Source organism: Akebia trifoliata, chromosome 4 (assembly GCF_017979445.1).
Source record: "Akebia trifoliata isolate Shusen 1 chromosome 4, ASM1797944v1, whole genome shotgun sequence".
Lineage (NCBI taxonomy): Eukaryota > Viridiplantae > Streptophyta > Magnoliopsida > Ranunculales > Lardizabalaceae > Akebia > Akebia trifoliata.
This window is the reverse complement of record NC_141378.1, coordinates 10,423,588-10,655,690: the sequence shown is the minus strand read 5'-3', so window position 1 is coordinate 10,655,690 and position 232,103 is coordinate 10,423,588. Positions and strand designations below refer to the sequence as shown.

At 34.6% G+C, this 232,103-nt stretch overlaps 14 protein-coding genes, 2 non-coding genes and 2 pseudogenes across 29 annotated transcripts; 11 read left to right on the top strand and 7 right to left on the bottom strand.

The window, feature by feature from the left end:
* Positions 1-19,854: 19,854 nt before the first annotated feature.
* Positions 19,855-35,879, bottom strand: ATR1 (P450 reductase 1). The gene is made up of 18 exons (XM_086439407.1): positions 35,493-35,879; positions 34,743-34,802; positions 34,589-34,665; positions 34,424-34,481; positions 34,247-34,330; positions 34,136-34,172; positions 29,690-29,759; positions 29,106-29,303; positions 28,927-29,019; positions 28,253-28,478; positions 27,749-27,832; positions 27,347-27,498; positions 26,664-26,760; positions 26,345-26,494; positions 26,196-26,273; positions 25,457-25,579; positions 25,259-25,372; positions 19,855-20,128 (listed from the first exon to the last, which is right to left on the bottom strand). The coding sequence occupies exons 1-18, from the start codon at positions 35,778-35,780 to the stop codon at positions 20,048-20,050; spliced, it is 2,070 nt and encodes a 689-aa protein (XP_086295533.1). The 5' UTR covers positions 35,781-35,879; the 3' UTR covers positions 19,855-20,047.
* Positions 23,802-23,882, bottom strand: TRNAL-CAA (transfer RNA leucine (anticodon CAA)). Its single transcript has one exon. It is a non-coding gene; the product is annotated as a tRNA-Leu (tRNA).
* A 1,497-nt stretch (positions 35,880-37,376) lies between the features above and the next one.
* LOC147403713 (Inositol monophosphatase family protein) lies at positions 37,377-42,498 on the top strand. Its single transcript, XM_086439406.1, has 3 exons — positions 37,377-37,961; positions 40,387-40,783; positions 41,837-42,498. The coding sequence occupies exons 1-3, from the start codon at positions 37,566-37,568 to the stop codon at positions 42,235-42,237; spliced, it is 1,194 nt and encodes a 397-aa protein (XP_086295532.1). The 5' UTR covers positions 37,377-37,565; the 3' UTR covers positions 42,238-42,498.
* A 972-nt stretch (positions 42,499-43,470) lies between these two features.
* Positions 43,471-43,543, top strand: TRNAA-CGC (transfer RNA alanine (anticodon CGC)). The gene has a single exon. It is a non-coding gene; the product is annotated as a tRNA-Ala (tRNA).
* A 106-nt stretch (positions 43,544-43,649) lies between these two features.
* On the top strand, positions 43,650-51,353 carry LOC147403711 (suppressor-like protein). 6 transcript variants are annotated; one of them, XR_015177561.1, is made up of 7 exons: positions 43,650-45,029; positions 46,058-46,396; positions 46,737-46,870; positions 47,620-47,777; positions 47,951-48,203; positions 50,739-50,878; positions 50,977-51,353. XR_015177561.1 is itself a non-coding variant. In XM_086439404.1 (5 exons), exons 1-5 carry the CDS (start codon positions 43,846-43,848, stop codon positions 48,128-48,130), a joined length of 1,995 nt encoding a protein of 664 aa, XP_086295530.1. In that variant the 5' UTR covers positions 43,650-43,845; the 3' UTR covers positions 48,131-48,435. The 6 variants fall into 6 exon arrangements, 1 of the variants encoding a protein (XP_086295530.1); XR_015177564.1 differs by lacking the exon at positions 50,739-50,878 and having other exon boundaries at positions 47,951-48,198; XR_015177563.1 differs by having other exon boundaries at positions 47,951-48,198; positions 50,739-51,353.
* A 2,640-nt stretch (positions 51,354-53,993) lies between these two features.
* Positions 53,994-59,417, bottom strand: SIC (hydroxyproline-rich glycoprotein family protein). 2 transcript variants are annotated; one of them, XM_086439403.1, is made up of 4 exons: positions 59,099-59,417; positions 56,296-56,620; positions 54,634-55,304; positions 53,994-54,352 (listed from the first exon to the last, which is right to left on the bottom strand). In XM_086439403.1, exons 2-3 carry the CDS (start codon positions 56,609-56,611, stop codon positions 54,637-54,639), a joined length of 984 nt encoding a protein of 327 aa, XP_086295529.1. In that variant the 5' UTR covers positions 56,612-56,620; positions 59,099-59,417; the 3' UTR covers positions 53,994-54,352; positions 54,634-54,636. The 2 variants fall into 2 exon arrangements, with proteins under 2 accessions (XP_086295529.1, XP_086295528.1); XM_086439402.1 differs by having other exon boundaries at positions 54,634-55,307; positions 59,099-59,413.
* Positions 59,418-63,712: 4,295 nt separating this feature from the next.
* On the top strand, positions 63,713-86,540 carry ELF8 (binding protein). 2 transcript variants are annotated; one of them, XM_086439399.1, is made up of 24 exons: positions 63,714-64,022; positions 65,597-65,663; positions 65,844-66,038; positions 66,594-66,694; positions 68,333-68,386; positions 68,536-68,652; positions 68,757-68,820; positions 68,954-69,168; positions 69,251-69,335; positions 70,220-70,320; positions 70,430-70,522; positions 71,641-71,709; positions 72,473-72,565; positions 73,424-73,687; positions 74,664-74,744; positions 74,845-75,003; positions 75,272-75,367; positions 75,994-76,095; positions 76,188-76,295; positions 76,772-76,996; positions 77,824-78,090; positions 78,213-78,284; positions 85,114-85,419; positions 86,120-86,540. In XM_086439399.1, the coding sequence occupies exons 1-24, from the start codon at positions 63,882-63,884 to the stop codon at positions 86,324-86,326; spliced, it is 3,282 nt and encodes a 1,093-aa protein (XP_086295525.1). In that variant the 5' UTR covers positions 63,714-63,881; the 3' UTR covers positions 86,327-86,540. The 2 variants fall into 2 exon arrangements, with proteins under 2 accessions (XP_086295526.1, XP_086295525.1); XM_086439400.1 differs by lacking the exons at positions 85,114-85,419; positions 86,120-86,540 and adding an exon at positions 79,106-79,320 and having other exon boundaries at positions 63,713-64,022.
* A 2,351-nt stretch (positions 86,541-88,891) lies between these two features.
* Positions 88,892-97,879, top strand: LOC147403708 (uncharacterized). The gene is made up of 3 exons (XM_086439401.1): positions 88,892-89,423; positions 92,493-92,755; positions 96,669-97,879. The coding sequence occupies exons 1-3, from the start codon at positions 89,399-89,401 to the stop codon at positions 97,608-97,610; spliced, it is 1,230 nt and encodes a 409-aa protein (XP_086295527.1). The 5' UTR covers positions 88,892-89,398; the 3' UTR covers positions 97,611-97,879.
* Positions 97,880-99,394: 1,515 nt separating this feature from the next.
* Positions 99,395-107,317, top strand: RGTA1 (RAB geranylgeranyl transferase alpha subunit 1). The gene is made up of 8 exons (XM_086439397.1): positions 99,395-99,885; positions 99,969-100,134; positions 100,250-100,410; positions 100,500-100,604; positions 103,132-103,938; positions 104,044-104,233; positions 104,782-104,968; positions 106,820-107,317. Exons 1-8 carry the CDS (start codon positions 99,773-99,775, stop codon positions 107,206-107,208), a joined length of 2,118 nt encoding a protein of 705 aa, XP_086295523.1. The 5' UTR covers positions 99,395-99,772; the 3' UTR covers positions 107,209-107,317.
* A 624-nt stretch (positions 107,318-107,941) lies between these two features.
* Positions 107,942-114,193, bottom strand: LOC147403706 (Protein kinase superfamily protein). The gene is made up of 8 exons (XM_086439396.1): positions 113,943-114,193; positions 113,416-113,856; positions 110,805-111,059; positions 109,879-110,033; positions 109,720-109,799; positions 109,496-109,631; positions 108,863-109,012; positions 107,942-108,324 (listed from the first exon to the last, which is right to left on the bottom strand). Exons 1-8 carry the CDS (start codon positions 113,956-113,958, stop codon positions 108,157-108,159), a joined length of 1,401 nt encoding a protein of 466 aa, XP_086295522.1. The 5' UTR covers positions 113,959-114,193; the 3' UTR covers positions 107,942-108,156.
* A 14,048-nt stretch (positions 114,194-128,241) lies between these two features.
* LOC147403704 (transcription initiation factor TFIID subunit) lies at positions 128,242-145,448 on the top strand. 6 transcript variants are annotated; one of them, XR_015177558.1, is made up of 8 exons: positions 128,242-128,579; positions 128,691-128,808; positions 135,944-136,771; positions 137,202-137,337; positions 137,943-138,277; positions 138,951-139,075; positions 139,329-139,407; positions 145,260-145,448. XR_015177558.1 is itself a non-coding variant. In XM_086439393.1 (7 exons), the coding sequence occupies exons 1-6, from the start codon at positions 128,273-128,275 to the stop codon at positions 139,069-139,071; spliced, it is 1,845 nt and encodes a 614-aa protein (XP_086295519.1). In that variant the 5' UTR covers positions 128,242-128,272; the 3' UTR covers positions 139,072-139,075; positions 145,260-145,447. The 6 variants fall into 6 exon arrangements, 4 of the variants coding, with proteins under 4 accessions (XP_086295519.1, XP_086295518.1, XP_086295521.1 ...); XR_015177559.1 differs by lacking the exon at positions 145,260-145,448 and adding an exon at positions 142,589-142,727; XM_086439393.1 differs by lacking the exon at positions 139,329-139,407 and having other exon boundaries at positions 145,260-145,447.
* On the top strand, positions 141,930-143,716 carry LOC147403705 (putative UDP-rhamnose:rhamnosyltransferase 1 pseudogene; annotated as a pseudogene).
* A 15,380-nt stretch (positions 145,449-160,828) lies between the features above and the next one.
* On the bottom strand, positions 160,829-162,427 carry LOC147403703 (putative UDP-rhamnose:rhamnosyltransferase 1). Its single transcript, XM_086439391.1, has one exon. The coding sequence runs from the start codon at positions 162,389-162,391 to the stop codon at positions 160,979-160,981; it is 1,413 nt and encodes a 470-aa protein (XP_086295517.1). The 5' UTR covers positions 162,392-162,427; the 3' UTR covers positions 160,829-160,978.
* A 10,516-nt stretch (positions 162,428-172,943) lies between these two features.
* Positions 172,944-182,161, top strand: LOC147403702 (putative UDP-rhamnose:rhamnosyltransferase 1; the record flags this gene model as incomplete). The annotated part of the gene is made up of 5 exons (XM_086437572.1): positions 172,944-173,219; positions 173,304-173,325; positions 175,773-175,842; positions 181,248-181,470; positions 181,536-182,161. Coding segments are annotated over 5 exons (1,029 nt in total), but the record flags the coding sequence as incomplete, so codon positions are not given.
* Positions 182,162-189,466: 7,305 nt separating this feature from the next.
* Positions 189,467-198,893, top strand: LOC147403701 (GATA transcription factor 28-like). 2 transcript variants are annotated; one of them, XM_086439390.1, is made up of 7 exons: positions 189,467-189,950; positions 190,047-190,130; positions 190,248-190,342; positions 196,640-196,750; positions 196,955-197,060; positions 198,309-198,398; positions 198,494-198,893. In XM_086439390.1, exons 1-7 carry the CDS (start codon positions 189,804-189,806, stop codon positions 198,584-198,586), a joined length of 726 nt encoding a protein of 241 aa, XP_086295516.1. In that variant the 5' UTR covers positions 189,467-189,803; the 3' UTR covers positions 198,587-198,893. The 2 variants fall into 2 exon arrangements, with proteins under 2 accessions (XP_086295516.1, XP_086295515.1); XM_086439389.1 differs by having other exon boundaries at positions 189,468-189,950; positions 190,209-190,342.
* Positions 198,894-202,361: 3,468 nt separating this feature from the next.
* Positions 202,362-214,044, top strand: LOC147403700 (GATA transcription factor 20-like). The gene is made up of 12 exons (XM_086439388.1): positions 202,362-202,518; positions 202,652-202,975; positions 204,959-205,021; positions 205,141-205,274; positions 206,102-206,230; positions 206,378-206,492; positions 207,700-207,759; positions 208,805-208,861; positions 209,010-209,069; positions 210,995-211,066; positions 213,632-213,700; positions 213,796-214,044. The coding sequence occupies exons 2-12, from the start codon at positions 202,703-202,705 to the stop codon at positions 213,805-213,807; spliced, it is 1,044 nt and encodes a 347-aa protein (XP_086295514.1). The 5' UTR covers positions 202,362-202,518; positions 202,652-202,702; the 3' UTR covers positions 213,808-214,044.
* Positions 214,045-215,707: 1,663 nt separating this feature from the next.
* LOC147403699 (putative glycosyltransferase At5g03795) lies at positions 215,708-221,215 on the bottom strand. The gene is made up of 6 exons (XM_086439386.1): positions 220,817-221,215; positions 220,439-220,720; positions 219,525-219,811; positions 217,612-217,844; positions 216,426-216,583; positions 215,708-216,250 (listed from the first exon to the last, which is right to left on the bottom strand). The coding sequence occupies exons 1-6, from the start codon at positions 220,982-220,984 to the stop codon at positions 216,149-216,151; spliced, it is 1,230 nt and encodes a 409-aa protein (XP_086295512.1). The 5' UTR covers positions 220,985-221,215; the 3' UTR covers positions 215,708-216,148.
* A 4,322-nt stretch (positions 221,216-225,537) lies between these two features.
* LOC147403698 (UDP-glycosyltransferase 91C1 pseudogene) lies at positions 225,538-227,249 on the bottom strand (annotated as a pseudogene).
* Between the last annotated feature and the right edge of the window lie 4,854 nt (positions 227,250-232,103).

Genomic DNA, 232,103 nt, shown 5'->3' with positions numbered 1-232,103 from the left:
TAATAAACTAATAGAGCTTCTTTTGCCACAACAACTTTTTCTAATGCCACTCCAAGACGTGTGCTAATTCTTTAGTGATTTAGATATGAATTAGGATGACATTAGCAAAAGTTGGTGTGGTAATAGAATCTCTCTAAACTTATTACCCTCATCTCCAACATTTAGCAGAAAAATATCTTTTGAGTTTATCTTAAAACTTTTAACTTTTATGAAAAAATATTTTAATTTCTACAAACTTGTTGTTTACACACCTTTACCTTCAAATTAATATTAATCCTTCGTAAAAAGAAAAAAATCTTGAATTTTTCTATTCAAAATTTTAACATATTTTATCTTCAAAAAATTCTTGTTTTACTTTTCAAAATCAGTTCTCTTCAAGTTTTTCAAATTTTATTGGAAATTTCTTTAATCTAGTAGTTAATGTTATTATCAGTTCTCAATCTAACCTTAGCTCGCTTTATAAAAAAATCCTACATTTTTTTATCCAAAATTTTATCATTTGTTAATCTCCGAAAAAATATATCTTGCCTTGAGATTTGAAGGTTAAAATAGATAAAATCTTAGGGTTGAAAATGGTGATACCAAAATATTAGAGTACATTGAGATCAATGGAGGCATGTCATCAATTTGAATAAATAAGGGGCATCCCAAATATTTGTCAAAACATGGAAGGTGTGTCTAAATGACCGAATATTTTTAAATATCAAATGCAAGTTATGTTTAATACAACCATCGTCATGCGTGTGTCAATTAGCTTAATTGGTAAACTCTCTGGGTGATGATACCAGAGGCCTAAGTTCAAATTCTGTCAACATCTAGTTAATGAACTTATTAAAAAAAGGTCTATTGATCACAACAACAGCAACAAAATTGTTTAATGCAAAATTATTTGAGGTTATTTAGGTCATGAGAATTTTAATAATACCACCCTGCAAAATTGTTAATATTAGCTTTATCCCCTATAAAATATAATATTAGATTTATCTCCTTGACACTAAATGAGTTCTCGAAAATTTTCATTTTGTCACAATTTTGATTTAGTAATTTAAGGTTTTGAAGGATATTTTGAATAAAGTCAAAATTTCACTTATAATTCATCGTTAAAAATGGGACCTTGAGTTTTAGTAAGTGATAAACCTAATATTGCATTTTGCAGTGGTGGTAGGCTTAATATCGCAAATTTTGCAGGGTAAATAGTAAAATCTCCCTCAGATAATTTGAAGAAAATCATTGCTTCGTTTTAACGTGCCTATGTCCCTATTATTGTTGACATTTCTTCTCTATTAATGACGTGTAACGCGTTTAACAATGTAACTTAAATGAGGGTATTTAGGTAATTTACAGTCGGAGGAGAACCGAGTAACCGACCCGGCACCTTTAGCCTTTTTTTTTTTTTTTTTTTACCAATAAATATTGGTGAGTGATTTATGCATACCCCTCCTCGTTTGAGTAAATATTTAACATACCCCTGTTCATTCACTGGAACCCTAGATTTTTCGAAGTTATCAAACAGAGGGGCAGCAAGTTCTATTAATGAAACTAAATTAACAATATTTCTAAAGTGGATTAAATGAAACATTTTTAGATATCGACAATTACAGTTACCTTTCAAAGGAAACTTTAATGGTAGAAAATTTTGAAAAATCCCAATTTTCGGAACTTTCCTCTTCAATGGAAATAGGAAAGAGAGATGAGGCGGATCGAGGTAGAAAGAGAAAAGTAATCCAAATTAGTTGGAGGTTTTGATAAGTTGTATTAGATTGGATTGTATTTTCATAGTTGTGCGGTTTGTAACCAACAATTAAAAAAAGACGATTGATTGATTTACTAAACTAGTTTTGAAAAAATATTTATGATTTCTATATACTTTCACACCTTCAGGATGTTCTAATCTTCGACCTACACCCACGTTGACTTTGAGACCTCTCCCAAATTACGTAGCGTCCCCATTTGTCATAAATCACTAATTGTTTGTAATGCACCTTATTTATTTTTATAATGTGTTACTCCGTGTAATTATATATTATATAAACAAAATTATCTTTTGATTTTGCATCATATTGTCCTCATTCTCTTGTGCTACTAATTACATTTTTGTGTGTGTGAAAAATTTAATAAACTTGTTTTGGGATTAGCACCCCAAGTATTGCATGACCTTGTTTCAAAAGAACACGACTGTGCAATGCGAAATACAATTTTGTGGTCACTTCAACATTAATCTAAATATTAAGCGAGACCTACTCAAGAGATGATGGCCACCAAGCACAAATGTAACTTAAGTTACCAACTACATGGAAATTGGATCTTATAAATAAAATTATAAATATTGTGGATGATATGTAATTTTATCAACAATTTGGGGCCTAACAACCTTGAACAGTCTTTGAAGACCATCAACATCCTTAAGAATAAGAAAAAAAAAAAAAAAGTAATAGGGTATTGTGGAAGCCGATTTTGGGATAAATCATCCTGCATCATGATTTTCACATTTTATTCGTAAAATGATAATAAAAATATAAAAAAGGAAATAAAAGAAAGATTTTTTACATGGTTCGGCAATCGTGCCTACGTCCACGGGTTCGAGGAGCCTTTCTACTATCAAACTCGCGGTTACATGGCCTCTTTCCATCCTTTTTGTCTCTACCTCCCTCTCCCTTTTCCATGGCCTCAAAGGCCTATTTATAGAAAAGCCTTAAAAGAGTTATAACCCTTACTAAGATACAATGGACCAGATTACCCTTACCTAAATTAGTTATTACATTAAAAAGGAAAAGAACCATCTTCAAATGATGCGACGTGTTTACTTCGGAATATGTGTTGATATTGCAAATGGATGATCCGAATGAGGGACGATTTAATCCATTTTGATTTATTCCCTGTTTTTCCCCAACCGAGACTCAAACCCATAATTGGTTTGTAACCGAGTCACCGAGCTTACCCTTGTATCTCTGTACTTGACTCAAATCCCTAGGTGTCACGTGTCTTCCTTTGATACTCTTAAATAAGTGATTCTCCACAATACCCCCTCTCGGGAGTTTGGACTTTTAGTCCGAGCGCCCGAGAATAAATGAATGGTACTATGTGACACATGGTCACGCACCTCATAAATTATCATTTTCTGATTATTGACTGCGCTTAGTGCCATCATAAACCCGATCTCCAAAGCCAATAGATATAACCCCCTACGGTCGGGTTTGGAACAGAAATCAATTAAACCTACCCCCAATAGATGGACTTGTCTCCCTTATAAACCAGTCGTTATATAAAAAAGGCAAATACGAGTTAACTCGACTCTCATTGATTAGGCTTGGTTCCTTTCACTAGCCAAGATTTTCGTAATGTGCCGACCCCCTTACAGTCGAGATTTGCTCCTATCACGAGCCATGATTTTCGTTAAATAATAGAAGAATCGACCGAAGTCCCAGATTAAGCTTGGATCCTGAAATGATTGGAGATTTTGATAAATAATAGAAATATCGATCGAAATCTCAAATCGGACTCAGATCTCACACGAATCCAAGACTTTGATAAATAATAGAATAACCCATCGACGTCCTAGATTGAGCTCGGCTCCCATGACTGGCCAAGACTTTGATAAATAATAGAATAATCGATCGAAGTTCCAGATCGGGCTTGGATCCCAAAACGATCAAAGACTTTGATAAATAATAGAATAACCAATCGAAGTCTCAGATCGGGCTCAGCTTCCATGACAGGCCAAGGCTTTGATAGAAGAACCGACCGAAATCCCAGATCGAGCTTGGATCCCAAAACGATCCAAGACTTTGATAAATAATAGAATAACCGATCGAAGTCCCAGATCGGGCTCGGCTTCCATGACGGGCCAAGGCTTTCCGTTATACCAACCCCTCGGTTAGGCTCGATACCAGTGAAGGGCCAAGGCTTTCCGCTATACCAACCCCTTGGTTGGGCTCAGCACCAGTAAAGGGCCAAGGCTTTCTTTGTAAGCCAACCCCCAACAATCGGATTTTGCACTAAGTGGTCCTACATGACCGACTTAGGATGTGAACCGGACTCCCCATATGAGTCGAGTGTGGCGCTAAGTGGTCCCGCACGACCGATTTAGGATATAGACCGGACTTCCTATACGAGTCGGGTGTGTGTTAAGTACTTCTGCTTCCTGCATCTTTAAAGTAACAGTAGACACGCAACAATAATAATTGCATAAACTACTAAGGCAATTAGTTCTCAATCCAATGTTGTCGATCTGCGCCATTACTTAAAATAATGTGGTTTGATCGAATCTGATTTATAAATCAATCTTTTAAGTCAAACCCACTCGGCTCGCTGAGTCGATGTTAGTGAGTTGGGGTTGGTTTCCTATATGACTCGGTGAGTCGGGGTTAAACTGAACCCCCACATAGATTTTCCCATAATCCATTGAGCTATTTGACTCGGATGAATTCCTAATTATTCGTTACACTATTCGACGGAGTCACCTTGTCTCGATCAAAATTTTGAATTACAAATTTAGTAGCTCGACTTAGTGGAGTCCCTCAATTCATCGAGTTTCTAATTAATAAATTCAATTCATCGGAGTCTAGTGACTCGGCATGTCGGGCTTGGTTAAGCCCCCAATTTATACCATTTTACTAACTTAATTGAGTCCCGACGACCATCAACATAACATTTGATGCAAAACCCCTTACCTTTATATTACGACTCTACTTATACCATACGATTTGGTAAGTTGGATCCGGGTTAAGTCTTCAAATTACATCACTTTACTCGATCAAAGTCCTAAAATTTGACTCTTGAGTCGAGCTTGCACTTAACCCCCCTAGTCACTTTAATGTTGAATTAACTCGAGAGATAAATTGGGTCATGTGACACCTTACTATGGGCGGCACAATACGTTGATTGACTTGATTGAGTCAACAATTAAGTAACTCAAGGCGACTTGGTGGGAATTAGGAGTCCTATATTAGACTTAAATCATTTTCCCCCTTTTTTTTATTTTTAGAAAATGTGCCCACACCCCAACATTCTTTAACCATTGACCTTACTTTCCTCTCCCAATATTAAGAAGAGATTTTCATATAAAAATGATGTATTATCCATGCATCGAATCTAACCTACTTCTCACTTAAGCCTTTTTTTATGCTCCTGCTTTGTTTTTACCAAAAGGTTGTTGATTTTAAAGAACATCAACAACTGATGTAGATGCATCACAGCATCACTCATCAACTCTTGATGAGTTGTATACGTCAAACCTACTTCCATGCTTTTTTTTTTCTACTTACCATTCAAAATACTTTAAATAAGAGGTAAGTAAAAGTACCTGCACGTCATTGATTCACTGTATCACCCCTTAACACATTTCCTATAATTTGGTCATAAATCCTAACGATATCATTGCTTCAGCTTTCCTTGTAGGTGAAGTCACCAAGGTTGGCAACCGCCATTAATGGCTTCCTCTTCTCTAACAGCCAGATCTTATAGATAAAAGAAAGAAAATGTCGATGCCTACTCAAGTTGAAGCTCTACAAGAAGTCCGAAGGTTAGTCTGCAACGTGTTTGATTCATCGTTCGCAGCACTGCTAACGATGGGGTTGCCATTGTCTTCCATCTTGGGCAAAGGAGGAGGGGGAGGGCATTTGAACTAAAGATCTTGCATTCCTCTCTTCCCCTTCGCTTGAACCACCAAAACATGTTGCCTTTGTTGCTGTTTTTTGACAGTCTCCATTAATTCTGTGAAAACTGTAGAAATGATTTCTTTCTCGCAGTCTTGTTTACTCGTTCTCTCTGTTTCTATGTTCTTCTTCGATTTAAAAGGTGGATCAGGATTCAACTTATCAAAAACGACTCTCTTTTTATATTTCTCCCGAACACAGGAACCACTTTTTCAAAATCTTCCCCCGTCAATTTACCCCATTTGGTGAAATCGTGGTTCATATTCGAGACTCCCACGGACGGCGCCAATTGTGGAGGCCGATTTTGGGATAAATCATCCTCCATCATGATTTTCACATTTTATTAGCAAAATGGTAATAAAAATATAAAAAGAAAATAAAAGAAAGATTTTTTACGTGGTTCGGCAATCATGCCTACGTCCACGGGCTCGAGGAGTCTTTCTACTATCAAACTCGCGGTTACATGGCCTCTTTCCATCCTTTTTGTCTGCCTCCCTCTCCCTTTTCCATGGGCCCAAAGGCCTATTTATAGAAAAGCCTTAAAAGAGTTATAACCCTTACTAAGATACAATGGACCAGATTACCCTTACCTAAATTAGTTATTACATTAAAAAGGAAAAGAACCATCTTCAAATGATGCGACGTGTCTACTTCGGAATATGGGTTGATATTGCAAATGGATGATCTGAATGAGGGACGATTTAATCCATTTTGATTTATTCCCTGTTTTTTCCCAACCGAGACCCAAACCCATAGTTGGTTTGTAACCGAATCACCGAGCTTACCCTTGTATCTCTGTACTTGACTCAAATCCCTAGGTGTCACGTGTCCTCCTTTGGTACTCTTAAATAAGTGATTCTCCACAGGTATATTAGTACATACGCGATAGTTAAGTTTGGTCCTTATTGTCAGGTTATTACTATTAATTAAAAACAAGTCTTGTAATGCATGCTCGGGTCGTCGAACATTCAACCATCAAAGGTCGTGGTGACTAATTAGGAATTGAATACTTGCCGTTTCACACTTGACATTTATATTTTGAATACTTGCCGTCAAAGGTCTTCAGCGCTTGGTGACTAATCATAATTTATATTTTGATTGAAGTTTATTTTGTCTTGTTCGATGACTTGTTATTGGCTAGATCAAATAAATTAAATTCTACAACTGAGTCAATTAAATTAGGACTCACAATTTTACCTATCTTTTGACAAAGTTTTTTAATTTAATTAATAAATCATAAGTAATTGGAAGAAAAAAATTTTGATGAATGTATCAAATAATCATGTATAATTCAAGAATTGTTCGAAGAATTACTAATTATGCATATGATGACCCAACCTATCTCAATCATTCTTACGTCTAGAAATAGAAAGAAATCTCTCTGGTTGGGCCAATGAGCCATGGCATGAAGTATGTCGACCCTTCAAATTCAAATACCAACTTTATTTAACCTTCCCTTCCTAGGACAAAAATATATATAGTCTTTATCAGAGGGGCCAACCAAACGTAAATTCCACGAAAGTAATTAGGGTCCTTGGCATATTTATATATAGTCTTTATCAGAGGGGTCTTTATCAGAGGGGCCTACCAAACGTAAATTCCACGAAAGTAATTAGGGTCCTTGGCATATTTATATATAGTCTTTATCAGAGAGGCCAACCAAACGTAAATTCCACGAAAGTAATTAGGGTCCTTGGCATATTTATATATAGTCTTTATCAGAGAGGCCAACCAACGTAAATTCCACGAAAGTAAGTATTAGGTCCTTGGCATATTTCTAACCAAATTCAAAGAATCCACAATTTGGTGAGGCCCATGAATACAGCAAATCACGCGTAACTCGGTGCACATACGAGAGGGAGAGAGAGAGAGAGAGAGAGAGAGTAGTTAATCTAGTGGTGTAACGTCCAAATACACCAAACCCCTCCATAATAAACCAACTTCATAAAAAAGATCAAATCAATTAATTAGGACTCATGTTTTTTACCTATCTTTTCAATTAGAGTCGTGATAATATGACTCGTTAGGTGGCGTACTCTATCAATTCCCTAATGTTATTACAAGTTCGGGAATCTTAGATTTGTATGTCTCAGGATACATGATTTGCACTTTCCCATAAAAAAAAATGTATCCCGAGGGAGCCGTGTATCTCAAGGCATACAGATCTACGGTTTTCAAATTTGTCCACGTCAAGAAGTTGATTGAGTATGCCACTTGACGAGTCATATTATCAGGACTTTCAATTAATGTGATTCAGAAGACTTGCGGTTTCACACTTGACAACTACTACTTTATCATTTATATTTGAAGTTTGGCTCGTCCATCACTCTGGCTGGATCAAATTAACAGCTGAGTCGGTTAAATTAGGACTCAATATTTTGATCTATCTTTCACCAAGTTGTTTAATTTAGAGAGTTGCTATTGCCACACCAACTGTATGCAATTCCTTGGTGATTTACATAGGAGTTGGTTGTGCAATAGTAGCTCTCTTAATTTGATTAGCAAATCATATATAATTTGATTTGCAATTCCTTGTATCTCTGTACTTGACTCAAATCCCTAGGTGTCACGTGTCCTCCTTTGGTACTCTTAAATAAGTGATTCTCCATAGGTATATTAGTACATACACGATAGTTAAGTTTGGTCCTTATTGTCAGGTTATTACTATTAATTAAAAACAAGTCTTGTAATGCATGCTCGGGTCGTCGAACATTCAACCATCAAAGGTCGTGGTGACTAATTAGGAATTGAATACTTGCCGTTTCACACTTGACATTTATATTTTGAATACTTGCCGTCAAAGGTCTTCAGCGCTTGGTGACTAATCATAATTTATATTTTGATTGAAGTTTATTTTGTCTTGTTCGATGACTTGTTATTGGCTAGATCAAATAAATTAAATTCTACAACTGAGTCAATTAAATTAGGACTCACAATTTTACTATCTTTTGACAAAGTTTTTAATTAATAATAAATCATAAGTAATTGGAAGAAAAAAATTTTGATGAATGTATCAAATAATCCATATATAATTCAAGAATTGTTCGAAGAATTACTAATTATGCATATGATGACCCAACCTATCTCAATCATTCTTACGTCTAGAAATAGAAAGAAATCTCTCTGGTTGGGCCAATGAGCCATGGCATGAAGTATGTCGACCCTTCAAATTCAAATGCCAACTTTATTTAACCTTCCCTTCCTAGGACAAAAATATATATAGTCTTTATCAGAGGGGCCAACCAAACGTAAATTCCACGAAAGTAATTAGGGTCCTTGGCATATTTATATATAGTCTTTATCAGAGGGGCCAACCAAACGTAAATTCCACGAAAGTAATTAGGGTCCTTGGCATATTTATATATAGTCTTTATCAGAGAGGCCAACCAAACGTAAATTCCACGAAAGTAATTAGGGTCCTTGGCATATTTCTAACCAAATTCAAAGAATCCACAATTTGGTGAGGCCCATGAATACAGCAAATCACGCGTAACTCGGTGCACATATGAGAGGGAGAGGGAGAGAGAGAGAGAGTAGTTAATCTAGTGGTGTAACGTCCAAATACACCAAACCCCTCCATAATAAACCAACTTCATAAAAAAGATCAAATCAATTAATTAGGACTCATGTTTTTTACCTATCTTTTCAATTAGAGTCGTGATAATATGACTCGTTAGGTGGCGTACTCTATCGATTCCCTGATGTTATTACAAGTTCGGGAATCGTAGATTTGTATGTCTCAGGATACATGATTTGCACTTTCCCATAAAAAAAATGTATCCCGAGGGAGCCGTGTATCTCAAGGCATACAGATCTACGGTTTTCAAATTTGTCCACGTCAAGAAGTTGATTGAGTATGCCACTTGACGAGTCATATTATCAGGACTTTCAATTAATGTGATTCAGAAGACTTGCGGTTTCACACTTGACAACTACTACTTTATCATTTATATTTGAAGTTTGGCTCGTCCATCACTCTGGCTGGATCAAATTAACAGCTGAGTCGGTTAAATTAGGACTCAATATTTTGATCTATCTTTTCACCAAGTTGTTTAATTTAGAGAGTTGCTATTGCCACACCAACTGTATGCAATTCCTTGGTGATTTACATAGGAGTTGGTGTCGCAATAGTAGCTCTCTTAATTTGATTAGCAAATCATATATAATTTGTAAATAACGGTGATTTTATATAATCAGAAAAGGAAAATGTTGAACTGACTCGGTTGGAAATATTGTGTTCAACACTCGGCAGATTAGCAGTGCATAGAAAAGCGTAGAATATTTTAATTGTATCTTGAGGAAATAAATCTACGACTATGTGGGCACTATCACGTCAGTACAGTGTTAAATACAGGTATAATTCATGAAGGAATTGTTGGAAAAATTGCTTACGATGACCCACCCAATCTCAATCGTTCTTTCGTCTACATAACAAATTAATGACTATGACATTTCATTAGCGTTGGGGCCCAATGGGCCATGGCATCAAGTATGACTCTTCAAAGTTCAAACACCAGCTTTATTTAACCTTCCCTTTATAGGAAAAAAAAAAATATATGTATCTTCTTTCATCACATGAAAGCAAACATATAGTCTTTTTATCAGAGAGGCCAACCCCAAAACATATAGGCTAATCCCTTTATAATAAACTATCTTCACCAAGATCGACTGTTCCATTAAGAAGATGAAGGTATGAATTATACAACATATATGGGCAGGATTCTATATTTATGTATGTGTGTGTGTGTGTGTGACTGTGTGTGTGTGTGAATTATATATATGCTTGTCTAAGTCTAAGTAGTTGATGGTTGCAGCAAACAATTGTGATCAAAATGGCGCTGAACGGCCCAAACTCGAGGACCAAAGTTGTGAAGATAATCCCTCTGTTGCAGCGAATGATGATGGAAGCTCCCGTGGATGTCGCAAAGTACAGGACAAAAGCTCTCAAGATTGCAGTTAGTGTACCAGGTAATTAATAATTAAGAAACAAATTAAAAATATATATTTTGAATTGAGTGACCCAGTGAGTCAGGCTATGCAAATGGTGGTTTGACTTTCGTAACTACTGCATGGCTTTGCAGGTGTTGAAAGGGCAGAGGTAAAAGGGAATGAAAAGAACAACATATCTATAACCGGTGATGGAATCGATTCAACAGAGCTAACAAAGTTGCTTAGGAAGAAAGTTGGATACTCAGAGCTAATTAGTGTAACACCAGTGAAGATGTGCGGTGTGAGGTACAAGTTACCCATGAAGATGTGGATATGAGGTCCAATCTTGAGGTAACTTCAGCACTATTCAAAAAGAAAATGGATTTTTGATAATCACTGACTTGTTCTAACGTGCGCCCTATGTCTAATGTCCATTATTGATATTCTTGGGCGATTTAGATATGCCCCCTCAATATTTTAGAAAATGTTTGAGATACCCATTTTCAAACTTATGACATGCCTCCTTTGACTATGGACCTCAGTCAACTCTAATAAACTAAGAGAGCTTCTTTTGCCACATCAACTTTTTCTAATGCCACTCCAAGATGTGTGCTAATCCTTTGATGATTTATATATGAATTACGATGGTATTAGCAAAAGTTGGTGTGACAATAGAATCTCTCTAAACTTATTGCCCTCATCTCCATATGTAGTAGAAAAAAATCTTTTGAGTTTATCTTAAAACTCTTCAACTTTCATGAAAAAATATTTTCATTTCTATAAACTTGTTGTCTATATGTTTTCGCTTTCAACTTAATATTAATCCTTTATACAAAGAAGAAAAAAAAAGAATTCTTGAATTTTTCTATCCAAAATTTCAACATATTTTATTTCTAAAAATAAATCTAACCTTGGCCCACTTTTATTGGAAATTTCTAACCAAAATTTCAACATAGTTATCTTCAAGTTTTTAAAATTTTATTGGAAATTTCTTTAATTTAGTAGTTAATGTCATCATCAGTTCTCAATCTAACTTTAGCCAGTTTTATATAAAAAATCCTATATTTTTCAATTCAAAATTTTATCATTTGTTAATCTCCCAAAAAATCTATCTTGCCTTGAGGTAAGTTAAAATAGATAAAATCTTAAGATTGAAGATGGTGATACCAAAATATTAGAATACACTGAAGTCAACAGAGGCATGTCATCAATTTGAATAAATAAAAGGCATCTCAAACATTTGTCAAAAATTAGAGGGTATGTGTAAATGATCGAATATTCTTAAATATTAAATGTAAATTATGTTTAATACAACAGTGGTCATGCGTGTGTGCCAACTAGCTTAGTTGGTAAAACTCTTTGGGTGCTGATACCAAAGACCTAAGTTCAAATTCTGCCAACATCGAGTCACTGAACTCACTAAAAAAGGTCTATAGATATCAACAACAAAAAAAAAATGTTAAATGCAAAGGGTATCTAGATCATGAAAATTTTAAAAATACCACCTTGCACAATTGTTAATATTAGCTTTATTTCCTAAAAAATACAAGATTAGATTTATTTCCTTGACACTAAACGAATTATCGAAAATTTTCATTTTGTCACAATTTTGATTTAGTAATTTAAGTTTTTGAAGGATATTTTGAGTAAAGTCAAAATTTCACTTATAATTCATAAATAAAAATGGGACCTTGACTTTTAGTTACTGAAAAACAATATTGCATTTTGCAGGGGGGGTGAACTTAATATCGCAAATTTTGCAGGGTAAATAGTAAAAACTCCCTCAGATAATTTGAAGAAAATCATTGCTTCGTTCTAACGTGCGCTATGTCCTTATTATTGTTGATATTTCTTCTCTATTAATGCACGTGTACCGCGTTTAACAGTGTAACTTAAATGAGGGTATTTAGGTCATTTACAATCAGATAGAAGCAACTGTGAGAGGAGGACCGAGTAATTGGTGGGTGATTTATGGATACCCCTCCTCGTTTGAGTAAATATTCAACATACCCCTGTTTTCAAATTGATGAGATTTGCCCTTGACTTAAGTTTACTCTACAAGACTAATGTAAATAACCTAAATGCCTCAACTTCAGTCTCTAGCCTAAAACTCTTCATTTTTTTCCCCTCGAAAACTAATCTTCCTCAAGCTCTTCTATCTTTAGGATATTATTTTTAAACCGCTCAATGTTGCTTTCAACCTCTTCTGAAATTTTTTAATATTTTACTCAATTTCCTTAAAAATTATTTCATATTTAAAGGTTGGAAGGCTTAAGGAGAGAATCCTACAATAGAAGATGAGGTAAAAAAAAATGAAGAGCGAGTACCGTTTTTTTTTTTTTTTTTCATAAACATGAGATATCCCACATCCCTTTTAAAATGGGTCTAGTTCCTATGGTTGCACATCGCAACCCCTCAAAAATTTCCCAATGTGTATTAAGGTAAATCAAGAGGTCACCCAATTTTAAGCAACACAACAAAAGGAGCAAAACCATGTCGCTAATTTTACCACTAAGCCAATCCTTTGAAGGTAAAGAGTGACTATTTGCAAACTATCTAGAATCAATTGCATTCAATCATTTAAAATAAATAAGTTAAATTATAAATAATTTGTATGTCATTTTCTCTGTCTTTTGTGTTTTTTATTTTTGAAGAAATGAAAAAAAAAAAAAAAAAACAACAACAACTCTCTCTCTCTCTCTCTCTTTGTTTTTTATTTATTTATTTTAATTGTAGATGGTACTCTCAAATGTGCAATGCCAAGAAAATAAGGGTGTTCGTTGAGTGTGGCACCACATAGAAAATCCCCTCCATAACCACCTCATGGTCTATGTGGCACTTGAATAAGAGATTCAAATCATGATTCAAGGGTTGTCAATCTGGGAGCCCAAGCCGAAATACACTTGCCAAGTGGAATAACTTGGTTGGAGAAAGATTTAATTAAAATCGTCGTTGTTAACAAAGAGAGCATTGTCCTTTCTAAAAAATATTAAGTGGAAATACTGAGAATGATATGTACAAACATAAAAAATAATAAGAGTTACATTTATCAGGAATGTCATCTAATAATAAGGAGTTTCCCTTAAGACACTTATAAAGGAGGAAAGGGGGATATCTTAACATATAAAATAATTTATTATCCAACAATGACTAAAGAAAGAAGATCAAGATGGAATGCAAAGTTACCCTTTGCACCCCAATAAAACAGGTATTCTTGTAAGGGTGTGCAAAGGGCTACTTTTGATATTTATATAGTTGATCCCAAAATTTTGTCCTTGAGGTTGAAGATGGTGGCTTTCTCATAGAAAGATCAAGTTTTGTGCTACGGGTTGAAGATGAGGGCATTAAAATAATTTTAATTAGTTTCTAAAAGAATACTTTGGTCAAGCGTTATGTCATCCGTTTGAAAATATAGGGTATCTCGAATATTCACAAAAACTTTAAGGGGGCATGTCTTAATAACCCATAATAAGTTAGTTAGCCACGTGTTGGAATATTGAAATCTAGAGCAGCCTCTCATTCGACAAATAGTAGAAAGGTCGTCTCATGTTTAGACCGTTCGATGATCATCGGGATCTCGTTTAGGAAACTTCGAATAATATCTATGTAATTAAGTTTTCTTAAATATATATTTTTTACGACACGTGACCCAACGACATAGGAATTTTTTAGATGTCGAAATTAGATGACGAAGACTTTCTTTTAACATATTTAAATATTAATTATGAATCCTGATAATAGGACTCGCCTGGTGGCATATTCAAATGATCATGACGTGGATAAGTTTGAAATGGTAGAAATGTCTCGGGATACACTTTTTAAGGAAAAGTGCAATCATGTATCCCGAGACATTCAAATCTATGGTATCCAAAATTATCACGTTATGGAGTCATTTGAGTATGCTACCTGATAAGTCATATTATCACAACTCATTAATTATAACTATATAACATTAGAAATATTATTAATATATTATAATTGTATTAAATAAATTATCTTAAATAGTATTGTTTAGTTTTATATGGGGAAAAAAATCTTAGACACATTTATTTCAATATAATAAACAATAGTAGTTTAACATCGCTTTTAAAAGAAAATTACCCGCCTTGATTTGATGGTTTGGGATTCATTGATTCCATGAAAGTGATTAATTAAAAATATATATCGAGATTGTTAAAATAGGAAATCTAATGAAATGATGATATGATTAGGGGTGTCAATGGGTCGGTTCCGATTCAGTTCCTAACGAATGTAGAATTATAACCATTAGATTTATTTCGATTTCGATTCTTGTCAGTTCTTGATCCGGTTTCAAGATAAATGAGATCCAAATTGGATCCGTAAAAAAACATGGGTACCCATCGGTTCTGACAAAAAAAAAGTATTTTCAATCATTATAAACTTTTTCCTTTCAAAAAAATTAGCATATTATCTACAAAATTATTAACTTAGTTATAATTTATTATACTAAAAATATATGTTAATGATTTTTTCAAAAAATAAAAATTTATCTTATTTAAAATAATAATTTTTTGGAAGAGATGGCTCATTTTAAGTCCAATTGATAATTTATATAAAAAATTGAAGAACTTTACACAACATGCATTAATTTTGAAATAAACGAATACCTTAAATCATCTCTAGTATATAATCAAATGACAAAATAAATTTGTTCCGAGTACCCGTGGGTACCCATTGAATAGAAACTAATGGTTCCGATTCCTATCGATTTGGTTCTATTTAGACCCAACCCTAATCGGTTTCAATAAAAAGGGAATCAAAATCAAGGTTTTCGATTTCAGTTAAATGGGTACCCATTGACACTCCTAGATACAACAATACTTTAAAATAGATTAGTGTTTTTATCTCAATCATCATACTCCATGTTAAAATAATTAAGACTTTGTTTTTTGTTTTTTGTTGAGTCAACGTATCCTCACCCCCCGAACGAATGTATGTAAAATATTTATGGAGTGAGAAAAATAATAATTTAGTGATACTCCCAATTATAAGTATATATATTTTATACCGACAATCAATACTTCATTTGGACGTTAATAACCTCTAATACTTTTATTTTTCGATAGGCTAATGATAAATTGACTTGAAATTCACTCGTTGATGTGAATGTGTGTACAGGACCATAGATCTTTTTCCTTATGTATCCCGAAGAAAAGGATAAGGATCTATGATTCTATGCATATGTCATGTTAGTTAGCGAGTGAATTTCGAGTAACTTTTTTCGAGTCAGTTTATCGCTAATTCTTTTTGATAACACCGTTTGTTATTTTATCTTTTAATTAGTGATACATAGAAGGTATTTTGATCATTTGGACAATAAATACTTGTCTTTTTTGAAAAATTTAAGGGTATTTTGATTTTTAGATCTTAAATGATTTTAAACACTTTTACAAAAAAATTCTATGATATTTTTTACATCTACAAAAGTTTAATTATTATACATATAAAACAAAATACTCTTACCTCTTAGAATACCTTATCTCGCCCAAATCTCCCGGGCACAAATACCAAGTAAGTCAGGATAAGATATTGATTTAGGGATTTGTTAACATGTGTCTTAAGGGCACGCTTTAACATGCATTAAAAACACCTAAAAAAAACTTACTACCTAAAATGCACTGAAATAAAATTTTCGAAAAAAAAAAAAAAAAAATACTAATAATAATTCCTCAAATGCTAATTTTCAAGGTGTGTTTAATGCATCTTAACATATGCCCTAAAAACCTTTGATTTAAGGTAATGGATGAGTTGTACACAGATTTGTCATTTGAATTAGGGGCATCAATGGATTGGTTTGGTTTGGTTTCTAAGATTTTTAGAATCAGCTAGTTTCAATTTGTTGTCGTTCTGGTTTTAGAATCATTGAAATCAAAACCGCCAAGAACCGTGGGTACCTATCGGTTTCGGTTCTTAATAAACGGAGAAGACCAAAAAAATTACCTAGAGTAATAATAGTATTCTATTTTTTTTATTTTATATGCAAGTGTTTTTTATTATAAAATATATAAAAAATCATTTACAAGTTATAATTGCAAAAATCAAATACATAATAAATCGTCAATAAAAGTATTAATAGCAAAATTATAAATGTTCTAACAAATATATAAGTTAAATTTATAAATAAATAAAAAACTAAAATTAATCTTTTTTTACTATTAATAAACTTATAGGAAATATATACATTTAAAATTAGAAAACATAATTTATATGACAACATGAAAAAATTAATGTAATATTGATTAACTTTAAAAGATATGAAAACTTTCAATCACTTATAATGTGAAAAAAATGGTAAAAAACATTATTTCCAGGTACCCATCCGGTAGAACCTATCGGCTCCTTTTACACTTGGTTCTAATTAGGTATTAAAAATAAGGATTCGAAATCAGGGTTTGCGATTTTAATTTTGATTCTGGTTAAATGGACACCTATTAACACCCTTAATTTCAATGCATAAAGATGGGTCAGATTAAATATTAGATGACTCTTTTTTTCTAAATATAATTGGAATTACAGAAAGACTAGGAAAATTGTAAGTAAAAAAAAAAGCATTCAGGAAAATGATAAACAAAGAAAAAGTCGGGTGAGATGGTTTGGGCATGTTCGACGAAGGCCAACTGCAATCCCATTTAAAATAAATATTCAATTTGGATGTCTTAAAAAAGTGAGAAGAAGATTCATAAGAACTTGTACAGAAATATTATCAGTAGATATATATGAACTCACTCTCAATACCAAAAAGACTTGGCTTTGACATAGTAAAGAATTTGTTTAGTGGATCCCAAATCTGTGGGATAAGGCTTTAGTGTTGTTGTATTAAGATATATAGAACATGTTATCGAAATATTTGATTTATACACAATTCTTTATTATAAAAATTTGCAGTGTTTTTTTTTTTTTTTTTTTATGGGTAGAAATTTGCAGTGTTATTTTCATGTAATTCAGCATCTCAAACTTTTACTTGTTACACCCCAATTAAAAATAATAAAATAATAATAAGTGAATGGTTGAAAATAAGTAAAAGTTGAGGTGCTAATCGTAAGTCTCTCTCTCTCTCTCTCTCTGAGGCCCTAAAGAGAGCCAAACATTGTGTCAAACCTGGGTTAGAAGTTTCGGAATGGGCTGATTTTTTGTGAGGATGATCTCTATAGTGAAGAGATCATCCTCACCAAAAATCAACTCATTCTGAAACTTCTAACCCGGGTTTACAAGTTGGAGAATCGTGAGAGATCATCCTCACCAAAATCAGCTCATTCCAAAACTTCTAACCCTATCAAAAGTGATTTAGAAAAATTAGACGGTCCACGATTCTCCAACTTGTAAACTAGGGTTAGAAGTTTTGGAATGAGTTGATTTTTGGTGAGGATGATCTCTTCACTGTAGAGATCATCCTCACAAAACATCAGCCCATTCTTAAGCTTTGAACCCATATTTTCAAAAATGTTTGGCACAATGTTTGACTCTCTTTAGGGCCTCCGAACACTCCCTCTATATATGTATATATATTTTGGATTTAGGATTTTATGAGCCTAATCATAATTGTTAATAACTACGGAAATTGTTTGAACCGGAGTTATAATACTTTGTAATGTTGGGATTATAATTTGAGCCAAACTTTTGTAGTTTGGACGAGTGTTTTAATCTTTAATTAGGGTGTGATAAATAATTTAAAAAATTGGGATGTTATAAGTAAAAGTTGGGGTGCCAATAGTTAGTGCCTGATAAAAGACTAAGAACCATGCTGAAGTGACCTCAGGCTGAAACCTTATTTCGCACTTCTTGACGTGAAAATGTATGAGAACCATAGATACTTTTCATCGAGAGACAAGTGAAAAAGCATCTATGGTTCTAATCCACTTTCACGTCAAGAAGTGCGATAGGTTACTCCAGCACGACTCAAAGACATTCACATGAAGGAACATAACACAACCTGATGTGCGCTTCAACCAGCAAGATTGCATCTCCCACCTAAGCTCATGGAGTTGTTTTACTTGAGGAGAGCTTGATGTGCCAAAGCCAATTAAGTTGATTTGTTCCATACCTTTTGACGAACTAAGAGGCTTTCAACGTCTCCAACAGATCAGGTCGCTGTGTTGGCAGTTCTTGATCAAGTAAGTGCATGCATGCTTACGGCAACTATTTGGTTGTGAAAAAGAATGGCTTGGGCAAAGGTTTATAACAAACACATTTACATGGCAAGCTCGCTCAACATTAGAACCATGACTCATCACCACAACCTCTGAACATTAGAATCACGATTCATCCCCGCAAATTGCTTCTCGCGCCCCTTTCACCTTGAATGCTGCTCATTTGAGTTATTTGTACCAACACCAATCTCTCTATGTGAAACCTTTTTTTTTTTTTTTTCTCTTAAATGTCACATGTGCTACAAATTCCTAGTTTTTGTTGTAGTCTTTGTTTCTCTAAGAAAGCACATACCTTTCACTTCAAATGATCCCTTTTATAGACTTCCGAAACTCTTGGCATAATTACAGTAATTCCATAATATATGTGTACTCGGGAATTTGCACGTGTCCAAGTGGACACACCACACACGTCAATATCCTACAACATCAGCAAAGGTACTCTGATGCTTAAGTGGAAATTCAAACAAAGTAACTCAAAGAAGAAAACACATACCTCGTACTTCAGACGATCCGCACTTTTATAGACATGGGAAACCGCTTCTCTCAAGATCTCATATAGCTACGGCAATATCTTGGGTTTTGGGTACAAGGCATTGGGTTGTCGTTGTTGGAATGAACTTGCTTCCTGCCCCCAAGTGTTGGGTCCTATTTGTATTGTTATTTCCTGATCTATTGAATGACTATGATGGTCCCGTCAGAGTAAAGATTTATCTTGCTCCCAACATTATAATCTTAGAACATTCTAAAATAGAGCACAGAAAATAGCTGTTTCAGCAGAAAATCAGTTTCCCCAACGATTTTCCATGTAAACAGAAGTTGTTGAGGGTGAATTCAGTCTTGGGTCCTAAGAATGAGACTATTTAATACATAGAACAAAATCCAAAGCACATGAATTGAGTAAAAGCGTATACGAACGTACTTTCTGTAACAGAAAGATCAAAAGAATATGGATTGAATGGAGGAACGAGATTCATTTAGCAGACACCAAAATTTTGGGATAAGACTACGATGATGATGAACTTTGAAGACTAAACAACAGGTTCATCCCCTACCGTGCAGTTTCTAATATTACAAAAGATTTAATAATATCAGAATCATCAAGATGAGAATAAATTTTTTTATTAATTTGTAACTTTAAAAACACAACCAATCCAATTTTTTTCCATCATATACTTTACAAATATGGTTCCACCATTATCCTTACAAGACCATCCCATACGATCTTTACTTGAATCGTATTAGTATGGGCAAAAAGGTCAGAGCAAACCGATATGGCAAGAATGCCAGTAGAAACAATCACCACACATCTCTAAGATATCGTCCTTCCATCTGGAGTTTCTTCACTGCAGCCTCGGCCTTGGATGATTCTATGGATTCCTACAAAAGATTCCAAGTATATTCGTAACATGAAAATGGTTTGCCTCAGCCCTAGCTTGATTTTATCAAGCAAAGTTCATAGCATAATATAAAACATTAACCACCCTATAGGCCATGTTTGACAACAGCGACTACAATGTTTTACTTATCCTAAATTGGTTTTCATGGTAGTTAATCTTGACAAGATTAGCATCAATGTTGATTGTTTGACATGATCTTGTCATGAGTTTAGTCTAACATGTTGTTTTTCTAACATTGAATCCAATCTAGGCTTTAGTCTACCATGTTGTTTTTCTAACATTGAATCCTATCTTGGCTTTAGTCTACCATGTCTCTGACACTGGTACATGTCTATTCTCATGTAACAAATAACCTGAAACCAAACTCTTAATGAAATATGTTTACCTATTGAAATAAACCATCGTATCACTCTATTACACAAGCTAAACATAAAATGCTGGACTCTTTTCACCTCACGCTAAGAGACCATTATTTAACATTCTGAAACATGGATTATGAAGTAAATAACATAATCAATGTACATGTTCATAGAAACCTTCATGGCAAAATGCAGATGAAGTTAAAAGCAATTAGATCGTATGGAAGGAAAAAACCAGAAAAATGTTAGTTTTTTTTACGTTATTGTTTTGGATTTAAATGAAACACAAAATCAATAAAGCAATTCCACAACCTCTCACAAAATGAAGAAAGGTGCTTTCCTGTTCAAAGATCCATCATTGTTTTGCTCATCACATACCCAAGATGAGTGATGAAAAAAGATTGGGAACATGAGTTCCTCTGTTCCCTTCCCCCCTACCACACACACACATAGTAGGGTAGTGTAATCCTTCAGAGGACCCAGATTTTCCACTTTGCTAATCATATCAGGTGAGGGCCACAAAATATGGCATGATTATATGTATGCCACAGACCGACATGTAGCACTCATGTTACACTCGATCTAATCCCTCAAAGCAGCCCAAGTCAAGCTTCCCTAATGCATCCACAAGTTCCCTCAAGTGTTCACAAGTGACTTAGAGTGAGAGCAATACAAGTTTTGTTACTTTTTTTCTTTTTTTATACTTGTCAAAAAATATATATATACTTGTATTGCTCATACTCTAAGTGGGTTGGGTGATTGGTGATCCCAAAGGGGATGATAACAAATGAGGATTGATCCCTCTTATATAGACTTGAGGAGGACATTCTAAAAAACTCCTTATTTATATTTCTAGAATTTTTTTTTTAATGATTATAATTCCTTTTTTTTTTATAGATAAAGGGAAAGGAAAACAAGCAATACAAAGGGAAGGTCGAGATGACCGAGCAAGAAAAAAGTAAAACAGAAAGTAGGAAAAGGAAATCTAAATGTCAAAAAGGTTACAAATAACTTCCCAATGAACTAAAAAGTCTTCAAAAAAGATCCCTTTGAACTCTTCGAAGATCTTACACCAAAAGAACGATAAGCCCAGAATCGCCAAGAAAACCTCTTGAATAGAACTTGACTTTCCTTCAAAAGTCCTTGAGTTTCTTTCCTTCCAAATACCCCCAAGAGATCGCGAAAGGAGTTGGACTCCAAATCAACCTCTTCGAAAAACGTAAGCTAGCCCCCAATTGAAGCCATTTGACAAAAACGCCTCCCATTGAACTTGGAGGCAACAATCCACACCAAAACAAGCCAAAAAAAAAAACAGCCTACCCCTCCTTAGCCATTTCACAATGAACTAGCAAATGGTTCATCGTCTCCTCATCTCGCATACACATGCAACAAACATTTGGCCCACAAAAGCCTTCTTCCTCCACTGATCAAGAGTAAGGATCTTTCCTTGAATAGCTGTCCAAACAAAGAAGGCCACCTTTACTATTAGTGCTCCAACAAATTGTTACTATTAGTACTCCAACTTCTCAAATCCTTCCCACCTGAAGCTCTTGACATGTTATCAAGACACCCCAGTAAATCCATGACCTCCGGCACCTCCCAATCATTCAACAATCTTCTAAAAGTCCCTACCTATCCCCCCCTCTTCATCCACTGCCCTGAAACTAGCAGATGATTATAATTCTATTAAGAAATAAAGGAGGTCGAGAAGACCTAATTAGTACATGAGAAAACCACAATCTAACCTAGAGCCAAACACATGAGATCCCATTTAAACAGAAAATCCCCCAAAAAATACCCCTTTAAACTCCTCAAAAACATTGTCACCAAAAAAATATAGTAATCTTAGTATACCAATGGTTGCTTCTTAAAATGCTTGCTCATTTCCTTCAAAGATTCTTTTTATTCCTTTCCTTCCCGATCTCCCAACACACAATAAAAGTGTAAGGGACTATAGAATTCTTACTATGAGAAAATGGCCTTGATCAAACGGCTTTGGAATTATGCCATAGTATACATAGGTAAACCCAAAATGGACGGAACAACGAAAGAAAATGTGACCAAATCTCCCTAAGAAAGGTGCAGTGAATAATCAGGTGATCAACCAATTTGCCACTACATTTACAGAGGAAGCAAAAGTAAGGCACATAATCCCAAATTTATTCAACGATCAGTGGTTAGAATTTTATCTAAGGCAGCTCACCAAATGAAGAAAGCCACCTTCAACGAGACCGTAAGACCCCAAATGGAGATGACAAGGTTATCCACAGAGGAAGTAACCACTACAAAAGAATAGAAGGATTTGACTAAGAAAATCCTTTCCCAACTACATGTCTACTCCCTTTGGTCCTCTTTTGACAACATTATAGGAATGTGAGAGGTATGATAGATAAGATTAACTATATCTTGAACCTCCTAATCATTAAAGCCTCAAGCTAAATTCCATGATAGGCCACCCCCATTATGAATCTAGAAAGCTTCAAATGAAAGACTTTTTTAGACGAGGTAGAAAATAAAGATGGGAATTGATGAGATAAGGGCAAAGTATCATATCACTGATCCTCTCAGAACCTTACTTTATTTCCTCTACCTATCCTAAAGGCAATCCTCCAGCGGAATTCAAGTAATAACTTAACAATACCTTTCCAAAAACAGCAACCATAGGAGGATCTCACCTCTCCACTTTCCCACCCAAACAACCTCTCGTCATACTTCGCCTTAGTGAATCTCCTCCACAAGCTCACTTGATTAACCCAAAACCTCTACAGCCATTTGCCTACCAAAGCAAAGTTTAGCCTAAAGCCCTTGATGCTTAAACTACATTCTTCTTTGTAGAGTGGATTGGCTTCCACTTCACCAAATGGAATTTCTGGTTTCTCTCCCTATTATTCTAAAGATATCTAATTAACTTTCCACGAAGTGCTTTGACACGTTGAGGGATACTAGGCTTTCCACAAACTCAACGCATGTCCAAGGAAATGGTTGTTGCTATCTACTCCAATAACGAATCATTGGTTTAACAGAATCACTAAATAAAATAGATAGACCTTTCTCTTCGTCTTAGGTCATCCCTATGTGATTCCTCTTGAAGCATATACTCAGGGGGTGGGTGCAGGGCGGACGATTTCAAAGCGGACTCCCCATTCATTGGATAGAGAAGATCGCCGAGATTTCGTGATCCGCTGCCGAACTTATTCCAATTCCAACAGCTCGGACTCGGATCGTGGGGATCAATATCGATTCGATCCGAGATCTCTTATTGAATTGCTCATTCAATGAGCATTCTCAATATTATGCCTTGAAGAGGACTCGAACCTCCACGCTCTTTAGCACGAGATTTTGAGTCTCGCGTGTCTACCATTTCACCATCAAGGCATCTTGAAAGTGAATCGTATTCCATGAATATGATATCTATCTAGTGTGATGTATGGAATATACCCAAACTTTTATATATTGTACCAAGAGGAAGACTCACTAAGAAGATGTGAAAGATCTCACTCGACAACAAAAAGACCTCGAAACATGTGAAGATTGGTGACTAAGCCATCCCCAATATTTTACACTTAGCCAAAACTCTCAATTTCAAGTTTTTCTACTCAAGACAATCTCATTCAAGATTATCAAGGGACAAGCTGGGCTAGGATTTAATTTTATTTTAAGCTTGCATCTTCTTCTCCTATCCCTCTTTGTTTTTTTTTTTTTCTTTTTAGAAAACCTTGAAGATGTAATAAAGAGCCCTCCTTCATCCCGAGTAGGTTGAACCACAACCTTGAGCATGGAATGCTTGAGGCGGTTTGACCGAAAGGATGGAGGTTGAAGCCTTTTTTAACTCACTTATCTCTCCTGCATCATAATGTATACTATGCACACACACACCACACATGCTTGGCCATGATGAAGAAATGTGTAACTCTCTTGATAGGGTTGAAGTTTCTACCCAAGCATACATGCATCAAGGTTATAGATTTAAGGGAACCCCATCTATAGAATCTCCCTAAAATCCTAAACCAACATTCCAACTCATGTAAAAGGTGATGACTCCATGGGATATCCTTTTCCATAAGGTATTTCCTCAGGTCAATACTAACATTAAATCCTCTTTCAAAGAGATACATTCCCACCATGTGCACACACCCACTTCATGCATCCTATGCATCTTGTTCTTTTTTAACTATCCAAGAAATGGCCAAATTTAAAAAGGTAACCATCCTAGGTAAAGAGAATGGGGTGCCTAACACTTTCCCCATTCTCTAACCGAATCCCCTTACCTAGATCTTATGTAGATCATACCATTTTCCATGAACGAGAGTCACTACAATGTCATGAAAAATGATTTCCTAAAAAATTAATTCAGGTGTCCATTCACACCCATTTCCAAAAAAGAGTGGTGGTGACTCCAAACAACGTAGTATTGAGGTTCAACGATGAACATCTCATGTCTACAAGCTAAATTAGAAAACAGTCTCAAGATAACTTGATTACTATTTATTTATTTATTTTTTTTTTATTTTTTTTTTTTTTGGGGGGGGGGGGGGTAAATAGCCAAAAAGAATTTCATGAGGAGAAATTTTCCAAAAGCAAATACCCTTAACAAAAAAATTGTCCTTGATCCTCACCATTGTCCCATGACAAGTCAAACTAAATGGAAAGAAGTGCACTTGCCTATAAAAGCATATTCACATGCGTAAATGTTTATGATGCGTTAAATACATACAATGAGCAAAAATTAACATAAATAATACTAATCATACCTGCTCTTGGACAATTGTATGCAAAGTTCGGTGGACATCTCTAGCCATTCCCTTTGCATCGCCACACACATAGAGATAGCCACCACTGGAAATTAGATTCCACACATATGTTGCCTGGACATGGAGCACGTATTACACAATTATGAAATTATTAGAAGAAATATGGGAGTTATGACAAGTGAATACATCCCACTTTACCTTCTCCATCATCTTATGTTGAACGTATTCCTTCTTTGGTCCTTCACGTGAGAATGCGAGAATTAGCTCTGATAGCACACCTTGTTCCACAAAGTTGTTAAGCTCTTCCTCATAAATGAAGTCCTGCAAAAGGAGATCAATAATAAGGAAACTAGTACAATGCAAAAATAATTTAGCAATATTTGGCAAACAAGAAATAACTTCCTGCCCTACATTTAGTTCTCAATAAATGCTACCTTTAAAAAATCCAATGTTGGCATTAAGAGGAAAACTTGAAGTGTGCTACCAAACATAGGGATGACAATTTTGCCCCACCCCACCCCTATGGGGACATGTTTTCACACCTTTAAGCGGGGACGGTTTTGATATACCCCGCCCCGTTAATCCGCCTGCCCCGATATATATATAAATCCATTCCATTCTCTACTTGTTCAGGTTTTTTTTTTTTTAATTTAAATTTCTTTGTGGATGTGTATCTTCTAAAATCTTATTAGGATTTGCTTTGATTAAGAAAAAAAAATTGTTATTAAAGGGCAGGGATGATTTAAAACATTTTGACCCGAGTCAGGGCCGGGGCAGGGTGAACACTTATAATCAGGGATAGGTTAAGCTAAACCCGCCCTGTTGCCATCCCTAATCAAACGAAATGGGCATTTAAAAGACTAAACAAACTCAGAATGTATCTTAGGCAAGGGTTATACAACATGTGCACGATACACTTATGATGATGGATCATTACCATTCTGCGATTTCTGCAGCCAAAAAAGAGGACAGTGGGACCAAGTTCAATACCATCTCTCTTCAGGGCCAGTCTTTCCTGAAAAAGTGAAAATTATATAAATTCTTCTCATATAAACAAAACTGTGAGAATAATAAACTTTTTATTACCTGCAGAAATCCTCTGAAAGGTGCCAAACCAGTACCAGGTCCCACCATGACAACCGGAATTGAAGGATCAGCTGGTAACTTAAAATTTGAAGCTCTCACGAAAATAGGAGCTGAGCTACATTCATGGCTTTTCTCAAGAGGGATTGAACGCTATTAATATCCAATGCAGCTGAGTGTTAGATAACAGACTCAATTACAATCTTAAACATAGTCTATAGGGCTTCACAAATACCTTTTACAAAACAAACTATTAAAGTAATAAATAAAATAAACGAAAGAAAGAAAGTTGCCGCATCAGGATTGTGAACATAACTCCTACCTTCATCCACGTTGAACACACCCCTCTGTGAATTCGTCCCGTTGGACTTGGACCGTAAACCAAAGCGGAGGTTACATGAATTCTAGAAGGGGCAAATCTGCACAATATATAGTTGCAACCAGTTAATGTTTAGAGGTGCTATTGGGACCCCCAACTTTTACTTATTACACACCAATTTCTTAAATTATTTATCACCCCAATTAAAGATTAAAATACACTCTTCAAACATTACAAAGGTTTGGCTCAAATTATAATCTCAACATTACAGAACATTATAACACTCGTTCAAACAATTTCAGTAGCTGTTTTACAATTATGTTTAGGTATATATAAAATCCTAAACCCAAAAATAGAAATCTATCCACAGAGGGAGAGGGCTTCTATTGAAAACCAGCTTTTACTTATTCTCAACCATTCAGCTATTTTCTTTATTTTTAATTGGGGTGTAATAATTGGGGTCCGTTTGATCCTCGACTCAACCAGTTGCATGTAGGACTTTCCAAAGAGGTGGTGTGTGTGACCATGGGATTAGTCTCACCCAAAGGGTGGGAAAACCCACAATGAGCAAAAAAAAAAAAGGTAAAAGTTGGGGTGCCAATAGCAGCTCTCTAATTTTTTTAGAGTTTCAGTAGCAGATTAAATTGTTTCTAGTTTCAATGATCCTAAAAAAAATTAAAAATCACCTAGGAGAGGACGAGATGGAATAATATCGGGGTTGTAAGCGAGGGGCTACTGCTGCGAAAAAAACACCAAGGGGCGGTTTTGCCGATGGGAATTCAGCCATTACTTCAAGAAGGCTTCTCTGACTTCCAATCACCCATTGTGAGTACTCATCCTGGACAAAGAGAATACAACATAATTGTAAATCATCCTCATCATCCAAACCTTATCCCAATAGGAAGTGACAGGGACCGGCAACATAGTGCAAAAGAAACACCAAACAAGCGGAGTTCTATAAACCAAGATATAGCCTTAAAAGTACATAATTACAATGTGCAAAGAAACCAACAGGAAAGAAACCTGACAAATTGCGCAAAACTACCATCAAGAAAAAGAAAAAAAAAAAAAAAAAAAAAATTGTGAACCTTTCCCTCAGGTGATGACAAAAACTTTATTCTATCTGCTTCACTAGGTTCAGATGCATGAGCGGCCAAAGCAACAAGAGCAGCCTGAAATTGCCAATAAATATAACCATATAAGCCCAAGCATTGTGAATAATGATGCTAAAAAAAAAAACAAACATTGATAGGTAAAGATGATTTCATCGAAGCAGAACAAGGGTCGAGTAACCACCCGTAAGATTACAAATGGATACAACCTATCAAAAAGAGACCCCCCGCACCGCCCCCCCCCCCCCCCCCCCCCCCCAAAAAAAAAAAAAAGAGTGATTCTATTCCCATACCAAAAGACCCATCTCAATTCAATTGTAAATCACAAGGAACTAACACACATCTGGGGTGGCATTAACAAAGGGTGGTGTGGCAATTGAAGTTCTAAGAAAATGCTACTCCATTACCAAATTACAAACCCTATCCCACCTTTCAAGGAAACAAAACTTAAAAGGAAAGTCATCCAGAATAAAATTTAACCTTTCTAGGAGGATTCAGGAGATCCGCATAACGTGCTAGTGCAAAGCGTAAAGTGCAAGGACCAGGGAAGGGGGGTGGTAATGAGCTTCCCCGAGGTGAACCATCCTCTTTGTCAGTGTGGAGTGAAAATAGCAAATCCAGAGATTGACCCAACAAACTTCCTGCTTCCTCGACAGTTTCACCACAATTTTCAGCATAAACACCAACATGATCGCCAGTTTCATACCTGAGAATAAAAATCCATTAGTAACGAAAACTTTTGTGAGTAACATAAAGTACACATCAATCAAATTGAGAAACTAGGATTTGAAGGGGAAAAAAGGCCCAAAATAGGAATGAACCAAAAAATATATTGCTCACCGTCCTCGACCTAGCAGTTTACAGATAAGAAAAGAAGACAAGGAATGCACTTAACACTTCAGTGGTGTCGTAAACTATGCATTAGGATGGTCTCTTTGAGTTACCATTTTACTTACCAGAGAGACAGAGACAGAGAGACTTACCAAAGGAACAAAGAAAACATGCATTACAAGTATTTGCCTGGTCAACATGGTCAAATTCATTTGGTACTTCATATAAAGAAATAATGCTACAGCTAATGTAAGGGAGCCACCAATGATAATTATATTATATAAATATGAATCTGAAGAAGTATTAGATCAGTATAAACTTACTTAAGGCCAGTGTCTGATATGTCAAATTCCAGATGTATGCAAGATCGGTCAGAATCAGGTTTGTGAAGCTCTCTTTGAACAGCCACATTGGCTCTTCAGGTAAAACAAGAGAAAAAAAAATTATTCATCAATGATAAAAATGGCTAAAGAGAACAAGAACATGCATATGTTCCAAGTACCTGCAAGGATGGTGAATATCAAATGCAGAATTCCCATTTGCCATATTTAAGTATTTGTTATCCTCCCATGTTGTGTCGGTAGGATCATGAATCACTACTCGATATTCAGGAACAACGGCAGTGTATGGAGTAGATACTGTATTAGTGGCATCCTCATCTCCAAGTAATTGATCCAATTCTGGCCATAGTGACTCTCGCCTAGAACCATAGTATCAAAGTTGGGATTCGGAAAAATTCAGAAAAAATTGGAAAATTTCAGAAAAAATCGGGAATTGAATAAAAATATATTTTTACTCAATATAATATTAAATAAAATTACAAATTTTCTTATTAAAATATAATAAAAAATTACATTTTTCAGAGCTTTGTAAATAAATCATCGATTGAAAGAAGCATGAATTAATCACGACTTTTTCAAAAAATCGGAGAATTTTGTCACTGCCTGAACAGAATAATCATGAGTTCCATCCATATAAGCAGATGGCTGAAATCATGATGACTTCTATTCCCAAGTCTTGCCCAAGTTAAGAACATAATAAGTTAACTCTAATTTGCAGCCATTGAGGAAAAAAATCGTGGCATACCAAGCAGAAAAATCATCTTCAATGCATTTATCATCATCACCAAGCCCCAATGGAATGAGGCGCTTAGCACCTACAGAAACCATATGAATATAATTCATATTCAGTCATTCAGATACAGATGTTCTCTAACTATGAAGAAAAAAAACTTGAATTAATAACATCACAGTCAATTGACACATTCATTAGATAGCCAGACTACATAAAGGTTTCCGCAAATATTAACAGATGAATTTCTTATTCTTTTGTAGCAATGGAACGCAACCTGTGTCAATATAAAAGTAGACCTTGATACCTGGTAAGTAATTTGGTTTTGCCTGGAATGGCATACTTCATGTTACAGATCATTACACAAGGAGCCTATAAAAACTAGACAAAATTGAAATTTTCTGATTATTCGACCACGTAAATGACTTGCCTCCCAAGGGAGGTCTGACAAGAATTGTCGATTCTCATACTCCCCGAAGCATTTCATTCCTCGAACAAGAATCGAAGAATATTAAAATCCCCTCCCAAGCACCATGGTTTGTCTAAGAACATTGCTAGATCATCCTGCTCTTTCTAAAATTGAAAAAATCCACTTCCAAGATTGGCCCATACACTCCAGAGAAAACCCAAGAAAACTTCTTATTGATATAGCTGAATAGAATAGAAATTGAAGAGGCCCCAAGAAGATGATCCACAACATTGATGAAGAATGCGTACCAAATTACAATCATCCCACCCAATAAACCAATTGATAGTAACACGCACCACCCCTTATTTCTAGATCCCCAGAATTCCAGTATTGTTACTTATGATACAATGGATAGCTTGGCTTCAAAAAGGATTGTTGAGGTTTCCCAACTCCAAGGTTGAGGAAAGAAGGAGACAAGGGGAGGCATCAGTGTGGTGCCTGCCAAAGTACTCTGACGATCAAGTAGGTAAAAGTGAATGAAGAAAGGTGTCAATGGGAGTGTAGGGATGTAGAAGATGATGAATAATATCTTCCCTGATAATTTAAGAGTGAGATTTCAAGATCTAAACCGTTCTCTAATCTTTGAGAGGGGTTTTTACGGGCAATACCCAAGGTTAGGTGTCACCACGTGATTGGTTCAGATAGGTTGTGAGTTTGATACTGAATTAGACAGATGGGTGGCTGAAATCCACCTGAGTGATCTTGGAGGGTTGTGTCATGCCCAATTAATGCAACAATTGAGCTTGATTAGTAAGAGTCTCCAACGATTTGATGTAGGGTTGGTAGGATATTTATTTTGTGGGCCTCTCTGTCAGAGAATGTCTCATCTTATCTCCTTTTTTTGATAATTGATGAGTGGTATCGAATTTAATGTTGAGATCTAGAGAGATATTTGATCTGGGAGAGCTCAGATCTCTTTGAAGTTTATTCTTATTGTCTTTTTGATATACACTTATGTCCTAGGATTAGGAGCAGTGGGATTCCTCGGGTTTCAACTTCCTTTCAAGCTACTGAATTAGGGGGTCATGCCAGGTTACTTAGCTCTCAAGTGCATTCCTTCCCTTAGAAGAATAGTTTTTTCGGTCGTTGCGAAGTGTCCGAGTATGGGAGTGTCGATCATCTACAGCTTTCTGCGTCATTCGACCTGACCCCATGTTGCGTTCACGATTAGTTAAACTTCACCGACTATAGTCCAAATGGCGAGGATTTTTACATTGTATTTGCGCCCATGGATATACATACTTATGTAGTATCTGTCTATTCACGAGGAACACGTGTCATCATCTTGTGAGAGGGAAAAAATGGTATCCACAACAAAGATTCATTGTTTGCATGTTTAATTGAGATTCTTTCTTCTCCCCATTATTATTACTTAATATAAGAGTTAAAATTATAATCGTTATTACCATCAGCTTTTTTTGTAAATAAAAAATTTATTGAAAAGAAAAAAAAAAGGAGGCCAAGGTAGCCACCCAACAATACAATTGGAAAAAAGAAAAGAAAGAGAAATCAAGCTACATAACACTCATGCATCCCATGATATATCCCACCTGAACAAAAAAGTTTCCGCTAAATTCCCTTCAAGATCCTATTCCAAGAGAAAATTAAACCCATAATAAAGAAAAGAACTCCGTGTAAGGGATTCTCCTTCCCATCAAAGATTCTACTGTTTCCTTCCAGCCAAATACTCAACATACGGTAAAAGCGTTGTGGACCAAATGATTCTTTTCTTGAGAGAATTTGTTTCGAAATGCCAACATTGGAATGAGGCTAAAACTGATGATGGAAGACGCTCATGAATTCTAAATAATGAAAGAAAATGGACCCAAACTTCTCTTGCAAAAGGGCAATGACTCAGTAGGTGGTAAACGAATTCCCAGATTGATTTACATAGAAAACAAAAAAAAATTGACATAAGAAACTTCCCTTGCTGGTCTATGATGACCGAAGACATGTATCTAATGAATAGTGTGCCATTGCTAAACTTTTTTATTTGAAAGTAATTTCCAAAACCACCACTCTTTAAAAAGTTACTAAAATGCAATTTACTTTAATGGTACAAATAGGTGTCTAAAGTCAACAATTTTGGGTCTTGCTACTTCAATCAAAAAATTAAATAAGCTTATATATTATCATTTATTTCTTTAATTTAATATATATTAGATAAATGAAATAGTTTTATTTATGGCTGCACTATGAAAGTATGGGACATAATGATTGAACAAAGATAGAGAAAAAAATGAATATATTAGAGAACTAATTTGGTTTTACACCAGGCAGATCAACCATCGAGGCAATCTTTCCCATTTAAACAAGTTATAAAGAAGTATAGTGAAAAGAAGAAGAATTTCCATAAGGATTGTTGTGCGAAAGCGTGACAAGAGCAAAAATTAAAACGAAAGAAATTACATAAAGAACGCATGATTTACGTGGTTCGGTAAATTGCCCACGTCCACGGAGAGGAAGGTGATCAATCCACTAACAACAATAAACATTACAAGATCTTAAGCCTCTGCAACTCTCTCAACTGCAAATAACCTCACAGAGCAATAAAAAGAGCAAAAACATAATAAACCCCTAGCCCGAAAATACATATATTTACGCAAGACCCTTCGAGCCGATCTCCTACGCTCGCAAAAGGACCTTTTACTTTAGATTAGCCTCTTGAAACCCAAACCCAAAAAGAATACTAAACATATCCCAAGAAGGATTTTATTGGCTTAGAGAAAGTCTGTAACAAAGTACCTAGAGAGAGAGAGAGAGAGCTAATTTGGAGGTATTGGGAAAGAAAGGAGTATCGAATGGATACATTTAGGACAGGTCTACATGCACTATAGCTAGTGTGAGGGGAAATGGAGATGAGATCAATAAGTTACCTATTAAAATAGGTTTACATCAGAATTGGCTTTAAGTTTATTTATTTTCACTGGTCATAAATGAAGTAACTTGGCTTTTTAAGTCTATTTGTTTTCACTAGTCATAGATGAAGTAACTGCTCCAATTCAAGAGCACATATCTTGGTGTATATTATTTGCAAATGATTTAATATTAATTTATAAGACTAGAGAGGAAGGTAACACAAATAGAATTATGGAGAGAGGTGTTAAGAATCCAATGACTTCAAATTAGGTAGAACTAAGACTGAATAGGTGGAGTGTAAATTTAGTATTGACACTCGGGAGAAAAAATTCCAATAAAAACAAACGATCTAGAAATATCCCAAACGATTACTTCCATTATCTCAGCCCTATTTATACATAAGAATAAAGAGGTTGAGGAAGATGTTACCCATAGAATTGTAGCTGAATGGCTGAGTAGAGGTGTGCTTTTGGAATATTTTGAGACAAGACACTAACCAAATTAAAAGAAAATTTTATTATGCTTTATAGAGCTGAAGGTTGGGAGGTCAAGAAACATCATGTTAATAAATGGATATCGACATGGATTAGTGGAAAGATTAGGAAAGATACAATTATAAACCCATTAGAGAAAAAGTAGGAGTAGCTCCAATGGACTACATAATAAAGGAAAGTCAATTGAGATGGCTTGAAACATGTTTAAGGAAGGCCAATTACGACACTAGTTGGAAGAAATATTCTAGTTGAAGTTCTAAAAGACCAAAAGGAAGACCCGAAAGAATTGTTGGAGATAGTAAAGGCACATATGAACATCTTTCAATAATGGAATATGTGATTCTAAATAGAATGGAATGGAGGAACAGTATTCATTTAGCCAACCCCAAATCCTTCGGATAAGCTTTGATGATGATGAGATAAATAAAATTGTTTTAGACAACACCAAACCTCTGGGGATAGGGATTTTACAATCATGATGAGATAAATAAAATTATTTCCTAGCCTTCACCTAGGCATGGCCTCATCTAGGGAGCAGGGACAGTGATTTTGACTTCAAGGAACAAACATGTAACATGTCAATGGTACAAATCATCAATGATAATGCCAATAACTTTCTGTAGTTACATCTATGTATACCTTGTTCACTAAGTTGTTCATCCACCACATTCGCAATCTGTCTCCAAAAAAATGGTTGTCAAAAAATATCAAAAAAATGAACTGATGAACATGAGCTAGTTAAAGATGTACCTTATTGAAATGTTCATATTGACGATTACCCAAACCAAAAACACCATATGTGAGTTGTTGAAGCCAAGCTCCCCCTCCTTTTTCCTAAAGACAACATCTCAGAGACCTTAGAAAAGCATTGGAACCTAAGGACTACGTGACTTGGACTCATCGTATTTAAGCTATGCTCATTATTACCTCAGTGAACCATTTGTAAAATCTTGCAGCATTGTCGGTAGGTTCTCCATCACCATAGCTACAATGTCATATTAGAATCAAAAGATGAGCACAGTGCTTATCAAAACCATAATGCGTTCAAATATCCCAAATGCATTTCCATTAAGTATCAAGGTTTCGTCTTACGTGGCTATCATAAAAAATGCCAAGGTCTCCTTCTTCAGTTTCTCCTCATATTGATCGTCGTCAGCTGCATAATCATCCTAAAGAAGACCACAGATTAAAACTAAACCTACCCAATTAGATGCTAAAACCAGAAAATCGTGCATAAATCACATACCAGGTCAACTACTTTGACAATTGCTTTATCGTATCTTGCCTTAATTTCTTCTGCTAATGCCTGTCACAAAAGGAACCAAATTCCAAACACGATAACGAGGACCATATAAATCACCTATAAGTTGCTCCTCCAGTTAAAATGTCGACAAGACCATCATATTAAACAAGTAAATACGAACGAACAGTTAAACCCTCAGCTCAAAATCCCCTATGCAATCATAATTATTGTGATTAGATAATAAATCTGGATTAAAACCATTAAAAAAGGGTCTTTTTAACATTAAATACACCTCCACAAAATATTTTTACAACCTAAAATGCCCTCACAATTTCTTTTTCCTATTAAAAACACTCTCAAATGCTTATTTCCAAGGTGTATTTAATGCATCTTAACATGTGCCCTCAGAGCACACGTTAACAAAACCCTTTAAAAACCTCATGACAGATTATCCAACTCTTAAATGGGCATCTAAACAAAAAAAATCCATGGTCTTAACAAAGCCCCTGAAGTTATTCTATCAGTTTGCACACATTTTATCGCAGAATTTTTTAATTTTTCTGGTACACAATCCAAAACAAACAGAATCACATTCTCTTAGCCAGTTTTCCTCATCAAAATTCACTGAAAATTACATCAAAATCCAAACTTTCTATAAATTTAGAACAATTTTACTTGAAAAAACAATTAACCAAACCTCAAAACTACATCTTTTGGGATCATAAAAAAAATTGAGGATATTTTTGAAATTACCTTAGCAAATCCCTCGGCGGTACCAGTCTGAGTACCATAGAAGATTGTGACCTTAGTTTTGCTCGGATCAAGTTCATCCTCCTCTTCCTTGGTCAGCGAAGGTTTTAGAGATTCGATAGGCTTCAAGGGTTTCTCTCCAGCAGAAGATTTCCTCCATAGAAAGAAAGCCAAGCCAATGAGAACTGCAACTGAGGTCGTGAGGATCACTATAACAGTATCAGAAACCGATCCTGATCCGAGTGAGAATCCAAGGAGCGATTCGAGCGAGTTCGTCGAATTCGAATTCATGGTGGTTTTAGAGAGTCGAAAGCTACGGAGAGAAATGTCGAGACCTTCCTCTCCGAGCCAAGCTTCTCGAAACCCTCAAAAAGAAAGAAAGAAAGAAAAATGAAAGAGAATTAAATAATAGGGGGGGATTTTGACTATCTTTTTTGGAATTTTTTTTTTATGGTAATGCAGGCTGACATTAGGTGTTACTGCGATTCTCACATTTATGACGTGGAAATGCAATAACCGTAGATGTTTTTCAATTGTATCTCTAGGAAAGACATCTTTGGCTATCACATCAACGCAGTAAAAATCACACTGAAAACAGAGTCTCCGCATGATTTTCCATTTTTTTAATATATCTTTTAGAAGATGCGGTGTGGAGCTTGTTTGCCTAATTGACTTGCTTTACCTACCCCGATCCCTTAATTTCCATATTTGTGGTGGGAGTAGGGACCATATACTAGATCAAAATCATTACGACTAAGATCATAAAAGATGATCCAATCTTTTTATCTTTTGGTCTAGATGGAGACTAGATACCATGAGAGCAATTTATCCTATTAAGTAAAAAAGCAACTCAAAAGACAAATAAGTATTAGTTCAGTATTGAAGGAAAATGTTGAAATAATAATATTAAAATGTATATCGGATGCTTATCGATTCGGATACAATAATATCTAAATTTGAATCCAAAATTTATATCTAATATCCATATTCGAATCCAACGGATGTTCTAAAACTCCATTTGAATTAAAATCTGATTATCTAATCAGATATCAGATAATATTCGATTAAAATTTGAATAATTTGTATATATAAATTTTTCTTATCCAATTGATTTTTCATTATTAAAAAATATTTATTATATATTATATTATTTATATAGAAAATTAATCAAATAAAATAATATATATCATATATTATTGGATCCGAAAAGTTAATATCTGAATTCGTATCTAATAAAGATTCAAATATATAAAACTTCCAAATTCAAATTCGAATCGAATTCGAATTTTTGACCATCCAATGACACCCCTACCTTCCATATCAGTAATGTGAGAATCGATGTACATTTCAATGTTATTTTGACACAACTCATAATGAAAAGCACGATAGATAGATAGATAAATAGACAAATAGATACAAGCTTTTAACACTTGTCAAGTTCAAGTAAATTGCCCTAGCATTTATCATATTCGCAACATGGACAATTGTCCGTATTTTATCAATTAAAAGCGGGACTCTAATATTTTATTCTTTTGGAAATGAGAGGCTCTCGTCATTTAGGAGTATTAATCTCATCATTCATTTTAATTCCTAAAACGTGTTTTTTAGTGAATTTGTCACTTTTATAATCAATGAATTCGATGATAAATTTTCAGAATGAAATTGCCATTAACGATGAGTTCTCTGGTATTTTATCAATGAATTCGTTTATTATAAAAGTGATGAATTCACTCGAAAACATGTTATTCGGAATTAAAATGAGTAGTGTGCCACAAGCAGAATTTTGCCATGCTAAGCGCACACCCCTTCTTTTTAATTGGAGCGTAATAAGTAAAGTTGGGGTGCTAATAGCAGCCTTCAACATTATCCATCAACTTCCATCATCTTATCACTTATCAGTTATCATTTGTGAAGCAGTGTATCCAAGCCAAGATTCGCTTCCAATTCCAGAAACCCTTATTATCTCCCAAAATTATTATCCATTTTCCTTGAAATTTTACAAACCCTAATCTCTGCAAATGATCGATTCACCAATTCTCTTCCAAATCCTCCATACCAACGAGAATCAGAGCAATTATGCAATCATCCACTCTATTCTTGAATCCGAATTTGAATTTCCCGCCCAAACTCTCCAATTTCCCTCAATTTAATCGTGTTTATAGCAACGGATTCTCGTATCGTCTTCGAATGGCTTCTTTAACAGGTTTGAGGGCAAAATCCGAAATAGTTGGTTCTAAATCTTCGATCGGTGACGATGGGATTCGGACTCTAATGGATTATGTTGGTAAGGGAGGAACCAATGTAGGAGATGATCTAGTGGTGTTGATGTCTCATTTACAGTTCGCGTGCAAGAGAATCGCATCGATTGTGGCGTCTCCCTTCAATTCGGTGCTCGGGAAACATACAGGTCTAGCCGATTCTGGTTCATCGATTGGGGGAAGAGATGCTCCAAAACCGCTGGATATTGTCTCGGTATTCTTACTTCCCATTATTGGATTGAATTTTCGGAGGTATAATTACGGATTTTATGATTAACTTAATTCCTTAATTTTAGTTTTTGAGTGTTTTCTACTTATGGTTTCAAAATTGGTTTGACGTCTAGTTCATGGACGGGACCGAGTTGTCTCGGACGAGATAAAACATTTTAAGCCGGGCTTACAATTATTTATGAATAATTATAAATATTTTATAAAATATGGTAGATTAGAAGATGTTTATTCATAAAATCATATTTTATTTAGATAAGAGTGATTTATTTATTTTTAAATTTAAATTATTATTTTTATGAAAATATACCAAATCTTGATCAACTTGGATGAGATTTTCAAAATATCATCAGAGTCATCTCGTTTGTCTTGCGAGATTCTGCAAATGTGAGACGCCACGTCCATCCGTCTTGCTCATGGATGATACTGAGATGACTTGGGCAGGTTCATGGTTTTAAATCTTGGTATTTTCATCTCGTCTCGGACAAGGTAAAATGTTTAACTCAGTTTACAATTATTTGGTAACCTGTAATTATTATTCAGTGAGGGCAATTGTTGAATCGCCCTTAGGGATTTATCCTAGAAATTACCTGATGTTTGGGGTGGGGGATTGCTTGTGCTCGAGGATTAATTGGGTGCTCTAAGAGGTGCGTATATAATATTTTGCTAAGATATTATTTAAAAAATAATTAATTTTTAATGAAAATTTCAAACCCAGTTGGCTTGGCCTTGTTTTATTGATTCGGCCGATATTTTTTAGATACAGACGAGTCATATTGAAACTCAGTTGAGTCAATGTGAAGGATGATTCGCATTGAATATGTTTGTCGTTCATGAACGAAACCGAGATGACTTCGGCAAGTCATCTCATTCTCAAATGATTTTAAAACCATGAATGAATGGGTTTGAACTTTGAAGATTGGGAATTTAGGATTCTATATTGTTTTTAATACAATTTTAGTCTTTATATCAATTCGGAATTCAAATTGAAAAATAGAATTTAGTGTTTTGAGTTCAATGGACATTTAGATATCTTCAAGCTCAAATGTCCGAGGTTGTCAAAACTCAGAAGACACTAACATTATAATCAATTGCATTATATATATATATTATAAATAATCAATTTCACTGTCTAGCAAGGTAAGCATTGCTTGAAGAAAAAAAAACATACATTAAAGTTTGTTACCAAATTTATGGATCACCAGATGGGGTTGATTCCGTGCTGTGTTGAAAAAGTGGGTCCACTAGTCTGTTGTCCAAACATTGAAGCTGACCCATGAATGGGTAATGCTACAGCCTAGAATAATCATATTTTTGGGTCCATTGGATGAGCACCAATACAATGGGGTTGGCAACATAAAGATGTAGCTGGGGGATGAAGGCCACTTGAACTGGTCTGGACTTTGTCGAGGTTTGAAGCAGAATTACCTTGCAAAGAAAATGTATCCGAGCCAGACTATCGTAGACTTGGATATTTTTTTTTATTTCTTTGGCATGCCTCTTGGCTTTATTCGAGTTTTTCGTAGGGGCTTTCTTGTTCCAAGTAAACCTTGTGATGATATTTATTCTAGTTTCAACCAGTGGATTGTTGTATGGGGGCTTGTTACTGCCCTTGATAGATAAAGCATGCCCCCTAAGTCATGGTTTTAGTCATTTTAATAACAGGAAACTGATGTTACTTCTGAAAAGAGGAAAATTCATTTGTATTCTTATTTAGTATATGTGCTTCACATGAAGTGTCAAGAACCTCATGTTGACGGGTGCTACATGGGAAGTTTTCTCATACCTATGTTACATTGTTACCTGGTTTGTTGGTTCGCTCAGGTTCATGGTTCGCTACTCTAGAATGAACCTGGTTCGTAGGGGTAAGTAGAGATAATTCGTCTCTTGGTTCGTTTGGTTCCCTAGATTGGTTCGCTTGTGCATATATATAATTCAAGTATACAAGTTTTAAGTACAATTATAATGTTAAAAAATTATAAGTTAAATAAAAATAAATTAATACAATATTTCAAATTCTAAATATAAACAATGAAAAAAATATAATAAATTAGTTTGCTTTATTGAACCAACTAAACAAATTGTTTGGTTTGGTGAACCCAATCAAGATTCGGTGGGTTTGTGGTTCGCTTGATTTTACAAACTGTACCACGAACTGGTTTGGTTCGTACCGGTTTGTGATTCGGACTAGTACCTACCTATTTGGTAGCATAGCTCTAGTCAGAACTCACGTCATTGTTGGATTCAACCCCCCACTCCTCCTTGACGTGTGGTTCTTTAAAGGCGATAAGAGTTTCAATCTTCTCAAGATTAGCTTAAGTTTTCTCCTTTACTAGTTCAAATGGAAAGATATAAGAAGATGACAAAATAAACTATATATTGCTGATCAACAGAAATTTCTTGTTGTGTAGAATGAAGTCATCTTGTCCTCTCTGCGTAATTCTGGCAAAGTTGCAGTCATGGCTTCAGAAGAAGATGATTTTCCAGTTTGGATAACCGATGATGGCCCATTTGTGGTGGTCACCGATCCCCTTGATGGTTCACGAAATATTGATGCTTCCATTCCCACCGGAACAATATTCGGGATTTATAACCGCTTAGTTGAACTAGACCATCTACCAGTAGAAGAGAAAGCGCAACTCAATTCGCTCCAACGTGGGACCAGGCTTGTCGCTGCTGGTTATGTACTATATTCATCGGCCACCATATTATGCGTAAGCTTTGGTTCAGGAACACATGCATTCACATTGGATCACACAACTGGGGAATTTGTTCTTACTCATCCAAGCATAAAAATTCCACCTCGAGGTACTTAATTAATTTCTTATGTATCTTTTCATAAGAAAGTTTGAATGTATCTTTACTATTATAATGAGAGAATGCAGAGTAGAAATGGTTCGACACCAAAATTTGAGTGGCCATAAATGCCCCTACTTTTTATATTTAAATTTAATATAGTCAGGGTCATTTTGGTAAAAAAACGAATAAAATTGTACCATGACAGTTGCTTAGTTTTCAAAATTACAAAAGTATCCTAAAAAAACCCTTCCATCAATATTTTAAATTACAAATAAGCCCTTTTGATACATGAGTTTTTGCACATGCCACCTTCTAGTTGCATGATAATAAATATTATCATAATCATTCAACTTCAATATGTGGACACTTTGGCTCCCTAGATTGGTATGGCAGAGTTTGCTGGGTTGAAGCACCCATTGGACAGGGTCCCTAGGGCTTAAAATGGGTCTGATTCGGCTTGGATCTGAATAAAACCATATTCAAATCCGAATGTAGTTATCTAGACCTGAATCCGTATCCGACTAGGATCCTTCTAGATAAACCATAGAGATCATCCTCACCAATAATCAGCGCATTCCGAAACTTCTAACCCCTGTTTTGAAAAATGTTTGGCTATCCTTAATTCTCTCATCTCTTGAACCTATTTGGTATTTTCCAGATAATTATATATATATATATATATATATATATAGAGAGAGAGAGAGAGAGAGAGAGAGAGAGAGAGGAGAGAGAGAGAGAGAATTCGGATCCAGACGGATGTATGCGTATCCGACTCGGATCATGGAACATCAAACCATATGCAATCCATTTTTTAGATTCGGATAGGACCCCCACTAAATTCGGATTTTGAATCAATTGAATTTCGGATAAAATCCAGCCCATTTTATGCCTAAGTGCCCCTAGATTTTTTCCTATGTATATAGAATTGCTCAAAGAAATTTTGACTGCTACGAGGATTTTGTGCCATCTCATAGATATCTCATTATCTTTAATACCTTGAAAATCTGAATTTTTTCGAGTCTTCCAACTTCCTTATGATTACTACTATGTTTATTTTTTCAGGGCAAATCTACTCTGTAAATGATGCACGATATTTTGATTGGCCTGAAGGTTTAAGGCGATATATTGACACTGTAAGACAGGGGAAAGGAAAGTATCCTAAGAAGTATTCAGCCCGTTATATATGTTCCTTGGTTGCGGATTTGCATCGGACTTTGATTTACGGTGGGGTGGCAATGAATCCAAGGGATCATCTTCGTCTTGTTTATGAAGCAAACCCTCTTAGTTTTCTTGTGGAGCAAGCTGGTGGCAAAGGGTCTGATGGTAAAAGTAGGATTTTATCGATTCAACCCGTTGAGCTTCATCAAAGGCTTCCTCTATTCTTGGGAAGTTTAGAGGACATTGAAGAGTTAATGAGCTATGGGGATGTTCAACAGAAGATAAATCCTGGGTACGAAGTTTGACTTTGTTTCGATCTCTCTACTAATTGCCATTATCCTCAAAAGAGCATGAAATAGAGTGTAACCGTCATCCCCAACGTAGAGCAACCAATCCATCCCCGGTTGGTTGTTTGTTTGTTCATTTTTAGTTTTCTTTTGTTGGATTGTGAACAGGTTAGGTTGTTTTTGTATCAATTGGTCTTGCACAATGAATTCGATTAGCTCCTATAAGATACTTCTTGTATGAAAAATTCTAAAAATGTTGGAAAAGTCCCACTTTTACTACCTTGAATCTCTTTATAATGTTCCAGAAGTTTTGGATGCCATGGTTCGTGCAGTCTATTTGTTTGCATTCTAGAAAGTGAGATTTTTTGCTATAAAAAAAAAAAAAAAGAAGAAGCTAAATCGGGGATTTGATAGAATCCCGGACGACCAATTGTAGGCAGTCTAATTAGAGAATTTTGTAATCTGAGGATTACCTCAATACATGCAGGTTTGAGTGATTGTTCGACTTGGGATTCTGTGAAATCCCGAAATGATTTTTCTTTAAGCAAAAAAAATTTCTTTAGAAATGTCATTATATTAATCTTTTCTATACAGCTCGTTAAAATGTTGCTTGCGAACATGGATCGACATTTAAGGGCTTCAATGCATGGTTTTTAAACTTGGTATTTCGTCTTGTCTCGTTCAGCTCCGATACCGAGTTGTCTTGGGTGAGTTTTCCGATACGTTTGAGATGTCTCGTGAGACAAATCAATAAATTGCACTGTGACTCACAAATCTCGGTTAAAAAATGACTTTGTGAGTTGGTCTCGTTCAGCTCTAATATTAAGTTAACTTGGGCGATACGTCTCGATCTTGGATGAGTTTAAAAACCATGCTTCAATGGGAACTTCCAGCTCAAAAAGTGTGCTGCCCGTTAGAAGCCATTTTGGTTTCTTAGAAAAAAAATTGGTGAAGTTCATTTTAAAACATTTATCATAAGAAGTGGTTATCAAAATAATTATTTGTTATATGAAGTATTTTAGATATACCCCTACACATTGTAGTGAATATTTGAGTTATCGTCATATGTTTTCAAATTGATGATATTTTCTAATAGGTTAATAAAAAAATATTAGGTTTACATCCCCCACCCACCCACCCAAATGCAATATTCGGTTTCTCCCTATAAAAAGCTATTCAAAAGTTATTATGTGGAAAATGACATGTATTTATATAATATATCAAAAGATCTGAACTCTTTTGAACGTAGTAGGGGGTGTAGCTCATATGGTAGAGCGCTCGCTTCGCATGCGAGAGGCACGGGGTTCGATTCCCCGCACCTCCATCATTTGTTCAATTTTAGAATCGTTTAAGCAAAACGAGATGAGTCGGACGAGTTAACTCGATGTAGTCGAGACGAAATGGAATACCGGTTCTAAAACTCGTCTCACGGAGAGGACTGAGCTTCAGGTGGTGTACACCACCACCGACCTTAACTCTTTTGTGGTAGAAGGTTGCAGAAGATTTCTATATCTTCCAGAGAATTTTTTTCTTCTCTTTCGTTTTTAAATTAGGGTTTCTACATTGAAGATTGTACGAAAAAAGTTTTAGGGTTTCTACTTTCTGATTCAATATTGTAGATGAACCATGGATGGAGTTGCCGAACCTCCACAATCCTCCTCTTCTTCCCTCTTCTCTCACAAAACTTCAAGAATCCCCGAAGACACAGTTTTCTACGCTATATTTCCCGATTTCTCTCTCCAACAATCCCCCGAAACCCTAAACCCTAATCACCAACAACACCAACTCTCTTCTTCTTTCCACTCTCTCCATCTCCAAATTCTCGACATAATCTCTCCATACATCACCAATCACATTTGGCAACACGAACCCTTCAATCTCTCCATCTCAACAGACCCTAACCCTAATTGTCTCTGTTCTTCCCAAATTCCTCACCTCCATGGAAAAACACGATTCGGTGATAACCTAGAAGATGAATGGTTTGTTGTTTTCATCCTCTTTGAAATCACCCGTAAAATCCCCACACTTTCCATTCGGGTTTGGGACACCGATGGAGAGTTCCTTCTCATCGAAGCTGCTTTCTCGCTTCCTCGATGGGTAAACCCCGAAAACAGCTTGAATCGGGTGTTTATAAGACAAGGTGAACTTCACATTGTTCCTAGAAATCAGTTCCCGTCGAACCCTAGCTTGTATGATTCGTTACGGTTTTTAGTTAATGATAGTGGAGAAGCTAGGGCATCGGATTCAGTTCAATTGGCTTTGAAAAATCGGATTTTGGGTTATCCAGAGAGAGCTAGGTTGAATATGCATCGAGTTAGGGTTAGGGTTCCAGTGTCGGTGGCGCAGGTACTAAAGAACGAACCTTGTTTGATTTCAATGGCGGTTGAGGGTTTTTATGATAGAGATATAGATTCTATGAAGTACGCCTCTCGGATGGAGAAGTTTTTGGGTGGTGGTAGCGGAGAAGAACTTGTTCAGATATCTGTTCAGATGTCAAGGGCAATGTATGCTCAAATGATGCAGCAGAAGTTTCAGGCACCCAAGTGTTATCCGATGCCACCGAGGACGGATAGTTCTGTTTATATGGAAGCGGAATTGGGGATGAAAATTGCATGTGGGTTCGAGATGATGTATCAGCAGAGGCGTTGGGAAGGATCAGGAGTGAAGGGTAGTACGTGGGAAGCGTTTCGAGAGAGCTTAGAGAGTAGTGGGTATTTCAAGGGGCTTCTCCCTGGATCGAAAGAGCATCGTCAGCTCTTGGAAAATGCGCAAGAGTATTATAGAAATAGTTCCTTGTTTTCAAGGACAAGGTATATTCCTTATCTTCATTTGATTATAATTTTTGTTTCATTTTACTAGGTTAATTATCCTCTTGAAGAATATAATTGATGCTATATTTGTAGAGAAATTGATCCAAGAATTATTCAGAATAAAAATAAAGCAAGATGCAATCACGCACAAAACACTAAGATTTTTACATGGTCCTCTTGAGATTGAGGTATGAAGAGAAATTTGCAGTTACTGATTACACCTTTTCACTGAAAATAGAAATATATACCCCCAGGAAAAACCTAACTGGGGTTTTACCTAATACCAGTGAAATTAGGAAAATACCCTTGGGGAAATTTCTTTAGAGGCCTTCGCCCCCAAACCCCCACCTTCCGGCAGGGGATCCACGCCCCCCTCCTTAATGACCAGTAGCATCTTATCAATTTCTTACCTATAAAAAAATGACCAGTACAATCAGGCTCCACAAATGATAACAATATTGGTATAGGACAGGTAGGTTTTAGATTTGACGCAAATGCAGATGAAACACGAGCACCCCATTAGATGGGATCCTCCATCATGATCTTCTAGGTCAAAGTATTGACTTATTCAGATGATCCTATCTATTGTTGTCAAGACATTTTTCTTGACTTACAATTCATTTCTCAACTTGTACCAAAACACAATAAGATACATGAATTTCTTCTTGGTAGAACATCAAGTGATGGCTGATTGTAACCATGATGTGTTTTCTGGTCACACAAATGAATATGATAGATAGTGGGTCTTCATCCCTTGTATGTATGCACATGTACCGAACAAGTTCCTGTATGGAAATTTGTATCCACTACTTTTTATCATCCGAAGTTTGAAAACAAATAATTCATCAAAGCAAACTCATGATTTGACTTTTTCACACCGGTTTGTGTAATGTGAAAGCTTGGTTTTCTTTTTCTATTTGCTTAGGAAAAAGATAAATCAATGGTATTGTTTTCATTGCATATTATAAATTGTATCCACTATTTACCGAATTTTGTGTTAATCATGTGGTATGTTATTCTTGTTTCAGTGAAATGATGAATGCTCCAGTGAGACGCATTGATGAGATTCTAGCTTCACACCATTCTGCCGATGACTTTAGGGGTCTTGACCTTCCTCCTTCAGATGATGATGCTTGGCTCTACAATGGAGAGGATGAGTTAAACTCAGCCCTTTTAGAGAGACAGAAAGAGATGGAAACTTACGAATTGAAGCATAAAAAGAGCCAGAGGTCAAGGGAACAAAAAGAAACTAATCAATCATCTAGCACAGGATTAAATGAGTTTGATCCTGGTGATATAGCAAAAACCATGCAGGCATTTGTCCATAAAGTGTCAAGCTATGAGGGAGCAGAGGTTCCCGAGAATAGGTTTGTGATGCTTCTTAGTATTTTGTATTTTGTGAATTATTTATTTTTATTACCCACAATTAGTGGGATTTTGTAAGAACTATTTACTTTCCTCCATGTGACAAAGATATGGACTTGTGTCTTTGTCCAAAATGGGTATCAAGTGTTGGGCACTCGCACTCCTTCAAACCTGACATGCATGTGCAGTTTTGACACTTCATTTAATATTAAGTTACAAGTCAGTTTCTGATCGTTGCTTATCTGCATGTCTGATGACTAGTAGGCATATTTGTTTTACTTGCATGCTGTAAATTAATGGCTGAGCACAACATCTAACTGATTTTGTGTTCCTTTTTTTAAGGGACTCAAAGGAAGTGGATCTCGATGTAGAACGCTTTATTAAAGACATGGAATCAGTAATGGGACATGTAAGTGGTGAAGGCAATGTTAATGATGCTGATTCTGAAGAAGGGTCATCTTCAGATATGGATTTTGGTACTTTCTACATTAATTTCTTGTATTTTTTCTAAATATTGGTATCTTTTCTTCTGTATATAATACTGGAAGCAAAGGGAAATTTATTGTTCTTCGTAATAATTATGACATAAAGGTCTGGCTGGTCTGTTGTTTCGCCTCGGCAAAGCAACTCAACCAACATGTAGGGCTGCTGATTCTTGATGTTGAAATTATCTTTTCCTATGGTTATCAAGAAAATTATCTTTACCTATTGAAAAAAAACAAACTAGGATCCTTGCTACTAGGTGTCAGAATTTCAAGCTTGGTAGGGTTATGTTTAATTGGGTTTAAAATATCATTAAAATTTCCACATTTCTGAAAACATCCATGAAAAAAGGTAGGCAGAAGTAGCCAATGTTCAGAAAGTAGGAATAAGTACCCAATACTTGAGCATCACTAGGACATGTTAAGACCTTCGGTATCCAGCAATTCCAACACTTCAGTAGTGGGTTGGGGTTGCATTTTGACAAAGTTAAGCTTATGCAAATTATTATTTGAAGTTCCTTTTTGAGTTCGGCTAAGAAACTCCAAATTTGGTTTTGATTTTATAAGTATTATCAGAAACAAAAACAAAAAACACACAAACTAAAAGCTTCGGGCATTTCTCTCTAGTTCGCACAAAGTATTCATTTAACCTTTTAAGTATTGGAATCTCATAAACAAGGAGACTTGCTAGATGAGTCCAAAGATGAGACTGATGAGTTATCACTAATGGTTAAAACATGCAGATGAGTCTGAAGATGGGAGTGATCTTGCAGAGGATGAGGATAGAGGGGATACTTTTATGGATTCCTATTCTGATGCTCTAAATGAGGAGCTAAAGAAGACTACTCTCAAGAAAAGTTTCATTCGCGCAGATGAGCAGTCCTCAAGTAAAGCCAACGAGGTGGTTCTCTCCCTACATCACACTCTGTGATTGTCTAACATGCTCATTCAGTTTTTGGTGTTATTCGTCCATTGTGTCTACCAACTGAAATTAAATATTTTCATGGGACATTGCATGTTTTATATATTATCCCACATTCAACTAAACATGTATGATTTGGATCCGAAATGCAGGGAACTACGAATATCTCTGAGGATATGGATGAGGATTTCACTCCCGTTGATGTGGATGTGAATCTTGTAAAGAGCCTGCTTGATTCCTTCTCTTCTCAACAAGGTCTTCCTGGCCCTGCTTCCAACTTGCTTGGGCTTATGGGTCGGCAGCTCCCACAAGATTCTGGCAAAGACAAATGAACCTCTTCTTCTATCTTACATATTAAACGTGTTTTAGGGGCGTGTTCCATATCATTCATGGTTCTCATGTGAGGTGACCCTTCAGCTCTATCTTCCTTTTTGTGATGGGTTAATTGTAGTATCAAGGTTAATGTACACATCTTGAATGTATTATGCTTACTTTATATATATTTGTTGCGGACTCAGATCCGTATTTCAGTTTGCATACCAGGAAAAAGAATGGATTAAAAAGGACTCGTCAACAAAAAGAAAAACAAAAAATTTATGACCACAAAAGCCTAATGCCACTAATTATTTTGTTTCTCTTTTGTTGTGTGACCTGTTTTGAACACGCCTAAAATTTCCTGTTTTAGACTGCTCGATTCTGTTAAATACAAAACATTTAGCCTTTGAGAACACTCATTCTGTAGAATAGAAACCATTCAATCTAAGAACGATGCATCTGTAGAAGAGCATGATCATCGTCATTTAAGCTTTAACCCCCAAAAACATGAGTTTACTTGTAGAAGAGAATATGTTGTTTTTTGAGGAAGTACCTAGACACTCGTACTGATCTCTTAAAAAGGATACTTAATACAAGTCTAAACTTGATAAGCTAGCCAATGAAAAAATCATACACCAGCCATTGAGGTATTGAACTTACAAGTCACACTATGAAACTATAGGAAAATCCCTTTGGTGGCCATCGAGGTATTGAACCTACAAAATCAATACCTCAGTTTTTCTTATGCTCTCGGATCTTCCATGTACATTTTACCATTCCAAAATCTCTTTGGTGGTTTTCATTTTACAGCTTGTGGAAGTTATCCCGCCCACCATCTTCCCCACTTTTCTTAATCTCTTCCAAAATTCTTGTTGTGCTACGTGCGCCAATTATGATGAATAGTACGGAAAAGAGAAAAATAAGAACACACATATTTAACATGGTTTGGCGGTGTGCTTACATCCACAGGAGCAAGGGGTTGAATTTTCACTATATGTCAAATTAGGATTACATCATATGAATTTATAGTAAACCCTAGCCGTACAATAGGTATTAGAAAATTTCAATAATACCCCTGTACCGTACCGCGGGGGCAACGCCCCTGCATCCCCTACCTATTAATCGTCCCTGGCAATAAATCAATAAATTACATTCCAAAAGGCATATGCCGTTGTTCCACTCTGTTCGGAACACTACATTCTCCTCTCTCCGCTTCGCTTCACTCTCGGCATCAGCCTGCTTTCTCCATATACGTGATCCACTCAATATGAGTCACATACTACAACAATTCTCATATTTGCTTTTAATGATCGTAAAATTATTTAAGTCTTTAATTTTCTTTTCTCTACTTCACGCTAGTTCGTGGACATGTTTCTCACATTCTCTATTACCTAATTTTTGTATAGACCATCATATGCCTTATGCTTGGCTTCACTCACCAAACTCTTAATTTTTTGTTTTATATTTATTCTTTCTTTTTTGTATTTTTATATTTATATTTTCCCAAGTTTTTCTTTATTTTAATTATTTGCAAAGCCTTGTAAAGGATTTGCGTGCGCGTTCATGTGTGTTTGTTTGTTTTAAGACTCTGCAAGGAACTCTTTTGCTACTCATTTAATGCCACTGTATCACTGTTTTCTCGTCATCTAAGATTCACCTTTCTTCCTTCATTAATCTATTTGGCTTCACTCACCAAACTCTTAATTTTTTGTTTTATCTTTGTTCTTTATTTTTTGTATTTCTATATTAAAATTTTCCCAAGTTTTTCTTTGTTTTAATTATTTGCAAAGCCTTGTAAGGGATTTGGAAATGCCAATGTTTTTTGTTCTTTCAGATTCCACCACCTTATTCCTCGATCTTTTAAACTTTAGTTAAACATAGAAAACCAATAGTTTATGTTATATGGTTGAATTTTCTTTAGGGATAGAACTACAGTCTTTTGCATATTGATCGCTTATTTCTCCTAAAATATAAAAATGTATATCTGGTTTTTATTTATTCCAATATTAAAAGTAACCAGATGTTCATCCATCTTTTTGAAATATGTCTTTTCTATTACTAAATCATATGCCATCATGAATTTAAATATCAGACATCTAACCTTATTTCGTTCTCCAAACTTGAAGTGCTCTATGCACCTCTCATATGCTCTACTTTCCTTGAATAATCATATGTGTCTCATAAATATCCTTTTTCTATGGAGAAATATTTGAATGAGGTCATCCATGTCTTTCATGAAATATGTTCTGATGTTTTATCCTAATCCAGTTTGTGTTAATTATCTCTTTCTTTGCTACAAGTTTTATATCTAACAGTTGATCGCCAATCTCCCGACACCTGCCACTTTTCCCTCATGGATCTTTATCTACTATTGTGGGTACATGTTTTTTATTTTCTCTTTCTTTTGTACCAGAGCTTGTAGCCATCAATTCCTTAGCTTTTGTTATTTTCCAAAAAAAAATATTCTTGCTAAAAAGCTATGTTAATTTTATTTCATCAAATTCCCCACGTTCCAAGTGGCAAGATGGATTTTACACTAGTGGACTAACTTTTTTTACTTCATTTGTCCACTATGATGGAAGTATCCTTACCTGCTTCTCACCTCAACCTGGTATTTCTGTGCAGCATTCCTAGAGGATTTCCTTAGCATGTCGCCTCCGGGGAATCCCTAGCATGAATGAAATTAAATGATAGATCAAGATTCGTGTTAGGAGGTGGCAGGTTTTTAATGCTGGCTGCTAACCAGCCTTTTTCATCTTCATAGGGTGGTTTGCTTGACCTCCTTTGCTGCTTTAATCAAATTTCTATTTATTTACTTTTAAAAAAAGTGCTTCCATAGGTTCAAATACCTTGATTCTTGCAGGACATCCACATTGCTCGGAGGTTTTAGATGCCAAACTTCTTTTTCCTTTGCAAATCCAATGGGGGAGTAAATGGATCATATATTATTACATTCTTTTTCTTTAGTTCTTTGGTCTCACTTTCTAGCCGTTTTTTCACATTACTTGGGTGATGCCAAATTCAGTGATGTCTTTATTGCAAAGTTGGGATCAAACTTGTTTCTGTGGTAGGAAGAGGATTTTGTGGAATTTCTTTTTATTGGCACTATACTGAGAGTCTGTATGCTTGAAGTATGTTGTTTATTTTTCTTGTTTCTTAGGTCGGTCTACTCGATTGCTTTTTGTACATTCTTCTTTTATTTGAAATAAAGTTTATATTTATTTTTTATTTTTTTGAAAACATTGCTCAGAGTTCATGGGGGTTGTTGTATTGTGATGATTTCAACAATTCCCCTACCTTTCAGAATCTTTAATTTTGTGGGAAAACAATTCAGTTTGATTAGTTTTGGGGATATGATAAGAAATATGAGCATTCAAGAAGTCCATCGGCAACAACAGTGAAAAATATATTGGATGGAATACTATCGACTTGGTCGAGTTTTCAATCTTACTTAGCTATATGTTCAAGCAGTGCACCTGCAAAAGCTCTCTAGAAAATGTGATTTTCTAGGTGCATGTGTTTTCTTGGGAAAACAAATTCTTCCCACAGTAGAAAATGCTATGCCGCCCCATGCCCCATGGAAATGATTTTCCACCTCTTAATATTATTCTCTGCATGATTATTTATTCTACGCTCCCCAAAACCAAAACTAACCTTCTGTTTGACATTTTTTAGATGTAATTCATTTTTTAGGAAATTAATCTTCCCATCAACGTTTTCCAGGGAATTCATTTTTCTTTTGTGCAATGTGCAGACCCTTAACTTCCATAACACGCACACACTCTCTCTCTCTCTCTCTCATTCCTTCCTACATATTTCTTGATTAAAGAAATGCTAAAATTATAAGTAAAATGCTACTAAGAGCGATTTCAATCCGTGTCTTTAAAATTTATCACCAGATTGGGATCTTCTCTGCTCTCCTCCTCCGAACCAATTTGAACTCCAATGGGTCACCCCTCCTAATTTCTAAATCAGGGATTGAACGAAAAGAAATAAAATAAATAGGAGGCAAAAATTATATTTAAAATAAATTTTATAAAAAAATGAAAGTTAAAATGACATTTTATGTTAAAAAGAAAGGATAAATTGAGTATTTAAAGTAATGAATAGTGAAATAAAGATCTCTTAAAATTCTCAACATCTCTAGGTATAGAAACGTGAATAGTGAAAGAAAGGGCATCAAAGATATGGACACCGATTGGAGTTAGCTTTCTATTTCTTTATCTATAAAGTTAGAGAGATGGTTAACTGTTGGAGTTGCTCTAAACAACACTAGAAATGCATTAAAACAGTTTCCAACCTCCTAAAAGACAATATATGAAAATATTACTATTATTTCAAACCAAAAATTACCTCAAATATTGATATTCATCCAAATGCGTTATGAGGCTACTTTAGACCTCAATAATCTACATTAATAGATTTCTAATAGGACCTTCTCTTGTTTGGTTGCTTAGATTTTTTTTTTTTTTTTTCGTAATTGGGAAGGAGGAAAATATTTTCTTTAAAATCTTTTCCCATATATTTATTATCTATTTTCTTTATATATTGTGGCAACCCCTAAAATATCTACAAGAGAGTTCATAGACAAAAATCCTTGCAATTTCCAGGTAGGGCTTGTTAACCACATATACCACTGAAATTATGTAGATTTTTTGTAAAACCATTGAAATTATAGCGAGAACTCTTTATCATTTTGCAATGCTTACTTTTTGAGATTTTATATTTAAAAAATGTCATTCAGCATGACGACATCCTTGCTTGAAGGTGCAACTTATCTAAGTTGGCAAAAAGATGTGTGGAATGCTGATCCAGGACCTTGGTTCAAGTCTGTTGAACCCACCTTCATGACTTCTAACCACCTTGTTGGCCTAGCCAAAAAGTACATAAATACAGAAAAATAATAAATAAGAGGGCATTTATAGAATTATAGAAAATTAAAAATTTCCCATGAAGTCTAGGACATAATGGCTTGGAATTGAAATATACCCAGTCCTCCAGATACCTAGAACGCACCAATTTTAAGGTTGTGAGTGGGTAAGTGAGCAAATTTAAAGACACTAACTAAATATATAAGTTTTTTTTTTTTGAAAGGAGGTTGTGAAAAAAAAAAATGTTTGAGCCCAGATTTTTGGCAACCTCGCTCTATAACTGAATTTCTCAAATTCAAATTTAATCTGCTCATATTAAAACATATTCCAGCATGCAACTACTCTTTCCTTCAATGTTTGTAAGAAACTGTTTAAAAACAGAAATACCTGAACCAAAACAGGTTATAAATCAAAGCCATCTACAAATGTTTTTCTATCAAGTGTTGTAAGTGAAAACATTCAGTGTCCACTCTCAAATTGGGTAGTAAGGGTCGAAAAAAGACAACCACTCATTCTTAAGACCAAAGAATCAGGTGGATAAAGAGGTAACATAGCTCTCCCCTTTCTTACTATTTCTATTTTAATTTAAAGAAAAGGGGGGGGAGGGGGACATACATGAGCTTTTGTGTGATCGCATATCACCATATATGCTATTTGAAAACAACAAGAATAAGCCAAAAATTTGAACCACTACTGAATACATGTGCAGGCAAGAGACAACCCAACAAACTAAAACATCTAAACCATGAAACTGGATTGTGGGAGAGCAATACAAGCATCATGCTTTAGGCAAAACAGTGGAATGTTGTATTCTAAATGGTGAGAATCTAGTAGCCGAAACCATTAATAGCTTACACTCTGACCTGATTAGCTTGGGGCACACGTAATCTCATGTGAATCAACAAGGACCATCTTGGCTGGGCTACATAGTTGTAGGAATCCCACCATACTCACTGCCATGTCTAAGCTACTACAATGTAACATATTTGTTATTTCTCACTACAAGTAATGATAAAATAACATAAAATAAAAGAATTGCAAAAGTGGATTCAGAACATATCAAACTAATGACATTTGTCTCATAAAACATAACAATTATCTACTTGGCCATGCTACAACAAATTTTGATGGCCATCAGATCCAAACACTTCTATTCAAATGCTTATTATTGATACACTGTCCTAAATCACTAACTTAATGTACCTTCCTCTCCAAAGAGGGTGTGTATGTGATTTTTCTAGTTAATGCATTTCAGCAGAGAAGTCTCAACAGTTAAGTTTATAATCTTTGGCACATTTCCCCCTTTCTTTGAGAATCCTCTCTTTCCAGGTTGTGTAGGTAGAGGAACAACAAGTTCTACCAAAGCTCCTACAATGTTAGATGGAATCAAGAATTTTAAATAGACATATAAATGGAAATGCAACCATGTAAGCATGGTTTAAAATATCAGAATGTATCAGTTGATACATATTGGTATTGGCCAAGACCAATATGTATCGGTTTGTATCAAATGTATCGGCTTATACAGTATCAGTTTTTTCATTAACCGAAACATTCAATCGATATGATATTTTAAACCATGCATGTAAGCAATAGAATGATAACAGAAGCTCATGGGAAGGTTAAGCTTCCATTCCTTCACAACTTACCTCTCATATATTACTTGCATCATTAGTGACCTCCTCAAAAGCAGCAGCCAAGCAATCAGCGAAACTTGATTGAGAGCTGAATTCGGCAACCGCTTCTGACACTCTAGCTTTTTTCATAATGACAGATTTCGGAAGCCAGGATGAACCCGGTATATTCCTAACAATAGGTTTCAACATCCTCCATGGGTCTTCAACCATTGACTTGTTATAAAACAGTTCTGGTCTTTCTAGAGCCGATACATGAGAATGGAAACCTCGTCCTCTTCCACCGCTGCGGCCTGAACTAGGGCTAAACCGGGGACCACTACCTCTTCCTGAACTAGAATTAGGGCTACTTCCCCATCCAAAACCCGGGCCGGGACTGTTGCCGAATCGTTGGCCACTACCTCGTCCTGAACTAGGACTAGGGCTACCTCCCCGTCCTCCAAAACTAGGGCTCGGGAAAGCACCAGTCATTGATGAGTTCATGGGAAAGCCATGGCCACCTGTACCACCGGGTCTGTTCCAGACTCCAGGAGGAGTTCCTCGATGTCCGGGAAATGGACCGGCCATTCTTACTGGGCTTCTCCAAGAGCCAGAGCTATGATAAGGCAATGGTGATCCAGACATTCTTTGATCGGGAGAATAATTTGGAAATTGATGACTAGGATTCATATCAAAGTTCCTTGGTCCTGCTGAATCGAAAACACAAACTTCAGACTTGTGCATGCAGAATATACCGGTCTCAACATAGTCACCAAATTCTCCGACTAATTGAATAATCGTGATTTTTCCTTCACTGATTTAATCACGACTTTTTCAATAAATCATGACTTTTATGAACTTCACGATTAAATCACGAACATTGCAATTAAATCAAATCAAAACGAAAAAATAAAATTGAAGCACTAGTAAAAGAAGATGACCTTGATGAAGATGATGGTGACCATTTTATTGATGAAGCACTAGATAATGAGGATTTACTTATTGTGGATGCAAGGATGATATCTATATACGGGGGTTTGGTGATTTATCATTGTGGTTTAATATGAGATTTGGTGATATAATATGAGAACACCGCCTAGTATGAATAATTACACAAACTTAAGCCTAGCCCGATTCCTTTCCAATTTTTTTTTTTCTGATTTTTTTCAGACCTTACTGAAATTTTCCCTTGCCGACTTATTACCGAACCCCAACTTGATGACTATGGATCTCACAGATCATGGATTTGGGAAAAAAAAATCCACATATTATCAGAACAGCTAACTAGAAGGACATCAATATTCATGAAACACAGGGAAAGTACTCAGTTTCCATTTATAGGATATGACGCATGTGATCTTTATTCAAGGGAGCCAAAATGCAACCATCACAAATTTTACAAGAGTCCAAAAAAGTATAGTAGTCAGATGAATCTGAAACGGGTGATATTTTATTAGGTCAATTAACGCCCCAAATGGCGAAGGAGTCATTGTATGCTACTCTATGAATCCATTTGAACAATTTTGGAACCATCTGATTCGTCCAGATCCAAGATGACTCAGGAAAAACCAGATTAAAAACTATGGAAATAGATTTCAACCCAATGATAAAAAACTTAACTATGTATCAACAAACAATTTGACAAATAGGCAATCATGATTAAACAAGACAAATAGAACTTCAAAAACAAATTGTTACCCAAAAGAGATGATGATGGTGGCGGAGGCATGGGAGAAGCACCACTGCTAGGAGGTGAGAAATAATTTGGTGAAGTCTGGAACGTGCCCTTGCCCTTTCTCTTGTTACCAGAGAAAGCAGCCATTGGATCAGTGTAAAAATCAAACCTTGGAGTGGCAGGTGAATTTTCTTGCACTGTTGGAGCTGTGGAAGGTTCAACAAATGGATTGGAAAGACTGGAAACAGTAGAAGTGTCAATGTTGTGAGAAACTTCTTCCTGTGCTGCCTCCATTCGCATAGCTTTCAATCTTTCTCTTCTTTTCTCTGATTCCTCCATCTATCTTATCTGAGGATTCAAACAACAAACGTATGACCAATGCAGATTGAGAGAGGAGTATAGATCAATTCGTATCCAAACAAGGAGGGAAATAGTAATAAAAGCCCTAATCATGGAAAGATGAAGAGAAAACAGAAATAGAACAGAACTCGATGGCTCAAATTTCCCTTAAAAACCCAACAAAATCCGATAAAACTACCTTAAATTATGTTAGAATTTGGTGTAAGATGAAACACATGTGGGTTACCTCTGATCAAGAGACACCACCCTTCAAATACTGCCAGCAGTACTTTTGGGCTAGAATGGTGTTTGGAAACTATCCCGACTTCAGGGAAGGGGAAAAAAAAAAAGGGCCAAAATAGCATTATATTTAACACGTCACTTTTTAATCCTCTAATGTTATCTTATGTCCTGAAAAAGGTTTTTTGAGGACAAAACTATAAAAATTAAATTATCAAAAAAAAAAAAAGGGGGACAAAACTATAAAAATCACTACAATGTCCACCTAAGCCCAAGCTATTCTAAAAATTCCCCAAATTTTGGCAACACTTCCCTAAAAATTGGAGTTTTGCACTTGTAGAAATATAATTTATAGTTAAAAATATTTCAAATACTATCTATCAAAAAAAATATATATTTCAAATACTCAATCCAGAATATCCTCATATTCAACTAATTACCAGTTTTAGCCTCCTAATGTTATACTATGCCAAAATTCTCAATCCCAATTCACTATCATTAAGCATGTACAATATTGTCCAAAACAGATATAATTATTCTAACAATTTCATTATACAATTTAATCACTGTTGAAAACTATTTCAACTTAAATCAACCAACAAAGCATAATTTTTCTAGTAATTTAACAAAATTTGAGTAATACATACAAGTTGAGCATCATATTCATGCACATTAGACAAAATCAGTACATAAGTTCAAGAACATGCTCTAAAAGGGAAATAGAGCCCCAAATTTATAATTGTTTTTCTGGACTATGGAGATATAAAAAGTCAGATATGCAGTTGTATAGAGGATGTACACACTTTTTATTTTTTGATAACCAAAATTTTATTAGAAGAGGACAAGAAGTCCTCAAGGAGAACAACAAAAGAAAGCAGAAAAGAAAAAACAGAAACAACAACAGAAAAAAAAGAGAGAGAAAGAGAGAGAGAGAGAGAGAAAGGAAGAGAAAAAGCAAACAACAACAAGCAACACCCACACCCAAAAGTGTCACCCTCTGCTAACAAGCTCCCATCTAAGTAAGAAATCCTCGAAACGAAACCCCCTAAACTCGTGACACTTCTTGCGCCAATGAATGCTAAAGATGATCTCCTGCAAAGAATGCTCCTTCCCATCGAAGATCCTTCCATTCATTTCTTTCCACAAACCCCAACAGATAGCCCAGGGGGGGGGGGGTAAAATTCCAAAGCATCCTCTCCTTACCAACAAATTCTATGGACCTCCAACTATGTACAAACACTGCATCAAGTGACAATGCCAAATTCCTCTAATACAAGCTAATTGTTGTCATTAAGGAGTAAATCATTTTTTGGGGAGGTATGAAAAATGGGATTACATCATTTTGGGCAGACTGAGAGACGAACTTCCAAATAGATGATACAAAAAATATTACTGGTTAGATAGACCTGATGGAAGGTAATAACAGTGGCCTGGAAATACTATTGGCACACCTAAGGTGAGTCCTACTAATGCATTACTACTTGATTTAAAATCGCCAATTTAATTTGTCAGGATTATGTTCGCTATGATTCTTGGATCCAACAAAACAACTACTGACTTGGCTTACGTTGCCAATTTCCTAAAAGAAAGCACCAATGTTTCCCAACTCTCTGGTAATGAACTAAGCAACAACAATGCTTGTAACTCATCATCTAGCATCATATTCCTAGCCTTCAATTAGTTTACAATTGAGTGCAGTTCATTAAAACAATCCATGAATTTATTGATCTAAAAAATGATCCAGAACTTTCCTTCTTTGAACTTCAAGTTCACCAACTTCCTAATAAAGGAAAAGAGAGATTCTATTGGCACCCCAACTTTTACTTATTACACTCCCAAATTATTAAAGTACTTATCACACCCCAATTAAAGATTAAAACACACTCTTCAAACATTACAAGACAGTATAACACTCGCTCAAACAATTTCAATAGTTGTTTAAAATTATGATCTGGCTCATATAAAATCCTATACCCAAAAATAGAAACCTAACAAAATAAAAAACAGAGAGATTAAAAGTATAAAAAAATATCAGTTTTTATGTTTGGGGTTTTCCACAACATCAACAAAAAAAAAGATAAAAATTAGGGTTTCCACAACATAAACCGAAAAAGGAAAAAAAAAATAAAACAGAACAAAGAGGGATCTTGAGTTTAGGGTTTCTTATGAAAACATAAATCAAACGTTTTATTATATTAGGAATTGTAAATAAAATTGAAGAAAGCAAGACAGAAAAATAGAACTCACAGAGTTCTTATGTTCGAGTCGATTTAAGGACTTTTTTCGGTGCTCTTTCCTCGACAGGTTGATTCACACTTCGACAGTCGAAACTCAAGAGTGAATCTGATTTTGAAACTTCGATCTTCGAAACCCTTGTGATTTTCTGCTCGAAAATCTCTTGAGAAGTACAGAGAGAGATGGAGACGAGAGATGAAGGTGAGTTCCAGAGTTCGATGGGTTTAGCCTTTAGAACGAATACAGGATCTTTTCTGGAATTTTTGCAATATAACGAGGGTAAAATTGTCATATAACCGTTTTTTTTACGGTAAATATGTGCTCCGCTCAAGTGTGGAGTGTGCCGACTGTCGTGCAAACGAATTGCCGAGCGAACAAGGTTTTAGAACCCGATATTTCCGTATCGTATCATCTCGTCTTCGACTATGCCGAGTTTACTCATCTGAGTCATCCCGTTCTACATTATAAACTTCCTTTTTAATGTATATATATTTTATATTTATGATCGAAAGTTTATTTTGAAAATATTTACCTGACAAATCATTTGTCAAATAAATGATGTGTGTAAAATCTCTTTCTGCTCATTCATTTAAATTGGGCTGTATAGAATTTTTTTAGGAAATCTAGATTTACTAACTTGGTAAGATTTCAAATCTCGTGGCATCCAAAAACATGATCTGATGTTGCATGGATTGTAAGGGACAAATTTTATGAATTTTAAAAATAAATTAAAATTTTAAAATTTTATTTTTCACTATTAAATTTTAATTTTAATTTTGAGAGTTCGATAGCTGTCTATTTTCAAAACCTTCGGATCAAGTCAAAAAATAAAAAAAATGATTTTTCTATTATTTTTTATTTGAGCTTTTCCATGAAATCTATAGTGTTATGGTGTTGGATTTCCAATTTGATAATCCATTATTGAGCTCAGTGATCCTTGGTAAATTTTGAAATCTTATTAAGTTAACAAGAAAAATATTACTATCTTTTTTAATTAAATTAGAAGATGGTACGAGCAAATGGACATATATCAAAAGTGTTTATTTGTAATTTAAACAATTGACTAAAGATTTTTTTTATTATTATATAACAAACGAAAATGATATTTTGTAGTTTTGAAAATTAATTACCTTGATTACAAGGTCGTTTATTGCTATTTTATTATTTTTGACCAAAATGACTTTCTTTAAATCAAGTTTAAACTAAAAAAAGATGGTATCTATGATATCCAAATTTGGTATCTTGTAGCAAATTATTTTCCCAGGGTGAGAGAAGATTTGCGGTCTCAAGTGGGAAATCTTATGAGTGTGGCAAACGATTTTCCCCACTCTTTGTATTTATTTTGCAGTCAAAAACATTAAACTCAACTTTTCCATGGCAAATTATTTTTCTTATAGTTTACCGTGCAATCGAACACACCAAAAGTTTATTTTCCAATAAGGTGAAGCCAAGTGGAGAAGGAGACACCTCAAATGAATCCTCCTGACTGAGAAATATATTAATTTGACCCATTTATCAATGCTCAGTAGATTTTTGCCCATGAGTAGTGATTTATTCTTTCCATTTTTTTTTCCTTTAACACCAAATTAAAATTACGTAACTTTCCTCGTAATCTCTAAAATAATTTGAGTAAGGAGTGGGGCCCACTAAATTATAATTATTAACAAATCATATGGCTAACATGCCCCTAGTCAAGTTTGATAATTTCACGTCAATGCCCTTTCTCACTTTAATATAAAATCTTGACTATTAAGATATGTTTAATATATATCGGATCGTGAGCTTTAGTCCCATGAAAGAGAAAATTGGCCCACTTAACAAAGGGATGTGGCCCACAACACTATATAAGATAATTAAACGTTTTTAGTTTGTGGGCCTTTTTCTCGTTCAACAAAATATTTATTTATTTATTTTTAGGTCTTTACGAAAACGCTCTCATTAATGATGCAAAAACCATTAAGAAGCTGTTTGCATGTTTTGATGGATTCTTAATATGATGTGCGAAGTAGTCTCATCTACACATGGGCAACGTGAAATTGAGATAATTTTTATGTCCCTCCTTTTGGTAAATATTTGGATACTAATCTCGTTCAAACATGCATCCCTATGATAAAGTGTTATAATCTCAATATGTAAGATGTCTCCCATATGATGATAAAGATATATAATACAACTACATCTAGCAATGACATAATATACTACAATGGAAGCATAACTTATTGCGATATATAAGTAAAATTAAGAGTTCTATCTTACAATTCCCTATGTTTATGTAATACAAAGGAAGGAAAAATTGAGACACACAAACACACACACAAGTATTAACCTGCTCTTTAGATATAAAGCAATATTATCTAGATGCCCAAAATATGCAAATTAATCTATTGATCCCAAAACTGCAACAATGTTAAAGATGATTATTGATCATATGAAATCGTAAAACTAATAAATTCATTTATAAACAATGCATGATCCCAAATAACTATAAAATAAAACAAAATGAAATATTGAAATAAATTTGAAATATTAGAAATATGTCATCAACACATAATATAAAACGTAATGACAAGCTACTATAATAAATTTTTGATGATCATAATTGACGTGAACATATAAATTTGGATACAACTGATCCAATAATTCACTAATGTGAAACTCTGTTGTTACTTCCCAATTCTATGATCAACCTCTATCGTACTTGGGTGATTGGTTTCTAGTTTTGGTTTGTTGTTGACTAAGATCTTAAGAAATGATCCTTAAGTTATTTATTCTTTCCAATGATACGACCTAACTGATAAAAAAAATCTCCTATCGCAACTTTAATCAATAATTTGCTAATTTGTTAAAAAAAATCTTGATATTCATAATGAAATTTTCAAGGCATTACATTCTCCTATATAATAAGAATTGCATCATCAAAATTAAGACTATATTCCATTCCTCAAATAATCAATAATTATTATTTCCACATATCTAACTATTTTTTTGCTTTGTGGTTCTCTACAAAGTTGTATAAAACATCCATCGAGTTTTTATAAATGATATAGTCAAATGAATTTGGTATCTTTAATATAAGAACACAATTTTCTATTAGTTTATATATTTTATTTATACACTAAAGTTTGCCCATGCCTATATGAATATCCTTTTTGGGGTTACATACCGAATATAGTAAAATTATAGGGGTATTATTGAAAAAATAAAAAGAAAAAAAAAAGAAAAAAAAGAGGAAAGACAATAAAATGGGGTTGTGTACTCTCCTGTCTCAATATTTATATATCACAAAATTGCAACAATCATAAATCCGTGGGGTATAAAGAGAGTGGAGTCTAATGTTGTATTTTATTATATGAGTTAGAGGGGGTTTACTGAAAATGGGAGGGGGGAGGAGAGGAAAGACAATAAATGAAATTGTGTGGACCCAATACATTTGTCTTAATCTTTATACTCCCAAAACTATAGTTAAATGAAGCCTACAAATGAGAGGAAAGCCAATCAAATTTAAAGGAGAAGAAGATGAAAGATAATAAAGTGGGATTGTGTGAATCCCACTCATTTGTCTAGATTTTTATACCTCATTCAACTACAATTTTGTTGGATAAACCTCTCATTAGAGTTATAATTTTGTAGGGTCTATTTTATTTCGTTTACTCTTAACCCTGTCTCCAACTTTACTATATTTTATTTTTCAACTCACTTCATTGTTTATCATGTTTTACCATTTTAGCCCTAATTTTTTTAATAATGCACCTTCATTTTTATTTTAGTTTTTTACATTTACCTCCTTAACTCAAAAGACGATGCTCATGTACAGGGAACTCTAGTACCATTATATTGAGAGAAGGAGTAGAAGTGGTTTGTCACAAAAATTTGGGTCTCACAAATTATGGTCATCTTGATAAAAAAAACTAAAATTGCAATTATACAATCTTATAATCACGTTAGTAAGTAACCAAAATTTTTAAAATATAATTTTTTACCATCTAATCTTCATAGCCCCCTTTAATTAATATCTTAAATTTCACGTAAGTCCTATTGATACACTCACGTTTGCACATCACCTTCAAGTAATATATAATTTTATGAGTAAACGTTTACCAATCTACATTACGATAAGAGGAAAAAATACAATTATCAAGAAAATATACATTACGAGATAAAAAGACTCAATTCAACATATGTTGAGGTGAGATGAGCTCATGGTTTTAAAAAATCTTGAGAGAATGAAATATCTTGTTTAAGATGCACAACGTGTGAACAAGTGTATTTGACTCCTTTGATATTCTGGAAATGTTGGTCGAATCAATAAAACTTGTTTGGGTCAACAAGGTTTTCGATATTTTTGATTAAATAAAAATAATTAAATTTGAATGATTTAGATATTTATTATGTAAATATAAAATTGATTTTTGAATGAGTATCTTTTAATTCAACCTATCAAAATTATTATTATATGAATATAAATATATATTAATAAATAATTGTAAACTGTCTTAAACGAGCTATATCGTCAAAGGCGAGATGACTCGCGAGTGTTAATCCGGTATCTTAAGGGACGATACGTTACGAAACTGAATACCGGATTTTAAAACCATGGACGAAATATCTGGTTTTAAAACGGTTTTGAAACCATGGATGGTCTTAACTTGTAACGCTCGAATAAATCTAGGGTTTTAAAACCTTGTTTGATTTTCTCTCACTCCTACTTCTTTTCCAACTCTCCCCGAATCGATAAAAGTTAGGGCTAGGTTGAAGCTGGTTTTCTTTCCTCTCCAAACCCTAGTTTTCGGAATCCATGGCGTGTGTTTACATCCCTGTTCAGAACTCTGAGGAGGAGGTGAGAGTAGCTCTCGATCAACTTCCGCTCGACGCATCGGACATTCTCGACATCCTAAAGGCCGAACAAGCCCCTCTCGATCTCTGGCTGATCATTGCGGTCTATTTCATATTCTCTCCTCTTAATTTTTTTTTAAGTATTCTGTAAAAAAAAAATGTTTTTTTTGTTTGGATTTTTTTAGTTAATTTTGTTACAATTAAGGAAAATGTGTTTGGATCGGAACTCATGCAGATATTTGATGTTTTGGATGATTTGATTGAAACTGCAACCCACTTGTGATGGAATGGCAAATTTTAGTTACAAATTCTGTTCGCATTATGCTAATTGGATTGGAAATGTGTTTGGATTTGAACTCATGCGGATATTTGATGTTTTGGCTGATTTGATTGAAACTGTGACCGTCTTGTGATGAATTGGCAAATTTTAGTTACAAATTCTGTTCGAATTATGCTAATTGGATTGAAAATGTGTTTGGATTGGAACTCATGCAGATATTTGATGTTTTGGCTGACTTGATTGAAACTGGGACAATCTTCGTGATGAACTGGCAAATTTTAGTTACAAATGATGTTCAAATTATGCTAATTGGATCGAACTTTTTTTTTGAATCATGACAATTGTTTCTCTTAATCAAATCATGACAAAGCATCTTTATATGCCCAAAACACAACAAGAATAGAATTTTTTGGTATTTCTCCAAAGCCACCATTTGGTTAGGATGGTATTGTAAGCATGAGTTGTGAATGCCTTTCTTGTGGAGACAGAATCATAAGGATCTTAAGGAACATGCTTCCCCCCTGTAGACATTAGATGAGAATCATTCTCAATGATTGATTGATTCAACGGTGAAAGTGGTAAAACCATACATTTGCATTGTTGGTTGTTCTTTAATTTACGTGTTTCATGATTTGGGTTAGATGCAAGATGGAGGAGTTGAAATGGTGCTTATGTTGACGATGTACTAGACGATCATCATTGGGTTCCAATCCTGTTATTTTTTGTATTTCAAGGGCTTTTGTCATCTTTCATTGCTCATTAAAGAGGAAGCTTGAATGGTTTAATTGCAAAAGAGGAGTTGGTATGGGCTCTTGGTTTTTACAATCTCCAACCTGCCACATATAATTTGTTGATGAATGAAGAAAATTGTTTTATGCAAGACTTCGTGCTCTCTGGTATTAGAGGGTGCTAATACTCGGAAGGATATTCACAATCTTGGAGAATTTGTTATCTACTTGTTGGGCTAGGATCATCTATTTGTTGATTTTAGGAATTAATTTTTTTTTTTTTGGCTAGTTGTCTGTCTAATTTTGTTGCTTTATGTTTTGGCAATGAGACCTCAATGCCTTTTCTCAAGCCCTCATGGTGTTCTGAATTGGGTACTGATAATTTAATACATCTCGCACCTTTTAAATTAGAATCCTTACTTATCACATATTTTAGTGTACTACCCTCAGTGTGTATAAAACTGAAAGCAGGGATTTCCTGTCTGATACATATTTTTTTAATGTTCCATTCAGCGAGCAAATTCTTTCTTGAAATTATGTCCATTGGCTTTCAAATTTCTCTTCTTTTCTTTTCAACACCTCATAGTAACTTCTGAAAGTCATTAAAATTTGTCAGTTATACGCCTTGGCAAATTTCATTTCTTATCTATATTTCGTTTTGGTATGCAGAGGGAATACTTCAAACAAGGAAAAGTTGAACAGTTCCTACAAATTTTGGAGGAAGGCTCCAGTCCTGGTACTTTTGTTTCTTCACTGACATGAATGATTTCCTTTCTTTTCATGTTGTGCTCTAGAACAATATGATAGAACAAGTGGCCATATTTCATCTGACAGCTTGTGTTAATGTCGATATGGTGCTATTTTGTCAAACATTTTACTTGTTTTCTGATTCTTATATTTTTGTTGTGTGTTGCAGAAATTGACGAATACTATGCAGATGTGAGATATGAACGCATTGCAATCCTAAATGCTTTGGGTGCCTATTATAGTTACCTTGGGAAGATTGAGACAAAGCAGAGAGAAAAAGATGAGCATTTTATTTTGGCTACACAGTACTACAACAAAGCATCGAGGATTGACATGCATGAGCCTTCTACTTGGGTTGGCAAAGGTTATTATATTTCACCTTTTTCTGTGAAGTTCTATGCTTAATTGAAATCGGTGCTTTTAAAATGTTTATTGTGAACTTTTGGACATATTCATAATGAGGGCCATAGCCATTTTAGTGAACTGAAACTGCCCAACTAATGATTGGTAATTGGTAAATATCTCAATCCACTTTCTTTTGGGTCTTCTTCTCACTCTTTGGGACTGCAATTGGCCTTTGTTAGACATGTCCAAATCTTCTCAATTGATTTTCTCTTAGTTTATTGCCTGTTGGAGCTACTCGTAAATTTACGGGACTTCTTCTTTCTAGGTATCTAGACTAAATTTACACTCCAATGCACTTAGTATAGGTTCCACTTATTCTAAAGCCCTTGGACATCAAAACACCTCCAAATTTCTATCTTTTTTTGTGCACCAACAGGAGATTGATTATGTAAATAAACAAAAATGGGGAAAAAATTCACATGTTCCTCTCAAGAAATCTCAGTACTAATACCTATTTCAAAAATATAAAAAATAAAAAATAAAAAAAATCTCAGTACCATTCTGTTGTTCACAGGTCAGCTTTTACTGGCTAAAGGTGATCTCGAACAGGCATCTGCTGCATTTAAGATTGTATTGGATGGAGATCGTGAAAATATTCCTGCTCTTCTTGGTCAGGTACACTTTGTTTGCAAACAAACTCTTCATGCCAGTCATAGAGCTTGTGAGTAATTCCCCGACAGATTAGCATAATAACCTAAAAAGCTGATTCTGCTCAATAAGACAGTAGTCTGCTTTGTATTATCATATGTTCTGTAATGATATCCATTGGCAAGTTTCATAAAATTATATTCAATAATTCTTTTGTATATTTCTTATTTTATGAAGTTTTTGCGTCTCAATATCCCATATTGGGTCCAAAGCCCATCTTTTCTAACTAAATACCCAGCTTACCTTCTAGAATAAATCGGCCCTTCATTTTTCCTCTTTTGTAGATAATTCTTCCCTATGTAGTGTTCTCTTTGCTCTACATTACTGGTCCTAACTCCTAAGTCCGGATGAAGGAGAAGGGTTGGAAATCGGTGTAAAAATTCACCATCCCCTAACATCCTGAACAGAGTTGAATGGACGAACATGATATCAAATCTTCATAATAAGGCTTAGCGCTTTATTGAAGAAATTAAAATAAGTATACAATATAATAGAAACAGGAGGTCGAGGTGACCAACCTAACACAGTGGACAATAACGAGGAGCCAAAACAGATGCAAATCAAAACGAAACTATGCTTCTTTGTGAAACAAGGATTGCCATATGTATATTAGATCATTACAAATCACACTTCTGAAGTTGTTGTGCAAAGGTGTCAATTGGTATTCAGGTGGAGACCCAACTTTTCCACATGTGGGGCCTTAGTGTGTTGTCCAAGGTAGGTTTTTTTTTTTTGTTTAGTCAGCAGTTTGGGAAAGGATTCAAACGATAGATCTGTTGATAAAGAGGGGTTTTTGTGGTCCAAATGTTTGTTGTATGTGCATGAATAAGAAGGAATCATCTAATCATTTGCTTATTCATTGCGGGGTTGCAAAGGTGGCGTGGGGTCATTTTCTTTCGTTGTTCGGAGTGGTGTGTTGCCCTCCTCATTCGGTTAGAGAAGTCTTATTTGAATGGCTTCAGTTGGGGTTGGGCTTTTGCCATTCCAAGAAGTTGATCCGGAGTTTTGTCCCGTTTGCGATTACTTGGGGCATTTGGAAAGAAAGAAACATGAGAACTTTTGAAGGAGAGACTCAGTCTACTCAAGAGTTGATTGTTTCGGTTCTTGGGCTCTTGTTTTATTGGTGCAAGGTATTCAAAGAGTTCAAAGGGTGTTTTTTGAGGACTTTTTAGTCCGGTGGGAGAATGTTTGTAACATTGTAGCTCCCTAGTTTTCTTCTCGCTATTTTCGTTGTTGTTTTTGTTCTTCTCTTTTGGGAAGTCTCCTCGACCTTCCCTTTGTTGTATTTTTCATTCTATCTATCATAAAAAAAAAAAAAAAAAACAAATAAGATTATATCCAATCCTATGGGGTCAAGGGGGACCTTCCAAAGATCAGAGGCACAATGAAAAACAGCAAATATAAACACCATCCTACCCCATTAACATGGCCTCATCTGTTTAGTCCAAACAAATACATATATATATATATATATATATATATATATTAATCTTTAGACTTTTTTCCATCATATTCTCTATTTTTTTTTGGTTAAATCATGTTCTCTATTTCTCCATCTATTTTTTATGTTCCTTCTAAACAAATCAGCACCTTCATTTACTGTAGGCTTGTGTTCTGTTTAATCGGGGACGCTATACTGATTCTTTGGAACTATATAAGGTTTGTTTTTTTTACTTCTGTTACAGTAGGTACTTGGCAACTGATATAACTTCTCTTAGTTTGCAACACCTATTGTTGGACATTATCTTAGTTCTGAACTCAATGTCTGATATCTATATTGACTTGGTTTGTTTACGAACTTTGTTCAGAGGGTCTTGCTAGTGCATCCTGGTTGTCCTGCGGCTGTAAGACTTGGTATAGGTCTTTGTCGCTACAAACTTGGTCAGTTTGATAGGGCTAGACAGGCCTTTCAGCGTGTTCTGCAGGCAAGTGAATTATTAAATACATGTGCTGATGCATTTATTTGTTAACAAAGTATGTTACCAAAATTGCACTTAGTTCATTATGTTTTGCAATTTTCTAATTGCAGTTGGATCCAGAAAATGTTGAGGCTCTTGTGGCACTTGGAACCATGGATTTGCAAACAAATGAACGTGAGTTCTGTCAGAAGATTGTAATTGCATCTAAATTTTTTAATGCCTACTAATGTAGTACTAACTTATAATTTTGACTGTACTTTGGATCCATTCGTATTTGCTAATATAGTATTATATTATTTTGTTATAGCTGATGGAATTTGCAAAGGAATGCAAAAAATGCAACGAGCTTTCGAGATACATCCATACTGTGTAATGGCTTTGAATCATTTAGCAAACCACTTCTTCTTCACTGGTCAACATTTTCTAGTTGAACAACTATCTGAGACTGCACTTGCTGCAAGCGATCATGGGTTGATGAAGTCGCATTCGTACTATAACTTGGCAAGGTCATACCATAGCAAGGTGTGAAAACAATCCCTTTCTATTATCATATGTGCTTTTGTTTCTTGCATTGAAGGTAATAATGCTATAACTTTTATTGTAGGGTGATTATGAAAAAGCTGGACGATTCTACATGGCCTCTGTAAAGGAAAGTAATAGGCCTCACGACTTTGTGTTACCTCACTATGGTAAGTAATGGAATTCATTCAATGCAAAGTCATGAGGCTTCATTTTCCCAACTATTGAAATTCATTATGTTTTACCATTTGTAATTATTATGTTTTGCATGCTTTTATACGGTTTTTTTCCTGTTTCGTTTGATCGGTTTGAGCAATTAGGGAAGGTACACAATTATTGTTCCTTTCGTTTTACAAATTGAATAATGTTATTTCTCCTTCTGTTTCTTTCCTCTTGAGGTTTGAAGTTGAGAGACAAGCATGCTCTGTGGATTTAGTGGCAAATATATAGTGCATTGGTGGCTCTGAGTCTGTGGATGTAGTTGATGGTTTCCTGATGATGAACCACTTAAAAATTCTTGTTTCTCTCTCTCTCTCTCTCTTATTTTCTCTTTAAGATCTAAGATCTGAGAGAGCTGGAAAGAATGGAACAAAAGGATTTGTTTTAGGGAAACAGGACACTTCAGGAAGTGTTTATCAGCATTTTAGGCTTTCTATTTGGTGTAAGCTCTTTGATAAGTTTAGGGGGTTGTTCTTTGAGGATTTTCTGTTTAGATGGGAATTTATGTGTTTAGATACGGGCTAGAAGTGATCTGAATGATTTTAATAAGGTAGTACTTCTTTTCTCTTAACGAAATTAAATTTGCACTTAGCAAAAAGGAAAAAAAAGAAGAAGTCTGGTAATTTTATGCCTCTGTAAACATTTATTACATGCATTGATGACAATTACGACTTCTCAATACACTAAAGAGATGAAGGACAGCACTACTGAGGCTGTCTTTTACAGCAGAGCTGCAATTTTATATTATTATTTGCATGGGTATTATTGGTTTTTTTTGTGGTTCATTTCAGTTCTTCATCCTCACCATGTTGCAATTTGGTTTACTCTCCAATAGGTTTGGGACAGGTCCAGCTGAAGTTGGGAGATCTTAGAAGTTCACTTACCAACTTCGAAAAGGTCTTGGAGGTTTACCCTGAAAATACTGAAAGTTTGAAAGTGAGTGACACAGAATAAAAAAAAGTTGACATTGGCATTTTAGTTCTCAATCCATGTAAAATTTCTCCCTTTAGCATTTAATTAGTTGATTTATCTCTCCTTACAACAGGCTGTTGGGCATATCTATGTTCAGCTTGGCCAGGCTGAAAAGGCCCTGGAATTCTTCCGTAAAGCGGCAAGAATCGATCCACGAGATACACAGGTATACTAGTCGCTGTTTTTTTTGGTATATTTTTATTTTGTATGCTAAGATACCTCTTCATAGATGCATATGCATATTGATAATGGAATTGCATACGGCAGTTATGTTGTAGGAAAAGCTTTATGAGTACATTTGCTAGGAATGCTTTGATTTGAGAATGAACACACTGTGAAATGGGGGAAATACTATAACTTTGAAGAAACACATCCATTGAAAATGACTGAAGATTACATTAATTTTATTTATTCGTGAATGCAACACATTGGATCTCTCTTTTATTTGTCTAGGTTGTTAAAAACTGGTTACTTATATTCATAATTCTTTCTTTTGCATAAAAGGTTAGTAGCTAAATTCTTGTCTAGACTTGACCTATTAAAAAAAAAGCTTGTCTAGACTTGATTCCATAGGTTGTTTCAGTCCAGAATATCTGGCTTTCATCTGCTTTCAGTTCCCTACTTCTCGTTATTTTCTTGCTAAACTTGGGTTTTCCTAGATTTTTGATATCCATAGTCTAGGGCTGTCAATGGATCGGATTGGGTTTGATTTGGTAACGATCCAATTTGGATCGGATCAGATTCGGGATTGATCTGATAGATCGGTTCAGATTGGATTTTTATCGGAACTCGATATTAGGATTTAGGTCCGATCCATTAACAATCAGACCAGGTCTGGATTGGGCCAAACCCTACTTAATATACAAAATCTAAATAAACTTTATATATGTCAACAAATATATAATATTATTTATATACATTCTAACATATTATCAGATCGGGACATGGTTGATCCAGATTCAATCCAATAAGATATCGGGGTGAAACCTTATTTGATTGGATCCTTATCGAAATCCAAAACATCGATCAAGACCCGAAGTTGTCGGATCGGAACAGATTGGATTTCGGGTCTGATCCAATCCATTGACAGCACTACCATAGTCTAAAAGTTAGATTATCGAGGTGATGTCCTACCTACCTGTTAAGGGTGATTTATCTCTTGAAACGTTTAATGGCTATGATGTCGGGCCTGTGGGAGAAAGGTGTTGGTTGAATGAATATTTTGGACACATTTTCTCTCTCTTGTAAAGATTCCCAGTTCATTTAAATCCAACTGATATGCAGGCATTTCTGGAGCTGGGTGAATTGTTAATTTCGTCTGACACTGGAGCTGCATTGGAAGCCTTCAGAACGGTAAGAGTTTTTCCTTTGTTACTTTCACCATTATTGCTGATGTTGCTTATTTTGTTTGGAAGGGATTTCTGAACTCTCATGTGAACTTTTGGGGCATTACCGTGTCTATAACTTTAGACCGATGATTGATATTTACAGTGTTGAATTGTTGTAGAGAGTGGGCTATTCTTACTTGGGTTGTCATATTTGAGTTTCTAATGTAATGCTATATTGTAGGCCTAAATACTGTTGAAATAAATAGGTTCTTATGTGAGTTTGTCACACTTGTCTAGACTTATGCAGGTTTGCCTGACAAATGCATATGATTGGTTTATATACGTGTTATCGAAACACTCGTAAAAAAGTGTTGACGGAAATGTTCAGCTGTTATGTTGAATGTTTTGGCCCCTTAGAGAGATGCAGTATTGTGTTCAAAATGTGCATATATTTGGTGGCAAGTGTGATTGATGAGCCATGCAAATATTTTGCAGCATATTTGATGTTGTTAGATTAGCTTTGAACTTTATGAGGTGTGTACGATGCGGTTTGTCTCCATTACCCATTTCCATAATGACTATTTCAATGTTTAAACAATATAATATATGAATAAATTTTATTTATTCATGAATGCAACTTGTGATAGTGCATTTTCAATGTGAGAAGTAATCTGTGATGCCTTACATATAAAAAAGTAATATAATGCTCTGATACATTTTTCTTATCTATTTGCATGAATCATTGCTTTTAGTTTCCTATGTAATTTAGACTTTCTATGGTCTGATAGGCACGAAGTCTTCTTCAAAAGAGTGGTGAAGGAGTACCAATTGAACTGCTAAACAATATTGGAGTTCTTCATTTTGAAAGGGGAGAGTTTGAGGTTTGCAAAACAGAATTTCCTCCAGAATTTTTTTTTTGTAGGATCACACTTCTAATGGAGTAATAGAATCTGTGGATATGATCGATGAGAAAAGATTATTAAGTTTCACTGAAACCTCTTATTTATCCTATTACCTTAACAGTTCTATTTTATTCGGTTTAATATTTATTGTCATTGTCGTCCAAGCCTTATCCCAAAGATTTGGGGTTGGATGCATAGTGACAAAAATCTGTGATTTTTTTGAAAATGTCACGATTAAATCACAATTTTTTCAAAAGATAACGATTAATTGTGATTTTGTCAACAATTTTTTGAAAAAAATCACAAAATATTTTTATTTTAGTATTTTTTAAATGTTATTTTATCATTTAGTATATGAAATACATTTTTTGTTACACTTTTTATATTTAAAAAAAAATATTTTTATTTTAAAATTTATCCAATGTTTTCCTGACTTCATCAATCTTTTTCTGATTTTTTCCGAAGCTTTCTATTGCCAAATTATTCCCGAACCGACTTTGTCACTACATGAACAAATCTTGTTCCTTCATTCAATTCTCTCTAGAGCCACGTCTTCTGTTATTGAAAATGTGAATATCTGCTTCACTTCCCCAGTCCACATTGTTTTGGCTATTTCTCTCTCTCTTTTGGAACCTTCAACTCGTATATTCCTTCTAACTAGGTCTGTAAAACTGGCCTTTGTTGAACATGCCCAAACCATCTCAATCGTCTTTGGGCTAGAGAAGCTACTCTTATATTTTCTCGAATGGGTTACTGTTCTTAATATATATATATATTGCTGCATATAAGTGCTTACTCCAAACATGTATTCACTTTCCATTGTTTGTTATTTCTCAGCCGGCTGAACAGACTTTCAAGGAAGCTTTGGGTGATGGCATTTGGTTTTCTTTGATGGAGGGTAAAATAAGTCCTACTTTGGATTCTGGAGCCTATGCTCATCGATACAATGACATGCAATTATTTCAACGAATTGAAGAAGAAGGCATTTCTGTGGAGCTACCATGGGATAAAGTCACAACACTATTTAATTATGCCCGATTACTTGAGCAATTGCATGACACTGGGAAAGCAAGTCTCTTATACCGGCTAATCCTGTTCAAGGTCTCTCTCTCCCTCATTCATATAGCATATTATTCAACTGTTGTTTGATGTACAAATGCAGATAAATGAGGGGTCATTGAGGACACTTCTTACAAGTACTTATGATGTGTGGCATGATAAATAGAAAAAACAACAGGTTTTTATTCAATAAATGCTTTGTATTATATACATATTTCATTTTTCCAAAGAAAAAACACAATTACACTTGAGGACGAAGAATGACAAGATTACCTTTTAGGCCTGTAATGTACAACCAGCATTTTTCTCTCAAAAAAGTTTTGTCTAAATAGTGAAATTTTCCCCCTCTGCAGATCTCTTTTGGAAATTTGTATGGTACCACAAAACATAAAAGAATTCTTTGTGAGAAAAGCTTTTATTTGAAAGTTTTCAATGGAAAAAACATTTAGCTGGAAATTGTTTCTAAGAAACTTAATTAAAAGAAATTGAACAACACAGATAGCTATAACACTATCAATTTGTATTTCTTAATGTCTCCCCGTTACGTATGCGCACACGTATAGCTTCAAATACGCAGACTATTCATCTCAGCTTGACCACAAGACTATAACTTGTCTCCGTTTAAGGCTTCTTGAAGTCAACTGGTAGTTGATCCTCTCGTCTAATGGATAGAATACAGATTGGAGGCTAATATGTTCTTTACTTCTTGGTGAATGATAATAATGTTTTTTGGCCAGCATTCGAAAAAAATGTTGTTTTCTGGTTGATAACAATTTGCTTAAATTTTAAAAGATTTGATGAGTCTCGATAATGAGTTAGTACATACTTAATGGAGTTTGATGTGGCTGTAAGTTGTGATCAACCATCAAATTGTTATTATTAGTTTGCTGCATTATACTGCATCTAAGCCTTTTGTAATTGATAAAAATGCTTGAGGGTTAGTATATTTCTAGTAATGATCAACTGACCCATTTGTTCTAACGTGTTTCTGCTTTTCCTCCCCTTTCCTTTTATGCAGTTTCCGAACTATATAGATGCTTATCTGAGGCTTGCTGCAATTGCTAAATCTCGAAATAATAATCTACTAAGCATAGAATTGGTATTTTATCTCATCTTTGGTATCCTTACATCGATTATTCCTTTCTTGAATTTTTCTGTGTCCTTGTTGTAATTAGATGTTTTTTTTTTCATCCTCGTAGATTGGGGAAGCTCTTAAGGTGGATGACAAGTGTCCGAATGCTCTTTCAATGCTTGCTAACTTGGAGCTTAAGAGTGATGACTGGGTAAAGGCAAAAGAGACCTTCCGTGCTGCTAGAGAAGTAACTGATGGGAAGGATTCTTATGCCACTATTTCCTTGGTAGGTGTATTCATCAAATTCATATTTCTTTACATCAGATATGCCCCTCCATCTTCTTGAATATGCATGTCATTTCAATCTTCATTTGAGCTGGTGATCGCGCTTTATATATTGAAGAAAAGGAGATGCATTTTAGTTGTTGTTGTTGTTTATCCATTTTGGGGATTGCTTCTCTATATGATAGCCCCTGACATGGATCATGTGGAAATCTTGCATATTATTCATTACATCTTTCTACGTAATTTATTATCTTGTTTTGAATTTGTAGGGGAATTGGAACTACTTTGCTGCTGTCCGTTCTGAGAAAAGAGGTCCTAAATTGGAAGCCACTCATCTCGAAAAAGCGAAGGAGCTCTACACAAAAGTATGCTTCGCCCCCCCACCCCCCTTCTTTTTTTCTTTTCTTTTTTCAGGATTAGTAAAAATGGAATATGATGTGCTATCCCACTTTGTTTTCAAACCCCTAAATATCATTATTTTCACCATTTTTCTCCGCATATGTTCCACATTTTGGTATACCAGATCATCAAATTACAGATCTCGAGGCATTGATTCAAGTAACTTTTACATCAACAAAACACGCATAAATGGATGCCAAAAAAATCTGTCAAAAGTTCATAAATTTCTTAGGAACATAACACTCATAGAAAAGATAAATTTTGATGGGATTGTCGCCAAGTGCTTACGTCAGAAGTAGATGAAACCCTGGGACAAAGGCTCTGATACCATGCCGATTTTATGAACGACTTAGAACAATATGCTCTATTTATGTTAAGAGGAAAACATAAGAATTACAAGTATACCCATAACTACATATTTGCACCAAACTAATATCCTAAAACTACTTAAGACACACTAACACTCTTTACTTATTTTTTTAGTTGATCTTTAAGATGGTTCTTTGCGTTTTCTATGGAAAATTCTGAAATCTGATGTAAGGAAATATATTAGAGTTGCAACATGCATCTTTGAATTTTTCTTTCTATGCAGGCTCTGGTTCAACATCCTGCAAATTTATATGCTGCCAATGGTGCTGGAGTAATCTTGGCTGAGAAAGGCCACTTCGATGTTTCAAAAGATATATTTACACAGGTCAGCTGAGCTGATTATTCTTGTTCTTGGTCATGATGAGAATCGTTACCTCCATAGTTAAAGAGTGCTGATGAACTCTTTCTGATGTGTAGGTTCAAGAAGCTGCGAGCGGAAGCATTTTTGTCCAAATGCCGGATGTGTGGGTTAATTTGGCACATGTTTATTTTGCGCAGGGTCATTTTGCCTTGGCTGTGAAAATGGCAAGTGAATCTTTTTTTTGAGCTGCTATTGGCACCCCATTTTTTTTACTTATTACACCCCAATTCCTTAGATTATTTATCACACCTTAGTTAAAGATTAAAACACACCATTCAAATATTACAGAAGTTCGGTTCAAGTTCTTAATTTAACATTGCAAAGCATTATAACACATTCAAACTACTTCAGCAGTTGTTTACATTTAGGATTAGGCTCATATAAAATCCTAAATCTAACAAATAGAAATCTAAAGAAAAAAAACAGAGAGAGTTTCTATTGGCACCCCAACCTTTTCTTATTCTCAACTATTGTTTTTTTAATTCTAATTGGGGTGTGATAAGTAAAAGTTGGGGGTGCCAATAGCAGCTCTCTCTCTCTCTCTCTCTCTCTTCTTTAATTTTTTTATATATAAGCTATTCATTTTTTTGTCCTTTTATGCATGCACTTATGGTGATGACTGACCCTTGCTGTTTTTCAGTATCAAAACTGTTTGCGGAAGTTCTTCTATAATACCGACAGTCAGATTCTTCTATATCTAGCACGCACTCATTACGAGGCCGAGCAATGGCAAGACTGCAAAAAGACTTTGCTTAGAGCCATCCACATGGCTCCTTCAAATTACACACTAGCGTTTGATGCAGGTGTTGCAATGCAAAAATTCTCAGCATTTACGCTACAAAAGACAAAGAGGACTGCTGATGAGGTCAGTCAATGCAATCATCCCTTCCAGTTACTCTCTTCTTTGTTTTTCCTAATAGCCTTACAATTTCTTCATTACCTCATTTATCTTTGAAGTTTTTTTTGGCAGAGTTTCTTAAAATTGGAACACGAACACTAAAATGGCCTGACCCTGGCCTTGTATTTTTGAAATATTAAAGTGAATATGCAGAATTGTAGACATTTGACACAATTATTAGACATAATAACAACTATGCCACCATAACTTGAGATATGAGTTCTACTCTCTGAATAATCCAATCTTACACTTGCATATCCGGGATGAACATACAAAAAAAAAAAAAATAATCTGGGATGAACATGTAGTTTCTTAATGTGTGTGAGGCTGTTTACTCACCATTTGACAAAGAATCGCGAGATCCAGAACAGTGTTCCATTCCTATACATAGGGATGGTGTCTACGTGGCACATTTGAATTGGAGAATATACACATTGGGCTGCGCACAAGGCTTGGTTAGGAGCCTGAGGTGTTTTAAAGTCCAACTGAAGCGTGCGACATAGACACCGTTCCTATTTTATAGGAACGGGACATCGTGTTGGATCTTGAGTCTTTGACAAATGGGACAAATGAGAAGCTGATTTCATCCTTGCATCTGGATTTGTGTATGAGTAGTATTATTTCATGCTCATTCATCCAAAAACGCCTATAAAAGAAATTAGAAACTTCATTCATCTTTATCAATCCATTTACTTCCATAACTGTTAGGTTGGGAATCATGAGGAGTTGAATGCACATTCTCTCGTTAGTCCTGTCCAATGGAGTTTCATTGAGAATTCTCTTCAATACTGTAGGTACGCGCAACGGTATCAGAGTTGAAGAATGCTGTTCGTTTATTTAGTCGGTTGTCTGCTGCATCCAGCCATCACTTCCATGGGTTTGATGAGAAGAAAATAGAAACTCATGTTGGATACTGCAAACATTTACTTGAGGCTGCAAAAGTTCACTGTGAGGCAGCTGAGCGTGAAGAGCAGCAGAATCGGCAGAGACTAGAAGTTGCTCGTCAGGTGTCATTGGCTGAGGAAGCCCGTCGTAAAGCTGAAGAACAGAGGAAATTTCAGGTCTGGTTTTATACAATTTCATCATGCCTCTTATAGTTATGATTATCATTGAGAATTAGGACAGATATTTGGCTATCACATACTGATATGGTGTTCTTGTGGATTCCTACTGCGTAAAACAGTTGGAAAGGAGAAAGCAAGAGGATGAGCTAAAGCAAGTGATGCAACAGGAAGAACATTTTGAGCGTGTAAAGGTAAGATGTCCTAGCTGTTCGGTTTTTAGCGTAGTTTTCTTCATGTTGAACATGATATAGGCATGTGTATCGATGTCTCGAGCATATATGGTTTCTCTGGCACAACACCTTAGAGAAGCCTGAAATGCTGACATCTCTGTACACATGTATAATGATGGAATATTTTAGTTACATTTTACTTAAGTTTTTTTTTTAAATAACTACATTTGGTTTAACTCTGTGTTGAGATGTGTGTTGGGATATGTTTGTGTCAATATGCACCGTACATGCATTGGACATGCCAAAACCCTGAAGTGTCATGTCCATTGTTACATATTTCGTTCAGCATTAATTTTGAAATTTAGTTTCGCTATGAATGTTGATGTCTAAGTTTTTATGTAGGTGCCCTCACATGTATAATAATTAAAAAGAGTTAGGCATGCATGCGGTTTGTATTTCTGTGAGGTGAGGTATAAGCCTCTGATAGAAAAAAAAAAACTTATAAAAAATCTACAAAATAATGGAATAAATAAGAACAAGAATTTATGAGATCTTTTTCTTGATTTAACATTACTGATGTGCTCTTCTTTTTCTTGACATACCATAAAAATCAGTTAACTTGAGATAGGATTTTTAGAACATGTCTAATATTGCATGATGTCCATAAAGCTAAATTCTCCTGCAGTTGAAATCTTTATTATTTATTACTTGTTTTATCTATGTAACTTCAATTCAGTAATTATAATGCTGATTTGGTTTGCCAACCTAAATTTATTGATAACAAATAGACAAGGTATGTTTTTTGGTAAGCTAATGATGTTGATGATAATGGCCTGTTACAGGTTGATGACTTACTTGAGGGCCCATTGATTTCTTCAAATCAGCTATTTTATTTTCCTACCCCCCCGTGAATTTCATGTTTTGAGTTATGATTCTAGTATTTTGGTTTCTCTACCATTATAAAATTGTGTCACATGGAAACAATTCTACCTGTTGCTACTTAGCCTATATGCTAGATTTCTTAATATTAGTGAGAAATAATTTGATTTAAATCTTATTCATTAAGATTATTTCGAAGATAGAATCTAAATGGGACATGCACATGGGAACATAAACTTTTGTGATTACTTCAAATTACATGGTTGGAACCACACTCAAAGATTGGGCATTTCCCATTCAGATAGGTACATTTTTTTTCTTCCCATTTCTGTGTATGTATTTAAGTTGAGACTTAAGGTTTGCCTAATTCCTCGAGCATTAAGTCATAGTTAGGAGGGGTAGGCATCTTGTAAACAAATTGAGCCTTAAACTTTAAAGCTAGAACCTTACTGCTCTCCTTGGGGATTGGGACGGGCGTAAACTTGACAAGCCTAAACACGAGATTTTTTGAACAATGTTAGTAATGCTTGGTAGTGTTCAACTCTGATAAGAAATGTTGCCTTGGTGGTGCGAGATAGGTCTCATAACAACTTGAAGATTCATAATCTTGGACTTGGATCTTCACTTGTGATATCCCAAAGATTAATGCATCCTACTATGGGTGTATTCAATAACTAAAAGAAACAATCCTTTTAGAGAAAAACAGAAAGAGATAGTGAAGGAGTTGTATGTTTAATGAGGGAGATCCCCATATTTAATACTACACATTACACATGCGATGAAGAATTGATTTTCAAATTTATATGAAAATTTAATGAACCTTTTTTTTTTTTGGGTGGTTGTTAACAAGGACACCTCACTTACATGCATATGAAAAAGTGCTTTTACATCAATGGAGAAAATTGTTTTGAGTCACTTTTTTCTTTATAGTGAGGCTCACCTCTCTTATCCTATAGTTATTAATGTTTCGTTTTTATGGATGAAAATTCCTGAAGTCTCTTCAATTAATGGGAGAAATCTCCTACATGAAGGTGTCAAATTAATTAGAAAGGAAGATAATACTTTAATTAAATTCAACAAATGAGGAAAGTCTCTCATATTCAAGTTTTCCCTTGTGGATATCTAATCCCAAGTTAGCTCGGTAGCCATGCTCATCATCTTGACCATATGATCTTTTACGAGTGTCCCTTATACCATTCTCGTACTCATAAACTCCTGAAGAAGTTTCTAGATGAAGCAGAAAAAATCCTTAAACATGCCTTGTGGGTTTTCCTTAGTTCTTTGGCATGTGTAGTGTTGAAAAATGATTGATTGCTAAATTCTTGGATAACTTACATTCACTTTGATTGTGTATTTATAGAGGTATGTCATAGCAAGATATTGTAAGGAGACAAATATAAAGAGCCTAAATTCTTAATTAACCTAAATCATTCTTATGATTTAAATATTCTAATCACCAATATTTCCTATCAATCAAAAAAAAAATAATCACCAATATTTCCTTCTATAAAGGATACTTATTCATATATGATAAATATATGATTTTCTATCATAGGCTTCCACTAATAATGAGATGCAGTGAGAATGATACAATGCATCTCATGTATCTTTGGTACGATGCATCTCATTCTCCAGCACCCTCCCACAATTGTATGTTCCTTTGAAGAAGGAACTTTCAATTGGTTCCATTGAAGAAATATTCTTGACTTCATTGAAAGGTTGTGATGATAGATGGTTGCAAATAATCAATCGTGCTTGATGATGGTCACTGCCTGTCTGTGAAGTCCATCACTGTCGCATCTTGCTCATTCTTGAGTCTATCGGAACTGGTAGCTCACTAGGTTAGGTCCATCATGGTCTTTTCCAAAAGTGTAAGAGTTAAGACAGTGTGACATACATAGAAGAACTCTCGTTGGAGATATTTTAGATTAAAAAAATAGGGTTCATGAGATATGATGGTGTCAAGTATAGATGTTTTTAGGAAGACATGATTTTTATTGGAAGTAAGTAAAATAGTGGTGAAGAGAAAAACAAGATTTAGGTCTATTGATAGCGGTGGCACCATCGCCGAAGAACGACATACCAAGGCCGTGCTCTCCGTAGAGCTTAGGCTCTGATACCATGTAGAAAATGATTTATTGATAAGTTCTTGGATTGTATATTTATAGAGGTTACATCATACCAAAATATGGAAAGGAAGCAAATATAAAGATATTAAATTCCTAATTAACCTAAAACATTCTTATTACTTAAATGTCATATAAAGGGTACTAATTCATATATGATAAATGTATGATTCTCCATCATAACCTTCCATTTATGATGAGATGCATTTACAATGATATGATGCATCTCATTCTCAACACGTAGAAGGAAGATGAGGCTTTTGAAGATCGTTTCTCATAGTCAAATCATTAAATGTTTTTCACTTGGCTTTTGATGCATGTATAGTTCATGATAATTAGTAATGGGAGATCTTGATGCAAGAGCATCCAAGGTGTGGAGCATTACCACACTGAGGTGGGCCTGTCTTGATTGATTAGATCCCTGGGCTATGAGATAAAGGGATTGATTCCGCCTTTCCTATTAGTCAGGGATTTTGGGGTAAATGGTTGGGTTTCCTTGCATCAAATAGTATCCAAGCAGGAGGTCTTGGGTTTGAGATTCTTCCAATGTGGGTGTATAATGCATGAACATTTTAGGTGTGGAACATCCCCACACCGAGGTTCTTGATCGACTAGAACCTTGACCTATGGGATTACAGGATTGATTCCACTTTCTCGTCAGTCACGACTTTTGGGATAAATGGTTGGGTCTCCTTGCGTCACATTTGCATGATAAAATAATTAGCATTGATAAGTTCTTACCTTTTTTATTTAATAATGATATTATTATTTTTTAACTCACATTTTAAAAATGGAATTTTTTGTGAAGGACTTCTCTGAAATATTTCTTCTACCTCAATCTAAATCTCTAGCCCCTTATGTACGACTTGCTTCTCAAAGATACAATATAAAAGTTAAGCTAATCCAATCAATCACATCCATAATAGAATCTTTAAGAACACTTTTGGATTATCTTTTTGATAATCAATTGCATGAAGATTATGAAGAATGGTATGACAACCACAACCGCTTTCATAATCCCGGACTTCTGCATTCTTCACCTCAGATATCCTAAACCTTAATATTTTGAGCACTTATGAGCCCACTCAATAAGACAATAACTAAAAGATCTAAATGAGTAATTGTTTGTTTAACTAGGGAGATCCACATATTTATACGATACATGAGTTGCAGAATGGACTCTCATTTATTTGAAAATTTTGTAAACTATTTTCTATTCTTTTTAGCGAGGAAATTCCCCACATGCGTGCATATGAAAAATGTGTTTTACATTAATGGAAATATTGTTAGTCACTTCTTATAGTGAGGCTCCCTCTCACATGCATTTAGTTAATGTGATTTCATATTACTGAATGAAAATTTCCTAAATCTCTTCAATTAATGAGAGAAATCTTTCATTTGCATGCGTGCAAATTAAATACGGAGGACGATAATCCTCTTACCCTATTCAATCAAAAAAGGAAAGTCTCGTATTCATGCATGTACATTAAATAAAGGGAACAAAAAAAATTCTACATTATTTTATCTTTTAGATGAACGGATCTTTTATATAAATGCATTCATGTTGTTTCACATATGTGAAATGAAAACTTCTAAGTTTTTTGGGGCTAGTGGCCAGTGTGGTGGTGGGTTTAGGTTGTGGTATCAACTCTCCATAAATTTTACCAACTTAGCTAAGTTGGCACATTCAAAAGGAAAACTTTAAAGTTTTTTTGAGGAAGTCCCTCATATTAATGCATGCTTATGCAAACATTCGTTTTTCCCTTTTTTAATAGACATGAATGCATGTGGTTTCATATTTATTTATTTATTTTTATGGGTAAGTTTTACTTGAACCCACAACCTCAACATTGCTTTGCAATGTGCAAACCAATGAGCGATGGGTCTAAGCCCATGTGGCTTTATATTAATTGGAAAAACTTATACCTGCATGTGATTTCTTCAAACTGGGGCTTGATACATGAGCACGTGACACTTGGGAGCGAAGGCGGATAATACAACACTCAACACTCCCCCTCACCCCTTCAAGGAGACTCGAACCTGTGACCTATTCAAACCTAGCGCTCTAATACCATGTTGACAAACCATTTGCCCCAAAAGACCGATTTGATGGGGAGATGTGCAATTATGGATATAAGAGGGTCACAAGACACTCAACACTCCCCTTCACCCATAAGGGTGGAAAATTCCTTCAAGGAGACTCGAACCCATGACCCATATGAACCTAGTGCTCTGATACCATGATAACGAACCATTCACCCCAAAAGACCGATCTGATTGGGGAGAGGCGCAACTATGAATATAAGAGGGTCATAGTTTGAACTGGGTCATGATATGTGAGCACCTGACACCTAGGGGCGGAGGTAGATAACATAACATTCTAACAATTATTGCTTTTGCCTAAACCAAGTTAATGGTTGTTAGATCATGTTGAAGTGAGACGGAGAGCATGGCATAGGAAGTGAGTTAGGGGGAAAAATGAGAGGATCTGAGGCTAGCTAAGAATTTATCAAGGAATGTGCTTTAATCTCAAGGAGATGAGATGTTCTTTGATCAGGAGGGCATCTCCTTTTAATGACTCCTGGAGTCTTATTGTTCATATTTGAATGGGATGCGAAAAGACGATGAAGCCTATAGCTTGTTATTGTTAATCATGTCGGCAATGCCATGTACCCAAGACATGGAAAATACGACGATGTAGTCACCAAGTCCAATGTGTTATTGACTCTATGTAGTCACCAAGTGCAATGTGTTATTGATTGACTCTTTCTCCATGAGTAATCCCACCGTGGTGCCATTGCCGGTTGTGAAATGTTTCCCCAGGCATTCTTGGGGGCAATTGCAGTGGGTTTTGTCCCCCCATTGAAGCAATTCTTTTTCTCACCCAATGCATATATCGGATACAATTTGTGAGCTACAGTGTGGCATCTTTTGTGGCACGTGCCACATTGCCAATTTGATGCAATATATCATGATTAGGCATGCATGTGATTTTAGCCATCATACTTGTCACTTTCCCTACTTTGTCATATTGCTTAGACCATGGTGTTCAATTGGAAATCTGCATGACACTCTGATTAGCTTCACTAGGTGTAGAAGTGGCATGTGGCATGATGAATGAGGCCAATATTTGCCATTGACTAGTATGGCATACTGTCCCACAATGTAATTCTTTGAAATTTGGTGTTCGTTTCATAGGTTTTGTATCAGCGAAATTGAAAAACATAAAATATTAGTGGGTGTTTGTGTCACAGACATCACCTTAGTGATTGAAAAAATATAAATATTAGTGGTTGTGTCCTAGATGTCACCTCAGTGTGAGCCAAGTGAACTTTTCCTACAATGGATGGGCTGTTTTTTTCCTTTGCTGACAACAAATTAGTGGGAAAAGATGGGCATGTAGAAATGTTCTTATTTTATTAGGCTTTCATCTGGCTGACTTGGCTCTGTACAGAATGCAACGGGGAATGGAGTCATTTAGCTGGACACGAATCTTTGGGATAAGGCTTTGTTGTTGTAGCTTTCATGTGGTTAAGATCTATCTGAATTTATCACATTGTAGTCGATGAAGATAGTATTGACATAATCAAAAGATTTGGTTAACATTCTTGCATGACCATGGGATACTCTTATTGGGTCGTTCATTACTTTTACCTTTCATGTGGAGGAATAAGATCTACATGGAGCTGCAACTTAAACCAAGTTTTGTAAAATCTTTCTCAAATTATTACTTAAGATGTCATTAATTGCTTTTATAGTGAGTTGATTTGTGGATCTCTCCCGAACCAATGCGTGTTTCATTGAATCTGCATTTGTGGTGTTGAAATTTTTTGACATATTTACAGGAACAATGGAAGAGTAGTACTCCTGCCTCCAAGCGAAAGGACAGATCCCAAGCTGACGATGAGGAGGGTGGGCGTAGCGAGAAGAGGAGAAGGAAAGGAGGCAAGAAGAGAAAGAGGGACAAGAAGTCAAATTATGATGAAGCTGAAGCTGACATGATGGATGATCACGAGGAAATGGAGGATGACATGATGAACAATCGGGAGGGCATGAATCAGACGAATGATCAGGAGGATGATGGGGCAGACAACGCTCAGGATCTTCTTGCTGCAGCTGGCCTTGAAGACTCTGATGCAGAGGAGGATGCGGTACCAAATTTTTTTTTTGAGAACTTCTATTGTCACACCAACTTTTGCTAATGCCACCCCCAAGATGTGTGCTAAATCTCTTGGTGATACATATGAATTGGGGTGGAGTTAGCAAAAATTGGTGTGGCAATAAAATCTCATTTTTTTACCGATCAAAAAAAAAAAAAATCTCATTTTTTTCCCTTCTCTTTTTGTTAGGCATTAGTATCTCATTCCACCGCCCATTAGTACTTGGGAGAATTACCAAAACGGTACACTATTCATTTTAATTTAAAAAATGGTAAATTACCTTTTTGGAATAAATTTATTATTACCAAAACGGTAAATTTGTAAAATGGATAGTATTTTTTTTCCTACTTTACAAAACGGTAAATACTTTTCCTGTTTTAGTTTTCAATAAAACAGTTAAAAAAAAGTTTTGTTTTATAAAACAGTGAATTCTTCCCACCCCCACTTTAGCAAAAATATTTTAATTCCAAAAATGGTAAATTACTGATTTCTGAATTAAAATGAACAGTGTGCCATTTTGGTAATTTTTCAATTTTCAGTGTATCTTTTGGTAAATCACCCTTGGTATTTTGCTAATACTCACTTATTATCATCTTGGAGAATCAACATGTTTGATACTTGGTCAGTTTCTCTAAGATTTGGTTATTTTTAACTTTTATTTTATTTTTATTTTTTTCCTGTTTTGGTGAAGGGTGCACCTTCGGCCGCAATAAACCGGCGGAGACGCGCATGGTCAGAATCCGATGAGGATGAGCCAACTGAGAGGCAGTTAGAGTCCACCCCAAATAGAGAGAATTCAGCCGAGTTGCCAGAAAGTGATGGAGAAGTCAGAGAGGAGAGAAACAAGCCGAACCAAGATACCGCTTATGAAGACGCTGATGAAGACGATGAAGATTGAGTTTTCAACAGAGTTTTACATTTACTGAGTAGCTCTGGTAATGTTTGTTTTATGCTCATATGAAGGTGTCAAGTATCGGCTCTGGATAGGGTAAGTTAAGACTGATTTCCTTTGCTTCTTGAAGGTGAAAACTCTTATTCTGTAAGAGATAAACATGGGATAACTTCATCTTGAAAACATTATGTTATTTACAACAGTTTTATTTTTGTTTTTCGTTTTTATAAGTAAAAATTTCATTAATATGTAAATAAATGGGAGGCGTTTTTATAAGTAAAAATTTCATTAATATGTAAATAAAGGGGAGGTCGAGATGACCAAACCCTCTACTACAGATCTAGATCTGAAGAAAGAGACAATTTTTGCAAAAAATAAAATAAAAATTGCGACGCTGATGGTTGTTTCGCTTGTTCCTGAAACAGATCAAGTTGACTCAGGCCTGAGTCATTTTTGAAAACATCTTGTTCTATGATCTTTACTTGACGGAGTACTGAAATAAAGGACTATTTCAATTGGGCATGAAACTTTCAAACAAAATCCTTCCTGCGAACACCTCTACGCTTGCATTTTAAGGGTAATTTACTTGTACCCATTCCACATTTTGGTGAATATTTGAGATTCCCTTTGATGTTTTCAAAATGATCATGGTTCTCTCTTTGACATCGGTCTTCTCTAGTTGACCATTGGAAAATGAATTAAATGCTTCTTCAACGTTCAATGATTAACTCTTGATTTGTCATCCCAAAAAGTCTTTCTTCATGTATGGTGAATTATTTTAATTTTAATTGAAAGATTGTCTTCCCCGAAAAGCTCTATCTTAAGATTATGGTGAATTATTTTGAACTTTAATGATCGTTTTCAACCATGCCTTCATCTCTTAGAACCTATATCAGATTCCCCATATGTTTTCAAAATGACCATATTTCCCTCTTTTGACCTCAGGCTTCTTCAATAGGTCATTGAAAAACGATCTAAGTGGCTCTTCAATGTGCAACCAAGAACCATTGATTGTTTTTCCTCTACGGTGGAGTGGGATTCACACTACGTCACTTTATTATTTTTCCTCTTCACCTCCTTCAACTATATTCCCTTTTCCTTTCTTCCCTCGCCTTCTTTTAATAACATCTCTTCAATTTTATCATATTTCCTCTTTTACCTTCTTTTAAAAAAATACTCATTTAACTTCATTATCTTTCATCTATTATCCTTTAAGCTCCAAGTGGCACGGGCAAATAAATCACAATAATCTGTCCCACTCCAAGTACAATTGTGAGGTATAAACGCCTCACTTTAGTTATGAACGTTTCACTTTAATTATAGTGGAGTGGGGTCCACACTATTCTATTTTATTGTCTTTCCTCCCTTACGTTTCAATAATATTAATAATACTCTTGTAATTTTATTATCTTTCATCTTTTACCCCTTTAACCTCACAGATGATGCCCATGCTGACCCTACCTTACTCTATTTATCCCTAACAAGTTTTAACATTATTGACTTTTCTTTTCTCTCCTTTTCAAAAATACTTTTTCAATTTTATTGTCTTTTCTTTATTAAATTTTTTTTTAATAATACCCTTCTAATTTTATTGTCTTTCCTCTTCTTTCCCTTAATTCTAAAGATGATGCGTGTGGTAGGCACGTGCAAAACTCTAGTACATAATAAAGAGAGTTGCTACTAGCACACTAACTTTTACATATAGCACACTAAGGCATATGTATACAATTACTTAATTACAAAAGGATTGATGGGTTGTAAGTAAAAGTTGGTGTGACAATATAATTTCTCATAATAAAACACAATGATTGTCGACTCCCCTTTATCTCAATATTTATCCTTATATATATAAAGTATTTCGAGGATAACTTTATTGTCTTTTCTCTTCTCACCTTTCAAGAAGAATACCTCTAATTTTATTGCTTTTCTTCTTTAACCCTCTTTCTTTTCCAAGAAATTCCCTTTAAGTATGTTTTTTTTCCTTTTCTCACATTTTTTAATAATGATTCTCCAACTTTATTTGCTTTCCTTTTCTCCCCCCTCTTTTTCTATAATATCCTTTGACATAAGTAAACTCTGGTATGTTAATAAGAAAACACAACGATGAACCTTACATGAGCTGCATTTTTGTGAGATATATATTCGAATTAGACACAAGCTTAAGGTTGAAGAGTGGTCATTTGGGCTAAGAGGGAGAGAGTGTGTTAGAAGCATCATGCTGAAATGATTGTTCAAGACATTGCATTTCACATTGTGCTGATGTGGAGGTGTGCACAAAATCATAGATGCTTTCCATCATATCTTGAGGAAAATAATCTATGGTTTTGTGCACAAATCCATATCATCGTAGTCATTACAACATTTTTCTTATTAGAATATTATCTTTATAAAGACTTTTTGAAGCCTTATATTGCTTTCATCTTGTCTGAAATTAAAATTTACTAACCAAATCAATTTCGAAAGAGTTGTGCCGGGGTGACACAAAAGGAGACATAGGGGTGATACAATGACGTGGTGGCACGTACATTACCGTAGAATCTTTTCCACGAGATGCCAATAAAAATCTACGACTATGTGCGTGCCGCCATGTCATTTTTATCAGCTTTGTGTCTCCATTTGTGCCATTCCAGCATTTTCCATTTCGAAATGGTACGAAAAACTCCTATCCACAAAGCTATTCCAATGAATTAGAGTTAGAGACAAGGTTTGGGCCCAATAAGGTTCCAATTTGGGTAAAGGGTCCACTATCGATACTGGATCAATCATTTGTGGATCTGATCTGATTGCTCTTTTTGGATTTGATAAAGAGAAATTGAGATTAGCATCCTATCCAACAAGATATTGGATTGAATGAACAACCGGTATCTTGGATAATCAACTAGGACCGACCCAAACCCGATCCATTTATCAACCCTTACCCAAGGGAATTTGGCGTTCTGCGCACCATGGCGCATATTAGCCATTTCTCTCTTTAGAAGTCACACGGATTGCTTTGGTTTTCGAGGACAGAACAGTGGTATTTATACGAGAGAGAGAGACAGAGAGTAGAGAGAGTGGAGAGCAGGAATCGAGAAAGATATGTCGATCACTAACGGATTTGCAGGTCAGTGCCAGAGGAACCCTAATCCCCGTTTTTGTCGTTGTTCTTGTTATGTGGATTTTGATTGAGATTCCTTGATTTTTCTATCTATACATGCGTTTTACTTTCATTTCCTTGTTGGGTTTGTTTATTTCCCCTTGTTTCAATGAAAAATTCCCGTATATTAGGTACCATTTTGGGTTTTGATTCTTTAATAAAGTGGGTTTTGTTATAAAATTTGTGTTTTGTTTCCACTATGGTTCTGTAAATTGCAAACTGTCCGTACGCACTCCACATGTTTGCAGAAATGCTTTTTCATTGGTATCTGAATATTTGCAAGTTTTTTTAATTCGGATTGCATGTTTATAGTTTCCATGTTTGGATTGTCAATTTGGTTGCAAGAAAAGATGTAGTTGAAAATTTTTTTTTAATGAAAAAAATAATTATTTAATCACAAAAATGGCGATAAAATATATTAATGAAGCGAAACCAAACCATCTTCGAGTAATCGAGTTGTTGATATTAATGAGGAAGTTTAGCCCATTTTGGGTTTAACCAACTTAGAAATTGATTCAGCCCTAAATTAAACAGTCTTATAAATCAATATCATTAGTTGTCTGAGGCCACAACGGACAGATTTCTGAGAAAGAAGCTGGGTTTTCCTATATATCTTTAAGTGGCATTAACTTTTTTTACTTCTTAAGTAAGATTTTAGGGGTTTATTTTGTTATAAATAGATGTCATAAGATTTGCAAAAAATAATATAAATTTTATTTTTATAAAAAAGTAACTATTTTTTGAAAATTACAAAAAATAAAAATAAATAAAATGCCTATATGGAAAAACTCTGTTTAATCGACTTTTTTTTTTTTCTTTCGAAAATACCTGTTCAACAAGCTTTTTCATTTTTTTTATTTTTATTTTTATTTTTTTAAATCTCTTCAAATGGTCAGATTTGAGTCGAGGTATTTTTCAAAGCTGTTTTTTCGTGCTACGCTCTTCTACAATTCGGGAGAACCATCACTCAATAGTTGTTCAGGTTTTGGCGGCACACTCTCAACACATGGCTTTGAAGTTTGAAAAGTGGGAGTAACATTACTTAAAATGCGAAAAGCTAAAAAAACAAATTAAACAACTTCATAATGTGAATATAAGGATTCAGAAGTCCATGATTCTTCCCCAAGTGCATAAATTGTTGGGAAAAGGGACGACCGTAGAAGAAATGGCTGAAAAAAGAAATTTACGATTTTAGTACAGACAAAGGTGATGCTCCCACTTTTCAAACTTTGGAATCATGTGTGGAGGATGTGCCGCTGGAACCTAAACAACTATGAGTCATTGTTACTCCCTTGATTATAGGAGATTATAACACGGGAAATGGCGTCTGGAGAAACGTTGGAGGGGAGTTTTTCAGAAGGGAGAAGTGATATGTGTAGGGAAATTATATATATTGTGTAAAATTATAAATCCCTATTCAATGGGCATTTTTCATTGAAATGAATTCAATGAAAAACACACGTTGAACATGCATTTTTCACTGATGGTAATTTTGTTCAAACTTGACAAACAACCTAAACACAAGCCCATTGAGTTGGCGTTTAACGACAAATGCAAGTTGAACAAGCATTTTGTTATCTTCTTTGTGATTCTAAAGATTCTGTACTTTTTTGTATAAATATAGTTATTTATATTATTTTTTTAAATATTCTGTGAGATTTAAGCATCATTTTAAAAATTGAACTGAAATAGTGGTCTGACCGGATAGGGTCAACATTGGTATTGAAGTCGGTCTGGTTCAAATGGAATTGAGGTTCTCTATAGATTCGTCATTGTTTAGAGAATCAGTGGTTCAACCCTTGACCCAATTGAGTGACAGTTTTTTGTGAACTGTTTAAAATTCAAGATGTTGAAATCTTCTCTTTTCTATCAAGTTCTTTTTTAACAAAATCAAACCCTAAAAACAAGTATCAGTTCTCTACATTTGTGAAGTTGTATTTGAGGTCATCTTGACACCGCCTTTTCCTCTCTTTTTAATAAAATTTCAACTTATAAAAAAAGAGAGTATCATTTCTCTACACAAATCTAAAATCAAGAGAGATTGAAAACCTTGATGAAACAACAATTGTTCTTTGTTTACTAGAGATCTTGAAAAGAAGTGTGAGAGTGAGGGACTTGGGTTGTTGATGATGAAGAGCTCGAGAGAGGAATAAAGGATGAGTGAGAATGATTAGGGTTCATTTATAGAGAAAAAGAGATGTGATGTATTGGACCATGACGTCAATACCATTTACCAAACACGCATGAGGATATTGTAGGCTTTTTTAGTGATGGCAATGCAACTGTAATATAAGTAATGGTCTTTTCGAGGGTCCAATGACATTGGAGTATCGAACAAATGGCTAAGATGGGAAGTGAAACACAAGTCTTATAAATGTAAATTAGTTTGGTTCAGTTATCAAAAAAGAATAACACTTACAAAAATAGGCACTTTGTAAGTTAACACTAACAATACTTCTCAAAAAATATATATATTAACACTTACAACCATGGTTAAAATCCCATCAGAAAATAGGCATTTTTTCCTACTGTTAGGACTCTTAGAAATTGGGGAAAAAAAAAAAAAAAAGAAGAATTCGAGAAAAACCATAAAACAATAGGATCCAAGGTTTAAAATCTTGTCTTGAGGCAATGTTTCAGTCATGAGAAAAAGCTGAGATGGTTTCAACTGAAACATTCCAACACAATTGAAACTTTCAATGTTTCGTTCTGGTCTCTTCTGAAACTGGAATGTTCCATTCTGAAATGGATCAAAATTTTGAACCTGCCACATTTATTAAATCTATATATCTCATGTTATCTAGTAGAGACATGTAGACTGGACATTACCATGAAGATTTGTTGTGGCGTTTAATTGATATTGCGATTCTCTTACTGGTTGTACAACAGATAGCTGTCATTGAGTGTTGATTTGGATTGGTCGGCTGGGATATTTTCACAAGAGAACACTTTAATACACATTTTTTTTTTGTTCTGATAAACAGTATACCTTTTTTTTTTTTGCTGGCCTTGTTCACATTTTTTTACTTTTAACAGGGGTGTCAAATTGCTACGTGTTCAAGAGCCGTTTACAGGAATATGCACAGAAGGCTGGAATTCTGACTCCCGTGTATGAAACTTTGAAGGAAGGTCCTTCTCACGAGCCCGTCTTTAGGTCCACTGTGATTGTAGACAACGTTAGATATGATTCTCTCCCGGGATTTTTCAATCGTAAGGCTGCAGAGCAATCAGCTGCGGAAATTGCTCTTATGGAAATAGCAAAATCAGGGAACATGAACGAATCTGTCTCTCATCCAGTCGTAAGTTGCATTTTACCTGCTATAATACTGTATAAAAGTCATGTCTCTTCAGAAGAGATGATTATGTGGATGTTTTTTTTTTTTCGGAGAAATAAAATGGTTTATATGTTAGAAAACGAAAAAAGACTTATATTCCTGTTGTTTCTTGCTTATGGTTATAATTGTAATTTGTGTTTGTTTTTGGTTTTATATTCCCAGGCTTCCATTTTTTTTTTTTTTTTGATCAGTAAAGATAATTTTTTTTTTTTTTTTTAATGTTAAAGAGATCGCTAATATATATATCATGATTTGTGACAAGATATTAAAGAAATTACAACTGCCAGTGCCCGTATCATTGAGACCTTGATGATAGTGATGGTGGTGACATTGTTGGTTGTGTTGACATTGGTGGTTGCAGTGAGAAAAAGGTGAGGGATGAGAGGAAGAAGGCAGGATTAGGGAAAAACAGAAGCACTTGGAAGGAAACTGTTGTCTTTTGGTGGGGTGTTGAGGGGTTGCACACATCAAGTGTTTCTCGCTAGAATTACGTACATGCCCCCTTTATAGGCTTTTCATACCTTCAGCTGTGGCAAAGTACATGCTTTTGGATTGAGATGATATGATTTGGACGATTTCCAACTATGGAGATCATGAGAAGTGTATCTTTCTATAGTTGTTACCTATCACAGTTATATAACTATCTGATTTATAGCTAGCATATCTTGTCCCTGTTAATTAGGTGAAAATCAAGGAACCCTCCTGACTCACAATGAAGGTTTAAAAATATCCTATATCGTCTTGAGTTAATGTTTCGGTCAGGAGAAAAAATAGAGACGCTCTTGAACAAAATATTTGGAGACAACCCAAAACATACACTGTTTCAGTATTGGTGTTTTGTTCTGGTATCAGTCAAAACCAGAATGTTCTGCACTTCTGCTGAAATACTCCAAAATGGAATGAAATGTTAAACCTTGGTCACAACCTTCCGTTCGTGATGTTATTTCTTTATTTGGGACTTCATTATGCCCTTAACCGCTCTCATGTTAAGTGTCAGTCTCTAGATATCGATTTTAAATTGTAAGTTAAGTTTTGGCTCTTGATGGAGTTGAATGGAGTAAACTGATTCATTTTGTTGACCCCAATATCTGGGATAAGGTGGCATAATCAAGCGAGTTGAAGGTATGGATCTTGGGGTGTTGTGATTTTCAGATTGAAACAAACAGAATATAGTTTGGGGACTCGGGTGTCCGTGGCCCCGTTGAGGAGAAACTATCAGATGGAAAAACCAACAAATGAGGGATTTTCTTGTCTTGGATGGATGCAGTCAGGGACATGTTTTCAGGGAAATGACGAATTGCCCAAATTGATCATGCTTCCATGTGATGTGTCTACAGATGGAGCGATGGATATGAGAGGGGTGGGGACTTGGATCAAGCTACCATGTCATGGACAATTTTAGGCATTTTTCGTGCCTATCTTTTTCTTGGGTGGTTGGGACATTGATGACTATCTGATCTCAAGTTTTCGGGTCTTGTTTTTTCAATCGTATGATACTGAGGTGATAAGTGTATGTCAGAGATGGGTTTTGCAATTTTAGGTACCCCGAGGTTTTTAAAAAAAAGAAAAAAGAGAAACAAATTTATGAACTATAATGTTCACCCTCCAAAGACTATTTGTTGGTGCTACTTTGATCAATGAATCTCGTAGCTCATGGCACTTCTAACGGTAGGTACAAATGATCTGAAGAATGTGATCTATTTAGCTATTATTTAACCGAACTGATCTTATAATATTGCAACTATTTTTGTTACCTTGGTTCTATCATCTATAAGTAAGGTGTGATTGATGAGGATGTTGTCCATAGAATTATTGTTAGATTGGTAAATTGGAGATGTGCTTGTAGAGTGTTATGTGACAGACATATACCAATCAAACAGAGGAAAATTTTATGAGTAGACAATAAAACTGCTATGCTTTGTGTGTTGGAAAATCAGGAAACATTAGTAGAAAAACTAAGAAAAATAACATTAGAAATGAAGGCATTTGTGAAAATATAGTGCTAGACTGGCTTGATGTAGTGAGAGGATATGTGCACACGTGGATTAACTGACAACGTTGCCTTGGTCATTTAATGGGGGGGCCAGATTTGTTCAACGATACCAAATTCTGGGGGATCAAGCTTTGATGATGTTCATGTTCATCAATTGGAAATCAAGACAAACTGAGCATGACCTTGAGATATGAAGACACTTGATCTCATTCCATTATGTATATGTCGAATCATCTCGCTCCATATGTATGGATATTGTTCATGCAGCTTGTTCCCAACCTAATAAAATAAGTACTTTTAAGTTGAACATTGTACATGCACACTCCCAAGGCCAAGTCAAATTACCTTTTTAATCCATACAAAAATAATTTATTAAAGGTGCATCAATGTCTCAAAATACAACAGGGGGGACAGAGAGTCTTATTCAGTCATAGGACCTACACCAACTAAAGAAAATAAAATAAGTCCAAATCTATAAATCTGCTCCTCCTACCTAAAAGTAAAATTGTTTAAGTGACACCCCATGAAATTGGCCAAGGAGGAGACCACTTATTGTTCTCCCTCTTTAGGATCGATGGTTATCTCTTTCTTTGTGTCCATTAGAAATGGAGACATGGGGTATTGCTTCCTTTCTTTTCAGAACCATCGAGGGACAATTGAGAGGGAGATAGTGACTGAGTTCTTTTCCTCTTGTTCTCATTACAAGGACAATGGATCAAGGATCCAACCTCACAAGTAATGGGATAATTTCTTGGTTTTCTTACCAAAAGTTCAAGATGAACTTGTGAGTTTGGTCTCTATCTCCAATGACTTTAATCCCATCAATGTGCTGAAAATAAATTAAAATTGGTGATTTGCCAAGTGTAGAAGGATTAGAAGGAAGAATGAGAAATTCAATTCTTCAAGAGTCTTGAGATGATTTTAGTAGAATGTCCCTTACAAAAATTGTTCTCCTCCCTTTTCTTTCTGATCTCCCCTATTTATAGGCTCATAGGGGGATCGATTGTACAGAAAATTACAAGAAAGGACTCAAAAATGACCGATCAATCGCTTTATGATCAGATTGTTCGTTATGATCAGAGCGATCGCTCTATCCTTAGAGTGATCAGAAAATGTTTTGATCTTGATTTTACCTTTATCTTCTTGAATTTTCTTCTAATTTCTTCAATTCTCCTTGTTGCTTGCTTGTGCATCCATTGGTGACCAAAGGTGTCTTAGTTTCGACACAAATCTTGGTGGGCCAAATGCATTGTACAACACTTATACGAAAAGGATTTAACTTAAACGACTAAAATCTCCAAGGTTTTGAAGGTATAAGCATTCCTTACTTGGGTGCACTATAGACATGTCGAAGAGATTAAAAGACAAAAAAAGAGTAAGCAAAGGAACAATAAATGAGGAGACGAACAACTCTCTTCCACGTTCTTGCACAATGTGGTCTTCTGTGTTCTTACACATATTTGAAATCTTGAGTCCTGTTAATAAGTGCATCTTGATTTTGGTGTTCCTTAAACAAAACATCCACATTTCTGCATGGCTAGTTTCCTCTTAAAGCTTATTGGAAGCATAAAAAAGTTAAAATGAGATGAGTAAAGTAAATAAATAAATAAAAAGGTAAGTTGGGCAGTGTTTTGTAGGCTGCCTTTTATTAGGTAAGATGGGTTCTGTCCCAATACCTCAAGGTTTAAACAAAGCATGTGGTTTTGGTTCCATTATTAGATCAACTTTTTTTCCTCGCTTATGGAGTGCACAATACATGATGTAGTTTACTATCTTTGCAAGGTTACTGGTTTCCTGACCTAGTGTTGGAAATCATCACTTTTTTATTATAACCATAACTTGTGTTCTTGATTGCTTGTCTAAACTCTTTTTTTTGTGTTACAGCATGAAACAGGCTTGTGTAAAAACCTACTCCAGGAATATGCACAGAAGATGAATTATGCAATTCCATCTTATGTGTGTCACAAGGATGAGACACCTGGAAAAATGCCGTTTTTTTCTTGTACTGTTGATATTGGTGGGATTCAATACATTGGTGCTGCTGCAAGAACCAAAAAAGAAGCCGAAATCAAAGCTGCCCGGACTGCTCTCTTGGCTATCCAATCAAATACGAGTGGATCTGAAGTGAAACCCATTGGAAGCTCTAATCTCACAGTTGTCCCAAGCAAAAAGAAGGGGTCTGAGTCAGATACTACACAAGGGGAAACCACAAAATCTCTCAAACCAAAGAGAGCTAATTTGAAAAGGAGATGGGCAAAAAGGAAATTTGCTCGGAACAAAAACTCAACCGAGCAAGTAATTGGCGGCAACATGGAAAATACTTCGCTAATCCAATTTGAATATTCGGGAATGTTGGAAGCAAATACTGATGTTCATGGTGGTATTCAACATGTTGGATCGGACCAAAACCAAAACGATACATCTGGGATCCAAGTTGAGGATTCGGCAAGGTTCGCAATGGAAACATATCAAAATTCATCTGTTACGGAAACAGAAGGTGATTCCCAAAATGGGCAAGCAACATCTTTAGATTTTAACCAAAATGAACCAGTAAATTCTAGTACAAGAATTTGGTCCGGGGTCCAAATCAAGGATTTAGTTACGTTTGTCACTGAGGTGAATAAAGTCACTGGAGTTGGACAGGTGGGTCAGATGATGTCAACGGAGGCTCCAGCTGTAACGGGTGACGATCTGATCTCCAAGAATGGTGTACTAGGTTCAAACCAAACCGAAGATGGAATAAGGGCAGAAGGTGAAAAACAAGGCGTAGAGACGGCAATTAATACCTCTCAAGATGTGTACCAATCAGAATTTTGGTCCCAATGAACCAAACTTAGAAGGATTTATTTATGGATGAGAAGACAGCGAGCTGATTAATAGTTTCACCAATGCTCATTCGGCTTCGGTTTGTTAGATTAGATATATATGATTCTAATCCCCTTGATCTGCTTCATGGGTTTGCCTACAAATTTTTTTTTTTTTTGAATTATTGAGCTAGAAATAAGGATCCAACATAGAATTGTTCTAGTGATTAATGTTAAATCTTTATTCTGAAGAGAGATATTAGGTAGTGTTGATTCTACCATACTTATGTTAGTTCCTTCTCTAGATCACACAGAGATTCTATTGTGACACCAGTTTTTTGCTAATGCTACTCCATTCATATGTAAATCACCAAAGACTTGCATACATCTTGAGGTGGCGTTAGCAAAAGTTGGTGTGACAATAGCTGCTCTCTTATAAACCTTAAAATTTCAGCCATTGGGCCCCATGCAGGAACATCTTTAACCGAAAATCAGCTCGATCGTATTATTTTAACCATCTGATACTAGCGGAATGCAGTTGGTTGAATGGTTGGGATCATCTGATAGGATTGTACTTTTTGATCCAAGAAATATTCTAGGTGGGGTCTACAATTTGAACAGTTTAGATTGATGGTAATATTGTCATATTGAATTGGTGAGGAAGATACTACTATAAGTATATGGTGGGATGGTCTTACATATGATGTCGATTGTTCTATTTATTCTAAGTAATGTTCTCTTTCTCTCTCTCTCTCTATTCTCGACTTTGGACTAATATTGAGTTGAGTTTCCAGGTTCCTAATGAACATTACTGAAAATAGAGAATGCTTTATAACTCCCCCTTTGGTATGTATATATGATTATTGAGAAAACATTTTTGTGGGAAAGTTGATTCTGAGGGAAAATGTTTCTGTGGAAAAGGATTTTGTTGGAAAAAATTGTTGTCAGTGGGAAGATGCTTCTTCCAAGAACATGTGATTTTTGAGTTTATGGTTGTGCGTTTTTGTGGAAAATTTATTTTTGAAGAAAACAATTAGCATGGAAGGTCGAGATCCGTCTCCACTGGAAGAGTTTTGAGACAATCTATAAGCCATTCTTGAAAGAAAATGTTCAATATTACTTCTGGTCTCGGCTAAGTGAAAAATCTATCTTTATTGATTCTAGTTATTCTCCATTCTCCCCAGATGTAAATCAGGCCAAATGATGCTAAATAGCATGCAATTTTGCCCCACTAATCAATGACTGTTAGGCCATCATGCCCTTTTATAAATCCAAACATTAAAGATAAGATTGATAAATGAATCCTAGCCATTGGATTTGAACACTTCTCATCATTAGCTTCATGATAATGTTAAAAACTCACCCTTATAATCTATTATTTTAGAGAGATACTATTGACACCCCAACTTTTACTTATTTTACCCCAATTTATTAAATTATTTATCAAACCAACCCCCCCCCCCCCCCCCCCCCCTAAAAAAAAAAACAAAAAAACAAAAAAAAAAATTTAAAAGAATTAAAACAAACTCTTCAAACATTTCAAAAGTTTGGCTCAAATTATAATCTCAACGTTATAACACTCCTTCAAACAATTTCAGTAGTTGTTTCCAATTATGATTGGGCCGTATAATCTTAAACAAAACAAAAAAATCTAGAATTTTTTTTGTGTGCTTCAAACTTGTACTTATTTTCAATCACTTATTTATTTTCTTTATTTCTAATTTGGATGTAATAAGTCAAAGGTGGGTTGCTGATAGCAGCTCTCGGTCTCCTCAGTCAACAAGGCAAGACGACGTCCCCAGGGACTTGAAACCATCTCAGCCCTCTCTCTCTCCCTCTCACACTTGAAACCATCGCAGCTCTCTCTAGGAACGGAGGAATGAATACTTTTTGGAGTGGTCATCCCAATGGAGTGCAAGGGTTGGGCTGCAATCTGTTCTAGATGATCTGCAACTGCATGTAAATCATTTTATTAAAAATTAATTTTCCCAAGAAAATATGCTCACTACAATCGTGCAAACCCTAAGTGAGCGTAGTTTAGTCTCCGTTCTCCTCAAGCGCAGGTTAGTCAGAACTTCATCAGATGCCCATTCCAAATTTCCAACCCTCTTGAACCTCTCTCCCTCAGTGTCTCAACTTCTTTAACACTCGAATTCGATCGATCAAAATCACTATAACGCTAAAATGCACGGTCAGCCCCGCAAACCTCTAAAGCCAGAAGACTCAGCTTCGATCGCAAAAGCTGCTAACCTGCGCACCCTTCAATCTCAACTCCTTCATAACCACCACAACAAAATGTGAGTTTAATTTTCAGTATTTTTTTTTTTTTTTAAATTGATTCGATTTCGCTCTCATTTTCTCCTTCAATTTTGGATCTCAGTTACACCAAAGAAGCCCTAGAAATCAGTTCGAAGCTTCTAGAATCGAATCCCGAACTCTACACAGCCTGGAACTACAGAAAACTCGCTGTCCAACATAATCTTCTCCTCCTCTGTGAAACCGATCCCGACTCTATTAAATCGATTCTAAACGAAGAACTCAGAGTTGTACGTTTTTTTAATTTTATTTCAATCGATTTTGATCAATTTGTTAATGAGAATTAGAATAATATGTTTTTTCTGTTATTTGAGCTTTAGGTTTGATTTTATGTAAGTTATGTAGATTGAGAATGCCTTGAGGCGTAATTTTAAATCTTACGGAGCTTGGCATCATAGGAAATGGGTTCTGAACCAAGGATTTTCGTCACTTGATCACGAATTTCGGCTTCTGGATCGGTTTCAGAAGGCAGATTCTCGAAATTTCCACGCTTGGAATTATCGGAGGTGATTTTTGGGCTTTGATTTAAGATGAAGGGCATTTAGGAATATTTATAAGCTCATTCATTTGTTTAATTTCTTTTTTGCGTCCCCAGATTTGTGGCAGCACTGAAGAACGTGTCAGAAGTAGAAGAGCTAAAATACACAACAGATATGATAAATAACAATTTCAGTAATTATTCCGCATGGCATAATCGTAGGTATGAATGATGTTCAGTTTCTCTCTTCGATTCAATTGAGTCATGGAGGTTGTTGACAAATGGACTCACATTTCTGTAATAGATTATGATATATATATATATTTTATAATAAGTAAATTTTCATTAATCAAAATTGAGGTCGAGTTTACCAGCCAGAGAAAATCACAGGATAAAGGAAGCACATCACCGATCCAATCCCAGATTATGTAGTTTTCAATTCTAAGCTTGAGCAGTGTAGAAACATTTGAAATAAAAATTACGATATGGAAACTTTAGAATATATGTAAGCCTACATGGCTTAATGTTGAGGAATGAATTGAATATTTATGTTTTGGGTCCAGTAAAGTTTTTTTTTTTTGATGGGTAAACTGGACTTGAACCCACGACCTCAAAGTTGCTTTGCAATGTGTCAAAACAACTGAGCTATGGGTCTAAGCCCTTCCAATATTACTAACTGATATATAATGCTACTCTGGATAAGAATCTTTATCTAGTGGTGCTTGGTCTATGGTGGTGAAAAATAAACACATTTCATGGTTACGTGGGTATGGGTAGGGGTAGGGTGGTGTTAAGTCAATTTTGAACTACCAAGGTGTGTGAGTTTGTCCTACTTTGGGTACTCTTAAAGTTATATCTTTTTTTCTTGACAAGTATGATTTTATTGAGAGAATGAGAAGGAGGTCAAGAAGACCTTTTGAAGTAAAGAATAAGGTCACCATCTAGCCTGGTGCCAAGCTCATGAGGTCACATTTAAACAAAACATGTTCAAAGAATACCCCCTTAAACTCATCAAAAAGCTTGCACCATAAATTTTAAAAGCGTAAGTTACTAATGATCACTTCTTGAATGGTGTCTTCCTTTCATTCAAAGGCATTTTAGAGTTGTTTTGTGTGCTCCCCTATTTATAGACTTGGGGAGGAAGAATGAACGGTTGGGATCGTTCCAAATGGCAACGATCCAACGGTCGTAGAACACTAACGAAAACTCTATACAACTCAAGAGTCCTAGAGAAATCTCCTAGATATTTCTAGTACATTCTATGTACATAGTTACAAATACATGAGAATTCTATACACATGAACCTTCGTAAGACTCCGCACGTGTCCAAAAAGCATGTTAGATGTAGCCATAGTTTAAGCATTGGCATTTGGATGTGATTGTAGATTTTTCTGGCTTGCACAAAGGTTAATTCCTTCTTGGCTATTTATATGGAGAGAACAAAGAGTGGGTTCTTGATTTGTTCCCTCTAGGCCCTCTTTATGTATCGCTGCATTTATTTTTTTGATGGGTAACGTGGACTTGAACCCATGGTCTCAAAGTTTCTTTGCAATTTTTCAACCCAACTGAGCTATGGGTCTTATGCACACATCCTTGCAAGCTACTGGGTGTAAATATTTTAAGGAGATCTAGAAACTATAAGCATCTTTACACATATAAGTTGTTTTCTAAGATGCCTACATATGGATGGCGATATGGGCATTGGTACAAGAAAAGGTGTTACGATTCATCATTCTCCTAAAATCCAAGACACGTGCATGGACGCGAAACACTGGTATTCTATCCAATAACATTATATAATTTTTAGGGTGTTTTTGTCGCTAAGTATCATCATTTTTGTTTCTAAACCTTGCAAACGTGACGAACCTCGAGATGTGCTGGTCTTACTAATTTGACTGATTTTTCTGTACTAGTATGTGATATTGTTGACATAATCTTCATCACATAAATATTAGTTTATGTAATACACCCTTAGAAAAATGTTCTATATTGATAGTACTAGAACTGTATAAATAAAGGGAAGTTATCTTTAGATCTTTCCTTAGATTCCCTAGCTTCTTTGTAACATGTTTGATCACAGCTTTTTAGATATGGGTTACATCTCGTAGCATCCCATCTGGAGTATCTGTGACTGTGGATTAGTTTACTTCCTAATGTTTTCTTTATGTGAGACATTCTCAAGTCCTTAGTTCTGTGTCATTAACATTGAAACAATATATGCAATTTGCCATCAGAAAAAAGTTATGAACCTTGCCAACTTATACAAAAACCTCTATGACAACCCCCCCACCAAAAAAAAAAAAAAACAGAAAAAGAAAAAAGAAAAAAAGGTCACAAAGAGTCGTGACCAAGGTGCTACCTTGTTGAGGTGGTAATTTGAGTCGTGACCAAGGTGCTACCTTGTTGAGGTGGTAATTTGAGTCGTGACCAAGGTGGTATTACCATAGACTGGGATCAAGACCCCTTCTTCACCCTTAAACCTATGAAAAAAAAGAAGAAGAAGAAGAAAGAAATAGCTCCTGAAGTGTAACTACCCAATTTTGTCCAAGTTCAATAATTTAATGATTTTCTTGCAACACTATTACAGATTTACAGCATCCATGAACATATCTATTGGATTATGCTTCCAACTTTAAAATGTTTTGTTAATGTTTTGAAGTTTGGATGCATCTTTCGCTTCCTTGATGTCTTTATTGCTTTGTGTGACATGCCTTTTATACAGTATATTTAACTGAGGGGTTTCTTACAGCGCCATTCTGTCTCATTTGCTGAGGCAAAAGGCACCAGGATTTGTTTCAAAAGAGAAGGTCTTGACCGAAGAGTATGAGCTTGTGCACCAAGCTATCTTTACGGATCCCGATGATCAAAGTGGATGGTTTTATCACCTTTGGCTTCTGGACCAAACGATTACTCCAGATGCTCCCATACTGGTTTCTTCCTGGCCCATTCATGGTTCAGATCTGATTGTATCTTTGAACAAGAACTTGGACAATTGTGCGTTGTCTCCATTCACATGTTTTTGTTCGGATACAGGAACTTTTCCTCTCATTCTTTACTTCAATGAAGCTGTTGAAGGTGTGAATGCGTCTACTGTAACTGTTAAATTCATGTTCTGTAAGGACGAAAATCTTATTTGGGTGCCACTTTCAACAAACAACTCAGGGAAGGCCGAAGCTTGGGCAACATACCTGAAGTTTCCTGATTTTGAGGATCCTTCTTTAAAATCTTACCCTGTTGAGGTTAGCCTTGGACATTCTCCGGGTATTATTTCTTCAGGTGGGTTCAACTACAGCTTTCCTTCACAATTTGCATTTACAGTGAGCCTGCAGTCTATTGATTCAGATTATGCTGGAGGAGCAAGTATGAATATGGTGGTATGGAAAGATGAAAATTTCCATACAGATGACAGTCTTCTTCAGGATTTCAGTCCTCCTATTTTATCTTTGAATCAACTAAGAATCGTTCAGGACAACGAACCAACAACTTCAAAGTGGCGTGTAGAGACTTTAACTTGTGAGATTGCTCTCTTCCGGGAGTTGTTGTCAGAAATAAACTGGTAAATACTGATTTGTTGTAATGGGGTTGGAATTTTGTACTTTCAAGTCTGCTATTATTTCTGTATATCCATTTTCATCTTTTTCTCCTTTATTTATCTTTGTAGTAAAATTGGAAAGCTTACACTTGCACGAATGTTAAGGGCTCATGATGCTATGATGTCGTACATCACCCCATTTGTGTACAAGAAGGTCAATTCTGAAGAAGTTCTAGAACTCTTTAGTGACTTGATGAAGTTGGACCCATCACATTCAAAATATTACAAGGATGAACACAGTGTAGTCCTAATGGAGCAGGTATTTTTCTCTTTTTCTTGTTTTTTTCTCTATATTATCCTTTGCAAATTTATTCTTGCTTGTCTGATTCTTGTACTTCTATATTCTGCCACGTGGGGATGATGTTACCCTTATTGTATATCTATTTTTGGAGTTTGCTTATAGAAGCTATGTTTGGCCATTTGAATTTATGTACATGGGAGTGAACTTAGTTATTCTAATTAATTGGATGAGATTACACCTTATTGTGTTTTTTTAACTTTGGAAGGATATGAAATTAATTTGTTCAACCCTCTTGTTGTATATTTGGTATCTATGTTTCACATATTCTTGCTTCAAGAATCAAATCAGTAAAATATTCTGTCACGTTGAATTTAATCTTACATGTTAAATTTATTTTCTCCCATTTCTGTTGAGATATCTTTGAAACCCATGCATGTCTAACTGGTCCCACCAAACCTTTAACTTTTCGATTGAAAATTTTCGGGACTGGATTTTTTTTTCGTCGCATGTGAAGTTTGTCATTCCCTGTTTGGAAAGCATATTCTCATATTGTGGTTATTCTGCAGGTGACCTCCAATAGTAAGTCTTTGATGGACCATTGCTGGTACTATGAAGAGTCAACTTCTTCTGATCCCGCTAAATTTGTCTTCCTTCGGCTGAACAATTTATCATTAACTCGGATTGGCTCTTTTGAACATATATTGTGGGTTCAAAAGCTAGATCTCAGCCATAATGAACTTCAATCGATTGAAGGTAAAACACTCTACATGTGCTATATCGTATTTGATTGCACAATTGTTCAATTTCTGGAGCCAAAGTTTTCAGTCGTTTTTTGTTAGGGTAAATTGTTAATGCCACATAACTGGGTTCAAAACCCACTTTCACCTACTTGTCTCACAAAAAATAAAAGATAACAAATTCTTAAATCCCCATTCTTCCCTTGGCTTCTGGAACAAGGGATCCTTTCATTCCCTTTATGATTGTCTTACTGGCCTATAATATCCAAACATGCAAATATTAGTCTAGTACTCCTCCAAACTGCGCTAGACATCTAGTTCATTGCATGGGGAACATGTAGAAAAGTTTCCTAAATCCTCAAATTTGGTTTTCTTGCCTGTATATTCTGCTGCCTGGATTCGGGGAAGTGGAAACTTTGATATTCAGACAGAGTAGTTGAACTTTGAAGCTATAGGCACTATTTATATGACAGAACTCAATACTGTTGGGTTCCGTTTTACGTGGTGGTGAAATCATCTCCACATTGTCTCAAACTCTAAATAACTAGATCCATACGATGCTCTTACCATCTGCTAAGTTCTCGTTCACTTCTACGAGAAGTCAGATGAGACTTCTTTGGAGATGCTTGATTTTCTCTGTGATTTCAGTCTCTTTAACCTCAGTTGAAATATTTTTCTTTCTGGTTCCTCTCGTTTCCTATGTGTCTAGATTCTTTGCATGTGCATGATTAATTTACTTTCGAAAGTAAGATGAACTTATTGAATAGTGAAGAGGGTTCGCTATGTATATATATTTTTTTCCGTGTTACTGTATGTCCGATATTAGGAAATGGTAATTTAAGTACCACACAGCCTCCTTAAAGATGAGCTACTTAAGTCTGTGTGCATGTACAGATTTCTTGTGAAACCCACACATGCATTTATGCTTTATGCTTTTATTGTCTTCTTAGTCTACTTAGGAATGTATATAGTTTTCATGGATTATAATTGGAAGGCAAAGAAGTTTGTAATTCTGTTATTTGAGAATTTTAGAGGATTGAGCATCTAAGCCCAGGTCGATGATTCAGTAGTCAAGATATTTTTGTTTGTGATGCTCATTTTTTCAAATTAATTTTATTGCAAAAATTAATTTGGTGAACATGACAAAGGGCTCTGAAGGTTGCAAAGTGATTCTGGTCTTGGAAATGGATGAGTCCTTGAGTTTTTGCATTTGAATTTTGGTTTTTTCCACTTCATCTTTGAACTTATTTCGTGGTGTTCAATTGTCAGAATTGTGCCCAGATTCTGCTCCTCCTTTGGACATTATTGGGTCCTGCTCCCTTGTTCCAACAAGCAGCACCTCATAATCAATTGCACAGAATACCTAGTGTCAATTTTAGTCTGGATATTATAGGTTTTGCTGAGGATAGAGACTGGATAAGATAAAACTTGGCTTCTAAGCATATTTCGGATTCCACTTCTCAACTACTGCACCCTAATACATTCCTTCCACTCCTTGCAACTATGTATCTGTTCTCTTATGATCATATAACAAATGTTTAAATCTCATTTTGAGGCAATTTTTCGGTTGGGGAAAAAACTGAAATTCCAAAACATTCAATGTTCTGATTTCGGCTGAACCGGATGTTCTTCCGAAACGGCACACAATTTTAGGCCACAAATATAATTCTACTTGTTCTGCTTGTCCATTGTTTTCTTTATTGTTTAGAATGTCAATTTCTGTATCATAATAGCCTCTACCCTAAACGCTTGAACTTCAAGTTTTGACTGCTCGATGATGCGTTCTAGAACTTTCTTAGTGCTTCCACATCATTAGGAAAATATGGAAATCCATATCTTTTACTTATTATTGGGTTTTTGTTACAAGGTTTGGAGGCAATGCAACTTCTCTCTTGCTTGAATCTAAGTCACAACAAATTTGGTAGTTTTACTTCGCTGGAGCCTTTGAGACTGTTGAAGTTGTTGAAAGTATTGAATATCTCTTGGAATGAAATTGGTGCACACTCTATCGACACAACAAGGTATTTGTGCTCTTCTCCTTTGTCTCATATGATGGGAGATGATTTCAATGTTGATGAATATTCAACCAATGGCGTCCAAGTGGTGGACTATTGGGAAGCTGTTTTGATTTTTAAAGGCTTGCAATTAACACAACTAGATGTTGTGGGGAATGCAGTTAGTGATGAGAAATTTAGGTCATTGCTGGTAAAGATTCTTCCCAAACTTAAATGGCTAGACGGAAAATCTGTACACTAATCAAATTTTTGTACATAAATTTCTCCCAGCATTTTCCTTCACAGTTATATGTATCACGTTACCAGTTGTTTTAACACATTTATTTATGGAATAGTCTTTGTTTGTGGAAGATCAAATTTTTGTGAAATCTATATGTTTTTCCATATTTTTGTTAATTCTTGTGAGTTCAGGCCCTGTCTTTTGCTTGTGAGTGTGTTTTGTTGTTGGCTTGATTGTAGGATCCAATCTTCTATTGTATGCACTACTTCCTTTGAGTTGAATAAAATTCTACAACAACGACAAGAACAAAGCCTTATCCCGAAGATTTGGGGTCGGCTAACCAAATATTGTTTATCGATCTTTTTTGCAACCTTGATTTTTCCCTGAAACACCATCGTCTTCAACCTTTTCTTCTTCCAATGTCTTGCTAAACTTTATTTTATTTTATTTTTATTGCAAAATGAACACTTTTATTTTTTTTCTAAAATCTTGATGTTGGTTGTGTGCGCTTCAACCTCAAAATTCTATCTTCTTCAACCAAATCTTAAGACTACGACAGGCTTTTTAGGGAGGTTGAAGATGATGTGTGCATTGCGTTTCTCTCTCTCTCTCTCTCTTTTTTGTGTAAGATTTATGAGGAGTTTAGGGGAGTATTTTTTTGAGGACTTGGTGGATAGATGGGATTGGGTATGTAATTTAACCCCTTTGTAAAAAAACAAAAAAAATTGTCAGAGAATAACTTGACCTAGCGAGGTTTTTGTATAGCTAGGAACCGATATTTTGTATTACTTAGAAATGGGTCGAATCCAAAAAGGTTGACCCAGAAACATAAGTAGCAAATCCAACTCTTCTTGCAGTTGGAAGATAGACATTTGAAATAGATGGTGAAGTGGTCTTGAGTTCATGCATACAATGTGGGAACATATGAAGTCCCACAATGACAAAAAGAAAAATATTACAAACCAACCACTATTCTAATGCAAGTTGTCTGTGGCGATTGAGATCATTGAGGTATGTAGAACAAGTGTAATCTTCCAAGTCACATGCATCAGAAAAAGGAGCCTTTCCAATAGGAGGCTTTTTTTCTCCTCCCATCACCTCTACTGATACACTCTCACCCCTCAAAAGCTGTACAACCTACACCAACAAAGAGCGCATAATATTAGTCTTGTTAAAATAAATAAAAAAAAGTCATATAGGACCTATAAAAAAGAGGTTGGATTTAACAATTATTCGACGGGGCTGAATTTGATTTCAGGCATTAATAAAAATGATGTTTTAATAAATGCATTATGGAATTAGGATTTCAAGAGATGGAGAGAGACGGATATTAGGACTGAATCCGATTCAGTTGATCAGGATTTTTTTTTTTTTTTTTTAATGATTCCATCGATTAGTTTGGAGTACTTGGGTCAATCCCTTATTTTGTAAAGGTGTAAACAAAATGCCTTTCGATGTCGGTACCTAGGATTAAAAAAAAAAATATTTCAAAAAATTATGGAAATTTAATACCTTACACCTCTCTCACAATGAGAGGAATACATCTCACCATCTGCGCTATGTCCAATGTAGGTGTAACATGACCGACCCAACCAACTTACCAAGGTGCGGTGCATCTTTGAAATCCAAAGGTGAAATTACGAGTTTAAGTAAACAAATAGACAAAAGAAATTACCTGACTCATGTGTGGTCGTATATTTGGCAAATGATGAATGCACATTGAAGCTGTCGACATCACATGCTTCATCTCACCAAGGTTGTAAGCATCTCCGAGACGAGGATCAACTAATTCTTTGATGTTATTGGTTTCCAAAAGAGACTTTGCCTGTAAGTACAAACGAACAAGTGAATTAACTAGTAACAATTAGTCGAGCCAAAAAAAAAAAAAAAGCTTTTGAACGAGCCCCAAACCTAGCAAGTTAGATTGTGTAGTGTGTTTAACTTCAATTTTAATCCAGAATTGTGTTATCTTTTTGTAGAAAAAGAACAAAAGGTAAAAACTCAAACAATTCTTGTAAGTAATGTTAGCTGACATTGCTAAGTAAACAATTTTTCATGAGAATTACTCTAATTTTTTATATTTATTTATTAATGGTTTATACCACAGATTTTCGACCGAATCAATTCTAGAAACAGTATCACTTCTAATGGAATAGTTACCAAATGGCACCCCTAAGCCCCTCATCTACTTAATGAGGAAAAAAATTAAGTTACTCATTTTACCTATAACTAGAAAGTTCCATTGCATTGTAACCTGATCAAAGAAACACCAAATAAATTGAACATGACTAGTGATGTAGAATCATACCCACATCACAAGGCTTTGGCGACTTGAGTCAACAGCATGACGACCCGTTATGAGCTCCAATAGTAACACCCCAAAGGCAAATACGTCGGTTTTCTCATCAACAATCCCATGCATGAAGTATTCTGGCGCCAAATATCTAAGAAAATGCAATATATGCAAACCATATATAAGTGATTCATTGATTAAGCAAATACAACAAACAATGAATAAGTATATTGTCTCACCCAAAAGTCCCCTCTATCGGGAAGACTATGTGATGAGTCCATTGGTCTGGAAGCCACTTTGCAAGTCCGAAGTCAGAAATCTGCGATGGAAAATTTACAATTATAAGCCACTTAGTTAACGAAGTGAGAGAAGAATTAACATGTAATAGAAGATAGTACCTGAGGTTCATAATCTTCGGTTAGTAATATATTAGAGGCTTTGATGTCTCTATGAATTATTCGTCTTTGGCAGCCTTGATGAAGATATAGCAACCCTTCGGCTACACCTAGAGCCACCTTAAACCTTATCCCCCACTCAATACTCTCCTTTGAACCTGAAAAACTGAATATCTTTTCATCAGAAAAATATGATGGTTCATGAATCATGATCACACCTTGTTGTGTCAAAAAAATTGGGCTACGGCTATGGTGTGTAATTATTCCTACTAAATGTACTCATAGATTTGATTTCATTTAAAAAAAATGTAAGAAGCAACTTTTTCATTTTAATCGTGATTTGTTTAAAAAGCTGTGATTAAGTCAGTGCTACCAAATTTGGTGATTATGTGATCAGCTTATGTCTACAAGATGGACTACACTCGGAGTATGCACGATTGCAAGACAAAGCAATTCTTCAAACATTTAATTGTCATATAAATATTTTTCCTGAGAATTTTTTTTCCACCAAGGCAAGAAAACAACTCATGGAACTGAAACCCTGGGAAAATGATGTTCTTACCTTTTTTTTTTTCTCTTCAAAATTTACTCTCACCCCCAAAACCAAACTCTCTTTCGAGATTTTCCCATACGCAAACAAACATTTCCCAAGGAATTGATTTTCTTAAGAAATTGATTTTATCGAGAAAGTTTTTTCTAATCAATCATACACACCCTTAGTCCAATTGGGTCTAAAGTTTTGAATGTTCAAATGTTAAACCAATCACATGACATTTGACAACATCTTTCCCCCCACTTTTACACGTGGCAGCTAAATCGACTGCCACGTGTAAAAGACCGTTATCACAGTAGAGTTCATAGTCCACAACAAACGGCCGTTAAAAGGTGAATCGAAATTTAAAGTGGCGAGAAAAAGATAGATACATCACCATGGAGCAAAGAAGCGAGGCTGCCATGTGGAGAGAATTGGAGGACGAGGTGCAAACCCTCTTCTACACCAAACCCAAGCAATCGAGCGGCATTTGGGTGGTCAATGTGAGCAATTATTCCGAGCTCGGACAAGAAATCACCGACCCTATCCTCCTCATTTTTTTTCTTTGTTAGCTTCTTGATTGCTACAAGTTGACCATCAGAGAGACACCCTTTATACACTTCTGCATGCCCTCCCTTCCCTATCAACTTCTCTACAATATTTTGGGAAAAAAATGATGTTAGCAACAAGAGTTTAAAGAAAAACATTATGAGGTAAAAAAAAATATTCAAAAATTATTGTGTTTCAAAATGAAATTTAAAATTTAATATAATCAAAGGTAATTTTGGTCAAAAACCAAGAACACTGCAATCCCACTATGTGATAATCACGTTGGTTAATTTTCAAAATTACAAAAATATTCTTTTAAACTCTTTAATTAATATTTTAAATTACAAATAAGCAATTTGATAGATGTGCGTTTGCATTTGCATTTGCACATACCACCTTCTAGTTTTATATAATAGTAAACATAACTCTTGAATAGTTATACAATAAAAGGGTATGCAATGGATCGTCATTATTGTCCAAAAATAAGAATAAGTCTCGATCAATATGACTACTTGGGGTGGCATGTGCATTTGCAGTGTATTTTAAAATATTAGTTAAAGAGTGATTTTAAAAATTACATGGTAAAAAAAGTATATTTTTGTAATTTTAAAAACTAACCAACCTGATTTTAAGAACTTGAGATTGCAAATTTCTTTGTCTTTAACCAAAATGACCGTGATTATATTAAGTTTAAATCTTAGGATGGGGGTATTTATGGCAACTTAAATTTTGGTGTCGAACCCCTCTGCCTTCTCTCATTATAATAGTAAAAGATTTAAGAGATTATCTAAAAAATTTCAAACATTCTAGCTTTATAAAGAATTGTGCCATTGAATATATGCCAAGGTATTCTTATAATTTAATATTTTAACTAATTTGGATTTGTGTCGCCAATACTCACTCTCCTCTCATTATAATAGTAAAGATTATTGTTTATTTGCTAATCTCAAAACAGGGAGAATTATTAATGATTGAAACAACTATTCATGATGGACAAAAATGACTTAAAAATAAAAAGAAATTCAAAGCAAAATCTTGAAGATCACAAAAACTATGAAAGGTAGAAAGTAATAAATTAAAAATCAAGATAGATGCCTAAAATTTGTTAAAGAAGATCAAACATACATGAGAAGTGTATCATTTAAATATGGGTAATTTAGACATACCCAGCCAAGTTTTGGTGAATATTTGAGATATTCCATTGTGTTTTCAACTTGATGACTTAACCCCCTTGACCTGGTTCCACTCTGAAAGACTAATTGAAAAAAGATTTGAAAGACATTTGATCCATCGATGGTCCATATAATACAAATTAATTCCACAAATATTGAGTATAATTTATAAATTTGAAGTGGGCCTGTTTTGACCCGTTCGGTTGAATCTTGAAATTAGATCCTATATCAGGTTGGAGTTGAAGATGGATCAGTTATCAGATTGAAGATTTTGATTCCAAATTTCCAATAGAGACCCAACCCAGATAACCTGTTAGATCAATTTGGGATCAACCATCGTCCAAGTTCTATAGGTATTGGATCCGAATTGTCTAGATACATAACGCTATCTATTTTTAGAATATAAAAGCAGATTTGATCCAATCATGACCCGATCCAATTTTGACCGAATCTGATTGGCAGACAACCCTTTAGAGTTTAGAGGACCAAGAACGGTTGAGATGGAAAGAAAAGTAAAAGTTTCCTAGGGATCAAAACTGCTGTATTTTTTTCGAAAAAGCTGTTCTGTTGGTCAAAAGTCTAAAAAAAACACTGCAGTTTAGGCGGCTTTTTGTCTTTGGTACTTACAATACTCCTTGGGAAAACCATGGGCCGAAATTGTTTGAAAACATTTTTTTTTAAGAAAATTTATTTTCCGGAAAATATTCCATAGAAAATTGTTCTAAGCTAGGCGAGGTTTAATGGCTTTTATCACTCCAAGCCCAGAGACCTTCTTCAAGGAGTCTATAAAGGGTGTTTGGTTGTTGGAATAATTCTAGGTCAGAGTTATCCCGGTGCAAGGATACACCATCTTCAGGTAATTTATATACCAAGGTAATTTACACAAATACCCGGTTAATTATGTCCTCTCTTGAGACATCCTTGCAACCAAACATCCCGTCAGATGTGCAAAACTGAACTTTCGTCAACGCGTTCGAACCAAATACAGACATTAAAAGACTAGATCTGGATTCCGTAGTTCATGAAGTTTCATAGCTACCCAACTCCACGACTCCATTACTGGCCGTGTGGATAAAAAATTCATCCCTTGACGCCTTACACACCGATATTCACCCTTATTAGTGATTAATATCAATTACGATGGTTCTAAGTTAGTGGGTCTGAAGATATACGCCACCTGGCGCTAAAATAAGACGTGGAGTTCGATAGTTATCTGACTCCAAGGAGTACTGAAGGAAAAAAAAAAAGAGCGAAAAAGTGAGATTTTTTTCTCGAAAATTTTCTTACCTGGACTGAAATTATCAGTTGCAGCTACAAGTTCCTCATAATCAAAGCTTCTCCACGAAGGTTTCGACACGAAAGGCCCCACAAACTCGATTCGAGCATCTGAGTTACGAATTCGAGCCAATTTTCTGTTTAAACTCCTCTTCGAGATCTCAGAACTCGTCAACATCGGAAAAGTATACAACCTTCTCATCGATTTCTTCTTTATAACCTCAATCAAATTCTTCCATTGTAACCCATGAGATTCAGAAACCAAATCTTTGTTTTTAATCGATTTCTCCGTAGGAGAAGAACTACTACAGCTGCTAATACTGTTATCTGAATCAGACCTCAAAACAGGGATTTCCAATACACCTCTTGGAGAGCTATAATTTTCACTCAAATCTTGTTTTCCGCAACCATCTTCTAATTCTGTTTCTGGGTTTTCGTGGGTTTCCCCAGATTCTGCCAAAAAAAAATAAAATCAGATTTTTGTCATTTAAAGGTGAAAAAAAGAAAAAACAGAGTTCTCCCATTCAAACAAAATCTACCTTCTAGTGAAGCCATTTGAGGGTTCTGGGTTTCTCGATTTCAGAAATGTTCAATCTATTTTTCTGTCAATCTCTGGTTCTAAAACTTGTAAAACTGCTTCAAACATGAAATTTCTATCCTTAGAAAACAGAGGAAGATAATAGAAGAGAAGGTATTTCTTCGAAGTTGGTTATTCTCAGAGCGGATAACAAGCGAAAACAAGTCCTGGAATGATTTGGATTCGAACCAATTTATATCCATATTTGGGTTTTACTTCAAATTTTCTGATTAAATCTCAGACGTTGAAACTAGGGTTTAACTCTTTCACATTTATACTTATATATATAAAATATATAAAAAAAAGTTAGAGAGCTGCTATTGGTACCCCCAACTATTACTTATAACCCATTACAAATAAAGTAAATACGTGAATAGTTAAGAATAATTAAAAGTTGAGGTGTCAATAAAAACTTTCTCATTTTTATTTATTTATTTATAGATTCCAAACTTTTAAATTTTGGATTTTACATGAGCCTTATCATAATAGTAAACAACTAATGAACAGTATTATAATATTTTGTAAAGTTGAGATTATTTAATTTAAGCAAAACCTTTGAAATGTTTAAAGGGTGTATTTTAATTTTGAATTGGGATGTTATAAATAATACAAAAAAGTAAGGTGTAATAAGTAAAAGTTGGGGTGTCAATAATAACTCACAAAAGTTAAGGTGGTGTGCCGTGATGGTACCTTACGTACTGTGATTGTTGCCGTAACTAACGCTTACTAACTCACCACACAACGAACAACTAACGAACTAAGAATATAGAATTGACCATGTGGGGCCCACCTTGCCAAGGAATAAAATATCGGTAGTATTGTACTTTTATACTACTGTGTATGTAGCTGATCATTACTCATCATGTGTTGGTTGCCAAAGGACCGACCCGTTTAGCACGTGTGTCATGAACATCAAGGCTAAAACATGTGGATGGCCTGGTTTAGTAATGATGCAGAAACAAAGCATGTCGCACTAAACACGCTTACATTACTGCCGGTGCACTGTAGTATTACCCGTTTGGACCGTTTTTAACTTTAAGGTGCCCTAGTCTTTAAAACGTGCCATGTGGCATAATCTTTAGGGTACATTCCAAAATTTAGGATAAGAATGAGATTAATTAAAATGTTTTTCCTCCATCCTTAGGATAAGAATCAGATTCAATCTTTTTTTTTTCTTCTTTTTTTTCCGTAAAGTATTTCACTATTTGTTTTAATATTTTTCATTATTTATTTAATTTTGCTAAGTGGAATTAGTGGTCAATAATCTTAGGTGAATTATAACTTTTCAATCTACTCGTAATGTCAACACTTAGAGATTTTAACCAACTTAGCAAGCTGACACCTTATTATCTATTTTTTATTTTTCACATTTATTCTTTAAGTATCTTCAAGAGTTCAAGACCCCTCTTCATTGAGTTCAACGAGTGCTGCATAATGAGGCGTCCCTCTAGAAAGGGAGAAGTCTTGAATTCAAACCCTCTCGTGACCATTCAAAAGGATTTATCTCGACTTATCTAGTATGTAGGGTTTGTGGGCTATTGCATGCACTTGAGAGATTTGGATGAGATACGATACTCTAAGAGGCCAATTGTCTCATCTTACTAATTGGACCTCCGGATCCAAACACCCTTATTATAAATATATATATATAAAAAAAAAAAAAAATGTTATGATAGTCTTTGTTGTATGTAACAAAATCATCCTAACCAACTTCCTCAATTTGGTATCGATAAAACTAATCATGTTCCTCCATTTTACTATCTGTAGAGTTATATCTCTGTTATGTCGTGCCTTTCTAGCACATGTAATAAAATAATCACATCAAAGTTGTTTCACATATCGTTGATAAGCAAAGATAAAAAAACAACCTAAAATTTTGTCATCATTGATGCTATGTGATCATGATGATATCCAGACTTAGACCCCTAATTAAAGTATCAGATTGAGACGTAGAGAATAGCTAATGAACTTAGAGAGAAGACTTGGATTGAGAGGAGATTCGAGAAAATTCTCCTCCACAACCTCTAAAAATAGTGGTTGAAAATAATTTGATATTTTGAGTATTTTCAAGTGACATGTGAAGATTACAAGATGAAATTTTGATAAGACATTGGAGAGCCCAAATGGTCTCAAGCCCCAATATATATCCAAAAGGGTCCCACGTAGCAAATTTGGATTCGAGTGGCATTTAAATTTGAAGACCCGGTGGGTATTGAATCATTCTATTTGTGTAAAACTTCAAATCGTGTACAAGGTCATAGTTAGTGTGGTGGGGGAATGGCATTTAAAGAACATTGAAACCTCATATACTTCACTCATTCAGAATTTCAAGCACATGGTATGTTGTTTTCACCACACATTCGGTATGCCCATCTTGGATGGAGATATTTAGGCCAAGATACAACCCTTGGATAGAAGACATTATGGGTGGTACCTAGTGCTTTCAATTTATCAGATCCGATTTAAAAACATTGGGTTTGTAGTGAATTATAGGGATATTATAAGAAATCGAATTGATTTTAGGTTGACCATAATCTTATTTGATAATAAACCTTGAGGGTTTGGCTCAATAGTAATTTTAGAGTGATAAGCGATTAATGTTCGTAGGTCATGAATTTGATACCCAATATTAGCATTAATTCCTTAGGGTCCACTCGTGAGGGTGCACCCTCACTTACCTGGTGCGTGTGATGTGCGGACATTGCACGTGCCTTAGGACTAGTCCTTTGACAAGACCATGGTCTATGGATTAGGCAAAGACTAGATACAGGGTTGGTTTGTTGTCTACGGGGATACCTGGTTATCAAAAATTAATAAAAATTTATTTGATAAAATGTGAGAAAAGTATATAATTTTGTGGCACAATTTTTTCATTGATCATAGACACCTCAAGATCACCAATAGTTCACATCCAAAGATTGTTGTTGTCTTTAGCCACAAGTGTGGTACCTACCAAAAAATCTAATACTTAAGTTAGAATTAGTCTCATGTGAAAAAAATGATCAAAATTTTCCTTATATTAATGATTATTTTAGTTATTTATAGAGTTACCTTTCAAATTTGACAATTCCATGAAATTACCATATTCCCAATATCTTAGGGCGTTCTATTTTAATGATTTTTGTTGTCAATTGCATAGCTGAACAAGTAACCTATCCAAGAAGACATAACAAATCGATGGGTGGATTTTTCCACATGGGACCACATTTGTCCCGGAATACTACCTTTCCTTATCCTGATCAAAATATCATGTACGAGATTTGTTCTTATTCTCAATGAAAATCTTGAGGTGACACGTATATGTACGATATTGTGAAAATAGTTATGGACACTCTTACAATACAAAAACATAGTTCTTGACAAAATTCAATGGATAAACATGATTTGTTAAATCGACCCCAAAATTTTGATTTAAAATTCAAAAATGATATCTTAGAATAGATAAATTATAAACCCAACCTGAGGAATGGAAATGGGTTAACGTTGAATCGTTCTAAACTTGACCAATTGATTGTCCAGTGGCACCCGTATTTAAATTTAAATGGTAGATTCCCCAATCTTGTACTTTTTATAATATACTCAAAGTCTATATTTTACACTATACAAATTTTAATATATTCTTATAAAAAGTACATTGGTGGGAGTCATTTGGTGCCTAATTAATCAACTCCTGTCTAGAATCAGATATTGTGGAATCATTATGTATAATGCGTTTAAGTTACGAATATATTTATACCTGAACAAAATAAATTTGAAATCAAAATCAATAGGATTCAAAATTGATTCATACATTAAAGTTAAGAATGTTGGTTTTTTTATAGATAACTTATTCATTTTTTTTTTAAAATATAATTTTAATACAAGAAATGAGTATTTTAATTTTTGGAAATGTGGCTGAACTGTGTTACCAAGATTATAACCATTGTATGTCAATATGTGGCACAACGACAACAATCGAAGTACAAAAAATTTGCTAATGTAAGTTAAGATTTTGCAGTATTTCCAAATTCATGTCTCGATTTCAATTGAGATGGAAACAAAACATTATTCTTGAAACATTCAATGTTTATGGATTTTAGACCTTAACATGCTTAAAAATTGTGATTGTCAAAGGATTGGGATCGAATTTGATCAAGGTTGATCTGGGACCAATCCAATAAGGATGGGATCGTACCCAATAAAAACATAGTTGATCTAAAACTAATCGGATCACTCTCGAAACCCAAATCCAAAATTATCTGATTCAAATGGATCAAATTGGCAACCCTAATTTCAACTACCAAAGATATGTGCCAACAAAGACCTAATATGAGTAAAAAGTAGAGTTTTTTATTTTATATTTCCTATATTAATTTCCCTAAACAACCAATCAGTATCTTAATAAGCCAAAAAAGAGTAAAAAAGAAGTAGTTGAACTAATCCCGTTGTCATCTTTGAATTTGTTAAAACTACCTAAACATGTCACTTCATTTAGTAGTTCAGTTAGAGACGGACGTTTAACTGAACCATCCTCACTTACTATGTAATCCTAAAAGCACACCCAATAAATGAATTAAATTACTAATAATACTGACCTTTCAGAGTCAAAGTCAAAAAGACTGATGGACTCGAAACCCAAAAAAGTCATGTATTTGGGTCCCTTTTGACTCGTCCGAGTGTAATTCATCCAATGAATATTTTGGTGGTTTATACAAGCCCCCCAACTTTCCCTTTTGAGTTTTGAAGCTGTTGACATGCGTCCCTTGACCTCAGTCTTCTTAATTCGATAAATGAGAAAAGACTAAATACAAAGTCTTCCATGTCTTGCAAAAACTTGCTTTTATCTCCTCAAAACCCATCATCTTCGACCCTTTGAGTGAAATTTTTAATCCTCATCTCCAATCTGGAGATTTTATGCACTTCAACATTCAAACTTCAAGGAAAGATAAGGTTTTTATTGAAGTATTAATGATGAAGTTTTGAATTAAAAAAATTAAGATTTTCTTCGATGAATTGTAGACAATGTTGGGTTGATTAAAGTTTTCAAAGAGGTTGAAAAGCTTGAAGATAATTGGTTTTGGGAAGAACAATAAAATAGGATTTGAGAGACGAAAAAAAAAAACTTTGGTGCTTTTTTTATAGAGAACCCTAGGATTTTTTAGAAATGGTTAAATGCTAGGTTTAAAATGATGAATTGAAGAGAAACTTGAGTAGATTATAAAGAATAAAAATAAAATATCTTTGAGATTTAAGAATTATTAGTTAGAAGATGATGAGTTTTGACGAGACATGGAAGACAAGGACATTTAAGACTTTTTTCGCTTTGTCTCTTAAGAAGACTGAGGTAATGGGAGGCATGTCACCAATTTCAAAACATAGGGTATTCACCAAACTTGCAAGGGTGTGCCTAAATCATCATATATATATATATATAATACCAAACTTGCAAGGGTGTGCCTAAATCATCATATATATATATATATATATATATATATATATATATATAGAGTCCCGTTCAATGGCAAGCATTTTTCAAAACATGGGTTAGAGGTTTTGGAATGGGCTGATTTTTGGTGAGGATGATCTGTAGGAGATCATCCTCACCAAAAATCAACCCATTCCAAAACTTCTAGCCCCAGTTTGCAAGTTGAAAAATCATGAACCATCCATTTTTTGTAAACCATTTTTGATGGGGTTAGAAGTTTTGGAATGGGCTGATTTTTGGTGATGATGATCTCCTCACTGTAGAGATCATCCTCACCAAAAATCAGCCCATTCCAAAACGTCTAACCCATGTTTTGAAAAATGTGTTTGCCAAAATGTTTGCCATTGAACGCTACCCATATAGGGTCCCTTTCAGCAACAAACATTTTGACAAACATTTTGGCAAAACATTTTTCAAAACATGCGTTAGAGGTTTTGGAATGGGCTGATTTTTGGTGAGGATGATCTCTACGGTGAGGAGATCATCCTCACCAAAAATCAGCCTATTCCAAAACTTCTAGCCCCATGTTTACGAGTTGAAAAATCGTGGACCGTCCATTTTTTGTAAATCATTTTTGATGGGGTTAGAAGTTTTGGAATGGGCTGATTTTTGGAGATGATGATCTCCTCACCGTAGAGATCATCCTCACCAAAAATCAGCTCATTCCAAAACCTCTAACCCATATTTTGAAAAATGTTTTGCCAAAATGTTTGTCAAAATGTTTGTTGCTGAACATTTCCCATATAACCCATATATATATATATATATATATATATATATAGGTCCCGTTCGGCACCCTAAGTTTTACCACACACTTTAACAAACGCGTTTTGTCCTACATGGGTTAGAAGTTTCGGAATGAGCTGATTTTTGATGAGGATGATCTCTATGGTGAGGAGATCATCCTCACCAAAAATCAGCTCATTCCAAAACTTCTAACCCCATCAAAATTGATTTACAAAAAATGGACGGTCCACGATTTTTCAACGTGTAAACATGGGGCTAAACATCTCGGAATGGGCTGATTTTTGAGGAGGATGATCTTCTAATCATAGAGATCATCCTCACCAAAAATCAGCCCATTCCAAAACTTCTAACCCATGTAGGACAAAAAACGTTTGTTAAAGTGTGTGGTAAAACTAAGGGTGCTGAACATTTCCCTATATATATATATATATATATATGTGGATGGCATTATTACGATCCTTATTACGACTCACATTGCGACACACCGTTTGTCTTATATGGGCAAAAATATTTGGAATGGGCCGATTTTTTGTGAGGATGATCTCTGTGATGAGGGAATCATCCTGACAAAAAATCATCCCATTCCAAAACTTCTAACCCCATCAAAATTGATTTACAAAAATTGGACGGTCTAAAATTTTTCAACTTGTAAACATGGGGCTAGAAGTTTCATAATGAGCTGATTTTTGGCAAGGATGATCTCCTCACCATAGAGATCATCCTCACAAAAAATCAGCCCATTCTAAACATTTTTTCCCATATAAGACAAAACGGTGTGTCGCAATGTGAGTCTACGGAACCCGACCCCATATATATATATATATATATATGTCAGGTTCAAGGGACGTATGAGAAAACATATGTAAAAATAATATAACATTTATAAATTTTCAAAATATGGGTTAGAAATTTTGGATTGAGATGATTTTTGTGAGGATGATCTCTATGATGGGAAGATCAACCGAAAAAAAAAATTCAGTCCAATCTGAAACTTCTAACCCCATTAAAAGTGATTTAGAATGTGGATCGTCGATTTTTTACCAATTTTTTTTCAATAATTTGTAAATTACTTTTGATGGATTTAGAAGTTTCTGATTGAGCTAATTTTTTATGAGGATGATCTTCTCATCATAGTGACCATCCTTGCAAAAAATCAGCTCAATCCAAAGGCTCTAACCCATATTTTGAAAAATCATTGTTTTTTCATATGTTTTTACATACGGCCCTTGAACCGTCCCATATATATATATATATAGGGTCCCGTTCGCCACCCTTAGTTTTACCACACACTTTAACAAACGCGTTTTGTCTTACATGGGTTAGAAGTTTCGGAATGAGCTGATTTTTGGTGAGGATGATCTCTATGGTGAGGAGATCATCCTCACCAAAAATAAGCTCATTCCAAAACTTCTAACCCCATCAAAATTGATTTACAAAAAATGGACGGTCCACGATTTTCAACGTGTAAACATGGGGCTAAACATTTCGGAATGGGCTGATTTTTGGGGAGGATGATCTTCTAATCATAGAGATCATCCTCACCAAAAATCAGCTCATTCCAAAACTTCTAACCCATGTAGGACAAAAAACGTTTGTTAAAGTGTGTGGTAAAACTTAGGGTGCTGAACATTTCCCATATATATATATATATATATATAATATATATATATATATATTACTGTGCTCTTGATAGACTGATTCCCAATCTCTCTATATGAAACGTCGCACTTTATATTTTTTAATTGAATCGTGATAATCTAACTATCCCATGAGGCACACTCAATCGACTCTCTTGGTGTGACAAGTTTGAGAATCGTAGATTTGTATGTCTCGGGATACAAAACTACACTTCCCCATAAAGATGTGTATCCCAAGGTGTACAGATCTACCGTTTCCAAACTTATCATGTCAAGAGAGTCGATTGAGTGTGCCACGTGGGGTAGTCAAATTATCACCGACTCTTTTTAATTATTTGGAAAATTGAGTTGATTAGTGGAATAGTGGTTTCTCACCGTTGGATGGGAGCATTTTATCTCATGGGGTTTCTTTAGAACTATCCCTCCACATTTTATTAATATTTGATATATCCCTTCTTTTTAAATTGATGACATGCCTCATCTTCGGCCACTATCCAAAAATCTTCAATGTTTCTCCTAAAAAATAAGTCATCATCGATCTTTTCAAAATTCCATCATCTCCTATTTCCCCGAAGATGTCTAGTTTTCCGAAGAACGTGAACGATTTTTTGGTTAGAGGTTGACCATAATGGTAGTTAGGTCATTTCATAACCTCTCACGGAATATCGAGGTCAAGGAGTATGTCATCGGTTTCAAAACATAGGAGTATCACTAGTATTCACCAACGTAGATCGATATGCTTAAATCAAACGATTAAAATTTACCAATCAGACTGATCATTGCCTCACCCATACATTTGATTAGTTTGATTTTGAGAGTATTCAATTTGAGTTTTACCAAACCAAGAAAATGTTTTGGAGCCATGGACAAAACTTTCTTGGGGGCAATGATCGAGAGATGACTGCATGCATGGAAAACAAATAAGATTGGGAGTTGTATTGCAACACTACTCCCAACAGTATAGTAACGGTACTTCCATATACTCACTTAGATGAACCCTACTTCACTTTCAAGTCTGAAATGTGAGGCAGATTTGGTAATCAAAACATGAGGTGGAGCAACAACTTTAACTAATTTTCTTTATATATATGTTATTTGGAGCACTTCTTGCTTTCAAGTGAAATGCTTCAATCGACTCATTTCACTTTCATAAGATTTGGGATTGGGACGGTAATTGTTTGGTGAAAGTGTTTAGGAAGTACTTTTTGATGTTCGAGTTTGCCAAGAAATGCATCCATTGACCAACCACCCAATCTACCAGATTATTATCGATTTGCTATCCAATTCACTAGAGTTTTACTTTGAAACGGCCAGTCTCCTTTAAAATTTTGGAGGAACCCCTTTCATAACATGCATGTACGCTCCTACTTTTTTTGTTAATATTTGGAATACCTCCTTAAAGACATCACGTGTAGTTTACAGGAGAGGGTTCTACCGAAATTTTGAGAACTTTTTTAAGTGATTTAAAAAAAAAAAAAAAGTTGAATCCATAAATTATATCAATTTAAATAATAATAATAAAGAACAAAAGGTGCCATATCTTGTATCTTATTCATATAAAAGATCCTTAATATGAATCTTGACCATCCAATTTTGTGTTTAATGATTAAGATTTCATATTTTGGTATGAAACTTTTTTTTTCCTTGTCCACAGTCCACAGCATATTAATATATAAAATATGTAACTGATATGAGTTAGTTGGGGATTCCTAGAGCTGCAACTAACTTGTTAGTTGTTTGACCTTATTGTTCATCCATATCTTATTATAATCAAAATTTTGACTACAAATTAATGGGGTATTTGGGTCGGGTACAGTAGATCTAGATCCAACCCACCTGATTACTCAATGGGTCCTTGGCTTAAAAAAATGGGTTGGGTCCTATTGGGTAATGGAACAATAGTTGGTTAATTGATGAAAATTTATATTCAGGGTGATCTAAATTGGACCCCATGAGAGTCTTGACTCTATTGTCAAAATGACCCAGTAGGATCAGAACAAATTTTCTAAACTTTATTTTGACTCGGTCAAAACCGATTCAAATTTTATATATATAAACACACTTTCAATTATTGAAGACGTGACTTCAGAATTTAAATAAAGTGGTAAATACTTGTAAGTTGTGAGTTTGATATCCAATATGAGCATTAATTTCTGGGGTGACCCCTCACTTACTTGGTGAGTGTGAGGTACATACGGAGATTAATCCTTGGACAAGATCATAGTTTATTGACTGATACAGGCAAAGTCCCATGTTTATTGGGATACCTGATTAAAAAAAAAAAAAATTATTAACTTACCCTAAATATTTGAGTATGAGACAACGATAAAAACCAATTTTCCAAAATCAAACCCCATTTTAACTATGCCAAAGACTAGTTCATATTCAAACTTGCTCGACGTCTTTCTTTCTACACATAGATGAATTTTAAGACTAGTTCAAATATTTGTGATTGATATAACATTCATTGTTTGATTTTATCATCTACTAGTCCCTTTATAACAGAAGCAAATCTATTATATTTTTAAATTAAATATATATTTATCAATTGATTTGTAATGGTTTTGAACCAATTTAGGATGAATTGACTCAGTCGGTCCAGACCGGACTCACCACCTCCCAAAATCTGATTTTGTAGCGGAAAATGCTAAAATGACAAAAAATATTTACTGCAATTCTCACAAGTCTGACGTGAGATGTGCACATAACCATAGATGTGTTTTCCTCGTGATACAAGTAAAACCCATCTACAGTTAGGTATGCATATCCACATCAGAATTGTGAGAATCACAGTAAATACTGTGTCACCCCAGCACAACTCTTTTGTAGCTTAGCGAAAATGTGACATGGACACCAAGCTGAAATAAACAAAGAAAAATACTTTCCTTACCAAGCTAGTGAAGCTCACTAGTTGAGAGGTTCTTACAATTTATCGAATAAAATGATAAAAACCATAAGATTACAATTTATGATAAGAGTCTTTATAACCATCTCTCAAGTTGCCTAATCTCCCCGTATATTTCAATGGCTTTGCTTCCATTGACTCGAGAAATAACACAAGATCTTGGCCCTGTAAATACTAAATCCAACGATTGAATATTATCCTCGAGACAAGCATAATTGGGATATGATCCCTATAAAATCTCAAATGTTGTATTTTAGTTTTAAATGATTTAGATCTCCAGTCAGCAGAACTGACACTATCTCAATAGTCTGAGGGAGTTCATTCCCAATTTATTATGATTATGCCTTTATTACCAAACATTAGTAGAATCTGCTTTTAACAAACAAAGATTTTTTGTGCTAAGTCGATGAACCAATGGCATGGTGCCATGTGTATTAAATGAGCAAGAGTAATTGCATATTAGAGAGAGAATTTCGGAGCAGTTTAAGTGCTTTATTTTTATTTGTTCATGAGCTTACCACAAAAGTTTTGAAAAACCAAATCTCTACTTGGTTTTAACGATGTGTGCGAAATGGATTTCCAAAAAAATTCACATTTGTCAAGGTGCCGATCAATATGGTTGGGTTGACTTGTTATAATAAATAATTTAAAACAATAATATTTGAGGAGAATTTTTTGGATCTTCCACTCCTCGAGTTGTGAATTATCTTTTGAAGTTGAATTTGGTATCTCTAACGGTTTCCTCCTCTTTGTGATGGTGGTTTGACTCTCTTCCGTTCCTTTATGGTTTCTGAGATGATTGTCAATTGTGTGAATTGATTATATTTACTCTTAATTTGTGATGATTAATTAATGTTAATTTGATTAATATAGCATAATTAATTGATTTTTTTTTCTTGAAGGTTCAAAATAAAATAAAAATGTTAACGATGGATTTTTCGTGAATAAAACATGCAAAATGGTATATGAGCAATTATGAGACAAGTTAAAGGAAGGACTAAAAAAATAGAAAGAAAGTTTTCAAAAAATGAAAATCTCTCCACATTCTCTTACATAAAAGAATAAAATTCTCTCATATTTCGTCTTATTCTAAAATATCACATAAATTTCTTGTATCTTTCTTGTTTCTATTTTTCTCTTTCTTTCACATGTTAAATTCTCCCTTCTCCCATATCTCTCACATTCTCTTTTAATTGATTTCTATTTTTATCTATTATTCTAATATTATTTATTTTTCCACACTTTTAATTATTTTATTTTTCTTCTTCTTCGATTTTTCCATCTAATTTCTCCCCCTCTTTAATTTTACTTTAATAGTTTAATTTTCTAAGTTTTTTATTCAATAGTTTTGAATTTGTTTATGTAGATTGTTGACTAAAATCTTATCTAGAGCTAATGGTGAAATTCGAATGTTATAATTTTATTTCTATCAACAATGGTAGATTAATGTTTATATTTTTTGGATTGATTTAAGGTGTATTAATTATTTTTATTTAATTATATATTTAAAAATTCTTTTTGAGTTTTTGTCTACGATCATCACATTGAATGTTTAAAATTTTTTCTTGATTCATTGTGGATAATTGTTACATTAATTGCTTAAGGAATCCTCGTGGTATGTAAATGTGCAACACATGACAATCTTATATTTTTTAAAATATTTTAGAAAATAATTTTTTAATTTAGTTATTTTATCATCCGGTTAGAGAAAATCCTTATTTGAACCTAATCGAGAAAAAAATGTTGAATGAATATAATTACGATTTTTGAGTGGATCCTTGATGCCTTAGAGTTTTTTAATTTATGTTTTAAATCTTTTGATTTTTTTGCTTCATACAATAGTGTGGAAAATTATCTTTTTAATAGTTTATGTCAAATCTTCTTCCACCTTATCCTTGTTTTATTTCAATTTTTACATAATTCACATGGATCAACCTCGAACTCCTGAGATTTTACTAATTCACTGCAACCCTGCACTTGGGGTATTTAATCTACATTATTTCAGTTGTAATAATGATAGAAGGTAAGAATGTGAGAAAGATGGGACTCAATGTGGAATTTGCCAAAGATTTTCCAAAGTTCAAGTCAAATATCAGTGAAAATGTATAATGGGTAAAATGGAGAAGATAATGAACAATAAAGTTGTAGAGAAATATTCATTATATAAAGACTTAAAAGAATGCAAATTCCAACTCCTTTCTCCTCGGTAATAAAGTGAGGTTTTATAACTGAAATTGAAAGATAGATGTCACCATACGGCTAGTCCACGTATTAGATGACCTGGCATTTGAAATGCACTTGAGTGCTTTGGGAGATGTGTCCATCATTTACAAGTAATCAATTTTGTTTGATGTGTAAATGTTGTAGATTATTAATGTAAAGTAGAAAATATTTCTGACATGTGATATTCCATTAAAATTATAAAATCTTGTTTGTATGTTATTAATGCGAAATGATATACTTAAATTTAGATACATACTAGGTATTATATACAAACTTGGGCTCGAGTTTAAGTCAGATATTATTAGGAATCAAATACGAGCTTAAGTTCAAATCAAATAAGAGCTCAAGATCTGCCTTTTTGTGAGGATAGCTTCGTATTTTAGGGATGGGTGAGTTGGGGCATATCACATTCACTCATTTTGTAAGTGTTTGTTGATATCGCCATAAATGTGGTGACATGGTGTATAGGAGAGTTCATATTTTCATTGGATTCTATCTCATTATAATTGTTCTTATAAGTCCGAGCTATTGAACCAACTGATCCATAGAGACATATAATTGTACTTATAAATCTGAGCTTTTGAACTAACTGATCCATGGAGACTTGCTGGTTTGGAGTTACTTATGTGTAAACTCAATTTATATGTAAGCTTGATTTACTAATTTGGAATTTTATAACAATTTGTAGAAGACTTAAAAAATGTGTTTTATACCTTTTTAAACTTAGAATACGTGGATTATTCAAAATAATTCAAAGGTATTTATAAAAACACCCCACGAATTAAGAAGGGCAACCTACACAGTAGCCAATTTTTTTTTGTCTTATATGAGTTAAATTTTTTTGAATGAACTGATTTTTGGTGAGGATGATTTATATGATGAGGAGACTATCCTCGTCAAAAATCAACCTATTACGAACTTCTAATCCCACCAAAACTTTCATCACAAAAAAACAGCTCATTCCCAAATTTTTAACTCGTATAAGATAAAATAATTCGGCTGTGTGGGTTGCCCTTATTGATACCTGGGGTGCTTCTATAATTACCCATAATTCAATAATCCCAACAAAATACTTTCATTGAAAAAAAAAAAAAAGGAAAAATCATAATTTTTTCGCGAATTAAACGGAGAATGCTAACAGGGATTGGGATGCCAGGAATCAGATAGAACCCGGTTAGCGATCCGATTCGTACGATTCGGAACGTATCTCTAACGCGGTAACGACCAATCCGATCCGGAAAACCGAGTTATAAAATCGGTCTCAGTCTCTGTTAGTCTTTCTCAGCGAAGTCAAAAAAAAAAAAAAAAAAAAAGCTATGGCTTTGCTTGGAGAAGACGGACTAGGGTTCGAGCTTGCGAGAAAGCTTGAAACTTGTGGAGTCTGGCGTTCATGGCTTGGAGATTCGAATTACAGCAACTTCGTTCATGTCCTCTCGTCCCCATTGACATGGGAGTCCTTCATGAAGCCCCAAGATTCCAAAACTAGGGCACAGATCCAACTTCAACTTAGGGTTAGAGCTCTCTTGTTCGATAAGGCCAGTGTTTCTCTCTTTCTCCGCTCTCCTCCTTCATCATCTTCTGCTGCTGTTGTTGGACCGCCTCCTTCGAATCTCAATCCCAATTGTAAGTCTCTGTGATTTCTCTTTGGTTTGAATTTGGGGGGTTTTGTGGATGTTTTAAATTTTTTTTTTTTTTTGGGGGGGGGGGCGGGTTTAATGTTCTGATTTGTTATAGATTTGCAGTTACATGGGGATGATGTGTATTTCTCGTTAGAAGATTTTGGTAGTTCTTCACAAGATGGGGTTCAACACCAAGAAGGTTCTACTTCAAGTAATTCCATACAGTCCAAGGTTCGATTTTTATTAATTTTCATGTAATTTGATGTTTATTTGATTTGAGGATTTCTTGAATTAGTAGATGCATTAGAACTCTATGGTTGAAATGTGGAAAAAAAAGGGTGTTGAAAGAGAAGGGAGGATTGAAAGTGATTAGTAATTTTGGCAGAAAAAAGCATTGGGCATCAATTTATTAGATTAAAGGTGAATTGAGCTAGGTAATTTGGTGGTCTTATCATTATCTTTTTGTACTTTGATTGGAGTGCATCATCGGTCACATAGCACATTTACACGACCATTTTTATTTACAAACTTCAATTTAATGGTAAACATGCTCCTCAAACTCTGTCCTTTGGGTATTTCCTCAAAATCAATTTTTTACTTGGATGTCCACTCTACGCATGTCTTACTAAAATTGGATTTCACATACTCTTCCTAGTCAAAATTATTTTAAATCCCTTGGACCCCAAAGTGGTTCTCCATACTTCTACTTATGAATTGACCTTCTTTAGTCTCATCAACTAACACTATAGTTTTTTAAAATAACAAAATTGAGGGATTCCCATTTGAATATGATCAGTCACTTCATCTATAACTGAAGAGAAAAAGACATGGAATTGTGAGATTATTACAAGGAAAAATCAAAATTAGTTGCAGTGTAAGAGTGAAAATTAGCTCCTTGATGGATGATTTGATGACTAAGAGTTACAAGTTTAGTGAAATCTTGTATTACCTCTTTTTTTATGAGGAGATGTGAGATTTTACTGTGAGAGTATTCTACTAGGCCTACAAACTCATTAAAGAAGGACTTGGTGTTCTTTTCTTGTCAAAAACCATCCTAGCTAATCGAAGAGAAGAGAAGAGGAGAAGAGTAAACTAAAAATGAGCAAGGAACGAATAAAGATATGAAGGACTTATTTGTTGATGGAGATTCTAGAGAAGAAAGGAGTAGGTAGGTCAGAAGAGGATGAAATGGTTGATTTTATTCTTTAGTTATTGTATGATTGTCTCAGGTGCAGAATTCACTCGTGGCCAAGGAAACCTTTCTGTTACATATGTTGATGCTCGGTGTTCCCGGGGTGCCAACATCGTGGGAAATTATGCAAGTGGCATAATGGATTCCCCTGGTGCACGATACTTAACAAGCTCCTTGGAGCATCATGCTCAATAAGCTTTAGGCTTGCGTTATAATGGCTCTTTATTAAAAAAATTACCACATGTTATCTATTATTTATTAGTTCTTTGGACAAGTAACAAGGTTGACAAGGTTCCTTAGTGCCTAGGTGATTGCCAAGGATTGGATTGGGGAAGAAATTGGATATTGCAGATGAAATACTTACATTTCATAAAGGTATATCATCGCCATTATCATCTAGGCCTTATGTGCGATGGACAACATTTGAAGCATATAAAAAAGATGGGTTGTGAAATGGATTTGATGTGATAAACAATAAAAAAGATGGTTCATATGGGCTTTGGGGTAAAATGGATTCAGTGGATTATTTTTTAATAAGTATGAGATTTTATAAAATAAAAAAGATAACAAGACTACAAAGGAGGCCGAGACAGCCCCCAATTCGGAAAGCAGAAAAATAGAAAAAAGATTCTACTAGTTGCAAAGGCTATCCCATCTAAATACAAAGTCTTTGAAAGTGAAGACGGAAGAATCTTTGCTTAACTTAGCCCAAAAAATAGCAGCCCTAAAATCTCCATGAACACTGTATGCGAGTTGTTCTCCTTACGTTGGAATACCATGTTTTTCTCTTTCCAAAGACCCCAAGCAATGGTGCGGGAAGAATAGCCCACAAGTGCCTTTTTCTATGAGAAAAGATGTTGTAAGCCCACCATCGAGCATCATAAGGAAATTCAGTGGATTATGAACTGTGTGACATTTGCATCCTTCTTAGTCTTGTTGAATGGGAGTCTGGTGGGATACTTAAAAAATTCAAGAGGCCTTAGGCAGGCTGATCAGTTTTTCACCTTTCCTTTTTTTTAATGGTGCTAGAGGTCTTAAATCGTATGTTGAAGAGGACCACTCAAATTGGGGAAAGCTCGGCTTTCACAGTTAAGGAGATAGGTCTGTCAATTTCTCACTTGTAGTTTGCAGAAGACACAATAGTTTTCTTAGAAGATTTCGTGGATCAAATCAGGATCCATAGAGCATCTCCAACACCGTCTCATAAATGGGTAGCAATTCTAAAAATTGGAACGAACTCCAATAAATGCAATCCAATGCTCATGCCAATTGGTGTCTCAAATTTAGAATATTCTAAAACTGATTCTATAATTTGAACTAGTTTTGGCACATCTCAAAATTTGCAAAAGTCAATTTTTTTTTTGACTTTTTCAAAATTTAGGACATTGGATGACATTTTGGTAAGTAAAAATCCTCACAACATCCACTCTTGCAAACTTTGAGATATGCTAAAACCAATTCCAAATATGGAATCGGTTTAGAATTGGTTTTGGAATATTCCAAATATGAGAGTGCAGTTGAAACAAACGTTGGAGTGCATTTATTGTAATTGCTATCCATTTATCAGACAACATTGGAGATGCTCTTATTGTCTCAAAAAATGGAATTGAGAGTGACAAATATAACATTGGCGTTGGAGATGCTCTTAAGAGGATCCACTTTTTTTTTTTAAAAAAAAAAGGGGGATCCTAGTGTGCTTTGAGGCAGTCCTGTCTTAGCAATTTATTTGACCAACAGCAGAATTTTTGGGGTGGCCACAATGGCAAACCTACCCATTCTTGCAGTTTTACTTGACTGTCAAGTGGACTCCTTTCCTTCATCCTATCTATGTCCTACCTCTAGGAGCATGAAACAAGAATAAGACAATTTGGGACCCAATTATTGAACGGTTAGGGAAGAGGGTTGGCTCTTGGAAAGGAAAACATTTTTTTTAAAGGGGAGAAAGTGACGTTGATAAGAAGTACCCTTTCTAGCATTCCAATTTATTTTTTCTCTTTTCTCCATGCCTAGAAATGTTGAATTAAGGATTGAGAATTGATTAGGGATTTTATTTGGAATGACATGAATGAGAAGAGAAGTTCCATATGGTGAGATGGAGTCAAATTTTCAGTCCAAAACGGAAAGGTGGTCTGGGCAATAGGAAAATTGGAAGAATGAACAAGGCACTTTTAAGAAAATGTCTTTGGAGGTTTGACGAAGAAATTGAGAGTCTTAGGAAAAAGGTGATTAAAGGCAAGTATGGTATTACTTGATTTGATTGGGAAAGTGGGCGTGTGACTTCCTCTTATAGGTGCTATTGTTGGAGGAGGATTTATAGTTTTTCAGAAGAGGGTTAGATTCAAGGTGGGGAAGGGCTCAAGAGTTCGTTTCTGGGAGGAACATTGGTGTGGAGACTTACCCCACCAATATTGTTTTTCAAATTTTTATTCTCTCAAAAAAGCCCCAGTCAAGGACTTCTTGGTGCTATCTGATGGGCAATTGTCTTGAAATCTTGGGTTTAGATGAGACCTTAATGATTGGGGGATTCATGAGGTGACCAACCTTCTAAACCGCATTTCTCAGACCATGGTTGACTATTCATTGGAAGATAAAGGAGAGTGGGGAAGATGACAAGGATAAACTGTTCTCTGTAAGCCTTTTTATAACTCCTTTGTGGACCCATCTCCTTTTACTTTCCATGCTAGTGAAATTTGGGGACCAAAGGTACCTTCTAAAGTCGTTTCTTCAGTTGGTCGGCTGGGAAAATGTCGTACTTTGGATCAGGTTATGGCGAGGGCATTACCTCAGTTAATTTCTGCTTTCTGTAAAAGTCCTCCGAGGAATCAACTAATCATTTGGTCATTCATTATCCTTTCTCTAGAGAAATTTGGTCTCATTTCTTGAACCTTTTTAAAACTTCTTCCATGTCAGAGTTGTTCAAAAGTTGGCAGCACAAGGGTTTAAACTTGAAAGAAAGAATCCTCTGGTCTTGAACTCCGTTTGTCATATGTTGGGAAATTTGGTTGGAACAAAATAGTAGAGTTTTGAGGGGAAGGAGCATTCCTTGCAGGTGTTGTTGCTGTCCATTATGGGGTTCCTTTTCTCTTGGAGCAAGCTGTTCAAGGAGTTTCAAGGCTTATTTTTTGAGGATTTGATGCTTTGGTGGCATAACATTTGTATATAATTTAAGTCTGCTTTGCTTTTCTTTTTGTACTTTGAGGCGGCCTGCGTCCTTTTCTACTTTCTAATAATATTTGCCTTTACCTATAATAAAAAAAAATTGACACACATGGTGTCCTTTGAGGATTATTGCCATATATGTATAGAAATATTAAATATTCAAAACTGAAAGACAGAAATATTTGAATAACCATTCACCTTGAATTTGCACACAATTGGAACCCTAACTTGGCAACACACTCTACTGCCTTTATGTAAGTGCTCTTGGTTGCTTGACCACTTGCCAAGTGGAAATGTGATGCAAGACTATGATGCTCAACTAAATGGATGGTTTGAGATCAAGATAAGATTACCCAATGCAATTGAAAACATAAATCAATCTTCATTCACCCATAACACAAGAATGACAAATGAATAATTATTTTAAAATTCCAAGGCACTCACAATCCCACAAACTGAATCCTTCAAATAGGAAGAGGAGGGATGCCAATGGAAGATGGAACTTCCACTTGCTTTGGGTGCATTTATAATCCATGTGTATCTCTTAATCTTTCAAACATTTTGAGAAGAAAAGTTAGGCCAACCATTAGGGGGAAATTGGGTTTGCTGATTGCAATCTTCAGTTGGTTTAATGGACCCCAGATAGGGTTTCGTTGGGTTCAAAAGGTGTAGGATGGTATATGGTTAAGTGTAAAATAGGTTAGGGTAAGTTTTGGGTCTGGTTGGGGTTTGTGGTTGAGTTAGGATTGCTGTACAGGTGATTACAGCAAGGGTTTAGGTGACTGATTAAAAGATTTTAGTGGATGATTGCTGAGGTTATGGTTGTGAGGATAATGGGCTGCTGTAAATTGAGTTACAGCAGGACCTAAGTGTGATGAGTGGTCCTAGGTAGGTTTGGTGCTGTACTAAAGGATTTAGAGCGGCCGCAACACTAAGTCTAACATCAATATGGTGCTGTTATTGAGGTCAGGTTGCAGCGAAGGGAGTATAAAGGGTCAGGTCAGGTTCGGCAGCACTGTAGGTGGACCTGGTTCATGTCTGGCAGCAATAGGGGGCTCTGGTTCGGGTCTGGCAACACTAGGAGCTGTTGGGGTGGTGTGGTTCTGTGATTGTTTAGGGGCAGCAACAGAGATTTTGAGGTGCAGGTACTGTTCGAGTAGTACATTAGCGCAGGTTTTGATGATAGAAAACCAGAAAATAGAAAAGGAGTAGATGAATAGGAAGAAGAAGAGAAGTATGGATGGATCTCACGTTGGATTCACACCAAGAATAAAAGCAAGCTTCACACCATGCATCCAATCGAGGGATAAAAATCAAAAGTTCTGTAAAGTCTACATATTTCTTTATTCATTATTTAAAAAGAGTCTACAATCAATATTTATGTCTTCTAAAACCCTAGGACTAATTTTAGTCATTAAAACTAATCTATGGCCAAAAAACATGACTAACAAATAATCTACTTAATTAAAACTCCCTTCAACTAATAAAAATTGTTCCTAAGCCCCTAGCTGGAAAATAAATAACAAAACTACTCTTAGGGTATGTTTGATTGCATGGAAAGTGTTCCATGGAATTTGAAATCCATGGAAAAATAATGGTGGAAAATAGGTACGGTTGGAAAATCAAATTCCATTGTTTGATTTTACTTGGATAAAATCATAGGCGGAGGAGGAGAAAGAAGATGAGAGGAGAGGGAGAGGCTTGGGAAATGATAAGAGGGAGGGAGGGAGGGAGGGAGGGGGGGGGGGGGACGGGGGGGGTGGCGGCGGCAACGGAGGTAAGTGAGGAAGAAGAGGGGAGAACGTGGTGGTGGTGGCGACTGAGGTGACGGAAGGATAAGAAGAAGAAGAAGACGGAGAGAGAGAAAGAGAGAAGGTGGCCGGAGATGGCGACGACGATGACGATGGTGACGACGGCGACGATGGTGACAACGGCGATGTTAGTGTAATGGTGGCTATGGTGGCAGTGGTGGTAGGGAAGAAGAAGATATGAGTGGAGAAGAAAAAGATGATATTTTGGGGATGGAAAATATGGGTTGATTTCACTTTCCTACTTCATATGGGTGGGAAAGTGAAATCCATCTAAATTTTTCATCTCTAAAATATCTTCTTCTTCTTTCCCACCACACTACCGCCATCACACTCAACCTCACCATCACCACCGTCGTCATTGCCACCATCCCCGTTACCATCGCTGTCACCATTGGCGACCACCCTCTCTCTCTCTCTTCTCCCCTCACCTCCGCTGCCGCCACCGCCACCACCACCACCACCACCACATCCTCCCCTCTTCTTCCTCACTTACCTCCGTCGACGTCGCCACCACCACCACCACCACATCCTCTCCCCTCCCTCTTCCTCCTCATCTTCTTCTTCCTCCTCTTCTTCTTCTTTTCCCTCTTATTTCTTCCAAAGTAGCATCGAACAATGGATTTAACTTTTCCATCCTTTCCATTTTTCCATAGATTTTGAAATCCATGGATGTTGAAATCCGTGGATTTTGATTTTCCATGCAATCGAACATACGCTTAGTTGAAAATAATAAAATAAAACCCAAATGTCTAAAATTGGCCCATGGGCCTGATGTCCCCATCAAGATGGTGATAGTTTAAGTCTGCTTTTTGGTTTTTGTACTCTGAGGCGGCCTCCATCCTTTTCTTATTTCTAATAATTTTTGCCTTTACCTATCAGGAAAAAAAAAAAACATTCGACGCATACATGGTGCCCTCATGTCCTTTTGAGGATTATTTGGGGTCAATAAAATCCTACCTAATGGAGAGATAGTTGGAGAGGTGACAAAACCCTATACTTTTCATTACAAAACCAATAAACCGGAAAAAGATGGATTGTTTTGTGAAAGAATTTTTGGGCCTATAAAAAGTGTTATTTGTGTTGTGCATTTAAGCAAGTGGGTTTGTATATTAAATGTTTGTAGTAAATACGACATTATTATTCTCATTTCCATTTAGAATGTCTTTTATCTCTGTAAATGCAATTTGGCAGACAAAATTTTCGGGTGGTGCAGATTCAACCGAAACTAGGCTTTAGTGTTGGATCAAGATATGTTGAACCGGAGGTTGATAATATATCTGAGAGACCCCGTCCTGATGATTTTCCAGAAACATGGTATAAGCAATTTATTGAGAAATACAGTACAAGCAGACAACACAGATTACCATTTGGTGACCGAGAGGCACTCAAGAGGACGTCTGAGGGTATGTCTACATACCTCAAACTTCATGAGAGGCATAAGAGAAGTCGACAACCATTCAAGGAGGACCAATACACGGGCTTTGGAAATCCTATATGGGAGAATGGATCAAACATACATTCGAAGTCTGTTTCAGATGGCAATAATTCAATTGATGATGAAGCTTGTTTTTTCCCCGAAATGATGTTTCCATCGAATTGTGTACCCGATAGTGCACTCCCTTCAATTAATAGATTGGAAGACAATCAGAAAGTAGAGTGTTATGGGGTTCTTGATAGCTTGCCCCATGTTATGACACGGAGTCCTGCAATGCTTGAGAGATTTGGTATAAGGCCCGAATACCTTAGGATCGGACTCGAGAGAAGTAAGTATAGGGGAAAGAATGGGTTGGAAGGGAACGGGAAAGTTCTTGGTCCAGAGCAAGCATCTCAGATGTCTCAGAAGGTAATTTCTCGTGTGCTGGTGAGTGTGGGATTTGAAGGTACAACAGAAGTTCCAATGGACGTCCTATCACAGTTTCTCGGCTGTCATATATGTAAGCTAGGCCGTATCTTGAAAGTTCTTACTGATAATTACCGAAAGCAATGTTCAGCAATAGAAATACTCAGAATGTTCCTTCAAACATTGGGATATAGGTGAGCGGGTTTCTTTGCATTTCGATCATTCCAAAATGGCTTTATTTTTCAATGTTGAATATGTATTTCCTTTGTACACTGTTGTCTGTGAACTATGCCTTGTCAAAAAAGAAAAAAACTCAGGTACAGTTTCTTCAAAATTTATATGGGTAATATAAACATGACGATTATTTGGCTTATTGGCATGCAATTATGATCTTTACTCATGGGTTTTATTCTATTTTATCTTAGTTTCACTATTTATTGGCTCAATTGTCATGCCTGCCCTGCATTTGGCCATTGAAGAACAATGAGAGTTTCTTTTACTCTTATCTTTATATGTTTGAAACTTTCAATCATTTGATGCATATTCATTTATCCCTTCATAAGATTTGGTGTGATGCGATTCTGTGCCATATGCTTTCTAAAGTCTCCTCATTGACTTTCTCAGTAATCTTGGGAATTTAGCGGAACACGTGAAAGATGGTTCCAGGAATTTTTCACACCCAACACAGCAACCACATTTACGGGGACTCCAATCTGGGTTTCAGTCGCAACATCCAAGCCCTAATCTACAAACCCAGCAAGTAAGAAACCGTTCTTTTATTTCTTCTTTTCTGTTGAGTTGCCTTCTGCTAAATGTTGATCTCTTTGTTTCCCTTACACAGTTTTTTAGGCTTAGAAAAATGGGTAAATTACACTTTGACCCCATGGTTTGGCATAATTCCATGTTGAGACCCCCTAACATTTTGACAATTACACTAACCTCCCCTTTCACACCCATCTAAGCATTCACAAGTAAACCCATTTTTTCACATAGTTTTTTATTTTTTATTTTTTATTTATATAGAATGACATTTTAAAAGGGTAAAATGATCTTTATAAAAAGTTTCTAAAAAAAATCTTTTTTAATTGTTTGGTTGACGGCAGGTGGACGGAAGGGGATAAGTGAGCCAGTTAGATAACAATAGGGAAGGAAAGTGCAATTGTCAAAATATTAGGGGGTTGGCATACAATTTTGCTAAACTATAGGTGGTGAAAGTGTAATTTACCCTAGAAAAATCTAGAGAATTTGGTATTTATCACAGTTGGCCTTTTCAATATGGGGCTATTGTAGGATTTTTTTTTGTGCATCTTTGATGTTATTTTCTTTTATATTCTTTTTTTTAATCTTTTGGGTTGGACCTTACAGATCCCAAGGCAAATGCATCCTCAGATGCAGATGGTTCATCCCCAGAATTTGGCTTTTCCTCAGCAACCACAATTGGAAAGAATGCGAAGACGTCAGCCATCAACTCCTCGTGCTGGTATGACTTTAGACAAAGACAGACCAATGGTTGAAGTTAAGATAGAGAACACATCGGAATTACCAATCGACAGTAATGCCTTTAACCCTATCCATGCTAGACACCCCCAAATACAGTTTCGACAGCAATCGATGGCTGCTGCTATGGCGAACCTCAATCCTCAATCAAATCATCAGTTCAAACAATTGGCATCCCTTCAAGTTCCTCAGCTTCAGACACAGTAAGACTCAGAAAGATTTACTTCTACTAGTGGTCTGTTACGCATGAAAAATGTTTTTCCTTGGAAAATGTGATTTTATCTGTATATTATTTTCCCTAGAATTCAATTTCCCGCTCAAAGCGAATTTAAACCCTGAGAGGGAAAACGTTTTATCATCCCATAAAATGATTTTCCCACCTCCTACACCCACCCCCAAAACTAAAAACCTCAGTTTTAAAGCTCTGACTCAGATGTGCATGAAGTTGGGTCAATATCAAGTAGACTCTGATGAGTGAAAGAAGAACATATTAAACTTATAAATATATGAAAATAGTAATATTCTGAATAAACAAAATATTTATTTTTAGCTCACAATTGTCATATGTAGCCGAATAACAGTCTCGTTTTTTACCCTACTTAGTGCTTTTTGAGCTGACCTGACTGAGTTGACTCATTGAATTTTGGGACCGAGTCACCTCAAAATTCAATCATCAATGTGATGAGTTTTGAAAATATGCTAAAAACCTACTTTTTTTTTGTTGGTATTTTCCTAGTTGTGATCAAAGAGCGTAATTCATTTCCCGGGAAATTTGTTTTCCTTTCAAAACAAATTCCCTGCAATCATACTGAACCCTTAATGTCTCTAAAAACAGTTTCAATGCTGAAATTTTCTCAAGTTTCTTTGTGTGTGCAGGAACATGGGAACTACAAGGGCCCCTCCTGTGAAGGTGGAGGGTTTTCAGGAATTGATGGGTGGGGACACAACATTAAAGCACGACTCAGAGGAACATAAGCTAACCTCACCTTCTAAATAAAGGGGTAATACTTTTATTTCATCCATTGCTTCACATGTTCTTTCTTTATCTTTGATTATTAGTCCATGCTGCAACAGAATCGCTTACTTGCGCTTATGTAGTTTGTTGAATGAACATGATCTCTTATATTTAGTTAAATTTTGTTTTCAACTCTTTAAGAATAATCATAAATGGTAACATAGTGAGCCAAATGAATTCGGTGAGACCGCTCTGGTACTTCCGAGGGTTGATCACACAGTTTACTTCTCTATGTACAGTTTGCATATTTAAAGCTGTTTCTGTGTTACGGCCTTCTGAAGATGATAGATTCATTTCTTTCATAATTGCCCAATCAAGGTATTAGATTTTCCCCTAAACTCTGCTCATTTAAAAATTTGACATGGAATGATTTTTTTAAATTTTGTTAAGTAAGGACAAGTTTGAAAAATTATTTCCAAAACAATTAAAACGCTAGGGCTGTCAGACCCAAATTCCTATCGATAACTTTGGATCTGGATTGAGAATTTGGGTTCCCATAAGGATCCGATTTGATTACCTATCAGATTGGTTCTAGATCAACCATGGCCTGATCCGATTGGCCCCCAATCCTATAAAATGTGAGAAATTATGTAAATTGCATTATATCACATGCATCTAATTAGTGCAGACCACTATATCAGTTTTTCTGGAAGAGAGGCAATTTTGCTTGGTCACATGAGAACGAAACTGACATTTACTCAATTGAAAAGATGTCTTGGGCAACCCCCAATTCTATCCATGGCTTGAGCGGAAGAGCAGCTTGGGATCTACCTCCACTTTGGACATCCCATAAGTTTGGTCAAGAGAAATTAGACTACTTCACCTATACAAGCCCTGATAGACGTGGAAATGTAATATTCAAAAACATAGAAGGTCAAGATTAGCCTTGGTCTATTCAGAACAGAAGTTGAGATCATATTTTTAAGGTGTATACAATCAAAGTCATCACAGAGTTTTTGTTTAAAACAATTCTTGGGAAGACAGATAAATGTGAGATGGATGGCCAAGTGGCCGTACAATTAGGAAGATTTGATGTTCAATTCTATTCCGGGAGTGTCAATAAAGAGACAGGTGATGGTGGAATTCCCTGTGGAAGGGTAGGAAGACGAGAGATTCTTGATGAAACTGAGGTATAGGTTGAGATGTGTTTGTGGGATGCCATGTCAGGATATGAGGCTATATGTCGATGGTTTAGTGGACGTAGTTGGTTCAAGTGTGGGGGTAGGTATCATAATCCTTGATGAATCAAGACTCGAAAAGATTGTTTGCCTTGAGTTTGAAGCAACTAACGATGAGACATAATACGAAACAATGGAAGTCCAGATCTACAGATGGTTAGAGGTTTAAAGATAATCTTTTTGTAGCATAAAATGACTCCCACTTGGTAATAAATCACATCAGTCGAGAACTAAAACAGGATACACAGGGATGTAGATCACAAAATTTTAAAAACTTTCAACAAAAAAAAAAAAAGAATTACGAAAAGGTATTTTGCACCATTGAATTTTAATCTTAAATTTAAGAGTTAGTTACTAATCCATTTTCAAAACCTTGACCTCAAAAAAAAAAAATTTAATGTTTTTTTTTTTAAATCTGAGTTTTATTGTGAAGTGTAGAGGTTGTAGACTTGTAGTGCTGAAAAAGTTATTTGTTTAAATGTTAAAATAGTGTTGAATTCATTAAAATTAAGTGTTAAATTCACATAATCATGTTTGTTACACATTGTTGAAATTGGTAAATTATCTATTTTACCCTTACAATCATATTATACATTGTTTGCATGTTTCAAATGTTTATTTCTTATCAAACACAATAAAATATATTATTTCTTATAAAATTAAAATACAATTCAATTTAAATAATAAGTAATGTTCAAAAATTTTATTTCTAAATAATAATTTTTATTTTTAAAATCTCACAAATTTCAAATTAAAAATAATAATATCATACAAGTCACCAAAATTTGAAATCAACATTAAAAGAATTTAATTTTGAATGAATAATTTTCGATGGAAATGAAGGATGTGTAATTATAAAAGCACTTTACGAATTAATAAGGATTATTCACATCATATCCATTTTTTTTTTGTCTTGTATGGGTTAAAAGTTTTTGGAATTAGCCAATTTTTTATAAGGATAATCTATATGGTCTGGAGATCATCCTCACAAAAAATCAGTCCATTCTGAAATTTCTAATCACATCAAAATTGATTTTCAAAAAAAAAAAAAAGACGATTTATTGTTTTTGAACTTGTTTTGATGGGGGACAGAAGTTTTTGGATGAGCTAATTTTTGGTGAGGATGATCTCCTCATTGTAGAGATCGTCTTCATCTAAAATCAACTCATTTCGAAACTTTTAACATATATAAAGACAAAACAATTCAGTCATGATGTGGGTTTATTAATTTGTGGGGTGTTTATATAATTATCCATGAAATATAACAGGCAATATTCTTTTAAGTATAAGGGCATATTGTCTGTATCGAAAAAGAGAAGTACTTACTGTTTAAGCACAAAAATTAAGCATGAAAATAGTATTAGATTTCTTTTCCAACATTAAACGTGGAAAATTGAAAAAAAAAAAAAAAAAAAAAAAAACAGTCCATTTTTGGATTCTATCTCCCCTCTACCTGCACCCCCGTACCCTTCCCACGTGATTTTAATGAATTAAAAAGACTGTCGGCAAGAAAATCCCAAAAAATATGAAGTATTGGCTGATTTCAAGCATACGTCACATGTCCAATTATTTATCAGACAAACAGTTTCCTTATAAATTACAATTTAACGTTTACAAAATGTTTTTTTTTTTTTTAATCTTTTAAGTTTATAGAATTTTGTCTTCTACATCTGTATGTATCGGATCATGCTTTTGGATGCAACAAGATGAGCTCAACGACCCTTCTTAAGTTTTGAAATCTTACTAAGTTAGTAAGACTAGACTTACTCTATTTAATAATAGTACATACTGTTTTACAGGAAAGGGTTTGTGATATAGTAGTAAATTAAGTAAACTGCTACTGAGTCTATTACATCACTAACGGTCTCTCAATAAAACCCCTTATCCGCATAGACATCCACACCTCTCAAAGCAATCTCTTTACCATCAAACAATGGCTGAAGCAGAGGATGGTGGTCTTCACATTGTGATGTTTCCATGGTTAGCCTTCGGTCACATACTACCCTATTTAGAGCTCTCCAAGTGTTTAGCTCTCAAAGGTCACCGCGTATCACTCGTATCCACGCCGCGAAACATACAAAGACTCCCCAAACTCCCTCCAAATTTATCTTCTCTGCTAAATTTAGTGAGCCTTCCTTTGCCTCATGTTGACAACTTACCCCAAAACGCAGAAGCCACATCCGACGTACAATACAATGAGATTCAGTATCTCAAGAAAGCATACGATGGTCTAGATTCACCTTTGGCTCGTTTTCTAGAAACTTCAGCTCCTGATTGGATTATTTACGATTTTGCCCCTCATTGGTTACCACCACTTGCAGCTAAACTTGGTGTGCCACGTGCTCACTTTAGCATACTCTGCGCAGCAACGTTGGTCTTCTTTGGTACACCAGATGATTTGTTAAACGGTAAAGATTCAAGGACGGAACCAGAACATTTCACTGTCCCTCCCAAGTGGGTCCCGTTTCCTTCCAACTTGGCTTTTCGCCTCCATGAGATATTAAGAATCTTTGATTCCATGGAAGAAAACGCTTCCGGTGTATCCGATGCGTATCGGCTAGGATCCGTGGTTCAAGGTTGCGATTTCGTAGCAGTGCGAAGCTGTAACGAGTTCGAAGGCGAGTTTCTACGACTCGGTGAGAAGATTCTTGGGAAACCCGTTGTTCCGGTGGGTTTACTTCCTCCCTCTCCACAAGACGGTGAAGATGATGAGATCTGGGTCCCGATTCGTGATTGGCTCGACCAACACGAGTCAAGAACCGTGGTTTATGTTGCTTTCGGAACCGAGTCCACACTGAATCAAGAAGAGATGACCGAGTTGGCTCTTGGGTTAGAATTATCAGGATTGCCCTTCTTTTGGGTGTTAAGAAATGCACCTGACTCGGTCAATGTTGACTCAGATGATCTACCATCCGGGTTCGAGGACCGAGTCAAGGGTCGTGGGATGGTTTGTAGAAATTGGGCGCCTCAACTCAGCATATTGGGTCACCCATCAGTGGGTAGTTTCTTGACTCACTGTGGTCGAAGTTCGATAATCGAGGCACTTGGGTTTGGACTACCCATGGCTATGTTGCCATTAACATCCGACCAAGGAATAAATGCTAGGGCTTTGGAATGGAAGAAAATTGGATTGGAGATCCCGAGGCATGAAAGAGATGGATCGTTTAGTAGGGACTCGGTGGCCGAGTCATTAAGATTTATTACTGTGGACAAAGAGGGAGAGTTATTAAGAACAAAAGCTAAGGAAATTAAAGCGATATTTACAGACAAGGAGCTCCATCAGCGATATGTGGATGATTTTGATCGATATCTAAGAGAGCATAGATGACCAAATCTAGATAACGAAATTGAATTGTGGGGGATAAGAAGCTGTATTAAAATTATTAGAGCAATCAATTGTCTAAAATTATGCAAATACATAATTATTATTATTATTTTCATTTTCTAAATTTAGTTTAATTGAAGAACATAAAATCCCAATTCATCATTAACAGATCCTTATATTCCATAGCTTTTGAGGTTGCAATATGTCAACCAACTGCCATGTCTTCTGCCATTGAAAGTAAATAATTCATATCTACTTTAGAGTTGGGCTGGGTGACACAGAATTTACTTCGATTTTCACAATTCTGACGTGAAGATGCGCACGTAACCATAGATAATTTTTACTCCTCCACATCAGAATTGTGAGAATTGCAGTAAATCTATGTCACCCCAGCATTAGTGCTTCTTTTATTATCTCAATACATATTGTTTTGGGTTTCTTTCTTACTTTTTTTTATTATCAACTTTGCATATTCTTCCCATGCGTAGTGCAGAATAAAGTATACTAATGGTAACAATTTAATGAACAAAAAAAATAACATTGTAGTAGTTGGGGGACTGAATTTTTTTTTTTCCTTCCTTTAAACCTGTTATTTTCAATCCTCTATCCTTTACGTTCCAATCAGTAATCTTCAACTGTAAGATTCTCTTTATTCCATTTTTGGAAACTTGTACACCAAATAGGATTTTTGGGGAAGCTAGCCATGATGGAATTTTGATAGACAAATATATGGTTTTTTAGGAGTGGGGAGCACATAGGACTTTGGAATACTTTTTGGAGAAAAATCTAGGGAGATTTACCCGACAGACTTATCTATCAATTAAATAACAAAATCTCCCTTACTTTATTAAGTTTGTCTGCTTATCATGGATAACCCCACCCTTTGAATGAGATTACTCCTACTGGCACAAGTTTTTACCTACTAATCATTGATATCCCCATCCTTCGGGTGAGAGTACTCCTATAATCAGACACACACACTGTCCTCTTAGAAAGTCCTACGTGCAATTGGTTGAGTCGAGGGTCAATATGACCATGGAGGGTGGCCCCAAGGAATTCATTGTTTTGTGGGGTTTCAAAGACTTGACCTACTCTTCTTGAGGAGTTTATTAAAGTTCGGTTTGCCATTAGGCCAACTCCTTGAGATTAATAGGTAAAGAAGTATGGTGGAGGTTTGAACCTAGGATATGCACAGAACTATTCACATATCTCACTTAACTTAATAGCATTTTATCAAATTTATTACCGAACAAACCTTAATTTTTGAATCAGTCTAGCATGACTAACTTAGGTTCAAACCTCCACTATACTTCTTTACCTATTAATCCCAATGGGTTGATCTAATGGCAAATCAAACATTGATAAGCTCCTCAAGAAGGGTAGGTCAAGTCTTTCCACACATTTTACCACTTACCTTAGTGGTACTTTAACAAATTTATTATTGAACAAACATTACTTTTTGAATCAATCTAGCATTACTAACTTGGGTTCAAACCCCTTGAACCCATACTTCTTCACCTAATAAAAAATAAAAATAAAAACTTTGAAATTTTTTGGAGAAAAATCTAGAAAGATTTACCCAATAAACCATTCTATTGCAATTATATTACAAAAATTCTCTTACTTTATCAAGTTTATTACTGAAGAAACCTTACTTTATGAATCAGGCTAGGATGACTAATGTGTGGTCAAAATCTGATCAACGGCTCTGATGGATCCCGCTTCACTGACTCGAAGTCGCTTCGAGCACTTCCTTTCTTTCGATGGCGTGGTACCTGTCAAAATCACTCCAACGCTTAAGTTAGAGAAACAGAGGAATAGTTTCCTAAAACTGGTTAGACCCTGATCTCTCTAAAAAGATCCATTTCAACAGTGTTTACTGTGTAATTTATAGTCCCTCATCGCGAATCAGGGTTTCTTGCTTTTCAAGCGACAATCCAGGGATATCTATTGACCCTGTGGAGTTGTTTACCTAACGAAGATCTTTTGGATTGATTGTGCTGTGTTGCAGAGATTTCTTCCGAGATCTCTTAGGATTGACATGCACATTTCAGGCTTACGGTTATTCTATGACTAGCCCTGCCTTGCTTGACTGACCTGGTTTCATTTAATGTTATGTTGCCCTTCTTGTCGGGTTAGGGAGGTCTCTACTCTGACCTGCCTTGTTCAAAGAGCAGCACCAGTATGCTGATCTACACTTGGTATCACTTAACCGGCTTGAACACGTGTACAGTCTAAATTAATACACATGTATTTCCCTCTACAACTAACTTAGTAAGATTTCAAAATTTATTAATGATCATTGGGTCCACATGGATCCTACACCACAACCTTCTAGATGTCATGGAAAAAAAATCATATTCAAAAATATGTATACTTAAAAAGGTATCATTTTTTAACTCGATCCAAGATGATGAAAATGGAAGGCTATCGAATTCCCAAATTAAAATTAAAATTCAATAGTGAAATTTAAAAAAAAAAAATCTTAGAATTATTTGCTCTATGACTCAGTAACATCACATCATGGTTTTGGATGCAAAAAATTGATATGGTTAAAATCCATTTAAAAGTTTGCACAGTAAGAAATAAACTGCATTAATTTGAATTTTATGACATGGATCCCCCACTTCAAGGTTTGCTAGGTAACAAACTTGACAAGATAAGGTTTGATGCGTAGCAAATTTCATTAAGTAAGGTTGGTTTGGAGTTGTTAGACCATCAAAAGAGAGTTCTTTTAATAAAATTGCATCAGTTAGATCTTCCCGATAAATCTCTCAAAAATCTAAGATTTTTTTCTTCTTCAAAAGATTAAGACTTGTGGAAAATGAGGACATTTAAGTGTTAAGCATACTTTGACAACATGAACAGAGCGAGTCCCTACAGTCATGTGCTGATACCTAGGCCTGTCAATGGATAGTCGAAATCCGAATCCGAATTCGAATTCGAATTCGAAAAATCGGATATTATCCGAAATTGATGGATATCGGATTCGAATTCAGATGTATTTTTAAGATTCGAATAGATTTCGGATATGAATTCAGATATCGCTACATCCAATTTGTTAGTATCCGATCCGAATGCTTTTCTCTTCTTTTATATATATCTAAACATTAATTGAGACAAGACACGTCTGTTTTACTTTATATATATATATATATAAGACAATCCCTCTCTCTCTCTTTATAATAAAGACAACTCATTTACACATTCTCTCTCTTAAATAAAAACAGACATTAATTAAGAAAAGACACGTCTGTTTTACTTTATTTATTTATATATATATAAACAATCCCCCCCCCCCTCTCTCTCTCTCTTTCTCTCTCATAATAAAGACAACTCACTTACACACACACACACACACACACACACACACACACACTCTCTCTCTCTCACTCTCTCACTTACTCATAAAGACGAGACAAGACAACTCACTTACACACTCTCTCTCTCTCATAAATACGAGACATCTCTTCTTTCTCTCTCTGTAAGACGAGACAAGACAAGACATGTGGTGGATAATCTTTCTTCCCCTCTCACTCTCTCAACTCAAACTGCATAAATATTCTGTAAATAATTTCCATGGCACGCCTGAGTTTCAATTCAACTAGAATTAGAAACCATAAGCCTAAGATTCAAGACCAATGGTAGATATTAGAGGGAAGAAGGTTTGGGAGGGAAGAAGGTTTGGGAGCTCGTCGTCTGTGATGGTATACTTTCACTTCAGTATGCCAAGCACTTCCCAAACAAGGTCATCAATGGCATAACTTTAAAGAATGCATTGATACGATTAGCGATGAATTGGGTGTTCCTTTGTCAGAAAAAATCTTATTTTTCAAATAATTTTTTACTTTATTTAACTCTTATTTTACCTGTAAATTGACTGTAAAAAATCAAAGATTTTTTTATTATTTAAATTCAAATCGAATATTTTCGAATATCCGATAATTCTTTCGGATGCAAATTCGAATAGTGGTTAGTGATATCCGATCGGATTCGAATTCGAATATTACTATTTTTTTTCGGATTCGAATTCGGATATAACACTATCCGATGACAACCCTACTGATACCTGACTTGTTGGTCTCAATAGATAACTTCTTATAAGAAAAATCTTGATATTTACGTGGCAATAATTAGCATAATTAGTACCTTTCTTATAAAAGCCTATCATTATCATGGGGAACCCTTCACATCAAACATCCATATAGTCCATAGGTACTGATATTTGATAACATAGGGAACTCCAATAATGCAGTTATGTATCCCGAGAAAAAGATATATGATTCTGTGCCCATGCCATGTCAGTCGAGCATTGATCGAGTGAAAGACTTTTTAGATCGAAAATCAAAATTCTTTTAAGTTTTTTGGGAGCCCATGTACGTAGTCTAAAGGTTTTTTTTCAGGATTTTGGTCTAAGTTCTAAAATTCCTTAGCATGTGTGTGTTGACGTCGCTTATCCAACATAAAACACACGTAAGCGTGCCAAGTTAGACATAAGTCTTACAAAGCAACCTTGAGGTCGTGGATTCAAGTCAAGCTTACCCATATAAAAGAGGAAAATAATTACTTAAAGGACCCTAGTGGATGGACTTTTTTCTAAATAGTACCTAAGTTTTGGGCCATCTCTTAATTATCTATTTAGTAAACTTTTCTTTTCTTAACAGTCTTTGAACCTCATCTCTCATACAAACTCATTGTTTTCATCCAAAAAAATTGAATTTTTGGCATCTCAAACAAGGTTTGGAGACTCCATTCCGTTGGAAAGGATTTACGAAGGAAGAAAAAATCATTTTCAAGGGGTTTTTTTTTTTCTTAATTTTTGTATGAAAATCAATCAAGAATGGTTCTTTTGGGTTGAAATCATCTAAAGAAGTCATTACTCAAGTTTTAGTTGATCTTTCCATGTATTTTAGTCGAAAAAACTTAAAAATTGAAAATGGGTGGGTTTTACCAGTGTCATGTTCACAACTTTAACTTGACAATAGATAAAAAGTGTCGAGTTCGATAGTAAATAAAAATCAATGAACTCGACAGTAAATAGTAGTTAGTTCGACAATAAAAATTGTAAACTAGACATTAAATAGAAAAGCGTCGAGTCCGACAGTAAATAAAAAAAGCGAGGAGTTTGCTAATGTTGAGGGATCATTACGAAATAAAAAATTTACTAAATGTCCTAACAAGCTATTATGCATAACTTAGGGACTATTTAGAAATAAATCCCTCCACCAAGCTCCTTTAAGTAAGTTTCCGTTAAAAAAAAAAAAAAAAATGACAAATAATTTTTTGTGTTTGTGTTTTTTTTTTTTTATAGATAGTAGAACCAAACGATCACACAGTTTACTTCGGTGTGTACTTTTAACACATTTAGAATAATTTTTCTATTACTTCAAAATCAATTGCAATTAAACCGAGGAAGGAACAACTTGATTAATTTTTTTTTTGAAGATTAATGGGGGGTTAGGCAGACCCCCAATCAGAGAAAAACAAGCTACATTCTGTCATATCTATGCATGGAGGCGTCCTTACAAACAATGTCCCTAAGACTAGTTGGGAGATCCACATTCTCAAGAAGAGTTCTGCCCGTATTGGGAAGGATAGAAGCTAAAAAGTCCGTCGCTTGGTTGCATTCTCTAAAACAGAAGCTGAACCCGATTTGATGAAAGGACGAAACTTTAGCTCTTACAACTTGATTAATTAGAAAGCAAAAGGACTACCCATTTACTAATACTGCATGAGAGTGAGCATTTAATTTTCTGGTTGGGGTCTGCCTACCCCGTAATTTTCAAAAATAAATAAATAAATGGCCCTCTCTTCTTAACAAGGGAGAGATCCAACCAACCACACATTAAAGATAATTAAGAGACTTGCCCAACCACATAACCCCAACATTTTAATGAGGAGGAAAACCAATCTAGCTATATTTTAGTAACCAATAAATTTAGGAAAATGTTAATGTGATTCTGCACGACACTGTATTCAACACTGAGCTGACGTGGAAGTATCCATAGAATCATAAATGCTTTTCCTCGAAATCATTAATTTTCTTACGTATTTTTTTTTTTTTTTAATAATTATTATATTAAAAATTTATTTTGTGATTCTGACTGATTACGCCTCTTCAAAACGGTGAAGTTACCCTTTTACATCATTTCAAACTAGTCACTCCCCACTTTTACATCGTATTGATAACCACTCCTCATCATACGATGAGTAATTTTTTGCTAACTTAGTAAGATTTGAAATCTTACTAAGGGTGTTGAGGTCAATCAATTTCGCCATCCAACAACACAGACCTCTAGATTTCTTTGGAAAAATCAAATATAAAAAAATAAATAAAAAGAAAAACTAATTTATAATTTTGATCCAAGGTTTTAAAAATTGACTGTTACTCATCTCCCATCGAAATCTCAAATTTAATTAAAATTTAACTATGATAACTATCCTCTATCAAGATTTTTTTCCTCTTAAAGTCCATGGAATATTGCCATTTACACCCCAGTGGCATTGGATCATGTTTTTGTTTGTCAAAAGATAAATTCAACTGCCCTAAGTAAGATTTGAAATCTTGATAAGGTAGTAAGACTAGACTTACTCTTACAATAACAAATCCGGAGATTTTTGCACTTATATAACACAAACAGTTTGCTCACTAATTTAATAAAATTTCAGATGATACTAGGGATCAGTGAGCTCAAATGAATTACCAAATTGGCAAATCCAACATTAGAGACTTGAAGATTTCACGAAAAAACTCAGATGGCAAAAAAAAAAAAAATTGATAGTTTTTTTAAGGCTTTGATCCAGATTTTGAAAATGGATAGGTACTGAACTCTCAAATTTAAAATTAAAATTTAACAATGAAAAATAAGTATTTTTAAGATTTTTTTTTTTTAGTTTATAGAATATTGTCCTCTACATCTTGTGGCATCAGATCTTGTTTTTTAACCGTACTGGTTTAAGTGCTCCCTTTCTCTACCTTTTGGGGGTGTCGAACTTCTCACGTTTTTTTATATTTGTTCTCGTTATTTTATTTATGGCAAAAATTTTGTTGATGGTCAATCTAATTAAAATAGACATAATTGGGTAGGTGGAGGCAATGCAGTAGTATAGTGGAGTAGAGGTAAATCCATATAACGATTTAGTGATCCTGATTGGAAACAACATTTTCTAGATGATTTTGAAATGTGGTTCTATCTACCAGATTTAAGGTATGTGCTTGATTGAAAGCTAATCTCGACTCCATTCTCTCTCAAAAGAAACTTCTCTTCATGAGAGTTATTATCCAATTTATGATAGATTTTACACAATATTTCTTGTTACAGAGGTCCTCAATTGTAGTGGATGGTGTTAGGAAAATCAATTTCTTAAATGGCATTGTTTATATAATTTCTCGACTATGTTTCGTTATAGATTAAATTCTCTCTAGCAATACCTTCCTAAAAGAGAAGAGTTTTTTTTTTCTTTCTTTTGAATAGTAGAACATTGAACATTACCTAGAAAAAGCAGTTCAAGAATTGAGAATGCCAATCATCAAAATAGAAAATTAAAAAACAAAAATAAAAGGCCAAGATTTTTTTTTATGTGATTTGGTAAAATTTTCTACATTCAGAGATGATGATGATGTCCTTTCATCATTATCGTGAAAATCAAAGCCATAATCATTAATCACTCTATCTCTTCGAAAAGTTAAAAATCCCTTACAGAAATTGAATTAACTATGAAAACATAAATATAACTAATATAAAGATGAAATTAATCCAAAGATAAATAATTATGAAATTGAATAAAATAAATTCCATAAATAAAAAAAATTGGATTGAGATAAACCACCAAACAACCCCGAAACTTATTGCAGAATTAGACCCATGGTGTCTCTTCTTGGTACATAGTCCCCACTGCCAATATGATATTATTAATAGATAGAAGGCACAAATATGAGACATTACATCAAAATAAACCAAATAATAGAATAATAAGCCTTATAGATGAATAAGCCTTATTCCTCCTTTAATTCTGTATAAAATCATTTATTTTCTTAATTAAAGAAAGTTGTTATTGGCATCCGAACTTTTACTTATCATACCCCAATTCCTATGTTAGAATAAGAAAACTATTGATTTTATGTTTCTTAAAGCAAACGTTGTTCAGATGAAGGGACAAAAGGCTAGTATAATATATTTTATATTAAAGTATTTTATCTTTGGTTTGTGGTACCAAGCTATTATATCGATGGGTATTTGGCTCATCCCTCTTGCTATGTAAGGTTTAGCAGCCTATTGTCTATTTTTTCTTGTGTTAGATGTAAATTAGTCTCTAATGTTCTGATAAGAGTAATTGATATTTTTTAGGAGGCAAAGTGAAAGAGAGGGTGTGTTTATTAGTCATTAAAAACTTGAGTGATTCTTGGGCAAACCCATGGGGAGGTACTATTTACATAATATTTTTTCATGAACTTCAGAAAACTCTATTTCACACTCAAAAATTTCAATTTCATTATAAGTAAATTAAATATCCACTCATAGTGATTCTTAGCCATAATATTCTTTGACTTAAATTAAATATACACTTATATATTTTTCTTTTATTTGAATAGCATGAAACAAATGTTTTTAAAGGTAGAAATTTTTGTATTTTCCATTGATGCATGCTTAAAGGTTTGATATAAAACAAAAAGAAAAAGAGATATCAGCAAATTCAAGAACACAATATTGACCTAAAACATCATAAACATGTAGAATTTTAACACCAAATATTAAGAAGGGTGGGTAGAAATCATAACATAGACTCCACTTGAAAGGAAAGTTGAAATATTTATGAAGCATAACAGAAGTCTCATAAGACCACCAAGAGATGTATAAAAACTTCATTGGGCTGATGAATTTAGATAAAATAATTATGCAGGAATTTAATGTTATTTTTGTTTTGGATTTCATGACAACAAAGCGTGGCACCTTCCTCAAAAAGTCAACCTCCAAGCATTAAAAAACATCTAGTTACATTCACTTTAAACTACTTTTTGAAGGCCAATATGCAACACAAATACCTCAAGGTACACAAAGAGATTCTCCTTATTCATTTCTTCTGGGCTTTTTCAAAAGGACGTATGTGGCATCCCAAGCTACCCATCAAAAGGTAGGGGGTTGCAAGAAGAAAGAAATACAAAGCATTACTTAAAATCACTATAAACAAACAACTTCCTATACTTCTCCTTGAAGGCTCACTTCTTCTTAGTAGCTTTGAAACTGATAGTTAGCTTTTTAATGTAGTTCTTTCATTCATTGTTGTTTTATTGTATGACATTATTTTGACAACACCTTATATTATGTTAGTTGTTTTATATTGGTAGAACGGAATATACACAAGGTGCAATTCTGTGGTGTAATTGCATCTTTTGTACTGACTATAAATTCATAGTCAAATCATTTTAAAGTTTTTATGAGGGAGATTTTCAATTTTTCTTAGAGGAGGTGAGATTGAAAGATTGTAACTTTGTTTTTCATGGAAATAGTGAAAGAATCTCATCACCACTCGTGGATCTAGGCAACCTCGTCGAACCACGTAATAAATCTTATATTTCTTGATTGTTTCATCATATACATTTTTTTTTATATGTAAAGAATTTTAACAAAGACAGTTGAGGAGACCAACCAAAGAAACAAGAAAGAGAACATAACCGTCATCTTGAAACTCATTCAAACAAATAACACATTTATAGAAACTTCTCTCTTCATCTTCTCTTTCTCTTCCTCCTCTCTTGAATTGAAAAGTTGGCATTTCTCGAATAATTGATTCATAGATTCTCTAGAATTGCATCGCACGAGCAAGGCCCACTATTATTGAGGAAAAGCAATTATGATTCGGGGGAGAATCTTATGTAACTCCTTTTCCCTATAGAGCCATGTAACGCTTTTAAACAGTTAGGAGAGCGCCATGTCTGACTTTCCATTTTAAACTCTTGGATCATATAAATAAAAAAATGTTTTTTTGGATTTTTTTTTTTTTTTTTTTGGGTTAAATCAAATTTAAACCATTAACAACCTGTGGTGTTATTTTCTCGCAATGTTGTACTCACTTCCCTGTAGATAGAGCACTATAGGAAACTACAGGAAAAAGCTACAGAGGATCTGCTCCCTTATGATTGAGTCCTGATTTTCTAACTCTACTCTGATAGAATAACTCAAAAACTCACTAACGTGACAAGTGCAAGAACCATAAATTTTTTCCCTCCGTTACACAACTACACATATTTATGGGGATGTGCAGTTGTGTATTCCGATGGAAAAATCTGTGGATTTTGCACATGTCATATCAGTGAATTTTTGAGTTATTCTATCAGAGTTGGAGTTAGAAAATCATTACACCACCGTATGATTCTATGCATACTTCCACGTCAGCTTAGTGTCAAAAGCAGTGCCCAACAACTCTGGTATGAGTCATCAATTTATCTTAGACGTCTATGTTGTCGACCATATATCGTTGATGGCACTCATCTCCAAATATCTCTTTAAACTTCTTGGCTTTTATTATTAATAACTCATTACCAAATCTAAATGACTCAGCCACTGAGTCCCTACTGAACGACTCATCTCTTTTGTTCCTTGTGATCTCCAATCCAATTTTCTTCCATTCCAAAGCCCTGACAATTAATCCTTGCTCTGATGTTAGTGGCAACATAGCCATGGGTAGTGTAGATGCAGATTTTCGCTCTACTTCGAGATGCTCTTCCTTCCTTTCTTTGCTCGTGCGGACCTGCAAATGAGTCCACTCCGACAATCAAGTTAGAAGTTATATAGTTTTCTTTTTGAATCTTGATTATATTTTTCCAGAGAAAAGAAGAAGAAGCCCCCTCTCATTAGTTATTCTCCTTCTTTTGTAGGTGTCCTCTATCCTCGTTTTCTATACCCTCCCCTAAGGTGGCTCAGGATAGTTAACTTACTTTCTAGCTTGTCAGTTGAAGGGGTAGTTGTAACTGCTCTGACAATTCTGGAATATTTAGAACTGATCTAACGTGGTATGGGTTGTCATAGCAGTCAATCAATGACACATCTGTCATATCCATCTTACTATACTAACTCTTGATATCTACGACGCATTTCATCCGAGCTATTTGATGGGTTGGTGATGCGCGTTCGAGCTACATACCCGTGCATCCGAGAAATTCCAACCATTGTACCCATTATGCATGTTATCCGAGCTTCGTGTCTATGCCTCCGAGAAACGTACGGGCTACGTGTCTATACACCCGAGAATTTCCCTCCACAGGTAGTCCGAACCGAAGAACCTCGATTACTGAACCCAAACCACAATGAGTTAACAAACCACCTACCCAATGATGAGTGACCCAATACCCTGAATTGAGGCACCCAACATCCACAAACCATCCCATCACCTTTGACTTGGTGCTCAAACCCGGCTGGTAGGATATCTGACTCAGTTTTAACCAACCCAGACGGCCTCCTTAGCACCCAAATGAAGGTCAACTAGGATATGTCTTCTTGACTCAGTGCTGCCTTGCTATCTAATGCAATGTAAACCACCGATCTTGACTCGTGTTGTTCAAGCCAATCACGAGTTGAGACCCACTTTCCATCTTGGTTCTCTGGTGGAAAGGAAGTAGGCCCATGGGAACAATCAATTTCCCAAGAATCTACTCACCGAGTGGTTACAGCTTCGCACTGCTATAAAATCCCAATTGTGAATTACGGATCCGAGCCGGTATGTATCGGAAACTCCAGAAACGTTTCCTTCGACGGAATCAAAGATTCTTAGTATCTGATGAAGGCGAAACGCTAGGTTAAAAGAAGCAGGACCCACTTGGGAGCAATATTTTAAAAATAAGACGGACAAATCGGAATTTAGCTTAATTGGTATGACTTGGGTCCAACCGAGGTTCAATTTGGTCAGACCGATTTTTAATATATATAGGGGAGCGTTTGTCCGACAATCTTAGGAGAACAACGTTGGCTGATAAAAAAATTTCTCTATGACTTAAAAGTTTTGGAATGTGGGGATTTTTTGTGAGGATGATCACTACAGTGATAAGATCATCCTCACCTAGAATCAGCCCAATTTGAAATTTTCAACTCCATCAAAAGTGATTTACAACTTTTAGATAAAAATTGACAATTCATAATTCTAAAATAATTTTGATGGAGTTAGAAGTTTCGGATTGAACTAATTTTTGATGAGAATGATCACATAAAACAAAAGTTTTGGTTCGGTTTTGTTAGTCGAACACTCCCTATATATATATTAACGTGTGGACACAAACAGCAATAAATAAAACTTGGGAATAAGCATCGGAGGGTATTTTAATATATATATATATATATATATATATATAAAAAGAGTTTGTAAGGGCATTTTTTATACAAAATCTAATTTTCAAAGTGTATTTATTGCACTTTAGGGCACACGTTAACAAAACCCTACAATTAATACCTGGAAAAAATATTTGTTGTAAATGAAACTATGATAAAAATTAGATGAAAAATAAAATATCATACCTTTCTCATAAATAACATGCCGAAAAATTTCAAGAAAATGAACTTGTTATGGGCTTTTCGAGAGAAATACATTGAATAGATTTAATAATAAAACACAAGGAAAAACATATATTTCATATAACCCACTACTCAATATTTAGATATTCATCATTTTCATGCCTTAAAATTTTTAAACACTTGTTATGAGATTTATGATAATTTTTATTATTTTTATATAAATTAATTACAATAATTAAAAATTCCATTTTTTTATTTGATTAGCTTTAGCTATTTTCTTGTCTACTAACCACGGAGACGTTCATTTCGGTCAAATAGGTAAATCTAATTTTGCATTTTGCATAGGGGTAATATCACCAATATAATTAATAAAGAGAGTTTCTATTGGCACCCCAACTTTTACTTATTACACCCCAATTAAAAATAAAGAAAATAAGTAAAGGGTTGAGAATAAATAATATTGTTGGGGTATTGATCGAAGCTCTCACATTTTTTCACTAGTTTCTATTTTTGGGTTTGAAATTTTATGTGAGCCTAATTATAATTGTAAACAACTACTGAAATTATTTGAACAAGTGTTATATAATGTTTAAGATTATAATTTTAGACGAACCTTTGTAATGTTTAAAGAATGTGTTTTAATATTTAATTGGGGTGTGAGAAGTAATTCAACAAGTGTAACAAATAAAAGGTTGGGTGCCAATAGCAGTTCTCTAAATAAATTACTCTAAAAATTAATAGCGATCATTGAATCTTTTTTTCTAAACAAGTCAAAGATGAAATCTAAGGCATGAAATGTGCGGGTGTTGGACATGCCCAGAACTAGTCCTTCGACAAGATCATGGTCTATGGACTAGGCAAAGCCCAGATACATGACCGATCCACCGTTCACAGACATACTCCATTATATAAATAAGTAAATTATATATATATAGGGGGCGGTTCAAGGGCCATATGAGAAAACATATGAAAAAACTTTCGTTTTTCAAAATAAGAGTTAGAGGTTTTGGATTGAGCTGATTTTTTGCAAGGATGGTCACTATGATGAAAAGATCATCCTCACAAAAAATCAGCTCAATCAGAAACTTCTAAATCCATCAAAAGTGATTTACAAATTAGTGATAAAAATTGGTAAAAAATCGACGGTCCACATTCTAAATCACTTTTAATGGGGTTAGAAGTTTCAGATTGGGCTGATTTTTTTTTTTTTTTTTGATGATCTTCCCATCATAGAGATCATCCTCACAAAAAATCAGCTCAATCCAAAATTTCTAACCCATATTTTAAAATTTTATTAAAAACGAAAGTTTTTACATATGTTTTCTCATGTGGCCCTTGAACCTGACCCATATATATATACTGTCTAAAATGTTTAATATATTTCGTATATTTGTATTTGATATGCTCAAGTGGACTCGCGAGTCATCAAAGTTGATTCGACTCTATGGAACTTGCAATATCTAATCAAGATTTGAAGCCCAAAATATGGAACTTTCGTTTCTATATAATAATAATAAAATAGAAGAATACTAATATAAAAATAAGCCCACCCTACTTTTAGGGTAAATTACTTAAAGGACTTTGAGGGAGGGATTTCTTTCAAACTAGTCCATATGTTTTGGGGGATTGCTTGATAGTCTATTTAGTAAACTTTTTATTTCTTAATGGTTCATTATTATTTACGAACTCACCACTTTTTATTTATTGTCAAAGTCGACAATAAAAAGTGGTAAACACAACACTGGTAAAACCCACCCATTTTTTATTTTCAGATTTTTCCGACTAAAATACGTGAAAAGATCGATTAAAAACTTGAGATAACAATTTGTTTAGATGATTTCAAATCAAATGAATCATTCTCGATCAATTTTCATTCAAGAACGAAGAAATTTTTTATAAAAAAAAACCTTAATTTTTTACATACATATTCAAAATGTATGAAAGAATCCTTAAAAATAACTTCTTCTTCCTCCTTAAATCCTTTTACACGAAATGGAATCACTGAAACTCGATTGAGATGCTAAAAATTCAAATTTTTTTCTTCTTCTAAAAATGGTGAATTTGATTGGTTAAGGCATTCAATCGTGAGAAATGGGATTCAAGGACTGTTTAGAAATAAATTTTTTACTAAATGGACTAGTAAGAGAGGCCCTAAAACTTAGGGACTAATTAGAAATAACTCCTTTCATCAAGGTCCTTTAAGTAATTTTCCTAAGTTTTTTTCATCTAACCCAAGTCAGCCTTTTAGTGAAAGTCTACTTGGTTAAAATCATAGTTTTAAATTGGAAAAACTTGAGATAAATGTCCACTGAGTTGATTCAAATCAAAACTCAAGAGTTAACTCACAATGTGAAAAAAGCCCAACTTTGATGGCCCTGAGCCGTCAAATTTCATAAAATTTGACGGACAAAGGAGTCAAATTGGCGTCAAATTTTTTTTTTTCGACAGATCAAAACTATCAAATTAATGAAGGATGGGAGAAATCCGATAGCTTTAATCCGTCAAATCTAGAAATATTTAAAATTTCGACGGTCCTAGACTGTCAAAATTCAGTTTCCAAAATTCATGGGCCTTGGCCCATCAAATTTTTCGGTTGAATTTTTCAATTTTCACATAGTGAGTTATGGTATCATACAAGTCAAATAAAGTAAATTAATGTTATAAATATTGAAGAATAAATAAATAAAATTTATATTATGTTTTCAAGAAAATATTATATCTAACCAAATAACTACATCAATTTTTTTTTACTCAACTTGGTGTATTTCTAATCCAACAGGACGTAGTTGACATGACAAGTTAATTCCATTGAGTTTAAACCCAAGTAATCTCGAAATTCATTAGAGTCAAATTGACTTAGGCGAGTTGACTCGATAAGTTTAGAATAGCATATACAATTCACAAATGAACGCGGCTGACGTGGTAGGGACACAAAACCATAGATCGTTTTCATTGAAATACACAAGAAAAAGATGTGCGGTTTTGTGCCCTTACCACATCAGCCGCATGCCAAGCCCGCATGCATTCATTATCATTATTGGTAAATAGGTTTGTCTAGTCAGGGAGATCATTCAAAATAGTCTTATCTACCAATAATCAAACTAAAAAGCCTGAGGTCTTGAACTCCAATGGTGGCTAGTTGAAATCAATGCAAGCATTTAGAAAAATCTCAACCGTCATAATTGTCAAACAAACATCATCAACATTTGAAAAATGTCTTTACGAATAGACGTCATATCATGAGAATAACAAAGAAGAATAATAATTAAGAAGTCTATGGTCCAACAAATTAATAAGAATCCAACATGTGTTACTGTTGGATTAATGTTTGAATGGAAATAGAAGAAAAGTAAAAGCAAAAGAAAAAAAAAAAAAAAGTAAAAAGTAAGAGTTAAGTAGTTTGTGTTTTTAAGTTGTGGTATAAAATTTTAGTCCCACATCAAATAAAAACAATTAAAGAGTGTAACTCTTATATTGAAGCTCTTATATAATTTAGTAAGTGTGAGAAAGATATGGGTCAAGTTTACGTGCACGTGAAGGCCCATGGGTTCTAAAAGGGATTTGATACATTGATCCGAAAAACCACAATGCATCTGTCTTAAGTCTATTATGTCCAATACAAGTCTCGCTCATTTCAACATAGTGTAGTAAGTAAGCTCACGCGTACATGAAGGCTTATGGGTTTGAAAAGGAATTTTGACCCATTGATCCGAAAAACCTTAGTGCATTTGTCTTAAAGTTATTATGTCCAATACAAGCCTAACTCATTTCCACATAGTGTTGTAAGTGTGAAAAAGATATGGGTCAAGCTCATGCGCACGTGAAGGCCCATGGGTTCTAAAAGGGATTTAGACCCATTAATCCGAAAAACCTTAATGCATTTGTCTTAAAGTTATTATGTCCAATACAAGTCTTACTCATTTCAACATTAAAATAGTATATTTTACGGTATTTAAAATATACTTTGTTATTTTATTTCACATCATTTTTCTATTTATTGTTTGTAATCTAATGTCACAGGTTCCAATAGTTACAATAAGCGAAGATTACATCACGAAACCTAACTTCTTGATCCATTACAAGGCTTTAATGGGCATAGTTAGCTTAAGTTTAGACAACAACAAAAATTCTCAATTGAAAATAGGTTGGGTTCAATCATCCAAACTTAATATGGTCATAATTTAATAATATATTTCTCATATCTTAGTTTGTTTCGCACTCACAATTCATGTTTCAATGTGTATGTATGCTTTTGTTTGTTTATATATCAAAACTAATGTGTGATTATTTTCATTATATAAACAATTATTTTTCTATTAATGTCCTTTTTGAGTGTAATTCTATATTTTTCATATAATAATTACATTACAATTTTAAATATTTTTTTTTATTAGAAATATTTTTCATACAATAATTACATTAATTATTAATCGTCTTCTTCTTCTTTAAATTTGCTTATAATTTTATTCATATACATATAATTTTGAAACAAAGTTTTAAAACAAATAATTGTTAATTTTAATTTCTTAGCGTGCCACTTATCTTCATATAAATACTTATCAATATTAAAATATCTTATATTAATGAGAAATGAATTAACCCAACCAATCCGACTTGAATTGGATTTCAGTAGAGCATTTCATGCCTGAGGTCGGTGTTTTTCAAGTTTGGGTTGGGGCACGGGTTGACCCCCCTACCTATTTGAGTTGCAGTTCTAACCCTAACAAACAAAATTAATAAGAAAAAGTATCAACTTAACCTAGGCTTTGTCCCTAACATCCTCTCTAATGATACAACATATAGATATAATCTGATACTTATCAAGACATGCAAAAGATAATATTTAGAACATATTACAACAACTCATCTTGAATAATCAACCCTCATATTAGGCGTTTATGCTCTCCGAGGTATCGATCAAAACCGTCCACGTATCGTTGATGGCGTTCCTTGTCTCCAAAAATCTCTTTCATCTCCTTTGCTTTTGTTCTTAATGATTCGCCCTCTTCGTCCACAATAACTATTCTCAATGACTCGGCCACTGAGTCCTTAGTGAAAGATCCATCACTTTCATTCCTTGGGATCTCCAATCCAATCTTCTTCGATTCCATAACTCTAGCATTTAGTCCTTGATCTGCTGTCAATGGCAAGATAACGATTGGTAGCCCTAACCCAAGTGCCTCGATAACCGAACTCCAACCGCAATGAGTCAAGAAACCACCAACTGATGGGTGAGCCAATATCCTTAGTTGAGGCACCCAACTTCTACATATCATCCCACGACCCTTGACTCGGTCCTCAAACCCGGTTGGTAGAATATCTGACTCAGTTTTGACCAACCCAGCTGGTCTCTTTAGCACCCAAAAAAAGGGCAACTTGGATAACTCCAACCCAAGAGCCAACTCAGTCATTTCTTCTTGACTCGGTGTTGCCTCGCTACCGAATGCAACGTAAACCACCGATTTTAACTCCTGTTGGTCGAGCCAATCACGAATTGAGACCCAATTCTCATCGTCGTCGTCGTCTTCATCTTGAAGAGTGGGTGGAAGTAGGCCCACCGGAATAACCGGTTTCTCATGAACCTCCTCACTTAGATGTATAAACTCCTTTTCAAACTCGATACAGCTTCGTACAGCTACGACATCGCAACCTTGTATCACGGACCCACAACGATACGTATCGCTCACACCCGAAACGTTTCCTTCAACGGAATCGAAGATTTTTGATATCTCATAGAGGCGAAACGCTAAGTTGGAAGGAAACGGAATCCAATTGGGAGGGACCGTGAAGTGTTCTGGTTTAGTTCTTGAATCTTGACCGCTAATCATAATCGCACGTGGGCCAAAGAAACTTAACACTGATGCGTTAAATATGCTAAAGTATGCACATGGTACACCAAGTTTAGATGCAATTGGTGGTAACCAATGAGGTGCAAAATCGTAAATGATCCAGTCAGGAACAGATGTTTCTAAAAAACGAGTCAAGGGAGCATCTAGACCATCGAATGCTTTCTTGAGATACTGAACATCGTTGTATTGAACGTCAGATGTAGCTTCTGCGTTTTGAGGTAAGTTGTCGACATGAGGCAAAGGAAGGCTAATTAAATTTAGCAGAGAAGATAAATTTGGAGGAAGTTTGGGTAGTCTTTGTATGTTTCGTGGCGTGGATACGAATGATACACGGTGACCTCTGAGAGCTAAACATTTGGAGAGCTCTAGAAAGGGTAGAATGTGACCGAAGGCCAACCATGGAAACATAACAATGTGAAGACCATCATCTTCTGCTGTTGTAGCCATTGACGAACCACAACGAGAGATGAGCTTTTCGTGAATTTTTTTTTTTAAATATAGAAAGACTAGGTGATATGATGGACTCGATAGTAATTTAACAAATTTACTATATATGATGTAAAAGTCTTGATATTTGAGCCATTGGTTGAGATTGCTTAACTGACTAGAATTGCTCCTGAAAAGCTAAAAAGTAAAAAAAAACATTCCGTGACATGTCAAACAACAGAAATTTATATATAAAATATGATTAAATCAATAATAAAAACGAAAAAATAATCAATATATTAATTAAAAGTAACCAATCAGGTTGTTTTTTAAATGCATTATAAGGATTTGATATCAAACTTTTAGTAAATAGAAATTCAGCAAAGTCTTTATCATTGAAGACGTGTTGCACTGAAGAACCTGATTTGGTCATTCTTTATGCCGGATTTGGTCAGTCACTGCTGAAAGACGTTTGTAATAAAATAAAATAAAATAAAAAGGTTCCGAGAGGGTTGATTTTTTTGCCAACGAATTTTGTTCAATATGAAGTAAAAATTCTAGAATTAGCTGATCATCTTCACAAACTCTTGAGATAATCACTTGTGTAGGTGAAAAGATAGACTAAAAACTTGAGATAAGGACTTCTTTAGATAATTTCAATAAAAAAAATTATTTTTAAATGATTTTTACCCAAAAGTTAAGAAAAAAGAAATTTTAATTATATATTTTGAATTTTTTATATTTATCTTTAAAATATTTTTTAAAAAATCCTTGAAAATGACTTCTTCTTCCTTTTCAAATCGATTCCAACTGAATGAAATCTCCGAAACTCAATTGACATGTTAAAAACCTTTTTTTTTATTGAACTCTCTTTATTGGATGTTGATACAATTCATCTTATTATTCGTAGCATTGTATTTAAAAGAGGATTCATTTATCATTTAGTTTCATTTTAATTTAAGTTTATTAATTAAAATAAAATTTCATTAAAATAGAAAAATGAGTCTTTACATTTTACTTTCGAAGAAAATTAAGATTTGTACCATAAATTGTATTTGGTTCCAGTGTTTATTGCCTTATAAAAGTGTTACGTTTAAAGGCACCCACCATATTAATAAGGGCACCTATCTACAAACTATTGAAAACTTAAGTTTTATCAAGATTAAAGCATCGCACCTATGTCGACATAAAAAAAGTGGGGTGCTCAAATCATAAAAATAAGTTAAAAGGGTACCCTTACTAAGATGGGGACCGCCTTTACTATGAATTAGGGTTCCTTTACCATAGGTCTTCAAATATATGTACACTTAAAAAGGTATCATTTTTTAAGTCGATCCAAGATGATGAAAATGGAAGGTTATCGAACTCCAAAATTAAAATTAAAATTCAATATTGAAATTTAAAAAAAAAAAAATTATAAAAAATTCTTAGAATTATTTGCTCTATAATCTAGTAACATCACATCATGGTTTGGATGCCAAAAATTGATACGGTTAAGATCCATTTAAAGGTTTGCAAAGTAAGAAATAAATTGCATTAATTTGAATTTTATGACATGGATCCCCCACTTCAAGGTTTGCGAGGTAACAAACTTGATAAGATAAGGTTTGATGAGTAGCAAATTTCATAAAGTAAGGTTGGTTTGGAGTTGTTAGACCGTCAAAAGAGAGTTCTTTTAATAAAATTGCATCAGTTAGATCTGCCCGATAAATCTCTCAAAAATCTAAGATTTTTTTTCTTTTTCAAAAGATTAAGACTTGTGGAAAATGAGGACAAGTGGTAAACATACTTTGACAACATGAACATAGCGAGTCCCTATAGTCATGTGTTGATACCTGACTTGTTGGTCTCAATAGATAACTTCTTATAAGAAAAGTCTTGATATTTACGTGGCAATAATAAGCATAATTAGTACCTTTCTCATAAAAGCCTATCATTATCATGGAGAACCCTTCACATCAAACATCCCTATAGTCCATAGGTGCTGATATTTGATAACAGGGACTCCAATAAGGCAGTTATGTATCCCGAGGAAAAGATATATGATTATGTGCCCATGCAACGTTAGCCGAGCATTGACCGAGTAAAAGACTTTCTAGATCGAAAATCAAGATTCTTTTAAGTTTTTTGGGAGCCCATGTACACAGTCTAAAGGTTTTTTTTCGGGATTTTGGTCCAAGTTCTAAAATTCCTTAGCATGTGTGTGCTGACGTCGCTTATCCAACATAAAACACACGTAAGCGTGCCAAGTTAGACATAAGTCTTATAAAGCAACCTTGAGGTCATGGGTTCAAATCAAGCTTACCCATACAAAAGAGGAGAATAATTACTTAAAAGACCCTAGTGGATGGATTTTTTTCTAAATAATACTTAAGTTTTGGGCTGTCTCTTAATAATCTATTTAGTAAATTTTTATTTTCTTAACAGTCCTCGAACCTCATCTCTCATACAAACTCATTGTTTTCATCCAAAAAAATTGAATTTTTAACATTTCAAACGAGGCTTGGAGACTCCATTCCATTCATCGTTTTTAAACTCGGTATCGTGTCTCGTCTCGTTCAACTCCGATACCGAGTCATCTCGGACGAGTTTTCTTATACGTTTGAGACGTCTCGTGAGATAACCCAAAAAATTATACATGAGACGTAAAACTCGATCAGAAAAAATGACTTTGTGAGTTGGTCTCGTTCAGCTCTGATACCGAGTTAACTCAGGCGATACGTCTCGGTCTCGGACAAGTTTAAAAACCATGATTCCATTGGAAAGGATTAATGAAGGAAGAAAAAATCATTTTCAAGGGGTTTTTTTTTTTTTTTTTTTGTACTTTTTTTTTTATAATTTTTGTATGAAAATTGTTCAAGAATGGTTCTTTTAGGTTAAAATATGATTAAATCAATAATAAAAACAAAAAAAATAATTAATATATTAATTAAAAGTAACCAATCAGGTTGTTTTTTAAATGCATTAGAAGGATTTGATATCAAACTTTTAGTAAATAGAAATTCAGCAAAGTCTTTATCATTGAAGACGTGTTGCACTGAAGAACCTGATTTTGTCATTCTGGGTGCCTGATTTGGTCAGTCATTGCTGAAAGAAGTTTATATCGGATATCCCTGTTGTATAAAGAAATAAAGCTACTCATAAAGTCAAAATGTATTTTGTCTTATCTGGACAAAAAGGTTCCCAGTGGGTTGATTTTTTCGCCAACGAATTTAAAATTCTATATGAAGTAAAAATTCCAGAATTAGCTGATCATCCTCACAAACTTGAGATAACCACTTGTGTGGGTGAAAAGATAGACTAAAAACTTAAGGTAAGGACTTGTTTAGATGATTTTAATATATAAAAAAAGAATTATTTTTAAATGATTTTCATTCAAAAATTAAGAAAAAAAAATTTTAAATATATTTTTAATTTTTTATATTTATCTTTAAAATATTTGAAAAAAATTCTTGAAAATGACTTCTTCTTCCTTCTTAAATCCTTTCCAATGGAATGAAATCTCCAAAATTCGATTGACATGTTAAAAATCTTTTTCTTTAATATGAAATTTGAGATCGAACGATTAGAACATTCAATTATGAGAAATATAGCAGATGAGGTCTAGAGACTGTTAAAAAAATAAAAATTTACTAAATGGACTATTAAGAGACCGCTCAAAACTTAGGGACTATATAGACAAAAATCCCTCCATCAAAGTCTTTTAACTAATTTTTCCTAATTTTTGTTTTATGATCAACAATCTCATATTTTATGATATGCCTAGCATCATGTTCATGTATGTTTATTGAACTCTCTTTATTGGATGTTGATACAATTCATCTTATTTTTATTGGTAGCATTGTATTTAAAGTGGGTTCATTTATCATTTAGTTTAATTTTAATTTAAGTTTATTAATTAAATAAAATTTCATTAAAATAGATAAATGAGTCTTTACATTTTACTTTCGAAGAAAATTAAGATTTGAACCATAAATTGTATTTGGTTATAGTGTTTATTGCCTTATAAAAATGTTGTGTTTAAAGGCACCCATCGTATAAATAAGGGCACCTAGCTACAAACTATTGAAAACTTAAGTTTTATCAAGATTAAAGCACCGCACCTGTGTTGACATAAAAAAAGTGGGGTGCTCAAATCATAGAAATAAGTTAAAAGGGTACCCTTACTAAGATAGGAGCCGCCCTTACTACGAATTAGGGTTCCTTTAACACAGGTCTTTAAAAATAAAACTCCATTGGACAATGTTTTGACGGTGTTTCGATCGCTTGTCTTACCACATTGCCATATTTATAGGTTACCTTCCAAGATATAATTGGTACAATGAATGGAAAGGCCTGTTTTCTAAAAATATGTATCAAAAAGTTCCTTCTAAAAAAATATATACTTCTTAGTACTAAATCAAATATTAGTTTATAAATGATTTTTGAAGTGAAAATAACATAATTACCCTTTCCACGGTTTAGGTCCAAAAGAAACATGTTTATTTAGATACTCATATGTTCTAAAATTAATGACATACCCCTAGACTATGGTCATCTCTTATTGTTCATATATATAAACAATTAAAACATATTTTTAAAACTTGACTTGAATGCGCATCGAATTGATTCAACTCCAAAATTAACAAGTCGCCGTCTCAAACAAGCCAAATAACATTATATTAAATATATGAATAGCTTTTAGTAAATAAAAATATATTTTGTCAACAAAAATATTAATAATCAAATAAATTGATCAAGTTTTTGTTTGGCTCAATATATTTTTGACCTTACTCAGTCAAGTTGACTTGAGAAGTTGGTTCTACCAAGTTTGGACTTTGGACCAAGTAATCGCCAAATCCAATTGAGTTGATTAAAAAAATCAAGTTCTATAAATTGCTATCGAGTTGATTGGATTTTACAAAACTTGATGAAACCAACTTGCCAATCCAATTAGGCCCCTAAGTTAACTTAAAATGCACCAAGTTAGGTCAGAAACTTGATCGAGAGATTTGATTATACATAATATTTTTTATGAAGAATAAAAAATAAATATTTTATTTATTTTAAAATATTCAAAAATTAATATAATTTGATTTGGGTTGAATCACAAGTTTCCTCACGGATTAGATGGACATTGAAGTCAAGTTTTAAAATTATATTCTAAATATTTAAAATTAATTTAAATATTTAATCTATATATTTGAAGATGTCTAAATATTTTAAACCTTACATTGGTCTACCTTCATGTCAAAAATGAGTTTGATGACGATGATTTCCATCCCCATAATAATTATTATGGAGGGATAAAATCATCTCCTATCCAGATCGTCCATTCGCACCATTAATGCGCATCTCGAGATAGACACATGACATCATGTAAAGAGAGTTCTATCTTATTAGAGAATATTTCAAAGTTAAAAGGATTATTCTCCTTTTTATGTAATTGTTAATTTGGGTAAGAGGCAAGGTGGTCAATTATAATTAATTATGGTTAAGACTCTAATTATGATTTCTCTATTTAAAAAGTTGGAGACTATTATAAAAGGGGAGGAGGAAAGATGGAGAGGGAGAAAGGAGGCTATGTGTAAATCTGATATATATAGTGAAATAGCTCCCCGAGCCTGTAGACGTAGGCACGTTTGCTAAACCACGTAAAAAATCTTTTTGTGTTATTTTTTCTATTATTTCTATGATTTATTGGTGAATAATCTTGCTAAAAATTAAATCTCGAAGTCAATCACAAAAATGACCTCCACAATTATCATCGTCAAGAGCATTGAAAAGATGATTAGTTTGGAAAGAAAAAATTAAAGTCTTTTAATCATTTAGATCACTTTTCATTAACCAATAATAGATGACCAAAGTCAAGGGGCATGTCATCTATTTTTTAACATAGGAATGTGCAAATATTCACTAAAAAGTGGAGAGGTCACCTCTCACAAACCTTTGTAAGCCTTTTAAATAGTATTTAAGGTTTTTTCTTTTTTTTTTAAATCTTCAAAATATTTTTAATGGAGTAAAAGTGGAAAGATTTTTTTTTAAATCTTTCGTTGTCATTTTCCCAAAAAAAACAAAAATCTATAACATCAATAATTTTCTGGGAGGAATTTCCGTACGCAAACATGTTACCTTTTAGTTTCTTAAAAATCAAACGGAGATTTGTAGTATTCCTTCCTATTTGGAGTCTTTTATCGAGCAAACCTCAAACCCAAATACTATTTACATACACTCCCCCAAAGTTGATATTACTTCCCAAAAACCCTGCTTTTCAACTTTTTTACAAATTCTCCCTTTACAAGAGTATTTACTTTTAAGTGACAAAATTACCTCACATTTTCACCAACTATTGAGTACAAATTGGAGAAGGACCTATGATGTTGGACATTAAAAGGAAAAAAACACTATTAAAGTATTGTTTATTTTATAATATAAAAAATATCCTTTATTTTCAAAGGGATATTAAGTGATATTCTTGACCTTTTTTTTATTTATTTTTTGACAATCGGGTATCCCTGTATACAGTGGACCGGACCCGTATCTAGCTTTGATGATTTTCTTCGTATATCTATTATAATCTTAGAGTTTTAATATTTAAATGACAAAATCTAATGGTAATAATTGTTTTCAGGTATAATATTGTTGGACAATAATTTTTTTATCTAAACAAAAAATTCATCGCATTAGAGCATTTTCGTTGTCTATTCTACTTTGAATTTGATAAATGTATTGCTTGTATACGATGTGTTCATGTATGCCCTATAAATCTACTCCTTGTTGATTGGAGATTGAAAATTTATATTCGAAAGAAATAATTACTTAGTTACAGTATTGATTTAGGAATCTATATGTTTTGTGGTACCTACATCAAGTATTGTCCGACAAAATGTTTATTCATGAGTGAAGAATATAAACTTTGTACTTATGATTGTCGTGAATTGAAGTATATATATATATATATATTTTTTTTTCATACCCAAACTATTATTTTTCTCATATTTGCCACATACTTAAGTTTTCTAATGGTGATTAAAATCATTTATGATGATTTTTTTTTATCATGAATGGCGGATGGAAATGATATACTTCAAACTTTGAATATTTAAATATATTTTTTATTTATTTCAATGATTTATAACAAAAAATAAATAACAAAGTTGAGATTCTAATTTTTTATACAATGTAGAGCTCACCACTTTTTATTTTTGAGTTAGACATCTTTTATTGTTGAATTCGACAATTTTAAAAAATGTAAAACTCAACAATAAAAACTGGTGAGCTCAACATTTTAAATGTGATCCAATCTTTTTTCATTTTTGTTTTTTAGTTTAGGATATTGTATGGATCTCTCAAAATATCTTAAACACATATATTATAATTGTGAAATGGACAATCGGATCAAAAGCTACGATGAAATCTTAAAATTAAAAAAAAAAAAAAAAAAAGAATTTCAAGCTTATTATTATTTTTTTTAATATTATAAATTGTTGAAATAATTCAAAAAATAAATCTAAAATTTTAAAATTAGAAATATATCATTCTTCATTCGTCATTCATGACAAAAAATCATCAAAATTAATCTCAATCCTCGTTAGAAAACCTAAGCATGTGAAAAAGATGTGAAAAGGGTATTTGGATATTTCACAACATTATCAGGTGAGTGAGGCTGACAGACCATTAAGAAGAAAAAAATTTACTAAATGAACTCTGTTAGGGTCCTTTGAGTAATTTTTCCAGAAAAATATCCACTAGAATCTATACCTTATCTTAATCTATTGGAATTCAAAACATCTTGAAAAATTGGTTACATGAAAAATATATTCACGAAAGAGACAATGAATATCCACCATGTACAACAAAGTTATCAAAAGAAAAGTGAAGGGGTAAGTATATATTTATTTGAATGATTTTTATTTATTTTAGTTAATATAAGAAAAATGTTGTAGTGATGGCGCAAGTCATTGCGTTCAACACTGAGCTGATGTGAAGGTGCATAAGAAATCATAAATGCTTTTCAATGAGATACAAGTGAAAAGTATCCATGATTTTATGCGCACCTCCATTTCAGCTCAACATTGAACGCAATGTCTTGTGGAGTCACCCTAGCACGACTCTTAATACAATGTTGTAAAATACGATGTTAACATCAAAATATGACTGGCAATGATCCTACTTTTATTTGCTATTTGATCTGATCTGAAAAAATAAGATTTGAATATGGATTTTAGATGTTCAGATTGGATTTGGATTGAAATTTAGAAATCCGGTGAAATCTTGAATCGGTTTCATCTCAATCCTATATGATTATACATCTATATAAAAAAAAAAATAACTGAGTTGAAACAGTTATGTCTCACACAAACCTCCCGTTATCTACAATTTTGTGAGAAATAAATCCAACTAAGACAAACTTCCCATCAACTACATTTTTGTAGGTTAAACCTCCCATCAAGCTACAGTTAATGAGATCGACTTTATTTCTTTTATTCTTCACCTCCTATAATTTTATTATATTTTATATTTTACCTCTTTAATCCATTTGATTGTTTTTCAATTTTTACCCCTTTCATCTCAATTTTTTTTAATGATATATTTCAAACTTATTTTTTTCACTTTTACCCCTTTAATCATAAATATGATGCCTCTCCTCTAATTTTATTATATTTCTTCTTTTGCCCCTTTATAAACGAGAGATAAAGTTTCACCCCTTTAATTACTCTCTTAAAAAAAAAAAAAAAAGCACCCCTCTCACCTCACACATCACATTGACGAAGAGAGAGAAGTTTAATCACACTTTCATCTTTAAAAAAAAGAATAAAAAATTACATCATCCCACCCATTGTGCAAACTCAACAAAATTTAGCCTATTACATATCTCTTTATCTATACATTAACACAACATGTAACAATTCTTCTTCTTCAAACGAATCAAACATGTTGTGAAGCACAATGACAACAACATTGAACATTTCTCACCACCACAGATAAATCTTTTATCATTTCCAATTCTGCTATTTTGTTCATCCTCTCCCTTATTATTATATATTTTTCTTTAAATAAAATTTGTGATGTATTGATCAAATTGGTTTTGGATAAAGTGAATTCCTATTTGGATATGTTTTAGGTCGAAGATTCATTTATCCGATTGAATCAAATCTAGATCATACAATAAATATTTCAAATATATAGTAGTATTGTACTGATTCGTCTTCAAATCAATCCGTTGTCAACCCTACATCAAAGTCTTTTGAGAGGTACTGTGGAGGGAAATTCTCAAGCATTGACACGTGGCTCGAATGATGCTCGGAAGTATGCACTTGAAGCTCGGATGGACTGCTATATGGGCCTAGTTGATTAGACTCCTTGGATGCACGGACACTCAACTCGAACATACACCACCAATCCATCAAGTAGTACGGATGACATACACCGTGGATATCAAGTGCCAGTGTAGGTCGGCAAGACGAGTCTAACAGATGTGCCATTGATTGACAGCTTTGACAACCCATACCATGTCAGATCAGCTCTGATTATTTCAGGATTGACAAAACAGTTGCAACTACTTCTGCAATTGACGTGTCAGAGAGTAAGCTAACTGTCCTGAATCACTTCAAAGAATGGCACTGAAAACGATCAAATTGGATGTTTATAAAAGGAAGAGGACCATGGGTAAAGAGGGGGTTCTTTTTCTTCTTCTCTCTGAATTATATTAAGATTTATAGACTTAATTTTCATAGTGTCTAACTTGATCATCGGAGTGGGCTAATTCACAGGTCCGCCCGAACAAAGAGAGGAAGGAAAAGTGTAGAGCAAAAATCAGCATCTACAGGTACTACACCAAATACTTACAAGAAGTAACCAAAGTCTTTATAACATATTCTAAATTATTAAAGATTTAAACCCATAAATAAAAAATCGGTATGAGATGTGGCTAACATCCAATTGATTGATATTTGACCATTTAAAAGGGAAACTCAAAATGAAACGTTCCATCCATTCCACTCAAAAATGTGCTTGAGGTCGGTGAAGTGGTGTTCAATTATTGAGAAATGAGATTTTTTTGTGAGAAATTTTATTGTCACACAACTTTTGCTAATGTCACCAAAGAGTTAACCCATATCTTGGAGTGGTTTTAACAAAAGTTGGTGTGGCAATATAAACTCTTACATAAAAAATCTCAATACTCAATAATTGAACACCACTTCAACATCTTATCATTTACTACTTTTGAAGAGATGCCACGTGTTAACAGTGATGGGATCTAATAGTTAAGTACAAAACTTTATATAAAGTAGTAAATTAATTTTACTGCTTCCGAGTCTGTTATGTACAGAGAGATTTACCGGACACGTGTTTAGCCGAAAGAGGGCACCGTGTGTCATTCGTATCCACGCCGCGAAACATACAAAGACTCCCCAAACTCCCTCCAAATTTATCTTCTCTGCTTATTAATTTAGTTAGCCTCCCTTCGCCTCATGTCGACAACTTACCCCAAAACGCAGAGGCCACGTCCGACGTTCAATACGACGAGATTCAGTATCTCAAGAAAGCATTTGACGGTTTAGATGCTCCCTTGGCTCGATTTCTATAAACTTCTTCTCCTGATTGGATTGTTTACGATTTTGCCCATCATTGGTTACCACCAATTGCAGCTAAACTTGGAATCCCATGTGCTTACTTTAGCATAGTCAAGGCAGGAACGATGCTCTTCTTTGGTCCCCCAGATGATTTGATCAACGGTACAGATTCAAGGAAAGAACCAGAACACTTCACTGTCCCTCCCAAGTGGGTCCCATGTCCTTCCAACTTAGCGTTTCGGCTCCAGGAGATAATAAAAATCTTTGGGCCCGTGTGGATACAGGAGCCAGAAGTACTTAAAATATAAGTACTTCCAGAAGTACTTACTAAAGTACTGTCTCAAGTAGCTGAATACGTGTTGTACGTTTGGATGCAGGATCTGAGAAGTACTGTCAGAAGTACTTCTCATAAAGTTTTGTGTTAGGAAACTATTCTGTATTCTGTTAAAATGATCAGAATACCCTTATATGTAATAATTACTGTTTTTAACATTATAACTCAATAACATATGCTCAAAAAAAAGTAACAGTTACTGTTTTTATTAAATAAAAACATTATAACATCATTTTATATTCAAAATATACTTATTCTTAACTTTTTTAAATTCCATAGAACCTTCCCTAAATATTGGAATGTGAAAAATAAAACTTGTATAAAAACATAACAACTATCATATAATAAAACCTGTATCATCATACATAAAATCATATGTAATAATCACACCAACATGTGTAAAATGAAAAGAAAACATTCATAAATAAAATTTATATGTGATCGTCACACCAATAAACAAAGATGTTCATATAGTAAAAACATACTAAATTTACCCAAAAATATAATTTATTCAGTTAATAGTAACTTTTAAATAATAAAATTATATAATTATATCACGTTGATCATAAGCTTCTTTTATAGCTTCAGTTATGATTTCTCTCCTACGTTTCATTTCTCTATGTCTTTCTCGTTGTGAACGTCTCGAGGGTCCAGGCTCATCTACACTCCTAGGGACGGCTTCATCTATATAATCTAATTCTTTGTATGTAGCAAATTCAACATCTGCCAAAGCTTAATTTCGAATGAAATTGTGCAGTCCCATGCAAGCAATGACGATATCCCTTTGAGTATCAATGGAGTATGTGTGCATGTCCCTAAGAATTGCTCATCTTGCCTTTAATACCCCCAAACACCTCTCTATAATATTACGCAATGAAGAATGAAGATGGTTAAATAACTCATTCTTTTCCTTCTGCCATGCACCCCGTCGAAAGTCTTGTAAATGGTAACAGACACCCCTATATGGTGTCATATACCATCCATCAATGGATAATCAGAGTCAACCAAGTAATATTTACCTACAAATGAATAATAATTTCATTATTTTATATATATAACATATAATTAAATGTATTAAGTAAAATTTTGAATACCAACCTGACGGAGGGTGAGGAAATCCTGAATTAGGATTATTTATTGTTTTTAAGAACACGTTCGCATCATTTGCTTGTCCTTCCCAACCAGCAACTACATATGTGAAGAACATATCGAAAGAGCATACAGCCATTACATTTTGCGTTATACCTTTTCGACCTAAATATCGAAGTTGATCTGCTATTGGAACTCGTGCCCCAATATGAGTACCGTCAATCGCTCCCACACAATCCTTCATATAAAAAGAAATTTTATTTTAAAGATTAAACATTATAATTTTTTTGAATTTAACTTTAAATTACCTTAAAGAAAGGCCAGAATCTTCGATTTGTGCGAATTTGATGAGAGATCTCATCCAAAGAACGAGGCACAATGAGAGTTTTGCACAATTCAAGAACAGCTTTCAAGATTCTATGAAAATATCTACTCACGGTTTCTTCAGAACGTTGAAATCGATCACCAACACTTCGCATGCCCTCGTTTTGTCCCAATATCTTCAAGAACATTCCTAAGGATACTTCTAAAGAAACGTTCCTTGTTCTTTCAAGACCCACCTCTTCGTGTAAAGTATTGCATAATTTCTCAAATACATGTTTCTCCATTCGAAATGTTCGTGACATATTGCATTATTCCCAACAAAACATAATTCATATATTTTATCCAGTAAAAACAATTAGTCTTTGGTTGTCGAACTAATTTATTTTTACGAGCCGTGCGATAATGATTTGCTGCAGCAAGTGCTGCCATACATATAATCTCATCATCTGAATCTGAATAATCCATCTTGTTTCTGTTTACATTATTAATAATAAAAAAATATCATTTAATATTCCATATTAACAATCATATAAATATATTCAATCTATAAACAATCATATAAAATATTAAAACAAATATTTTTAACAATCAAACCATAATCCATAATTCATAATCCATGAGACATAATCAACAACCCACAAACCAGAAATAAATAGAAACTTAATCCATACAGAATAAATCCAAACCATAATCCATGAAATAAATTTTCTTTTATTAACCACATAGTTCACAAAAAAAATTATTTATAAAAGACCGACCCATAAAAAAAACTATGCTACCTTCTAGTGATCACCACAATAACGACGGTATTCAAAATTAATGTACGATAGACGAGCATCATTTGTCGGCAAGTTATAAAAGGCATTCCTAAAATCTACACTCTCCACGAACTTGGATACCACATAAGAATATCGATCGCTACCTATAGGAATCTCATCCACTAATTCATTAAGAAGTGGCAAGCATTCACCAGGAGTAAGCTTTTTTTGCTCGTTTGAAAGTTGATCTTTCTGAATTTTTGATTGGAAAAGATCTACCAAACGATTGAATTCAACCTCGAATAAATCAGATTTTCTTCCCTTACTGCGTTTTGATCTAGAATCCCCACTTATTGACGACCTTCTCTGTGATGGTCTTGAACTTGGTGACTCATCAATATCATCGTCAGGGTGAGTTGGGAGTATATTTTCTTGTGTCGCTGAAATGTATTCAGGAGTATCATCATCATCATCAGCAGCAGCAATTGACTCATTCGTCATGTTTGTCGTTGTAGAATATCGAACACGAGATCCGATAGCTGTGGTACCACCAAATAACTTGTCCAACTCATCTCTGTGCTCCAATGCTTTATAACGAAACTTATTATCTCCAGAATATTGTTATAAAAAAATGATGAATATTATTAATAGATATTTATTGACATCTTCATAAATAAGTGAAATTAAATATATTAAAAAATATGTATTACCATTTCTCGTTCAATCCACCATTCATCGCTCATGATGATAGAATGACCGTTCCAACCGATTCCAGTTACACTCATTAGATTGGACCAAGCCTTCCAATCTAATTTTGTTTTGTTCCAATGATTTTTGAATTGTTTTTGTTCAAATTTAAATCCCGTTTTCTTGAAAAATTCATTTCGAACAAACTTCCATCCTAACCTGTCTAGAGTTGGCCCATTCCTATGACCTTGCGCGACTGCTTAACATAGTTCAACACATAGATCAACAACGGTCAATACGGACCATTTGATTTACCCTTGTCATTTTGTGTTGCAACTTGTTTGTCCTTGTTCATATTTGTTGTTTTAGAAGACATCTTAAAATGAAAACAAGCAAATATGTGAAAAAAATCATGTGTCAGAGAAAAACATAAATAAATCAATAAAAAACATTCTCTTATAATAATAACCTAAAAAAAATATTTCACGACAAACTAATTCTCATGGATTAGCACTTGAAATTCAAAGCAAACAAATACATGCATTGCATACTTTTTAACTAAAAAATCATTTAAAAAATAGTTTAACTATTCGCTTTTGGCCAAGTCATGTCTTAAATAAATATATTTTTAAAACTCGTCTTATGGTGTCAATTCACACCTTAAACACTTTAAATGATGGTGACTCCCAAACTTAAGTAGACAAGGTTTAAATACCCTTAATGTTGATAATGCACCAAAAATAATCAAAATACCTTAATAAATATATAATTACATTATATTATATATATATAATATATATATATATATATATATATATATTAAAAAATAGAAAAATAATTGTAGACATGAAATGTTCGCCATGAACCTCAATGCTACTTTGTTTGGAGTCGCCACCATTCTTTTTTGGAAATGGGTGTGAATGGGCACCCGAATTGATTTTTTGAAAACCATTTTTTCCATGGCATTGTAGTGACTCTCATTCATTGGAAAAGGGCAAGGTCTACCTTAGATCTAAGTAAGGAGGTCCGGTTAGAGAATGGGGAAGGTGTTAGGCACCCCATCCTCTCCACCAAAGGTGGTTACCTTGCTTGGCCATTTTATTTTGTAAAAACTCAAGAAAACAAATATTAAAATGCATGAGAATGTATGGTAAGAGTGGTGTGTGCATTAAGTGGAATGTTCCCTAAAAAGGGATTTTGATTTCAATGTGACATTAGGGACATTCTATGGAAGAGAATGACCCATATAATCACATTAAATTTATGAAATGAATGTTGGTTTGAACTCTTAGAGAGACTCCATAATGGAGTTCCCTTGAAGTCACAACCATGATGCATGTATACATGGCTAGAAACTTAGTGTTTCACCCCATCAAGAGGGTGACACATTTCTTCATCATTGCCATGCATAAGTGAGTGTGTGCATTGTGTACAATATGATGCATGGGATTAAGGTGAAAAGGACTTCAACCCCCACCCTTTCGATCGAACCTTAGTCCAATCTACCGGGGATGGGAGAGGGTATGCATTACATCCTAAGGCTTTCTAAAAATAAAATAAAGTAGAAGGTTAGAAGAAGAAGATGCAAGCTTTGAAATAGATAGACTACATGTTAAACCCTACCTTGTCCCTTGATGGTTTTGAATGAACTTGATCTTGAGAAGTGAGCTTAAGAGTTGAGTGAGGTGATTGAAGGTTGAGTGAGTTGAAGTTTAGAATATGAGAGAGTGAGTAGAAATTTGGGTAGAGTTTTAGGTTGAGAGATGGGGGCTTGAGAACATGCCTTGCTCATAGGAAATGAGGGTATTTATACAGTTTTTGGAGAACTTTTGGGGATAAAGTGGTCCAACCCTAAAAATAAAGAACATGGACATGAGATTTAGGTTATTTTTTTTTGGATTTTTCATTTGTATGAGGGTAAAGATGACATTTGTGAAGAAACCCTAAAAGCATGCTTTGATCCTTGGTTTTTTGGTAAATAGAGGTGAGAGAATAAAAGTACTTTTGGGAGGATGAATGGGGGAGTGACATGTGTAAAGGTGGAGTGGTAAGTAAAAAGTAGATCTTGGTTTATTTGTAAATAACTCATAAAGCAAGGGTGGAAGTGTAGTTTTAAAATGGACCAATGGGAAAACAAAAGCACATTTGGGAGGGTGAATAGGAGGATGACATGTGTAAAGGTGAAGTGGTAGGTGAAAAGTAGACTTTGGTTCATTTGTAAATAACAAATAAAGCAAGGGTGGAAGTATAATTTTGAAATGGACCAATGAGAGAACTCCATGTATGTACTTGAAGATTCCCACCTTTTGAGGGCATAATGGGAAGTTCCCTCACCTTTATGGATATTACCAAAGACCAAATAACCTTTTTGGTTTGACTAAACTTTTTTGAGAAGGGCATTCTTGAGTTTTCACAAAGGGAAAGTTGACCCTCCAATTAGATGATGCATTGGGTATTGGGGGCTTATGAGGTATCAACATGTGTCATCATATAAGGGGTGAGAGAATGGACTTGGGTTTGGGTTTGGGATATGGACTTGGATTTGGACTTAGGATGGACTTGGTTTTGGGTTAGGGATGTGGACTTGGGTTTGGGCTTAGGATGGACTTGGTTTTGGGTTAGGACATGGACTTGGATTTGGGTTTGGGATATGGATTTGGATTTGGGTTTGGGTGATGGGCATAGGTTTAGGTGGATTAGGGACAAGGTATGGGCATGCGATGATATGAGATGATGCATGTATGCATGAAAATGATGCAAAATAGCAATGTGGGTCCGTCGAAGAACTTGAGTTCTAAATCGAAATTAATTCGAGAAAATTTGGATTTTCCTATGGGTTTGTGCAAATGGGGTGTCTACAATAATTATTACCAATTTAAGTTTTTTTATTAATTTTATAATTCTATCAAATTTCGGCAGCATCCCCTCTTAAAAATGAACATATGAAATTTTCCTGATAAAAAAAACACCTGCATAATACACTACATAATACACAATCTAACATCCACGCAACATCTCATACACATTAACATTTAAAAAAACACATAATACGTGTATCAACATGTTTTAAATCATTAGGACTCAAAGAGAAATATTAAAGTTTCAACTTCTCTAACAAAGCAATTCTAACTAATGAAATAATACTTTTAGTTCATATTTCAACAATTAAAGAAATCTTTACTCTTTACAAGTAACGCTCAAGAGGTCTTCAGTTCAAATCTTATCTCCCAACAAAACATAAGAATAAAATACATAATAAAACTATGAATTTTTCAACAATTAATCTCATTAATATGTTCTTAAGGAGGGGTCCCTTCAACCCCAACTTATCAATAAAAAAATGAAAAAGGTTATTTGCATGAAATTCAAAATAAATGTATAAAAGTAAATTCAATATAAAATGACCATAAAGAAGGTGTTCATTTTGATAAAAATAAATATATACCAGAATAAGAATACATCATTTTTAATAAATATTTTAAAAAAGAGTCGGGATAATTTAAGTCCCTTTTTTATACACTTCCTTTACAGAACCGTAGATCCTTTGCTTTGAGATAAATAGACTAAGTTAATGAGTAGATTTGGTGAATTGATTCCATCGAGTTTTGGGCTGAGTCATCAAAAAATCCAATCAAGTCGAGTTGAGTTGACATGGGTGAGTTTCGAGTCCATTTTACAAGTTTTAAAAGTATGACTAACAAAACACAAGGTTTGCATAAATAGAAAAGAATTCACGTGTACTTGCATCAAAATAACATGAATCACTAAAATACAAAACTCCAAACCAAAGTCCTCATTCAAACCCAATTTCCCAGATGATAAGATCTTACAAAATTATCAAACACAGAAATTCCCCAAATTATCTACACTATAAGAAGTCTTCTTCTCCAAAGTAATAAAGGGATAAACGAATTGTTTTTTTCCCTTTTCTTGGAGTCGTATTTGGCGGATTTGTGTGAGTTCACATTTAATACATCTCATCTTAAGAGAAACAGTAAAAATTATGAAGATTTCTTAATGAAACCATGATCAAGAGAAAGAGCTCAAATTTGACACCTCCGACTAAAAAGAAGTCCATTGATGATGCTTGCTTAGAAACAACTTGATTGAAATCTAAAGATTCCTTGTGTCATCAACTTAAGACTAAATTTACCACCTCATCTACACAGAAATCCCCAAATTATCAAACACAGAAATTCCTATGTTGGAAAATATGAACTATATTTTAATTCGATCGATTTTGTAAGAAAATTATCAAACACAGAAATTCCTATGTCCAAAAATACGAACTATATTTTTATTCGATCGATTTTGTATAATCAGTCGATTTTGTAAGAAAATTATCAAACATAGACATTCCCTAAATTATCAAACACAGAAATTCCTATGTTCGAAAATACGAACTATATTTTTATTCGATCAATTTTGTATAATCAGTCGATTTTGTAAGAAAAAATATCAAACATAGAAATTCCCCTTTGCTTTAAAAGATATGAGAAGAGAAGAGACCATCGAATGAGTGTGAGCCGATCGACTTAACTATGAGGAGAGGACGAACTCGCCGCTGCAATCGTCGGAGACATCGTCGCCGTATTCGCCGGAGGGGAGATGAGATATGTTTTCGTCGTAGGTAGGAGAAGGTTTCAGCCAAACTTCTGTCAAGGAGTTAGGTTGAACGACGAAGGTTTACAAAACGAAAAAACAGGGACTGATTGCCGAACTGACTCGGAGAGGCCGGAGAGACCGTCGTCGTAGTCGCCTGAGGGAGGAGAGGCTTTCATCGTAAAGAGGAGAGGGTTTCGACAGAACTTCCTTCGAGGGTTTCGCCAGAACGACGAGGGTTTATAGTATAAGATCGATTTTTTTTTACGGACTGAATCAGGATATTTGGAGTAATTTCTAATTTTTCACGAGGGTAGTTTTGGAACCGCACCCTATTAATTGACGGACAAATTGGCTCTCCGCAAAAACAGATTTGAGAAGCACTGTTCTCGGTACTTCTCATAGAAGTACTAATTTTACTTTTTTGAAAAATTATTTTGAAAAGTACTTATTCATCCAAATGATCCATATAGTGCTTCTGGCTCCCTATTGAAGCCAGAAGCACTTTAAGAAGTCAATCCAAACAGGCCCTTTGATTCTGTCCAAGGTAACGTTTCGGGAGTGACTGACCTCGAACGTATCGGATATACTGTTCAAGGCTGCGATTTCGTAGCGATACGAAGTTGTAACGAGTATGAAGACGAATTTTTACGGCTCTATGAAGAGATTCTCGGGAAACCTGTTGTTCCGGTTGGTCTACTTCCACCAACACTACAAGAGAATGAAGACGAAGAACACGATGAGAAATGGGTCTCAATTCGTGATTGGTTCGACCAACATGAGTCAAAATCGGTGGTTTACTTTGCATTCGGTAGCGAGGCAACACCGAGTCAAGAAGAAATGACCGAGTTGGCTCTTGGGTTAGAGTTATCCAAGTTGCCCTTTTTTGGGTGCTAAAGAGACCAGCTGGGTTGGTCAAAACTGAGTCAGATATTCTACCAACCGGGTTTGAAGACCGAGTCAAGAGTCGTGGGATGATTTGTAGAAGTTGGGTGCCTCAACTCAGGATATTAGCTCACCCATCAGTTGGTGGTTTCTTGACTCATTGCGGTTGGAGTTCGGTTATCGAGGCACTTGGGTTGGGACTACCAATCGTTATCTTGCCATTGACCGCAGATCAAGGACTAAATGCTAGGATTTTGCAATGGAAGAAACTCTTATTGGAGATCCCGAGGAACGAAAAGGATGGATCTTTCACTCGTGACTCAGTGGCCGAGTCACTGAAATTTGTTACTGTGGACAAAGAGGGTTAGTCGCTAAGAACAAAAGCAAAGGAGATGAAAGAGATTTTTGGAGACAAGGAACGCCATCAACGATACGTGGACGGTTTTGATCGATACCTCAGAAAGCATAGACGGCTATAAGATGAGCTGGTTTTCGAAATTGTACGGGTCTTTGTTCCAAAATAAATCATCTTATAATAATCATGATTAAGTATAAACGGTGATAGTCTGACTGCTATTAGACCATAAGATGAGTTGTGCCCTGCTGGTTGCAAGATTATCCAAATTTTATAATTTGGATTCAAATAGATAATAATATAAGTACAACTAAATCAATTTAATAATCATGGTGAATAATCATGCAAATAATTGGCAAATTGTAGTGCGATGGCATGATTGATCAACTCTCGACATCCTAATGGACATATATGAAACAATATTCAATATTTTTGGTTTGAAAAGTCGAGAATTGAAGTTTGGTTATTCGACTTGTTAATTTGGTAATTCAAGCTTGATCGATTGACATCTCGATAAAATGCTCAAATAAATCATAGAGAGCTTGATGAATTAAGGCCATCATCAACTTGGTGCTAGGATCGATGACGATATGGCATGGATCCTTGATCAAACTTGTTGGCTAAAACCTAATGTTTACTCAAAGGTGCAGCCTCCTTAATTATTTCCTCTTCAGAGATTTAATCAATTGGATTTTTTTTTCTTGGTATCTGGAAATTTGTTTTTAAAGAGTTAAATAACTTAATGCTGACGAGATCTAAATCTAGCTCTTTGGCATCATCACCCAAAGACTTTACCAACTAAGTTAACCGATACCTACGATCCATTTGTATCTTTCATCAACAAACAATCACGATGACACTCGATTATGAGAAAGTCTCAATTCTCGAATTGCTGATCTTGGTTGCATTCAAACACTAGATACAAAATCATTTGTCAAAAGATAAAAGAAAAATCATAGACATGCTTATGAGTTGTGACTTAATATATTCAGTTAGGGAGTTAAATTGACATGCCACAAGTTTTTTAGGGTACTCTCTAATTTTTATTTTTATTTAAAATTAGAACTTTTAATTTAAAACAATTGATTCTAAATTATTTGGAGAAAAAATAATTGATTCTAAATTATAATTCTTGATGGTAGGTTACACATCGAAATGTAGTCTCCAAGTCAAAGATGGGAAAAGAAAAAAAGACTCTTGCTGTTTTTGCTTTTTTGTTTTTTTTTTTAAGAAAAAAAAAAAAACAAACTCATGATGTCACTCACTATTGAGCTCTGAGGAAGGATCTATAATAATTATTTTTTGAATTTTGATAACATAAAGCCCCTTTTTATGCACGCCTGCCCCTTTATTTCTCTTGCCCATAGTAAAAAAAAGAAGAAGAAAACTTTCTAATCTCATCATCTTGTGATATTTAAAAACATGATCCGATGCAATGGAGTTGTAGTGGAAAAAATTATATGAACTTAAAAAAAAAATTAAAAAAAAATTATTTTTTATAAGGTTGAATTATATTTTTAAATTTGGGTGCTATACGACTGTCCATTTTCAACACGTGGGATGAGCTTAAGAAACAATATTTTTTTAAATATTTTCTTTTTTTGAATATAAGTTTTTCATGAAATCTAAAAAGTTGTGTGGTTGGATTGTAAATGTGATAATTAATATATCTCCAACAGTCCTTTTTAAGATTTGAAATCTTAAAAAATAAATCCATGGGCAATTAGTAAGAGAGAGAAACTATTTTTATTACTGATGTCATTCGTGCCATGTGTCAAGCGTCTTTTATTACTGATGTCATTCGTGCCATGTGTCAAGCGTCTTGGACTGTGAGCAAACATGCCAAGACGTAAGGGGCATGCGCGAATGGAGGTGTTATATTATCGGCATTCTATTTGTTTTTTTTTTTCAAATTGCTTTTAAGTCATGAAAGGGAAAACACATGGAAAGAAAATGACTTATCAAACTTGTCCCCTATGCTCCAATAATAATTTCCAAACTTTAAAACACATGGAAAGAAATTGATTTTCATAACATTTTGTACCCTAGCTAGGAGATATTGCAAAATTTTTATGCATTGAATCCTTGTCCAAACATTTTTTTTTCTCATGGTTAAAGTATTTCCTAACTTTGAAACACATGGAAAGAAAATAATTTTTATAACACTAGTCCCCCTCTAGATATTGTAAAAATTTGACTCGTGCTTTTCTAACTCCTCCCCCTCAGTTAGACTCTCCCCACGTGGGCTATGCAAAGAATCATAGATTTTTTCTTCGAGATGCATAATTGCGCATATTTATGGGGACGTGAAGGTGTGTATGGTTCTATGCACAGCCATGTGGGGCGAGTTTGTCAGAGGGGGAGTCGATTTAAGCGTGTTTCTCATGGTCCAATAATAATTTCCTAACTTTTTCAAATTATGCGAATTTATGGTCCTTGGGTTCCTTAAATATGATTGTCACCGATTCATGAAAATAAGGGAGACATTAGGACATTGAGAGGAACATCCAAATGTAAAAGACTCGAAAATTTTATTGTCCGCCCGGCCACCTTGGACCTTTCTTTTAACGCTTAAACGAGCCTTCAATGGAACTTTCTTTTTTATTATGTTAGAATCATTGCTTAATAATGAAATCTTCTCTATTGCAAATAGAAACTTGCGATTTTCCAATAATATTGTACATCTTGATATATTAATCTTTTCCTTAGGTTCGTCCGGTGTCCCAATAGGGCAACATCGACTTTTTTGTTCCTACCCAATTTTTTTTAAATCTTCGTCAGCTCCGATTCAACCTTCATACTACAAGATCCTACCTCTTTCATTGATTTATCTTCTTGACACTCAATAAGTTCAACCTTCTAAGATTTGACTTTATGTTCATCGTTTTGAGAATATTCTCATTCATTTCCGGCTGATAAAACAAATTATGTATAATATAAACTAAAACATGACTATATAACAAGTGAGCCAATTAATCTAAAAATACACTTTCATAAATTATATTAATTACTAAAATTGACAATAATTTGTTTTGAATTATATTTTTTTCACAGGATGAGTGTGGTTAGACATGATTGTATTACGTTTCATGAAGAATGTAGGGCAGGCTTGAAGGGGAACGATGAGTGCCACGTCAATAAGACAGTAAAATGAGACCTTTTAAAATTGGGAGTTCAGTGGTCAATCATTTTCAAAACTTTGGATCGAACCTTTTTTTTTTTTTTTTTTTTTTAAATTAGATCTAAACCATGAACACTAGAAGAATGAGGCGTTATTTTTTTTTTTCTTTGATTGTGACTTTCTCCCATCTGTGGAGATAGTGCCACAGGGAGCTAATGTAAAATGGTATTTTCTTATCTAAATGCATGTAATACCCCAAGTATCATCTCACTTATGCATCTATCCATTTGATGGTGTCATCAAGTATTAAGAAATTGTGGTCTATGAAGAAGTCCAATTGAATGAGAAAATTTCAGCAGTAACAACTAACAGCTAGGACTGCAACTTGGGCGGGCCAAACTCATTGGACTGAATCAGAACACATTGTTTGGGCATAGCTAACTTGGATTCAGTCTTGGGAAACAAGAAAATATATATATATATATATATATATATATAATATATATATATATATATATAAATTTACCCGAATCTGAAATTAATATGATTATAATTTAAAAATATTTTTTATTGTTAAAACTAATGTTTGATTACTTTCATTAAATAAACAATTGCTTTGTTGTTAATGCTTTTGTTTTATGTAATTATATATTATTATACGATGATTATATTGCTTACGATTGACAACATTTTCTTCTTTTTTTTTAATTTATTTTTTAAATTAGATCTAAACCATGAACACTAGAAGAATGAGGCGTTATTTTTTTTTTTCTTTGATTGTGACTTTCTCCCATCTGTGGAGATAGTGCCACAGGGAGCTAATGTAAAATGGTATTTTCTTATCTAAATGCATGTAATACCCCAAGTATCATCTCACTTATGCATCTATCCATTTGATGGTGTCATCAAGTATTAAGAAATTGTGGTCTATGAAGAAGTCCAATTGAATGAGAAAATTTCAGCAGTAACAACTAACAGCTAGGACTGCAACTTGGGCGGGCCAAACTCATTGGACTGAATCAGAACACATTGTTTGGGCATAGCTAACTTGGATTCAGTCTTGGGAAACAAGAAAATATATATATATATATATATATATTATATATATATATATATATATATATATAAATTTACCCGAATCTGAAATTAATATGATTATAATTTAAAAATATTTTTTATTGTTAAAACTAATGTTTGATTACTTTCATTAAATAAACAATTGCTTTGTTGTTAATGCTTTTGTTTTATGTAATTATATATTATTATACGATGATTATATTGCTTACGATTGACAACATTTTCTTCTTTTTTTTTAAATTTGCTTATAATTTTGTAGTTTAAATTTTGAAACAGATTTTTAAGATAAATAATTGTAAATTTTAAGTTATTTTACATACCACTTATCTTTATATAAACCCTTATCAATTTTTATTTTTATTTTTTATGACGCTGGTCCGGTCCCGTAGGTTGGCTAGACAATTGATCTTTTAGAGCACCATATGTCGCCATACCTGATAAGTAGGGAAAAATCCATGTGAGTGACTAACGAGTGGGCTTGAATTCAAGACATCTACCTTTTTGGAGTGATGCCTTGGATTTATCCTAAAGACTTATATAAAGAGGAGATATCAACAAGAGAAGGTAGATCTCACTTTCATTTGTGAGAAAAATAACTTTCATATTTACAATTCTTTCCTTTGGGCTGACTTTATCCTCGGCCCCTCTTGGGAGACTGAAGAACTTATTCGAGGGTACTCTAGAGAAGCTTTGGAACCCTTGGGCGGAACAATTTTGTGCCTTCTACACTAATTAATTATTATCATGAAGCTTTCCCAGAAAATTGGGGTTAATTAGGCATGAATGTGTCTTTCACTATCACAAGTGCATTAATTATATATGCTCTTATTACCTCAATTCATGTTTTTATCGGATTTTTCTTCCTCTCTTTTCAAACCCCTTCAACTAGTTCATTGCGACAATGTCGATTTTCATTGTGCCAGACAAAATATCAAAAGTCAGTTTGATTTTTGATTTCCAGCCATCAATTCAAAATTTTTCATGGAGTTAACGAGCAGGGTAGAGGGTGGCCCAAATCTCAAATGCTTTGTAAGACACCTCAACTCATATGGCTTAATTTCTCTCTTTGATGGGTAATTTGACCTTCTTTACTATTGGATTTGCTTAAACAACTCTACTTATATATGGATATATAGACTCGGCAATTCATTTGGTATAAAGATTTTTACACTGGACTCGGGCATACAAATGGGGCGGATTCGGGTTGGCACTAATATATTCATGTGTTAGATCTGGAATTTTATATGGGATTAGACTTGGATCCTACTAACTAAGATTGTATCCAAACCATTTTGTATTCACTTAACCTAAATACAACACCGCCTGAAATGTATGATGAGTCGTGTTGGAGTGACATTGAAATTGACATTGTTGATGTGGAGGTGCACACATAACTAGAGTCACTTTTTTACTTGTATCTCATTGAAACACAACTATTCTTCTGCATGTTGAGTTTAATCCTATATCGAATACTCATTGCCTTGTCTCTCTCCTTATAAGTTCTCGTGCCTCTTTATTCATTGTCAATTGGTTTTGAGTTGAACCCCCAAATTTATCATGGTATCGGAGCGGGCCTTTCTCTTTTCTATGTCACCCAATTTATATCTCCATGTGTTTTAGCCCACATGTGCAGGGCGTGTTGAGTTTAGTCCCACATCGGATACTCATTACCTTGTCTCTATCCTCACAAGTCTCTCCACTCATAGTCAATTGGTTTTAAATTTGACTACCAAACTTATAACCCCACATATGTCAACAATGTGTGAAATGACGTCAATTTCAAATGATACTTCAACATTTTCCTTGTTTAATTCGGGTGGGTGAACACATGTAAAACTCCTACAAGAACACAAAAAAGAATATGAATTAGAGGATTTAGATGGAAAGAACTTTTTTGGATCACTTGACAACTATATTTTCAATGACCAATCAAAAGAAAATAGCTTTTCATGTATGGGAATTCAAAATTTCCAATATGACATTTTTTGGTTTTTTTTCTTTGTGGCACGGGGTGGGACTCTAGCATCAAAAGCGATTCTTGGAATCACGTAGCACTCCATCTCGAGTTCATGAAATTCATCAAAGACCCATAAATTGTACTTACTCGTGTGCTCGCACAAATTCTTTCTTCAAGTGCTGTGGAAGTATGTGTGTGCAGCATGAACCATTTCAACCTTTTCTCCTTGCTTTACTTCTTCAAAGTTATAATATTATTCTATTTTACCATTTTGATTATTTCATTTTATAAGAATCAAAATTAAAAAAACAATATTTTAAATTAAATTAAAATTATAGTTTTTAAAGAAATATATCGTTCATGTCCAAGTGGATTTAGGGATGGATCCGTATCAAACCTGAATTTGAGATGCAGTAAGAGACGTTGAACCCATTTTTTTAATTCACATATGGTGTAGGGAATGTAGGGATTCAAACTTGCTAAATTTTGATTTTTGCATCACTTGAATTTCAGGTCAAGTTCAACCCATTTTGTACCTTAATTGGACTCATTAAGACTGCTATTTTATTGAACAACAATACAACTTTACTTTTCTTATTTTATGATAGGGTATACAAAATAAAAATAAGTGAAACACTTTCCTTACTAACATGGTAAGATTTGAAGTCTTATTAAGGGTCGTCAGCAATCCACTATCACAACCTTCTAAGTTTCATCAAGAAATTCAGATATAAAAAAAAAGAAAAAAATTCTTTTGAATTTTATCCATTGTTTTGAAAATGATAGTTACTGAACTTTAACATTACTCCCAAACTTAAAATTAAAATTGAAATTTAATGGTGAAAAATAATTTTTTTTTAAATTCATAGAATTTTGTCTAACTATGAATATCAGATGATGTTTTTAAATGCTACAAGTTGAGCTCGACCCTTAGTAAAGGTAAAATTCTTATTAACTTAGTAAGACCAGTCAAGCTCTAAAAATAAACGCTTTTCTTGAGAGTCGTGATAAGCTGACGTTCCTCTCACCTACGGTCCCATCACAGAACGTTTATCATTTGCCACGTAATATACGAGAGAAAAATATTTATGATTATACGTATCCTGAGGTAAATGATCTACGGTTCTGTGACGGGGCGTATGGCAGAAAATCATTACTCTTTTTATTAATCAGACTGACGTCTCATTGTAAGTCAGCAAATGTTCACGAATCAGTGGGGCCCAAAGAGTTTCATTTCCGAAGATTACACGTTTCGCGCCTCTCTTCAAAGTTCAACAGCACATATTGGGGGTAGAAGCGTAAATTTACAACTCGTTTGGGGTTATTTTCTTTGCTTCTCTCGTCCTCTCCCTGAATTTTCACTTTTTATTTCTATTCTATATGGCAGATAATCGATGAAACAAAAATCCCAAATTTCCAATCTGTCTAGGGTTTTTTCGTTTTCGACCTCGCAGACGAGATCCAATCTTCACGAAACAGCGTTCGATAATCAAATTAGGGTTTTATCTTGTTAGATCTCTGTGTTAATGTTGCATATACGCTAGAGTTGAACTTACCATCTCCAAATGCACGTCGAGTAAATCAATCGTACGGACATGGAAACAGAAACTCCATGAACAATCCTCGAAAAACCAGATCGACAACGAAGACAACAGTGAGAAAGAGTTGAGTCCATCGAAGACGAGGTAATGGATGGTGTAGAAGAAGTTCCTTCAGATTCTGGATACGTTGCTGATGCAATTTCATCGTTGGCATTGCGAGGAGAGGGCACGGATCAGCTTACCCTCTCGTTTCATGGACAAGTTTACGTCTTCGATACTGTTTCACCCGAAAAGGTCTCGTTTTTACTGCATCTTTGTTTCTTTGAATTAAAACTGTGTTCTTCTTGGAAGATTTTGGTTAGGGTTTCATTTTTTTGTCAATTAAATCAGGTGCAAGCGGTTCTGTTACTGTTAGGAGGATACGAAGTACCTGCTCCAGCTCCAAACATGGCGATACCCTCTCAGAACCAAAGGGTATTGTTTCTTTTACTTCTCTTGGTTAGGGTTAGGGTTGTGTTTGATTTCCACTGTTTAATATGCATTTTTGTTTAGGCTTCGGCCGAATTGCCTGGTCGTTCGAATCTTCCACAGAGAGCTGCTTCTTTGAGTAGGTTCCGTGAAAAGCGAAAAGAGCGATGCTATGATAAGAAAATTCGATATGCTGTCCGCAAGGAAGTTGCACTCAGGTCTGTTAATGGGTTTTCTTTATTTAGATTAAATTTCTTATCTTTACTTCAAATTGAATATCTGCTTCTATTGTTATAAGCTAGCTTTGGTTGAGAATTAGGATTATGGTTCCTTGTACAAGAATGCAGTCAACACTCAACACAACCATTTCTTTGAGGCATTATAGATCTTCTTATTGGAGTCAGGGTTTTAGAGGCAATTGTTTCGATTTGCCTAAGTTGTTACTCTCTTTTTTCTATGCCTAATAGTGTGGGTCCAAAATCCGTGGTATGAGATAAGGTCTCTTAAACATTGTTTGAGCTCATGCTTAGTAGATTACAAATAGTGCTTCCATTGTCGATTGCCTTCTGAAAATTTTGACAAAAACATAATATGACACTAAAAATAGGGTCATGATTCTGATAATGATGGGACTGTATCGTTGTGGTAAGATGGTTTTGGTAGTGGGTTCTTTGATGATTGGGATGTTTGATTTAAGTGGTAGCTTGTATTCCTTGTTAGTTTGTCAGAATTTTGATTGAATTTTTTAGATCAATATTTCTATTTGGTTGCTGGTAGTTCAAAACTTCTATTGGTACAACACAAATTTTAGTTAGTTTTGTTAGTCAATAAAACTTTAAATGAGGTAAAAAAGATGAGCTTTCAAAATTTATAATACACATAGATAGAACAAAAAACAGAGAGATTCTGACAAGATTTATTCAACAACCAACAATGATTTGAGAAAAAGAAATACAAAGAACTTCCAAATATTTTTTGGATACAAGCTCTCTCCAACTGAATTCAAAATGGGATCTTTCTTTCACAGTTAGATAGTAAATCATGTTGTTCACCTTCTTTATAATGTTATCGATTTTATAATGGTTTGGCATTGGAATCTTCGTTTCCACTATGATGGACAGAGGTGGCAAACTGGCAATATGCTTTAGAAAAGACTAGATATCCATAACAAAAAGCAAGATTGCAAACTCGCGGCCAATGCAGAGCAAAGGGGTTGGTAAATGTATACTAGAGATAGGCTAAGGGCATAGTGAGTTGATGTAGGACGATGGGGGAAGAAGAGGAAAAAACGGGTGATTAGGGGATTTGATTTGGGGTCTGGAATTAGGCAGCAATAGGAAAAGGGTTTCCAAAATCCCAATTGACTATTGAAATGCAAAACGCAAAGTTTTATAAATTACAATAGGGTAAAAGAAAGGATTAAGGATTGAGGAAAATGTTAAAGATTGCTGGAAAAGTTTTCAAGTATTTAAAAATCAAAATTCAAGAATTCAAGAAAAGGGTAAGAACAAGGAACTAAAAGAAAATCAAGAAAAAGCAAAAGATAAAAAAAAGAAAATAAATCCAAGAATCTTAATCAAACTAAAATACCAAATAAATAAACCTAATTTTCGTAATTTTCTTTCTCTTAATTCTTCAACTTTAATAAACTTAAATAAAAGATAAACTAAAGTCACAAAATTACCCCTAAATATTATGCTAAGACCATGGGCCAATAAAACATCAAAATTAGCCCAAAAAATATATAATTAAAGTCCTAAAACAGAAAACTAGATAAAAACTAAAATCTACTCTTTAAACTTTGATGTCCCCATCATGAGTACAACAAAAGGCTTTTCCATGGTGACAGCTGAAGAAGAACATTGATGGGGACATCAAAGATCATGGGACTATCTTATTTGGGCCATTATTTAATGTTAGTTATTGAGGTTATGGGCCTATGCCTATTTTATGTGGTATTGAATCCTATTTGTTTTAGAAATTTATTATTAGGTTATTTTAGGAATTTGATTATAATTTGGGTAATATCTACGTCACTTTTATTTAGACTTTATTTTAAGGGGTCAAAACTTGTTGTATTAGGTTGATTTTTGTGTTATTTGAAAAATCATCTAATTACCTATCCAACAAGACTAAAATTTTGAAATTTCAATGAGTTTTGTGAAAGTTATGGTCAAAATTATGATGTTATCGATTTTACACTGGATTGGCTTACGATCTCAAATAGGTTTTCTTTATATATATATATATGTAGGGAAATGTTCGGCACCAAACATTTTGGCCAACCATTTTTGTCCTACATGGGTTAGAAGTTTTGGAATGGGCTGATTTTTGGTGAGGATGATCTTTATGGTGAGGAGATCATCATCACCAAAAACCTGCCCATTCCAAAACTTCTAAGCCCATCAAAAATGGTTTACAAAAAATGGATGGTCCACGATTTTTCAACTTGTAAACATGGGGCTAGAAGTTTTGGAATGGGCTGATTTTTGGTGAGGATGATCTCCTCACCGTAGAGATCATCCTCACCAAAAATCAGCCCATTCCAAAACTTCTAACCCATGTAGGACAAAAATGGTTGGCCAAAATGTTTGGTGTTGAACGGGACCCATATATATATATATATGGGTCAGGATCCCTTGACTTCTAAGATTGACTCATGAAAACAACCCATGATCTCAACCCTTTAAATGCAAAATCCAATGGTTGAGATTTATCCTCAGGATAAGTAGCTCCGAGATTTGTGTTATCAAGATACTCATAAATCTCAACCATTGGATTTTGTGTTTAAAGGGTTAGGATCAAGTGTTTGTTTCATGACTCCGTAGGAGTCAAGGGATCCCAATCCAATATATATATGGGAAGCGTTCGAAGGCCCTAAAGAGAGCCAAACATTGTGCCGAACATTTTTCAAAATAGGGGTTAGAAGTTTCGGAATGGGCTGATTTTTTTTTTTTTTAAGGATGATTTCTATGCTGAAGAGATCATCCTCACCAAAAATCGGCTCATTCTAAAACTTCTAACCAATACATTGAAAAAATATTTGGCTTTCTTTAGGGCCTTCGAGTGCCACTACAAAGAATTTGACGGATAAAGAATGAGTTTCTTTCAATGAAATTTTTTGGTGTGATTTTTCCATTATTCTTAGTGTGATTCCAAGGTTCTATCCATTTTTTTTCTCTTCTAATCTTCTTTTTCTTTTTTTGATTTCTTTGATTTTCTAGTTCTTGATTTTTTTGAATTTAAAAAATTTTGAATTTTTTATTGTTAAAACTCTTTTCCCTCAACCCTTAATCCCTAACTTACAAACTGCAACCTTACCTTTAACCCTTTCCCCATAAACCTAAATCCCAAATCGTAATTGCATAATGTCAAAATTAAACTCCCAATCCAAACCGTTTTGGGTTTACCCCAAGCCTTTATGATAATTTTAGCATAGCCGAAGTCCTTAACCGAAACCCAATCCATATTTGTCTACCCTTTTTTTTTTGGATAGGTTGTCTACCCATTTGTCATCTTATTCCCATTTCGTCCTACATCAAATACCTACTTCAAGTTGATATTATGTGATCCTAGAAATTGGTGGTGGAGACGTATCTCAAGTGCAAAAATAGGATGCCATCTTGAGGTGGATTGGTAATGGTAGGCCGACATATGATGACAATGGCAGTGGATTTCTTAATGGTATATGGAGTATATTTCATAATATATCTCATCTTCTTCCCCGATAGGTCTTTTTATCATAGGGATCAAATTGTTGAAGGGTTTAAATTTTGTCAAGATAATTTGGATGGGATATTTGTTAAGGTCCAAAGATTTTAAGTGACATAATAAATCAAATTGATGTATGAGTGAAAAAGACTTATCGGGGTATCTCTTATTTTGGCAAAAAATAGGAATTGGGAGGTTAAATACTCTAAAAAGACAAAATCTTAGTTGGATGATTCTCATGCTACCTACACTCGGGTCCAAATGACATAGTCTCATAAACATAAAGTTCTCGAGTGGTGAACAATAGGGGCAAAGGCATGTGTCCCTTGGGAGATCCCGATGATGAAAAAATTCTTTGACAATGAATGAATTCTTTTCAAGGTTGTAGGTGTCTCATAAACATAAAGTTCTCGAGTGGTGAACAATAGGGAAAAAGGCATGTGTCCCTTGGGAGATCCCGATGATGAAGAAATTCTTTTCAAGGTTCTCAAGGCAAATAGTCCTTTGAATAACAATTTTATCAATATCATATGCTTAAACCTCATTATAAGTAGAATACACGATTTCCTACCTTCCAATTCTCTCCCTAAATTGCCTTCAAGTCATTACACATTTAGTTTTTGTATTTTTTGAACGTTCATTATGGAAAATAACAAGATGATTGAGGAAAGCTTGATAGAGGAGCAAGGAGTGGATGAAGGGTGATGCAAGGGCAAAGGTAGTGGGGATGGATGTGAGTATGCTCGAAATCTCCCTTGGGCATATTTTCATATAGTAAAGACGTCGCTGGCAGAGTATAGAGTTGAAGTTGTTTTGCATGATTTGAAGTTGTGCAGTTTGAATGCAAAGCTGAGTGCATACCCGCGGCAGGATTGTAGACATTTTTTTTTTTGAGAACCTAACTAATCGGTTGATGCAGGACGGTGAGAGGAGAAAAGAAAAATTGGGGGTTTTGGAAATTTGGTTTAGGATTTTGGGTAAGGATTAAGGATTTGAGATTGGGTTTACGATTTGGGTTGGGATAGGGTAAACCCAAAAGTTAAAATGAAAATTTTATTTCTATTATTGTAGGATAGAGAAAATGGTTAAAGGTTTGTAGGGTAAGGAAAGAATTAAAAGTTAAAGATTTGGAAATGAGATTAATGAACTAAGGGTTAAAGAAAATGGGGAAAGATTAAGGATTGAGGTTTGTAAGTTTCAAGAATCAAGAATCAAGAAAGGGGTTTCAAGAATCAAGAAAATCAAGAACAATGAACTAAAATAAAATCAAAAAAAACAAAAGAAGAAAAAAAGATTAGAAGAAAAGAATGTTATATTGAACTCACTCCAAAATGGCCTCATACCACACCCATTTTTGGGAAGATAAAGTGCACACTTTCTTTTTATTCACCATTCTCCATTCATTGAAGAAAATTACAGCAAGAAACAAGTATTTATAATGTTCTCTAAACCCTAAATCTAATCTCAATCATCCAACTAAAATAATGAGATCCAATGGTTGTAAATAAGACTTAAAACAACTTAAATAAAACAAAAGTAGAAATACCATCTATGTCTCAATCTTGTAACTTTATTTCCCTTGAATTTTCAGCCTATGAAAACTCATTATAAAGTTATCAAATTGCCCCTAACACCTATACTAACATCATAGGCTAATAAAACATCAAAATAAGCCCCCAAGTGTTGGGGATGTAAGCGTTTTCAGAATGGTGTCCTCTTTGCCTGTACATTCTATCATAGTTTAGCTGATTTTTGGAGATGTACTCAAGTATATCATTTACTTAGGTTTGGAGGTCTACAAGTGGAGTCTTTCATGTGGATGTTTATGTTGGACAAGCTTTTAATGGTGGATCATCAAGAACTTTATACAGATGATGCTTTTGAATCTAACTAATCTATCGAACATTCACTGATATCCTATATAATCTGGTGTACCTGTTAATGTTATTGGAGGACTTTATTTCCTCTCATGAAAAACAACAGAACTGCCCACTACATTAGGTTATGTATGAACAATGATTATATTAAATATTAATTAGATGAAAAAGAAATAATTACACTACTAAATAATTAAAATGATAAAAGGCTTTCCTTAGGCGCATATTTCTTGCAGAAATGTCACCTAGATAATCACTTTTCGGATGCACCAATATGGACTTATGTTTGTGTGTGTGTGTGTTTTTTTTTGTTGTTGATAAGTATAAATTTTATGAAGCCATGGAAGAAGAAGAAAGGAGGCCGAGATGGCACCCACAAGAAGAAAAAAATGCTAAAGAAAGATGGTGGCATGTGCAAATGCACATGTATCAAAACTAACCACCGTGATTATAAACTTATAAGGTCGTGGGTTGCAATTTTCTTGTTTTTTTACCAAAATGACCTGGATTATATTAAGTTTAAATTTAAAGATGGGGGCATTTGACTGTGTTATATGGGAAACATGAATTCAACAAGCATAAAGAGTCTATCGATCAAAAAAAAAAAAAGCATAAAGAGTCAAATTGTTTAATACTTCATAAGGTTCATGTTTCATTATTCCAGTGGATATGTACTATCCTGATATTTTACTATTTTTGAGGAGAAAAAAAGGAGACAAGCCTAGTTGTGGAAGTATTTGGAACATGTAGTTCGTGTTTTCTAGAATTTATCCTCTTGGTTTAATAAATTCTTTGGTTATCAAAAAAAAAAAAAAAATCCTCTTTGTTAATTATGTTCTGGATGTATTCTAGTCTAAAGTATCTCTCTATTAGTTTCGCTTTGCTCCACAGCTCCATGTCTGACTCATGCGTTTATTACTTTTTCAGGATGCAGCGTAAAAAAGGTCAGTTTACATCATCTAAACCGAATTTGGAGGAGTCGGCAAGCTGGAATGCTACAGAAAACCCAAGACATGATGACTCCCTGCAAGAAAACCTGTGAGTTCAAAGCTATCTATGCATAATTTATCATTATTATTTTTTTTTTGGAGATAATCTGACCTCCCTTGAATAAAGCATATTTTGCTTCTCTTTTTATCACTCTTATTTTTCTTTTTTCCTTCTTTTACCCTTTTCAGATGATGTTATGTTTGATTTTTTTAACTGTGTTTTGCCTTTGTAATCTTTGCATGATATGTGCAGATGTAAGCATTGCGGCATCAGTTCAAAGTCTACTCCAATGATGCGGCGTGGACCTGCTGGTCCGAGGTCTCTATGCAATGCATGCGGGCTTATGTGGGCAAACAAGGTTAGTGTGTTTAAGAATGATCATGATGGCTCTTTATAGAAGCTTAGAAATTTTTTTCCTTGGAATACATTAGTGTTCTTCTGTTTGTGCCATTCTCGTTGCATCTGTACACAGTGAAAATGTATACTTCCATTTTGTTGTAGTTTTGAGTGCATATTACCTTGACACTTGTTCTGTAGATATGTTTACATATCTCTAGCAGGATCTTAGTTTGTTTAGATGCTGATTTAGAGTGTATTGTTATCTCCTTATTTGTTGTTTTTTCTCTGCTATGGTTCATCCTTTATTTAAAAATGAAAACCTAAACCAGGACGCTTCAATCTTCATTGTACCTTTATCCAAATGGTTTGATTTTTGGAACTTATTTCAATCTACCTACAAATTGCATTTTAGATAGGAGAAATGTAACATATCAGGTTTCTCTTTCCTTCTTCTTCGGTGGATAAGCTAGAGTGAAGCCCATAAGCTAGAGTGGAGCCCACAACCTCAGTAGTTTTATTGGCAATATGTTAACCAATTGAGCTATGTGTTGACCCTTACTGGCATAATACCAAAATGTATTGATACATCATTGGGTATTTGGAATAATTTACTTTCTATAGCTTTGTTATATTTTTTCTGTTGGTGACCTTGGAATAAAAATATTTCAGTGAAAATGTTGTATATAATATGTTGCAATTAAATACCATGCCTTAGGCTCAGGCTGCGCCCCCAATATTTGAAACTTTTTTCATTATAATTGGCTCTCGGAAATCTGTCATAGTATTTTTAAATTCTTTAACAACTTTTGAGCTTTATAAGCATCCACACATTTTCTAGATCCAGAATTGGTACTACAATTTTATTTAGAAAATGTTGGGACTCCTAAGTCCCAAGCATGGTTTAGCCCATACTCGTGTTGACGAGTTTTCTGGCAACAACAACAACAACAAACAACTTAGCCTTATCCCGAAAGATTTCAGGTTGGCTAAACAAATCTTATTCTTCCACTCCACTGTCTAAAAGCCAAGTCTTCTATTAGTTCGAAACTGCTTTCACTGTCAACTTGATTATTTCTTATAACTTAGGCTGTAATCTGCTTTTGTTGAACATATTCCCAAACCAACTAAACCGACTTTGTTTTAGTTTTACCGTCTCTTCCCTTGGAGCTATACTACTTCCTACACTTTCTCCAATGCATTCATTTCTAATTTAATCTTTGTTAGTCTTATCAGTAGTCTTCTTGTCTGATAAATGATATATCTACAGGGAACTTTAAAAGAACTTTCCAAGGCTTCAACTCTGGAAACCCAGAGTCCTCCTCCTTCTGCTAAACAAACCTCGCAGGCAACGGAAGAGGTATGACTCTTCGACAAAGAGACAAGAGAAGTGTAAGGATTCTATTTCCGCTTGTGCTTGTGGTTTTCTAAGTTTGTTTTTCTTTTTTTCTGAAGGATGAAGCTCATATCGGAAGCAAGGGCGAAGCCCCCTCTGTTCCTTCCTCCACCAATGGAGATACCAATAACTTGGTTGCAACATCTGAATAGTAAGTGTGCCCTAGACAAACCAGGCTGGACTGTTGATGGCTACTGACTTTCAAATCTTAGCTTGTATATACAGATCATTTTGTTGTCTTTTATTATTATTATGATCATAACATCAAAGCAGTGAACTTTTGCACTCTGCGCTGTTCCTTCCAAGCAGGGTAAGGTAAATATTTGCATTGGTAGAAATTTGATAATTGGGAGAGATGGACCTGATTCAGTTGTATTTGATAATTTAGGGTTGGATTGAGGTTTGGGGGTTAATAATGACCATATTTAGTAAGATATTGGATATGTTTTGGATCAACCATACTCCTATCGGATAGTAGTACACAATCCTATTGTTTTTATAGGATCAATATGTTGAAATCTGTTATGGATTGTATCCGTTGAAGACTCAATGCATTGGTTATCGAATCAGTTTTGGATTGACTCATCCGATCCGAGCCTGATTCATCATATAGGCTGTGGTTCTATCCCTTTGCCATGGTTTAAAAATTCGTGGAGTGAGTGAGATGGTCGATATGAATTTTCCCATCACATTGAGTTGTCTGAGATCCGATTCAATCTTTTGATCACCCCCCAGTCAAGGAATCAAGATGAGATGGACAATGTGAATGGTTCTTAATTACAAAGTTGCTCCTCTTGAAAAATCATTATTACCTTTCATGTCCATAATCTTATTTCACACAACTCTAAGTCGTCTTCACCATTTAAAAGTGACCTTGGTTCTTTTGACCTCTGTCGATCATTGACAATATCATTGCCATTGTCGGATTCTCCATCGGAGACTTTCTATCACCTTCACCATTTAGGATCGTAGTTCTCTTGTTGCAGGGTTTATGATTAGATAATGGGTTCGAAGTTGATTGATCTTTAGATCACTAGATACAAAATGGCCCTACCTTTTAGGGGAAAAACTTTTAAGTGGGCAAGTCGATTCAAAATTTTGAGAAAAACTTTCATCATCATGGTTTTAAAACTCGATTTCTCATCTCGTATGTGACTTACCTGTCTTGTCCATGCTCAATATTGAGACGACTTGGGCAATATGTCTCAGTCTCAAACGAGTTTTGTAACCATGCTCTCCGTTGGATTACCCAGAGGTATTCCAAATTTATATGGAAATGTAGAGGCATGAAATAAATTCAAAATGCCATGTCTTGTAACGAAAAGGGTTCCTCCAAATTGCGGGCGTACCATTTTAGTACTAACTCGAGAAAAAAAGATGAGGTTATTTTTGAAAATCCAAATTGTTGACACGATAGAATTGTGGTGATGCAAAGGAGAAGATCAACCTATACCTCCTTAGATATACAACCTTGAATCCACAAAGCACAACATGTGAAATAATTCTGAAATTCATAATAATTATGATTAATCATTGCATTTTTATTATAAAAACTCTCTGAGTTCTAATAATTCCAAAGGAGCCGCACTTTATCATGTCAGTTACCCACCAAACCACAATGATCCACATTATAAGATTCAAATTGATGATGTAGATCCTAATCGCATCAATTTGTTGCATCAAAAAATATGATATGATGCCATAGGATTATAAAGGAAAGAAATTCTATGAATTCTGAAAAAAAATAATAATAATTTTCACTTTGAATTTTAATTTTAAATTTGGGAGCTTGGTATCTATTTCAACACTTTTGATAAAGTTCAAAAAAGATTCTTTTCTGCCTTTTGTTCTTTTGGATATGAGTTTTTCCACGAAATCTAGAAAATTATTGTGTTGAATTGCCAATTTTATAATCCATGTAGGCCCAATGACTCTTAGTATGATTTGAAATCTTATTAAATTAGTCATGCTAGCCTGATTCATAAAGTAAGGGACAACAAAATCTCTCTAATCATTTTACTCAATATTAATTAATAAATAAATATCCCTTACGTTAATTTAAATAAAAACTCTATATCTTGTAATCCCAATTATTTTTACAAAATAGTAACTTCTTTTAAATATAAATTTTAAAAAAATTATAAAATTTACCATTTGACTAAAATTCTTTTATTAACCTTAAATTTAAATTATTGAATAATAAAATTCTAAAAACTAAGACTTAAAATACCTTAAAAATTAATTAAAGTACATGAAAAATTACTAAAAATAATAGGTTTTTATCTTGAATTTCAATTTGACCATTCAAATGCCCTTTTCTCGAGATGTGCATGTGAACTAATGTTGTAAATCTCATTGATAGCTTTTCAAATTCCTGTTATAATGGTAATCTAATTGACATTCATGAAATTATGAATTTTTTAAGATAAGATGGACGTTTAACCGTTCAACAACCCATCATCTTTTGGTCTCCTTTCTTGTGATCTTGTCATACATTAGTTTTATATCAATCTCAAACCTTATTCGTCAAAGTCATTCTAGAGAAAACGTAATATCAATGAAAACCCTCAATTTCTATCAAAGTTTCACAAGGTTAAAGTTTCGTTATTGTGATTGTAGAGGTTGATTTTGTGGTAAGTCAACCTTGATTATGATTTCATTATTAAATTCATAAAATAAACAGAGAAAATATGAAAAAAGAGAGGACAAATAATTTTTTAATGGTTCGGCAAGCGTGTTTATGTTCATAATTTTTTACAATGGTCTTTAATCCTTTAAATAGAAAAATCCTAAAAAGAATCATAATCCAATTGAAATTATAATTTACCCTATTATCCTTTATCCAAATTAGTAATTAAATAAAAAGAAAATAATCATCTTAAATTATAATTCTTTCCTAGTAAAATAAAGTCATCTTAAAAAAATACTACATGTTCATCTCGAAATACGTGTTAATGGTACAAATAAACGATCTAGATGGGAGATGATTTTATCCCTTCACAATAATGATACTGTTGAAATTGGATTTCACATATTCCAGATACACGTGTTTTCAACTCTCATTGAAAATTAGAAGTTGAAATTCTTCGAATAAGACTAATCGATGGCTTATTGATTTACTTTTCAAGCTCAAAATTTTATTTTCTCCAGCATTTAAATCTTAAAAATAAGACAATAATTTTTAGGGGTTGAGAATGATGGATTTTGGTAAGAAATTCAAAAACATCTTTTTATATTTCTCAAAATTTTCCCAATTATTTATGAAACTTTCATAAATTCTTTGAATTAATCGAAGTGAAGCCCACCTAAGAATTACCGAATCCGAATTTTATTATTATATCTAAGATTCTAGGACATATTCAAATACATCAATTTGTCTACAAGTGCTCCATAGATTCTCCTAAGGGCTCTAGAGCAGAATCTTTAGCTTATCCAAATGGTATCTAAAACACTTTTTAAAAATTTTAGAAAAAAAAAAACGGAAAAAAGAGAGTTTCTATTGCCACGCCAACTTTTACTAACGTCACCCCACCAATTCTTTGGTGAATTATATATGAATGGAGTGACGTTAGCAAAAGTTGGTGTGGCAATAGAATTTCTCTGCCATAAATAAAAAAATAAAAACTTTCCAACGGGTGTAGTTTAATTCCTTCGTCAATAGCACGCCTGCACTTATTACATCCACCGTTGGTATAGGTGCAATGTGGGACCCACATCTGTCCCTATTCTCTGACACACACCCTACCTTCCATGTGAACTAAGGGGCCCACATATTATCACATAGCGGATGATAAACGGACGGTTAAAAAACCCAAACTAAGGGCCCCACAGATCATCAAAATTAGTGATAAGAATCAAACGGTCTTGAACACTCAAAAGAAACTTAATTCAGTACTCCCGGAACTGCCTAATCAACTCTATTTTACAAATTTTCCATCGATAGGTCAATAGTACATCATCTTTCTCTGGATTCTCTGCTTCGGTGAACAATTTACTTAAATTTGCAAAAATTCGAAAAGAAAGCTTAAAAGGATCTCTTCGAGGAAACCAAGCGGCGTAATCAGCAGATATTTGCTATTTTCGGGTATTTTTTCCCAAAGTCTCTCAGATCTTCTTCTACCACTACTTAGATTTTCAAATTTCTGATTTTTCGTTCAATTAGGGTTCGAATTATGGTTCCTGAATTCTAATAATTGGTGTTTCTGCAACTAATTTAGGTTATGGGATTAGGGTTAGGGTTTCAAATTTAGTGCGAATTTGATGTTTGAATGATGTCTGCGGCGAATCCTCAACCACTTCAAGCTCGTCCCTTTGAAGATCACATACAAATCCCTATACAGATCGATGAAGATGATGGAGGTTATGATGCTGATGATGTTGGGGAAGGAGATGATGATACGATGGATGATGTTGATGATGTCCAGATGAATTCGGGAAACCATGGAGATCATAGTATTGTTGCATTGCAGCCTAGAACGAGTGAGCTCACTCTATCGTTCGAAGGCGAGGTTTACGTCTTTCATGCGGTCACACCTGAGAAGGTTTGTCTTTGTTTCATCTTTTGTTTCTTGATTGTTTGCTAGAATTTATTGAAATTTGGAAGAAATCAACGGATTCAAATATTTCGTTATAACTGTCATTTATAGTAATGGACAGTGGGATTATGATTTGCTTTTTATACTTACCGTTGGTAGTGTGAACTATGTATAAAGGATTCAACCGATTAGTTATATGTGTATATATATGTGTGTGTGTGTGTGTGATTTTTAGTAACGGATTCAAATAATAGTAATATCTGTGATCTATAGCAACAGATAGTGGAATTATGATATGCTTTTTATATGTTTCGTTGGTAGCGAGAAATTATGTATAAAGGATTCGATTGATTAGTCATATATATGTGATTTGTAGTAATGGGTAGTGGAATTATGATGTTCTTTTTATATTTCTTGTTGGTAACATGGACGCATGTGTATGAAGGATTCAACTAATTAGTTATTTTATCTGTAATTTGTAGTAATGGATAGTGGAATTATAGTTTTCCTTTTTGTATTTCACATGTACAGAAAGATTATGCATGTGCTTCTAATTATTTTACATTTATTCCTCTACTTTGGAAATTTTTATCATCCTATTTGGTGTCACGGTTATTCGCAGTTTGTCATTTCCTAGTTAAGCATTCGATGATTCCTAGTTAAGCATTTGATGAGTTTGTGTAGCTTACAAATCATTGAGTTCTAATCATGGTAAGTTTATTTTATTATTTTGTCTGATATATGATATATGTAATGAGATATTAATTAGCAGTATTTTTAGAAATTTAGGCATGAGGCAAGGGGCTCAGCTGGCAAGTGCCACCAGGCATAAGCATCACGTGCAAAGAATTTTTAAATAAATAGTTAATAGTTAAGACACAACAACAATAACAAAGTCTTATTAACATAAGGGATATAAAAATAATTATAGCAAAATAGGGAAAAATATTAAATAATAGCATAAATAAAGAAGAAGGGGAGAAGAAAGACTGGAAACAAAAAGAAGATGAAGAAAAAGGTGCAGAACAAATAACAGACAACAGAGATTATGATTTAGTTACGTCTTGGATGAGGTGTTACACCTAATATTTTCCTACTCAAATCTTTAATGCCCCGAGGCATTTTTATTACACATCGGCTTGAGGTGCGCCTTGAGGCGTATGTCTCACACGTCTTTAAAAACATTAAATTTCACACTAATATCTCACGCATTTAAGAGATATAAATTAAAAGGTCCCCATGAAACTTGTTTATTATCCTTGAGGAAATTGTGCGTTAGATTTGCACTTCAAATTTATTTCGAAGATTCTATTATGTTGTCAACTACTTTTATTTGGGGTAGGAAAAGTAGACATGTTTACGAATCTCATAAATATGTGAAATTCATGAAGTAAGACACAGATTGATAGACACGTGCCACCAATATAAAAATAAGGGCAAAGACATGCGGTAGGTGTCGTTCATGTGTACGACACGGCGCTTCAAGAAACCTGAAATATTGACATGCCCACACACATGTAGTAGAATATAAGATTTTAGTTATGTTTTGACTAAGATTTTTTTTTGACGTTCTCAAGCTTTTTTCAATAGAAGTAGGAGAAATAAAAGAAAACATCTTTATACAGCATAACTTAGTGAAGTAAATTTCTAATATTCATTTGGTAAGTATGACAACAATATTCTAGGAAATTGAAACATATACAAAGGAAAACTTTCAGAGATTGAGATGACCTGCCAAAAAATCCAATGGAAACGAAAAGAAAAGAAAGAAAAGGAAAAATGAAAGCTAAGTTGACATGTTTATGATCATTATCTTTCATGGACTAGGAATTTTAGAATTGCTTTGAGATCAACATAGGTCCAATATCGTACTAAACTTCATTGGATATCTACTATTGGTGGATTATTTTACTAATATGATTTACATTTGCTGCTTGTGAGTTACATCATTCTTGTATCAACGCATTATATTTGATTTGCATACAACAGGTGCAAGCAGTGCTATTGCTTTTGGGAGGACGTGAAATACCTACTGGTGTTCCTACCATTAATGTACGTTTCCATTATAAAGATAGGGTATTTCTGAAACTATGCAATATTTTAAAGTTAGGGTATTATTTGTATATTTCTTGTCACTTTTTTATTTTTTGTGTATCTACAATTCTCTCCAGGGTGTGGGAGATGCTCCACGACGCCCAAATCTCTCACGAAGAGTTGCTTCCCTGGTTAGGTTCCGTGAAAAAAGGAAAGAGCGATGTTATGAAAAGAAAATTCGATACAATTGCCGTAAAGAGGTTGCTCAGCGGTAAGTTGGATTTCATATATGCACAAGTGTGTTTTTTAATTTAATGTTGTTGATCTGACAAAAAGTTCCCCAAATTATTCTGCTAGTGTGCAAATGCTTTTGGGAAGATAGACGAGGTTGATAAGGATTTTGTTGGATCTCTGTTGTCGTTATATGTTGTTTTCTTTGAAGATTGCTTGAATTGTGCCTGAGATATTTTTGATGTCATTGTCCCTTCTTCTTTTTTTATATATTTTTTGGGATATTGTATTTAGGTGGTATGGTGTTAGAGTTGATTATTTGTCATTTGTATCTTCCTAGTTGAGGGAGGTTTCCACTACTTCATAGTTGTACACAATTATTTCTTTACTTTTTTTTCCCTATAAAAATTCTGCACTTGTAAATATAAAGGTTGAAATATTTTTGTTCCATCATCTTGATAGGAAGACTTCTCAAAAAATAAAATATAAATCTTGATAGGAAGAGTCTATGAAGATTCGGGAAAGACTTCGGCCTCTAGGCTTAAAGAATTCTTGGGAGGCTGGTCATCTCAACATTTTTTCAAAAAGGATTTTATTGAGAAAAACAAAGGGGATATAAGAAGGCCTGCCTAATAAATTTCTACTTCCCATAGCCAATGATTCTCATCATATATTATCTTTTTGAACTACATTATTTTTTTTGAAAATTAAGTTTGTTACTTTCAAAGATCTTAATTGTCGATTTGTGATCATTATCGGAAAGTCTGAGTTTATATTAGTTTAGAATTCTATAATAAATTTGTTCCCTTTGTTCCGAGATTTTTGGTGGAATGAGCTATCATTTTAGCTTTGCATTTCCTCATATAGGCAGCACCGTAAGAAGGGCCAGTTTGTGTCCGCTAAAAAGAGCTATGAGCAAGGGTTAGTGGCTGCTTCAAGTTGGGATCCTTCACAGAGCAGCCTGAAGGATGATAGTACCCCTCGCACTGAAATTGCGTGAGTTCCAAGCTATCTTATCATTCTGTAGGGTTTATTAGTTTGATTAGATGGTAACATTTGTTACGAATTCTTGAATTAAATCCTACCTTCTCCCTCAAATGCTGAATCTTAACGTTGTAATTTCGCTTCTGTAATATTATATAGTTTACGCAAATGTCTACATTGTGGGACGAGTGAAAACTCTACTCCAGCTATGCGTCGTGGGCCAGATGGTCCAAGATCCTTATGCAATGCATGTGGACTGATGTGGGCAAACAAGGTTGGTTTAATTTTGGTAATTAAAATTTATTTTCCTTGTTTTCTTAACTGTTTGTATTTCTAACTGTTGATTTGAAAAGACATTATCCCATTGGATATGGTTTTACTCACTTATTGATATATGTCCGTGTTTTGATTCTATCAGTAGTTTCTTTTAGCATGAACAGATGGGAAAGGGAAAGTATTCTAGAGCAATGTTTTCAAATGCCAAGCCATGAGGCGAGGCATTTGGCTGGCCAGCGCCTTCAGGCATAAGCTTTAGATGCATGGATAATATAAAATTAATCCCCCCTCATTACTTATGATAATATAAAATGTTACTATTTTACATATCTGCAAGAAAGAAAATGTTTTATATTTGAATAATCTAATGCTTTTGCAAAAAGTAATTATTTTATATGTTTGTAAAAGTATAACTAAATATCAATGTTATTTCCTCCCTTTCAAGAGAGACCTATTTTTTTAGAGGTCAAACTTCTAATCACTTATGTTCTGTAGGCCTTTCTATTCAAGCACTACCACATAGAATCTCCCACTCATGTCGCACCATTTAATGAGTGGTACCACCAAGTGGCAAGTTCTTAGTGCTGAGGTGGCAGTGCACAGAGGGTAAAATGGCCCCATGTGTTCAGTGATCAGCTTCTTGTTGCCTCTCTGGAGCCATGTGGCACACTGGCATGATGTCAATATGTTTCCTTAACTTTTTTCCTTGCACATGAGGTTTCAAAAATATCATAAAAATAGTTTTGATCCAGAGTTTCCTTCAAGGATTTTCGTTAAGGTACAACTCACGTGGGTTTGGTTGGAACCTACTCAAGCCCAACTTGGGCCTCAAAAAATATTTTGCCTGAGCCCTACTCAGCCTACACTCTGGCTTGACCTGCTCCTCCCATGCCAACCGGAGCTATAACTTGGGTTTGTCTGAGGTTAGGCTGAGAGAGGGTCTTGACCCTATGAGTAGATGGCTGTTAGTCCTTCACATTTCTTTTGTAAATTTTCAGCTCATTTACATGTCTATTAATTCCAAATTGAGCATCATTATTGCCTCTGTTAGTAGCACTGAAAGTGTTCACTCTTAATCATGTTCATATTTTGTTGTGCTTTCTAAATTTTGAACTGCTTGATTATGAATGTTGGGCATGGTAAATTTTTTACGTTCTGTTTCTTGTGGGACATTCCAATAGTTCTCTGATTTATCTGATTTGCAGGGAACTTTGAGAGATCTTACCAAAAGTGGAAGGAATCGCTCTTCAAATAAAAATGGGCAGGTACGAATTCTGAGAAAACAATGATATCAATCTTCTATATAAAAGGACGACAAGTATCCCATCAGCTTGTAAATCAAATAAAGACTACGTTGCTTACTCCTTATTTGTACTCCTTGTGGGACACTGAGAAATCATGTTGGTTGATCCGACCCAACCGCACCATGAGTTGTCCATGTCATGGAGACCATATCCACAAAAGAGTAGTCTATCTATACTTGTTGTTAACCTTATGAAAAGTTGACTTGAAGTTGAAAAAAGCTATACACTTTAACTAAACCGTTGTTGTATATTCAATTTCCATTAATGATGTTGAAAGCACAAATTTTTTTGCGATTATGATCATCATGGTAAAGGACAATTAACTGTACAGTTGGTCCGCCAACGCCATTGCTTTATGCCCCATAGGAGGGAGTGCAAATATGGTGTACAAACATGGAGTAATTATAGACAATGCGGAGGCTTTATTGTGTTTTGGCAAGCCTTAAGCTCTTCTATATTTCTGCATTCTATATCTGCAGGATCTGCAACTTTCGTATACTGTTTTTTATTACTCCAGATTCATCTCTTGAGTAAATAAAATAAGAGACACCCCAACTTTTACTTACCAGACCTCAATTAAAAATAAAGGAAATGTGTGAAAGTTTCAAAATAAGTAAGACTTGGGGTGCCAACAGAAGCTCTTTTTTTCTTTTTTTTGTTAAATTTCTATTTGGTTTAGGATTTTATATGAACCTAACCATAATTGTAGACAACTACTAATCTTGTTTGAACGAGTATTATAATGTTGAGATTATAATTTGGACCAAACCTTTTTGTAATGTTTGAAGAGTGTTTTAATCTTTAATTGGGGTGTGATAAATAATTGAAGAAATTGGGCTGTGATAAGTAAAAGTTGGGGGTGCCAATAGAAGCTATCAATAATAAATCTCTTTGCTGTTCTCCTTGTTTCTTGTTTTCCTCTGTTTTCAATATATTATACTTGCCAAAAAAAAAAAATCTCTTTGCTGTCTGATTTTATCTGTCATCTTATTTATGGGATATTCAGGAGGCTAAAGCTTTAACCATGGAAGCTGAGAATTCCTCTGCCGACCCAGATGAGCAGGTACGATTTCTTAGAGTGAGCAGTTACAGAAACATGTGCTCAATGTAGTGTATAAATTTGGCAATTAATGAAATACACAACCCTTGATACTTAAATAAAGAAATTCTACCATGATTTATTGAGTTTCACTGATCTTTTTAATCTGCAGGAAACTCCTGAAGATTCAACTTTAAGAATTGTTGATCCTTCTATGAACCCAGATGAGCAGGTATGGATTTTAATTCTAATGAAGTTGCATGATCATTGGACACAAGATGGATTGTTTTGGGGCTCTTGGGGTTTGCCTACGTATAGTAAATAATGTATTCTCAAGTTTGATTAAAAGAAAGTATCAAACTTAGAGCAAATAATGCAAACGTATTCACAAAGAATTGAAGGACTTTGAATGTTAAAGTATGACATATATGCCTTAGAAGGGGACTTCGTAATCGTAATAAAATTACAAAACAGAATTATTTTGAATTTTCTCCTTGGTCTTGCTTAATATTATTTCAAGTTTCTTTTAGAAATATCACCAAAAATGGAATCTCTTGATTAGCAAGACTTTCCCAAAGGCCTAATGTCTTTCTTTGTATGTAATCTGATGACATATTCCTATATTCTCACCTTCATTTTGAGTATAATGCCTTAGCTGATATATTTTTTTAAATATTTTATCCCTTTTGATAGGTAAAATTCACTAAAAGTTCATAGCAAGAGGCAGTGAAAATGATCAACCTAAGAATACGAATACCATATGAAAACCCTCTACAAACAAGTACCATTCAACATAAAGATTACAAACCGACTCCCATATACCCAAAATATCTTCGAAGAAAACAGCCTTGAAATTTTTAAAGAGCTCGCACTGGAAAAAAAGTACCCAATTTAAAAAAAAATTGGAATTCCTTTCCTTCCAAATTCCCCCATCAAATGAAAAAAGGCGTTAAAACTCTCCACAAGATGCTCTTGGAAGTAGAGCTTGAAAACCTGAGAAAGAGCCATGTTTCAAACAGAGAGGCAATGGTTTCACTCCACAATGCCAAAGAGGAAAAGGAAATGGTGACTATAGTTTTAAGTAAGGTGTCAAGTTTGAATTCATTGTGTGATTTGGATCGGATTTGAGTGTTTGTAGTCTGTGCAGTATTTTATTTTGTCATTTATGGGTTGTGATGCGGACCCTAGGTGGTTACAGTTCCTGATTTGGGTTGCAACATGCAAAAGTTGACCTGGATGTAGCTGGATTGACCCATTTTTTGCTCTATTAGTGCCTAAACTAATAGAGATTAAAATTGGGGAAGAATTTTTCCTGCATATATAGCACATTTCTATTTTTCCCCTCCTACCCAATTGTTTGCAAGATCATTTGCTCTGTGATCTGCAACTGAAAAATAATACAGTTATCATGTCTACAATTGAAGGTGGATGCAGTCTCCCCATTCCTAAGCTGAAGAGAACATTCATTCAAACCTAACGATAAAAGTTTGTCTGCTTTGTTAGATTTCTCTTTCGCAGTTGGACTTGTGAAAACATGTTTCTTATTGTATTTCTTGTAACAGTTGTAACATCTCAGAGCCAGCAATTTGTCACTTTTTGTCAATGATCTTTTAGAAATTGCTCTATTTTGTAAATTACTAGAGTTTGCCCATGCCTACGGCATGATCATCCTCTTTGGGGTTAAGGGGTAAAATAGGAAGGACAATAAAGTTGTAGGGGTGTTATTGAAAAAGAGTAAAGACAATACTTATAAAAAAAAAATGGGTAAAGACAATGAAGTTGGAGGGGTATTATTGAAAAAGGGGAGAAGAGGAAGGAGAATAAAGTTGGTAGGGTATTATTGGAAAGTGGTAGGAAGAGAGAAGACAATAAAATTCAAGGGGTATTTTTGGAAAGGTAGGAGAGAAGGGAATAAAGTTGAAATTGTTCCTTGTGATGCGTGCTAGATTGAATCTGAATCGCTCTTTATGGGGGATAAACGTTGGGGAAAAACAACCGTTGTGTTTTATTATAGATTGAATCGATGGGCTCTTATGTTTGATAGTTGAACTGGCACTTGTTGATGGTAACAATAATTCAAATGTTGCTTGTAAAATATTCTTTATTTCTGTGATTTATCTTGCTTACTCATCTAATTGTCGGAGTTTGATCTTGCAGGAACTTTCAGAAGATCTTACGAAGCCTATACCTGTGGGAATTGAAGATCTTTCTACCAACTCTGATGAGCAGGTATGAATTTTAGATCATATGTAAGACATATATATATGATGAGCGGGTATGAATTTTAGATCGTATGTAAGACAATATATATATATATATATATAGGGTCAGGTTCAAAGGACAACCATTTCTACACACATATAGACAACGTGTTTTGTCTTATATGGGCAAAAATGTTTGGAATGGACTGATTTTTTATGAGGATGATCTCTGTGATGAGGAGATCATCCTTGCCAAAAATCAGCTCATTATGAAACTTCTAGACCGTCCAATTTTTGTTGAAAAATTATAGACCGTCCAATTTTTGTAAATCAATTTTGATGGGGTTACAAGTTTTGGAATGAGATGATTTTTTGCCAGGATGATCCCCTCATCACAGAGATCATCCTCACAAAAAATCAGTCCATTCCAAACATTTTTGCCCATATAAGACAAAACCCGTTGTCTATATGTGTGTAGAAATGGTTGTCCTTTGAACCTGACCCATATATATATATATATATATATATATATATGGGTCAGGTTCAAAGGACAACCATTTCTACACACATATAGACAACGGGTTTTGTCTTATATGGGCAAAAATGTTTGGAATGGACTGATTTTTTGTGAGGATGATCTCTGTGATGAGGGGATCATCCTTGCCAAAAATCAGCTCATTATGAAACTTCTAGACCGTCCAATTTTTGTTGAAAAATTATAGACCGTCCAATTTTTGTAAATCAATTTTGATGGGGTTACAAGTTTTGGAATGGGATGATTTTTTGCCAGGATGATCCCCTCATCACAGAGATCATCCTCACAAAAAATCAATCCATTCCAAACATTTTTGCTCATATAAGACAAAACACGTTGTCTATATGTGTGTAGAAATGGTTGTCCTTTGAACCTGACCCTATATATATATATATATATAATATATAGGGTCAGGTTCAAAGGACAACCATTTCTACACACATATAGACAACGTGTTTTGTCTTATATGGGCAAAAATGTTTGGAACGGACTGATTTTTTGTGAGGATGATCTCTGTGATGAGGAGATCATCCTTGCCAAAAATCAGCTCATTATGAAACTTCTAGACCGTCCAATTTTTGTTGAAAAATTATAGACCGTCCAATTTTTGTAAATCAATTTTGATGGGGTTACAAGTTTTGGAATGAGATGATTTTTTGCCAGGATGATCCCCTCATCACAGAGATCATCCTCACAAAAAATCAGTCCATTCCAAACATTTTTGCCCATATAAGACAAAACCCGTTGTCTATATGTGTGTAGAAATGGTTGTCCTTTGAACCTGACCCATATATATATATATATATATATATATATATGGGTCAGGTTCAAAGGACAACCATTTCTACACACATATAGACAACGGGTTTTGTCTTATATGGGCAAAAATGTTTGGAATGGACTGATTTTTTGTGAGGATGATCTCTGTGATGAGGGGATCATCCTTGCCAAAAATCAGCTCATTATGAAACTTCTAGACCGTCCAATTTTTGTTGAAAAATTATAGACCGTCCAATTTTTGTAAATCAATTTTGATGGGGTTACAAGTTTTGGAATGGGATGATTTTTTGCCAGGATGATCCCCTCATCACAGAGATCATCCTCACAAAAAATCAATCCATTCCAAACATTTTTGCTCATATAAGACAAAACACGTTGTCTATATGTGTGTAGAAATGGTTGTCCTTTGAACCTGACCCTATATATATATATATATATACTAGAGTTTGCCCGTGCCTATGGCGTGGGCATCCTCTTTGGGATTAATGAGGTAAAAGCAGAAGAAAAAAAAAAAAGTTAGGGCGGCGTATTATTAAATTTTTTTGAGGTTTAGAGGTAAAAGATGAAAAATAATAAAGTGGATTAAAGGAGTAAAAGAAGAAATATAGGAGAGTTATAGGAAGTGAAGTGGAAAGGCAATAAAGTAGGTCTCACAAAAATTTTAGTTGGATGGGATGTTTATCTTAGCTGGATGGAAGTGTGTCCCCCGCAAAAGTGGGCTCCTTTTTGGGCTTGGTTGATGAGGGAATAGTACATAGGAACACACTACAAAATCCTTGCATTTTCCTTCAATAGATACATGGACTGATCCTTTTTAGTGGGACTTGTCTGCTGAGCAGCAGGCATAATGACTACTCGCTCTCACATGCAAACCAGGCTCCTTACAAACAATTAAACAACAATTATTTCTGAATTTACATCACCGAGTGCTTTCTTCCCTATATTGTGTCTTCACGTTTCAATAGATGGGTTGTGAAAACTTGATTTATGCTTTTCCATAGATCCTTGACTTATGTTTATTTGTGTTTTATGTCTAAATTTTTATTTTTAATATGTTTTAATTCATCATTGATTTTCTTATATATCCAAACCTTCATATACTGTATTTGTTGAACCATGATTAGCCTCCGTTACTTCTTTTTTTCCCCCATTAATTGTCCTTTTTATTTCATCTTTGGGTGGTTACTGGGGTTTGGACCAAGTAAATAAAAAAACAAAAAAAACAAAAAAAACAAATCTGATATATGTACAGAGGGCTCTAATATATGGGTTCTGCAGGGAACCCTGTATGGTATTGGTGATGTTTCGACTGCAAAAATTGAGATTCCTGTCAATCCAAATGAGCAGGTAACTGTTTATTACCAACTTGTTATTAATTACCACGTAGATGGAGTCTCTGTAGCTATTGTTTCATGTCCCCACTGTATACTTCTCTGTGGCAGAGCGATTATTGACTTGTACATGGAGAGAGGCGAGCAAGCAAGCAAAGACTTCATATTTATTCAAAAGTCAGTAACTTTGCGACTGGGGATAAAAGTGACAACTACCGGTTGCTTACCGACATTAAAATTTTCTTTGCATAATTTATGTTTATAAATACTGGGATCCTATTGTGTATTTGGAGTTGTTGGAGATCCTGGGTGTCTCTTTATCAATCTTCTTATAGTATATATGACTTTTCTATCTTTTTATGCTCTGCTGTCTATTTAGTTAGAGCTCTTCTATTGCCACAACAACTTTTACTAATGGCACCCCAAGATGTGTGCTAATTCTTTGGTGATTTACACATGGATTGTGGGGTGGCAATAGAATCCCTCTTTAGTTAAAAGAGGGTGTTTTTTGCATGACTTGCAGAGAGGCGGCCCTGTTTGATACATCCATACATGTGGCTAACCAGCCAAATCTTTTTTATTTAGACAAATCTTGGCCAGCGTTTTTGTTTGTTTTCAGTGCTGAGCACATTCTGTGATGCGGTCTCTCTTTGGCATGGTTTGATTGCGTTCTTCCAATGTTTATCTAATGCTTCTTGATATGGTAAATAGAATTAAGATCTAGAAGGAATGGTGTACCGTTCCACTTCTATGGGAATGGTGTTTAAGTGACATGTTTTGGTTGGAGTTTAAAACGTATTGGGCTCGTATCCAAGCCTGAGGCAGCCCTATGCGTTCAATCTTCAATAAACATGTGCATGCTAATCTAGCACAACTGATGATTTGTTAATTGAAATCGCGTGTAATGGTAAAGAAGAACAAAGAATTAAACAAAAAGAGCCCAGTATGACATCTAGACGTGTTTGTCTACTTCCCTGAAAGAGCTGTCCTAACATCTCTTTTATCTGGCAAATTAAACACAAGGTCGCAAACCATGTTTTCTATCGATTCTGGAGCTGTGCAAGTCTTAGATTTGAGTTACTTTGCAAGAGGGAAAAACTATAAGGATAACATAATGGTTTGGGATCCGAAGACTCGAGAAGGTGAACTCATTTGTTCACAGATAATTCCAACGGTGTATGTGCAAGATCCAACGGTTAAGATTTATCTTAGAGACTCATAAAATATTCTTGGGACACTTGTTTTATCCAAATCATTGGATCTGACACATACATGGTTGGGATTGTGGGTGAACACATCTACCCTGACCCATAACATAATATCTAAAACATTTCTGTCGCCAGAAGAATGAATTGGTCTATTTAATAAAAATTCTAACCAACATATAGTAAAATAAATCAAATGTAAGGTACAAGGCATATTGAAATGATTTGTGAAAATCAGAGCCATTTAAAATTGAAAAACATATAAAGGGCTTCAAGTGATACCCCTAGATGAAGATTTTTCTTTGAGATTGTAATTTTTATTGCAGAAAATATTATGAACTAACGGATGAATCATCATCAAAGTGGTATCCCAAAGATTTGGGTTCGGCTAAACAAATACCGTCCAAAGCTATCTCTACTCTTACTGAGATTGTGTCATCTATTTTTATTATGTCAATCCACGTTCTTACCTTCCTGTTGTTTTTTTTTTTTAAACCTTCAACTAAGTTTATCTTTCCTGACCACAGCTGTAACCGAGGGTGCCCAAGCCATCTCAATCAACTCTCTTAGTTCGTATACTAGATATAAATATGATTCATTAAATACAATTAAAAAGCAAGACAAAATCATTATAGCGTGATTGAATCTAAACTAGCTAACTGGACGAGAATCTAATAATCTATCAGGTATTTTTTTAAAAAAATGTACTTCTCTCTACCATTGATTTTTTTATCATATTATATTATGCCTTCCCCAAAATATATTAGGGTCGGCCACAAAATCCTCTTGGGTTGTGAACTTTCTGCGCACGCATCAGATGACATACATCCAAAACCTGAATTTAAAATTACAAATGTTACAAATCCCTATAGATGGAACCAGGTGAACCGATTGCCTTACATCCTCGCAATGAACACAAACTCAACCGCATAGGTCTATCGGCCACATATTTGGGGTGCCATGTGTAAATATATTCATCTTTCATGCATAAGTAATGTTTTCTTGCGGAGTTGCCAACTCGTGTGGATGACCCATTTCACTTGACTAACAGGAAAAAAAGAAAAGAATGGGCAAGGAAGAGAGATGCCCCACTACAAATGTACAAAGAAAAGAATAAAGAAGAGAAAAAACCGTAATGCAGTAAACTTTCAGATCAGTGGAGATCAGATTGTGTTAGGAATCAACCTCTGATTGGTCCTCGCCTTGTGGGGGTGCAGGGACACCAAGTGTTTGAATATTACTAGCCTACCCTCTGTATTTCAGTACTTGATCACATGGCGTCGCAACCAGAGGTCATACATGACCATATGAAATGCATCGTATTGGATTGGAGGTGTATTCCATTGGAAATGCTTCTGAACCTGATAAATGTGGAGAAGAAAATTGGCCATCAACAGTTGGCAACAAAGAATCAAATTTTGTCCGTGCATCCAAATCCTATCACAACTTATCTTCCTAATTATAATTATAGAATAAAAGAAATCATAGACGCGATTATCATGTCGAAGACCTTAGTTGTTTTAAGAAGGATCATACCTCGAGTAAGTTGTCATGTAATGCAATAAATTCCTCATCAGGTATCTCCTTGAGAATGTACTTAAGTTGGTACACATCATTTTCCTTGAGAATGACAGAAAACTTTCGCCAGTTGAGAATATCATTGAATGGCAAGTCATAATAGTTGGACAAAATGACTGCAAAGCGAAGCACGGAAACAACTTAGGAAATGTGATTGGAAGTCGGTCTGATGGACACAATAGTAATGAAAATATATGTTTCCTAATCTCTAGATATTGCATGGATGTCATATTATCAAGATTCCATGCTAAGCATAAAGAGACTATTATGTCTGATTATGCAACTCTGAAAACAGTATACAATTCCATCGATCACACAGAATTTATGTGGTCAAACATTTTTCCTCCAGGAGTCTGAGTACTATTTTTTGTTTGGGCAAAAATAAATGAGAAAATAAATAATTTCCTTGACTTCATAACAAAAAAGTGAAAAGAAAAGAATGCATTAAAGCCCCACCTTTAGTAACTCTACTAAGTCTTCAACTTCAAGTTAGTAAATTAATAGCTCAAACCACTGGAGTTTAAGTTGAACCTACAACTTAACTTATAATTTTTTGGATAGGTTAAAAAATAAATTGAGCTCAAGTGACACTCCAACTACTCCCTCTCTACAAAGAACATCCCCCTAAACAATAGATCTTCAAAAAAGACACCCTTAAAAGTCCTTTTAGCACTAAACTCCCATAATACAAAAAGCCCAAAACGGAAATGATATTCCCAAAGAGAATGCCTCTTTCCTTCCATGGCCCGACTATTCCTCTCCCTTCCTCCACCAAAAGTGTAGCTATTGACGAATGAAATTCTGATTTGTAATCTATATTTCAAGCTTTTATGACTAATGACCATTTAAGCCTCACATTTTCTAATGTTGTGTATCTAGGTATCTTGATACCATCAGTGTTCAATGGGAAAATTCAATGAATAACAACAATCTGTATCGTGTCCTACATAATGGACCACCAAGCATTAAGCATCCCTTCAATGGATCCCGAACCAAAAACATAGCTCCCTCTCGATCCAGACCACCCATACACTAAATTATTTTTGACAGTCATAACCGACCATTGTGAGGGCCATGTGACAGGACCTAGGCAATGCAATAAAAAGAATTATAGAACAGAAATGAAACCTGGCAAGAATTTTACCAGGAACACAGCCATAATGAATTGAATCTGCGATACGAGCACTATTGACTTGGGAACCACCAGGGCATATGCAGAATTTAGTCTGATAAAATTTCTTTTGATAAACAAGATGCCCAGTAGCCCTATTTATTCGGTTGTTCATGATATCAAGTTCTGTGTCATTTTCCCATACACGTGCCAGTATAACTCTTATCTTAGAATTGCGATGCCCAGCCCAGAAACCAAGTGTTGTCCTGCAAAATATGCTCACCATTAATTTTAAAAGATAATTTAGCAAGATACAGACCCTTGCATATATATATATATATATCACCTAATGCCAGCAACAAAAGTCAAACAAACACTTCAACATCTACGTTAACCATTTTGTATACAAGGAGAACAAAAGCCACATACAATCTAATATGAGACTGTTTTGTCCCAAAATATTAAGCAAGTAACAGGAAATATGCTAGCAACTATTAAACAGAAAATAAAGGAACAAAATTTAAAAAAAATAAAGTTATCATCGTCATTTGAATAGGTCAGTTGTTGACTCGAGCATAGTTTTCATTTAATGAATTATCACTAATTAATTTCCTTTGTCTGTTAATGATTTATCACTAATTAGAATCAGATTTTAGTCGAAAGATTAAGTGGATGATTTTGTGTTAAGTGTCGAGAATCAAACATATGTAAGGAATCAAATGATAAGACCACTAAATGCATGCATTCTAAGCATGTCTCCTGATAAGGAATTCATCAGCACAGACAAAATCTTCTAATGTATGTCAAGCATTGGATGAGAAAAGGGATGGATAGCGACTGGAGAAGCCAAATCTAGAGGAACATATAATCTGTTGATGTTCCCAAAAGAGAATTAGAGACACTTCTGCGTTTAGTTAGGGAAAGAGCATGGTAACCAGGTTCGGATTCAGTAATCATTCAGCAGGGGTCATCACCAGCATAATTTGGATAAATCCGAGTAAGTTTTGGATAAAAACAGGGAAATTTTCGGGGATTATACAAATGTGGTTTTGGGTGTTTCTTCCAAAAATCCACGACCTCCAACCTCCCTAAAACCCTTGCTCTTGAGATTTGAAGGTTGAAGAAGATAGAATCTTGAGGTCGAAGGGCGAAATATTACCCGGTAGGTTAAAAACAGAGTTTTTAGGGATAAATCAAGGTTCTTATATTGGAAATAAAAAATAAAAGAATGTTTAATAAGATATTGGAAGAAGAAGAACAAAGGTTGAAGATCTATGGGCTTTTAGGAAAAAATCAATGATGCAAAAAAGACCAACAAACCTTAAAATGAAAAAAAAAAAAGAAGAAGAAGGGATGGTAGATGAGGGAGGTGGAGTTAAGAATTGGGAAGTTATCAGGAAAATATTACAGCCCAAACCCTTATATTGCCTGGGGGGAGATAGAGATTAAACGACTTGGTTACTAATTGGAAAATCAACTAGTTAATCTATTGGTCCCTTTTTTTAGTGAATTTTTTTTTTTGAAAAAATAGGAAAAGTAGTGACAATGGAAGTTGACATCTTCAACTAAGAGGCATTGCAGGCATATCAGTTTGGGCATTGGTAGTGCAATGTTCTACAAACACACTTCTAAAAAATAAATAAAAATCAAAAGTTCTACAAATATGGTAAATGTTTTTTGTAAATGGTAAGCCACTTTCAAGTGGTACGGTAAATGCAATTCCTTTGGATAAGTTTTTGAGATAGGTTTGGAATCCATTTTTTTGGAGGCCTGCCTTAGCAATGCAGAAAGCATGAGTTGGTTGATTTATTTGTTTTTGTAGTTGTTGGTGTTGGACTACAAACAAACACATGCAATGAATTTAAGTACGCTTGATCTTCAATAAATAAATCACCATTAAGAACTAGAGAACTGTTTTTATCTTGAGAAAGCTTTAAAACCCATACCTATTTTCTACATCATTTCCTCCAGCTGGAAGAGCGAACGGCTGAAGTACCTGAGGAAGAGCAACATCCTTGTGTGGGATGAATCCAACATCATAGCTTGGTGAACAAACAACTCGAATCGAATTCTTAACAAGAAGTGGAACCCCTTCAGTCGCTCTCACACCAACATCATGACAAGTAACAAAAAAATGATCTGCACCCAGTGTTCTATTCCAAAATGGATGCTTCATTATTAAGCTTTGGACGTAATTCTCGACAATTATAGTCATGTTCTCATACGATGTGCCCTAAAAATACAACATAAAATTTTCAAATTAACTTATGAACAAGTATTCTCTCATAAAATATGTAAATAATACAAAAGAACTAAATAACTCAAAGAAGCATTTTAATCCCAAAAAAGAAAATTTCTTTTCTTTTTCTTTTTTTTCTACAAAATGGAGATCTAAAGAGGTACTAAAAATTTTCCACAAAAAAAGAACAAAATAACTCAAAATTTTACTACATTTACAGACCATCCCTATCATCTTTATTATTTCTCATACAATACGTAAATGATACAAAAGAACTAAATAACTCAACGGAGCATTTTAATCCCAAAAAAAATCATTTTTTTTTTTTGGTGGGAGGGGGGGGGGGGGGGGACAAAATAGAGATCTAAAGAGACTAATTTTTTTTCACAAACACTGAATTAAATAACTCAAATTTTACTAAATTTATAGACCTTCCCTATCATCTTTATTATTTTCTCATAAAAGAAGTAAATAATACAAAACAACTTAAACGAGAAATTTAAGCCAAAAAAAAAAAAAAAAGACTTCTTTTTTTTGGGGCACAATATGGAGATCCAAACAGGCACGTAAATTTTTCACAAAACACAGAACCAAATAACTCAAAAACAATTTATAACAGACCTTCCCTCTCATCTTGTGACAAGAAATCGGGATGAAGAACAGATGCGCTTGATCTGGATCATCCGTACGAAACTTGCTCTCTCTGATATTCTGAAAGAAATATCCCTCACTCGCATACTTCCCTGTAAGCTTCCTCGGTGTCTGATAAAACGTATTCGGATCTCCATCTGGATATATATAAACCTTAAAATTCTTCTCCATTTCTGCGTAATTCAATCGAAAAACCTCTGGAGAATGATAGAGATTTGATAATTTCTCAGCCGAATCTCCCTCTGAAACTACCTTTATACATCAAAACTTGCGTAAAACATCGAGAAATCCGAAAAACAGCGAAAACCGAAATGGAGATCGAATAAAAAAGAGACGAAGATAGAGTACCTGAGAAGGATTTGTGGAGAGATCTGAGCCGTATTGGAGAGGGAAATGGAGGGATTTGAAGGAGAGATAGGTGAAGGAAATTAGGGTTAGAGCTGCGAGAGTGAGGAGAGATCTCTGTAGAGAGCAAGGTGGAGAGATAGATGGAAGTGGGGATGGTTTTCCGGCCATCTTGATCGGAAAAATTCGTCGGGAAACAGGTTTCCGGGCAGAAGTCGACGGATTCCGCGAATCGAGAGTGCTGTAGTGGTGTTAGCTGGGAACTGGGATGTGAACTCTTGCAAATTGCCGGGAAATGAAACCTAATTTTGTAGGGCATCTAGGGGTCGTTTGGAATCGATTCTGAAAATCCATTATGAGACATATTCTCCATTTTAAGTCGCATAGTGGATTAGTGTGCTCAACAAAGGCGTTTGTAACCATTCTGAAAATCCATTATGAGATATATAATCCATTTTGAATCGCATAATGGATTATTGTGCTCAACAAAGGCGTTTGCTAACCAATAACACAAACAATTCTCTCATAATGAGAAAATAATTTTTCAAATCTCTTTTCCATTGATTGGGCATGGAAAATCATTTTTCACTGAAAATGATACTTTATATGTGTATGGTTGCATTTTTCATGAAAAATGAAATGTCACTCTCATTTAAAAGTTCAAAAACAGTTGGATTTCATTTTTCCATCCATATCCATGGAAGAATTAAATTCACCCAAATTTTTATGACCAAATCAAAATCATAATTTCATGTATTCTTCTTTTCTTTTCTTTTCTTCCCCCCTCCACCTCAACCCTCTCTGCCCTTTCTTTCTCACTCTTCTCCTTCTTCCTCCTTTTTTGCCTAATTTTGTTTAGATTCGATCAAACCATGGAAATTGATTTTTCAATCCTACCCATTTTTTCATGGATTTCAAATTCTTTAAAAATTGATTTTCAATGCAATCAATTGTACAATTTTACATATTTTCTCTTTTCTATTGTAAGAACTATTTCCAAACTTTACCTTTTCATATTCGTTACAAATCTTCCTTTGCAAAATCATTTATCTTTACTACTATAATTAAAGTATAAATGAGTCAAACTTGATCCAAAACTCAATGATTTGAACAATTGAATTTAATAGATTTGGATCTTTGGAATAGATCTCGATTTTTAAAAAAATGGGTTATATATAATTTAATGTATATTGACACAACTCAGATCTAAGTAAGACACACATCCATTCCTAGATTGATTTGGGTCTAAATGATATATTACTTTGAAAATTATTTTTATTTAAGTTTTTCAAAAAATTTAGGAGTTGAACCTTCTAATACGTTAAATAATTCAAAATTTCAATCAGTCTTAGTCTCCGAAGAAAGATTTATATTTTAATGATCTAGCGAAAAAATAGTATTTGGAAAGAAGTAAAATGGGAAAAAAAAAGACCAAATTAACCATAATTACTCGACCCGGCTGAATCCAGCAATTGAGATTTGGTCAGATCAAATCCAATTTTAGTGAATACAAAATGGTTTGCATATACTAGAAGAAAAAAAATGGGTTTAGTTAACGGATCGAATTAAGTAGAAAAAACTTGAATAAGAATATGGGTTAATTAAGATCCAACCCTGTTCGGCTAATTTTTGTCAAAATAATAATGAGAAAAGTTAGAATAGAGGGTTGTTGACACCAAAAATTTCGTAAACAAAATACACTTACAATAAATTTAAACTTAAAAAACCCTAGCCTCCATAAAAAAAGACGGTTGAGATGTCAAGGAGTGCCAAGAAAAATGTATTCCTAAACAATTGTATTAATCCCTAGAAACCCTACACTAATCTCTGAGAAATTTGTGATTTTCCTCTTATCATAACCGTCCATTGGATGGATAATCTGAATCATGGATTGAGATTAGAAAAGTCCTTAAACTTATTAATTATTTGGACTTTTTTTTGTTCAACACAAGTAAAATTAAAAACTCATTACTATTATAATCACATTAGTTATTATATATATATTGTATTATTATTATAAGAAAAGGGTATGATGTATGCCATTATGATATTTTAAATTACAAAAATATCCTTCCAATATATTAAATGATGGTGAATTACAAACTTCAATCATTTATGATAATCCCACCAAATAGGCAAAAACTTATCGTCAAATATCTCTTCTTTCATGAAAATCACTGCCAGTAAAACTTATCCAGCTAAATCAAATTGTCGTTTAGGTGTGAAGGAAGTATGACTACTTTACCAATAAAATATTTAAACTCATATTCCTACTAATGTAATTTTCATTACAGATGGACAAATATTCTTATCCACCAATCTATTCAAGGTTGGAATCCAACTTGCTATTAAAGTGGGTATTTTTCACAATAAAGATACTCCGAATCAATGTCCAATTGGATATATATATATATAAACAAAAATACCCTTCATATATTTAGGGAAATATTCAACACGTGTTTAGCCCTATGTGTTTTCTCTTACATAATTTTACTTTAGTTTATTAATTCCCCCTCCCCCCCCCCACCAAATCTATATTTGGATTACCCCTTTACAAAATGCAAGACTAGGTTTACCTCCCCTTTCCTAAGGTCAATGTTCCATTTTGTTGATGAATCAATGTTTAAAATCCATTTTATTCAAAATACCGCAAAAAATATAAATTACTAACTTAAAATTTCGTTGTTAATTCATAAAAAAAAGGGGACATTGAGTTTCAAACAAGCAGGGAAATTCGATCTTGCTTTCTACAAGAGGTTAAACCTAGCATCATCAATTTCGTGGGGAGTATTACTAAAATTCTCTTCTATATAATACTTGAGAAACTGATTGAGAAAAAAGGGTAAGGCAACTTGTCATTATTTTAAGAGTCGTGATGATTGCACGAGGTTGGTAGGCAGCTGATGTGGTAAGGGGCACAAAATCATAGATTTTTTCTTCAGGATACACAAGAAAAAGATCTACGGTTCTGTGCCCTTGCGATGTCAGTCACGTACCAACCATGTACCAAAAACCTCGTGTATTCATCATTATTCTTATTTTAAATTTGAGTCAGTGAATCGGGATAAAATAATTAAAAAAAACATACTCAACTGATGTGGCAGGTGCATTGAACCATAGATTTTTCGAGTTACACAAGGAAAAATCTATGGTTTTGTGTACATTCCACATTAGTTGAGGATATTTGATTATCTTTTTTCGAGTCGATTTATCATTATTCTTTAAATTTTTTATTTTGATGACACACTTCATAGTAATAGATATATTTGTGTACAATAACAGTGGACATTAAACGAACCTTTATATTTCATCTACAAAGAAATTGGGCATCACCCATATTCTTACTATGAAACCAATGGATCACTAGTGGAGCAAAATCTACCTCTTAACAATAAAAAAGATTATAGTTGACTGGTTCCCATACAACTAGGATATTTACACACACACACACACAACACACACTGTGTGTGTGTTCTTCTTGTTATAAGTAAGGATTAGTATTTTGCTAGAAATTCTCTTTTTCCATACCTCAAAATCTTACACCAAAGATTCAATGAATTATATATGTTCCTCTCTTTCACCATGTTCAAATCTATGATGCCTTCAATCATAGAAAGTGAGTTCATTTCTGCTTCCACTATATTCATACACATTCATTTATGAGTTTCCCTCTTCTTTTTTTTTTTTTGGTTTTTATGACCTTCATCTTGAATATGTCCTCTAAGTAAGGTTTTAATCGACCTTCGTTCAGCATACCTAAACTATTTTAGTTAAATATTTTTTATTATTTACCTTATAGTTATCGTCTCCATTTTTTTATTTGAAAATATGCATTTATACTTTTATCTTTTCATTTTCATTTAATATCCTTATGCCTGTAGCATTCAATTTATTAACATGATGTTTCTTGATCAACTAATATTCAACTCCTTAAGCATATATAAATGATTTTACTTTCGTTTTAAAAAAAAAATTGTTCTTATTTTTAATTTGATTTTCACGTGAAATGCACCTCTACGTCGAACTTGGAATTCTAATTCAATAGCTAACATATTCCTCAATCTCTTCATTCTTATATATAATAGACCCGAGATAATGAAATAGTCACTTTGAGATAGTTGTAACAAAGAGAAATTTAGTTAAAAGGAAATTAAAGCATCAAACCACCGTTGCGATAGTCAATCAAGCATACAATGGACAAGAAGTTGGTCAAGGCGAGGCCAAGTGACAATCATGCACCAGTGTGTGACAATGCATATGTATACTTATTTTCTTTCTTTATCATGGGTTTCCCCACCCTTCTACTGAGGCTAGTCACATGTCACACACACACACACCACCCCCTAAAAAAGTCCTACATGCAACTGATGAATGGTCCTAAGAAATTCACACACACACACACATCACCCCCTTAAAAAGTCCTACATGCAACTGATGAGTGGTCCTAAGAAATTCATTACTTCATGAGATTTCAAACACTTGACCTACCCTTTCTAAGGAGCTTATCAAGGCTCAGCTTGCAACTAGGCCAACCCTTGGGAGTACTATATACCTTATTAAGTGTAGTTCTTCCAATGCTCTCTAAATCATAATAATAAATTCTTTGATTTTTATTTATTTAATTTTTATATTGAAAATTCTTAGAATTCTTTGTATAAGAGACTAACAAATTAAATCAACGAATTGTTGAATTAATCGATGAATTATCTTTTAATCATAGAATATGATAATATTTTTGACTTCATTCTCAAAATTTTATTTTCTTCAACATTCAAATCTCAAGAACAAGATAGGATAGGATATTTTAAGAGGTCGAAGATGATGGTTATTGGTGTCAAACTCTAAACCAACTCTTGAATAATCCCCAAATTCATCCAAACTAACCAAATTAAAGCTCCACTGAATAATTACAAAAATCAAACTTTTACTTCTTAACATTATCTCGGGCGTCTGTGCTCTCTCAGATATCGATCAAAATCATCCAAATATCGTCGATGGAGCTCCTTGTCTCCAAATATCTCTTTCATCTCCTTTGCTTTTGTTCTTAATGACTCACCCTCTTCATCCACAATAACAAATCTCAATGACTCGGCCACCGAGTCCCTCGTAAACGATCCGTCTCTTTCATTCCTCGGGATCTCCAATCCCATCTTCTTTGATTGCAAAACCCTAGAATTTAGTCGTTGATCTGATGCCAGTGGGAACATAACCATGGGTAGTCCCAACCCAAGAGCCTCGATTATCGAACTCCTACCACAGTGAGTCAAGACACCACCCACTGATTTGTGACCCAATATCCTGAGTTGAGGGGCCCAACCTCTACAAATCGTCCCACGACCCTTGACTCGGTCCTCAAACCCGGATGGTAGAGTATTTGACTCATCTTTGACCCAGTCAGGCTTTTTACTCAGTACCCAAAAGAAGGGCAACTCTGATAACTCTAAACCAAGAGCCAACTCGGTCATCTCTTCTTGACTCAGTGTTGGCTCGGTTCCGAACGCTACGTAAACCACGGTTTTTGACACGTGTCGGTCGAGCCAATCACGAATTGGGGCCCACTTCTCATCTTCTTCTTCTTCTTCGTCTTCAGTCTCTGGTGGTGAGGGAGGAAGCAAGCCCACCGGAACAACCGGTTTCCCAAGAATCTCTTCGTAGAGACTTAAAAACTCTCCTTCGAACTCGGTACAGCTTCGCATAGCTACGAAATCGCAACCTTGAATCGCGTATCCGATCCGAGACCCATCCGTCACTCCCGAAACGTTTCCTTTTTTGGTAGCAGAGAATTTTGATATCTCATGGAGGCGAAACGCAACGTTGGAAGGAAACGGGATCCACTTGGGAGGGACAGTGAAATGTTCTGGTTCTGTCCTTGAATCTTGACCGTTAATCAGATCCTTGGGTAGGCCAAGGAAGACAAACGTAGCTGCGCCGAACATGCTAAAGTAAGCGGAGGATATACCAAGTTTAGCTACAATTGGTGGTAACCAATGAGCGGTAAAATCGTAAATAATCCAATCAGGAGCGGAAGTTTCTAGAAAGTGAGCCAAGGTGGAATCTAGACCATCAAATGCTTTCTTGAGATACGGAACATCGTTGATTAGAAGATCACTTGTGGCTTCTGCGTTTTGGGGTAAATTGTCGACATGAGGCAAAGGAAGGCTAACTAAATTTAGCAGAGAAGATAAATTTGGAGGGAGTTTGGGGAGTCTTTGTATGTTTCGTGGAGTGGATACGAATGATACACGGTGACCTCTGAGAGCTAAACACTTGGAGAGCTCTAAATATGGTAGAATGTGACCGAAGGCTAACCATGGAAACATCACAATATGAAGACTACCATCCTCTGTTTCAGCCATTGAAGAAGGAAAAGATAATGCTTTGAGGTTCGTTGAAGTGTTATCGTCTCTGTTCTTCCTTTTATTGAGAGGTGTAGGTGATGTGATACACTCTGTAGCATTTTATTAATGGTATTTCGATATAAAATAAACAATTTATATCGAAATAAAAAAAACAATGGTGACAAAAATGATGAGGTTGGCGGATACCAACCCTGTTTGTCTGTTTTAAGATCACGCGACTAACGTGGTTTTTATTATTTAAAACAATGACTCGGTTTTGAGTCGGACGAGTTAAAACGGTAGGTAATGCCTTCCATGAGTTTTGAGTGGTGGGAATCGCTTTGACTCAAAAAAACAAAATGACGTTTTTTTTTAATAATGCGATGGTTTTTATTTTGAAAAAACGAACTCACTTTGATTTTTGGACTTCATTATTATAGCTTCGCACGCTTGACAGGACAAGAAGAAAAATACAATTAAGTATTGTAATGGGCAATGCAAATATCTTATTGGGTATCCCTAGGAATAGTTCTCTAATGTATTAACAGGAAATAATGCCAAGATTTCCATCTAATTCAGAATATTGTAGGGGTAATTTTTTATTATTATTATATATCTTTCAACCCTTATTTCTTTAAATTCAAATTGATGCACTCGTGAGGGCCCTTAAAAAAACACTCTTAACAATTAAGTGACGATTGTAGCATAATAACAGTTTTGAGTATCGAAGATTACAAAGGTTTGCCTCGGTTGGACCCCTATTTATATATTGAGTCCTGATCATATCACTTGTCATGTGGCATACTCAATTGAATCCCTGACATAATAAGTTTGAAAATTGTAGATCTGTACATCTCGATATACACGGTTGCATTTTCCAATAAAAAAGTGTATCCCAATGGATTCATGTATCCCGAAATGTACACATCCACGGTGCCCGATTGATTGCGCTTCTAAACGCAAATTTCTATGTGTTTGCGTCAAAAAATGGTATTTTGCGATTTTTTACGTGTTTGAGAATGCTTTTAAACATTGCGTTTTGAAATTTTTAACGCGATTTATGAATTTTAACCGCTGCTTTGAAAAGCGGACGAGAGACGCTTCGCGCAACAGCGTTTAAGTGCAGTCAAGTGAAATGACTACTATACCCTTCGACATTATTAGAAATTTCATCGTCTGTCCATGATAATAACTTCGTTCATCAAATGGATTTTCCTCACCCATCGATTTCGACAGCAGCAGCCGACTGAACTCATCGACGACGACGATGTTAACTTCATTCAAGCAAAATCCATCGACGACGATGGCGGTAAACCCATTTGAAATGCAAAAATCCATATCGATCGACACCCTTCATCGTTGAACTCAACCCCGATTAAGACAGCGACGAAGATCGACGCCATTGACGACCCCGTTTGCGATCGACGGCATTGACGACGATGATTCGAAGTCCGATCGAAATCAATATCTCCGTTTGACCATTTTTTTCAATCGACGCCATTTTCCAATCTTTGTGAGCGCTCTCTCTTTCTCTCTCCCATCAATTTCAATTTTTGTGCATTATTCTTGACGAAATTGCTGGGAATCTGTTGGATTAACAGAAATTGCATATTTCTGTTGGATTAACATAAATTTTATTCTGCTAGGGCCGATTGTAATTTCTTGGTATATTTTTATTTAAATAAAATAATAGTAGAAATTTCTATAGAACTTGAACAATTGTGAATGATTCTTGATGAAATTGCTGGGAGTCTGTTGAATTAACATAATTTTTTTTCTGTTAAGGTTGATAAGTGTTCTTCGCTAAGTACGCTATAATTCGAACCTACCCATCTCTTAATTTCCTATTTTTTAAAGACTCTTTTCATTTATTCATTCAGATCTTATTTAATCTGTAATTCTTTTTTTTTTTCTTTTTTATAAAAAAAAAAAAAAGAGGGCATTTTTGTTGGTTTTGTTTTGAATTTGGATTTGGATTTGAATTGGTGGGTGTTTAACTAATGATATGGGTTGGGTCAATTTGATTTTATTGGTTTGGACTTGAATTCAAGGTATTTAGCTATTGTACTGTGTAGAGATTTAGCAAAGGAATGGATCTATCTTTGTTTGATTGTATTTGAATCTCATTGAGATTTTTTGTTTATGTTTTATCTTTGAATTCTGATTATTTGTTGGATTTTATGTGTTTATGTTGAATGTATCTAAGTTTGAATTGCTTGAACTTTCACATTTTTTTCTGATATTTTTCTTGTTCTGGTTATTAGTTATGTTATATCTTTATATTATTTGTTTCAAACTATTTGCCATAATTTGTTTTTCTTTGACGTTAGTGTGGATTAATTGAATGAATTTATTTGGATTATTTTTTTTAATACACATGGGCTGTTTTGTTAGAAATTAAAATTAAATGGATATTTTATGACAATATTATTGTCCCATCACAACATTTTTTAACCTTATATGTTCTTTCAATGGAGTTGTTTTGTTTTTATAATTTATAAATTTATAAAAAATAATTACACAGTTCAATTACACACATACACAATAAATATTGTATTTTGTACTAGGGGTGCAACTTGGTCCGGTTCAAACCGATGGCTTTGGGGTGGTTTGGTTTGGAACAAGTTGCGGTTCGGTTTCGAATTACAAAAATGGAGAACCGATCAATTTGATTCGGTTCTTGGATCAAGCTTGTATAGAACCGAACCCCTATGTAATAAATAAATATATATGTATATAATAATTATTATGAATTATTTGAAGAGTTATTACATAAATTAGTGATCTTTTATGAATAAACTAATGGTTTTTTATGGATAGACTTGTGATTTGTGGAACCAAACCAAACCCAACTGACTTTAATTTGGTTTGGGTTGGTTTGGTTTGGTTTTTATTTAGTGGAACCGACCTATGTTGGTTCGATTCCAATTTGACCTCAAACCGAACCAAGTTGCACCCCTATTTTGTATAGTCAAAGATTGAGTACACAGAGCTCCATCACCGTGGGATTGAGAACTGTGCGTTCTTCCGGTTATCTATATGATAACTTAACATTGCCCCCATTTTTATCTATATTTATTGTAATTTTATATTTATAGGGGTATTTTAGTAATTTTTGATGCATTATACGTACATTATGTTGGATTGTATATTATGCAGGTATTTTGTTTATCAGAAAAATTTTATGTCTATTTTTAAGAGGAGATGCTGTAGTTCTATATTTTTTTTAGAATTATAAATATTTTAAAATTAATACAATTATTTTTTTTAATTTTTTATATAATTTTATTATATTTATATATATTTACTATAATTATATATTTATAGGGGTATTATGATAATTTTTAATGTATTCTGGGTGCACTAGCAACCTTAAGGGTATTTTGATCATTTTACCATAATACAGCAAATTCTTGAAGCTGTATCAAATAGTAATTACCAGATTCTGATCAACAGTACAACACTTTTACAAAGCTCTATCAAATAGACTTTTCAATGTTTCAGCTTCTGACAGTAGAAACTGACAACAGATTTAAGAAGTTGAATCAATCAGAATCTTATCGTCTCTTTTCTTCCTTTTATTAAGAGGTGTAGGTGATGTGATGCACTTTGTAGCATTTTATTAAGGGTATTTCGATATAAAATAAATAATTTATATCGAAATAAAAAAACAATGGTGACAAAAATGATGAGGTTGGCGGATTCCAACTCCGTTTGTCTGTTTTCGATCACGCGACCAACGTGGTTTTAATTATTTAAAACAATGACTCGGTTTTGAGTCGGACGAGTTAAAATGGTAGGTAATGCCTTCCATGAGTTTTGAGCGGTGGGAATCGCTTTGACTCAAAAAAAACAGAATGACGTTTTTTTATTTTAATAATGCGATGGTTTTTTATTTTGAAAAAACAAACTCACTTCGATTTTTGGACTTCATTATTATAGCTTCGCACGCTTGACAGGACGAGAAGAAAAATACAATTTAGTATTGTAATGAGCAATGCAAATATCTTAGGGATATGTCACATGCGGGTGTATCCCTAGGAATAGTTCTCTAATGTATTAACAAGAAATAATGCCAACATTTCCATCTAATTCAGAACATTGTAGGGGTAATTTTTTTTATTTTTTATTATATATCTTTCAACCCTTCTTTCTTTAAATTCAAATTGATGCACTCGTGAGGGCCCTTATAAAAATACTCTTAACAATTAAGTGACAATTGTAGCATAATAACAATTTTGAGTGTGGTAGATTACAAAGGTTTGCCTTGGTTGGACCCTTATTTATATATTGAGTCTTGATCATATGACTTGTCATGTGGCATACTCAATTGACTCCCTGACATGATAAGTTCAAAAATTGTAGATCTGTACGCCTCGAGATACATGGTTGCATTTTCCAATAAAAAAGTGTATTCCAATGGATCCATGTATCCTGAGATGTACACATTTACGGTTCCTAAACTTTTTCCTATCTGGGAGTCGATTGAGTATGCCACCTAACAAGTCATATTATCTGAACTCTTATATATTTTTTTCTTTATATTCTCCAATGCTAGACTTCATAATCCTAATTTATCCTTAATTAAAATTTTAATGCTTACAATTTTTTTTATTTTTAGTAGTGGTAATTTGACAATCCCACATGGTAAATTCAATTGACTATCCTAATGTAACAAGTTCAGCTCATGTAGATCTGTGTTTCTCGAGATACACTATTGCACTTTCATATAAAAAATATATGTCGAGGGAACTATGTATCCCGAGGATCACATATCTACAATTCTCAAACTTGTCATGTCAAGTAATCGATTGAGTTTGCCACATGGGGTAATCAGATTATCACGACTCATTTTTATTTTATTTTTTAAATGTGAGATTTAAAGTTACTATTATGCTTGGTAGTTAACTTTTTTTATTAACAAGCTAACTCATTTGATTCTGGTTTTATAG

Coding starts and splice junctions, on each gene's coding strand:
- ATR1 (XM_086439407.1), bottom strand. CDS start 35,780: ATGAATTCGAATTCGACGAACTCGCTCGAATCGCTCCTTGGATTCTCA. Junction 34,666..34,742: donor TTGTCAAAGTAGTTGACCTG/GTATGTGATTTA, acceptor GGTCTTCTTTAG/GATGATTATGCAGCTGACGA. Junction 26,274..26,344: donor CTTTCAGAGGATTTCTGCAG/GTAATAAAAAGT, acceptor TCACTTTTTCAG/GAAAGACTGGCCCTGAAGAG.
- LOC147403713 (XM_086439406.1), top strand. CDS start 37,566: ATGCAATCATCCACTCTATTCTTGAATCCGAATTTGAATTTCCCGCCC. Junction 37,962..40,386: donor AACCGCTGGATATTGTCTCG/GTATTCTTACTT, acceptor CTTGTTGTGTAG/AATGAAGTCATCTTGTCCTC. Junction 40,784..41,836: donor CATAAAAATTCCACCTCGAG/GTACTTAATTAA, acceptor TTATTTTTTCAG/GGCAAATCTACTCTGTAAAT.
- LOC147403711 (XM_086439404.1), top strand. CDS start 43,846: ATGGATGGAGTTGCCGAACCTCCACAATCCTCCTCTTCTTCCCTCTTC. Junction 45,030..46,057: donor TCCTTGTTTTCAAGGACAAG/GTATATTCCTTA, acceptor TTCTTGTTTCAG/TGAAATGATGAATGCTCCAG. Junction 47,778..47,950: donor CCTCAAGTAAAGCCAACGAG/GTGGTTCTCTCC, acceptor TCCGAAATGCAG/GGAACTACGAATATCTCTGA.
- SIC (XM_086439402.1), bottom strand. CDS start 56,611: ATGGAGGAATCAGAGAAAAGAAGAGAAAGATTGAAAGCTATGCGAATG. Junction 55,308..56,295: donor ACCATCATCATCTCTTTTGG/GTAACAATTTGT, acceptor TTTTCGATTCAG/CAGGACCAAGGAACTTTGAT.
- ELF8 (XM_086439399.1), top strand. CDS start 63,882: ATGGCGTGTGTTTACATCCCTGTTCAGAACTCTGAGGAGGAGGTGAGA. Junction 68,653..68,756: donor CCTTTCAGCGTGTTCTGCAG/GCAAGTGAATTA, acceptor TTCTAATTGCAG/TTGGATCCAGAAAATGTTGA. Junction 70,321..70,429: donor AAAATACTGAAAGTTTGAAA/GTGAGTGACACA, acceptor TCCTTACAACAG/GCTGTTGGGCATATCTATGT.
- LOC147403708 (XM_086439401.1), top strand. CDS start 89,399: ATGTCGATCACTAACGGATTTGCAG. Junction 89,424..92,492: donor GATCACTAACGGATTTGCAG/GTCAGTGCCAGA, acceptor TACTTTTAACAG/GGGTGTCAAATTGCTACGTG. Junction 92,756..96,668: donor AATCTGTCTCTCATCCAGTC/GTAAGTTGCATT, acceptor TTTGTGTTACAG/CATGAAACAGGCTTGTGTAA.
- RGTA1 (XM_086439397.1), top strand. CDS start 99,773: ATGCACGGTCAGCCCCGCAAACCTCTAAAGCCAGAAGACTCAGCTTCG. Junction 100,135..100,249: donor TAAACGAAGAACTCAGAGTT/GTACGTTTTTTT, acceptor TAAGTTATGTAG/ATTGAGAATGCCTTGAGGCG. Junction 104,969..106,819: donor TGAACTTCAATCGATTGAAG/GTAAAACACTCT, acceptor TTTTGTTACAAG/GTTTGGAGGCAATGCAACTT.
- LOC147403706 (XM_086439396.1), bottom strand. Junction 109,800..109,878: donor CCGAAGATTATGAACCTCAG/GTACTATCTTCT, acceptor TTTCCATCGCAG/ATTTCTGACTTCGGACTTGC. Junction 109,632..109,719: donor CCGATAGAGGGGACTTTTGG/GTGAGACAATAT, acceptor GCATTTTCTTAG/ATATTTGGCGCCAGAATACT.
- LOC147403704 (XM_086439393.1), top strand. CDS start 128,273: ATGGCTTTGCTTGGAGAAGACGGACTAGGGTTCGAGCTTGCGAGAAAG. Junction 128,809..135,943: donor AATTCCATACAGTCCAAGGT/TCGATTTTTATT, acceptor AAATTTTCGGGT/GGTGCAGATTCAACCGAAAC. Junction 136,772..137,201: donor CTTCAAACATTGGGATATAG/GTGAGCGGGTTT, acceptor TGACTTTCTCAG/TAATCTTGGGAATTTAGCGG.
- LOC147403703 (XM_086439391.1), bottom strand. CDS start 162,391: ATGGCTACAACAGCAGAAGATGATGGTCTTCACATTGTTATGTTTCCA.
- LOC147403701 (XM_086439389.1), top strand. CDS start 189,804: ATGGATGGTGTAGAAGAAGTTCCTTCAGATTCTGGATACGTTGCTGAT. Junction 190,131..190,208: donor TACCCTCTCAGAACCAAAGG/GTATTGTTTCTT, acceptor ATTTTTGTTTAG/GCTTCGGCCGAATTGCCTGG. Junction 198,399..198,493: donor CCTCGCAGGCAACGGAAGAG/GTATGACTCTTC, acceptor TTTTTTCTGAAG/GATGAAGCTCATATCGGAAG.
- LOC147403700 (XM_086439388.1), top strand. CDS start 202,703: ATGATGTCTGCGGCGAATCCTCAACCACTTCAAGCTCGTCCCTTTGAA. Junction 206,493..207,699: donor GACTGATGTGGGCAAACAAG/GTTGGTTTAATT, acceptor TCTGATTTGCAG/GGAACTTTGAGAGATCTTAC. Junction 209,070..210,994: donor CTATGAACCCAGATGAGCAG/GTATGGATTTTA, acceptor TTGATCTTGCAG/GAACTTTCAGAAGATCTTAC.
- LOC147403699 (XM_086439386.1), bottom strand. CDS start 220,984: ATGGCCGGAAAACCATCCCCACTTCCATCTATCTCTCCACCTTGCTCT. Junction 216,584..217,611: donor TCATTATGGCTGTGTTCCTG/GTAAAATTCTTG, acceptor TTCGCTTTGCAG/TCATTTTGTCCAACTATTAT. Junction 216,251..216,425: donor TACATGACAACTTACTCGAG/GTATGATCCTTC, acceptor CACATTTATCAG/GTTCAGAAGCATTTCCAATG.